General features: G+C 46.2%; 3 protein-coding genes and 1 pseudogene across 8 annotated transcripts; 1 reads left to right on the forward strand and 3 right to left on the reverse strand.

The window, feature by feature from the left end:
- Positions 1-22725: 22725 nt before the first annotated feature.
- Positions 22726-48365, reverse strand: Plekhb2 (pleckstrin homology domain containing B2). 3 transcript variants are annotated; one of them, XM_041655995.1, is made up of 8 exons: positions 48253-48365; positions 40845-40889; positions 38134-38286; positions 37476-37578; positions 34908-34947; positions 33426-33515; positions 31753-31858; positions 22726-25430 (listed from the first exon to the last, which is right to left on the reverse strand). In XM_041655995.1, the coding sequence occupies exons 2-8, from the start codon at positions 40879-40881 to the stop codon at positions 25291-25293; spliced, it is 669 nt and encodes a 222-aa protein (XP_041511929.1). In that variant the 5' UTR covers positions 40882-40889; positions 48253-48365; the 3' UTR covers positions 22726-25290. The 3 variants fall into 3 exon arrangements, with proteins under 3 accessions (XP_041511929.1, XP_041511931.1, XP_041511930.1); XM_041655997.1 differs by lacking the exon at positions 48253-48365 and adding an exon at positions 48153-48240; XM_041655996.1 differs by lacking the exon at positions 48253-48365 and adding an exon at positions 46679-46770.
- Positions 48366-61380: 13015 nt separating this feature from the next.
- Fam168b (family with sequence similarity 168 member B) lies at positions 61381-93303 on the forward strand. Of its 4 annotated transcripts, none has more exons than XM_041655976.1 (8): positions 61381-61578; positions 67418-67498; positions 76211-76291; positions 82380-82415; positions 86270-86412; positions 86489-86687; positions 88308-88437; positions 89151-93303. In XM_041655976.1, exons 2-7 carry the CDS (start codon positions 67429-67431, stop codon positions 88418-88420), a joined length of 642 nt encoding a protein of 213 aa, XP_041511910.1. In that variant the 5' UTR covers positions 61381-61578; positions 67418-67428; the 3' UTR covers positions 88421-88437; positions 89151-93303. The 4 variants fall into 4 exon arrangements, with proteins under 4 accessions (XP_041511910.1, XP_041511911.1, XP_041511912.1 ...); XM_041655977.1 differs by having other exon boundaries at positions 86510-86687; XM_041655978.1 differs by lacking the exon at positions 82380-82415.
- A 533-nt stretch (positions 93304-93836) lies between these two features.
- On the reverse strand, positions 93837-190575 carry Arhgef4 (Rho guanine nucleotide exchange factor 4). The gene is given in 14 exon segments (XM_041655975.1): positions 93837-94788; positions 94791-94882; positions 95384-95461; positions 96068-96311; positions 96869-97000; positions 98715-98844; positions 99206-99438; positions 99966-100145; positions 100329-100508; positions 101479-101658; positions 113299-113435; positions 158730-158859; positions 173362-173667; positions 187591-190575. Coding segments are annotated over 14 exon segments (5208 nt in total). The 5' UTR covers positions 190561-190575; the 3' UTR covers positions 93837-94572.
- LOC121450627 lies at positions 163356-170407 on the reverse strand (annotated as a pseudogene).
- Positions 190576-279485: the final 88910 nt, after the last annotated feature.

Raw genomic sequence — 279485 nt, forward strand, 5'->3', positions numbered from 1 at the left:
GTCTTTACCTCCCCAGTGCTAGGTTCTGGGGACTCAAACTCGGGTCCTTATGCTTGGGAAGAAAGCATTGTACTGGCCAAGTCATCACCCCAGTCCGTCTACTGCTGATCTAATGTTCTATGGCTTGTGTCTGCATTAGTTTCTTTGTCTCTATGATTCACATACTTTCAACCCATTTCCCTGAATTTGCCAAGCATTCTTTATACCAGCCATCTGCATTGCCAGAAGTCAGTGTATCTGTTAGGCTGGCTGGCTGGCCGGCAAGCCCCAAGGATCCACCTGTGTCCATGCTCCCTAGCACTGAGATTACAAGATTGTGACCCCATGCCTGGCTTTATGTCACATGGATTCTGGGGGAAGAACTCATTTTCCTGTTTTTGCAGCAAGCCTTTTACTGAACGATCTGTCTTCCCAAACTAAAAAGAAGTGTTTCCTTGAGGAAGAGTATTTTGAAATTACACGTCTGTGGTTTCAAGTGTTTCTGATATCTACCATATTATTATCAGTCTCTGCCATTAAGCTGGTCTACCAAGATGAACAGAAAATGCATGTGCTCTGAAACTTAAGCTCCTGCTGCTTTCCATGCAGATAAGTCCTTAAAGTTTAGATTTATGTATTGCTTAGGTGGAATTATAAGTGTGCGTTTTAGGATTTATTTACAACTTCAAGTGAGTGTTTCTCAAAACAGATGATTTTGTCGGGAGAGAACAGTCACTCTGTTAGAATTTAAGCTGGGATTAAAAGTGTGTGCCACCACTGCCCAGCTGACTAGCTTTATCTTAACAGACCAAAACTGAGCAAGTATGGGCGGCACCCCAGAGCTCAAGGGTAATACCCATTGCTGAAGGTACCACACAGCAGTCACAGGACATGAGGAAATCAAGTCATCACTGATTGAGGAAGATTTCTTCCCACCGGCTGCCTTTCATAGTACTGGAAAATGCTTGTTAGGCAGGCTGGGGAGTCAGATGGGGAGGTCATCAGCTGTCTTCCTTAGCTGTGACCCCTGTAAGCCAGGGTGGATGGGGCCACCATGGGCACAAGAGTGGCACATTGTTACAGGGATAACCAACACCTTTCTTATTAGCTTTATTGCCCGCTCCCCAGGAGGAAACACATCCCTGGTACCGCAAATCTGGCCAAAAACCTGTCATCAGGGAGCACATAAACCACAACCTACTTCTATCAATCTGTTAAATGGAAATGTTTCAAACTACCCTTTAAATGTATATCGCACAAGTTAGTATTTGTGTGCCCACAAATTCCTGCAGCTCTCAGACCCCATCAGCAAAGTTTCTGGGCAGTGGACAGCAGTTAACACAGAAACTCACAACAGATGTGAGATGACCAGCTGCTTCAAGTGGCTGCTGCCTCCACTTCCCCATCATGGTGGACTGTACCCTTAAATTAGAACTAAAATAAACCCTATATCCTTTAAGTTGCTTTTTAAAAAATGGAGGAAATAAAAGACATCGTCCTCATTCCTTCCACTTAATTCCCTATGTATCCAACAGTGTCTTGTATGATTTTATGGAGGCAGAAAAAAAATGAATGGCATTATCTTATGCTAATGCTGCTGGCTGCACTTCACCTCATGAATACCAAATTCCCAGTGACAGGCATGATTTCAAAACCTACTGGGTTCGTATCACTGATGAAGCTGGTAAAATATTTATAGTCTTGAAAGATAGAGAACCATAATCCCAAAGTCAAAACTGGAAAAAGATTTGAAATTTGAGAATCCAATTAATTTTCAATTCATCAGAATTTAATCAGGAAAGAAAATTGAACACACCCAAGACGGGAACATTCGGTTCCAATGCAGATGTGTTCACACATACATCTGCATGCACACACCTGTCCATCAGACATTCGTGTTATCACAATATTCTCAGAGTGATGGCTCACAGGCTGCTGCTGCCTGTTCAACTATCAACGTGCTGGCGTTCGCATCATTATTATCATATCTAAAACCTTATTTATTTCACTTAAAAACTGCCTGCAGTGGCCAGGCATGGTGGCCTTTTAGCCCAGCAGTGAAGAGTCAGAAACAGCTGTAGCTCTGTGTATTTGAGGCCAGTCTGGTCTACATAGCAAAGTCCAGGACAGCCAGGGCTACACAGTGAGACTCTGTGGGGGGGGGGGGGGGGGGGAAAGAATCGTACCTTTTTTTCAAGTACTTTTTAAGCTAGAAAAGAAGAGAGAGAGAGTCTTCAAGGATATCCTTAGGATTATATCACACTGGAGAAGAAGAATGAGCATCGAATAAGGCTGGATTTATTCTTTGGTGGAGAGAGAGTAGCTAAAATCTCACACTAATGAGAAGCTTCCTCATGCTTTTCTTGGTTCTATGTTATTAAACTTCATTTTCTGAAGAGAGATAAGGCAAATAAAGTTAGAAACCACCACATCACCTGATGTAATTGAACTTGGGGGTCCCTGCACTCAGTAGCTAAGGCGGGTGGGTTTTTGGGAGTTCAAGGCCAGTTTGAGTTCCGATGTTTGGGTTTTAGCTTTGTATTTACAGATACAAGACCTCTCTGCATGCCAGGTACAGTGGCTCACATCTTTAATCCCAACATTCAGGAGGCAGAGCAGAAAGAGTGAATCTCTGTGACTTTGAGGTCAGCCTGATCTTCATAGTGAGACCATGTCTGGGGATGGAGGAGTCTCTTTCCCTCAAAGTTTTAAGAAACCATGATGAATGTCTTAGGAGATAAAGGACGTTACCCTCCCAACTTCACATGTGTTAATACAGAGTATCAAGAAGCCCAGGCTGGTCTCCAACTCACCATGTAACCTAGGATGACTTTGAACTTCTGATCCTCCTGTCTCCGTCTCTCATGTGCTGAAGCCATAGGTGTGCACCACCACTATAGGTGATGCTAGGGGCTAGACCAGTGCTCACTCCACTTCATTCCATGTTGAGAAAGCTCTTTAACAACTGAGATACATCCAGTCACCTTCTCTTTCCTTCTGAGAAGCCCTGTTTTCTCTCATGAAGTTCGGGTTTCCTGTCCCCAGCAGCAGCATGCTGCCTGTGTCCCTTCCCCCACAAGTTTCTCAAGCTCTATGAATTCACATCCCCCACAGATCAGTGCAAGCTCAGAAGGTCATGCTTCTTGATGGGAGTCCCAACCCAGCCTGCACTGATTCGTGTCTGTGAACTTGACACAAATGAGTTATCTAGAAAGAGGAAAACGTTACTGAGGTATTTTTAATTTCACACACAAAATTTAAAGGTTCCAACTGGACTCACAACATTCAATTTAGTAATGCCCTAAATCCCAGATGCTCAATCTCTCACACTAAGTCAGGGCCGAATTCTGGGATAAAGTCCACTATACTCCTTCACATTTCAATTCCTTCTTCATCCTGAGAGGCCGACATCCCTTCACACATCCACTCTAAACCACTATGCCCACACGTGAGCCCCGCAAACCTGACCTTCTTCATCCTGAGAGGCCGACTTCCCTTCACACATCCACTCTAAACCACTATGCCCACACGTGAGCCCCGCAAACCTGACCTTCTTCATCCTGAGAGGCCAACATCTCTTCACACATCCACTCTAAACCACTATGCCCGCACGTGAGCCCCGCAAACCTGACCTTCTTCATCCTGAGAGGCCGACTTCCCTTCACTCATCCACTCTAAACCACTATGCCCACACGTGAGCCCCGCAAACCTGACCTTCTTCATTCTGAGAGGCCGACTTCCCTTCACACATCCACTCTAAACCACTATGCCCACACATGAGCCCCGCAAACCTGACCTTCTTCATCCTGAGAGGCCGACTTCCCTTCACAAATCCACTCTAAACCACTATGCCCACACGTGAGCCCCGCAAACCTGACCTTCTTCATCCTGAGAGGCCGGCATCCCTTCACACATCCACTCTAAACCACTATGCCCACACGTGAGCCCCGCAAACCTGACCCTCTTTTCCTGTAGTCTGCTCACAAGTCATTTTCAAAAACTTCATCTGTGTGTCATGTGTGTGCATGTCCAAGTAAGAGTATTGTGGGTATTTATTAGAAGCCTTTGCAAGTACTTATATACAAGCATATACATTTACTCTCTTAAAATCTATCAGCATAGTATCTTTGGGTCTATTAGACTTTTTAAAAAAAATCTTAAAATTCCTTTTGTTTATATAAAATGAATTCCATTGGGGGTCATCAAATAAAAGTTTTAATAGGGCTTAAAAGGTAACATTGCACACAAAGATTTTAATTAAAAATAGCTTATTTTAAAAGGTGTTCATTTCTTTTGTTTGGTAGTCACAGGTAACAAATGATAAGATGTGATATTGTTCTCTATCAGTTGGGATGCCTCTGGGTAAAGTTGTAGATCTTTATTGGGGAAATAGTTAGGGACTTCTCTTTCAGAATTGTTCCTAATATATAAAAGTGAAATGTACGATTTTATTTCAACTGTTATGTAAAATTACAGACAGATGTTTATCATATATCTATGTGCAGTTTCCTTTGAATAGTGAGAATTATAGCAGGCACAGCACCAGCCAAAAATTACCATTCACAGTCTAGGCAACCTCTTCCTGTACAAAATAGAGATGGCTGTGTTATTGCGATGGCTTGGATACAAATGGCCCCATAGGCTGTGTGTATGACTATTTGGACCCTTCTGATGGAACTGCTTGAGAAGCATTGGGAGGTGTGGCCTTGTTGGAAGAGGTATGTCACTGGGTTGGGCTTTGAGTCTTGAAGAGATTCCAGCCATTTCCAGTTTCCCGTTTGGCCTCCCGCCTGCAGATCGGGGTGTGAGCTCCCAGCTGTTCCTGCCACCATGCCTGTGCTCCACCATCGTGAAATGTAACCCCTGGAAACCACAGGCCCAAAGAAATGCTGTCTTTAAAATTTTGCCCTGGCAATGGTGTTTTAACGCAGCAATGGGAAAGTGACTAAGACAGTTATTAAGCCCTAAGAGAGGAATAACTAATGTCTTGCCTTTCTGAGATAAATTTGGCACATGCTTAGAACATTAAGAATAAGAGCAAGGGCTGGAGTGATGTCTCTGCTGTAGATCAGGCTCACAACAAAGGAAATGAGAAGGGGGAACCATCGTCATCCACCTGCTCTCCTTGCTAGAGACAAGTCTGTCAGCGTTTTTATCCTGTCCAATTTAAACTAAAAGCAAAAACGTCCTCTAAAAATCAAGTTCCTGGTGTGTGCTCAGCCTGCTTAAAGCCTCATCAGAAGCCAGTTTAGCCTCTGTGACTCCAAGATCAGAGGTCTTCTGCTTTATATCAAAGCCGTGCCTTTGAAAACCCAGACGTTGGATTAAAAAAAAAAATCACTAATGTGGTTAAAACATGATCTAACCAACAGTCTAACCCAAAACTGACAGGTGGTACAAGACCCAGTGTGCTTTTAAATTTATTTTTGTGACTATGTTGTTCACGTATGCTTCTGTTTAATATTGTTTGCACTATATAAATTGGCAAAATCAGCAAATGATTTAATTAAGACTGTCAAATTAGCTCAAATTCTCTTTAATTCATAATATAACAAACTTTTTCTTTTTTCTTTCTCTTTCATTTTTTTTTGAGACAGGGTTTCTCTGTATAACAACCCTGAATGTCTTGGAACTCACTTTGTAGACCAGGCTGGCCTACGAACTCACAGAGATCCACCTGCCTCTACTTCCCAATTACTGGGATTAAATGTGTGAGCCACCACCACCTGGCTACTAAGTTTAAAAACAAAACAGTCAAAAAGGAGTGATGATTGAGTCTGTTTAATGTTTTAAGTCAGTTTATTGTCTTGTGTTGAATCCCTTTCTGGGGTACAAGTGGCACATGAGCTTTTGGTTTGGACAAGCCTACATCTTTTTATGTTATCTGCTGGGGAATCATGCAGGTAAATCAACCAGTGTTCTTTGGGGCAATCACGACAGCTATACTCCAGGTGGCTGCAGTCACGTCACTGGGTCTGTGCAGCAGCCAGGTGGGCCCTCTCTTTACCCAAAGCTCTGCCTTTGGGTGTTTCTCACAGAGCACCCGTTGTGGACATGTGTGAGCAGTTCAGGCTCAGCTGCAGCCACCGGAATCCATTCTTCTGCCAGTGCTATCGCTGCAGGCACCTGGGGACCTGTGCAACATCAGGAATCGCTCTGCAGCCCTGTCTCTGGCTCCCCAGCACCCCAAACACAGTCCATGCCAGGGAGGGAGGGACATCAGTGTCTTTAGGGACCATGGGAAATTGGAAAGTGGATGTTCACAATATCTGGAATTATGTAAAACGGCACTCAATTGCAGTCTGTCTGTTCTATTTAAAAAGTAGTCAACAGGGGCTAGAGGGATGGTTCAGCTGTTAAAAGCACCAGTTGTTCTAGCAGAGGACTGGGTTCAGTTCCCAACACCCACGTAGTGGTTCACAGCCATCCAGAACTCCAGTTCCAAGGGATTCATTCGGTGCTGCCTTCTGATCTCGGGGACACCAGCAGAAACACACATGGTGTATGTACACATGTACAGACAAAAGACTCATGTCCATAAAATAAAAGAAACTGAATCAAAAGTTGAAAGTAGAAGTTGCTAGATTTTAAAGAAAAATAAGAAGTAGAAAACATTCAATGTCCGCTAATAAGAATTCCAGAATTGCATCCTTCCAAAGAGCAACAGCATTCCTGTGGACATTTCATCTCTGACAGCACAGAGAACAGGAACCTTATCCTGTGTTGGGGAGATGTCTCTGCTTGTAAAGCGTCAACCACAAGGACCTGATTTCCATCCCCAGAATCCATGAAAAAAATAATAATAATAAAACTGGTCAGGAATGGTGACGCATACCTGCAATCCCAGTGTTTGTGGAGGAAGAAACGAGAGGATTCCAGGATTTGTTAGACAGTTTGCCTAGCCTAGCTGGCAAGTTCTAAGCTGGTGAGAAACTCTGCCCATGGGAGAGGCAGATATGGGGTCAGGGATAGCCGAGTATGGTCTGGAGGCAGAGGCAGGAGGATCTCTGAGTTTGAGGCCAACCTGGTCTACAGAGTGAGTTCCAGGACAGCAGCCAAGGCTACACAGAGAAACCTTGTCTCAAAAGGAAAAAATGGAAGCAGAGGATAGCTCCTGAGGAACAACGGTTGAGGTTGTCCTCCGGCCCTACACAATCCACGCAGGCACCCTCACATGAACGCATCCCTGCACACACGTGTGCAACCATACACATACAAACATGCACAGACACACACACCAGAAGAACCTTAGCCTGGGAAAACACCAGATTCTGAGCAGGAGCCTTGAGCTCATAGATAGGCTAGTATTGCTTTTTTTTAAGCTCTATTTAAGAAGTATGTAGATTTCACATAGTTATAATTCACAGACACCTGTGTGTATAGTTTTAACTGATAGACCGGAGATGTATTTCCCAATGGCCTTGTCTAATGGTCCTAAATTACATTTGTCTCCTTTACTGAGGAGACGATTTAATTGTCTCTTGGCAGTGAGACATTATCTGAAAATTAGTTCAAACAAGTTCAATGAACACAGACTCTTTTTTCAACCTCTTATTAATCATATTCCGAAAAGATGTGAAATCGTCTGCCTGCGGCATTTCCAAATTCCTTTCGGTGTCGATTTTGAGGCTTGTTTGAAATTGCTTGACAGAGGGAAGCCAAAGAAGGAAGCCTGCTATTTACCGTTTTAGTGCCTAGGGAAGCTGCAAGTGTCCCACGATTAAACTACTTGAAAAGTCCTAACGGCTTGGCACAGACACTTAAGAGAAATTGAATTGGGCCCTGGCTGGTAATCAATTTTAAAAAGCACTAATACTGAAAACTAAAATCACATTTTCCCATGTGTCTATCTTCCAAATATCTAGCTAATTTCATGTTTTACTGCCTCTTAAAGAAACTGGGGCGGTGGGAGGAGACGAGAGAGACGGCTCAGCCGAAGAATGTGCTTGCAAGTATGGGGACCTGAGTTCAAATCCCAAACGCCTACATGAAAACAAACTCTGTAACTCTAGTGCTGCAGATGGCAGAGACAGGAAGATTGGGTTCAGTGAGAAACTCTGTTATGCATAGGGGCATGCATATCCTACATACACATACACACATACACACACACACACAGATTAAAAAGGACAACTTGGAAATGGAGTTGAGGTCCTACAGTGAAATCCATCACTGTTGATACAATGGGTTAGTAAGCATTCTTATGGGATATAAATTGGGAACATTTCCATGAGAGAATCTGTCTCCAAAAAGAGAGAGAGCATCACCACTGGCCATTGAGTGGCTTGCCAAGTGCCCTTCCAAGGACAGGCTGGACCTCGCCCCTCAGTTACCAACTTCACCTTTGCCTCTGCCACACCTCCGTGCTCATGCAACATCCAAGCGATTGGGACGCAGCCTTTAGAGTTCAATAGAAAAGTCCTTGTTTGAAAAACTAAAGCATCTGCATAACCTTGGCCCCAGAGGCACATTCTCACTTGCACCTCAGCAAGATCTGCTTTGGAGCCACCTGAGGTGGGGAAGGCAGCAGCATTTGCTTCCCCTGGCTCACAGCAAGAGCGGACCAGGACCTGGCAGACTAGGACCTGCCAGGGCTCTGCCAATTCTGCAAGCTCTGGGACTGGAGGCTGGAAGTCAGCTGCAGTCCCTGCCAACCCCAGCCACCATGGGAGCACAACATCTGTGGGTCACTCTCAGGCTAGCTGAAGCTCTTCTGCCCCCGACTGGGCTCACTAAGATAGAAGTGGAAAGAATAATGGTTGATGGGGGGTGGGAGAGGAGACATTTCTGCAGTGGCATAGCTGCTGGAAAACTGCTCCAGTGAACTCACTGGGCCATTTTTTAAAGCAGAACCGTGAGAGTGGAAGGGGATAGAGGCCAGCAGGAGGACGACGGAAATGAGGGAAACATGGTGGAGATGAGGCATGAATGTGATTAGAATATATTATACACATGTATGAAAATGCCATAATGAAGGCGCTAGAGAGAGAGCTCAGTGCCTAAGACGTTTGCTGCTCTTTCAGAAGACCCAAGTTCAGGTCTCAGCACCCATAGCCAACTATAATTCCAGCTCCAGGGAATCCAACACCCTCTGCTTGCCTCCCTGGACACCAGGCACACATGTGGCACACATGCATACATACATGAAGATAAATCACTCATATACATAAAATAAAATTTAAAAGTCTTTTAAAATTTTTAAAGTTTTATTTATTTATTATTATCAGTAGTATAAATCTGTTTTATTAATATATAAATTAGTATACAAAATAATTGATCTCCTTATAGCATTTTCATGCAAACTTCCTACTTGGTTGATTCTACCCCTGTCCCCAGTCTTCTCCCTTCTATGCCAGGCCATCTTCCCATGGAGATCCCCTTCTACCTTCTAGTTTTCCCCTTCCTCTTCCATATCATTTGTGTTCTATTTCCTTCCCCTAAAGCTTTTCCCCTCTCATGAACCCCTTCCCAGTCACTGGCCTTTTCCCACACTTGTCTCCATATAAATGCATAAAGATGAGAACTAAGGTCTGCATGTGAAGATATTCAGCATTTTGTCTTTCTGGGCCCAGGTTACTCACTTAAGAAAATATTTTGCAGCTCTTTCTTTTTTGCAATCCATTCTTCTTTGCAGGGTTACTTTCTAAATAAGTTGCAAGAAGGATTTTGTGCAAGGCCATGGGTTTAGTGGAATCGCCTGCAGTGACTTCTGAAGCACTTCACACAGGACAGCCCCTCCTTCATGTCCTTTGTCTCCATTCTGTAGGGACATGACATCCGTGACTTCACTGGCTTGTTTTGTTTTTCAGACATGGTCTCACTATGTTGCCCAAATCAATCTTAAATGTCTGGGCTCAAGTGATCCTCCTGTCCCCAGCCTCCCTTCAGGTGCTAGGACAACGGGAACACACTATCACTCCTGGCCTATGATTCTTTTTCCATCTGACAGCTCTCACCAGAGAGAATGGCACCAAGTGGCCCATTGTGGTTTCTCTGCTTTTCCTCGGGGCTGCCTAGGCAACCTGAGCAGGTCCTTTCTTTTTCTCTGCTGAGACCCAGGGCCCTCACAGCAGCTCTGGCCTCCCCTGGGAGCCACTCATGGATACAGAATCCCACCCAGCCCCCACATCAGCCTCAGTGACACCTTAATGAGCTCCCCAGACATTTGGGATGTGGGTACATACAGTTGGATGCCACATGAGACCGCCTGGCCAGAGCTAGCTCTCTGGTCTCTCAGCTCCTTCTGAAAGTTGTACAATACCACTGCAGGTGTTCTCTCCTAGGGCAACCCCAACCATCCTGAATCTCCGAGCACTCCTGGATGGCCTCTCTTTGGTGCCCAGGGACATGGAGTGATAGGATTTTTGGTAACACAGACACAGAAGATGAACTTCAGAAGAGAAGAAAGCTAGCCACTGTCTAAGTGTCTTTAAAATGTACTTCCTGGGTGCAGGGTTACAGCTCAATCAGTAAAGTGCTTCAAATGCAAGCATGAGGACTTTTTATTCCCCAGAACCCACACTTAAAAAGTCAAGTGTAGTGGTACATGCTTATAATCCCAGCCCCAGGGAGGCAGAGACAGGCAGATCCTGGTACTTGACAGCTAGTCGGGGGTTCCAAGCTAGTGAGATTCTGTCTAAGATAAGTCTGTGGCTTCCTGAAGAATGACAGCCAAGACTGACATCTGACTTTCATGTACACACATATACATGTGCACACACAGGTGCAAACATGTATACATGCACACACAAGTACACATATGTACACATCCATACACAGAGGTACACACATATACATGCACAGACAGGTACATGCATGTACACAGATACCCACATGCACACACAGGTACAAAACATACTACATAAAATCAAAAAGCAATATAAATAAAACTGTGTAAGGGGATGGGGGTTTGAGGGAGACTTATCCATGTGTCCACAGAAAGGGCCCTTCTGAAGCCAGGCTCTACTCCAAATGAAGACACCGAAGGCATTCAAGAGTGGTTATGGCCGGGCGGTGGTGGCGCACGCCTTTAATCCCAGCACTCGTGAGGCAGAGGCAGGCGGATCTCTGTGAGTTCGAGACCAGCCTGGTCTACAAGAGCTAGTTCCAGGATAGGCTCCAAAACCACAGAGAAACCCTGTCTCGAAAAACCAAAAAAAAAAAAAAAAAAAAAAAAAGAGTGGTTATGGAGCCGGGCGGTGGTGGCGCACGCCTTTAATCCCAGCACTCGGGAGGCAGAGGTAGGTGGATCTCTGTGAGTTCGAGACCAGCCTGGTCTACAGAGCTAGTTCCAGGAGAGGCTCCAAAGCCACAGAGAAACCCTGTCTCGAAAAAACAAAAACAAAAACAAAAAAAAAAAAAAAGAGTGGTTATGGTTGAGGGCATCGTCCTGAGCAGAAGATGTTGGGAGTCCAGGGAAGAACTGGAGAGAGGCAGTGGAGGGCGCATATACACTGCGTACTTTTTGAAATGTGGAAAGAATAAACATTATTTAAAAGAGTGTGGTGTGGTGTTGAATTGGTAACTTGACAGACTTTAGAACCATCTGATAGAAGATCTTCTAGGCACGTCTGTGGAAGGCTTATCTTGAAATCATTGATTAATGTGGGAAGACCTGCCCACTGCAGGCGTCCCCATTCCCAGGCTGAGATGCTGGACTGTATAAATAAAAATGAGCAATAGCGTGCATTCGTCTCTCTCTGATTCCTAATTGTGGGCATAACAGGATCAGTGGCTTCGAGCTCCTGCCTCAACCTCCCTGTGGTGCTGGATTAAACCCTCTAACTGGGAGCAAAAATTAACCCTTTATTCCTCCAGAAAAGGTATTTTATCATACAACAGAAAAAAAAACTTAAGACAAATGTAATTTTATCTAAAGTTATGTATTGTGGGGACTGGTGCGTACTGAGCAGGCACTCCACTGCAGAGTTGCAGCTCTCGAACCCTGGTGCGTACTGAGCAGGCACTCCACTGCAGAGCTGCAGCTCTCGAACCCTGGTGCGTACTGAGCAGGCACTCCACTGCAGAGCTGCAGCTCTCGAACCCTGGTGCGTCCTGAGCAGGCACTCCGCTGCAGAGTTGCAGCTCTCAAACCCTGGTGCGTCCTGAGCAGGCACTCCGCTGCAGAGTTGCAGCTCTTGAACCCCCATGAGCCATTTCATCTCAGAAGTCTCAATCCCACCAATTCCCAACCTCAGGACTGTCCGAAATTGCAGAAAGTTCAGTGGTACAAAGTAGGTTAAATCAACGAAGGCAAAAGACATTCCAGAGGGGCCAGAGAGATGGCTCAGTGGTTAAGAGCATTGCTTGCTCGTTCCAAAAGTCCTGAGTTTAATTCCCAGCAACCATATGGTGGATAACAGCCATCTGTAATGAGATTTGGTGTCCTCTTCTGGCCTGCAGGCAGACATGCAAATAGAACACTGTATACTTAATAAATAAATAAACCTTTAAATAAAAAAAGGCATTCCAGAACTACAGCCCTCTTTTCACAGCCACACTTTCTGATGTGCTGAGGTACCGCAGCCCTTCCTCTAGAGGCCGCCTGCTGCTGCTGAGACAATCCCTACAACAGCTATAAGTGGAAAAGGACACCTTGCAGACCTTAAAAAATAGCATCTGTCACTCATGGAGAGATCCAGAATAATACAATGCGCCTGTCATGTGCCTGAGTTTGTCTTCTATTTCATAGACAAAGCCTGGACAATCACTGGTACATTATCTTTGACATACATGGGCTGTGTGTCCTCAGATTATATCATGAGAGACAATACAGAACATTCTACTACAGTACAATAAACAAAACAGAGCTGGGGACATAGCTTAGTCAGCAAAGTGCCTGGAGTTCACTAGCCAGTCAGTTGTCTAATTGGTGAGCTTTGGGCCAATGAGAGACCTTCTCTCATGCACACACACACACACACACACACACACATACACACAATAAGTAATATATAGAACAGTGTAACACAGTATCGTATTGGATATACATTGCCTGTCTTAGTTCCTTTCCTTGTTGCTGCGATAAAAATACCAACAAAACACCTCGGATGCCTATCTCTCAGATAATACTGTATCCTGTTAAGTTGTCAACCCCACAAAGATTCAATGCACAATATTTTCATTTTATGATAGTGCAAATGTGATATGCATTCAGGAAAAGGCAGAATACTCCAAATTTTGAATTTGAGTGGATTGTGATATGTAGTTTCAAGACTTTGTGAGCCACTGAGTGGCTGCAGTGAGTCACAGTTCCCCCTCAGCCCAGCTCCACCAAAGGAGACAACCCGCATGGCCCTGTGCTGTGTGGCTGAGATGCAGTGCCCACTAGGAATTCTGATTCTTGCTGGGTTCACCAATAGGGTTGGGGTGGGTACATAGGATGGATGGAAGTCTATTGTAAATATGGGTGCACTGTATACAGCTCAGTACAATATAATACAGTAGAGGGTGGACTGAAGGGCTTACCTTGCAAGCAAGAGACCCTGAGTTCAATCGCAAAAAGCTATATTTAAGGACCAGGCATGGATTGGAAAGATAGCCTAGTGCTTAAGAGCACTTACTGCTCTTCCAGACGACCTGAGTTCAGTTTCCAGTGCCCACACTGCGTATCTCACAACTGCCTATAATTCGAGCTCTGGGGAATCCAACACCTCTGATTTCTACAGGCATCCGCAACCATATGTGAAAAAAAAAAAAAAAAAACAACAAACAAACAAAAAAAAACACACCTGTATGCATGCACACCTGCATAATACACAAAAGAAAACCACAATATAATATACAACCATATAAAGCAACACAAAACAGCAAAACACGGTGTGGCATAAGGAGGTTGCAATTCAGTCCCTCACCATGCAACATGACCTAACACCACACAGCATCACATGGCTCAGCACAACACGGTGCAGTACTGGCTAGTATTCAGGTGGTCAGGATATGATTCCGATTCTGACTGTGAGGAAGCCCGTGGAATACTGCACAGCAGGAGGGACCACTTCTAGAGTTGATGGCAAGCAGTGGGGGATGGAAAGCAGCCTGCAGTGCTCCAGCCCCACCTTGTGTCTGTATCAGCTGCTTTAGCACCACTCTGTGCTTCTGGGAATGGAGCCTGTGCACAGGATGATACAGGCTTGGCATCTGAACTCCCAGATGTCTCTCACACTAGGTCACCTGGCCAGCGCTCACTTTTCCTATCCCTGCTTCCTCTCTGTGCTGATGAACCTTGGAGATACCTAGCCATCAGCAGATAACCTTGGCCCCTTCCCTGTATCTGAAGCATGCCTTGGGCCTTTTCCTGCTGTGTTAGTCAAGTTTCTCTAGAGAAGCTGAACCAACAAAAGAAGCATATATTATAAAATGGATTTATTAGATTGGCTTACATAATGTGCACTGGGGCACTCCAGCAATGGCATTCTGTATGCTGCAGAAGATGAGACTTGATATCTTCCCATCCATATACCTGAGATGCTTCAGGGCTGAAGGTTTGAAGGATTCCTGGAGAGCTGCTGGTCCCCAGCTTGGCATCTGGAAGCCAGATAAACTGGGTGCTAGCATCAGAGTGAGAGACGGCAGCTGCAGGGACGGCAGCGGTTTAGATGCACTTGTCAGCAAGGACAGGTGAGCAGGCAAAATGACACTGCTTTTCCCTGGGGCCTCTATATCTGGACTCTGCTGCAGGAAGATCTGCCTGATCAGAGGGGAAGTCTTTCCCCTCAGTTAATCCCCCCATCAAATGGCCTCACAGACTCATCCATAGCGCTGTCCCCTAGTCGATTTCAGAGCCAGTCAAGATGACAACCACTAGCAACCATCACACCTGTCAAGCCGAGAGCTGTACAGCCTGAACCTCTTCTGTGTCAACCCCAGAAGTGTTCCTGTCCTACAGCTATGGTGCACTCGCTCCTCAAACTAAGCACCAAGCCTCCCCAGCCTGTGCGGAGCTCCATGCCTCACTTGGTACGTGTTAGAATGCAACCGCTTACCATAGCTGGCAGGATTTTTCAGAAGGAGGGCTCCATCCTTCGGCAGTATTTATGAGGCTGTCACCAGGTGATGCACACACACTCACAAAGATAAAAGGGCCTGCCTCCTGCAACCTCAGCTTTACAGTGAGCTGTGAATGCAGACTGCTTGAGCTACACAGAGAAATCCTTCTGACAGGGGGATCAAAGCAAAACAACTTTTCCACGTTTATGCACAGTTTCATCTCAAAAGTCATCCAAAAAGAGACTCTTCAAGACATTGCCAACTCCAGAAGAGACTCCCCTAGTCATTGGGTTTCGAGCACTGCACTCCAGGCTCTTGTCCCAGGACAGGGATGCCTAAGTGACTCATTTGGCTCACTGAGCACAGAGCCCCAAGCCCAGAATCACAAACCTGTGGCCACACCTAGCATGGCAGATCCCCGGAGTGTTCAGGACTGCACAGATGTTTCCACCACACCTGGCCTATGAACCAGAGAAGAAGCCGAGGTCTCTGCCCTCTACTTCCACACCTGGATCACCAACCTCCCCACAACTTCCCCTGGAGCAAATGAGCAAGCTCGTGTCAAAAAAATGGGTTGCAACCTCTGGTGGAGTTCACGATGTCCCTGGACCCTAAACACCTCCCACCAGGGGATTCCTACTTCAAGGGAAGTCTTAAAAGAAAGTTTCTATAAACAGGTAAGGGTGGTAGCTCAGAATGGGGATCCCTGGTGCTCTACAGCAAATGCCCTCTTCCCGCTTCTGTGTCCAGGATGCTGCCAATGTATAACCACAGAGCTGAAGTGTGCTGTCTAGAGCACCATGGAAACCACAGCATGATAAGGCCCATCCCAGAACATAGGCAAGACCCTTATAGGATGTGCTTGTGGGGTTGCCCATGGAGGTCACAAATAAATGGCTCAGATTCATTCCTTGGGCTCTAAATGATATCCAGGCTGCCCTTCCACAGATCTACATCTATGACCAGAGTATTGGCACAGCCTTAACCCTCCCTCCTCCAGCCTCTGCCAAGCAGACAGATGTTGGCCCAGCTCACAAGACCGACAAGCCTAGATGGGCCTCTGAAGCTTACTGACTCCACTGGACAGACTAGGAATCGCCAACTTGCTCAAAGAGGTATTCTCCGAGTAAGGATTACAAGAACAGAGTGCAGCCACCAAGCTGGGTTCATCTTCTTTCTCTTTCCTGTTCATTGTGACAACCTCACCTAGGAGAAGCAGGACAAGAAGACAAGATCATGGAGGCGGTACTATCCTAGAGCAGAGACATCTCAGCCCTGCAGCTACTGACAACCCAGGCACATCGTACCACCAAGATCTTCACCCAGCTCATGAATTCCCTCTGCTCCCCATATCTGGCCTGATCTTAGTTATGACAGAAAAGCAGTTACAGAGGTAAAGGAGCAAGGAAACAGCAGGGTGGCGTGGTGGTAGAACATCTGCCTTGCACAAATTCCTGGGTTCCATTCCCAGCACCCCTCCAAGAGAAAGGAAGAAGAGAACGGGAGAGAAGTGGAGAGGGCAGAAGGTAGGTGCTCTAGCAGCAAGATATTCCTGCTAGCATCCTCTCTCCTCCATCTTTGCAAGTGTTTGTCTACCATAACTGAGACTAGGAAGCAGGTGGTAGGGTGGGGTGGGATAACAACATATGTTTTCTTTTGGTTTTTTTTTATTGTTTTTATTTTTTACTCCTTTTCCTTCCTCTTCCCTCCCCTCCTACCCTTTCCCATGGTCCCCATGCTCCCAATACTCAGGAGATATTGTCTTTTCTACTTCCCATGTACATTAGATCCATGTATGTCTCTCTTAGGGTCCTCTATGTTGTCTAGGTTCTCTGGGATTGTGAATTGTAGGCTGGGTTGTTTGTTTGTTTGTTGTTTTGCTTTATGTCTAAAAGCCACCTATGAGTGAGTACCCAGGTCAGGGCTGGGGCTGGTAGGACACTCACCTGGCAGGCACAAAGCCCTGTGTTCAGTCCCTAGTAAACCATTCACAAGTCTCACACCTGTGATCCTGTACGTGGAAGGTAGAAGCAGGAGGATCAGGAACTCAAGGGCTTCCTTAGCTACATAGTGGGCTTGAGGATAGCCGGGGCTCTATAAGACCATCTCAAGAAGACGAAAGGTGCCGGGTGGTGGTGGCACACGCCTTTAATCCCAGCACTCGGGAGGCAGAGGCAGGCGGATCTCTGTGAGTTCGAGGCCAGCCTGGTCTACAAGAGCTAGTTCCAGGACAGGAACCAAAAGCTACGGAGAAACCCTGTCTCAAAAAAAAAAAAAAAAAGACGAAAGGAGAAAAGGGAGAAGGAAAACAGGGGCTAAGAAATATTCACTTTAACGCTCTCGATATTTGAGTTTTTCTTCATGTGCTCCAGGTTCACCTGGGGAGACTGAACCTCAACCAAGGAATTATTTCCATCAGATTGCCCTGTAGACAATCCTATGGGGAGTATCTTTGATTAATGATTGATTCAGGAAGGCTCAATCCATTGTGGGCAGTGCCACCCCTTGGCAGGTGATCCCGGGTGAAAGCAAGCTGAGTAAGTCAGGGAGGGCAAGGTACATACGATGGACGAGCTTGACTGTCCGCTTGACTGCATCTGCAATCAGCTAAAACCCAAGCAGCTTGGCAACGCGTGAGGGAATTTTTTCTTGATTGAATCATTTGACATGGGAAGATTGGCTCTGAATCCGGACCATTATGGTGGATAGCTCCACCCTAGACTTGGGCCACACCTTCTGGTGCCAGCCTATGTGAAAGACATGGAAGAAGCAAGCGTTTGCTTTTGCCTCCTTGTCCCCACTCTCACAGGTGAAGTTCATCGATCTTGCTGCGGAAGCATTCCTTCACCTGTTTTGGAACCTACTTCTTTGGGGTTCCAACACAGACTGAAGACCAGATGAGAAATCAGCCTTGTGAACTGAACAACTATGGGATTCTTGTGTTTTTGAACTTTCCATCTTGACGTAGCCATTGTTGGACTAGCTAGACAACAACTCTAATATATCCCATATATAACACAATGTTAATATATTGTGCCTGTTCTGTTCCTCTTAAGAACTCTGACTAATACAATACCTCTGTGCGTTTCTACAAGCAGTGTGAGAGGATGCTTACCACTCTGCAACCTCAAAATTGGCCCAGTGGAACGCCTGCATCCATGGTCCCTGAGCAGAGCGGGACTAGCCTGCCTGATGAGAAGCCACTGAAGCAGGATCAGGTGTGAACTCTAAGCTGTACTGATTAGAAGGGGGCACTGCCAAGAGCCTGCCTCTGGGAGCTCTGATCCCACAGTGGGCACCAGGAAGTAGAGCCCACTGAACAAAAGAAGCCAAGTACATGCTAGGGCCTGTTGAAGAGCAGGTTTAACAACGGAGAAAGTGAATTAAACATCAAAGCGCATCTCTGTCCGCTGTCTGAGGGCAGAGACATTATTAAGAGCAGTTACTTCAAGCTCCAGCTGTCCTGACTTCCCCTTGAACTGTGAGTCAAGTGTAACTCCTCCCTTCCTTGAGTTGCTCTTACCAGGTGTTTTTAATCAATGATCTTGCACTCTTGGCTGTAACTCCTCTGAGTGGCCACCTGTGTGTCAACTTTCACCTTGTTGTCCCCCCCAGGCCACCTGCTGTGGTCATCCACCAAACAAAGGAGGCTGCTGGGGCTGGGAGAGGATGTGGGTGGGGAACAGAGACAGCCCAGTCCTCCTTTCTCTAAAGCTCCTTACTTCTGTACTCGACTGAACTAGACGCTGCTTTCTCGGGCTAGTGGCCATGGTCTCTTACGAACCCCCTCTTGTCCCACAGGGCACAGGGGCAACACAAACAGTCAGGTCCAGGCCAGTCATGTAGCTGACGGAAGCTAACTTCACACTGACAGCAAAACGATCATCAGATAGAGGTAGCCACTTGCCCGCATATAGGAGGAAGCTCATGGCCCACCACCAGTGCCTACAGTGTGAACATTCCTCCCTCCCTCACCTAGAGTCTGCCACTGTGGCAGAAAGAGCAGGGAAGGGAGGTCCCAACTCTTAGGGCTTGGCAAGCCCTCTTTTTTCTGAGCACCTCATCAGACATCCCTTTGCACCTAGAATGTCAGCAACAGACAGGCTGGCCTCCCAGGACTAGGAGGGGTACACAGCTCAGGACAGAAACAGGAGTGCAGGGAGGTGTCTCCTCAGCCCAACTGACCCAACACTTCTTCTTCTTGTGTGCTAAACCTTAGCTCTAGGCCACTCTGTAGGGATCTGTTTCTGTGTGACAAGAAGGGGCTTTTCCTGGGGGCACTCTGACACCCAGTGGCAGCTCCCAGAAGTGGCATCTGCCTGGAGGAAGAACAGAGAGTTAGTGCTGGAGGGTCTAGGCAGAGAAGAAACCCTTCCTCAGCTACTTCCTCCAACTTAACTTGCATGCTGAGGGCTGGTTTGGATTCTGGTCTAAGGGATTCTCAGAGACTGCAGAGCTATGGGTCTGAGATCCTTGGGAACCATAGGCCCAGGAGAGCAATGGAGAGGCTAGAAGGGAATCTGTATAGCTTCTACATGCCTAGGAGGTGAGACTATAACTCGTAGAGGAGGAAACAAAGGGAAGAGGCAATGCTCATCCAGGTCTAGAAGAGCAATGAAGAACTGAGTTCAATACCCGCTAAAGTACACTTGCCCCATTACGGTCCTTCCTGCAGATTCTGCTGAGCAGGTTTCATCCTCCATTAGGTGAATGGAGGCAGCTTCTGAAAAGGGACTGAACCTGATCATAGTATCTCCCCACGAGTATCCAAGGCTCAGCCTTCTCCTGCCCTAGAAACCCATCAGGTACCTACGTGATGGACTTGGCTGCTTAACAACACCTCTGCCTCATGGCCCCCTGCTGGTGACTATGATTGCCAAGCTGGGCTGGGCCTCCCTGAGCTGCCAGCTTTCCTGGGGGCCAAGGTGAGTGACCTTGGTTTGCATCTCACTGGACACTGGACAGGTGTCTTTATCTCAGTGGGAAGGAGGACAGGGCAGGAGTGTGTGGGGGGGGGGGGATTCTAGAAGCATCAAAATTAACATCTGAAAGAAACCAGTTGCAGGAGATAACCATACCCACCCCACCTCCGCACACACTACCACCACCACTGCCTTTATCCTAGACTGTGTGTAACCAAAAGCTGCATGCACAGAAAGAACGCAGGATGTGTGACAAAGTATTGCCTTGCATGCACAAAGCCCTCAATTTAATCCCCTAGTAATGAAAAAGAAGAAAACATATGTAAATGACCCATGAATGGTCACAGAACACACACACAGCAAGCATACACACACAGTCTCTTTAGAGGCTGCATCTGGCTCCAGCTCCAATCAATTCCAAGCTTGAAAATGTTTCATTCATTTAAGTTATTTCCTCTTCTGTTACTAACCATGTGTCTCTGCTCAAACCCTCGTTCAGAGATATGAGAACCTGAAAACTTTGAATTCGGATCTCCACCTGTAACCCGGAGCCGTGTAAAGCCAGGGCTGGGCACTCATCTCCTTCCCACCGGCTGGGGACCTAGGAGAGGAGGAAAGCCATGGTTGGCAGGCCTGGGTCAACCGTGCCCATCCAATGTTAGTCCTTTGTAGAGCTGAAACAAGGTGAGAAAAGCATCCAAGAGAGGAATTCACCCCATACCTGAGGAGAAGGTATGTGGGGGCTGGGAACTCCTGGGCAGAGGAAGGTGTGTGTCTGAAGCACTAAGCAGGGCCTGGGTTGGGAGCCAGAAGCACAGAATCCCCTAGTGGAGGGTATGAAGACCCGACCCCAAGCCCAGACCCTCAGGACTCCCATTTGAGATCTTTAAGACGTGGCTGTGTGCTGTTGTCAGTACACGTAGCGGACAACTCAGCGTCTTTCCACAGGTACTCTCCATAATTTCTTTTAAGACATGGTCTCTCGCTGGCCTGGACGTCACTGAGTAGGCTAGGGAGGCTGGCCTCAGGGATCTGTTTCTGTCCACTCAACACTGGAGTTACAAGAGTGTGCCACTGTATCCAGCCTTTGGACATGGGTCCTAGGGGTACAACTCGGGCTTGCATGCTTGCAAGTTAAGCACTTTACTAACTAAGCTTTGGCTCAAACTGACAAAGTCCCGACCCCCCTCTTCCATGGGGGGCGGGGACCAGCAGTTCACAGGTGATTTGTGCTACTAGTTTTACTGAATACTGTCAAAATACTGTCAAAATGAAGGAGGTCATACAAAAATGACCTCCATTAAAAGTTGAGAATGGTGAAGATCATTTTAAGAAAAATCTGTGCTTGTGTGTAATCAAATGCCTATGTGTATTGGGTACACACGTACTCATGTATATGTTTGTGTGTGAGCGTATAGGCCAGAGGGTAAGACAATCTCCAAGATTGTTGTCAGGAACACTGTCCATCCCCTGAAACATACCAATTAGGCTAAACTGAATGGACAGTGAGCCCTGCAGATCTGCCTGTCTCCTCCTCTTTGCTCGGGGATTATAGGTGCACACCAAACATGCCCCAGTTTGTGTGTGTTGTGGTTGTTGACTTATATTCTGCCCACGTTGTTTTCCTTCACACAGAAGTCTGAGGGGATGCTCCACCCTGCCTACGACTAGGACTTCCTCAATGGGGTTTTCTTGGTCAGCTCTTGCTGGATGCTTTGCTATCTGTTTCTTTTTGCTTGTTGTTTTGTTTTTCTTATGCTTTGGTTTGCTATACATAATAGGTTCACTCATTCAGAAAATGCGGCTGGCTACTGTGGGTTCCCTGGACCACACAGAACATCCATGTACCCAGAGAGATTGGTTGGAACTCTGCCAATTTGATCTGCTCAAGGAAGTCTTCTCACAGCCACTGTAGACGTGTGACCACACAGGCTACCACATGTTCTTGCACAAATCATATGTGGTGTGACATCAATGCAGACACACGATGAAATGACTGACGTCCCATTCCTCAGAAGAGTTAGCTTCTGAGCCTCAGCCTCAACAACGGTAACCCGAACAAACTTCCCATATATACCGCAAGAATTAGTGAGTTGGTTGGTTTTCTTTCAAGAGCAGTGCAAGCTCTTAACCACTGAACCATCTCTTCAGCTCCAGCTTTTTTTTTCTTTTGAGACAGGGTTTCTCTGCGTAACAGCCATGGCTATCCTGGAACTATATTTGTAGATCAGGCTGGCCTCCAGCTCACAGAGATCCACCTGCCTCTACCTCCTGAGTGCTGGGATTAAAGGTATGTGCCACCACTGCCTGGCTGACCCTATCTCAAAAATAAAATGAAATAAAAGGAAGTCTGAAAAGAAAAAGGATGGGTGGGTTTCTTCTGCTGACAACAGAAAACGCAGAAACCGAACTACTCTTTTTTTTTTCCTCCCTATATAATCCCAAACTGGCTTCAAATTCATAATATTCTTGTTTCCACCTCCTTAGGGCTGGGTTTAAAGGCATGTGCCACCATGGCCAGAAATTTATGCGTATGTGTTTGTGTGAAGACCAGCAGTTGATGTCATGTGTTATCCTCTATCATCCTCTGTGTTATCTTTAGAGACAGGGTCTCTCAATGAATCCAGAGCTCACTGATTGGCTAGAAGGCCAGCCAGCAAGCTCTACGGCTGTCCTTTCTCCAAGGCCCCAGGTCTATGATTACAGATGTCTGTAGCCATGCTCAGCTTTCCCATGGATGTCAGGGATCTGATCTTAGATCCCTATACTTGCATGATGGGAACTTAACTCTCTCTCTCCAGCCACCATGAAATAATTTTAAAAAACAACGAAACATAGCTTAAGTTTAATGATCATTTAATATTTTAACAAGTTCACTTACAAACATACACACACTGTGCACACGGCGGGGGGGGGGGGGAGGAAACGGGCTCTGTAGACACAGCAGAGTAACAGAAATGCAAAAGCAATCACAAGAAGATTGCCTGTGTCCTCTGCCTTTCATCTACACAGACTAGAAGGCAAAATAAAAGGTTACGTAGGAGCAACAACACATGTGAAAATAAGTCTGGATCATCCTGTCTCCACCGCAGGAACTTCCTCCGCTCCACGAGCTACTGTGGGCACTCATGACCTAACATATGTGAAGACGGGCCTTCTTGACAAGTGATGATCTGAGACATGGCCCTCGGGCTTCCATCTTTCACATGGAAAGTTGTTAACTCAAGGAACTAAGAGCGCAATGAAATCAGTCATGTGTATGTCGGCAGTCAACCTCTTCCAGCCTTGGGTCTTTAGGTAAAAGTCCATGGACCTGAAACGCTTCTCAACCCTGAACATATGGCTCCCGCCAACTCATGAACCCCATGACTGACTGAGGAGCCAAATAACATGGCTGATGCAATCAAAGGGACAGCATCTATGAGGATAGGAGCCAAGGAAATGAAATGCCTGAGTCCATTCTTCATATCCAGAATGTATTTCATTCCAGAATCAAGCAACTGGTGGCAAGATACTATCAGGCTCAGCTATGGCTGCCTGTTAAAGCTAGTTCCACTGGGGCCAAGGTCTAGGCAGGGCACACCCAGGGGACAGTAGGAGACAGTTCTGTTTCAATAGCACTTCAGGGGCATGATTCAACACTCTCTGGTTCTAGGAACCCCAGTAACTACGTTCGAAATTAATGTCCCTATGCAACACTGAAAACTGATTTTAATGTTTTGTAAGTAAAGCATGGAGTTTAAGAATGATAACATTGTGAGAAAGCCATTCTTACAACACGGGATGTGAAATCAACATTACATTCATCAAGGTGACACTATAAACCATTAGAACCATGTTGCCACAAAGCCCTCTACCAGAGACGACAGAGAAGCAAATTTCAGCCAGAACTGGGCAGTGCTATGTCAACAAGTCCCCTAGGAGTAGGCAGAAAAACACCACGGGCACCATCGCATCTACCTGGCAACTGTCTCACATGGAGATACGTTCAAGACTGACTGAACTGACCAAGAGAAAGCTGCCAAGCAGTGTAGCAAGGCAGCACACACGTGCTGGGCTGGGCACACTCTGGAGAAAGGGGGCTGTGTGAGTAGAGGACAGGGCCTTCACAGTGTTGCCCCCCTTTGTGAAAGGACACGGTTTACAGCACGCCGGTCACAAAGCTGGACTTAGAAGCTTTACGACATGAACAGAAGATTTAAATGTATGCAACATGTATTTTCTAATATTAGAAATACATTTTCCCCAGAAAACAGGACTGTGGGCTTCCCAGAGCATCACACATTTGGGCACTTTCTAGTTGTAGGCTTTTCTAGTATGAGTGGGTCAGGCACGAAAACGGGAGGGACTGGATCCCCACTAACATGGATTAAAACAAACCCCTGAGACTCGACCCAGTCTCATGTCTCCCTAGGAACCGGAGTCGTCCCCACCCAGCTCTGGTTCATCCCCACACTCTGGACAGCCATAGGGCCTACCACTGCTCAGAACACGCCTCTCAAGGAGTTCAAGAGTGCCCTGGGCAGCTTGGGCCCCGGGTCTGACACAGGTACAATACAACTAAGGCTCTCCTTCCTTCCCCTCATATACTTCCTCTGCAAGTAGAGGCTGGCAACTGAGCTGGCAACCAACAAACCTAAAGCAAAACACTGGCAACACATCACTGGGCAGATGCCAGCCTCTCTCCGCCCACTTGCCACTCACTATTCTTCATTCAGCAGGGTTTAAAGGTAAACGTCCCCAAATTCTGAGGCTCAAATCAAGTCCTAACTTGAGACGATTTCCAATTATTCCCGGGAAAAGCAAACAGGAGAATAACAAGCGAATAAAACTGGACAGATTCCTGGAGCATAAGTTATAAAGGGAGCGAGTGTCCCTTTCCATCCTGAGCAGTCAATCTGGCAGGCGCCTGGGAGCTACCGAGGCTTCTCACACTCCGCCCTGAGGGGCCACCAGCCCACAGCTCTACAGTAATATGCGGCCAGGTCTAGAGTGAAATTTCACAGTTAAAGAAGCTGAATTCTTACCACACTCATTCATATCCTCCTCCATCAGCGTTATTATTGGCATAGCAGGGAAAATCATCCCTTGATTAAGTACCGGACCTAACTGAGCAGAAAATGCCCATTTAAATGGGTGTGTTTACATAAGGCCATCTGAGAGCTCCCTAAGAAAGACTTGGTGCAAGCCAGTACCCCAAAGAACTCAGATTCCCGCTTATAGTACACTTCAAGGTCGTCTCTGTGGTCCCCCTGCAGGTCAGTCACAATCATCAGATTACCACCTCCAAAGGAACTATTTAAATTATTACAAAAGACACTTGTCACAAACAGAAATGCCCTGCAGATCAATTATTGCACACAGGACTAACAGAAGCGATGCACAGAAGACCTTGAAGGCTCTAGAAGACCCAGAACAGAGAGCCCAGGGCCATGCCTGTGGCTGCCCCAGCAAGCATGCCCAGGGCCAGGTCGCTGTCACTGTCTCGGTACCGCTCGCGGATGATGACTTGATTGGCAGGCTGTTGTCCATAAACTCCTCCTATAAAAGAAGAGAAGACGAGATCTTTAGGATGTCACCTGAAAATGCAACATTCATGGAAAAGATGGTGCAGTTGAGGGATAGCTGATCACACTGTGGGAAGACGTGCCTGTCCTTCCTCACCTGCCCAAGGCACCTTCTGATTGGATAACAGAGAGCTGAATGGCCAATAACTAGGCAGGAGAGGATAGGCAGGACTCCTGGGGAGAGAGAGGAACTACTGCAGGGTGGCAGGGGAGGGGGGATTCTGAGAAGCAGGGATTTGTGAGCAAGATGCAGAGGGACTGAACTGAAAAGAGGTAGTAAGCCACATAGCAGAGGGCAGAGTTAATTCTAGTTTTAGGAGCTAGTAAGGAGCGAACCTAAGTTATGACCAAGTTTTCATAATTAATAATAATAATTTCATAATTAATAATAAGTGGTCCAAAGAAAGTCTGGCTATATGGAGCCCTTAACACAAACACTGTTGTTTACTCTCCATGTGACCAGTTTACACAAACACTGTGTCTACTCTCCATGTGACCAGTGTGTTCACTAATGTGTTAACAGGTGGTTCCAGTGAGTTCAACCCAAATCTCCCCAAGACCCATCACATATATGCTGAGGAAGACACTGTTATATATGAAGACTCAAATATATATATATATATATATATATATATATATATATATGAGATAAATTACGGTCTGGAGACATGGCTTAGTGATTAAGAACACTTGCTGCTCTTGCAGAGGACCTGGCATCCCCATGGTACCTCATAAACATCCATAACTACAGCTTCAGGGGATCCAATGCCCTCTTCTGATCTCTGTAAACATCAGGCATGCCCCTGATACACACACACACACACACACACACACACACACACAGCCCAAACACTCATACATGGTAAATAAATAAATCTAAAACTGTATTTTAGGGGCTGGAGAGATGGCTCAGAGGTTAAGAGCATTGCCTGCTTTTCCAAAGGTCCTGAGTTCAATTCCCAGCAACCACATGGTGGCTCACAACCATCTGTAATGGGGGTTGGTGCCCTCTCCTTGGCCTTCAGGCATACACATAGCCAGAATACTGTATACATAATAAATAAATAAATAAATATTTAAAATAAATAAATAAAAACTGTATTTTAAAAGATGGTACATGAGGCCTGGCATGGTGGTGCACATCTTTAATCCTAGCGTGTGGGAGGCAGAGAGAGGAGGCTATCTGTGAGTTCAAAGCCAGCCTGGACTACACAGCGAGTTTCAGCCCAGCCAGGGCTGCCTAGTGAGAACCTATCTAAAAGGCAAAAGGACGGTACATGCTTGTAGAGATGAAGCTGATCATCCTTCATAAGAACTTTATTAGGGAAAGGTGGTGGTTGAGACGAGAATGGCCGCCAGTTGGCTCAACTGTTTGGGAAGAATTAGAAGGTGTGACCTTGTTGGAGCAGATGTGTCGCCAGGACTGGGATTTGAGATTTCAAAAGCCCACACCATTCCCAATTAGCTCTGTCTCTCTGCCTCCTATGTGTGGATAAGGATGTAGGTTCTCAGCTACTGCTCCAGTACCATGCCTGCCTGTCCCCTTCTATGATGGTCATGACTCACCCTCTGAAACTATAAGCCCCAGTAAACTCTTCTATAAGTTTTATATACCTTGATCACGGTATTTCATCAGAGCAATAGAAAAGTAACTAAGACAGAAGTGGTTCCGGGAATGGGCTATTACTGTCACAGGTCTGACCAAAAGTGTCCACGTTTGGAGTATTGTGTAAGACCTTGGGACATTGGACAAGGAAAGCAGTTGAACGCTGGAAGTAGGGCTGAATGAGTCATTTTAGTAGACACTTAGAACACAGCAGTGCTGAGAAAATGTAGGCCATGAAAGCTCAAGAGGTTTTGGAAGGGAACAACATTAGCAACTTAACTAGAGACTAAGCTTGTGGTATTTTGGAAAAGAACGTGGCTGCTTTCTACCTCTGTCTTAAGAATCTTCCTGAGGTTAAATTGAGGAGTTTTAGACTAATCTCATTAGAGAAGGTGATTTTAAGACAGCCTAGTACTGACTAAATCACACAGTTATTAGTGATCACTCTTATGCAGATCTACAATGAAAAAGAACAATAGGAAACAGGCCTGGTTAGCATACTACAGATCTTGGTGCATTGCAGAGGTAGTACTCCCTTGGTTACATTCTACTTTGTGTGACTTTATGTCTATTCATATATTCTTTGTATCTTCAATGCCTTTTTTTTGGGGGGGGGGGGTTCAAGACAGGGTTTCTCTGCATAACAGCCCTAGCTGTATTGGAACTTGCTTTGTAGACCGGGCTGACCTTGAAATCACAGAGATCCGCCTGCCTCTGCCTCCTGAATACTGATTAAAGCCACACACCACCACCATCCAGCCAACATCAATTCTTCAAGTTACTTCTATATCAATATGAATATGATCCCCAGTTGGCTGAGCTGCTCTGGAAAGATTAGGAAGTATGCCCTTGCTGGAGGAGATGTCACTGGGGATGGGACTTGAGAGTTTAAACGCCCATGACACACACTCTCTCTCTCTCTCTTTCTCTCTCTCTCTCTTTCTCAGATAAGGAAGCAAGCTCTCGGCTAATGCTCCAGTACCACATGTGCCTATACTCTTCCATGATAGCCATGGATTCACTTTCTGAAACCGTAAGGCTCAACAAACTCTTCTATAAGCTGCCTGGGTCATGGAGTTTCATCACAGCAACAGAAAAGTAACTAAGACAAATATAGCACCATGACCACTAGGAAGAATGCCTTCAGTTCCTTTCAGTTCTGGGGAAACAAAGGGAGTTTCTGGGGGGGGGGGGGGGATACGATGTGACCTAGCCACAAAGGCGAGGATAAGGGTGCGCCAGAACTCAAAGTAGCCTTGGATTTTGCGTGGAGGCAGGCTCGAAGCTGCCCGGGGAAAGCACTCAACTGTCTGGAAGAACTGCGAGGTTAGAGCACAGGCTGCTTTTCAGTCCTGGGGAGAGAGCTGCAGGGGTGTGGCCTCTGGAACAGAGGCACTAGAGGACCTGAAACCTTATACACACCACTCTCTAAGAACTTACTGACAGAGCAGGGTTCTCTGCTTGCCAGGGCCAAACCCCTTAACGGTGTGAAGATGAGAGCACTGATAAACAGGGCCCAATCGTAGACAATAAAGCTACAGAGGTTTGCCTCTGGTTTCCATGGCAGCCCTCTGCACCATGCCTGCTGGGATGACAGACAAATGAGAAGAATGTGGGAGAGGCAGGGCAAAGCCTGACAGAAGGTGAGTCAGCCGCCAAGCGCGGTGCCAAGCACGGTGGCTCACACCTGCAGTCCTAGCCCCTTGGGGGCTAATGACAACAGCACCAGTTACTCTCCATCTAATGTCAGGACAGGTCTCTCCGGAGGATTTCATTGTTTTTTAAGAGGCCACTGCCCCGACTCTGTTATGGACTTTTAGATTACAGCCATGCCTAAGCTAAAAGATTAAACAGAAGCTTCTCATTCAGTGTGAGCTAGGTACACCAGCCCCAGCAGGCACTCCTTCACAGATACCCACTAAAGGAGAAACCCACCAGGGACATCTGGGAACTTCAAAGGTCGCAACATCAAAGATGTAATCACAGAGGGCAAAGATTGTGGCATGGTGCCTGAACTGCTCAGCCCAGGAGCCAGGGGTACAGGAAGACACCATCTTCACGTCCTTCCTCTACAACCGAGAATTTCATGTTCTTGGAGGACTTTGCAGAATGAATTGTGCAAACTCCAAGAAAACCAGCAGAGTGTCTGGGGAAAATCTTCTTGTCCACATTGCTAAGATGTGCCACACGAAGCTACAAATGTGCTGTAACCTTGAGAATTCTGAGTACGCGGCCTCTCACGGTGCCACGGCCGTCCATCCATTCTGTGTCTCCTCCTCCACTTCCTCTGCCCCGCCACCCCACCCACCTCTGCCCCTCACCCCAATTCCTTCTCTGCTTCCGCCTCTGCCTTCTACTTCCTCCTCCAGCAGTACTAACAGCCTTACCGCTCAAATATACATCAGCATGGCCCACTAACAAAAGACAGACTCACCCACACTAACAGTTAAAGATCTACGGAATGTGACATTAAAGAAGCTCCAGGAGATGAGCGTGGAAAGCCACCTAAGCCACCAGTGAACTCACCAGTTCCTGACTCTGCCTTGCAGTGAGTCACCAGGAAGCCTAATGCCAAAGCGCTGTCAACAAGCTTGAACTGTCTGAATTATGCCTGGTAAAAGCTAGATATGTGTAGAGACAACTCAGAGAGTTCGCTGAGGAGGTGGATTTGGAGAGAAGCCTCGGTCCTTAAGAGCAGAAGACCCGAGTTTGGTTTCTAGTATTCAGGTCCATCAGTTCACAACTGCCTACAACTCCAACGCTGGGGGGCTTGAAACCTCTGGCCTACTTGGCCATGTGCACGTTATCCACACACATACAGACAATTTAAAATAATTTAATTTTTAAAAGGAGGGGGGGAGAGCTGGGGGAGAACTCTTCTCACCAATAAAGAAAACACAGAAACTGCAAGTGAGTTTCTTGCAGGCTCATTCTAGAAGCCCAAATGAAAGTCTGTCACTTTAAAAAAAAAAAATTAGTCTATTTACTTATTTGTGGGAATAGGCATGCACCACAGAGCACACATGGGGGTGAGAGAACAACCTGGGGGAGTTGGTTCTCTCCTTCAGCTGTGTGCATCTTAGGAACTGAACTCAAGTTGCCAGGCTTGGTAGAAAGTGCCTACCCACTGAACCATCCCCCAACCCTATCCCTGCCACTTTCTACAAGCACCTTTGAGAGTAAAACTGAAGTCAGCTCTGCCTGACATCCTGAGGTGACCCATGTACTATACAGACAAAATCACCAAGTCTTTCTTAACGTGGCCGTGTTGTCTTCGTCATGACTATGAAGCCAGCACTGTGAGGACGATGCTACCAGGTTTGACGGTCAACTTGAGATGGAATCTAGCTTCCTAGAATCACGGCTGCGATAGTTTTTGTTTGCTTCTTCCCAGCTAGGTGAAGTCCTGCCTTAAGGCACCCTTCCCTTTATCCCAGTGCTGACCTGGCCTCCTCATCTCTTTCAACACAAACCTTGGTCGCAGCATTAAATTTCCTGGTGCTCTTTTTCTTTTGAAACTACATTTTATATTTCTTTCTGCTCTGCTTGCTCTTTTACATTGCAGACCTGTGTAAGCGTGATCACTAATAACCACATGATGCAGTCAGTATTTCAGAAGGCCATGAAATCTTATCTGGCAAAGAAATTAGTCCATTACTTTTAACTGGGCCTCAGGCAGGTTCATAGGACAAAGGGAGAAAGCAGCGACATTTTTTTTTTTTTTTGCCAAAATATCACAAGAATGGTCTCTAGACCAGTTTCTGATATTGATCCTCTCTAAAACCTCTAGCTGGGCCTCCACAGTTCACATTGTTCTCAGCACTGCTGCCTCCCAAGAGCCTACAAGGATGGCCCATTCTGCTTTGCTTACAACATTCAGCCACTTTTCTAGGCCAAGTCCCAAAGCCTTCCACAATCTTCAAAAAAAAAAAAAAAACCGAAATGTTAAGGTCTATCACAACAATAGCCCATTCCTTGGTACCAGCTTCTGCCTTCACTACCTTTATATTGCTGTCATAAAACACCATGACCAAGACTACTTACAGAAGGAGGGGGATATTTAGGCCTTGCAGTTCCAGAGGGACAAGAGCTCATCACCATAAGAAGGACCTGGGGCAGCAAGCACCAGGCACGGTAGCTGAGAGCGCACATCTCAAACCATAAGCCGGAAACGAAGAGTTGTCTGGAAACGGTTCAAGGCTTTCGAAACCTCAAAGTTTGCCCTCCGTGATGCACCTCCCCTAGCAGAGCCACACCCCTAAGCCTCCCCAAACATTGACACCACCTGAGGATCAAGTATTTGAATGTCCAACAATATCGGGGACATGGCATTCCAACGACCACAACTATGAACACACGGACGCGTTTCTAGTCGTCCTTTATGTGACAGTATGTGCTGTCACCCGAGTTGTCCTCTGACGTCCCCTCATGAACTGTGACACACAGTCATCCACACACACAAATACGGCACATGCGCACAAAATAAATAAAATGGAATTTTTTAAAATTAAAATTACTCTAGCACCTCGAAGACTATTAAAGAAAAAAAAATAAGCAGAAGTCAGAGTGACAGACTCATCTGGGGTCTCCAGGAGAAAGAGCAGCTCATTTAACTTCAAACTGAAACATAGGAATCCCCCCTGCCCCCAACCGTATGCAGAGACCAGGAGCGGCAGGCAGCACGAGCTACCTGCATATGGGTACTGGTATGGCACAGCGTATGCCTGCCCGTTGGCAGCATAGACAACTTGAGTTCCTGCTGGGTATGCGCCACTGTATGGACCATAGCCATAGACCTGAAAAAAAAGAGAAAGCCCTGTGAGAAATACAATTTTGAGGGTTTTGAGGGGCTGGTGATATGGCTCAGTGGGTAAAGGGACTTGTCACCTGGCCCGGTGACATGCATCCCATCCTGTAACTCACATCATGGAAGGAATGAACAAGTCCTAAAACTCACTCTCTGACCAGGAGCAGGGGTGTGTGGGGATGGAGAGGGGTGGCACACTTGGGAAGTATTGGGGGTAGGAATGGAGGGAGAACAATGATGTGATTTTATTTTACTTAACATACATGCATGCATACATACATACATACATACATGGGTGTCTGCTGACCTCTACAGGCATACTATGGCATGTCTAGATTGGATAATGGAGAAGCTATTAACTCAGAAATTCCAATGAGTATAGACAAAAAAGACCTCAGAAGAAGTGCGTTTTCTCTGCCCAAAGAAGCAAAGAAGGGACGGCCTAGCAAGAGGCAATATTTGCAGACAGTAGCTAACTCCTCCACGCTAAGCAAACACATACAAATCACCTGCAGGAGACCCTACTCCTACCACCAAAGGTGCAGAGTTCAGCTCTCAGCATCTACATCAGGAGGCTCACAACCACCTATAACTCTGGCTCTGGAGGACATGATGCCTCTGGCCTCTGGGGGCACCTGCACTTATGTGCACATTGCATCCACAGACACACATGCACATAATTAAATAAAATAAATACTTAGGGGGAGAAAAAGAAGTCAAGTAATTAGTTATATGGCATTGGCAGGTAAAAGCACCTGCCACCAAAGCCTGCGAACATGAGTTCAAGTTCCAGGATCCACATGGTGTGAGGTAAGAACTGACTCCCACAGCCTGACCAATCCAACACACAAATAAACATGTATCAGATACATACATAAATATACATATATATACATACACATCCTTTAATTAATAAATAAATCTATAAACCGTGGGTGAGGTAGCTCAGTGGAAAAGAACTGGCCTAGCATGTGTGAAGCCTTGAGCTTAATCTCCATCACTCACATAAAGAAAAAGAAAAATAAACCTTTACGAACAAAATATCTAAACATGAAAATATATATATAAACACTAGACTTTTTTGTTTCTTTTGAGGCAGAATCTCTAGCTTAAGCTGACCTCCTCTACAGCCAAGAATGACCTAGATCTCCTGAGTGTTCCACCTCCATCACCCAAGCGCTGAGAGTCCAAGAATGACCTAGATCTCCTGAGTGTTCAACCTCCATCACCCAAGCGCCGAGAGTCCAGGTGTTGCCACCCCCAGTTTATGCGGTGCTGGGGACTGAACCGGGGCCTCCAGTTTGTGAGACAAATGCTCTATCAACCAAGCTACACCACTAGCTCAATAGTTGCTGTTTCACTGAAGTAAAGAGGATGAGGGATATTCTGTGATAACCAGGAAAGATTCTGAGTGTATTTCTAACTTCCCGATACTGACTCAAGATTAAGAATAAAACCACAACCAAAAAACAAAAGAAAAGACAAACAGAAATGGCAGAGCAACAGAGCCCCAGCTTCCCTCACTTGCCCGATCTCTGCTCAGATCTGATCCCTACCTCAGGGGTTGGCGCCGCATAGGCAGCATAGGCGGGCGGTGAAGCGGCCACGGCAGTCTCTTCAGACAGGATTGTCGAGCCAACGTACGCCTGTGTAAGACAAGGGGGCTAGGACCAACAGCACATTTACTCAGCAAACGAAAGATCAACAGGCCTCAGCTCTCTGAGAAGGACAGGCCTCTCCTGCTGATCCAGGGGGGGCCTCCAGCCTCACTACAACACCCTCTGAGTGTAGCAGCAAGTTGGAGGGTTCTGGCTCAGCCCTCCAGTCAGAGTGGAGCAAATGCTCCTGGCCTGGGAAGATGCTAGAGGCTCCACCATTGCCCAACGCTTAGACCAAGAGTCACCTCTCTCCATCGGGTCACATCTGAAGGGCTCCAGGAGCATGCTCTTTCTGTAATTCAAGAACTACGCCCCAGGGGAAAAGGAAAAACAGTAGCTCTTTTTAAAAATCCACACAAAGAATTGTGCTGGGTGGGATTTTGCTGACTATATTAATTCTAATACAGTCGTCAATACTAATTTCATGAGCAGGGGCTGTGCATGAAAGATAGACAACTGGAGTCTGGAGTGAGCTTGGAGGAACGGGATCTGGCTGAGAGGAGCAGGACTGGGTTTTTGAGTTCATTTCCACCTGCACAAATTCTTCTGTAAGCCCGATCTACTTTACCCTTTACTCCCTACAAAGATACTGCAAAAAAGTAGAGCCCCATCTAAGAATGAACACGTTGACCACAAAGGTTCTGCCGGGGTTACAACAGGGTTTATGGTTTCTGTATCTCCTAAGGTCAGAAATAAAATTAGGGACAAAAACAAGAAGGTTTTGGTTTCTTAAGAGGCTGCGATCTTATGGATAAAGTGGTCACCGTGGTTCTTTTTGAAGCTTTACTTGAAGATACAGCAGAATTCAAGGTGATGCAAACCCGGTGAAAGGTGACGGACAGCAGGAATCACTGGGACTGACACCCCTGGGGAGGAGGGTGTAGTCTTAGCTACTGTCTCATTACTCCGACAAAATAACCAAATGAGAACAATCCAGGGGAGGGAGAGTTAGTTCTGGATTACAGTTCTAGAGGGAGACACAGCAGCAGGCAGGGCGCAGCTGCTCACAGTGTATCCTGGATCAGTACTGAATAGGAAGTCAAGACAGGTTCAAGGCCCGCCCCAAGGACCCCCACTGGCTCCACATCCTAAGGTTCTGTAACTTTCCCACACTGCTCCACCAGCTGGGAAACAAGTGTTCAAACAAGTGAGTCTATAGGGGATGTCTCATATTCAGATCTCAACAGGGACCTCCTACCGTAATCTGGCGTGAGCACTGTCAGCAAGAGCCACCCTGCTCTGTCCAGCTCCAGGAGCAGTGCATGGTCAGGAGACCGCTCCCCTCTCTCTTCCACTTCCTTCTCCCCACCTCCCATTCTCCAGTTTGCTACACAGAACCAGGATGTGCAAACAGGACAGGAACCACCACGGGCAACTTACTGTGTTCGTTCTGGAATCCTGCAGTGTAAACTTCCAAGCCCTGGAGAAAAGAGAAAACAAAACAAACCCAACATTCCAGTGATTCTTAAAACAGGCTAGCATCAGTAGTCCTGGAAAGGCTTGATTAAAGAGAGACCTGTAGCCTGTAATCCCAGCACTTGGGAGACTTAAACACCATGACTACCATGAGCTGGAGGCAAACCTGTGCTGTAGATGAAGACCTTGCCTTCTACCACCCCAACCACATCAGAATAAACAGAACAAAACTTCAGGCCTTACCCCAAGACCCACCAAATCATCTTTTTCTCAAAACATGAACTAAGAAAAGATGTATATTTAAAGAACCGGTTTATAGTCTATACTGTTTAAACATAATATACTTTAGATTTTACGTTTCATATTTTCTTCCCTGTAAAATGTGCTGTAAACCTTCTCATCAGCAGCCAGCACTGGCTCGAAACCTACTGTGTAACCCAGGCTGACTCCAAATTCCATATCCTCCCATCTCAGCCTGCAGAGTATGGCCATTCGGCTGTATGCCAACACACTTAGCCTCTAATTCATTTTTAATAACTATTCCATGTTCCATGATATGAAGCGATTTCAATTGTCTCGGTTAGAGTTACTATCGCTGTGATGAAAGTCCATGACCAAAAGCAACTTGGGGAGGAAAGGGTTCATTTCCATAAAGAGTTCAGCATCAAAAATAGGCAGGGCAAAACTCAAACAGGGCAGGAACCTGGAGACAGGAACTGAGGCAGAGACCATGGAGACTGTTGCCCTTCTCAAGGGAGCCTCCCTCCCCTCCGGTGTCAGGCATGTGTCAGGCGTGTGTCAGGCGTGCGTCAAGCCATCATAAAACCAGCCAGCATGCCTGCAACACTTTTACCAACCAAAAGAATGCTTGCTCTCTGTTACCTTGGTGCCCCAGTTCTGTTTGTGAACTCCTGATCCTTCCACCCCTACCTCCCAAGTGCTGGGATGGCAGATGTACCCCAGCATGCCCTGCTTCCCTTGTAGCTCCTGTAAATATTTCTAGAGGATGAACCCTAATGAAGGGCTCAGCCAGAGAACGTATCCATCGTATAAACAGATGGTAAATAAATAAAAGCTTTCGCTTCACTCGACAGTTGGAGAAGACAACCCACGTTTATTTCCCCATCTTTCCTCAGAGGTCTCTGTAGGGGATTGAATTACATGCCTTCAAAAGACACGCTCAATTCATGGTCCTAGTACCAATGGGTATGACGCACCAGGACATAGGGTCTTTACACATGAAATCAGATGAAAATGGGGTCAAACTTTAAGGTCCTCAGTCCAACATGACTGACGTGGTGCAGATCCAGCAGGAGAAGGCTATGCAACAACGAAGGGTCGGAACACACACACACACACAAACACACACATTTTAATTTTAGTAAAAATTTAAAAATAGATCCAAAGAAAGTTTATCCAGGCATTGTGGCACATACCTTTAATACCAACAATAGGGAAACAGAGGTAAATGGATCTCTGTTGAGTGTAAGGTCTATATAGATATAGAGTTCTAAGTCAGCCAGGGCTACATTATCAATCAGTCCCCCCCCCCCCCCCCCCCCCCCCGCCCCATCTCTTGTACACACATAAGACCAGTGTGACGGGTTTTGCCATTCACTCTGGAATCCTGCATGTCTTAGCTACCGTTCTATTGTTGCGAAGAGATACCATGACAATGGCAACTATTATTTTTTTTTTTAAAAAAAAAAAAGTACTTAATTGGGGGCTTGCTTATAGTTTCAGAGGTTTAGTCCATTATCATCACGGCAGGGAAGCATGGCAACTTGCAAACAGCACTGGGGAGTACCAGAGAGCCTCATCCTGATCCACAGGCAGGGAGACTCTGGGCTAGGCAGGGTTTTTGAAAGCTTGAAGCTCACCCCCAGTGCTGCACTTTCAACAAGGCCACACCTCCTAATCATTTTCAAACAGTGCCACTCCCAGATGACTGAGCATTCAAATACGGGAGCTTACAGTGGCCATTCTTATGCAAACCACAACACTGCTTGAGCAAGAGAGAAAGAACTCAGAATAAAGGGGACTCGGGAGGTGACTCGGTGGGTGAAAGCATTGCCCTTGAGAGTACAGGGACCTGAGTTTGAATCCCCAGAACTCATAAAAAAAATCCAGATGTTTAACATTAAGATGTAAAACTCAGCACTCCTACAAAGAAATGAGGAGAGACAGGAGACTCTCAGGGAGTTCATGGGAAAATGAAAACCCAACAAGGCCATCTCAAAAACAAGGTGACAAATGAGGATCCATACTGATATTGTCTTCTGACCTCCACCCTGGCCATGGCACACGTGTGTCTTTCCATATACACACAGCCATGCATACGCATGTACACACACACAGACATACACACCCAAGAAAGAAATCAGATCCAAGGAAGGCCCCTGCCGTTTTTTCTCTCCTTCAGTCTCAGCCTGGAGGGAAATTCTACTCCCATTCTTTTCCCTTCCTGACAAGTGGAAATCAGAGCAGAAAATACTGTCAATTAAAGAATCTCATAATAAAATCAAAACTCACAGGCAATCGTCTGTGCTCTCAGCACAGAGACTGATGGTTTTGCCGTCTCGGCAGACGATCTGCAGCAGACAGTCTCTGGGCTTCCCATCTGGAGGCTGGATGTCTAGGAGAAACAAGCAGAATGAAGGACCACGCTGCAGCTTGTCTTTTTGTTTTTGTTTTTCTTTCCCTCCTCACTCATTCTTAGGGATAACAACCCACGGAAGTGAAGAACAAGATGGTGCATCACTACGTAGGGAAAACCAGGGGCCTAACTAAGGAGCAAGAGAGAAACAATCTAGCTAGCTGGCAAGGAAGACGCCATTTGTTCCCCGTAAAGTGAGCATAAAGGAAGGATGACTGAGCCCCGCACCAATGTACTTCAGCATGGTTTCAAGAAACTGAGTAGACTACCACATATACGCAGTGTCTAAATCAGAAAACCAGCATGACTTAAGAGCGTACCACCTTTCCTGGTATTGCTAGCAGTCTGGCCCTTCTCCAAAGATGAAGAGAAGCAGGCAAGGCCTAACTCCAATGGGGGGGTGGGGGGTCCATCTATCATGATGCTGATGTTGTGTGTGCCTAGGCCGCACTATGGTTGCCCGGCCAGCACCCAGTTTGATACTGGCAGCAGGCTGTCAGGAAAGAAGGCATGGCAGGTCTGGGCACTGCTTACCCCGACACTCATGTCCCATGCGGATATTGATGCAGTCCACCGGCATATGCACCTTATCCTCTACACTCTGCCGAGTCTGGTCATCATAGTAGATCAGGTGACCGTCAGACCACAGGTCAAACCAGTTCTTCTTCCAACGCTTCAGAATAGTACCTGAGGGGTGGAGGGATAGGGAAAGTCATCTTTGAGCTAAAATAATAAAGGTGTGGCGGAAACTGGCCACCCACAGAAAACTGACAGACACAGGCATGGCCTTGCCACTCCCACTTTAACAGTGCAAGCACAGGGGGCTGGAGAGATGGCTCCGCGGTTAAGAGCACTGGCTGCTCTTCCAGAGGTCCTGAGTTCAATTCCAAGCACCCACATGGTGGCTTACAACCATCTGTAATGAGATCTGGCGCCCTCTTTTGACCTGCAGGCATACATGCAGACAGAACACTGTATAATAAATAAATAAATCTTTAAAAAAAAAAAAGCAGTGCAAGCACAGGAAGGCTATTAAGCAAAGCCCAAGTAGTGAAATAAACAAGAAATTGAGACTGCAACCCCTCTATGGGAATGTCAAGGAAGAGCTGACAGGGCACATGTAAATGCCAAAGGATGGAGAAGAGATCTGTGGAACACTGCCATCTGGATACTGCCAGACACTGAGAAGATACAGCAGGTGACAACCAGTATTCAACGGGCTAACCCACCAGATGAATAATTCTCTGATGGGGAACCCCACTTGGAAAGGTCATGGGGTCCCTGAATGTAAATGATTGTCTGTCTCTGTCATTTTTCTCATATGCCACTAAAACCAGCTATGGGTATTTTTTCTACTGCTTGCGTGTTTATCTCATGAAAATGTTCCATCTGCGGGCACACATATAGGTATGGATGGTCAAGAAGATGATTTTTGCTTTATAATTCTGATGATAGAAATAATACTAGGATATTATTCATTACTCAGACTGACATAGAAAAGTATAGTACTCTCAGTCACAAAGACAACTAATTTTAGACTTTATAACAAATTGAAAGCAAACTGGTTGCCCCTAGAGATGAAAATACAAGGTCAATTTCCCAGGTATTTATTGCTGATTCATGGTCAGAGCACGAAGCAACTTTAGTAGACATAACTCTCTCAGCAATGAACTTTCTGCACGCACTCCCCAACCACAAGTTCAGTCAATTAACTGTTTAGTGTTTAAGTCCTGAATTTCAATGTCACTTCCTGCCTGGGAACCCTGACCACTTAGAGCTACGTGCTTACTTTGCTCACTGGCCGGGCAGCGCAAGCTTCCTAGACTGAGAGAAACTGTGTGAGCAGTATGGTTCAGTTTCTTGTTGTTTATTCAAGAAGAGCTACGTGACCCTGAAGATGTGATTCATGTTTGTCCAGAAGCTTTGGCTATGAGGGGAGCTGTGTGATGGAGAGAAGTGGTGTCAGAGAAGCTGGAAGAGATGCAGCTGAGTGGGTAGAGGGTTTGCAGGAGAGAGGCATGGAAAGGAAGCACGTGTGAGCTGTGTAAAGAGTTGTAACTGCGTGGAGAGATGTACGGCTGTGCAGGGGAGAGACATGTGTATGCAGAGAGAGATATGTAATTGTATGTAAAGAGATGTAACTGTGTAGAGAGACTGTCTGGAAAGAGAGATTATTCAAGATGAAGTAAGGTGGTTACCATTAGGAAAGCTTGTGTTTGTTCCTCTTTTTCTTAAGCTACCATCAGAAAGCGTGTGTTTCTCTCTTTACCCTCAGAAAGAAAAGTCTAGCCCAAAGACAGAGAAGAAATATTTTTAAGTTACTCAGTGCTCTGAGAGGCATTCTTTTCGCAACCCTGGGTGCAGTCCTGGGAGCTGGCCTCCCAGGCTGTGACAGTAAACAACACAGCCATTGTACTCATGAACACAGCAGCTGTGCATACCTGCACAAGGCCCACCCAAGACTGGGCCTTTCAACATTCCATCATGGATGGGAAAAACATGTAAGAATGATAATAATAACTTTAAAAAAAAAGGCTCACCTTCCAAGAGCATGGTGGTGTTTAAGGAGAAAACCAGAGGCCAGCCAAAGAACTGGCAAAAGACTTGTCCTTGGGTCTGAGCAAAGAGGCCCATGTCCCCCATTCACAGGAGGTTGGGGGACAGCCCTCTGGGAATGAGGCCACCCTCTGAAATATCAGTAAGTCAGCATTATTCTATTCACCTTGTCTAGGCTAAGGCTACCCGCAGACCTGGGGAACACAGCACTGCTCCAGGTCTGGGAAGGGGTAACTGGCTCTCCCTGCCTGACAGCAGGTCAGAGTGGCAGCCTAGGAGAACAGCTGGATGGAAGAAAACATCCACGGCTGCCAGATTTAGGAGACTGGACCTCGAGCTCAAAGAACAGAGTTTCCTCTGGAAACAGAAGGCCAGTGGGCCCACCAAGACACGTCTCCCTACTGATCCTTCTGAGGCCCCACATAGGACAGGCTATCCCACACACACAGAGGCCAGAGGCAGGGAACCCAGGCGTGGTCAGACCCTTAATAACAAAGAGCACGACTGAGGAAGGGAAAGGGAAAGGAGTGGGGACTTCCGCACTTTCCAGTTCCTATCAACTCCGGGTTTCCACAAACAGTTCAAGGAGCTCCAAGAATTCCCAGAGGAGATGCAAGACAACAGCGCTGACCAGATGTGACTGTTTACAAACATGATCTGCTTCAGCAGACTCAAGCGTCTCTACTCACTCTGCCGCAGCAACCATCCGCTCTTCACAAACGCCATCCCGTCAGCTGCAGGAGAAAGAGCAGACAGGTTCAGAAGACATCACCCTAATCCAGGGCTTTCTGCTAAGCCAAAGGGGAGGTTTGCATTTTAAACTGGCTTGAATTAGGTTCCCAGTGACTAACAGCATGAACATTCTCCCAATAAAATTTCCAACAGTTACTGATTGAAATCAGTAAATTATCTCAGAGCATCAAATGTGTTCCCAGTCTCATCCTAGACACCATAAAGACTAACTAAGAATGATGTGTTTGTTTCATTTACTTTCTAGGTAATCATTCATACTATAGAACCACTCATTGAGTGCTGGAAGGGAAAGGCAGAAGCCTAGTACCACCAGAGGGGAGCCAAGTCTCCTGGAAAAAGACGTCACTCAGCTCTGGCAACTTGTGAGACCACCTTACAGGAGAGACAGTCAACCAATAACGAGCCAGTGATGCACTCCTTCCAGAACTACTTAGTTACGTATACTTCCTAACCTTCTATTTTAACCTAAACCTTGGTGCTGGACAGATGGCTCCGCAGGGCCCAGGTTCAACTCTCAACACCCACATGGGGGCTCACAACACATCCAATCACAGGGCACGTGTTACGGGAGGTCCTCCCACTCCTCCAGCCTATCGCTGCTGAGATACCAGCCCATTGGGGCGTGGTCTCTCTCCCTTTAAAAATGTGGCCACTTCCCTCTCCTCTCTCTCTCTTCACTTCCTGCTCCACCCTCGACTAGACTCCCTTCCTGGTTGCGCAGAGGGCTGACGGTGATCTGTAAGTTTTTTTTTTCTCCCGTAACAGGCACCCAACACCTTCTGGCTTCTGAAGGCACTATATACATGTAATACAGACGTACACAAAACAACCCTACATGGGAAACATAGGTAAATAAATAGAAAAATAAATAAATCTTAACCTCGTATCAGACCCTGTAAGGCAGACATGGTGGAAAGGGGTGTGCGGCTTTTTCATTATCACTTGTCTGTCTGATTGGTCTGGTAGGGATCAGTGGTTGTCTGGCTTGTTAGTGCTGCCAAGGCCCAGGCTCTCCCCATAAAAACACAGCAGCATCACTGTCAACGAAATAGCACACACTGTATCCCAAAAGTCAAAAACAGAATGTTCTAAAATCAAGAACATTCAGAGCTCTGGGTTAAAATAACCACAAGCAAAAAGGCAATAGGCCTGGGCTACAGCTCAGTGGCAGAGCACTTGAATGGAACCTGTGTGCCTTGGGTGCCACCCCTCAGCACCAGAAAAAAGGGGGAAGCAGAAAGCAGAGCAAGAAAGGGAGGGAGGAAAGAAATCAGAGAGGGAGGGGAGGGGAAAAAGAGGGAGACAAGGTGGTGGTGGTGGTATCTTTCTCTCAGAAAGAAAAAGGAAGGGCTAGAGAGATGGTTAAGGAACTCTGCAGCCAAGCTTGATGACTTGAGTTCAATCCCCATCTCCAGGACCTAAAGTGGTGGGGAGGAGAGAAGCGACTCCCTCCAGTTGTAATCTGGTTTTTATGTATAACATGTATGTGCCTCCGGAGCGCTGGGGTTAAAGGTGTGTCCCGCCACTGCCCAGCTTAGATAAACATTTTAAGAGGAAAAAAAATCTGCTAGGAACTAAGGTTACAACCCAGCCACAGCATAGCATGGCATAGAGAAGGGTTCTGGGCTCAACCTTCAGAATAATAAATAAATCTCCTGTTTATGTGATTTTGAAAACAAACCATAGAGAAAGAGCAAAGGAAACGCATGAGATATTTTCCAGAACAAAATGATTCTCGTTTCCTCAAAGAATTTTTCAAAGCTCCTTGGGGGCTGGAAGGCGGTACCGCAAGCAGATGAGAGAGAAGCACAGCAGTTGAGAACACACGCTGCTCTTGCAGAGTTCAGTTCCCAGCAGCAACAGCAGCCGGCTCACAACCACTTCAGTTCAGTTCCAGGGGATCCTATGCCCTCCTCTGAATTCATCCACACTGCACACTCAGGCATGCTTGGCTGCTGTTGTTTAAGCTCCTCAAACTAGTTGGGCTTGGTGGTATGTGCCTTTAATCCTAGGGTTCTAGGGTCTAGAGGCAGGTGGATCTCTAGAAGCTTGAGGACTGCGTTATCTACATAGTGAATTCCAGGCCAGCCAGGGCTATGCAGTGAGAAACTGTTACAAAAACAGACAGACAGACAGACAGAAATAGAAGTAGATACTATATCAAAAGGGCAGCTTAAAAGAGTGAAAATGGGCACTTGAGACCCAGGGAAAATGAATCCATATCCTGGGGCCATGGTCGTCACTAACATTTGTCTAAGAACAAACCACCACATTCCCCTTGAGGCCAGAGCTAGGTTTAACACTGACACATCAAAATTACCTTCACGTAGACTGTCTCAGGGTTTCTAGTGTTCTGATAAAGCACCACGACCGCAAAAACTTGGGGAGGAAAGGGTTATTTTGCTCAGTGTTACACACCACATTCTATCATCAAAGGAAGGAAGAAGTTTCTTCAGGGACTCTGACCTTGCCACATGATGCCAAGCCTCAATTTTGTGGTTCCTTCCATCCCGGCACTTTTACTGAGACCGAGATGGTACCTTTACTAATGGCCTTCACTTACTTCTCACGACCAAAACAGGAACTCAGGGCAGAAACCAGGGCAGAGACAATGGAGAAACAAATGATGCTTATCATCTTGCTCCTTTACGGCCTGCTGGTCTGCTGCCTCATACAACCCAGGACTGCCTGCCCAGTACCACCCACATCAATCATTAAGTAAGAAAATTCCCTTCCGGTTACTTAGACTCTAATGGCATTTTCTCAGTTGAGGTTCCTCTTCCCAGGTAACTCTAACTTGTGACAAGCTGACAAAAACCAAACCAAAACAAATGACACCTTGTCAACTTGACACACAAATATAACACTATGAAACAATAACCCTTCCTTTTTTGTTTATCCCCAAAGTCTCGTGTTAATGCCAACCGCACAATATAAAACATTTAAATTTTTTAAAGTCCCATTGTTACTAAAAATTCAACAAATTAAAAGTCCAAAGTTTCTTAAAATATTCAAAGTCTATCTAAAAATCAACTCTCCCTAATATTCGAAAGTCTCTTAACTATGGGCTCCTGGCGAGTCTCAACTTATGTATGGATCCTGTAATAGGACATATCATGGCATCTATAACACATAATAGTGACACGCAGGGGTAAACTACAGAGCATGTGGCACTCAGCATGCCAAGCAAAGAAAGAGAAGCATTTCTGTCCTTTCAGAGACTGGTTGGGTCATGTATCCTGGGGGTACTCTCCCCACCGCCAGGGTGAAGTATATTAGCTATTACTCTCATCGCCGTAACAAGGTAACAGACAAGAGTGATTTAAGGAGGGAAGGGTTTATTTCAGATTACAGGCTGAGGGGATAGAGTCCATCGTGACAGGGAAGTCATAGCAGTGGGGACATGCAGCATCTGGTCACATGGCATCCGTCATCAGGAATCAAGCAGGTGGATGCTGATGCTCAGCTCAGTGTCTTTTTACTCAGTCCAGAACCCCAGCCCATGGTGGGGGGGGAGGGGTGCCATCCACATTTAGAGTGGATTTTCCACCTCCGTTAACCCAATCTAGAAACACCCTCCCAGGCTAACTCAAGAGTTCTGTCTCCTAAATGATGCTAGATCTTGTCAAGTTGACAGTCGGTATTAATCTTTGAAACTGACTCTCCTGGTATTTTTAACTTGCTGCTAAATAGCTACCTTGCATTGAGTTTTTTTCTGTCAGGCACCATGGCAAACACTTGTATGTTATTTCAGCCATGTTTTCCATAGTCTTGTCAAGTAAATGATCTATTTTCATTTTACAGATGAAAAAGCAAACCAAATTAGCTGCCCAATGTGACAAATTAAGATGGGATTTGAACACAGGTCTTCCGGGTCCACAGTCTATGCTTAGAAACATTAGTCTTTATGAATCTTAAAAATATATGATCATAATAGTGTTTCCTGACTTTCATTTGCTATAATACAGTCACTAAAATTCCTCCCTCCAATTTGAAAGCAATGAGAATTATTAGAAAATAAAGTAGGTAGATTCATCAAGTTTGTTTCTGTTGTTGTTGTTTTGGTATATATTATTTTTGTTCTGCCAACTTGACACAAACTAGAGTTACCTGGGAAGAGGGGCCTCAAGTGAGAAAAAGCCACCAACAGATTGCCTAGAGGGTATTGCCAGTAGGCATCTTCTCAATGAATAATTGGTGTGAGAGGGCCTAGACCACAGTGGGTGTGGCTATCCCTGAGCAGATGGTCCTGGGTTGTTCAAGAAATACAACCTAATAACATCTTTCCTCTCTCAGTTTGTACTATGTAGTTTTGGGTAGTTGCTGACACTAATCAAGTAATTCTTTATTTTCTTTGGCATCCACTAATGCAGAAGAAAGGCTGGAAAAAAGAAAGAAGCCACATATGAATCCGAGCTAAAAGCACAGCAAGTTTTCAGGAGTTAAGGAGAACCTGCCTCCCATCCACCCACTCACCCCATCTCCAGCTAGTGCTACAGGAGCACACTTCCATGTGGCCGCTCTGACAGGACAGGGGATGGAACAAATCCATCAAAGGCTGTGCTGTTTTTATAGGATGCACAAAAAAACAAAAACTTCCTATTTCACAAAAGATTAAGAGGGTTCATAACACTGTCTCTCAGATAAAAACAAAACACTTGGGGAGTTTCTTCAGCTCTGCCCTGGTCTTCTTGCCTCCTAGCTCCTGAGCCCTGCAGGCCTCAGGGAAACTTTTTTTTTACCCATCTCCCCAGCCTAACTGCTTATGTTGCAAATGGTATATACAGCTTTATGCTGGAAAGTTCCTTACAGGAATGAAGCCATATTAAGCATTACCTAAGCGCACAGCAGCAGGAGTCCACCATCCATATGATACAGTATTCACAGATATGACTTCTTATTAATAATAGGGAATGACAAGGGGCAGGAAGGGCATATAAGAGCACTTTTAACCTCTATATTTTAAGGACACGTGTGTAACATGTGTTGTTGAAAGGAATCTGTTCATGGTTGGCTGTTCTGAGTTAACCCCTGACCCAGGTGGCACAGGGAGGAACACAGGACTCAGCATCTTTAGGAATGCCCAAACCCAGTTAAAAAGAGACTGTAATAGAGAAGAGCAGACAAGAAGGAGGAATGCACAGACGCCATAAACTTCAGGGACTAGGCTGACCTCCTGACCAGAGAGCCCGAGACTGTGACTGGAATGGCGGACTGCTTGTCCGTCCTGCCCACCCCCCCACCCCCCGCCCCGGGATATATCACCTGCTGGCTGCAGCTGACTCATTGGTGTTCAGGGTATAAACCTCTCAGATCACTGGCTCTCTGCCAAAACCACAGCTTACAGGCTCAGTTTCCAGAGACAGAGAAATAAGAGAATAGAAAGGGGTTGGGACAGACAGACAGACAGAGACAGACATGATGAGAGAGTGAGAGAGATTGACTTCATAAACTCAGTCTTTATTATCAGAGAAATTACTTACAAAGGAGAGCTAACACCCTTAAGTTACCAAACACCTACTGTGTGTCTGACAGGAAAACACCCTAAGAGAATTTTGATTTCTGTCCTGAGGAAGATCCGTGGGAAATCTTTCACACTTAAAATAAACATCACAGACACTAGAGAAACCCAGACAAGCACCTGCCTGGCTAGAGGGTCCCTTCCCAAGCCTCCTGTCTTAACCATAGCCCACTGACCACCCAGAGTCCTGGGCCCAGGAAACACTCCAAACACCCTAAGGAAGAAGCCTGCAGCAGCACTCCCAGTTACCTGCCCTTCTTCACTCGAGAGGCAAGCCCACAGCACAGGCTGGAGGACACACAGCCATGTTTGGTCAATGATTCCTTCAGCAAACACTCATCACCCTAAGAAAGCAGGCAATAAATCCCAGTTGTCCACCTACCATTTCCTGTAAAGTGGGACAAGTCACTTCCTGGACTGGTTGCCTCTGAGATCACAAGAGAAAAGCGTTCCTATTTTAGTAAAATAGAACACACACACACACACACACACACACACACACACACACACAGCTTCTTGGAAGGAATTGATCAGTGTCTTCTGAATCAGCCAGGCAGTCTCTAAACTCTGTGACCTCTCCACCTACTCTAAAACGCTGGGGATTATTCCACTCCTTTATGAACTGAGAGCTACAACAAACAATTTCTGCTTACCCCAAATAAAAATGTCTGACCTCCCAAGGTCTAGATCTAGCTGTACAAACACTTGTACAATCAAACTCCTAAAACTAAAGACGGTCTAAGACCACAGACCATGAAAGCGCAGGGAACGGGAGGGCCCACCAGAGCTGCTCAACGGTGACCCGAGGATATCCCAAGGGTCTTCGTGAGGCAGCGGCGGTCCCTTGCGCGGCCACAGGAATTATTAAGAGGGGCCAGAGAGGTCCCATCCTCAGCAGAGTGCCCCCCCCATCTCACCCGCCATGGTGGAGAAGGGGGGGAGGAATGTTAGGACTAAGCGGCTCTACGGAAGATACCATTAGGATAGGGAACACTGGGGAAGGGATGCGCTCAGTTGGAGAGGATACAATCAGGATGTGGGTCTTTGGGGAACCCTGAAAGGTCCCTTGGGGTAAGGGGAGGGGCACGAGACTGGACCAGACGTGGGACAGGAAAGGATAAGATTATGGTGGGAAACACTGGGGAAGCCCGCAGGGATCCAGGAAAAGAGGGAGGGGTGCTAGGCTAGGCAAAATCATTAAGAGTGGCTATGCAAGAAAGACACAGATCAGGACGTAGACAATGAACGAGGAAGGGGGAAGCAACGGAGACTTGGAAGGGGGGGAATACAACCAGGATGGGGAACACGGAAAGAGACAGGAAGGGGAGGGAGATACAATAAGGATGAGGAAAGGGGAAGGAGGTAGGAGATGGAGGGAAAACAAGCAAGATTCTGGACACTTTGGGATGTAAAGAGGAGGCAGAGGCTGAGGTAGTACAATCAGGGTAAGGACACTGGAGGGGAGGCAGGAGCTGGGGGAGGGAGGTTACAATAAGGAAGGCGACTTTTGGGAAGAGGGAAGGTTAGAATAGAGACGCTCGAGAAAGGGAAGAGAGCAAGAACAAGGGGGGAGCTTCGGAGACGGGAGAAGGAACGGGGGCTGAGAGGGGTCGCCGAAGAAGAAGAGAGGACTTGAGGCTGAGGAAGTGGGCGCGGCCAGCAAGGTTGGCGTCCCCCAGAGACAAGCTTGGAGGGGGGGGGGGGGTGTAGCAAAGCGGGTTACCCCGGGTGGGCGTGGAGCACAGCCGGATGGGGTACGCCGACAGGGGAGGTCCGGGAAAGGGTCGCACGCTAGCGCAGTGGGGCACCGCGGGCACAGTCACCTGCGAAAGATCAGGCCGCTAAGCAGGAATCAGGCTGAAAATGCAAGGTCGTCGCTGGCTTCTTCCACTCTTGGCTGAGCGCGCAAGACCAGGGCCTGCGTCACTGCCTCGCGCGCATGCGCGGGAGGCAGGTGCCCTCCGGGGTGCGGGCTGGAGCCTGAAGGGTTAAGAGCCTGAAGCACTTAACAGGAGCTTAGATACCAGCTCAAAGGCGGTTCTAAGTATCCTAATCTTGGCCTCTAAACACAGAGCTTCGTGGATAAGTGCGTGGCGGCCAAAACCAAGGGCAAGCTGAACCTGGAACATCCGGGAGCCAGAAAAGAGGTCTTGCGAGCTCAACAAAACTGGGAAATGGAGCTGTCCAAACTGAAATAGCAACCAAGGAGCAAAGCTGGAAGTCTCCGCAATAAGTTACATAGGATTGTTATAGCTTAGAATATAAAATATAACGATTAAAGAAATAAATGAAGAAGGATCCGGGTGTGTTAATACAGGACTGTAATCCCAGAACTGGGAAGGCTGAGTCAAGAGGATCACAAGTTTGGGGCCAGCCTGGGGTACAAAGCCACTGTCTCAAAAACAAAAACAAACAAAAAGCTAGCTCATAAAGAGGGAATGGTGGCCGGGCGATGGTGGCACACGCCTTTAATCCCAGCACTCGGAAGGCAGAGGCAGGTGGATCTCTGTGAATTCGAGACCAGACTGGTCTAGAAGAGCTAGTTCCAGGACAGACTCCAAAGCTACAGAGAAACCCTGTCTCGAGAAAACAAAGAAATTAAGAAAAAAAGAGAGAGAGCGTGGTGATACACAACTGGTGTATATAACATGGTGATGGTAACACTAGGGAAATGCGGTAGGATGAAGAGGTCCACAGTCATCCTTGGCTACACAGTGAGCTCCAGGCCAGTCTGGAACTTCACGAGATTCTGTTTTCAAACAACAAAACAAAACTATCATACTTTTTGAATGATAGTTCCTTGTGTATCTCATTATGTTGTTTCTAGGTTCTTTGTGTCTCGAACAATGAATCAGACAAGGCACAGAATAGAAATAGTGAAAGTGTGCATTCATTTAAAAAGAAAATGTGTAGAATACACTCCCCAGAATGGGAACAGGCCTGAGCAAGACCCAAGATCCTAAGGCCTAAGACCCAAGGTCCCCATGTCCTTTTGGAGTGTTCTTTTTATGAACTCGGGTAGAGGGATTCCCCAGATGAAAACTGGGAAGCCCCCCTACCATGACTGAAAGATGGACTTAGTTTTAAATAGCTTTGGATCATCTTTAAGTTGGTAGGTCGGGTTGTATGTTCTATATCTTTACGCATATGTCCCCTCATGCTTATACAGGGGACAGTAAGCAGGACTTTTCCTTTAATAGTCCAGTTTAAGGGAAAACTTTGTCTCACAGCTCTTACAACCAAAACTGGTTGACAATGGGATTGTTTATCTGCCCTTCTGCCATGAAATGCCTGACCCCAAATTATCTAAAGGGAGGAGATGTCCGGTGCTGCCCCCAGGGGAAAGAAACCAAGGGAAGGTGCCTACCGGTCATCAGCCAGGCCCTACGTCCACCTACGTCAACAGAATCTATAGATGCTGTGCTGGTTAGTTTTCAGCACCTTGACACGAACGAGGGTCATTTGGGAAGAGGGAACATCATCAGATCGATCCATGGGTAAGTCTATGAGGCGTTTTCTTGATTGATGATTGACGTTGGGGAGTCTATGCTGCTATGGAGATGCAATCCTTAGGAAGGTGGTCCTGGCTTGTAGGAGGAAGCAGGCCAGTAAGCAGTGCTTCTCCATGGTCTCTGCTTCACTTCCTGCCCTGCTTGAGCCCCTGCCTTGGCTTCCTTCAATGACAGACTGTGAAAAAGATATGTGAGCCAAATAAACCGTTTCCTCCCCAAGCTGCTTTGAATTGGGATTTTTTTTCACAGCAATTAAAAGTGAAGATGTTTTTCTTCTTCCTACTTTTCTGCATTTACTGAATTTTCCCTTCACTTTAGGTTAAATATATGTGTGTGTGCATGTGTGTGGGGGGGGGGGTGGGGTGGAGTATGCAGACGTAGTGCAGCTGAGGACAGAGAAGTGGTTAAGAGCAGCCAGTACTCTTAACTGCCAGCCATCTCTCCAGCCCTACAGATTTTCTTTAATGAAGACAGACAGACAGTCAGACAGATAGATAATTTAACTGATGAAAGGATAACTTAAATAATAGAAAAAAATAGTGTTTGAATACAGGTTGGTATAAATATGTGGTCCAGGAACTGGTGAAGATGCTGAAGTGTCTGTTAGTGTGTTTTCTGGCTTAGTGAAATGGGCTTTGGGTCTCAGTTCCCTATCAAGAAGAGGAGGAAGAGGAAGGCCCACTGTGGGTGAGGGAGAATGCGCACCTGCTCTCAGAAGGCCCACTGTGGGTGAGGGAGCATGCGCACCTGCTCTCAGAAGGCCCACTGTGGGTGAGGGAGCATGCACACCTGCTCTCAGAAGGCCCGCGGTCAATGAGTGAGCGCCCACTCTAGCCCACACGTGTCTGTACTGAAAGTTTAGCTTCCTGGTCTAAGCTCAACAGGTGGCCATGAGGGGCCACACTGGAATGCATACACACCCTGCTGCCTCTGTGGCCTTCAGTTCAGTCAGATTACTTTGTGACTAATCCCACTTCCTTGTTTACCTCAGTTACTAGTATGATAAAAGAAAGTGCAGTGGGCATGGTGGTGAATACCTGTGGGCTCAGTACCTGGAAGGCAGAGGTCTAGATTCTGAGGCCAACTGAACATGCTAAATTTAACTAGAACTTTACTTTCTCAAAAACTTTCAACCTGGGGCCTGTGCAATGGCTCATTGGATAAAATGTTTGGCAAATAAACCTGAAGTCCTGACTCGTGTTTCCTGAGTCACGTCAAGGTCAAAAAAGAAAAAGAACTCCACAAAGTTGTTCTCTGGCCTCCGCGTGCACATCATGGTGTGTGCCCCCTCACATCATAAATGCACACACATAATAATAATAACAATAAATAATAATAATACACAACTTTTGCCTCCAGCTAGTTGGCTGATTTAAAAACATATTTTCCCATTAACTCTTTATCTAATACAACAAATTAATTGGCTAAAAAAACATTAAAACTCTAAAAAGTGAGCAATGAACTCATAAGTCATTCACAGAAGAGAAAGAGTATATGCAGCCAACATTCTACAAAATAAACATAGTTATAATCTAAAAAGTACAGCTGAAATGAATAAAATATAGATTTTTCAGTTATAAAAATTACAAAAATAATGAAAATCCAATGTGTAAGAAGTTGGATAAACTGACGAATAGCAATCTTGTTTGTACATTTATAAGTTGGTACAATTCTTCTGGATAAAAGTTTGATAGTATCAAAAACTAAATGACTTCATCTTGAATAGGCATACCCTCACCTGTATTCCTACTTTAAAAGGTGCAGGAAGATCAGGAATTCAAGACCAGCCTCAGCTAAATAATGAGTTTGAGGCTAGCCCAGGCTACATGAGACCCAAACAAACAAACCCACAAATCCATCTCTTTAAATCACCTATTTGGGCTGGAGAAGATGGACCAGAGAGTAAGAGTGGGTACTGCTCTTCCAGAGGAGCTCAGTTCAGTTACCAGTGTCCAGTTAACAACTTCTCATTACTCCAACCACAAGACATATGACGTCCTCTTCTTGATTTTGAGGGTACCTGCACTAATGTAAGCATGAACCCCCCCATACACATGTACAAATAATTAAAATTAGAAAAACCAGTGATTTGTTTTTGAGATAACTATCCAGGGTACATAAAAACTCTAATCAAAAATTGTTTACAGAGAAGCCATGTAGCCCTGCCGGAGACAGATGCCAAAACTTTACCTGGTAAGCCACAGCCTCGTGGCACTACACAGATTAATGAGGATGGGTTAAATTAATATGTAACAGTTAGCCAATAAGAAGCTAGAGCTAATAGGCCAAGCAGTGTTTTAAATAATATAGTTTCTGTGTAATTATTTCAGGTCTGAGCTGCCAGGAACAAACAAGCAACCTCTTAGTACAAATTGGCGCTCCAACATGTGCTTACTAAATCCACATAAAACCTGAGAGAGCTTTAAAAAGAATTCTAGAAACACACAAAAACACAGGATTTAACACAGCTTCTTGCTGTTTGCTGGCAGCGTGCCACAGCTCTTTTAAGAGAGGACTTCCTGATTCAGCAGCAGCAGGAAAAAAGCTGCACAGTTTCAAAATGGCAGCTTCCTGGGCCACACTGCCAGCACGAACTCTGGCTCTTTCAGGAGACCAAGCATTTAAAAGGGGTCTGTGAGCAGAGTGCTACAACTTGCTTAAAGGAGACAGACCCATTGTGTACCTAAAAATGGGGCCTAAAAATGGGGCAACAAACATGCCTCTGGTATGTTGGACTGGGCTGAGCAAGCAGGCAGGGCTGCATATTCCCTAGCCACACCCACTTAGTATAAAAAACAGTTCTGGTCAGAAAAGGATTACAGATATGCAATAAAATACCTCTAAATGAGACACAACGTGTTTTAAAAATGTATATAGGCTTGGGGGGGAGAGAGAAAAGAGTATAAAGAGTTATAAAAGTAAATGGTTTATAAAAAATAAAATAAAGTGTTTAAAGAGGGCTGGAGAGATGGCTCAGTGGTTAAGAGCATTACCTGCTCTTCCAAAGGTCCTGAGTTCAATTCCTGGCAACCACATGGTGGCTCACAACCATCTGTAGTGAGGTCTGGTGCCCTCTTCTCGCTTGCAGACACACACACAGACAGAATATTGTATGCATAATAAATAAATAAATATTTAAAATAAATAAAGTCTTTAAAGAGACAGAGTATAGACAGTCATAGATTAAAGAAATAAAGAAAATAAGCCACATAAAGATAGAATATACACAGAGTCTAGATTATGTATATCATTGTGTTTTCTTTGAATTTTTTGACTGTTAAAGATCCACATAAAGAGAGACATTTCATTGTATGGACTGCTAAGGTAAACCAACATAAAGGTATCTTGATTCCAAAATTTGAGTCTAAGGATATGATGCTTTGGAAAAGAGATTTTTCTTTTGTTTCCACAGAGGATGAGAACCTGTGGAATCTTTCCAGACTAATGTTGTTGTTTTTTTTTTGTTTTTTTTTGTTTTTTCGAGACAGGGTTTCTCTGTGGCTTTGGAGCCTCTCCTGGAACTAGCTCTGTAGACCAGGCTGGTCTCGAACTCACAGAGATCCGCCTACCTCTGCCTCCCGAGTGCTGGGATTAAAGGCGTGCGCCACCACCGCCCGGCAGACTAATGTTGTTTGATAGACCAAGATCCCCTGAAAAATTACCATGAACACCCCCAAAAATTACTTCACCCAACAGAAAGCAGGAAGCAGTTTGGAGAGAACTATACCCAAACTTCTTAAATAATTTTTATAAACCCAAACTTCTTAAATAAATGTTTATAAACATTTGTTTACATTTAAAGGTGCATATGCTATAGAGATTTGCATTGGTATGGATCTTGCTTTATTGATACAAATTTACGGTCAATTTTGTTATATGTATATTTCTGCTCTTGGTTAAGGCATTGTGGTTGTCCAGCTTATTTAAAATGTAATATATAATTAAGAAATATAGGTTAATAGATAACCATCTATAAGGGTTAAACTCATAGTCACGTTAGTTAAGTTTTCTAGATATATAGAAATATATTTCAATTAGATAGATATTTTTTAAATCTTTCAGAGACCTTCAGAATAAGGCATTTAAAATGTTTTAAGAAGTTAGGACTTTTCATGACATGAAACATATCTGCTCCTGGCAGCACCAGTTACTTAAAGAGGAAGATGGGCATCAAAGAGGCTCCTTATGAAGTTTGATAGCCATTTGGGCAAGAAACTGATCCTGCCTGGGCTGCTTGATGTTATGCTGTGTGAACTAGACATGCAGGACCCACAGAATTCAGGCTGCTGAATTTGCCTAAAGGTGAGTCAATCCTTCAGGATTCCTGCTTCATGAAAGACACTGCCAAATATTCTGTAGGACACAGAAGAAAGTAACTGACAAATTGCCAATATAGGCAAAACTGTCTTTGAGATTTCCTGCTTCACGGAAAAGTCTGCTGGATACTTGGAACTGTGGGCTGAAGATGGGTGCTCCAATGATACAGAGGAACCTTGGGTGACTGTCCAGGCAGTGAGATGTCTCTGTCAATTCTAGAGTTTTGGGAGTTGCTTACAATGTACTTCCTGTTTACTTAGGTAATATATCCTTCTGGAGTCTTTGATGGAGTTGAAGAGTAAATAGTTATAGTTTTCCTTAGTTATGATAAAAGATAAAGTATATGTAAGTATTGTAACTGTAATTCCTGCTTGATAACTGTTTTGTATATGTAATTTTACTATGTTAAAATTAAAACCGTCCCTTTTATTTAAACAGAAAAGGGGAGGTGATATGGGATTCCCCTCTGTATGCTGTGAATACCACTGGTTAATAAAGAAACTGTCTTAGACCTGTGCAAGCCAGAATAGGGTAGGCGGGGAGAACTAAACTGAATGCTGGGAGTAAGAAGGCAGAGTCAGGCAGAAGCCATGTAACCTCGCCAGAGACAGACACCAGAACTTTACCCAGTAAGCCACAGCCTTGTGGTTATATGCAGATTAATGGATATGGGTTAAATTAATATGTAAGAGCTAGCCAATAAGAAGCTAGAGTTAATAGGCCAAGCAGTATTTTAAATAATATTTAAAAATTGTTTACAAAGATGGATATCATGAATGTAATGAATGGAAACCAGAACAACCATAGATACAATTAAAACATTACCTAGTTAGCAAAATTCATAAAGTCCATAGCAAGCATCATATCTTACTGGGGATAGTGTGGCTATCCTGGAAATACAGACACCTTGAAGCATAGTATTGCACTTTACAGTGATTCAGGGGGGGGGGGGAGTAATGAGTGCATGGATACTACCGCACGCATGTGAGGGCAGAGGACAACATTCAGGGATGAATTCTCTTCTTCCACCGTAGTTTCCAAGGACTGAATGAAAAGTCATCAGGCTTGGACAGTGAATGCTTTTACCAGCTGTGCCGTCTTGTCAGTCCTAGACTATAAATTTTTAATAATGGCTGTACTTGGGAAATGACAGAAATTTGTCTTCAAGCTCTTACAACCACAAGCTCAATTACCTGCCTCCTAGCAATGGGTACATTGGTGCCCGGTTCAAAGCTATAATCAGCGAATTGCTGTGAGCATTTCTGTACAAATCTTTGCATGAATGTATGGTTCCACTTCTCTGAAGCACAATTTGTAGGATGGTTGTTTGGATGTATGTTTAGTTCTCTAAAGCACAATTTGTAGGATGGTTGTTTGGATGTATGTTTAGTTCTCTGAAGCACAATTTGTAGGATGGTTGTTTGGATGTATGTTTAGTTCTCTGAAGCACAATTTGTAGGATGGTTGTTTGGATGTATGTTTAGTTTTATAAGAAACAACCAAACTTTTTTCTGAAAGGATTATGACAGTCTTTGTACTTCTAGAAATATATGAGGTTTCTATTTTGCGTCTAATTTTAGATACATTGATATGAGTCAAAGCTGAAAGAAGAACTTCATGAATATTATCTTTCTCCTGATCATGCCCACACATGCTCAGTTCCCACTCTATCGCAGCCTCACCACAGGCAATTTATGCTGTTTGTTTTTTAATGCTTTTTAAATTTCACGATATTTTATTTTTTTATTATTTATTTATTTAGTTTTGTTTTTTTTTTTTTGAAACAGGTTTCTCTGTAGCTTTTGGTGCCTGTCCTGGAAATAGCTCTTGTAGACCAGGATGGCCTCAAACTCACAAAGATCCACCTGCTTATGCCTCCCGAGTGCTGGGATTAAAGGTGTGCGCCACCACCACCTGGCTTAAATATCACAATATTTTAAATTTTTTATATATAATTAAAATTATACATATATATATATATATATATAATACGCACACATATACATCCCATTTTTATTCTGATGTATTTGGAGATATTTCTACCTTGATATGTGGAATGGCTTCTTGTTTTCTCTTCTTTCTTTTTTCCCCCTTCCTTTTTTGTTTTACTTAGAACTTTTACTATATAGATGAGCCAGAGTGGACTTAACCATTCCCCTAGTAATGGGCACTAGGGTTGTTTGTGCTTAGCAGGCTGAGACTGACAGGCTAGTGGAAGAATTCACCAAGACAGAAGGCAAAAATAGGGAATATATAAGATATATAGTAGGTCTGTTACACAGAGGCACCCTGTCTCAAAAAAACAAAAGGAAAAATAAAACAAAAACATAGAAAGATACATGGTAGCTACAGCCACAGCAGGACAGAATAAATTGTCTTGCTAGAGAGTTTTTCTATAGAGCTACTTTTATGAGGCATGGTTCTGGGCAGGTGATCAGGCAGTGTTTTTATGTCACGGTGCTCACCTGTGTGGGGCTCTATTGGAGTGTGGTGGTGTAGATGTCCCTGAGGCTCAGGTATTTGAACAGTTGATTCCTTGGTGACGCTGTCTGAGGAGACTGTGGACCATTTATGAGGTTCAGGTTTGCTGCAGGAACTAGGAGACTGGGGACTGGCTTTGAGTGTTTATAGCCTAACTGTGCTTCCAGTTCACCCTCTCTGTTTTGGGTTTGCAGGTGGAGATGTGACCTGTGAGCTTCCTCCTCCAGCCATCCACCACCCATAATGGGTCACATTATAGACTCTAACCTTCTGGATTGTAAGTCAAAATACACTCTTCCATGGTTGTTTATGGTCATGATATTTTATCACAGGAACAAAAAAATAATGAATGCATTTAGTTTCCATTCCTGTTACTGTCAGAAAATACCCAGACAAAGCCAGGTGTGGTGGTGCCTGCCTTTAAGTGCTTGGGAAGCAACGGCAGATCTCTGTTAATCTGAGACCAGCCTGGTGTACATAGGGAGTTCCAGGTTAGACAGGGCTACAGCGTAAAACCCTCCTCAAAACAACACCAAAACAAACAAATTCTAACAAAAGCAATTTAAGAAAGGGTGTGTGTGTGTGTGTGTGTGTGTGTGTGAGAGAGAGAGAGAGAGAGAGAGAGAGAGAAAGAGAGAGAGAGACAGACAGACAGACAGACCACATGGCCCACAGTTCCAGGTTATATAGCCCACCATGGCGAAAGAGTCAGGGTGTAACTTGAAGGAGTTGGCCACATTGTACCCGCAGTTAAGAATCAAAGATGGAAGAATCTAGGTTGACATTCAGCTCACTTCCTGCATTTTATACAGGCCAGGGTTCCTGACACTAGGAATGGTCCTATCCACACTTAAGATGGGTCTTCCCACATCCATTAACACAGTCCACATAATCAATCTCCTATAGAGCCATACCATCTCCCTGGGGACTCTAGATCCCATCAGGGTGACAATTCACAGTAACCATCCATCAGAGGGTTGTATCTAGAAGACTAGAGGAGCAGCTTGTCTGTTGGTTGAGGAATAATGTTTGCTTGTTTGTTTTGTTTTTGGTTTTTTTTTTTCCAAGACAGCCAGGAATACATTTTACAGCGTGAGACATTTTTTTCTCTTGGAATTGGCTTTGGAAAGACATCATGAGTTACTAGGGGGTCATATGAGTGACGGTCTGAGGCTGTTGGCTAAAGCGTAAATTCTTCTACAGTAGCATCATGATGTCCCAAGACAGCTTAGAACTTGTTAAGGACCATACTTGGAATGAAGAACAGCCTTGCTCAGATCATATCTTGTCCTGGGGCAGAAACAGCCTCATCCCTAGGCTATAAAAGTTCAGCACAGCCATTTGTCCCAGATGCCAGATAGCATCCAGGGCTTCCTGCACTTTCCTGTTGTAAAGGATGCTCTCAGAGTGGGCATGGGCTTGGTGTTTATAAGTGTGTGATGGCTGTTCTTGGTTGTTAGTGTCACTGCAGCTGGAATTAAAATGGTGGGGGGCACACCTGTGATGGATTTTTGCTTAATTTAAAATAGGAAGATCAGCCTTTAATCTGGAGGTGGGAAACACACCTATAATCTGGGACACACCTTCTGCTGGAAGCATATATAAGGACATGGAAGAAGGGAAGCTTTGGCTCTTTGCTGTTTTGCTCTCACCTTGCTAGCAAGTCCATTCCCTCAGTGGCATTAGAACCTACTTCTAGGATTCCAGCGTCTACTGAAGACCAACTGAGACATCCAGCCTCTCAGACTGAACAGCTATTAGATTCTTGGGCTTTTCATTCACAGCCAGCCATTGTTGGATTAGGTGGACTGCAGCCTGTAAGTCATTCTAATAAATACAAAAAATTAATTATATACATACATACATATATATATATATATATACACACGCAAGCACACACACACACACACACACACATATATACACGAATAAAATCATTCTATAAGTTTTGTTACTTTGGAGAACCCTATATAGATAAGCTTTCAGAAATGATTTGTTTGGCTAAAAGCTTTGTGTGCACTGATCTTGAGAAAAAAAAAAAAAACCTCAGGTGGTTTCTTCTCCAATACAGCAATTTGGTGCCCATTTCCTGCAGCCTTGCACCAATAGAAGATATTTCCTTTTTTTTTTTAATTAATATTTTCCAGCCACTGGTGAGAAATACTGCCATTTTGTTTGTTCAAAGTTCTGTTTTGTTGTTGTAGTTTTTGTTGAAACAGGATCTTGTTGGTCTAGAACTTAAAACTCACCGCGTAGACCAGACTGCTTTAACCTTGAGACAGTCCTCATTATCTCTGCATTCCAAAGGCCTGTGTCTCAAAGTTTTAACTTGAGTTTTTCTTTGTAAAGATAAGGTTGACTTTTTTCATATTACCAAGACCTATTTGTATGTCTTTTGCTGTGAACTCTACTAATTTCTTTACTGACTAGTGAAATTGGTTCTTGTCGGCTTCTGGAAGGTTTCGGAATACTGAAGAAATTAACCCTTTGTGTTATATGTTTCACTGTTCATCATAGGCCCTTTGGTTTTGCTTAGGGTGATTTCTCCATGCAACATTAAAAAAATGTTTTATTGAGTGTGTGTGTGTTTGCACGTGCATGTACTTGCTCCATGGGGCCTGTGTGGAGGATAGAAAACAACTTTTGTGGTCTGTTCTCTCTCACCCTTGGGTTCTAGGGATTCCCAGGCTTGAGTGGTAAGCGGTTTTATCTGTTAATCTGCTCACCGCCCTGCCAGTCAGTGTTTTTCATAGGGATTGTTTCTGGCTTTTGAGAAAGATATTCTTTACTCCACATTTAAAATTGCTCTATGTTTTCTTCTTTTTATTTCCACAATTAAAACTTGTATGCCTTTTTTTTTTAAATTTGGAATTTATCCTGGTACATGAGTTAGAGATACAATTTATACTGTTTCTATAGTTACATTTTGATCCTAGTACTATTTATTTAACAATCCTTCTTTACCCCAGCTAGCCATGCCCGAGAAAAGCCCGGCATGGTGGCACGCGTCCTTCATCCAGGACTTAGGAGGCAAAGCAGGCAAATCTCCGAGTCTGTGGAGTCTAAGTAGTGCCAGCTGCCAGGCTAGCAGCCAAGACACTGGTGGAGATTTAGGCAAATAGTTAAGATCCAAAGTATAACACCCAGTGATTTGAAATACTTCATCAAATCTCAACTTCTCCAAATTGTTTGAGTATATGTCTGTTTTTTTTTTTTTAAAACTACATTTCATTGGTTTGTTTATCTATGCACTGGTGAGCTTTATTGACTGCAGCCTTTAAATATGTTTTCATATCTGGTAGGAAGTTAACTAGCTCCCCACATCCCTATTTTTGTTTGTTTTGTGTTGTTTTCTTTCTTTCTTTTTTGAGACAGGGTTTTTGTTTCTCTGTGTAATAATCCTGTGTGTCCTGGAACTTGCTTTGTAGACTAGGCTGGCCTGGAACTCACAGAAATACACTTGCCTCTGCTCGGGAATGCTGGGATTAAAGGCATTCACCCACATGCCCGGCTCTTTATTCTCATACATTTCCCGGCATGTATTCTTTCTGTTGGCTTTTCTGCTATGTAAACATAGTGTGGTTTGGGGCTTGCCCTAAGTGCTTGGTGTTTCCTAGCTCTTGTGACAGACACAAGCTTAATAAGGTAACAATCTTGGGGTGGCAGTGGAATGGAGATAGGAGTTCAAAAAGAAAAGGGGGTGGAGTGTGGAGACACCGCAGTGGTTGCCGGGCGGTGGTGGCGCACGCCTTTAATCCCAGCACTCGGGAGGCAGAGCCAGGCGGATCTCTGTGAGTTCGAGACCAGCCTGGTCTACAAGAGCTAGATCCAGGACAGGCTCCAAAACCACAGAGAAACCCTGTCTCGAAAAACCAAAAAAAAAAAAAAAAAAAAAAAAAAAAAAAAAAAAAAAAAAAAAGAATTAAGAACACTTGCTGTTTGCTCTTGCAGAGAACCTGAGTTCGATTTCCAGCACCCACCCACACGGTGGTTCACAACTATCTGTAACTCCCTCTTTGATCTCTGAGGGCTATTAAATAGGCACACAGCTGTGTACATACATACAGGCATACAACACACACACACAAATAACATGAATAAATCCTTTAAGAAGGGGGGTGGGGAGTCCCAGAGATGGCTCAGCGCAGTTCCCAGCACTCACGCTGGGCGGCTCAAAACTCCTCCTGGAGAAGATCACAAGCCTTTTTTTCTGTCCCAACCCTCCGCCATCACTCAAGCGAGCAAACCCACACACAGCTACACAAGTATACGCATAATTGAAAACAGAAATACAACCTTAGTATTGTAACGTCAGTACTCTAGGGGCAGGCAGGTAGGTAAGTTCAAGGCCATCACGGTTCAAAACAAAACAATAACAAGAGAAAAGCTTAAAAGAAAGAATAACAACAAAAAAAAGAAAAAAAGAATTATTAAGTAAACATAATGAGAACCGGCATACATTTTCTCCCGAAGTTACTACGGGCCATAACTATTTTTCTACAACAACGTTTCCAAATGAGACCGAACCGAGGCCTGGGGCCTGGGCGCGCGTGCCAGCATCCGGGCACCCCGCGCACGCCTACCGGAGCGCGCGCGTGCGCGCAGCGGCGTCACGTGCCCGGCGCGCCCCCGGCCAGCGCGCGGCGGGCGGAAGTGAGGTCGTGGGCTGCGGTGTCTGCGCAGCGTCGGCGGTAGCGCGGGCCGCGGCCAGGCGAGCGGGAGGCAGCGCGGGCCTAGCGTTCGGCCGCGTCTGTGCGTCGTCTGGGCACTGCCCGTCGCCGAGCCACACTCCGTGCCGGCTCGGGCCGGCGCGCGCCGGTGCCGGAGGCACAGGCCAACGTAAGTACGGAAAGCATGGGGGCGGCGGCTCCTGGCGGGCGCGGGCCGGAAGTGCGGTGCTTTGTGCAGCGCCTGGTCGGGTCGCGCGGGGAGCCGGGGCGCCGCTTTGTCCGCCGCGGGCCGGGGGGGCGGGGCGGCCTCTGCAGGGCCGGGGTGGGAAGGTTGCGGGCGGCTCAGGGTACTGGGCGCCGCAGGCCCAGCGTCCTCTCTCGCAGGAAAACGCAGGCTTTGGAGGGTACCTTAGCCAGCAAAGGACGTTCCGGGGCACGGTCCAGGTTAATCTTAAAAAAAAAAAAAAAAAAGGAAAGGAAAGGACACCGTGCTAGCGCGCCCACAGCAGGGTGTTTCTCTTTTTACAGCATCTCTTGTTTTGTGTGAGCTGGTGTTTAATCAGTCATATACATATCTTGGGAGTGTTTTGCATGCACGAAGATTTTCTAATGAAAAGGTCCACACGTGCGCACACACACACATTTTATTTTTTAAAGAAAAGGGTGGTTGTCGTTCTTAGTCCTTAAACTCTCCACTTCGCATTGTGTAAGATGAGATTGCTTTCTGAAGTGTAACGATTTTAAATAAAGGAGGTACTGTTTGGTGCAAGATATTAGACAGCCTTTAAAACTTAGGTAGGTCCAGAGGTAATGGGTGGTTTTTTGCTTTGACAGCCAAGATTTGAGAAACCTAGGCTACTACTTTTCCTAATGCCGTAGCTACCATGGTGGAAATTGGTCAAGATTTTGCTTTAAGTCTTTGTGTAAAGCAGGCTTATTTTGCTACTATCTGTAGTTTACTCGTGCAGCATTTTGGGATATTTTGACATGCAAGAAAATCTTTAAGGATATTAAAATTAGTTGTGACCAGAAACAAATGAAAAGTTAGGGTCTGGTAGACGGGTGCTGCAGGCTTGAGTTGCTGGCCTCTGTGCTCACCTAGGTGGTGATTGAGAAGCAGTTGCCAGGATTGCCCTCCACTCTCCTTCCTTTAAGAATGCAAGTGTAAGGCCACTACATGGAAGCCCAGAGGGAGGAGGAAGCGGCCACAGATTGGTTTGGGCTAGCTCTACACCTGCCTTTTAACCCATTTTAACGTTAGAGAGAATGATAACATAACCCGTTGTATTAAAGTGATTTCAAACCCTGGGGAAGAAGTATCATAACACTGCAGAGATAGGTGATTGAAGTTGAGAAAAAGAAAACAAGTGCTTTTTAAAAATAATTTTTTGTAGGTCCTATGGTTTAAGGAAGTTGTCTTCCCTGACTTGTAGTGAGTTCATTTTTCTAGACTGGTTGCGAACAATTTCAGAACATGTCAATGTAACAATAATAATACCTGCTTCTGCCTGTGTTTTGAGATCTGACTGTTCTCTGCTGCCCTGGGAGGTCACAGGCAGTAGTGAAAGCTGAGTTTGGGGGTGGAGTGCAGAGTTTTCTTGTGAGATTTATACTCTCCTTGCTATCAGACATCACTGGAACTCTCCACTATTGATTTTGTTTCTCTAAAGAGTCTATCTTATTTATTGGTGCCTCTGGATAGAGAGATTAAAAAGCTCTGAAATTAGTGCTGCTGCTATGAAACACTAGACTATCAGGCCTTGAACATTTTGTAATTACTGCTTCAGTAATGTTTAGGTTGTGGTATGTTCTCAGACTGAGACTAGGGGCTGGCGAGATAGCTCAGCAGTTCAAACAAAGTGCGTCCTGATCGTGCAGAGGATCTAAGTTCTTTTCCCTGTACCTGCTTCAAGCAGCTCACAACTGTCTATAACCCCAGCTCCAAAGCATCCGGCACCCTACATGACACCCACGGCACTCTCACACACATGGCATTCACTCACAAGGCACAAACATAAATAAAAATAATAAAAACCTATCCTGATTGCCTTATTTTGTAATTTTGTCTTTTCTCCTGGAGCCTTAGGTGCTCTAACCACTGAGCTAAATCCCTAACCCCATACAAACAAGTTTCTTGAGAAAACTCAAGAAAGTCATTTTAAAGACGTGCTTGTAATGTTTGCTGAATTTACAGTTGAGGAATCCTTGTAGTCTTTTTACAGGTGTGTGGTTGGTGTGTTCTGATACAGGCATCAAACCACCCACAGTGTTCCCACAGTTAAGTAATTGCAAACAGGAGACCTTAGAATTCTACCCGTGTTCAGCTGAGGTCAGGGATCTGGTCTGCACCAGCTCAGAATAGGGATTGGTTGTGGTTGTGTGATCACTGGCACCAGAAGCACAGGCAGATTGGCTCTCTGGGTCTTTCTTTGTTTTTTCATTATAAATGGAGATACTGTGTACAGTCATATTCCCCACGTGATGAAGTAAAGTTACTGTCCTTTTGCAGTATTTGCCCTTTCTAAAGAAATGCTTTAAATTACAGGTGTCATTCATATTGTTATATTCTTTTGTCTTTCTTAAAATTTACGTAGTTGATATAAACACGATCCATCACCATAAATAACTAACTACACTGTTGGGTACTCAGCCTGTGTTCATTTTCGAGCTATATCATTAAAATATGTTTTTTTTTAATTCTTTTTCAGATTTCCATATAAATCAGAATCTAAACAAAATCTGCCTATTGTCTTTAGTGTAAATCTAATTTTATCTCAAACACCCTCCCTCACCTGTATTAATACCATTGAAGATCAGCCATTTGCCCTTGACAGTGCCCTCCTTTTGGGTTTGCATGGTTTGTTTCATAGTCTCATTTCATGTATTCCTCAAACTGCTTGATGTTCCTGTGAACTGGAAATTAGGTATTGGCTCTATTTGACACTTGGAGAGTAACACATGAGGGTATATATGATATAAGTTGTTTGATGTGATAGGTTTACATTTCTCATCTGCTAATCAGATGTGCTTTGATAATTCTGAGTGAGACTTTAAATGCCTTAAATTAAGCTTTGTTATTAGGAGTCTCATGTACTGCCTGTATTAGCTAGGTATTTGTGTGCTCCTTCTGTGCTGAGCACTGGGAGATGCAGGGAGACTGAGACGCAGGATTTCCCGCGGCTTTTGGGCTCACAGTCTTTGAGGGACTCTCACCATTGAATAAATAAGGAGGGCTTTTGCATTTATTTGTTCCCAGAACTGTTACTGCTTTTGCTTGAGCACACTAAGACATTTTGCCCCGATTGGAAGGGGAACTGTACTGTTTTATCAGTCTCGTCCTATTTTATCTGTCTCTTTTTGGGTGGAACATTCTAGGCAGGTAGGTAGGTGCATTGCCTCTTAGTTATCTCCCCAGTCCCAGCCTGCAGTTTTTAATTCCGTGAGACTTCTTAATCCCGTTAGGAAATGTATCATCGGTCTCTGGAGTAATCTGATTTCTCTGAAATGCCTCTTGTCCTTTCATGGCTCTGGCCATGCTACCACGATTCTCCTCACTGCTGCTCCTCTTGGAGGAGTGCCACCAACTTCTGCTCTCTGCACTCAGTCCTCAGAGCACCCTTTTCTCTTGGCCGCTACCATGGTTTGTACCAAACATTGTTAATCACGATTTTTCTTACTCCTTAGAATAGTTATAACCTACATGTTAAGTGAAGTAAAAATCTCAGCTACTGTATCTTTTTTTTTTTTTCATTTTTGAAGAAAGTATTGGATGGTGCTTTTTCTAGACTGTAAACTTAGAAGAGAACTGTGATTTGCTCTTGTTTTCTCAGTAGCCATGGCACTGTGCTTATCTTGAACTTCATTAAGAAAGTAAAATCCAGGGGTTGGAGAGATGGCTCAGAGGTTAAGAGCACTGCCTGCTGTCCTAGACTGAGTTCAATTCCCAGCAACCATGTGGTAACTCACAAAAATCATCAATGAGATCTGATGCCCTCTTCTGGCCTACAGGCATACATGGAGGAAGAATGTTGTGTACATAATAAATAAATAAATCTTTAAGGGAAAAAAAAGAAAGTAAAATCCAGTTACTGCTCAGATTAGGAAATTAGTTTGGAAAGAATTTACTTCTTGAGAAGTGACAGCTGAAACAGAAGCACCATGCAGTTTAGAGGAATGAGGATTGGCGGTTGCTTTTTCCTTTCCTTTCCTTTCCTTCCCTTTTCTTCCCTTTCCCTTTCTTCTTCCCTCTCTCGCTCCCTCCTTCCTTCCTTTTTTGGTTTTTCAAACAGGGTTTCTCTGTGTAGCTTTGGATCCTGTCCTGGAACTCACTCTGTAAATCAGGCTGGCTTTGATCTCACAGAGATCCTGCTTCTGCCTCCCGAGTGCTGGGACTAAAGACATACACTACCACGTAAAGGCGTACGACAAAACACTGCTGACTTTGCTTCTGTTCTGCCTTTGCCTCTTGTTTTCTCCATTCATAGGCCTGTACTAGCCAGTGTCTGGGAACTCAGGATGTGAAGTAGGCTGGCTTTAAAATTGTGATCCTCATGTCTCTTCCTTCCATGTGTTGTTGTAGGCCGTTAGGCCCAGACTAATTATTTTTTATTTTTACTTTTTAAAAAGAGCAATTTTGGGGGCTGAAGAGATGTCTCAGTGGTTACTAGCACTTCCTGCTCTTGAAGAGGATCCAATTTTGTTTCCCAGCACCTATAACAGGGACCTCCCAACTCCCTGTAACTCGGGTTCAGGGGATCCAGCAGCTTCTCTGACCTCCATGGACGCCCACACACATGTGTATTTGTGTTCTCTCATACAAATGAAACTTTAAAAGAGTTGTTTTAGGTTTCACAGCAAGCTAAACAGTGATAGTTTCCCCAACCCCTGTTACACCTCCCATTTTAAATTAACGATTACCTCAATTCTTAACGTCTAGTCAGTGAGTGAGTTACCAGATGAAGAATAGTGCAGACTCACACTCGATCTCATTGGGGGATAGAATTAAGAGGCACTTCTTGGAGATACTAATGAAGTGTTACTTCTTTTGGAGATGGAGTAGAGTGATAGCTGTGCAAATTCTTGAACTTTGCAGGAGAAAAGATTAGTAAATGTCAAAACGTTGAGCAAGTTGACAGTGTGTCTGGACAATAATCTTTTAGGAAAAATACATTTAGAAGGAGCCTTGGGGTGATTACATGTTTTATGCGTTTCCTTCAAGATTGACTGTTCTATGCTGGGGGTGCATCTACCCGTCTGTGAGTGTAGATTTAGCACCCTAGTGCACGATGCAGTAGTTTGCCCTGTTTGTTTCACATACTATTATACGTTTTGTTTGTTTATTGAGACAGACTGTCACACAAGCCTAGAATGTTATTGAACTTGTGGCAGTCAGTCCTCTAGCCTCGGACTCCTTAGTGCTGGGATTACAGAGAAGAGCTATCATGCTAGGCTCCTGGTAGCCTTTTTTTTCTAGTGTGTGATTGAAGTCAGTGCCTTGCACATTCTAGACAAGGGCTGTCACTAAGAAAGGCTCGAACCCTTTAAAAACAATTGCATGATATTTTATATTCTGGATATGTCTTGATTTAACTCTCTGTTACAAGGGCATTGAGGTTAATTATAGAATTTTTGCATTTTTTTTTTTTTTTGCTTTTTTCGATACAGGGTTTCTCTGTGGTTTTGGAGCCTGTCCTGGAACTAGCTCTTGTAGACCAGCACTTGGGAGGCAGAGGCAGGCGGATCTCTGTGAGAATTTTTGCATCTTAAGTAGGGCTGTAGTAGGTATCTTTTCCCTTAGCTCTGATGGATTGAAGAGTTATGGAGAAAAGACTACCTATGGTTATTGGAACATCCAATATTTATTTTCTATTCTCTGTTGTTTGGGAGCAGCAGAAAATACATTGTTTTATAGTGGACTAGAATAACATTTGTTGCCTGCTCTTTGGGGCTAATGAAGAAATTCTGGAAACAAGAACTGGGCTAAATCACCTTTTTTCCCCCCTTTTTAGTTCTTGAAATCATGAATCCTGTTTATAGCCCTGGGTCTTCTGGGGTTCCCTATGCAAATGCCAAAGGAATTGGATATCCAGGTAAGCAAATTGACTTTTGTTTTCATTATTGAATTTTGAACACTTTTTATGGCCATGTAACATTAACATTTACAGTGGATGTGCTGGCTAATTTTGTATCAGCTAGATGGAAGAGGAACCTTCAGTTGCAAAACTGTCCCCACCAGATTGCCTGTGGGGTTTTTTTCTTGATTAATGGTTACTGTGGGCAGTGCCACCCCTAGTCTCAGGCTGTATAAGAAAACAAGCTGAGCAGGCCCTGGGAAGCCAACCAGTAAGCAGTGTCTGCCATGCTTTTGCTTCAGTCCCTGCTCTGATTTCCCTTCATGCTGACTGTAAGTTTAAGATGAATAAACCCTTTCCTCATTCATGTTGCCTTTGGATATGGTGTTTATCATAGCAGTAGGAACCTTAAGACAGTGGACAAACCTAATTCAAGTTGTGGAAGGAAAGAATATTCATGAGACAGAAAAGTCAAGAGATGTCTGGCCTTATCTAGAGCTGGTAGTTCCTGTGGGTGGGGCCAGGACCTTCTTTCTCTACCTCTCAATTTATCTTACTTTCTCAGTCTTTGTGAGGTTCAGCCTCTTTGAGTAGGAACCTCATTTTACAACCCCTGTCCACACTTTTCTTGGGTTGTGTCCTAGTGAACGTGGCTTCCATCTTCCTAGACAGGGAGGAGATCCTGTTGGACAGTATCCTTACTCTCAGTGAGTGGAGTCAGTGAGAGCTGAGCTGAGGGAGGCCTTAAAGCAAAACACTGGGGAACTTTGGTCAAAGATTACAGATGGATGTAAGCATCCATAGCCTGTGGATGCTACACTTCTCCTGCCGACTGTATCTTTACCCCTTTTGTAGTTTTGAGACAGATTTGCTAAATTATTCAGGTTGGCCTGGAATTCACTGTGTAGCCAAAGCAGTTTGACTTTGTGATCTCTGTACCTCAGCTCCTGAAGTAGCTGGTGTTACAGGCTTGTCACCATGTCCAGCTCTCACTCTGGGGTTTGAAATACTTTGACTAGGGAAAACCATGTTGTGACAAAACTCTAAGAAAATGGAATGAAACTGAACTTGGAATATGGCAGAGATTTGAAAGTGATGCAAACCCAGCTCTCTCTGCCAAAGAGCTGTAGATATTGGCTGTCCTGGAGCATTTGCTGCTGGTGGTGGAATTCTTCTAGCAGTCCAAATAGGGACAGAAAAGGATGTTAAGAATCTTCCGTGTGCAGGGAGTTAGAGTCACTCGCCTCTCGCCTCAGTCTTGAGTTTGGGCCTCCCACTAAAGGGTTGGACAGAGTCTATTTGCTGCCTCCACAAGGAAGTTTGTGTGTCTGTACGGGTTCTGAGAAGAGCAGTCTTTCCTGAGTGCTTAGAGACATTCACGGGCATTGAGGCTCTAGTTTCTTACTTAGTCTTTCCTAGTGGGGGCATCCAGAAGTTGAAAACATTAAGCATAGTCACCCTGATGCATAATCTCTGGAGTACCTGGCAGCAGCAAATGCAGAATTACTGCATCTGTCTTTGATATAGGTTGATTGGCCTTCCTGCAGCAAGTACTACCTGCTCATACACAAAATTATTACAAGACACGGGTGCTGTTAGAAAACAGTCATCAGTCAGAATAACTGATGCGTCAGAACTAGCAGGGAAAAGCCATGTCACAAGAAAGTGTAGAATGCTTGCATAACAGAGAAATTTCTAAGTGGAGAACAAAGCGAAGAGGGATTAAGGGGAAAGAAATAACTGAAACTAAAAGAAATGGGGTCCGGGGTGGTTAGTCCAGTGAGATCTAGAGAGGAATGTGAACAGAGAGCACTGCTGAGAGTGAAGCCGAGTGCAGTATAAGTGAAGGCTAGAAGAAATAGAGCGGAGATGGCTCAGTGGGGAGAGTGTGGCCCTTAGTTACGGTCCCATATCAGGCAGCTCACACAGTTGCCGTTACTCCAGCTGCAGGAGGTCTGATACCCTCTGCTAGCCCTCCACCCCGTAGGTACCTACATATATGTACGTATTCTAATGTACACACAAACGCTTTTTTTTAAGAGAGGAAATAGACTGCTTAAAAACTTTGAGAATAACATAGCAGAAGGACTTAAAAAAATTAGAAGAAGGGGGGACAGTTTTCCAGTGTTAATGAAAAGCAATTTGGTGATAAGAAAGACCTACTGTTTTGTTTTTGTTTTTGTTTTTTGGTTTTTCGAGACAGGGTTTCTCTGTAGCTTTGGAGCCTGTCCTGGAACTACCTCTGTAGACCAGGCTGGTCTCGAACTCACAGAGATCCGCCTGCCTCTGCCTCCCGAGTGCTGGGATTAAAGGCGTGCGCCACCATCGCCCGGCAGACCTACTGTTTTTAAAGTATTAACACTAGTTTAAATGGGATAGCAGAAGAGGATGCTGAATGAATCTGGAGCCAGGGCAATAACCAAACACCCATGAAGTTAATTTACCTGCTGGTCTTCGCCTAAGACTTGAGTTCTCTGCTCTTTAGGTGGGCCAGGCTGTGGGTGCTGACAGGCTAACTTTGTTGCTCTTCAGGCAGGCAGGGGTTGGCACATCCTGTGTGGAGATCCAAGCTGAGGCTCTGGGGTGTGCTCAGCACGGGGCAGCTCTGACAAACCCCTGGTGTATGTTCTGGCCCTTTGGCTGTCACTTACTGAGCAGTCCACTGTCAGAAGATTTTTAGAGCAAACCATTATTTTAGGTGGGTTATATTGTAAAAATCACTTGAGAGAGAAAGCTTCTGTAATGCTGAAGCAATCGTAAGTATCATTTATGTAGTGTTTTATACTTTACTTCTTTAGCTTTTTTTTTTTTTTTGGTTTAGGTATTTCAGTTTCCCTGATGGATACTAGGTCCTAGTAGCCAGGGTGTTGGATATGTGGATTATGTGCTCATAGGGTCTTAGGCAAGCATAAATTAAACATAAAGACTGATGGGACATGGAGGGAATTCTTCCTCCAAGTGCTGTCTGGGTAATAATTATTGGTATTATTGTTTGTTATTATCGTTTCCTCATATATTTGTTTGGTTTTTATTTTATGTGTTTAAGTGTTTTGCCTGCATGTATGTACATCATGTGTATGGATGGTGCCTGCCTGTAGTAGTCAGATGTGGAACACTGTGATGTTAGGGCCCTTGAAATTAGAGTTAGGGACAGCTGTGAGCCACTGTGTGGGTGCTGAGAATCCAACTTGGGTCTTCAGCAAGATCAATATCTTCAGCTGTTTCCTCACTTATAAGATCTGGTCTTCATTTTCATTTATTCCTTGTCATCTTCTTAAAGGAATTTATTTTACTTATTTGTTGTGTGTTATGTACACGTGTCGTGGTGTACCTGGGGAGGTCAGAGAACAACTTAAGGGAATCAGTTCTCTCCTTTACCATGTGGATCCCATGGTGTTAGGCTTGACCACGGGTGCTTTAACCTGCTGAACTGCAACTTACTGTAGTCTTGCTGGCCTTGCCATGGCTTTTTTTGTTTTTTGTTTGTAGTTTATTTATGTATGTATTTTGTGTGTGTGTGTGTGTGTGTTTGGGGGGAACTCAAGTGTTCCTGCCATCTTTTGAACTAATGAAATTTTTATTAATTTTCTATTAGCCTTTGAACTTTTTTTTTTTGGAACAGGGTTTGATTGTATAACTTAGGCTGATCTCTAACACTCAGCCCTCTTTTGGACAGTGATTACAGGTGTGGGCCATTGTGTCCAGCTTAAAAAAAATATCACATTTTTGTACTATGTCTTTATATGCTGTTGTCCACCTAAAGATCCACTGGTTTTGTTGTTTGTTTTGAGACAGGATTTTTCTGCGTAGCTCTGGCCGTCCTAGAACTTGCTTTGTAGACCAGGCTGGCCTCCAACTCAGAACAGCTACCTTTGCCTCCTGAGTGTTGGGATTAAAGGCATGTGCCACTATTTCTGAAATATGTCATTTGAAATTAAAAAAAAAACCATATTTCCTGTAGCTGTCACTGGATTTGTGTGTGTTATGTGTGGGTGTGTGTAGTTGGGAAATGTGTACATATGTATAGTTGGGGGTTGTGGTGTTGGGTGTGTTAACTTTTTGTTTTGCTTTTGTTTGGTGATGTAATTTTGTTTGTTTCCTATAATGTCTGTTAATTATCACATACTTTGTATATTGAAACAGAAGTTTATGTCTCACCTTCCCAGAATTTAGAAATATGAGATTAAGGTGTTAGCAGAACTATTGTCCCTCTGGGAACTGTGAGGAGAGTCCACTTGAGCTTTTCCCCTCCCTTCTGAGTATCAGTCTGTTTCTGCCTCTGCTCACATTCTGTCTGTCTTTTCTAAGTGTTTTAGTAAGAATGTGTATCATTGAGTTTATGGCACAGTCATATGTATAGTCTTTTTCCATATAAGGTCAAAGTCATAAGATTCCAGGGAATTTATGTATCTTTTAGGAGGAAAGGAATTTCTCCCACCCCCTTTTTTACCTCCAACATTGGATACAGATTTTTATATTGGCAGTTACTTTTCCTCATACTTTTAAAGATGCAGCTGCATTGTCCTTGGTTTCTAGGAGAGTAGTTTTTGCTTTGAATGCACCTCTATAGCTGTTCTCCCCGATGTGCTCTGTTGTCTTTAAGATACTGTTGTTGTTGTTGTTTTGTTTTTACTGTGCTGTGATTGGATGTAGTTTTTTTATTTTGCTCAGCATTAGAGAGCTTCTTGGGTTTGGATTGTTTTCTTTTCCAGTGGTAGCAGTAGCTTTCTGGCCTCCTCTGTGATTCCGTCCATAGTGTGTGAAAGCACTGTGTTTTGTGTTTCTTTCTTAGCTCTTTATGAATAGTTTCCTACCTGTTTCTGTTTCACTAATCTTGCTAATGGTGTGTGAATCTACTACAGAGTGTTGAGTCAGACCAGCTTGCCCTCCCTGTTCCTCCAGTGTATTGTTTAGCTGGCTTGTTGGTGGCTGCAATCTCTGGATTGCTGTGGTTCTGCTTTTCTTTTCAATACCTATTTCTTGTTTCCTGTCATGTGATCCTGTCCCTTGATTAGGGTGTGACACACATTGTATTAGAAGTTGAGTTGTCTAGTTGCTGTCTTCCTTTCCCAGCTAACTGTGATTCTTCCTGTACTCAGAAATAGAACGTGTATATATTTCAGCATAGGCAAGGCTCAGGCTTCCTCTGGTCCTCATCCTGAAGTGTGGAGCTTCTATCAAGCTGGCGTGCTCTGAGAAGCCCAACCGTCTTCAGGAAGCATGCATGCACTTCAGTGGGTTTTAGTTTTCTTAGCCCTTTGGGTGAGATAGCTTTGGAGTATGGCATGACTTAAAGAGGACTTCAGCTGCTTTCAGAGTTCTTCAAGGGTCTGGTTTTTGTTTGTTTTATCACAGCAGTGTTAAAAGACCACCAGAATTCACACTAGTTTTTCTTCCCCATGTTGTTGACACATTGTGCTTGTAACTCACCTTTATGTGGACAGTGGGAAGGATTAAGGAACACATGCAGTATTTAGGACAATGATGTTCATGGAAGATAAAGGGAGAAAAGTTGTAGTGAGGAGCGGCGGGCTGCATCCCACCACCCAGCTACTGCACAGCTAGCTTTACCCAAAATAATTACACGGAAACTGTATTCTTTTAAACACTGCTTAGCCCATTAGTTTTAACCTCTTATTGGCTAGCTCTTACATATTGATCTAACCCATTTCTAATATTCTGTGTAGCACCATGGCTTACCAGGAAAGATCTTAACCTGAGTCCATCTTGGAGAGAATCATGGCGACTGCCTGACTCGGCTTCTTTCTCCCAGCATTCTGTTCTGTTTACTCCGCCTACCTAATTTTCTGTCCTATTAAAGGGCCAAGGCAGTTTCTTTATTTAACCAATGAAATCAACACAAAACAAAAGACTCTCCCATATCAAAAAGTGGTTGGGTAGGAAGAGCCTTGATCATGGGCGTCTTAGCCATCATCAGGTACCTAGTTGGAAGAGGCTGCTTTCCTCCATCCAGACTGCAGCTGTGTCTAGAGAAGAGATGCTGGGTGCATTTGTCAAACAATGCATTGTAGGAACCACTTCTATATCAATTTGCAGAGACTTGCTTGTCCTGTTGTTTTTATGTAAACATAATAATCTATGTGGAATTTGCTTATTCAGCCCACTTCCTTGTGATAAGTGTCAGTTATTTGAAGGTTTGCTATTCCCCAAATGTTGTAAGTAAATTAGCCTTGGGCTTTCGTTAATAACTGTGTTGGCGGCAGTGACCAGCAAGGTAGATTCCAAGAGAATAAACACTTGAACAGCTCTTAGGATACTGTCCAGCTGGCTTGTGTAGAGAGATTTGCATTGTTTTGTACTCTTGGGAGTGTTTTCATCTCGTGGCCTTGATAACAGCAACATGCTGCCCAGAGTTGAGTTTTAAGAAATGCTATCAGTGTAGTTGGGATTCATGTAAGTTGAATTTTTGTTTTCTTTATTGGGGTTTTGCTGTATTTATATACGTCTATGGAGGACCCTGTGGGTTGCACTGCCAGTGCTGTCTTTGGACATAGTTCATGTTCTTTGAAGGCATTATCATAAAGTGACCAGTCTCATAAAAATGGCTAGTGTTTAGGATTACTTGCTTCCTACCTGTCCAGCCTCTCTGTGCCAAGGAGGTAGAGCTGATGATGTTGAATAGGACAAGCCTTGGTAATAACTGAAGGACCCTTTCAGGAAGAGCTTTAGGAGTACAAGGAAACAGAATTGCCGTACCTTGCTGCTTGGAAGCCTGCAGACTAGATGTTGGAAAGAGTAAGAGTCTGGTCTACTGTAGTTCTGCAGTCAGCTGAGGGCCGTTCACAGCTCCTGGGGTTTGTGCTGCCTAGGACATGGTCTGTGTTCAGTTTAGGTCAGAGTGATAAGTGGAATGGGTTCCATGTGGCTGTAGGAATGGAGCAAGGTGGGTATAGAAGAAGTAGGGCTCCTCAGGAGATGGAGAGGGGCACTGGTGCCCACAGCAGACCAGGTGTGGCATGGCTCAGTTCATTAGACTAAGCATGTGTTGGTGTGTTTACTGTTGAATTTCAGAGCTGTAACTCAGTAAGAAGGTTGGTTGGACGGACTCTAGTAAGAAGCTCTGGAGCAGAGGGTTTCCTGAGTATGTATGAGGGACAAGAGGAAATTTCTATTTTTGTGGCAGTTATTGAAGAAAACTATGGAATATGATCTAATTAGTGTCATTTCTGACTTTCCAATAATTAATCATTAAAAAGTTTGGCACGCCTTTAATCCCAGCACTCGGGAGGCAGAGGCAGGCGGATTTCTGTGAGTACGAGACCTGGTCTACAAGAGCTAGTTCCAGGACAGGAACCAAAAAGCTATGGAGAAACCCTGTCTCGAAGATCAAAAAAAAAAAAAAAAGTTTTTTTACCTAAGCACTGTCCTGTGGGTGAATGAATCCTGCTTGACCCGGTTTGCTTTGGGCCTCTAGTGGTTCTTTCAAGGTTTGTCCTCAGGACATTTGTAAAAATCATTGCCCTTGATGCCCAAAATGAGTAAAGTTGATGAAACATTTGTGTACTGCACACTGCATTACAGACTGGAGAAGGAAGTGGGAAAGAAAGAATCCAGAGGAGAACCTGGCCAGTTCTGCTGAGGTAGAGGAGAGTCGGGTCGAGGATTAAGGGAAGCAGCCTGGATTTGTGGAGAAGAGAACTGAGCCCTTGCAGGGATTCTGGGCACCACTCTAGCAGAAACTTCCAGGGTTAAGGAAGACTGTGGAGGTCAGATTGTGAAGCAGGACTGTCAGCTGAACTTCATGTGAGGACAGCCTGGCTTTAACAGCTTGTCAGCCTGTTAAAATGTGGATTTTGATTGCATTTTCCCATTCTGGGCATCGCTGAGGTTAACTGGCCACCTTGATCTGAGGGAGCTGGGGATTAGAGCTTCAGAAATGTGAAGATGCCTGAACTGAATTTAGGAGTGTGAACCAGTGCTTAAGAACAAGAACAGACATTACTAACTTTTAAACATAATACTGTGTCTCTATCTTTGCAGCCACTGAGAATGTATGGCTGTAAGACACTGGTTATCAGCAGAAAGTAGGCTCTAGGGTGGGTCCAAGCTCACTTTGAATCCTGGTTCTTTCAGATGTAGTGCAGTGAAGCCAGGTGAGGGTAATAACTGAGCACTGTTGCCGGCTTACAAATGTTGTGATTGTGAGGTGAAACTGACAGGGATGTTGGGATTTTGAGACTCTGGATTCTTTCTCCCTTCTCCCCTCTTCCTTTCTTCCTCTCCTTTCTTTTACTTATGCTTAAAATTATGATTTAGCTATTTACTTTTTATCTCGACAGGGTCATGCTATATGTAGCCCTCATTGGCCTGGAACTCAGCTGTCTACCTGCATTTGCCTCCCAAGTCATTAGATTAAAGTTGTTTTGGCTCTGGTATTGAATTTAGGACCTCCCACATGCCACTCCACACTAAGTTGCATGCCTGCCCCTTGATTCAGCTATTCGGAACAGTGGACTGCTGACTCAATTTCTGCCTGGTCTTTTTTTTTTTTTTCCTCCTAGTTGTAGAATGTGAGGATTCAATTATAGATCTAAAAGACTGGGCTGTTTGTGACTCATCAAAATTCTGAGACAAGAAGATAACTAAAGATAGTTTTGTTTGAGCACAGTCTGTGGAGTTCTAGAAGCAGCAATAAGGAGGCCTAGTGTTTATTTTAGGTGGTTGCACTTCTTCATTGGTGATACTATTGTGCTGTGTGTTTCCCTGCAGCTGGTTTTCCTGTGGGCTATGCAGCAGCTCCTGCCTATTCTCCTAACATGTACCCTGGAGCAAATCCTACCTTCCAAACAGGTATGTACTGCATGACAGATACCTTGTGTGTAGCTGGGGGAGGAGGTGGTATGGAACTAGGATTTGTGGTTGGGTGGTGGCTTTCTACATTCATAAATGAACCTGTGGATGATTTAATTAAAGCTTAGTTCTCAGTTCACACAAGTTTTGCTTTATTGAGTTTCTCCCCCCTCAGTCTCTGGGCTATACAGGTAATTCCTCGTGCCAGATATCTGTTCTTAGGATAGGACTTAATGCTAGGAACTGAAGACCGTTTGGTCATTGAGTACTGTCCATGGTGCTGTGGTTATATTTTAAAAAGCAAACTTTGTTTTCTGTATATAGTGTATGAGAATATTTTCAGATTTGAGAAATTGCTGGTTTAAATTGAAAATGAGTTTGTTTGATTCTGAATTACATAAAGATTATTTAGCGAGATTTTCTTTTCCACACACTGTGTGTTGTCAGCGTCTATTGGGATAAGGGGATTCCTTTGAGGGTGTTGGCTCATGCTTTGACCTAGCTGAGATGTCTGGTGAGGCTGCTGGGACAGTTTTTTGCTCCACACAGCTTTGGGTAGAAAAGAAATTATCAGTGTCCTTCCTATGAGTTCCTTACTTGGGACTCATAACGTCTGCCTTTTTACCCATCTCTTCTGTGCCCAGCCTGACTTGCCTTTCTCAGCTCATACCCAGAGGAAAACTTGGACTTGCTCTTTCTGCTTCAGTGCGTTTTGTCCTAGGTTCATGTTCCTGCTCACTTAAGTGTACATGACAATCTGTCCAGAAGAAGGTTAATGACCTCCATCTCTGGAAGACAAGAGTCTCTGCTCAAGCCTCCTAGTTCTGTCCCAGAGTGGCCTCTTTCTCTCCAGAAAGTTCCTTCTTTCCTCTTGTGATTTTCGTCTGGCTCTCTTGCACACTTGGTCCCCGCGCCTGTCGTTGAGACTGCTGTGGAACATCTTGAGCAGTTGGGCCATAGTGTTATCAGCAGGGAGCCAACCGTGCTGCCACCCTGTCTTTTTGTAAGGCCTTCGCACACTCTAGCTTCCTTTCAGACAGTGCTTGAGTCTGTAACATAGCAAACTGCAGATATTTGTGGTGTGCACTTCATCATCTCTGCTGTGACATGTATCTCTGTCATGTTTGGGAGCAAACATACCTGTTTGGACAAAATTTGTTTTGTCCATTTCAACTTTACTAGGCGCTAAATAAAGAATCACAGATGTGTTTTCTTTTGCTAAAGATAGATGAGTTGTGTTTTCTAAACTTTTTGTGTAAATGGAATCACATAAAGAATGGACTTGGTCATTTTGGGACTGGCATCTTTTACTTGGACTTTCCTGTTGTGGTACCTGTTACGAACTTCCTCCCTTCCACTGTTAGGTTGTGCCCATTGTGTGGGAAACATCTTGCTTATCTGTTGGCTAGCTAATGGCATTTGTGCTGTTTGAGTTGAGTGTTTGCATTTAAAATTCATTTTGCAAGCGAATTTTTTTGTATGTTTTTAGCATAAGTTTTTGCTGAGTAAATACAAAGGAATGGAGTAGCTGATTCTTAGGGCAGGTAAGAAACTGCCAAAACAGTCTTCCATAGTGACCGCTATCTACCTTCCCCTCGGTTTTGTATTTCTTAGTTCTAGTCCTCTGTACTGTTTGCAGCTCTGGTATATCAGTCTTCCATCCTAGCTGTACTAGTGGGTATCTAATTATTTACAGTCGCAGTTTTATTTTGAACTGCTGGGACAAACATTGATCATCTTTTCATATGTTAATTTACCATTTGACTCTTGGTAAAGAGTTATGCTTCTGGGCCTGGTCTACCAGATTCTCTGGAGACTGAGCAGGAGGATCATAAGTTCAAAGTCTGCCTGGGCTAGAGTAAGTTCAAAGCTAGCCTGCAGAACTTAGAGAGACTCAGTTTCAGATAAAAAGTGAATGAGGGACTGGAGGTGGAGAGATGGTTCAGTGGTGGAGAGAAGTTGTTACCATGCAAATCTTAGGCCCTAGCACCCATGTGAGGCAGCTCACAGCTACCTGTAACTGCAGCTCCAGGGGATATGACACTAACCTGCACATATGGGTACAGACACAGCATACATAATTAAAAACAAATAAGTGTTTAGTTTACAAAAGTAGAATGAGCTTTAGATAAAATCAGTGATGCACAGTTGCCAGCTTTTGCAAGAACCTGGGTTCAGTCCCTGCTAGCACCCTCCAAAGGGAAGGCAGTTATGTGCTTCTTTAACACTGTGTCAGTTACTGAGTTTGTTTTTTTAAGGCAGTAATTTTATTTTTACAGACTTTGTTTGAATATTTGTTCTTCTTTTCTTTTTTTCTTAAGAGATTTTATTTATTTCTTGCGTATACAGTGTTTTGCATACATGTATGCCTGCAGGCCAGAAGAGGGCACCAGATCCTACTATAGATGGTTGTGAACCACCACCATGTGGTTACTGGGAGTCCAACTCAGGATCTCTGGAAGAGCAATCAGTGCTCTTAATCTCTGAGCCATCTCTCCAGCCCCTGTTTTTCTTTTTTCTGTATGAGCATTGAGTATGTGCACCACGTGCGTGTTAAGTACCTACAGAGGCCAGAAGAGAGTGTTGGTTCCCTTGAAACTGGAGTTATAGGTGGTGTGAGCCACTATGTACATGCTGAAAACTGAACCTGGGTCCACTGCAAGAGTAGCAAGTGCTCGTGCTCCTAACTGCTTAGGCATCTTTCCACCCCACTCTTTGTTTTCTTTGTAAAATGATTTTCATTTATTTTTACTTTGTGTGTGTTCCTGTGTGAGGGTTTTTTCCCCCCTCCGTAGCACGTACAGAAGCCAGAGAGAACGTCAGATCCCCTAGGTCAAGAGTTAAGGCGCAGTTGTGAGCTACCCAATATGGGTGCTGGGAACTGAACCCAGGTCTTGTGTAAAAGCAGTATGCATTTTTAATCACTGAGCCATCCCTCCAGTGTGTGTCTCTTTCCACTCAGGGTGTCTTGAACTCCTGGGCCCCAGCCTCCTGAGTAGCTAGAAGTGAGATCTACTCCTCACCTGCTTAGAGACTGAGTTTGTTCTATTGCTGGGTTTTTAAGAATTATTTTATTTATCAAATTCATGATTTTAGAGGTTTTTTTCTCCTAGTTTTTCTCCCTTCTGGGTATCTTTCACAGAGCAGTTTTAAAAATTTGTTGAGGTTATTATTCTGTTCTTTGGGTTACATTTCTAGTATCCCGAAAACCTGCCCAAAATGATGATTTCTTGCTTTTTCTTCTAGCTGTTTTAGCTGGTACATTTAGGGCTTTAGTTCATTTGGAGTTCCCTGTGTGTAGCACTAGGTTAGTGCACTTTTGTGGGTTAGTGCTTCTTGCACTCGTGCTGTAGCACACCGTTTGTACTTACTGTACTAACGCCAGTTTCTTCCGAGAGAGCTAGCCTATGTGAGAAGGACTAAAATCTTTCCTCTGAGTTTTGTAATTTTCCTAAGTCTCGGATTTGTTGAGGCCAGTGCAGATGTTCTTGTCAAAAGCAGGGGGTATCTGTAGGACAGTGCAAACCGCCTTCTCTCACTTCTCCTTTTTAAGACTGTTCTCATGTGGAGTAACAGTGACCCAGGGTGCTGTCTTGGAAGCCTCTGTTGAAGAGTGCCAGGCCCTTTGGCTGTCAGTCTCATGACATAGTTGTGCCAGATTTTGTGTGCTTTTGTTTTCAAAAGACTTGGGATAAAGGTTTTTATGTGAAATTGGTGAAGGTAGGGGAAACTTTGAAGGCCTTGGTATCCCACTGTGCTGTTGGCTCCTGATGTAAATCAGAACTGTGTGCTCCTCTTTTATGGGTCCTTGAAATGCCATCTCCCTCTTTTGAGGATCCAGGCTAGGTCATCACTGTAGACACAATAAGAAGGGAAGTTTCTGTGAGTTCTGCTGCTCTCTTGATCTGTTCTAGCATAGAGGCAGTGGGTCTGCAGGACTTGCTGAGCACCTTTGCATTGCTCTGATCCTTTTTACTTTTTTAAAGATTTATTTTTATTTTTTTTTGTATGTGTATGAATGTGTGTCTATGTACCATGTGCATGTTTGGTGCCCACAGAGGCCAGAAAAGGGCAAGCCCCTGAAACTGGAGTTACAGGTGGTTGTGAGCTGCCTAGTGGGTGCTGGGGGCAAATCTGGATCCTGTGCAAGAGCAGTGAGTGCTCTTAACCCCTGAGCCATCCTCTCAACTCCTTTTTCTTAGTCCATGTGTATGTCACAGGAGTCTGAGAAGCTTTGGATTTGTGGTAGCTTTTGGTGATATATTCCGTCTGGAAGTAGAGGAGGTCCATTTGTTTTGAATAAACTTAGGCTGCAGACAGATAAATCTGGTGTGGGTTTTCCATGCTTGTAATCTCCTTAGGAACTGAGCTAGTAAAGGCTTAACTCCTGGTGGTGACCCTGGAAACTGTGACTTCATCCCTGGTGGAACTTAGGCTGTATTGTGGGAAGAACATGATTAGTCTTTGGGCAGACCAGGCACTTAGTAGTTTCAGTCTTCTTGGTCCTGGTCCCACTGAATGGCTCCGGTGCATCAATGATCTGAAAGCCTCAGGAAAAAGGTACTGATAGAGCTTACTATGTAGCCCTGAATAGTCTAGAACTTACTCTGTAAAACAGGCTAGTCTCAGATTCACAGGATCCTGCCTCTGCCTCTGCCTCTGCCTCTGCCTCTGCCTCTGCCTCTTCCTCATGGTACACTAAGGCAGTAATTAATCAGGCAAACACAAGTACAAACCAATGCATCTTACAGCAAGTAACCGTTTCATTAAGCTGGTTATTACAGTGCTTATCTGGTTTTGATACTTGTTTATGAAAGATACTTAAGAGTAAGTGAAAATACAATATAGGCTCTGCTTCCTGAGTGCTGGGATTAAAGGCATACACCACCAACATCTGGCTTTTTTTTAAATTCATAATTAAGTCTTTGAAGTGAGATCCAAGTTTGTTTAAATAATAAGCAAAAGGAAATAGCATTAGAGTGTTAATAGACTTTGGAGTTACGAAGTCCTTCTCTCTTAAAGGTATGTATGCACAGAATCTTAGGATGCTTAGACTTTCAGAAAGCTTTTTGAAATTAACGCAAGGGGCTAGGGGTGCAGCTTAGTTGATAGAGTGCTACCTAGTGTGCACAGTCCCCAATACTTAAATTCACAGTGGTGGCTCAGTGGACCTTAGGTAGGAGGACAGGAAATTTAAGATAATGTTCTGCTATATAGTAAATTCAAGGTCTTCCTGGGCTATGTGACACTCTGTCTCAGGAAGGAAAAAGTGAGTGAGTTTGCTACCACTGTGTTTGAATGCCTGTCTATCCTGACGCCATTGGACTCTACTACTGTCCTTTGTTGTGACTCTTCCTGTATTCCCAGGGTGTTGGCTTGGCTGTCAGTGTTACTGTCTCTTTGGATGACAAGGATCTAGCTGCTCTTTTACTTACTTGCCTGCCCTGTTCTTATTGTGGTCTTGCCATAGATTTGCGGTTCTTCTTCCTCTGTGTCAACTTTGTCCTTCGTGGAACCTCTCAAGGCTCAATAGAACTCTTGAGATCTCTGTCAGGACCTCTTGGTGGTGTTTCTGGCCCATGAGGAATCCCACTACTCTGCTTTCTTGGAGCTCCTTTGGAAGGCCTCACTCCTGGCCTAGCCTGGGTCCTAATCTGGAGCACTCTTCTGCAGAAGCCCTTCTGCCTCACATTTGCTCGGTCCTTACTTCTTCTTAGTTCCTACTTTTGTGGAATATTTCCTTTAGTAGCTTCCCAAGAGATTATGAGGAGGTCATGTTTTAGAGAGCTCCCCTCCATCCCCGGTAAAACATTTTCTGCACCTATATCCCACCTCCTAATAGTTCTCTGGATAGTGACTTATGGGTTAAGAACCATTGCCCCTAGAATTGTGAAGGCATCTCACTGAGAAATGGCCAATATTCTTGGATATCTGGAATGAGATTCTTCTTAATGCTACATATTAAATCTGTTTCCAAAGTTGAATTTATATCTTTTGCCTCATTTAAATCTATAACAGCTTGCCTAACCTTAAACAATACTTTGTCTTTTTTTTTTAAAATGATTTTTTTGTTTGTTTTTGTTTGCAGTGCTGGAGATTGAACCCAGGGTCTTGCACATGTTAGGCAAGTGCTCTATCTGAGCTATGTTCTTGGCCCTTTGTGTTTTGTTTGTTTGTTTGTTTGCCTTTAAGATTTAAAACACTCATGTGTATGAGTGTTTGCCTGCATGTCTGTGTGTGCACCATATGTGTGCCCAGTGCTAGAGGAGGCCAGAACAATGTGCCAAATCCCCTCGATCTGGAGTTAGAGGTATTTGTGAGCTGCTGTGTGAGTGCTGGAAACTGAACCCAGGTCCTCTGTAATTAGCCATAGCTCTTAATCTGAGCATTCTCTCCAGCCTATACTGTGTTTAATTGGGGTCAAACTGTATATAGCTTAGGACGATCTTGAATTTTCCATCCTCCTGCCTCAGCTTCCTGAATGCTAAGAGTCTACACGTACTATTACTCCTTTCTAGGAACAATTTCAGGTGTATACCCAAGCTTGTGAGAATGTAGTTCCCACTTCCTTGTCACTTGGCTTTGATTGCCACAGCTCCAAGTTGGTATTTCATCTATCACTTTTCCTGGTTATTTTGAAGCAACTCTCGTACATCATGTTGATGATTTTTAGAAATATCTCTAACAGCATATGTAATGCTATTATCATACCTAAATTAGTCATCATTATTGTGATTGTTTATTTTTGGTTTTTTATTGTGTGATATAGAAAGTGGGCCCTGTTTTGTTTTTTTTAAAAGCCTTGTGAAAATTACAAGTTCTGAATGTGGTTCCAGATTAACATTCAGCATCTGTTCTTAAAGTGTGACACATTTGAGCCTTTTGAGTGTTGCTATTTCCCTCACATGGCTGGTGATTGCTTGGCAGATCTCCCTCCCCTTTCGTAGTTTGGTTTTGAGTAGACACCCACGCTGGCCTCAGCTCCGTTGTCTCCCGCCTCCGCTTTCAGAGTGCAGAGCTTGCACACATGAAGTCCTGGCAAGATAGCGCAGTTGAAGTTCATGGAGATGATGGGGCAGAAGCTGGATTGTAACAGCGGAGTGGGGTCACCTATGAGGTGTTTGTTCCGTCTGGCACGATCGTGCTTGTGATAGGTGAAGGACTGGTTTGATAGGGAGGGGCCCAAACCCTGTCCAGATCCCCGCTGTTTCTTTTGTGTCAGCCTTGCTCTGCACTCTGTTGGTGTCCCTCTCCTCCTGCATACACCTTACTGTGAGTGTTCATTCTACTTCCCATGTTTCCTCCTAAAAGTCAAGTTCCTCTTGGAGAGGGTTGCATTCTTCTTGGTCGTCTACCATAGGACCTGGCTCACTGTCTGTGACAGACAGATAGATGCTGTCCTGCTCCCATGACTTGGCCTAGTGGCAAGTGTTTACTCTTTTCATGATGAGCAATTTTCTTGGGAGAATTTGGGGCTCTTCCTGCAGTGTCACTGAACCCAGAACTGGAGGGATCTTAAATTGGTTTTCCCTAACTTAAAAACGGTTTACAAATTTGTTGTGGTATAATTGGCATATAATAAAGTTGAACATACTTAAAACTGCGTATACCATCATGAAGCAACAGCACTTACCTACAGATGTGTCCCACAGCCCACTTGGAGAACATACCCCTAGTGACCTAAAGACTCCTCACAATTAGGCTGTCTTAAAGGAGCAGCTACCTCTTGTACTACCACACCGTCACACCAGCCTTTACTACATGGGCCTTTTGGGAATTCTTAAGATCTAAGCTATGATAGTCTCTTTATATGCTCTTTCCTATTCACTTGTTTTATAAATCCTAATGAAAAAGTTGTATATTTGACTCTCTTGGAAAATTACCAATTTTGAAAGCTGATATATTTAAAATTTGTAGATATTGTGAAAATCATTAATTCTCTCTACTAATAATATAATTAAAACATTAAAATTTCAAATTAAAATTGTTATACTCAGTTCATTCTTTTAAAATTGAGACACAATTTGTGCACAAATATTCACATATTTAGTGTGTATTGACATGAATTTTCACAGTTGAACTTTGGTCCTGTGGAGCCATCACCCAAAGAAAATTTGGGACACTTCCATTATACTGGAAGGGCTTCCCTTTCCTCTTCCCTTCCTGATTTCTTCCAGATATTTAAAACTTTGAAATTTTAAAATACATATGCCAGTCTGTTGCTTTCAAGGTGGATTAGGTGGTTGTTAGATATGTACATGATTATTTGTTATGTGTTCTGTGTCTGGCTTTGAAAATCCAGTGAGGTTTGTGCTTCGTTTGTAAGTTTTTTTTAGTGATTGATAAGTAGTGTTATATGGTAGATCACAGTTTCCTGTTGATGAGGATTTATGTGTAGGCTGGTGAACATGTTTTCCAAGTTCTGTTGTGGCCCCTAGGAGGTTTTGTTTGCGTCTCAGAGACGTGTCTGTACCTTGAGAGTTTGCAGTTCTGATGCTCCATGGACAGCTGAGTGCCCTGTGCCACAAGTTTGCACCAACAAGAACATGAAGGCCATCATGGCCTCTTCAGAACACACTCATTGCCGGATAGAATTGATGAGAATAGGAAGCTGTCTTCAGAGTGCAGTGTGATGTTTGCTGTGTTTGGATGGTTGCACTCTGCCACCACAGTCTGTGCTTGATTCTTTTGAAAGGACCTTAATTGCAGGATGAAGAAGTGTATATGCTGTTAATGCCAAGTTGAGCCAAGGGAGGCCATAGCAGTTTCTGTTCCAGCAAGTCAGGAAATTCTTGTTTTCCTGCCCTGGCCACTGCCTTGAAGTTTTCAGTCACTGGATTCTTCCTAGGGTTTCCTGTTAGCTAGCTGCAGCATGTATTCATCTGGCTTTCAGTAAATACAGTTATCTTGGAGTTTGTCCTGTGTATCAGCAATTGTTTCCCATTGGATGTTCCAGAGAATGACTGTTGGCCAATGGCAGGTGTCTGAACTCTCTGCTTTCCCCCAGTCGCTGGTTAGTCTGCCCTTCCTCAGCTTCTGAATGCATCTTGTAGCCTGCAGCTCCTGGCTCTGATGAGATACTTTAGTGGGTGGAGTCAGGCTACATATTCACCTTTCTGCCACCTGAGAGTACAGATTCTGGAAGTAGCCTCACAGGCCTGAAAGATCCCATCTTCTCTTCCCCTTTTGTCACATAGCTTTATATGTTGTATTTCTTTTCCTTTTAAAAACTATTTGGTTATGTGTGTGTTTGTGTGTGGGTTTTTCTGTGTAAGTCAGTACCCCTGGAGGGCAAAAGAGGGGGTTGGAGCCTGTGGAGCTAGAGTTAAAAGGTGGTTTTAAGTGGCCCAATGTGGGTGCTGGGAACTGAACTTGGGTCCTCAAGAATAGCAGTTTGTGCTCTTAGCAGCTGAACCATTTCCTCAACATCTTCTCATGTCTTCTGTTTCATACTCTGCTTTATTGTTATTTTCTTTTTATCTTTGGTGAGGATGATGCAACTCAGCCTACTCCCCTTGACTCAGATCTTTATACTACAGTGCTTTGTCAGGTTTTAGTGTTTGGTTGGTTTTTTAGTTTTGCTGTAACGAACAACTTAGAGATAAGCTTGCTTGTAGTAAAGTTTTTGTGTATACTTGCTTAATTCCCTAAGATAGACTTCTGTGCCTTAATTGCAGGATGAATAGATGTGTGTGCCATTATCCCAAGTTAAACTGAGGGAGGCCATAGCAGTTTCTATTCCAGCAAGGCAGGACAGGTTCTTCTGTGCATATATGCTCTACAGAACTCACCACTATACGTACATACTTAAACAGAGAGCCAAGATGCCCAGGTCTTACTAAAGGAGAGAGGCAAGGCTTCAGTGGCAACAGATTTTCATTGTGTTCATGATTGGTGGTAGCCCTGGCTCCTCTCTGCATAGTTGTCCTTGTTTGGCATTGGCTGGGTTAACTCAGGCTTTTTACTTCTTTCTTTCAGGCTACACTCCTGGTACACCTTATAAAGTGTCCTGTTCCCCAACCAGCGGAGCTGTGCCACCATACTCCTCCTCCCCCAACCCCTACCAGACGGCCGTGTACCCAGTGAGAAGTGCCTACCCCCAGCAGAGCCCGTATGCCCAGGTATGCTTGGGCATGCCCTACACTTTAGGGAGGGTTGGTTCCATCATATCCCTACAGCCCTGGGACCCTCTGGCAGTTGTCTCTGTTTTCCCCACAGCAAGGCACGTACTATACACAGCCTCTGTATGCAGCACCCCCTCACGTCATTCACCATACCACGGTGGTGCAGCCCAATGGCATGCCAGCAACTGTCTACCCTGCTCCCATCCCTCCTCCTAGAGGCAGCGGGGTCACCATGGGCATGGTTGCTGGGACCACAATGGCCATGTCAGCAGGTGAGTCCTAGTTCTTAGTATGTGTTCTCTGTAGCAGCCTGAGAGTTGACTGAAGTGGGGAGAATCCATGAAGTTCTGACCCTTGGCGTTAAGAGTCTCATGGCTTCAGTTGTGTGGGAGGACTGCCCCCTCCCTTCTTCTCTTTTCTCTCTTCTTTGAGGAACAGGCCATGAATCAGGTAGCCTCTACTGTGGAGCATAACTCAACAGCATGCTTTGTTAGTGAGCGAGGTGGCCATTTGGCAGTATGAACGAGGAGTGTCAGATAGCCCTCATTTACTCATGAGCAGCTAAAGTGTGAACAGTGGGGTAGATACTTTGTGTTCGAGGCTGGCCAGCTATTTCTGTTGTCAGGCTGCAATAATGAGGAAGTGTTCAAAAAAGCTGGTTTTATGTTGCTAGAGGGAATAGCTGCTTGCAGAAACCCTGTGCCATTGAATCAGGAAAATGGAAGCATGGGATTGGAAGGAAGGCCTAAGGATGACTTCACTCTTGACCTTTCGGTATATGTTGCTGCCTTTAAGCTTTTCCATGCACGGTCATTTGTTCCCTATGACTGGGATTTAAGAAGAAGAAAAAAGTCAAGCTGTTCTTGTTTTGTTTTGTTTCTCGAGACAGGGTTTCTGTGTATAATTTTGGAGCCTGTCCTGGCATTCGCTCTGTAGACCACTCTGGGCTCAAGCTCAGAGATTCACCTGCCTGTGTCTCCCAAGTGCTGGGGTTAGAGGTGCACGCCACCTGGCTTCAATCCATTCTTTAGAAAATTTTCCTGGACTTCAACATAAGGAAATCATTGTCATACTTAGATCCGTGAGATTCTGTTTATTTCTGCTTAGAATCTCCACTTGATGTGTCCAAGTTTGTTGCTAAAATGAAGACTAGCATAGACTGCTGCTGCCTGAGGGTTTAACCTCAGTCATGCAGGCCATTGCTGAGTGTACATGCTTATGGGATATAGGACTACCTCGTGCGTGTGTGTTCACGCTCTTTGTCGCTTTCTCCTCCTCCCTATCTCCTCTCGTGTGTGCTGTTTTTGTCTCTTCCCCTTCTCTCCCTCCCTCCAATATACAGCTCTGTGTTAAGTATACCCACGCTGCCATGAATCGGGTCTCCAGAATGTTCACCCTGCAAATCTAAAATCCTCTATCCATTAAACAAATACTCTTCTTTTTCCTTCCACTGGTCTGTGTTCTGTCTCTGAATCTGACAGCTTCAGAACCTCATGTAAGTGGAAACATGTGCTGTCCTTTCCTCACCGGCTTTTTCACTGAGCACAGTAATCTCAGTTCACTTCGGGTTCTCACATGTCGGAATTTCTTTCCTTTTTAAGGGCAGTAATACTCCCTTTCTCATTTTATAGCCATGTCATCTGGCAGAGTTAGTGTGTATGACCTGAAGGGGAGTAACAAGCATATTATGACCACAGACTGCTGTGGTTATAATACCTTTCAGCACTTCGGGATAGTCTGTTACAGAGTTTTGACCACTGGATCAAGACCGTTCCTCTTCCCTTGTATATCCCTTCACAAGTCATGTGCTTTTTCAGAGGCCACGTGGTGAAGATCTGCTCTCTGGAGAGGTCACATGTCCCTTTTGTATGAAGTGTTTCCGTTTCTTCCAGGTACCCTGTTGACTGCTCATTCTCCAACTCCTGTCGCCCCTCACCCAGTCACTGTCCCCACATACCGAGCCCCAGGAACACCCACCTACAGCTATGTGCCCCCTCAGTGGTGATTACCCTGCAAATTAATGTAAGTACTTGTCAGGTATGCTGGCTGAGCCGGTCCTGGTGAAGTGCATTTCCCTGAGGAAGTGGGAAGCTGACCTCAGACTTAGCACTATTCCAGTTTGCTTTGCTGATAAAACTAAGCAAAACCAGCTTGGGGAAGGGAAGGGTTAGTCCACCATAAGGGGAGTCTGAGGCAGGAACTGAAGCACAGACCATGGAAGTTGACTGCTGATTGGCTCGCTCCCTCCAGAGCTCAGCTACCTTCCTTATATTTCCTAGTCCTTCTGCCCAGGGATCACACCTCTAGACCGTACCTCATTAATTAGCAGTTAAGAAAATGCCACACAAACATGCCTACAGGCCAGCCTGGTGGAAGCAGCTCCTGTTCTATTGAGATTTCCTCTTGCTAAGCACTAAGAGAAAGGTGCACCTGCTCTTTACATGGGAGCAGTGCAGAACTTTGTTTTTATTCTTATGGAGATGTCCCAAAGCAGAGGAAGAAAGGAGGCCATTGAGTGTTAAATATTTCACACTGCATCTTGCTGCTTCTGTAATGGGCATGTTTCACCCTTCTGCTTGCTGCAGTTTGTAGGGTTCCAGTTAGAATAGGGGCATGGGGCACAGGGTATCTCTGGTATGGGGAACAAGTGCAGCAGTTGTGGCTACTGCTGTCCTCTGGAGTTTTTGAGGCAGAGGTGCCAAGAGCCTGTATGACTGTTTGTCATTCTTTCCCAGATTTGAGGATGGAGCTGTGCAGTCACTTCATTGGGTTCCACAGCTGGTGCTGCAGGCCTTGTGCCTCCAACCAGGACTTTCTTCTTAATGCTCTCGACACTTAGCTAAACACGACTGCATCCCAGCCCAGCAGGTCCCAGCTCGCTAGTCTCCAACTAACTCTGGGTTGGTTTTAAAGCAAATCCTGTTTTGTGGACTGCCTGGCAATTTTTTTAGCTAACTGTAATGATAAAAAGGGAGTATTGCTCTATTCTGAATCATATCTAGTTGAATGCATGTTTATAAAAACAAACAAAAAGCTTGCTCAATCTACCTGCAGTGGCTGATGCAAAACCATCACATGCAGAATCCAAAGGACTGGACTGTGTTCTTCAGCCTGTGCCACTCATGCACTGTTGTCATGTATGCTGAGTCTCCAAGTTACACGTGTGCAAGTGAATGTCCTCAAGAAGCACCTAGAGTACTGCAGGGGATTCTTGGGGTGGTGAGGGTTGCCAGGTAGGGACACAGACTTGTAGTTTTCAGCAACCTGTGTTTTTGGCACTGACGAACCTGGAGGGAGCTGCAGGGACTGGGAGAGAGTGAGTCTGTGGTGGCTCCAGAGCAGCAGCAGGTATAGTAGGGTCCTCTCCTTCATTTCAGCTCAAGTGTGGTCTGAGAAGCAGGGATATACTGAAGCCCACCAGGAAATACGAGAGCTGGAGCCAGTAGAGCTGGGATGAAGAGTGGTCTGTGTGTCAGGAGAGCAGTGTCTCTGCCATCTGAATTTCCATTGTGCATCTTACAGGATATGTTCTGTGTATGTGTTGGGACTGTTGGGAAAGTCCAGTGTAGAACTAAACTGTCTTCCTAGGAAGGAGGATGTCAAAGAGGAGCGGCCACACTGAGGTGGTATTGTCTTTTGCTTTATTTCGCTTAGGGAATCGTCCCTTTCTTTCCCCCTGAGAAATAATTGAGTCCGCTAAAAACACACAAGCACAGCTGTATTCACCCACAAAGAAGGGCAGAGATGTCAGTTGTGTGCTGTGGGGAGTGGTGTATATTTAAGACTGGTTCAAAGGGAATAAGTGTATTTTAAGTTAGTTCCCATGTTTCTTGTAGAGAAGCAGGGCTGAGATTATGTCTAAAAATGTAGAAGTAATGTAGCTTGTCCCGGGGTCATTTACCTGATGATGACCTGTCCTTTGTGTCTAGCTGGGGTGAGGCCTTGAAAGTCTGTATAAATGTCCTGTGAGCCCATTTTGCCACCTTTTTCTGACAGCACTCAGAACCAAGCAGATGTGGAGAGTGGAAAGGGCCAGACAGTTTTGGACTATACTTGCCTGTCCAGATGTGTTGTGGGAAAGATTTTGAGTGTGTAATCTGAGTATGTACATAAGATATCAAGAAGGTTCTTTTTGCCTGTATATGCCCAGCTTGAATCTGTGAGAGTGTTTCTGTTTAGTGTGGGTCAGAAGGGCAGGACTTTTCTGGGGGCCGTCAAGTGGGGATGTGTTTTGTTTTGTTCCCCCGTTGAAGTGCTTGGGCTTTGGTTGGAAGGGGTGCTTGTCTCTGGCAGCAAGGTCAGGGCTTCCAAGTTGGTGTGGAGGTCGCCTCATTAGCAATCAGCTTGACTGGAGGGTGGGTCATCCGAACATTGAGCCTTTGGAAACCTTATTTTTATAGTCATGCTCTTCATAATTTGTTTCTAGCATTTTATTTTATAAGAAGCTGTGGAAAATTTCTGCATGGATCAGTGTAAACACAAGAGTTCTCATTCCTAATATCCATGAACATAGAATGTTTATGGATGAATATGTTTAATTGCCTCATGAGCACTTAACCGTGTGTGTGTGGGGTGAGTGTGAGTGTGTGTGCGCGCGCATGTGTGTGTAGAGTAAGAATGCACACAGTGCACAGAGATAGAAACATTTGCTGTAGGCACATAGCTTGTATCTGTACTTCATGTTGGGATTCCCATCTGTGCAGTGGATGGTTTGCAGTGTTGCTGGTTCCAAGGTTTCCCCTGGACCCAACAGAGAGAGGGTGGTTTTCCCAAGTGAATGATCATAAATAGTGGAACAAATGTACCCGTGATTTTCGCATGTGTTTTAAAAGGCTCCCTCACCCATCCCAACTAAACATACCTGTCTCTCTGCCTGTGAAGGATAGGGTTGTTTGCCTACAGCAGGAAGTTAGCAAGTCCTTGGGTCTGCTCGCAGCTGCACACAGTGTGTGTTCCATAGGCCCCGTGTTCTCAGGAGAAAGAATAGTGGGATGCCATCCCCTCCTGCTGATCCCTCAGCTTCACACACTTGCCCTGTAACTGGTAACAGACCATTCTTTTTCTTTCAAATTGAATTGAATGGCTATCAGACACTTGTGTATTATCCAGCTCATCTGTGTGGAAGCCTTTTCTGTTGTGAAACCATCAGGCCATCACCTGTGGAATCTGCTGGGGACAGATCTCACTGTCAGGTGAAAATCTGGGCATATGGATAGTAACAGACTGTCACAGGTGGTGTTCAACAGCAGTCAGTCTAAAATTTAGGACTAGAACTCGGGCCAGTATTCTATTACACAGCTGCATAGGTATCCCCAAAACATTGAGGAACATTCCAAGAAAGTGTGCTTTTTATGTGTGTGACATTCCCAACTAGAGTCCTTCAGCTGAATTCTTTTAGAAAGTAAGGCAGGCAGGCAAAGGGCCTGATTCTATGAACATGGACATCATTGCTCGGGTTTTGTGTTTTTTTTTTTTATTTTTTTTAAATTTTTAAAGTTTATTTTCTGCTGCCTTCCTCTGCTGCTGCTATTTGTAGTTTAAAGCTCAGTAGTGCTGTTGGGTTTTTAAAGAACCTGCGAGCTCCCTGAGAAGTAAGGCCACCATCAGGATTAGGCTAGTGAGGTTACAGGCATGGAAGGCGTGCTCTTCCAGAACTTTTGTCTCCTGTCTTGTGGTCTTCCTTGGAAGAACCATTGCGCAGCCGTTGAGTGTTTTGCAGAGGTGGTGTTTCTAACAGGAGGGGTAATGGATGTTTCTTTGGGGATATGCTAGAGTGAGGGGAATCTCATTGGGGACCTTTGAGCTCACCAGCTTCCGACTTGGGCCTTTGTGAGTAAGTGTGCCTGTGGTTGAGAGAGGCTGGCAGGCATAAACCTTAAACACTGGCGCCGCTTCAGATTTCCTCAGCTCTCCTTTCTGAATATTGGAGTACAGTATTACTGTGGGACCACCTCTCATTCGGCAGCTGACATCTGTAGTTGTGTACCTGGCACTGCTGGATGGCACAGGACCTCCTAGGGTGCAGTGGCAGTTACAGCTGCTGGTCCTTTTCTCTGGTGCTTTCTGAAGGTTGCTGGAGGGCAGGAGGGCAGCTGGCTGAACAGTGGAGTGTGGAGCTTACTCATGTCTAGCGCACCTCCCGGGTTTGCATAGTTCTTGAATTACTTCTCCTGCCCAGTCTTCAACATTTGATGGACTGATTCCCAGAAAGGATAATATGGTTTCGTAGGAATAGTTAAAATTATTCCCCATATCTTATAGGATTCCTTTCCCCTTAACCCCTCTTCATTTAAGAACAGAAAACCTGTGGAATAAATCTTACTAGAATTATGGGATGGGAGGCAGCAGCTTTTTGGTCTAGGAACTGCCGTAGTTGTACATGAGATGCGAGGACCTGATTGGCATAGCAGGCAGCTCCCAGGGAAGGGCTGTGGGTGGGTCTGGTGCAGACTGTGGGCAGTATAATAGACCAGTTAGGTCACACTGGGGACTGGCTCCCAGAAGGGTTATTGTGGCAGCTGGAGGCCCCAAGGAGCCTGATAGGCTGTGACTGAAAGAAAAGGTTCTTCTTTTTTTAAACTTTTATTTTTAAATAATCTTTTTTACACTGTTTTCTTGGTACTTTTTTTATGCTTAAGTCAGCATTGTCTTCCAGTGTTAAAGGCATCCCTTGCCTCTTCATTGAACTTATGTGTCAATACAATAGGAATGGACAGACTGTCCATCCCGAGCCAGTTCAACTAAATGTAAATTCATACTGTTTTAATTTTTTATGCAATCTGTTGAGTAGATGAGCTCAGATTTAAAATCCTTAAAAGCACGTTTATTGTAACAGGAATTGTTATGTATTAATACTGCAGTTTTCAATAAAGATTGACTTGTGTTGCATATTCTCTTTTCTTTTTTCTTGTGAGTTTTGTCAGAGGTGATGTCCTGACTGGCATATGCTGCTACTTCTCCCAGGCAGGAGATTGCCAGCGGGTTGGGGTAAGGCTGTGTGTTCAGTGGAGGGGTTCATCCTGGGTAATGTAGGAGGTGGAGGCTTGTGTAGCTCTCTACGTAAACTCCTGTGTCCTTCAGTTCAGTGAGGAGGATGCTGGGACTCAGAAATACCACCACACCCATCCCCTTAGCTCACATATGCCAATGACCTGGATCCTCCAGGGGCTAGGAGGGAGTCTGGGTACCCACTGCCGTAGGTGGCTCTTTCACTTGCTTTCCTCCTTCTCCCTTTGGGTGTCTACAGTAGCTTAGCCCACTTCTGCCAGGAGCCCTCTGGCTGTGGCCTCATGAGCAACACTTCCCTAGGCTGAGAACAGAGTAGCTGAGGGCAGAGAAGGGTACCAGCCCCAGGAAGAATGGGCCAGCACACGGAAGAGGAAATTCACACGTACATCAACAATTGATCAGCAGCCAGGTTACTTTTCTTAAGTTTCTTTATGAAATTAAATGTGGTTTCTGGATTAGAGAAGGTACAGTGCAAGAGTAACTGACCATGCTTCTGAATCCTATGGGCTCTGCACGATATTCAGGCCTGGCTGTGTGCCCCAAGAGTCAGTCCATGCTAGGCCACAGAATTCAGTCCTTATGGCTTCTCACACTCACTAGGTAAGGCAATCTTTCTGTGTTATTAACAGTTCTCCATTGTTAGAGAAACAACACGACAGAATCATAATGAAAAGGGACTGGGTTTGTGTACAGCCACCCCAGCTACAGGGAACTGCCACTAACCTGGAACCAAGTACTCGGCTGACTATGGTTTTCTTCTCATTGCACATGTCACAAAGAGGGTGTCTGGCAGCCAGCAGTGTCTAGAGGAGCCAGGAAGCATAAGGACAGCTATGGATAGAGTTAGGAGTGCAGAATTCCAGGTTCCTGACCTCCGAAGTTGCAAGTGGGCTGGGGGCCTGAAGAACAAATGGAGAGCAGAGGGGCACACACCTGCTTTTGCAGTGACTCATGGCCACAGACTTTGGTCTCCTGCCCAAAGGAAACAGGAGTGGAGATAAGCTTTCCACAGAACGTCCAGAGCAGATGAGCCCGATTTGCACAGCCTGGCCAGTGGTGGTTCTGAGCTGTGGCTTGCAGGCTCACCATGGTGGAGGCCCTGCGCAGGTCCAGAGTATAGGCAGAGGCTGGTACCCGTGCAACACTGCACTAGCAGTGGGGAAGAGGCCAGAGGCGGGACCCAGACTTAATACAGCTCTGGTGCTTTACCCGTTCACTTCCACTACCAGGCAGAGGGCGTGATGGAGTAGGCCTCGAGGGAAGGCTGGCTCCACCAAGTGCTGTCAGATTGTCCGATAGGTGCTGGCTCACTTCCGGAAAGGTGCCAGTCTGCTGAGGCTGTGCCAGAAGTGAGATGGCTTCCGCCTGGGCTCTGCTAGCACCAACACCTGCTGCTGGGGCCGGCTGGCAGGCAAGGATGGATGCTTGTGGCGGGTCAGGTAGCCTGGCCTACCGATAGCTGGGCAGGGAGAGACAGCAGGGGTCACAAGGTGGAAGGCAGAGGGTTTCATCTGTGGGTTCTGTTGCAGACACTTCGTGGGGATAGTTTGCCACACAGGATCTGCTTTCCAGGGGCTTAACCACAATACACAGGACCCCAGGGTATCAAGAGCTTTTGGCCTGAGGCTGGCCAGGGCCATTGTCCAAGGCATGGGATGCCTGCCTTCATCTACAGAGAGGGAGAGGTGGCTCCCTCCCAGGCAGCTGTGATGTGGCTTTTAGCAGCCTGGGAAAGTGAGCACTGTAGCCCCTGGTACCACTAGGAGATCAGAGGTGTCAAGCGAAAACTGTACTGACCTCTCTTGTCATCTGCGGCCCTTATCACCTTTGGAAACATACACCCGTAAAGACAGTGGACATCTCCAAAGACCCAGATGGCTAGCTGGCTTTGCTTTTGAGGTCAGATAGAAACGTGATCAATGCTGGAACTGCCCGAGGAGTAGGATGGTTCCCCATTTACCTTTAGGCTTCCCTGTGGCCTGCTGCTTGCTGGCGTTCAGCATGGCCTGCTTCCTCTGCATCTCAGTGATGGAGAAACCTGGAGGAAGGGCACACATGAGATCCCGCCTTGCCTTCTTCAACTGCCCATGAGCCTCCTTGGAGGGCTTTCTGGTCCAGGTAATATCTGTCCTCCTGGTGCCCCATGCCTATCATACTTTACAGGCTGGCACGGCAGGGGACTGCTCCCTCACCTGCTCAACCACCCTTTCTTGCCAACCAAGGGAGAGAGCAAAGATCCCTTGAGCCACCACTTCATTCCCTCCCTTGACCCTATGACCCCTTCCCATTTCTCTCCTCCAGCTTTCTCTATGCTGCTGTGGAGGCTCTTTCCCAAACCACAGCATGAAGCTGGGGATCTAGGCATAGGAAAGGATGGGAAAGGACTCTAGTACCCACCCCATGCTCTCCCAGGGCTTGAGTTGGTTGGAAGGGGACTCCCCCTGGTCTCAAAAGATGGGCACATTCAGTGAGGCCGACCACAGAGGAAGGGCCCTTTCTGCCAGAGGGGTGAGCACAGCAGAGCCTGTGCCGAGAGGTTTCTGCAGCCTCACCTAGCCCTAGGCACGATCTCATTCTCAAGATGGCGCTGAGCACCTGGTAGGTGGGCCCCAGAAACTAGGCAAGGCCCAGCAGGGTCTCCCACCTGTCTCCTGGTCCAGCTGCACCTGCTCCCTCTCCCTGGCAAAGGCCTTCAACCAGCGCTGCTTCTGTTCTGGCTTCCTGGCACACAGTAAGTGGCTGTCGCCCGTGGCACCACAGTACAGACGGAAGGCATTCTTGACGCTCACATGGAGGTCACGGTCCTTCCCGTCTTCCACATCCACCACTTCCAGGTCATCCATGTCCAGCCGGCCCTTGTAGTACAACACGTCCCGGCGGAGCAGGTCCTGCCAGATGCTACCCTGAGCCCTGGCTGCCCAGCAGCCTGTCTGACCACCTGGTCATGCCCACTCCCACCCCCAGCCGCTGATGGACAGACAGGACAGTCTTTGTCTTTGAGGTGCACATTGACAGGTGGGCAGAAAGCCCCAGAAACTAAAGCAGCAGCCCACATGGTATGGGAGAGCAGAGAGAACAAGGAAGGCTTCGTGCATGGGGCCATTGTGCCGTGGTTGAAAGAAGCAGAAGCTAGCAGTAAAGAGGCCAGAGGCTGCGGGAATCAGAGAACTCAGGAGACGGAAGCAAAGGCTTGCAGGGAGAGGTCTGAGGAGCAGGCAGGGACCAGGTCAGGAAGGAGGGTGTTCTGAACAGCAAGCACACTGTTCCAACAGCTACCCCAGTCCAGTGTCCCTGGGCACGCTCTATAGAGAGTCAGTCCTAAAGGCCTGGAGACAGGAAATGGCCAGGGTAGAGTCGGCCAGGCCCTTTACTTCTAGACAGGAGCCCCAGCCCTTACTGCTCTCCTATATGAAACTGGTCCAGCAAGGCAGGGGGGTTCGGATACCTTTTTACAGTAGATGAGCTGACGGTCAAAGAGAAAAAACATTCTCTGCTGACTCTTGGCTTGAGGCTGTGTTACACGGGTCAGCTCCCCCGAGTAGATGAGTTCTGAGCTCCTGACCAGGAGATCTTCCCCCTGAGTGAACCCCAAGGAGAGCCATGACGTAAGTGTACCCAACCTTAGACTCTACTCCCTGCCTCTCTTGTTGGTGAGCCTTCCCACTGTAGCCTGAATTGTGCCAGGCCAACAAAAGGGGATAACAGACACCCTTAAAGCCCAAAGCAGTTCTTGGGGCCTTGAGGATGTGGCTGTGGGAGGTGAATGAAGGCAGACCTGACCATCCTGTGGAGTAGGACTTCAGTGTAGCCTGTGGGCCTTCTGAGAACTTGATGTGCCACTGTAAGGTGCACAGTGATTTCAAAGGGTAGGAAACTGGAAAATACATTTGGATGTACTGAGTTAAATAAAATGTCAAAGCCCAGTTCAGTCATTTTCATTTTGTATGTATGTGTTCCACATGTGCATTTATGTATGAGTGTGGGGGCCAGAGGTCAACACCAGGTGTCTTCATCACTTTCCATCCTTTTGTTAAACTTTTATTAAGTATATTTATTGTGGGAGAGGAGGGGTGGATGCCCATGTGCCACAGTGTGTGGCGGTCAGAGGACACCTTGCAGGAGCCTCTCTTTCCACCACAGGGGTCTTGGAGACTTAAGTCAGCTTTGGCAGCAGGCACCTTTACCTGCTCAGTCATCTCACTGACTCCGGCTGGCTGGCCAGAAAGCTTCAGGGATCCTGTCTCTAACCATCTGGGACTGGGATACACCCGTCACCATGCCTGGCTTTTTATGCGGGTGCTGGGAATCGGAATTCCCATGTGCATGTGCCCTGCGCAGCAGGGGCCTCACCGTCTGAGCCATCGCCCCCACCCCACTGTGTTCTTACTTTTGGCAAATGGCTACTAGAAAGTACAGAATCCTAGACATGGCTCATGTTTTCTTTTGAATGGACAGTGCTGCTTTAGAGAAAAAATAGGTTTGGCAGGAACTTGCCCCTGCAGGTGAATGTATTTAGGACCCGAAACTGGCAGTCTGGTGCTGTTGGCAGCTGTCCATTTGGGGATGACTGTGCTCTCCAGTCCTTGTCCAAGCATGGGCTCAAAACCAGTCTACTGCATTGTCCTGCTCCCCTACCCAAGGCTTAGGAGTCAGTGTAAGGGCAGGGCCTATGCCTCTACTTCTCTGTAGCTCATTCGGGCATGCTTCCACTTACTTTCCTATCCTTACAGCTGGCATGGCATACCATGGCTCCAGATGGGTACAGACTAGAGGTGGCTAGTTGCCGGGTGCAGAGGAGCAGAGTCCTCCTGCCCCCACACCTCTAGGGAGCAGGCATGATAGTCGTCAGTTTACAGAAGGCAAGACTAGCAGATCCATGGGAATGCTCAGCTCAGAAAAGCTGACAAAGCCTTGACATGGGAGGATCCATTTCTGGTCCCACTATTGGCTCTAATCTCAACTCTTGACAATTCCAGAAGGTATCTAAAACTTAGCAGTCCAGCCTGTCTCTTAGGGCAGAGAAACAGACCAAGATGTCTTAAGAAACACAGTTCCTTGGGATAGGGCTGCCCTTGGGCTGGTGGTGGCTGGAAGGTGTGTGGTGGTGTACACAGGAAGGAGACCATTACGTGCCAAGGTAAGGCACCACCAAGGAAAGGCCCAGTGCAAGAGAGAACCTGTCTTCCAGTAGGTCCTGGGAGCTCAGTGGATCCCTGCTTCTGCTCCCCTCTGGACAAGAACAGTTTTCAAGCAAGGACCCCACAGTATTTTCTGGGCACTAGGGCCCTCACCTCCCAGTCCTCTATGGAGCTCTGCCACTGAGCAATCTTGTCGATGTTTTCAAGTCTCCGTTTCCGTTCATTGATGAGCTGGGCCACGTTCTTCATAGCATGCAAGGCAGCCTCAACGTTCTTAAAGTCCCTGGGGCAGAAGAGACAGAAATGTGCAGCGAACTGGGGAGCAGAAAGAGCTGTAGAGTCCCCAGAGGCCCTTCCATGTAATGTTGTCACCTCTGGGCTGTATATCATGGCCACAGCCATCAGGTACATAGCCTCTCCCCTCCATAACTGGTAGGTAGAACAGCTTAATAGTCTATTGACGAATATCCTCCCCTACTCCAGTAGATCTCAGGGTGGTGGGCTTGCTTTACCTAAGCTATTTCCCAGTGCCCAAAGCGGTACCCACCATTCTGCAACTGGTACCCACACTATAAATATTCGATTGGCTGGCTGATGGCATGCAGAGTCTCAGGCAGCTCCCCTCACCACCTCGTGCCCTCTACCTGTGCTGGGGGTGTGTGTACTTGAGCAGCTCTGCCAACTGGAGGGGATACTTGCAGATCTTCTGCACAGGGGTCAGTAGAAAGCCATCCAGGGAGATGTCAATCATTCTTTGCAGCAGCCGGCAGGCCTCGAAGAAGTACACGTACTTGCTGAGCTTGGTGAGCCGGGAGAGCTCCACACAGGCGTTGGGGTGGTTGTTGCAGTACTCAGAATAGATCTGGAAGTCTGCTTGCTGGGGGCACAGCTGAAGGTCAGGGTGGCTGTCTCCTGTTTGCCCAGGCAACAGGCCACAGCCATGAGGTGAGAGGGACAGGAATCTCTGCATTTGTTTTAGGAACTGGTTCTACCGACTTGGCTGGGTACAAGCTATGTGCTGTCATCCCAGGGATGGGAAAAACCTGTGCTACCATGCCCATCCTCGGAGCCACTCAGCTTTCCCAGCAGGGCTTCCAGGAGGAATTCTGATTATGCATTTGTTATTTATCTTTTAATGAAATCAAATCAGGAAGGGTTATCAAGGCTAAGCAGGTAAGACCTTGAAAGGTAGAGAGAATCCCTTAGCTGCTTCAGCAAAGGACAAGACAGCTTCTGCCCAGTAAGGCTAGCAGCTTCTATCTGTGAACCTGGTTGTGGGAAATTCTGGGAAGACATAAAGCAAGGGAGCCATGCAGAAAGACAACAGGATTGGGGGGTAGGAGGGGCAGGTACTGCTGCTCTAGGGCGCAGGGATCATAGCAGAATGTGTCCAGACGCACTCACGTGTTCCAGAAAGCAGGCACCCAGCTCGCTCAGGTGTGGCCGCTCTGTGTTGAACTTCTGCTCCAGAGCCTTCACGAAGGCCTTCTGGCAGCGGTAGATGTCCTCAATGTTCCCAAAGATGGTGCGCAGTTGCTCTTCACTGAACATGTCCTCCCGTTTTCGGCACTGGCGGACATAGCCCTGGGGAATGGGGTGGGCCCACGCTCGCTCTCTAGGGACCCACCTGCCTACCCTTCCACGTGCCACGTCCCCGCACCAGTCCACTTCACCACCTGGCCCCACCCATCCTGTTCTACTCATAGCTTAGGGTCACACATTTCATAATCCTCACCTCGCCAAGCAAGCCCTGCCTGCCTTCCTCACCTCGCAGATGTCTCGAAGGTGCTTGATATAGTCCCGCTCAGTGCTGAGGATCTCATTGATGACGTTGGTGCGCATCTGGTCCTTGCAGCTCTGGGCCTCTGGGACGTTGTCGTCGCCCTCTCCAGCCCCGGCCCGCGGGGCCTCATAGTCATCCGCGGGCTCATCCTGATTCACCCGCAGCTAGACAATACAAAACAGACGAGTGCCTGCCATCCTCCTCATCACTCCCTGAACTCTGCTCCAGGGCATCGGGAGCAGAGGTCAGCAGCTCCCACGGACGGGATACACAGGTCATACCTGCCATTTCCTTGCAACTACCTCCTATGCACAAGGAAGGCCAGGGCGGGGGATGGTGGGGTTTGATGACCACAGCTGATGTCAAATTCACCCCTCTAGGAGGGCTGTGTTCTCAGCAGTGATTAGAGCAAGCACTAGGAATTTCTGAACCAGACCTCTCACCAGGTGCCAGGTGGTTAGCTATTAAGTTTAGGAAAGGGTGGGGGGGGGGGGGCGTCTGCAAAGGAGAGGTTCTTGAGTACCTGGGAATCCCCTCCCTTTGGGAGTCTACTTCAAAATGTCCTTCTTTGGTGACCAGATGCAGCCTAAGGTTGGAACTGGGTCACCTGCTCTCCTGGGTATGACTTCACTGTCTATGCCTCCTGAGATTTCTACCTCTCAGGGCTGTCTGTATGTTACATGTTCCCCACACACCTCAATGAAAACATAGTTGTGGGTAGAAGGCATGGTTTGCTTGAAGCAGTGGTATGCTAAAGCATCATAGTGTTACATTTCTGACCTGTGCTTCTCTCTAGCCCGGGAGGCCGTGAGCAAGAGCCTGGGAGAGCGCGCGCGCTTGTGCGTGCGTGCTTGTGCGTGCGTGCGTGCGTGCGTGCGTGTGTGTGTGTGTGTGTGTGTGTGTGTGATTGAGCAGAATGTCTGTCACAGTTCTGACCCCCACCCATCCAGTCTGAGGTACCAAGTAACAGCAAAACAGAGTCCATGCTCCATGCCTCCTGGAACTGAGGTACTAAAACTGAGAGGGGGTGGCCCATGCTACATGTCTGGAACTGCAGAGCTGTTTGGGGCTTGGACTTCTGAGCAGAACCAGGAGTCTTCAGAAGTTTGGGGAAAGCACAGACTGGAGCCATACCCGTACAAAGCTGGCAGGGAACCACCCCTCGCCATCTGCGACGCGGCCCCACCACCATTCTCTGTTGGTGGCATCCATCACTTCGATGACATCGCCGGCTTTGAAGCCCAGTTCCTGGTCGTCCATGGTAACATGGTCCCACAGGGCTTCGGCACATACCACACTGCCATCACTAATGAGCTGGGGAGAGAGCCAAGGCAGCGGCGTGAGGCAAGGCTACCCTAACCTGCTCTTACCCAGCAGCCCTGGAAGCAGGGATCCTGGCCTGCTGTTCCGAGAAACTAATGAAGTCCGTCCATTGTCTCCGCCCCCGCAGGGGGGGGGGGTGCAGGGCTGTGTCTTGGGCACGTCAGTGAGGGAGCCAGAAGTGAATTCATTCACACCTTCAGCTACTGAGTCTGTGACTTCCGCTTCAGTGCCCTACACTGAGATGCTGGACTGGATGTGCACTGCGACGTGGCAACTGGCAGCTGCTACCCCTGCTCCTAGGTAGCCATTTAAGAGGGAACTTGCTCCCTCTGCAGGTTTTTGCCTGTGAGGTCACCCAATTAATAGTACTGTTTTTCCAATGACAGTGCCCATGACAGCAGCTGGGGCATTTTCGTTGTGTTTCATTAAAAAAAAAAAAAAAAAAAAAAAACCACACACACACACACACAAAAAAAAAACTTGCAGAAGTAGTCACATGACACCACTGCTCCTTATAGCCCTGGCACTCACACACGCACTGGGATCTTTCTGCCCAATGACTGTCTGATAAGGCTCCTCTCTACTGTGTGGCCTGCCCCCGGCCCCTCCCAGGTGGTCCTGATGGTTGGACCTCGGTCCCTCATTCTGATTCGAAGGCTGTCTTCTGCTTTATGAATAGATGGCTGAGGGCAGGATACAGTGGGGTAGGGGATGCATATGGCCTCCTCCTTGGCTAGCCAACAGAGACATAGACGGTCACCTCCAAGCAGGTCCCCTCACAACCCAGTCCTGCTTCTTCTAAGCTGCTTTATACCCTGTGCGCTCTCCCTTGGCCTCCCTGGGGACTTCCTGTTTGAATCCTCGCATCAGCCCAGGAAAGTGGATCTCTTCCCAGGAAGATAAGTGGCACCTCTGCCCCAAGTGTCAGGCATTGCCCTAGAGCTCTCTGTGCCCAAAGCCACACGGATCCTAGCAGGGCTCTGGGTTCCTGGGGACAGCAGCCCTCCAACCTCTGGGCTCGCTGTCTCTGTAACAGTGACTTTTGGTAGATAAGTCTGGCTGACACACAGCTGGTATAAGACAGGAGGACTCAGCAGGGCCACAGTAGGATCCAGTCTGCTGCGGGCCAGGAGCCAGCAGTCTTCCTGCATCGGGCTGTCATGTGAAGCCTTGAAGATACAGCAGAAAGAGGTGGAAGCCAGTGAGAGAGAACGGGGAATGTGCCTGACCTGGGGTCTGTAATTCTGGCCACAGATTTGGGGAAATAACCCAGGTACTCAACGTCCAACTTCCTGCTTTGTATGAACTGGGTGAGGGATCTCCCTCTGTCCCTGGATTCCCTCAAATAAGCAGAGGGAGGGAGGGAGGGAGGCGGGCAGGCAGGCAGCCCTCTCCTTATTTTGTGGTCTGGGTAGACCTTGTGGATCCTACCCTGCTGCTGGGACAGCTACTGAGGGTGTGGAACAAAGGCAGGGCTTTTCAGAGACGAGGGTCCTGGGTTATGTTACTGACAAGTCCCACAAAGCCCAGTCACGTGGAAGCCTGTAGAGTGGGAAGGAGGCACTGGTCATCAATGTCACTTCCAGACACAGAAAGCATCCAGTAGACACACTGCCGTGTCTCTGAGCATATCCTCCGAACTCGCTGCGTCCCCCATCAGCACAGCAGTAAACAGTCTTTCTGCATGATGGGTATCACAAAGGGAAGGCTAACATGCTCCAGCTCTGAAACCAGCCATGTCCATGTCACTGCCAATGCAAAATGTGGCTCCAAGAGGCGAGAAACACATTTTACAGAGTTATCAGAGCGAACCCCAGCTTCAGCTCGGTTCATTTCTCTGCAAAGCCCCTCTTGGCCCCATCAAGTGCACCTGCTCCTAAATCCGGCTCTCCAGCTGCCTCCGAGAATAGGAATCCAGCTGGCTTCTGCCTGGCAGGAGGAGACAGAGGCTGGCTGGCTGCCTCTGAGGTGGAGGGGCATCTGGGGGCAGGTGGGGCTTGTGCCAATACCCAGGTAAGATAAAGATTAAGATAAGCCAGGGGGCAGGGGCAGACTTCCTTCCTGTGCCTCTGGTTCTGCCTGGCTCTAAGGGAGGCCGTGATTTAAACGGGCCCCAGTGGACCATCATCTCCTTTATCATATCGCCCTCCTCCTACCTCCTGTGTTCCTCTCACAGGCGGGGTGGTGGCGCCTTCTCACCAAGCTGTCCCTGAACACCGGATGTGGTGGGAGGGTGTGTTCAGAGTGGCTGCTGCAAGTCATACAGCAGCGGCTCTACCCTAGGAGACTGACTGGCACTTTTTAAGGCCTAAAATAACAAAACGCAGGTATCATCTGCAGAGGAGCCCCGACATCCTCTACAGGCCTCCTGCAGCCCCGACACAATACATGCCCTGCAGTCCAACGCACACCCTTTCCAAACAGCCCCCACTAGCAGGTCACGGCTCCTCCAACATCTTCAGTCAGAGACCCGCCATGTTGCCCCACCCCCTCCTCTCCAGCCTCGAAAACTGATGAAAGGCCTATTGGGCACGTGTGCCACCACGCCCCTCAGTCACCCTCACGGTGGCATCCTCGAGGGCACCCCCAGATCGGCCTTGACAGTGAGCACACGGGGTTGGGGGTGGGGCTGGGGGAAATCTTTCCCTCTGCATGGTGACGGCGGCTAGAAGGTGCCACTCACCCTGCGCGGTTCCCTGCGGTGCCGGGCGCGTGCAGCTCAGCGAAAGGCCAGCAGGAATATCAGCACGGCGTTGATGAGGACCAGCAGCGCCAGCACAGCCGAGACCACCACGCGTTGGGCGCCCGGGGGCAGGTTGCAGCGCAGCAGGGCGCGGAGGGCGCCGCCAGGCGTCGCAGGGCCACGCCGGGGCTGCGGGGGCTTGGCCATCACGCCCGGCCTACCTCCGGGCTCCTAGCGCCGGGAGATCCCAGCTCAGGGATGGAGCCGGAGGCGTCGGAAAGGAGGCGGAGCTGCCTGCGCTCACCCGCCAGGCTCCTCCCTCACAGCTAGCTCTCTGAGTGAGCATCCAGGGCTTCAGTGGGTGCAGGGCGAAAAGAGTTGCGGGGGGGGGGGGGGGGGGTGGTAGGGAGGGGACCTGTTAAAATCGCATGACGGGGTTGCTGTGGCTCTGAAGAGCAAGTGCGTTGTGATCTGCCCTGGGCACTTACTTCCCTGGGAGAGTTAGAAGACTCTAATATCCACACAATGTTAGGTGCACAGATAGCCATGCAAGTCCTGGGGGTTCCTGGGGACCTAGCTGACCCAGGCATTCCCTAGTGAGCTGAAATCTTTGGTTGTTGTGTGTGTGTGGGGGGGGGGGGTAGGGTTAGGAGTTTTGTCATATAGTCCAGACTAGCTTTTAATTCATATATTTTACATAGATGACCTTGAAATTTTGATTTGCCTACTCCACCCTCCTCAGAGGTAGGATTCCAGGTATGAACCATCATGCTTGGTTTATGTGGTTCCGGGATCAAAAGCAGGGCTTCCTGCTTGCTAAGCAAGTACTCCACACTCTGAGGCAAATCCCCAGAGGACCAAGGGATCTTAATTGTAATAAGACTCCTTGGGAAATCGCTTCACAAATAAGTAAAGTGTGCCTCTGTAACATTAGATAATTGTCACACAAACGCCCAGCAAAACAGGGTAGCCGGGGGAGAATCTGAACCTGGGCCTGACTGATCAGCCTCAACCACCAGAACAGGGTTCTGAGCCTTCGGACACACAACTGTCTTCTTCACTGGCAGCACCAAACAGAACCCGCAACCTCAACAGGGCAGAGGTCTCGGTCTTACCAGTGTGGTCCTCTGAAACCGACTGTCGTTTAGGTGGGGGAGGCACAGCAGAGGAAGCACGGTGTTCATGTGTAGGTGACTGTCCCCTGATCCCTGTCATCACCCTGCTGAAGAGCTCAGGTGTGTACATGTATGGTCCCGTGTACAATGTGCATACATGTGTATCTGTGAGGAGGGACACTTCTGTGGGTGTGTGTGGGGGGTCATCTGTGCATGTACTGGTGTGTATGTGTGGGTGCCTCTGTGGATCTGAAGGGGCAGCTTACCTTCTGCACTACAGGCTCAGCCTAGACCATCGATCTGGGGTACTGCGTCTACTCAGTTCTGCAGAAAATCTTGGGTACCAGGTCCCCCCCCCCCCCCCCATTCCTCAAAGGGTTTTGGGAACATGGTGGTTTGAAAAAGATGTCTCCCATTGTCTTGGGGCATGTGAATACTCGATCTCCATTTGACAGCACTGTTCTGGGAAGCTGAGGAGGTGTGGCCTTGTTGGAGGAATTATGTCACTAGAGGTGGCTTTCTCTATGCTTCCCGCTTACAGTCCTAGACTGTGAGCTCTCAGCAGTCCTTACTGCATGTCTGCCACCTGCTGCCGCAATTCTCTCTTAGCCCCTGGAACTGTACGTTCAAGCAAACTCTTTCTTCTAGAAGTTGCCTTGGTCTTGGTGTTTCATTGCAGCAGCAGAAGACCAATGCAGGTAGACATTAGAAGACATCCGAGGGCCACTGCCATTCCATTTCTAACTTTCCTCTAAGGCTGGGGACCTGCCATCTACTGGAGTGACGCTGGGACTTGTAGTTCCATAGAGAGAAGGTAGTCTCTGCATCCCAGGTACCTTAGCATAGCAGGGTCTACGGCACTGAAATCAAACATTCCGTCTTTGAACTAAGTCCTTTAAGACTCAGAAGGTAAACAAAATTTAGAAAACTCAGTAGGTACACAACTCATAGTTCCCCCAAAAAAGTTCCTAAAACATACAAGATTCACAAGACCCCTCCCGAGGGTTACATAAAGAATGAATTGCCAAGAAGAGGAGACTCTGACCGGCTGAGCTGCCCACAAGTCCTGCAGAGAGCTCCAGGGATGTAGCTGTCTTGAGAATCATCAGGCATGCTGGGCCTTCCAGTGATACACCTGTTTTTAATTCAGTTATGCTCGTATGCATAACCCAGTAAACTCATTCATTTACTAAGCTAGACTTGGGTTTCTTTGTTTTGTTCTCAGTACCCCATCTGAGGTGAGTATATGTTTGCTTCCCTCAGATCCTGGGGTAAAGTCACACAACAGCACTCTGTTCATTGCTATGCCAGATCCAGAGAGGACCAGCCCCAGCTACGAATATGACCTTCACCTCATGATGGCAGCAGAATCACAGGGGAGCATGAAATGGGACAAAAGGCCCTTGGGTTTGGGCTGGGTTAAGAAGTATGTGGAGATATGACCCTACCCAGGTACTCTTAGCTTTTTAAACTGCAAGAGCTCAGGGTATAACTCGGATAACAGTGGCAACAGCTTGACCATAAAAACTCAGGCCCCTAAGCTGGTATGCCAAGGTGGCAAGACTAACAGGAAAGGGGAAGGGAGACACAGGTGTCTAAGGTGAGGGAGGCTGGGTCCTGAAGGGAGACACAGGTGTCTAAGGTGAGGGAGGCTGGGTCCTGAAGGGAGACACAGGTGTCTAAGGTGAGGGAAGCTGAGTCTAAGTTCTAGAATTCTGGGTAATAATGGAGGGGACAGGAGCTGCTCTGGAAGAGTAACCACCGTCTGGCTTTGCAGCTCTGGACTCACAGGGCAGCAGTGATCTGAAGGGACTTACAGCTGCTCCTTCCCTGTCTCAAGGAGCTCCTGAGGCGGCTGGTTTTCCAACACCAACAGTGATCACAAGGCAATGAAGCACCAACAGGTGTTAGGGTCCTCCTTCAGGCTGGCAAGTGTGAGAACCAGGCCAGGCCCACTATGTCTGTCATCACAGGAGCCAGAGGTCAGCTAATGCCATAGTGAGGTGGCCTTGGGTCCTACAGTACCTTCACGTGAGTCACAAGTGCCGGGGGAGACAGCAAGCACCCTTGGGAGACCAAAATGACCTGAGACAACTCTGCTTCCCTCTGTGTTGATCCCATGATTGACAGCATCCTTGCTTACACTTGGAGATGGCACACATTCTATGGCTCTCCTGTGTCTGTCTGCCTCCTAGCTTGGGCTTTTGGCAGGATGACATAGAAACCATCTGTACTCTGCTTCTACCCTAGAATTGAAGGACCCAAGCAGCTATGGGCACAGGTAACAAAGGGAACCCTGGGACCCGTGTGGAGAGCAGCTGGAGCGAAGGGGACGTTTCAGCCATGGCCCGACCCAAAGGGTACGAGCTGCCATGCACAGGTGATAAGGGGTTTACAGGAGACTGTAGGTTCCTCACCTACCTCTCCCCAGATCACTGCACACACAGTAGAACTGAAACGTAGTGGAGGTGAGGCCATGCTGGGTGGTTGTAGGAAGGAAGGGCTGTATAAAGAGCCACAGACAGACACTTCCTACTTTTGCCAGTTTGGAAAAAATCCTTGTGCTGAGGATGGACTCAGGCCAGGTAGCAGGCATGGCAGCGAAGCCTAGTATGGCTGAGCAAGGTAGGAAGCACAGGCATGCCCAGGCCCAAGCCATGGCATCTGGAGAAGGCTCTATACTGGACAATGCTGTAGGAGAGAGACACTTGCAGAAGCTAAGGACAGTTAACTGCTTCATTTGCTGACTCATCCTGCAGGCATTTGGGCAGTCCCAAGGGACCTGGGACAAGTATGTGAGAGGAATACAGAAAGCCTAAGACCCTGCACCACCTTCTCATGCTCCTCACATGAAAAGACAGGCATCATATACATAGCCCATTCCTGCATGCTCAGCCCTTTGTAAGGACTGGGCCCTTCTACACATCTGCACGCTATACCTACAGTGTGCACACCTGTGTAAGTAAGCACGGCAGTCACGCCCCAGGTACCCAGAATGCAAACTGCCTTTCAGATCCCCACTAGCTATCACACTCTCGGCTGGAGGAGTTGGGATCCCCTCTGTAAAAACTTGGGAAGTCTGGGGGCTTTAGAGATGGTTCAGTAGTTAAGAACACATAATGTTCTTGCAGAGGACCCAAGTCAGGTTCCTAGTATCCAACGCTGGTACCTTATAGCCACCATAACTCTAGCTCCAGGGAATCCCATGTCCTCTTCTGGCCATATGTGTGTACCCACACACAGAGACATCATTGAAATGCTTTTTTAAACCTCTTAAAGAATTTGACAAGTCCCTTTTTTTTCTCCTAATGGTGGCATGAACAGGAAAGGTTCACAATCTACAATATGACACCTACTTCTGAGAAAATACAAGTCAGAATGTGATTTATGGCAGGCCCAACATCACTGAGGACACTTCCTTTGACACCTCCTGCTACAACAATGTCCAAGGATAAAGTTCGCGCTAACCCCCAACAGAGCTTCCTGCTGAGTCCCTACAGGCAACAGACAATGGCCAAGGGGAGGGAAGGGGGTACCCAAGGAAGGCAAAGGAGCCAGCCATCCCCAGAAATCACCCCCTACATCTTTCCAGAGCTCTAGTTAGAATCTACTCAATGCCTTCTGCAGGTCAGAAAGTACAGTCTTTCTTGACTCTATCCCCAGAGCCACAGTTAGATGGGCTGACATCCTTTATGCCTGCCCTGCCCCCTTTAGAGACCCACTCCCCTGCTTTTTCTGTTTGGATCTAGGAGTACTGGCGCTCCACTGGGGTAACTGTGAAGAGTGTACCCCGATAAGGAGGCAGCCTTTTCCCGGCACAGCCCTGCATCACTGCAAGGAGCTCCCATCCCTGACTGGATGGCCCCTGAAAGATCTTGAGCCAACAAAGAAGTAAACTATTTTAAGTAGTGCAGTTGGCACTGAGGGAACTAACTCCTCAGGACACAGCTCGTCCTCTCCTCAAAGGCCCTCCCCACACGCACACCATCTATGCTGTCTCGTGGGCCCCTGCATGTGTGTGCCACCTGCCTCAGAACTTCCCGGTTCTTATATGGTAGCCCTGGCTCTGGGGACTCCTTAGCCACAGTTCTGTGCCTGCAGCCCCGTCTACAACCAAAGAGCTCATAAACTCAAGATGTACCTTTCCAAAATTTCACCCTGGGAAGGAAATACATAGCTGTAAGACCCAAGAACCCAGCAGTGTGGCATGGCAGGACAGTCAAGGAGCCTGCCCACAGGCGTCTCCGTGTCTTTCACTATGGTTGCCATTATTGAGACCTACTCAGAACCGGCCACAGCAAGTTATGGTCTTCTTTCCAGTCTGTCCCCATGCCGTGTCCTGGTCATCTCATATTGGAGTGAAGGAATCAACATTCAGTTGCCTCCTCCACGCTCCATACCACCCACAGGGTGTCTGGGATCCTTTCCTCGCTCTGAGGAAGGTGAGGAAGACAGCCTGGTTCTCTAAAGCTAAGTCTGACCATCATCTCTGGATTTTGTCTATAAAGAAGATGAGAACGCTCCATCAAAAAAGTTCATGAAGGTCAGTTCCGGAGAACGACTGGGGCTGGGAGTAGAGCTTTGTGGTATAACATGCACTTAGTATTTCCAAGGCCCTAGGTTCAAGACCCCCTCCCCACACAGATTTACTTCTTTAATTAGAAACTTTAACTTATTTGCATGCTTTTTTTTCTCTGTGTTTCACAGATTTTTACACTGGGTGTTATTACCAATAATATGTGTGTGAAGCAGATGCACCTGTATGTGGGCCAGTGAAAAAGTGTTGTGTGTGTAGGTCAGTGGACAACCTCCATTGTGTTTCTTAAGAGCTGGCTTTTTTTTATATATATATATATATATATATATATATAAAGTCTCTCACTGGCCTAGAGTTTGCCAATCAGGCTAGGCTGGCTGACTAGCTAGCCTCAGGGATCTACCATCTGCCAAGCACCAAGATTACAAGTGCATACCACTGTACCCAGCTTTTTCACATGGGTTCCGTGTGAAACCATCAGACTCAGGTTCTCATGTCTGTAAGGGTCATCTCCCAAGCTCTGCAGCAAGCATCGGGGAACAACTCTTTTCAATCATTATTAGAGTATTGGGGCATAGCTTAGTGGAACAAGGCTAACTCACATGAGCAAGGCCTGAGCTTTAGCCATCAGCATCACCAAACAAAAACAAAAAATATAAAATAGTAAAAAAGAAAAAAAAAGGATGTGGTTCACATGTGAAATTCCCCTTATAGGCTCACCTCCCTGGCTTCTGACACTGTTCAGGGAAGTTTTAGAAACCTGGGGTGAGAAGACGTGGTTTTCGGAGCTGGGTCATTGAGGCTGGACTTTCAGAAGCGGAGCCAGGCCCTGCTGCCAGCCCAGGTCCTCTGCTTCCTGGCTGGTGTCATGAGAGAAGCTGCTGCTCTCCCACGGATGAGCTCCCTCCAGACAACGTGTTGTTCACACCACTGTGAAGCACATCTTCTCACCCAGAGCTCAAACAGCCCTTTCCACCATCCAGATGCACTGGCAGCTCACAGCCATGCAGAAGTGCTACAAAGAAAACAGTCACTGTCTAGACCTGGGCCTCTGAGAAGAGGTCACCTGCCGAGAACTTCCCTACTCAGTTTTACGTGTAAGGAAGGTACCACACCCAACAGTGCTTTTGGAGCTGTCTAAGGCAGGATGGGAAGAAGTCAGGGACGTGAGAAAGGAGAGGAAGCCCCTTCACTCACGAATCTGCTTGAAGCCTCTTGTCTCGGGGGTGGGAGTAGGGCACTCTTGGGTGGGAGAGCAACATTTCCATCGCAATTAGCAACTGCTTACAACCTTTCTTCTTTCTCAGCTACAAACCTGCCATTTTCGAGGAACCTCAACAGACACTGCATTTACAGAGCAAGGACATGGTCTCCACCCTGTGAGCAACCCTAGAAGTCACACAGGATGTCATGTTATCAGGTTGTAATTACACACACACACACACACACACACACACACACACACACACATATATAAAGGTTATGATTCTATTGGGATGTATATATCTATATGTAAACTTATATATAGTTAAAATATAATCCAGCATATCTCCCCCTCCAGAGCCGCTAAATCCCATTTTATCAAAAAATGAGAGAAAAGGAAGAGGAAAAGGGTTTGTTAGCAACCTTTTAAGACGCCATCCGAGGCCCACCAAAATAGTGCACATGGCTAAGGCAAGGCATTAGTGCTGTTTTCCTTGAAGCGGCCACACCCACACTTGGTTACATGTATCCTTACTCAACATCTCTCTTTCTCCCTCAGCACTTGCATTTAAGATTATACTAAAATATCCGTGGACTCTGCTTCAAACTGCCTAGGCCTGAAATTCCTTTCTGGGTTGGAGCCATGAATCCAGCTTTGGTCCTGACCTGAGGTTCCTAAAAGAACACCTGAGGCTGCTGAGGGTGACAGTGGAGCTGCGTCTTTGTCCCCTCACCCAAATAGACAGGTGCACTTGCCGTCCACTCACAGATAACACAGCTGCCTGAGAATCGTCTGCTAATGAAAACTCTTCAGTACTGCAAGACCTGAATTCATTTGGGTGAAGCAGGAACACATACAGGGGCTCGTGTTTATGCAGGACAACAAGCTCACACCCTCTCCCCAGTGAGAAACAGGAGTGTGTGTGACTATTTAATGGAGAACCTAAGCTTCAAATTTTCTGAGGAAATGCTAATTAAAGGCTGGTGTGTGTGTGTTTGTGTGTGTGTGTGTGTGTGTGTGTGTGAAGAGGGGCCGACAGCTGGAAAGGAGGTATATCCTCTAGTACTTTGTAGCACAGTGGGGTAGCGCTGGTGCATTCAATTAAGAACTGCTCAAGAGGCCTGGGGGAATTGCTCAGTGGTAAAAGTACTTGCTCTGCAAGCATAGGGACCTGAGTTCAATCCCCAGCACTATCAAAATGCCAGGCTACATACACACGTATTCGCAGTATTGCAGGGCTGAAACAGGCAGATCCTGAGCTGGTAGCCTCTGCATGTGTGTGTATAAATCTATATGCGCATGTGAATAGCTTAAAGGAGGGGCTGGGATGATAGTGTGGTCTTAGCACAGTCTTGACTTACATGCATGACTTATAAACATGAGGACAAAAGTTGGACCCACAGAACCCATGTAAAAAAATAAAGCCAGTCTTTAATTGATGGCAGAGACAGAGACACCCCTGGGGCTACCACCTGCCAGCCAGCCAAGCCTACTTGAGTACCTCCAGGCCAGTGAGAAACCCTGTCTCAAAAATCAAAGTGAACAGCGACCGAAGAACAAGAGCTGAGGTTACCATGAGGTCATATGTGTGCATACATATGAACACACGTGTTTATCCGTGCAATATGAACACATAACACACATAGTTCAAAGGAGCTAGTGAATGAGGTTCTGAATTTTCCCAACATAAAAAAATAGTAAATTTTTGAGGCAATGGGTACGTTCATTACCCGTCATACGACAAATAAATACAGCATACACAATAAGTGTCAGTTAAAAATTGAAAGGAGTTCTTGTGATGGGAGGTAGTTCTGCCCAGATGAAATCTCTCACTAATTTCATCTGCTTAGCTAGGAAACAGAGAAACCTTTAAGTGGCACATGGTTGTCATAGCAACAGCAATACTCTGAGCTTGTGTCCACAGGGAAACTGGCTTATCAGTTTTCCCTTGCTTCATGCACAGTCTATGTGGAATTTGTCACTTGAACTGGAATAACAGGAAGACCTGCTTTGCTCACTCTACCAGAACTCCTGCCTGGCATTGCTCCTGCTCCCGGACCCTCTTCCACTGGCCGAGCCTCCTTGACACTACCTCGTTGATGGCCAGTTGCTCTCCACCTCCTCTTGGGTGGCTGTAGTGGTGCCCCGAGTTGTGAAGCTCTTCGTACAGGTCCTCTTCACTGCCTGTTTCCTCTGCGCACACTGTATCCAGAGTTCCATCCGGCATCCCTGGAAGGAGAGACAGCAGCAGGCAAAGAGCGTCAGCTTGGGAAGTGGAAGAAAGCAGGTGGCAAAGGACCTGGGTGATTGTAGAACCAGTATTACTTCTTTGGGAGGAAGGAGGGGGCCAGGAGCTACTTTGTCAAGCTGTCCTTGCCTGCTGGATGCAGAGCACTGACATCAATGTTACAAAGTCACCTAGCCCTGGGTCATAGCAACCTGGTAGCCAAGAAGACACCAGGGTTGGCTGGAGCACATCATCAAGAACTCTTGAGTTCAACTAAAAGTCATTTACCAATATCTATAAAGGGCCATAAAAGACCTAAGAGAAAAGGAGAACTTTTGAGTTCTTATCCAGTTAAGGTCCTTGCTACCCATCCTAACCACACATGTTCAACACCTGGGATCTATATGGTGGAAGGGGAGAACAAACTCCTACAAGTTGTCCTCTGACCTCTACATGTATGCCAAGGGTCATACATATGCAAACATAATGTGATTTTTGAGACAAAATAAAACTAATTTTAATTTTTGAAATTATAATTACATTTCTCCCTTCCCTTTCCTCTCTCCAAACTCTCCTATATACCCTTCCCAGCTTTCCTTCAAATTCATTGACTCTTTATTTTTCCACTAATTGTTATTGCATGCATACATGTATTTATATATCCATGTATATTACTAAATATAACCCATTGGGTTCATATAATGTTACTTGCTTATATGTTTTTAGGGCTGCCTGTTGGCACCACACAACCAATTAGTGTGTTTCCACCTTTCCTCCTGCTCCCAGCTCAATTGCCTGTAGCTCTCTGTGTAGGACTGAGACCTCTTGGGCTTTTACCTGTCCAGTATGGCATGTCTATTGGTATCATCCTTATTCATCTCATGCTTAGGCAGTTATGTTGGTGAGATTTTATGGGTGTAGACTTAATGTAGCTTCTGACATTACTAGGAGACGATCTCAAAGCTAACTCCCCGATCCTCTGGCTCTTACAATCTTTCTGCCCCTCTTTTCTAACGTTCCCTCAGCCTTAGGGGCTGGAGTGTTTTGTAGATGCATCCGTTAGAGCTGGGCTACACAACCCTGCACTTTCATTAGCTGTGATGCTACATGTTGATCTGTGCGGTAGTCTGAATATAATTGGTCCCCATAAATTCAGGGAGTGGCACTACTAGGAGGTGTGGCTTTGTTGGAGTAGGTATGGCCTTGTTGAAGTGTGCCACTGTGGGGGTGGGCTTTGAGGTCCCATATATGCTCAAGCCTTGCCCCCAGTGCCTCAATTCACTTTCTGTTGCCTTCTGATCAAGATGTAAGAACTCTCAGCTTCAATAGTATCATGTCTTCCTACATCCTTCCTTCTTTCCTGCCATGAGGATAATGGACTAGATCTCGGAACTATAAGTGAGCCGCCCCAATTAAATGTTTTCCTTTATAAGAGATGCTGTGGTCATGGTGTCTCTTCACGGCAACAGAAACCTAAGACAATTTGTATTCTGTCCTTTTGTTCATTTTGGTTAAGAGCTCTTGCTTGGTTCCTAGCATCCAGGCTGAGTTGCTCACAATGAATGACCTATAACTTCAGCATGCAGAGGATCCAGTACCCTCTTCTGACCTCCATGGGCACTGCACTCAAGTGCACATCCCACTCCCCATAGGTAGAAATAAATAGACCTTAGAAGAAAGGATACTCAATGTCACTAATCATTAGAGAAATGCAAGCCAAATCTCCCACATTACATCCTTAGTGGGTTATTGTAAAAGGAGGAAGAATAAGAAAAGATGGAAAAAATTTGAGGAGGCTGTGGAGAGGCTGGGCCCTTTCAGTGTCTTTTTAAAAGTAATACATAGCTGCTGGAGAGAAGGTTCAGTTGGTAGAGTGCTTCCTGTACAGGCCTGAGTTTGGTCCTCAGCAACCATGTAAAATAAAGAAAGCCAGGTATGGAGGTACATTCTCATAATCCCACTGCTTGAGAGGCAGAGGCCGGGAGATGCCTGACTGATTGGTAAAATTCCAGGATCAGAGAGAGAGAGAGAGAGAGAGAGAGAGAGAGAGAGAGAGAGAGAGACTCTGTCTCAAAGATAAAATGAGAGTAATTGAGGAAGGCATTTGGCTCTGGCCTCAGCACATGCGCACACCCACACCAACACTTCTCCACATATACACACAGCACAACACAAGAAGGTCACATGTAAGGTAATGTGTACCCTCTGTCATGGTTGGTTTCAAATGCCAGCCTGAAACAATTTAGACGCACCTGAGCGGGGAGCCTCAGTTGCAGAATTATCTTAACTGGAGTGGGAAAACGACTGTCAAGAGAGGGAGGATTGGCGACAGCCCTGGCGAAAAGCGGCTGGCGGAAGATTATTCACGTTTGTTCCGCTGACCTTGCCCCACTGCTGCTGAGGAGTCCTTCACAGACCTCAGAAGCCAGCTTTTCCCGTGCTTCTTCCAGGACCCCTCCAGGTTTTCTGTGCCAGATGGAACTGTTGAGGCACACAGCCTTCTCCTGAACTGAGAAAGTACTGGTTCCTCGACCTCTCAGAAGTGAGACAGCTGTGTTGCTAACTTGACTCATATCGCATAAGCTAATTTAATAAATCTCTTATATTCATTCTATCGGGTCTGTTTCTCTAGAAAACACTAACCCTGCTCCTAGGTATATGACCTCGAAACGTGGAATCAGAGACACTGATGAACACTTGGATACCAATGTCGGTGACAGCATTATTCCTGGTAAACCCAAGGAGGAATCAGCTCAGCTCCACATTGCAGAGGACTGGTGTGGGAAATGAGTGCAGAGTGCAGTATTTATGCAGCCTGAAGAAGAAACGAACCTTGAGAACACCATGCTAAGTGAGACCAGTGACACAGAAGAACCCGTATTGCATGATGCCACTTAATGTGCTGTCTAGACAGGCAAACGCATTTATTTTTGTTTTACATCCTGACCTGTTTCCCTTCCCTACTCTCCTCCCAGTCCCTCCCTCCCCTCCCCTCTGCTCACCGCCCCCCCCCCCCCATCTCCTCTTTTATTTCTCTCCAGAAAAGGGCAGGTCTCCCATGGATATCAACCAAACATGGCATATCAAGTTGCAGTAAGACTAGGCCCCTCTTCGCATTTTATTAATATACAATGTATTATTATATATTAAGGCTGGACAAGGCAATGAAGAATAAGGAAAAGGATCTAAAAGCAGGCAAAAGAGTCAGAGACAGCCCCTGTTCCCACTGTTGGGAGTCCCACACAAAAACCAAGCTACACACTATAACGTATGTGAAGAGGGCCTAGAGGTCAGTCTCATGCAGGCGCCCTGGTTATTAGTGCCGTCTCTGTGAGCTCCTACAAGCCCAGTTAGTTGATCTGTGGGTTTTCTTGTGTCCTTTACCCCTCTGGCTTCTACAATCCTTCCTCCCCATCTTCTTCAGGATTCCTAGATAGGCAAACTCTTAAACAGCAGGAAATAAACAAGAGCCTGCCCGCCAAGGGAGCATGGGATGGGAGAATAGAGAACAATTGCTCAGTAGCCACCAAGGCTTACGTGTGTGTGTTTTCTGTGTGGGCTCACGTGCATGTTTGGGTGCCGGTATCCTCAGAGGCCAGAAGCATCAGAGCCTCCAGAGGTGGAGTTACAGGTGGCTGCCTGACGGGAACTGAACTCAGGTTCTCTGCAAATGGAGCAAGCACTCAACTTCTGAAGCATCTCTGGGGCTCAAAGTTTATGTCTGAAGACATGGAAAAGTGTTTTAAATCTATAATGGTGACGGTGCTGCAATCCTGCGAAAATAATTTATCATGCTGAACTGAACTTAGAATGGTTAAATGTCCCCACTTGCCTTAACCACCCTGCCCATGACCTCCCTCTCCCTGATGCAACTGTCTGCTTGGGGCCACGAAGCCATACATGAAGAACCTGGGGAACTGCGTTTCAATCTTGTAACATGAGGCTGTGATGTCCCAACTACTTCATAAAGTAATTTCAAAGACTGGGGTGATGACCTAGTTGGTAAAGTACTTCTTGCACAAGCATGAGGCCCCACGTTTGATTCCCAGCACCCACATAAAAGGCCAGGCACAAGGGAACACATCTGTAATCCCAGAGTTGGGGAGGTGGAGGCAGGTGGACCCCTAGGGTTTGCTGGCTAGCCAGCATAGATCAACTGCTTAGTCAAGGTCAGTGAGAGAGCACATTTCAAAACACCACGGTAAAGAGACTGACCAGCGGTTAAGGGCGCAGATTGCTCCTGCAGAAGATCTGAGTTTGGTTCCCAGCACCCATGTCAAGCAGCAACGATTGCCTGTAATTCCAGAAGGTTCTAACACCTCTGGCTCTGTAGGAACCCACACATATACATATAACACCCCCCCAGACTAAAAATAAAATCTTTTTAAAAAAATGCATGTGGGATGCTCCTAAGAAACAGTGCCTGGAGTTGTTCTCTGGCCTCCACCATGCATGTACACACTTGTGTGTGAGCATATGTGTGCACATGTATATGGTTGCGCTCACACACACGAGAGAGAGAGAGAGAGAGAGAGAGAGAGAGAGAGAGAGAGAACATGCAATGGGAAACACCATACTCCAGCAGTAAACGGAACAAGATTTTTGGCACCTGAGAGTTTTAGGCCTGGCAAATTCAGAGTGCCAAGTATGAGAACAGTTATCCTGGGTCACAGCTATGATTTCTTGCTGAGCAGAAAGTGCTGACCCGCAGCACAGTATTCTAGAGCCCATGCTTGTGCAGGCCGGTGAAGTCTATACCTTACCAAACCACAAGCTTCAGCAAACAGTACAGAGCACTGTGACGATGTGCCAGGACACAAGATGATTGGATGACTATTTCCATTGTTTATGTCCCATGCTCCACAGTGCCACAAAGCATGTCATGGTTATTGTAATGATGGATTTTTATGCATGTGTATGTGTAGGCCTGAGGATAACCTTGGCTGTCATCTTCAGGAATGCTATCTCCTTTGAGACAGTCTGTCATTGGTCTGAAGCTCACTAAGTATGCTAGCCAGCAACCCTGGGAATCTGGCTGGCTTTCCCTCCCCAGTCCTGGGATTACAGATGTGTGCTGCTACACTCAGCTTTGTTAATGTGGGTGCTGGAGATTGAACTTGGGTGTGCGTGCTTGCTCTCCTCCCTGCTTCTGTTTGATTTTTCCTAATGTGCACAGGACACTTTGATCATATTACCCCTCCCGTGAGTACCAACAGTCACACACACACATGCACACAGCCTGCTTCTGTTTTATTTTTCCTAATGTGCACAGGACACTTTGATCATATTACCCCTCCCGTGAGTACCAACAGTCACACACACATGCACACAGCCTGCTTCTGCTGTCCTCTTTGTTAACTGTCTGCCTTTTAAACCACGGTTATCCTAGTCAGCAGCTGCAGCTCCGCCACGACCAGCAGTGGCGAGGCCGCAAGAGCCACAGCCTGAAGAAATTCTGTTCCCTCGGGTACCGCCTCTTTCAAAACCACTAAGAAAACTTATCTAAATCTCTGTTCCTCTAAAGAATTCAAAATTCAAAAGTTGAGGTAGACTCCTGCTTCCCGAGAGGTTGAATAGCAAATAGCTCGCCTCATTGCATCTCCCAAGAAATCCTCGCGCTCTTTCTCGCCCCTCCAGAGAAACCCTTCTCCACCAGGCTCCTCCCTACAACTTCCGGTCAGCTAGTTGCTGACTCAGTCTCCCGACCGCAGGTGAATTTTATTTAATCAAACACCTGTTTGCATCATTAAACAAATGTTCCATAGAATAAACAAAAGTAACACACCTTAAAATAATATTCTACAACATGCTTCTCCCTCTTTTGTCATTCTGTCTTTTTTTTTTTTTTTTTTTTTTTTGAGATAGAGTTTCTCTGCTTAGCTCTGACTGTTCTGGAGCTAGCTAGCCTCTAACCCAGAGATCCTCCTGCCTCTGCCTCCTGAGTGCTGAGATTAAAGGTATGTGCCACCACTGCCTGACATGCCCTAAGATTCCAATGTAAAACCTGCCTTTGAGTCTGGCTTGCATCATTTAAGATAAATGCTTCTACACTTCTACTTATTTCTCTGTAAATGACATGATTTCATTCTTCTTAACGGCTGGGTCTAAGTAGGTCAGGCTGTCCTTGAGCTCTCAACTGCTCCCTTAGTCTCCTGAGTGGCAGGACCACAAGGGCTAGGATTTTGGCCACCTCTTGCCCCCCCTCAGGCAGTCATAAAAGCAGGAAACTTCCTAACAGTCCCCTAATATTCTCTTTTCTTTCCCTCCCTAATACCTTTATTTTCCTCCCTCCCTTCCTCCTTCCCTCCCTTTCTCCCTCCCTCCTTTCCTCACTTCCCCCTTGCTGCTTTAATGCTGTCCCTTCCCCGACGCACCCCTTCTTCTCTCCTACTTAAGAGACACAGATGCGATGCTCGTCTTTGTCCTTCAGAGTCCGGCTTATTTCACTCGTCACAGTGACCTCAAGTTCTAGGAGTTAGCCTTGACTCCTGTCCTCTTCTCACAGTTCACACTCACACCAATGAGCCAATCTGTCAGCCTTCCCTTTTTAATTATCCAGAACCTAACGCTGTCTTATCCTTCCTTCCTCTGCCAACCCCTGGAGTAGGTCATGTCATTTGTCTGCAGTGTAATCAAGAGCCTTCCAGCTGGTGTCCCCCTTGAGCCCGTCCCACTCTGCAAACAGCCAGAAGGTCTGTAAAACACACAAGTGGACCGTGCAAGCTGAAGGCTCTGTTCATCTGAGAGTATATGTCTTTCTCACGGCACCCCACGAGGGTTGCCAGTTGCGGCCTCTGCACCTATTCATCCTACTTCGCTGTTCATCCACAAGCTCCTGATCAAACTGAGTTAATCAGCGTTGATAGAAGCCAAAGCAGCCACTCTTGTGGATATTGCATGCATTAGGGCTGGAGATAGCACACAGTTGGTACAGTGTTTGCTTAGCGTGCAGGAAGCCCTGGGTTCAACTTCCAGCATAGCATAAACTGGGCAAAGGTGTACGTGCCCGCAACTCCAGCACTCAGGAAGTGGAGATAGGAAGATCAGGTGTTCAGGGTCATCCTTGGTTCTATAGTGAGTTCAAGGACAGCTTATGCTATAGGAAACCCTGTTTCAAAACAGTAACAAGAAAACCAATGTCATCCATTGGCACGGAGGGATGTGTTCATGGTCCCGATTCAGGGAATGCAAGCCCCGAAACATGTAGAATTTACATAAGTTGCATCTTGTTCTGCTGCTTCCTTTCTTTATAGGCTCTGACACTGTCTTTTCAATGGGTACATCTGTCAAGACGGATGAAGCAATTTGCTCATGGCCATTTTTGTTTCCTTGTCAAAACAGTTCTCATCACTTTCCAGGGCATGGTGTTGAACAGTGATGAGACAGACTAATTCTCCTGGCCAAACTGAGTTTGGTTGGGGTGGACGGCTAGTGAACTCCAGTGTGTGAAAATACCGGGCACGAAGGAAGGGAGGGAGGGAAGGACTAAAGAAGGGAGGAAGGAAGGAAAAGGAATGAACATGCATGCATGCATGCAGCATGCATACATACATACATACACATATACATACAAACTCTAAAGCTGTAAAGACGTCACTGGGCCACAGAGGGAAAGGCAGGGGACTGATACACACCGGGGTCCTTGCTTCAGGGCTATTTGCTTCCAACACACACAAACATCTATTTCACAAGCTTTTCCATCTCTCGTGTGACTGTGCGCATGTGTGGCGTGTGCACATCTTCATGTGTGTGTGCACACGTGCTTGCGGAGGCCAGAGCACAGTGTTGGGTGTCTTCCTCATTCACGCTCCACCTCATTCTTGAAACCAACTACACAGGATTCTCCTGTCTCCGACTCCCCAAGTATTGGAATCATGGGCACACACTGCTGTGCCTGGCTTTTATGTGAGCTCTGGGAATTGAATTAAGGTTGTCTATCATTTCAATAATAAATACACAAGTAAATAAAAATTTTAAAAGAAATATAACAAAATTCAGATACTTTATAGTCTATCACTCAGTGACTAAGACATAGTCCCGATATATTGGCCATATGAGAAACAGGAAAGGATGATGGGTAACAGGGATGCCCATGAACAGAGACCAGCACTTCGGTAGTACAGACACAGCATTGCTGAGCATGGTGACACACACATGTAATACCAGCACCGAGGAAGCTGAGACTAGCCTAGGCTACATAGTGAAATAGTGTTGTGTCTCAACAAAACAAAAACAAGTGGCTGGAGAGATGGCTCAGCAGCAAAATGATTGCTGTTCAAGAATAAAGATCGAGTTTGGATCCCCAGAACCCATGCGAGAAGCTAGGAATGGCAGTGCATGTCTGTAACCCCAGTACTGGGGAGGTAGAAACAGTAGGATCCCTGGAGCCTCTGGCCCGCAAGACTAGCCACACCCACCCGTCAGCTCTGGGTTTGACTGATCTATCCTGCCTCAGGGAATAATAGGGAAGTAATAATCATGATTCCTGATATCAACTTTGGGCCCCCACACACATGTGCATAGGCACACATATACCCATGTGTACCTACATAGATGCAAACATGCATATACACACATACACAACACACACATGAAAATGGAAAAAGAAAAACAAGGTGGTAAGGGAACCAACGCTGTAATCAAATAGCAAATGAAAATTCCAGAGCTGGAAAATACAGCTTGTGTAATGAAAATACTCATTGCATAGCCTGACAGCAGAGTATTAATAAGAGAAGGAAGCCAGAGGTGGACCTGGCCCTGAGGGGGTTTGGTAACTCTGTGGGATAAAGATCCCTTCCTCCCACAACTCTCTGATGAAGAGACCCTGCAATCATGGGAATTTGAGGGTTTGAAAGGTCAGCACAGTCAAAACTGCCTGTGAGGGGCTTCTGGTCAAACTCACTAATCACCACTGCCCGGACCCAGTTCTGTTCTTCCTCATTAAGCCCATTAACTGTACGGATGCCTGCTTCTGAGAGACTGGTGTGGAGGTCATCCACTGATGGACATACAGCTGAGCTGGGTATTCACATTAGGCTGGGCTGTCACAGAGGGCTTCCCTGTCAATGCTTCCACACCTAGGTGCTGGTCTAGCTGCGGTCACACAGTAGCTCAGTCAAGGGGTCATTCTAGTCTTGACACCAGCATCTCTGGGTAGCCAGTGTCAGCATGACCTCAGAGGCTGGCAGGTCGTGTTCTTTCTACCCAGCCAGTGAGTCTGGCAGGATAACTGCTAGACTGCGTTAGCCTCTTGCCCTGCAGCGATTCAGCCTGATGGTGTGCACTGAGTGTCCTGGCCAGGACTCTGCTTAGAGCTGCAGAAATGATGAGAGGTGGCTGGGGAGATGCAGCCACTTTGCACAGTCAGCAGAGTGGCTATTGTGCAAGCAAGAGGAGCAGAATTTGGATCCTCAGCACCCACCTAAAAGTTAGGGTGCATGTCTATAACCCCATGCTGGAGAACTAGAGATGGGAGAACCTTGAATCTTGAACATCTGAACAGTGCCAGCCAGCTAATTCTGCTAAATGGTGGGCTCTCGGGTCAGTGAAAGACATCATCTCAAAAATAAGTACAAGATAAATCACAAATGATGGCTCCCAGATTTGAAAGCAAAGAGAAAACAGCATCTAAGCAGAGATCACGACGCAGCACGCATTTCCCTGTGAACCATCTTCTGTAATGCCGAGGCTCAGAACACTCATATATTACAGTTTGACCTTGACCTTAGGGCACACAGTGCTGTGGCTGACAGTCCCTTGCTGCCTGGCCTCCCCATCATCTGCAGCTGATGCTAGAGGCAGAACGAAGTGTTCATCATTAAGGCTGTGCTCACTAGCCCCACTCCTTAGGACAGCTATCCCATCGTGATGCTGCAGGCTGGCTGAAAAACGGGATACTGGCTTGCCGCACCTGCGTCTCCAGGCCCCTATACCTGTGTACAGCCTGACACAGAAGCACACATCTCTAATCCCAGCATTCCTAAGGCAAGGTGAGAGGTGGAGAAGGGAATGTGTGGACCAGTTAGCCTGGTGAATGCTGTGGCCAATTACAAGAGACCTTATTTTAAACAAGGTAAAAGGTGAGCACTGACAGCTAAGGTTGTGCTCTGACCTCCATACATACACCCTGGCACATGCGTGTGCATACAAACAGAGAGGGAGGGGAGGGGAGGAGGGAGGGGAGGGAGAGGAAGAGGGAGAGGGAGAGGGAGAGAGAGAGAGAGAGTGCGCTTGAATAAAAAAGAAAAAGAAAGAAAAAGGAACTCCTGCACTTCTGGCTTAGATGACTTTGCGTAGGAGGCTAGCAATCTTTTAAAGGCTAGTTCTAAACAGACAGTATGTGAAACTTCAAAACCATCTAAATAACAATAGAATTCTTCTAAATTAACCAGAACCAACTGGCAGCAATCTAAGCGTTTAATGCTAGACAAAAGGGCAAACCACACCAGGTGCCCACGCGAGCAGGGCTGGATTGTGCGTGGCAGCACAAGCAGAAATGAGAAGTGCGACAGATCTCTGCCTGCGATAATGGCAGCCTGTAATTTAAAACTCCACCCCTGGAGGCTTGGCACAGTGGAGCATGCACACCCTTAATCTCAGCCCCTGTGGAGGCATGCGGCTCTGCAGCTCACAGCCAGCCTGATGAGCTATAGAGCAGGTTCCAGGCCAGGCGGGGTTATACAGGGAGACCCTGTCAAAAAAAAAAAAAAAAAGAACAAAATCTGCTCACGAAGAACAGTAAGAAAAAGCTGACATCAAATATGTGCTGGAAAGGCTGTGAGCATAGCTCAGTCGGTGGGATGCCTGAAGCCCTGGGTGCCATCCCTAGCACTTCATAAACTGGGCTCAGTGGCTCACTCCTGCGATCATAGGACTCGGAGGCGAGGGCAGGAGTACCTGAAGTGCAAGAGCATCCTTCGCTAAACAGCCAGTTTGAGACCAGCCTGAGGTCAGCCTGGAACACAGGAGACTTTTTGTGTCAAAATATGCATCCATGTACTTGACGTCATGAGGAAGCCATAGAGATTCAAAGAACACCAGAAGACATACTCAGGCGTGGAAGCCAAGTTCATGGTTATAGTGATATAATTTTATGAAACTATCTCTTGACACCAATAGACTGAACTTCTGCTGGACCTCACAGTCAAGTTAGTAATCCACCTTGGGATCCTTTAAGACTGTGTATTCAACCTGCTGTCCTATTTAAGCTTAATCTACCTTTAAGAGAACAATGTAATGCCTTGGATTTCCAATGCAATCAGCTTGTACATCCCAAGTCAAGGCACAGCTTTCATCTGAGGTTATTATGTACTTTCCTGTGCTCCTGGCCCAGAGCGCATGTGTGTATGTGTACTATGGTGCTCAATTGCTGAAAGCAGCCGACAGATTGGAACCAGTCTTATACAACAAATATCCACCATAAATGTTGGAAACAACATATGGGTAGCGCTTGATATCATCTGTCTGCAGTACTGTTTGCTTTTCTGAGTGCTTCAGGGTCCGGTGACGTCAGTGAAATGACTTCTTCTCTTGTAAAGCTCTGTTAAAGACTTGGGCAATGCATCCTTCATCCTCTCCCCATGCCATGCTTTCTGTGTTAGTCGATAAATACAGAGCAGAGCCCTTCGTTAGGGGGCAGACATGAGGACATCCAGTCATCCGCATTCAGGATGGGCACAGATACATACAATTGACATACAAAGATAGGCCAGTAACCACAATCTACAGATAGGAGCTACTGGGAGAGAACTGGAGAAATCAGAATTAGGTTCCAAGAAGAAATGCTTTGTTTTCATTCCTTAATGTCTCATCAATGCATTTTAGTGTTCTCGGAGTTTCTCTCTGAATGTGCCAATCGATGCACACAGCTGCCTGTGCCCAGGGACAGAGAATTCACATGGCTGGCCCTCCCCAGAGAAAGAGAATGCTGATTCCTATTATAAACAAGAGATGAGGCTGAGGGGCTAACTAGACTTGTAACAACTTAGGAAGGCTGTTGGAGAGAAAGGAACTTGACACAGGAGTGACCTCCCCACCCAGGGACCAGCAGGGAGCATCTTGCTTTGTGTTTGGACTGAATGGCAGTCAGAGGACACTTTGGTTAATGAAGGACCTGCTTCGCTCCGAGTCCTCAGACACAGAGCTAAAGGAACTCTAGCCATCAGCTACTTAGCAAAAAGCAAATATGAATCCTCTCCAGAGAAGGACAGTAAGATCCAAAGCCATAAATTACGTGCATAAAGTATTCTACAGACTCTTTGTTCACCCTTTAGTACAGAATGAGCAGGTGCATGAGGAGGAAAGGGAGCATGAGGAAACGGGAAACTCCAGTATTTACAGGTCCCTCTGAGTCCAGGCCGCAGAGGGTTAGGTCCTGGCCATAACAAGTAGATAATGTCGTCTTCTTCCTTCTTCTATGATCTCGCTCTTCCTCTATCTTCCAGTTACCATCTCTGTTCCCATAGACAGTTTTTCTTCTATATTCATGTCTTGTATACATACATGATTTATATATATATCTATATGAAATCTAGGATCCATAAGTGAGAGAAGAGCCTCTTCTGGCTTCCTCAGGTACCAGGCACACAAGAGGTATATAGACATACATAAATGCATGATATTTATTTTTCTAAGTCTGTTTTAATTTGCTTAACATGGTGGCCTCTGGGTGTACCCATCTCCTTGTAAACAACATAACTTCATTCTTCTTTACAGCTCAATTCATTATATGAGACGCATCTTCTTTACCCGTCCCCCTCTGCTGATGGATGACTGTGTTGATAATATAATCACTGCAATAGAAATGACATGCAAGTATCTTCCTGGTGGGCTGACTTTGAATCCATTCAAAATATGCCCAGGGGTGGTATAGCTAGGTTGTATGTGGGAACAAGAATTCCTGGAAAGAGCTGAATCTACAAAGGCTCATAAGAACCTCAGTGATGTGGAGAGGTTGGAATGCCGCAGGTCCAGAGCCTAATTGCAATTTATCTCGGGTCATCATTAGCCCCCCAGCCATTCTTTGCTCGCCTCTGCATCTAACCCAACACTTCATGACAAATAAAAGCCTTTAGAACGTATTAACTCAGCGAAATCCTAGTTTCCACCAATCACAGGGCTAAGCGTGCTGTCAGATAGTAGCAATGGCCTATAGCGCAGCTTTCTCCATCCTGCCCTAACCCACCTACCTGGCGTGCCCACCAATGTTCTTCAGCAGGGTCATGATTTATGGCTTTCTTTGTTCTGTTACTACTTTGCTACTTCATTGGAAAGTGGTATCTGGGGAGACTTAGCAATCTGTTCCCAGGCTGTGTTCACTATGTTTGTTTCCAGAGTAAACCATATCTTTTTTCCTTTGAAGCAAGTGCTGTTTCTTTCATCCACATATGGTGTGTAGTTTTCTGAAGAACCCCCATATTGATTTCCATAGTGAACTCGTTGGCATTCCCCACCCCATCTCAAGCATTTGTTATTACATGTTTTCGTAATGATTGCCATTCTTATTGAGATTAGTGGGGATCTCGATGTAGTGGAGTCTTGTTTTTGTTTTTGCCTTCAAATAGTATTGTTTTCTTTATGCTACATGTAGTTTTAGCATGCATTTCCCTGATGGCTAATGATTCTAGCTTCAAGAGATGGAAGGCAAGACAGATGTTTTCAGTAGAGAAGGGAAACCAAATGGAACAAATGGAAGCTTTGGAGCAAAAGGAATGTCAGCTACCAGAGCTGGCAAGACTGCTCAGTGGCTAAGGCACTTGCCAGCAGGAATCCATAGAGTGGAAAAAGGAATCACATGCCAAGAAGTTGTCCTCTGACCTCTGCGTGTGTGCGGTTACATGGATGTGTCCCCACACAAGAACTCAAGATAAATAAATGTAATTTTTAAAAATTTAGTAATCAGAATCAATAGTTCAATGAATGTGTCCTTCAGTCGTTTACCATGGTTAATTTGTTACAGTAACAGAAAGATGACCAACACAGATTTTATGAAAGTCAACAGGTTGGCTGGGAAAATAAAGGAATTTAGGTTAAAAAAATAAAACCAAAAACCACTTTCAGGAAGTCTTGGAGAACTTAGATACACCACAGAGAAAACACCAGGCATGACCATTCTGACAGTCCGACAAGGACCACAGATGGGAAAGGCAAGACGGAGGAAGGAATAAAGATAAGAGGAACACAAATATCTGGGGGGAATATAAAGATGCGCCAACTCTACAAAGCAATAATGTTTTTTGTTGAATTAAAATAGACAGAGAGGGTCTGGAGAGATGGCTACAGGCTGAGGAGCACGGGCTGCTCTTCCAGAGGGCTCAGGTTTGTTCCCAGCACATACATAGTGGCTCACGCTGTTTGTGACTCCAGTTCTAAGGGACCCAGTGCCCTTGTCTGGCTTCCTCAGGTATCAGGCACACAAGTGGTGCCTAGGTGTACATGCAGGCAAAACATTTATACATATAAAAACTACACAGAAAAAAATATGAACAACTGGAATATATATATATATATATATATATATATATATATATATATATATATATATAACATCTATGGTTTGTAAGTCGGAAGAGAGAGTGGATGCATTATTCAGGAAAATATTAAAAGCACTTACTTTTATAATAGACTTATGTAGTAATAAGGTGCGGCGGGGCTGTGTCCCCGGCACCCTGGCTGCCTGCTCGGCTAGCTTATGCCCCAAAATAATTACACGGACACTGTATTCTTTTAAACACTGCTTGGCCCTTTAGCTCTAGCACTTACAGGCTAATTCTCACATCCCTAACAACCCATCTCTAATAATCTGTGAAAACCGGTCTTACTGGGAAGATTCTAGCCTAGTCCATCCTGGGTCGAGCTTCATGGCGTGTGTCTGCCTGGGAGCTGGGAGTATGGTGTCTCTCTCAGGCGTCTGCTCCAGAGAGCAGAGCTGTCGAGCCTCAGCTCACTTCCTCTTCCTCCCAGCGTTCTGTTCTGTCTCCTCCTCCCACCTACCTTCTAACCAATAAAATGGGCCAAGGCAGTTCCTTTATTAGCCAATGACCTTCCTCCATCAGACTTATACAAAATATTGCAGACTCTATGATGTAATCTGAGTCAAAAAGTAAATTTCAAAATGAAGTAGAACTTTGGGTGGTAGGGATGGTTCCCAAAGTCTTGTATACGCTAAGTATATGTTCTACCACTGAGCTACACCACTGCCTGAGTAAGAAAATATTCTGAATGGTACTTTCAAAACCTTAAGAATGAAAGTGTGTAGGCTTTAGGTTTTGTTGGAAACGAGAACAACAGTATTTTAATTTTAGCTGTGCTCTTAAATGGCAGTTTATTTGAATAAAGAATTCTTAATACTCTATTATTCCATTATCTTCTAGATTCCACTCATCTGGCTAATAAGCGGGTTTCAGTATAATTACGCCATTGTGTCTCCCTCTCTGCTTTTCCCTCTGTCTGCCTTTACAGTCTCATGAGTAGGCACCGAGGCTGGTGAAGGAAAGATCTGCATCATATAGCAATTTGGGAAAAGACACAACATTCATTTTTCAGCATTGCCTCTTTGTGCCCTCTCATCTCCAGCATCAACTAGACTGTAAATGTTTCTTACTTTCTCTTGGTTATCACTAAACAGGGTATGATTCTTGGATTAATTTATAGTCTGAGTAGATATAGTCTGAGTAGATATAAGTTGGACCCCAAATCAAGGTAAGGCATGGGCCCTGACTTCTAACCCTCAGCAGGACAGCAGAACCCCCGAGGGTTAAGAGAATCAGATATACCATCTGAACCCCTAGCACAACTTTTAAAGCACTCTAGTCTTGAATAAAGCCTTCAGTTCTGTGTTCAACCTTGAGGTCCCCAAGAGAGCACAAAACTCCAGCTGCTGCTTCCCAAGCCAAATACTGCTCTCCTCCCCATCTATGAGTTCTGTATCTCTGGAACCAACCAACTATGAATGGACTATAATTGGGGTAAAAAAAGAAGAGAAAAGCTTCCATCTATACTGAACAAAGCATACAGTCCATTGCTTTGCTCTTGGTGGCCCCCATCCCCACCAGAGGTGGAAGGTAAATCCCTATTATTGAACATACCATATACTTCAGAAATAGGGCCCAGAGACTCCTGAGCTTGAACAGACCTGAATGTGTCCCTTTAAGGACTATCTTTCATGGTACCTGAAAGCAACATATGAGTTTCCAAAGGAGGAAGGCAATCACCAGTTCTATCCAACTATGATGCCTGTAGACCACATCAATGACCAGCATGTCAGATAACCAACCCTAAGGGTGCAGTAGTGGCATGCATACCTTGGTGGTAACCAACTGCTCTCTAGTTGGACTTGAGACCTACTCAACAAGAGGGACCATACCTGGTACTGAAAACCTAACTACTCAGTGCTAAATCATGGTTATTGAAGAAGAATCTACAACCACTAATTTAGTAAACCAGCATCATCCCTAACAACAATCCATAAACACTTGTCATTATTTTTACAGCAAAGTGTAGTCTACACCCCTTATTAAGGAAACTTCTCTTTGCACCAGACAGAGACCACAAAAGAAAACCAAAACCAATCAAAATGCAGAGTTGGGGAGTTCAGTCCCAGTGGATACATAAAACAAACATTCCCTTATCTATGACTCAAGGATCCTTCTGGAAGAGGAGCTGGAAAGATGTTAAGGGCCAGAAGTTTACTGTGAGATTATGTGTTCTAGTAAAGGCAGATACCTGACTGTCCAAACATGAGTTGAGGAAGGACAAAAACAACAGACATGCCAAAGTGGAAGGGGAAGACCCAAGAGGCCTCAACCCTATACAGAGAACTATAGGCAACTAGGGAATACAGAGAGTGGGATAGTCTTCCTCAGGAAGAGCACACCAATTAGTTATCCAATACCAAATGTGGTCAGTCTGAACACATAACAAGTGAGAGACATTATATAAACTAAGCAGGTTGTATTTAGGAACACACACGCATGTGAACACACAGACAGATAGACATCCATGAAATAACAATGGAAAAAAGAGTTTAGGAACACACACACATGTGAACACACAGACAGTCAGACATCCACGCAATAACAATGGGGAAAGAGTCCATAAATTTGAAAGGGAGCAAGGAGAGGCTCATGAAAGTACTGTGGAGCAATCTTTTTGTACATTATGAATATACATTACTCTCATTGGTTAATAAAGACCTGATTGGCCTATAGCTGAGCAAGAGGAGGTTAGACAGAAAAACCAGACTAAGAAGATGCTGGTAGGAAGTAGGGCAGAGTCTGGAATTGCCAGCCAGATGCAGAGGGAGCAAGAGATGAATGTACTATGCTAATAAGGTACCACCATGTGGCAGAGTATAAACAAGGAGTATGGGTTAACTTAAAATGTAAGAGGTAGTTAGTAATAAGCCTGAGCTATTGGCTCAATGTCGTGAGCCACACTACGTTGGGTGCCAAATGTCATGGATCACCTTTCTGGGATGACTTTTGCTGCAGTACTAGTCACAGCAGGTTTGTATGTTCCAGGGTAGGAGCACGAGGATTAGAAATGTTAGGTGGGAGGAACAAAAATAAGAAGAGTCACAGAGACACAGGATAGTATCAGAAGGGCAACTCAGTGAACACTAATGCTAAGTTCTGAGTACTCAATCTGCCCATGTTTAATTTCCCATACACTTTTATACCTTAATACAAAAAGTGGGGGAGAAGGCAAAGGACTGCTTTAACATGACACAAAGGACAACCAGAACAATTACTTGCTTCAATACTGTGAGACATCAAGCCATTAATTCATGAGAAAAGTATTCTGTTTTTTAGGCAGTAACCCCCCTCCCCCCCAGACCAAGTATCCTAAAGGCAGCCACTCCCTAAGTCAAACCTCCTATTTCAAAAGAAGGAGCAGAAGTATGCTTGAATTCTCTGACCTTTGGTCAGGGTGGAGAGGATCTACCTCTATGGAGCATCTTAATGTCCAAAATACCAAGTAACTGCACCCTAGGTCAGGGTAGGTAACCACAGTTGTTGTCAACAACTTTGAATAAGTGAAAACTCTCTGATCTTCAGACAAGGTGGAATAGGCTCACATTTCTGGGCCTTCACAGCTGAGCATTTGTAATTAATATTAAGCCTCTGAGTGATTATTTGACAGTGGCTGTGGGACAGGAAAACTCCACCTACGTGAAAGGCTTTCGAAAGAGGAAAGAGAATGGAAAGATGTTATAATCTCAAACCCTACACTGAATAGCTAACAAAAAGAACTATTTATGTACCATGAAATCATATGAGAAATTATAAGCAATTTAGAGATGCAAGCACACTATTTGGTCTAAAGGACTTGAGCACTAATAGTCTTTGTCATCAATGCGGATTCAGTGTCAGCTGCCATCTTCAGAGCTGATGCTGACACCTAAGACTTCTCCTTCTATCCCACCTAGTGTGTCATGAATGTATCTTTTGTTGTGCATTTAACAGCCTAGGAGCAGGTCACAGTGGGAGGGTTTTTTAAGTCCTCTCAGGTCACTGTCCTATAAGAACTGAAGGTTGTAATTTCAACATTACCAGTAGACAAAGCATAGTTGAACTGCAGATCCCGGGTAGTATGCACCCTAAGAAGCTAACAAAAATGATTTAAATCTCCATTTTAGCAAGTTACAGGATCTTGCTCTGCTAAGCATCAGACCAGACAGTAACTCCTCTGCACTACCCACTCCGATGGGAAGCTTCTCCGTGCAAGGGTGACAGTATCACGTCTTTGAATATAAACATCTAGAAGGCACAGCCATTTAGGAAAATCATATCAATAGGTCTCCCTCTGGGCCTCTGCTGCTCCACCTTGGGTTTTGACCATGTTTCAGCACTGTGCAGATTTCTTAGAAAACAAAACTTGCCAGCTGCTGGTGGTGGTGCATGTCTTTAAACCTTGCATTCAGGGGGCGGATCTCTGAGTTCGAGGTCAGCCTGGTCTACAGAGCTCTAGGACAGCTAAGACTACATAGAGAAACCCTGTCTCCAAACAAACAAGCAGGCAAACAAAGCAAAACCCAAAAACCTTTAGAAACATCTCATTTGTTTATCATTTATTTATTTGTGAGAAGGTAGTAAGCACAGGTGGGCATATGTCACAGCGCAAGAGTGGAGGTCAGCGGACAACATGCGGGGTTCAGCTATCTTTTTCCACCACGTGGGCCTCAGGGATCAAACTCAGGTCATCAGACTTCACAGCAAGCTGTGGCCCCTCCTTACCTCTTCTTCTCTCCCCCTTGTCTCTGCCTCCAGAGTGCTGGGATTATAGGTTTGTGCAACACACACACACCTGTTCTTTTCACCCACACCCAAAGTAACTCTTTTAACAAACATGCTACAGGTATCTTTAGACGGTTTAGAAGAAATGCTTTCTCCTCAGCCACAGATTTAAGGAGAGAGAAACAGTGATAAGTGTAAGGTGTTACACATTTTGGATGTAGTCAACTTTCATTAGAGAAAAAAATAGGTAATAAACTGCTACAAAGCTATGTTCAAAGTCTTCAGTTACTGGCATGGGGGATGTGGATTCAAAGCGTTTAAGGTAAAAATATTGATAGGCCATCATAACTAGATGACAAGATGGTCACGCAGAAGACACTACAGCCTTTGGCTACAAGACCTAGGGAAACTGCTCCTGAACTAGCCAGGAGACCTCATCCCGGCTGGCTAGCTTTCCCAGCACTGGAAGGTGCTCTGTAGGCTGCTGGGGGAGAAAAGACATCAGTGGTCTTACCCAGTGCTGGGTCCTGGATCTCGCAAATACGATGTGTTCACTGGTCTAATAGTGGCAAGACTGTTTTCAGTGGTAACCAGCTGCTCTCTTGACTGGATCTGAGGCTTCCTCCACAGGAAGGAATTCATGCCTACTACTGAAAATACGGTCAAAACCTAAAGTTGGAGAAGTCATGGGCCCAACTGATACTATTTTTCTAAATGCTCATGTAGTCAAACTGCTTTCTGGACATTTATGTTTCTATTCATAGATCTGTGCTGCTCTCAACCTTGGTCAGAGAAACCTCTTCTTACAGTGTGTAGTAGCTAATAGAGAGGTGCTACCATTCAAAGTGCGGAGGAAAAGCAACCAAATTAACCTTAGAGCAGGAGGATATGGAGAAGTGCTCCTAGATGCTGTTCTACTGACATGACAGGCCTCATGTCACTCAAACTCACAGCAGCCATGGTTGCCTGCCTAAGACCTGTACAAAGTCAAGCCAACAGAAAATTCCAGCATTGCGCGGGGGAGGGGGGGGCGTGTCTCCTGAAGTTCCTGCCTAAGTGAAGAGCTACTAGCTACTTAAGGTTGTTGGGAAGAAAAGTCATTACTGGTAGGCAGCCTACTGGTAGGCTGTACATCCTTTGGATGATCCCACATCCACACACCCATTCGGACAGCACGAATGGGATACAATGAGTTACAGCAACACAGGAAGAAGCAGACATGGAGTTGGAGGAGATTCCCACTCCAACATGGAGTGGATAGGCTCGTGATACATTGTTTACATGTATGCAATTTTCAAAGAACAGTTTTTAAATCAAAGATAGAATCCTTACAATCAAAACACTTCCCAAAGAATCTGAAATGCTCCTATCTTGGTTCACCTGAGCTGGATCCATAGGGTACCAAATACATAAAAATCTTTCCAACTCCACCAGACCCTTAAAGCTCACAAGAAACCCCCACACTCTACAGCCTGGCCTCTGCAAGTCAGGGCAGCAGGTGAGCACACTGATGGGGCCTGCAGCACTGTCAAAGACCCCACGAGGACTGCAGAGAGCTTCCAGAGAAAGTGGGGCTACTGCGGACCAGTTAACTGCAGGTGACAGTTCCCTATACCCAGCTAACCCCAAAGAATGTGGTTTCCTTTGCTTCCCTGACACACCAGTGTTCTCAGAGAGTTTCTAAGGAACGTGTAGGTGGAACACTGTATGGTATGGGAACAGGAGGAGGGACAAAGTGTGTCTGTCACTGCTAAGCCCCAGAGACAAGCTCCAGTACACAGCAGGACACAGGTTTCATGCAAGTACAACTCCTGAATGAAGGCGTCTTTAAGAGAACAGGGAGCAATTTCTAGAAGGCAATAGCAGTAGGTGCATCATTGCACATACATGCATACCATAGATACACACACTCATCCTGCATTCATCCAAGGGCAGCTTTTACTCAGTGCACCATCTGCAGAGCCATTGATCACCGGTGACCAACAAAGGGGGTCCTTGGTGCTTACTGGCACTCAGAGTCCCTTGTCCACAGCAAACAAATAGATCCGCTTCATCTTTCTCCCAGAAATTCTTCCACTCGTTCCCTGAAATTATTATCTGCTGCCTATTTGTCAGGCATGAAATTGGATGCATTACACATGCAGCTGTGAGCTCCCCAGTATCATGCTCTAACGTCGATTTCACAGACGAGATGCCCGAGTGCAGAAAATCAGGCCACTTGTCAAACTGTCACAGTAAGAGATATGGCTGGAATCCAAGGCCAGTGTTTGTGTAGCTCCCGAGTTCAGCATCTTTCTCACACTGCTCCCTAAGCAATCATGTTGGCTACAGCAAGGTTAGTGTCTATAATAAGCCACTACTGAGTCTTCACTCAACAACTATGCTACTAGTCACCTAACAGGGGCTACAGTGGTACCACGGTGAATACAGCCAATGAAAGAGAAATGGGAGGGAAAGGAGTGGGAGAGATGGCTCTGTGGTTGAGGGAGCTAGCTGCAAGAGCAAGAGACTCGGGTTTGCATCCCCGAACCCATATGAAATTTTGGACACTGTTGTACTTGTGCCTGTAATATCAGTGCTGTGGGGAGGTAGAGACTGGGGGATTGCTGGGATGGGCTGGATGCCAGTGCAGGTTCAAGCGGAGACTGACTCAAGGGAATCTGGTAAAGAGTATTAGAACATGACACCAGACATTCTTCTGTGACCTCTGCCCACATGGGTACACCCATGAGTACACACACATGTGCACACACCACAGACACACACACATACTCCACTACTGCCACTGCCAGTGCCACTAGCATCATCATCGTCGTCATCATCATCATCAGCAGCAGCAGCAGCAGCAATTAAAATATCAAGTAGAAAATTCAGAGAGCTCACTGGCTTGGGAGAGAAGTGACAGCACACTTAAGGATTATGAGCTCCCAGCTGCTATTCAGGGAAGACCACGCTATTCCCAGCTTCACTCTCATTCCCCAGTGCAGGTCCAACGTTCCCCTGCTGATAGACAGAGACAGGGAGAGATGTCTAGAGTCCTAGAGCCAGACAGACTATGTAAGTGGCAGCAAGAGAGGTCCTGGTTTGGGGGGGGGGGCAAGCAAGGATTTGGAGGTGATTAAGCTGTTTATTTCCTCTGACCCTCACATCTCATCTCCATGAAATCCATTTTCAGGGAGATAGCTGCAGTATGGAATGAAGTGGAGGGGCACTGATGTAATGATGACCTTGGAAGGTGAGCGTCACTCTCTGGGTGTTGCTAGACAGTCCCAAGCTCTGTCTTGAGGTCACCATAACAACCCTGTGCTGCCTCCTGTGCACATAATAGCTGCACTCCCACACCCATGTAGCTCGCCTTCCCCGCAGCCAACTGCCAGCCTGTGCTGCTCAGTACGACGTCTCTCCTATTTCCAGGCGTTAGCACCGTGTCTGGGCTTCAGTTTCCAGCAGTCTGTCTTCTCCACTTCCCCTGTGTGAGCTGCATTTAAAATGGAACAGGCTGTGCAGCAGATGCCTTTGGGGGTGGAGTCTGGCTGGCTCCCACAGGGTTTCAGGAGACTACACACGGTGAGGCACCCAGGTCCTGCCCTGGGCTGGAGTTGGGAGGAGACGTGGCCTGGCTAGGCAGATAGACTTCCACAGCTGGCCCTGTGAACTGTGAGCTTCCTCGGATGATCTGGGCGGCTGTTTTCCAAAGAAGGTGGAGATGGTGGCGAGAGAGAGAAATGCGGTAAAACATACACAGACACACACGCGCGCACACAGACACACACACATACACAGACACACACACGCACAGATCTAACATATTCAAGTGACATAAACATCACACACACTGCACATACATGCATACCATAGATACATACCACCCACTCACACCACATACGCATTCACATTACATACACATGTACACATTGCATGTGCATGCTGTACACCTATATACATTGCACATGTACACAGCACATAATCACATATACCACCTACCCACAGCACATGCATCATACATATATGCACACACACATACCACAAATGCATGCACACATATCAAATATACCACAGTCACATCACAACCCATGCACACCACACACGTTACTTATGCACACACGCTACACATACCTTTATGGACCACATATACACACACAACTACTACATGGTTTCTGTGGCACACAGTCTGTTTGCTAAGTCGTTGCTCTTTGCTGGCACAAGCCAGCTCCCTAGCTATGGACTCCTCGCCTCCTGACTACTGTACCTCCCATTTTACCTTCAGTGTGTTTCGCCTTCAATGGGCCGGGCTCTTGGACCCAGAGGGAGCCTTCTGGAGGGGGTTCCGTGCCCTCTCTCTTCTCACAGGGACTCAGTGGCTGGCAGACTTTCATGTACCATTGGGAAGCCTGCCAGGGCCTGTCTGTCACCTGCCTGCATAACTGCTCCTTCCCCTGAGCCGAGAGCCAGGCAGCCAGCGCAGCGTGTCCCCAGGTGTGCCCAGAGTTCTGAGACACATGGATCTCTGTGAGCCGTGAGTCCTCAGAGCCCTCTAATGTAAATGAGAATATTACAGGAGCTGAGCTACTCAATTATATTCTCAAACTTACTGACTCAGGGATCCCCTTCCCTACTCAACACCCCTATTCAAACTTGGATCTCTATTAGTTTTAGGCTCCCTGGACCCTTCTGTTGAAGGCATGGTCTGCAGGGAGCAGGGCTGTCAAGTGGTGACTCCTTTAGGAGAAAGGACCCGGTGGAAGGTCCTTGAAGGAGACTGTGTGATTCCCTCCTCCGACATTCTGCTCGGCAACCTCAGCTCTTCTACTTGAGCATTCCTGTCACCATGTGCCACACTGTTTGCTGCTCTCGCCAGTAACCGAATGGCACTAACCAGTTCTGAACCCCAAACCACCAACACCGAGCTAAACAAGCCCTTTCTCTCTAGAAAGCTTGCTGCCCCTGCCATTTCGTTGCAACGGTACAAGGCTTACCACTACCTGCATTCCTGGAAGATTTATGTTTTGAGTTACATACATAGCCTAGTTCCACCTCCAAACTCTGCCTTGGGCTAAGTCTCTAAGCCCCCATTTCCTTGCGTTTCCTCAGACAGTGGTATACAAGGCAGACAGGCAAAACAGAGAGATCAGGTGGAGGCTAAGACCAATCTCAGCTACTAGGCCAAAAAGCTGTGAGAGGCGACCCCACAGGCTAGCCCCTTTACCCCCGCAAGACGGTCCCACAAATGGAATCAGCTGCAACGAGGACAGAGAGAGCTGTGTTCAGCTTTGTGGCACTGTCCCCTTCCACCCCTCATGGCTCAGCGGTGCAAGTATACCCTCAGAGTGGCTTGCCAGGGTCACTGCTCTAGGCAGAGAGGCCCAGGGCCAGGTTAGGAAGCCACGGTCCCTAGAGCAATTACTTGCAGGGTAATTAATGCTTTTAAATGACCCTAAGATCTATCTTCCTCCTTTCTTTCTTTCTTTCTTTCTCTCTCGCTCTCTTTCTCTCGTTCTCTCTCCCTCCCTCCACCTCCATTTCTTTCTTTTTTTTTAAATATTTATTTATTATGTATACAATAGTCTATCTGTGTGTATGCCGAAGGCCAGAAGAGGGCACCAGATCTCATTACAGATGGTTGTGAGCCACCATGCGGTTGATGGGAATTGAACTCAGGACCTTTGGAAGAGCAGGCAATGCTCTTAACCACTGAGCCGTCTCTCCAGCCCCTCCACCTCCATTTCTAAGACAGGCTTTTACTTTGTAAACCATGCTGGTCTGGAACTTGCCATTTTCAGATTACAGTTCTGTACCACCGCATCCAGATCTCATTCAGGGTTGCTCATAGCACCGATTGTAAGAACATAGGTTAGTCATGAAGGAGGACATACTCTGCACTCCTCAGACAGGAGACAAGGGATGCTGCTGAGGACCACATGAGAAAGCACCTGGCAAGCCAGATGACCAGTGTGGGATGATGCAAGGAAGAACCATTCTTGGAAAGGTAAGGTGGGGTGGGGTAGGCCGGTTAATATGGTTTAATCTGAACATGTCAGTGGGCTCTGAGCCATAAGGACTCTTTCTCTGGAAAGTCTGAGATTTCGCTACGGAGTCATTATGGGAGAAGCACACGCTCAGCACAAGCAAGCTCTACCGATGGCATGGGCTGGGGCACAGGTTGTAAACTGGCGAATTTGCAGGAAGCATCTGCTGTGATAGGTACTTGCTGTCTCTGAGAATTAGCCTGCTCTAGCAAGGCTTGGAGTTGATGGAGCGCCATGAAACACAAACCACTTAAAGCAGGTGAACACAGTCAGCTCCTCCTGACTGACCTGGGAGGATGAGGGCTTGAGGGATGTGGCTCAGTGGGTTGGCTTGATTGTTTTAGCGTACACAAAGCCTTGGATTTGATCCCCAGTGCTCCATAAAACTAGATGTGGCAGTACCCACCTGTAAAACCAGCACTCAGGAGGTGTAGGTAGGAGAATCAAAAGTTCAAGTTCATCCTTGGCTATCTAGTAAGTTTGAAGCCAGCCTACAAGCGACAGAAAAGGAGGGTGGAGAAGAGGAAAAGGAAGAAGGGGAAAGGGAAAATTGAAAAGGAAGAAGAAAGAAGAGAGGAAAAGGGAAAGAGGAAGAAGAGGCAAAGGAAGAGGAGGAAGGAGAAAAAGGAGGAAGATGGGGGATTAAGGTCAGCCCTCAGTGACAAAAACATATCACATACTGTCAACACAATCAAGCAAAGCTTGGCACTGTCCTCCCCCAGCTTGTTGGTCCTGACTACATGACGCAGTGAGCACCTCCATCCCATGGTGTCTCTTTACAGCAATAGAACAGTAACTCAGATGGGTCCCATAGACTTCCAAGCACCATAGGCTATTTCCATTGCTCTCAGTTATCTCCCAGAACTTGACAATGTGACCCTAAAGCTGAAGATATCATATATGACTAGAGTCATAAACATGGAAAAATCAAGTGGGTACCGATACTGACCTGGAAGCTTCAATCCTACTGACTAGCTTTCATAGTGCTAGAAGGGGCAATGGTGCCATGGGAGGAGAGAAGCTGTCGTCAGTCTCACCCAGATGTGAGCATGAGCCGTAACAATGACCAGTCTGGCTAGAGAGATACCCACCGCTGTAATAATGACATGAATGCTATAGGAGTAACAGCGCTTTCTGGTTGGATTTAAGGCTCACTCCATGAGAGGAAACCCACACCTGGCACCACTAATAGAGTCGAGAGCTCAAGGCTAGCCAGGTCATAGACCCCGGGGGAGAATCTACTACTATTAATGTGACAAACGGACATAGTATTAAAATGACTCCTGATGATTTACTGCTATACCCATAGATCGGCACATCTCTTAGCCCTCCTCAGAGAAACTTCTTGCAGCTGGAAAAGAACACAGAGACCCACATCTGGTCCATGTGTGTAGAATGTGTATACACTATGGAGTGTTCAGCCCCAAATGGGACATCTGTATCGCATCTCTCCTCCCAAGAGGAAGGATTCTTTGAAGAAGAGGGCGGAGAAAGAGTTGAAGAGACAGAGCTGGTAGATGAGCTCAAGGAAGCAATGCTTTCTGGACACAATACAGCAGTTGCACATAAAACTTCATAGATTGTGGGAGCATGCACAAGACCTGCTTAAGATCGAGAGGAAAAAAATTCCCAATATGGAGAGGATATGGCAACAAAACCCCTTAGCTGACTGACATTTGACAGGAGATGGGAGAGGGAAAATAAGTTTTCTTTAATGGTATGACCCCTTGCCGACTGACCACATTCCTGTAATAAAAGCACTTGAGAGGTAGAGGCAGAAGGATCATAGGTACAAGTTCAGCATTTCCACATGAGACCCTGCCACAAACACCTTCAGACCCCTGTCCGCAGCCCTCAGGTGAGGGCCTCCTTGCTCCTGGCTGGGCCCATCCTGTCCTGTGTTCTGGACTTGGGTCCTGAGGCCTACTGAGCAGACACTTGTTGGGTTTCTTTTGGTTTTGGGTCCTGAATGGCTGGTGATCTATATGAACAGAAGAGTTGTGCCCAGACATGTTCTTGTCAAGCTGAAAGATGCAGAGGAGTCTGAGAATCCAGTTTGAGTTGTTTCTGTTTGTCTGTCTACAACACCCCTCCATTGTTTCTGCCTTCAGATTCCTGCCCTGTTTGAGTTCCTGTCCTGACTTCATGATGAATAGTGAATAGTGATATGGAGGTGTAAGCCAAATAAACCTTTCCCTCCCCAAGCTGCTTTGGTCATGGTGTTTCATAGTAGCGTCAGAAACCCTAAGACAGGGATCCACCCGACTCTCTCTGCTCCCAGTGTTAGACTTACAGGTATACATAAAGACTATACCTGTCTTTTATGGGGTGGTAGGGACTTGAACTCAAGTCCTCAAGCTTATGCAGTTACCTCTCCAGCTTCTCTTCTTTGGTTTATTAGCGATGAACATATAGATTTTTACTCTACATGCACATGTCCTTCTTAAAGTTATAAGGGCTTTCTGATAGAATAAGCTATAATTCATGCTTAAGATTATAAAATGAACATTTATGTTTAATCAGACTGAACCATCATTCTGGAAAACTTTCCACAGTAAGGTAGAAAGGAAAATAATTTCTGCAATTTCCAGGTAAATTAAAACTCTGTGCTAACTAATGAAGACTTGAACCATTGCCAAGGTCATTTCTAAGAAAATCCTGAGCTGCTAATTGCTAACCATATTTTTTCCCACACTCTTCCCACTGTCTGAGTGTTGCAGGCAGGCTGTATGTTAAGTCGGTTAATGAAGTCTTGACTTTGTTTTACTTTGGTTTGTACTGTGACGGCTGTAGACAGATGCACGTTATAGGTCTCTCTACATGGAATTTGTTATGCCCATAGCTGCCCACAGCTTGGTGAATATTTATTTAGACATGATGTCACTAGTGCCCAGACTGGCCTTGAACTTGCCATTGTCTTCTTGGCTCAGCCTTCTTAAGAGCTGAAATTGCAGTGTGTGCCATCACACTGCCAGCTTCATGAGTTTTCAAGTAGCATTTTCAAAAAATTAATAAATATTATACTTGGTATTTAGTATTAAAGTTATTATTAAATACTGTATTAGTTTAAAATGAAAGAATTTGACTTTTGCTCTGTTAAAAGCAGAATTTTTCCTGTTCCTAATAAGCAGCGGTAAACCGCTGTTACTTTCTGTTTAATAATCCCAAACACTAGAAATTCAGAATCATTTCTTGGCTTTATATTGATCTTGTTATGCGCTTTATAATTAAAGCAATTAGACAAAAATAACCCTAGAAGTTCCCGACTTAGGAAAGAGTCAAGATCCTTAACAATCATGTTTATTTAAAATATTTTATTGTCAAGCTGGTTAAATAGGTAGGCAAGATGGTGACATGGTGAGTGAGGTTGCCAACGAGCATGAAGATCTGATTTGGAATCCTTGGCACTCACATACAAAACTTTGCACGAGCCCATCATCTGGGTTAGCGGAGATGAGGAGCAATGGTTTTGTTGGCTGTCAGCCTAGTTCTTGGTTCTGTGAGGGAACCCTTTTCTCAAGGGAATAAATCAGGACACATGACATCTTTCCTCTGGCTTCTGCATGTGCAGGGGTTTCCCTATTGTCATACACAATCACACAACACACAGGGAAGCCAAGTATTCTTGGTCACTCCTGACCCTATGTCAATGTTCAAACTTGACATCTTTTGATAAAGACAAAGTCCTAAAGGACAACTTCTGCACGGCTATCTTTGAGATCTCCCAGAAGACCTACGGAAAGTTGGAAGGTATTTTATTCTCCCACGCTGTACAGGAAACTCATACTGAGATTTGTGGGATGTGCTACTCTTGATGGATGGCTTGGGAAGAGATGTTTGGCTTTTGCTAGACTGAAGCTGGATGGGCAAAGCGACCGATATTTTGGAAACTATACACTCTAGTGTGTTTCCTGGAGACATAGAGGTGTCCTGGCTGTCCATGAGATATGATGTCACTTGCCAGAGTCCTGGTGCTGCTGCTGTGTGGCGTCAAATAAAGGAATGATGTCATCAGCCATCACGTAACTCATCTGCAAAATACGGACTGGGTCGCAGCTTGGCTTCTTTAAACTTGAATTAGCTTTTCACCAGTCAGTAGTTGACCAGAGTTCCCATCATTCCCTAGAGAGTGTGGTCACACACACAGTCTTCAGCCTCACCTCATCCTTGTGAAGTCTACAGCTGCCCATCACACTGTGCTGGTGTGTTCTGACCACGTATGCGCTTGCATATTCAAGACATGACATGGTTTAGCTTTCCTCAGAACCTTCCATTTGAAATCCATCATTGTATTAGTTGTGTTTCTGTTGCTCTGAGAAAATACTCTGAGCAAAGCACACGAAGGAAGAAAGGGTTCGCTTTGGCTCACGGTTCCAGACAGCGTTCATCACGACCGCATCCAGGGAAAGCATGGCAGCAGGGCTGGGAAGCTGGCTGATCACACACAGGCACCAGAGAGAGGGGGCAGGGAGTGGGCAAGGCTCTCAGACCTCAGAGCTCATCCACCAGTGTGAGAGTGACAGACTTGCTCGAGCGAGGTCCCACATCCCACAGGTTCCAGAACCTTCCCAAGAAGGTTTGGAGATCAAGAGTTCAAACCCATGAACTAACGAGGGACTTTCCTCTCTCAAGCTGTGACAATGACTAACAGGTTCATTACAGTCACCTGACGTCTTTCACGCATAGTTCATAAAACGGCTTTCTTGTCATTGTCTCATTCTGGCGCTTCAGTTGCCAGCTTGAGTGTTTTTATTCTTCCACAAGAAGACAGGCTCAGAGCTACGTGAAAAGGATCCTACCAGGTGCTTTCATGTGCCGTTTTCTAACTAAACCAGGACCTGGAGAGTCTCTAGTGGGAAATTGATGGCTGCAAGCAGGGTGGAGCTGAGTAAGAAGTGAAGAAAAGCAAATGACAGGGTGGAGCCAGCTCAGAGCGCTAGGAGCATTTGCTGTGTAAGCACATGGACCTGAGTTCAGTTCCCCAGCACTCACATTTAAAAAAAAAAAAAAAAAAAAAAACAGGCATGGTGCCATGTGGGGCCAGCATCAAGGGGATTGTAGAGCTTGCTCGGTTCTCCTAGCTCGAGATTCAGTGAAAGACCCTGTCTCAAAGGAGTAAGAAAGACAGCAATAGTCCTCTGGCCTGGGGGTTGTGTGCCTACACACACATGCTCACAATGCACCCCACCCCTGTATATCCACACAAAGAAAACCAATGAGCTGGGAATGGATGACCCTGGTTTTTATTTAGAACACTATTGACATTTTAGTGCACTATGTCTGAATACATAAAGAGCTCATTTTAAAAATAAATTATCTTTCACTCACAACCATTTAGACCTTGCTTTTCAACTGAAACCAACATCTGTATATGTGACATATTTCCTCTCTACCACACCCACCCCAGAATTTGAGAACTCTTCTTGACTATTCTTATTTTTATAAAAATATAATTATAGGTTCAGCAAAAAAATTCTGTCCTCCCTCATGAGTTCTCCAACTCCCCAAGGACCTGTATATAGTTAATGGTAGCTAGGGGAAGAATAGACATCTTCGTCAGTGCTGTAGCCACTGGTAAAATGCCCATATTCTGTGAATAGCTCACTATCCCTCTTGTAAGCAACCTTAAAACTTACCAGCTCTCTCTTTCTCTCCCACACCACACACACAGTCACACACACACACACATAGACACACAGTCACGAAAGCAGAAGGAAGGCTAATTAGGAAGAAGGGGACAATGGAAGCACGGATTGAACAAAGAGGGGTGATATGATGGACATGACTGAAGACGCTGTCCGTGTGTACAAAATGTCATCATGAAACCCATGACAACGTACGAGTGACACATGCTAATAAAATGTCTAAAAGCAGCCATGTTCTCCTTGTTAAGAAGACATCTATTGAAGACACTGAAAACACAATCCAAGCTGAAACAGCAGATTTGAGACAGACGCTCTGTTTAGTAAAAGCACCCAGGCAGGTGTACGCCACAGCTGCAGCCTTTATGAAAGGGTACCCTCGCCTCTGGTTCCCAGGTTCCCAGCTTTACACACTAGAAAGGAAAGGCACTCTTTCTAGCAGGCTGGGAAAGCTTAGTGTCTTGTGGAAACATCAAGAAATGAAGAATTCTGGCCTTGAGATGGCTCAGCTGATGAAGGTGTCTCCCACCTAACCTGATCACCTGAGTTTGACCTTTGGGATCCACACGTTGGAAGGAGAGAAAGACTCCAATGCAGGCACATGCACACAAAGTAAAGAAATAAACGTATTTTAAAATAAAGTTTAACTGCTCAGAACTTAGATATCAAAATCCAAAACAAATGGAATCCACAGAGGTGTATACAGGTACTGCAGTTGGTGTGTGGGGCAAAGTTCTCAGCTTAGCTTCCTACCTATAAATGGGAAGATTCCATATTGCCACGATTTCAGTTTTTCCTAAACTACTTTGTAAGCTAACTGAAAATATACATGAAAAGACTAAAAAAGATACAGAATAACTGAAATAATATTAAATAAGAGCAAACTGGAGGACCTCATAGGGCTTTTGAAAACGGTAGGAGAGATGACTCAGTGGTTAAGAGCATTGCCTGCTCTTCCAAAGGTCACGAGTTCAATTCCCAGCAACCACATGGTGGCTCACAACCATCTGTAATGGGATCTGGTGCCCTTTTGAGGAAGAGACCTGGTCACAGTTGCCCTCATCAACTTAGACCAATATGGACGAGTTCAACAGAACCGCCATGTAAGGGCTGCCCATGAATGCTTCAGCACTGTCAGAGCATAAATTTCATTCATTCATTAATTAATTAATTCAATGTATCAGTCACTTTTCTGTTTCTGTGACAGAATACTGTGAACAAAGGCACCTTAAGGAAGAGTTTACTTTGACTTATGGTTCCAGAAGGATATATGCTCACAATGGCTGGGAAGGCACAGCAGCAGAAAGCTGAGAGATTGCATCTCAATCACACACTGGAATCAGAGAAAGTAAGCGGGAAGGGAGACAAGGCTATACATTCTCAAAGCCCACCCCAGGGACATACTTCCTTCTGCAAGGCTCCACATCCTGCAAGTTCCTCAACCAATCCAAACAGCACCACTGCCTGGGGACCAAGTGTTTACATTCAGAAGCCCATGGAGGACACATTTCATTTGAAACACAACAGGTGCAAAAGGAATCCATGCTAAAATGATGCTCTCTTTCTTTCTGACATGGACTCTATGTAGGTCAGGTTGCCCTCCGATTCTCAATCTTAAAGACTCAACCTCTAGTGTCCTAGGATACAGATGTGCGCTGCCATAGCCAGCTGAGGACAAGAAATGGTTCTTCCATTTCTAGTGTCCATGGTGTGCTATGAGTAGGCACTAACACCACCATAGGTGTGTCAGCAAGCAAGGGCCAGTCTAACACCCACCTGGGCCAGGCATGCAGCTGAAGTTTTCAGAAGAATATGGAAGAAGCATGAGTTCCCTCTGCAGAAAAAAAAAAAAATCACACCATCTAGATCGGGCAAAAGCCCTGGAAGTGAGCCGGTCAATCTGTCCAGCCCCGAATGAGAACTATGCTTATCAGATGATACATACAGCACAGGAATGAAAAAGCCAAGGCCCAGGAACAGTGAAGAGACAGCTGAGAGCTCTGGAAGCTCCCACTGGGCTAGGGGTGGCATAGGAGGGATGAGAGGAGGAAGGCAGAAAGGGTGGTGGAAAATCCACCCTCTAATCTACACTCCTTTCTCAGATGTTTCTCAGGGACTCTCCACAGGAAGATCGGGGATGTTTCGGTGAAAAATGTCTACACCCAACACTTAAAGTTTTAAAAACAAGAAGACCCTAAAGTTCCTGTTTTCATCACTAACCCTATCTGCACTCACTAGTACAGACCCTAGTACTATTCGTACAGGTCTTTCTGGGAATGATTATATTATTGCTAAACCACTTAGCGATAATATAATTGTGTGTGGTAGGTATTCTTTCTCGTTGAGACAGAACCTTACATAACCCAGGTTGACCTCAAACTCACCACACTCATGGTACTGGGGATCAACCCCAGACCTTCATGAATGTCAGGTAAACACTCTACCACCGAGCAACACCCAAGTCCTCATAATTAATCTAAGGATCTGCTAAGAATTCCTTGCTGGTGATTGTCTTTCTTAAAAGATAATATGTTCAATTAGTAGGCAGGCACTGGTCATACAACCAAATAGAAAACAACATACAACAAACACCAGCTCCGTGGAAGTGCCTACCTCAAATGGACACTTCTGATCTCAGTCATGGGGCTTCACAGAGTGGGAAAGGTTTGTGGCAGTTTGAAAGTGAAATGTCCCGTGAAGGCTCATGGTCATGGTTTGGACACTCAGTGACTTATAGAGCTATTCTGGATTATACAAAGCCACTGTATATCCAGCCACTGTATGCAGCCTGCTGGCTTGCTTCCTGGTCAGTTGTGATGAGAGGAGGCTTTGGACACACTTCACTGCCATGAACTGTGATAACTTTCCTACCAGGACATCTGTCTGTCACCACGAGTCCAAATACATTTTAGGTTGCTTCTAACCAGTATGTTGTCACAGCGACAGACAGTTATTAACACAGCCTCAGGCATTTGATTTTAATCTTAAAATAATTTATAATCCATTTATTATTTTTCTCTATGCTTGATTCTACAGAACCCCGGTGACCAAATGAGAGTCATACTGAAGGAACCAGGCTAGGTCAATGTTAACTATAGTAGGGGGCAAAGTGAATTCCTCTGCTTAGTTTGAAACCACCAACAACCAGGTCTTGCTCAAGGTAAACTGTGATGTTGCCCTGCACCCAATGGAAAAAAAAAAACCCAAAGGGGAGGAGTCATGAGCAGCTAGTGATTGACGGTGGAAGTCAGACTTTTTTTTTTTTTTTTTTTTAGAGCTGTAGTCACTGGTAAGGGGCCCATAACCCTGTACCCATGATCCTATAAATAACCCTAATCCAAGTCATCTCACACACACACACACACACACACACACACACACGCTAATGGCTCTATCTTTTTTGCCTGTCTCCTCCATCCCGATACTGTATTTCTTCTTCTCACTTGAGACGTAAACACAGACTGTGATTTTAAGTTCTGTTTTGTTGTAATTGCTGAATTCACAACCATGGAGAATGCGTGAGCGGCCAAAACCACTATTCCAATGTGCCTACTGAGCCTGCGCCACACCCAGTGGAGACCCATCCCATCCCATCAATCCAGACCCGAAACAGTTCAGACGGCAAGTCCCTGCCATTCTCTGACCCTGTGCAGGGCTTGCATCAGGCTAATTCCTCTCTCCTCCTCCCATCAAGGGCTCCTCCCAAGCAGATCTCTTCATCTGAAATGAAAGCCTACAGAGAATGACTGAAGGGCATGTTTTCTCAGTTCTTCCCAAGGGTGGCACATAGGTAGCGGCACACCGTAGGCGGGAAGAGAATTCACTGAGTTCTGTGACTGTCTCCGGGACCCGGGGGAAGTTCTGCCTAGGAATCTAGATGAGAAACCGTGCTGGTGTCGATGTTTCACACAAATCCACAGCGTACATAGAAGGACCTTCTAATTTTAGCACCCATTCCAGGTCAGGCGAGGTTTTACCACCACAGCAAGGAATAGGGAGTGGAAGAAGGAAGAGAGGCAGGAAGGATGTGAAAGTGACTCGAACCTCCTTCCCCAGTGCCTCTGGATGCTGCCTTCTCTATACATCTAGCAACACCTTTCCAGGCACCTCACTGATCCTGTGCCATGGAGGGCATCTGGCACTTGCTTGGGAGTCTCAAACAACCCTAAAGCACAGGGGGGCTTTTTACGCTGCTGTCACATATTACAGGACAGCTCGGAACCCCTCAAGAAGCAGCCCTGAGTCATGGTTTACCTCATGCCCCTCTCCTGACCTTCAGGGAGATGGCATCCCTGTGTCTGAGACTCGTCATCTTGTATCAGTGCTCTTGACTGGACTTGGGGCTCCTCGGATATGAGGATGCCTAACACACCCTACCGTCTCTGTCACCCCATTCTGCCTTACTGGTATACATATGCCTGAGACAGAAAAGGGAAGGAAGGGGTCTCAGGGAGCCCGAGTCATTGGGTCATCAAAAAAGAGACTCTGGTTTGGATTTGCTGTTCTCGAAGCCGGAGGAGGTTATACCTTCCAACTCCAAAAGACACGGTATGCTTTGGGATAAAGACAGGGAAAGGGCTGTTTGCCAAACTGTTTAAAATCTCTCTTAGGGTATTATCTACCTTGGTACTCTCAAAATGGGTTCTATTTAAGCTCAAGAGGACAGAGAGCTTCTGAGGAAGGAAAGTGTGAAACTTGTAGCGGAACACGCCAACAGTTGGGCTCTCAGACTTTGCTGAACGTCATGTGTCTGTTTCGGGAGCGCACAGATGGGAGTCGTGGAGTACTAAAAAACAAAGGTCTGCACATCCTTCCTTCCCTCGACTAGCTACAGAACCTACAGAACGAGGTTCGCGTCCCTCCCTCAGTCTAACCACTCTGCGAGAGCAACTTTGATTCTACTCAACACAGCCCTTGCTGTCCTGGAGGTGGGGTGGGGGTGGGAGAAGGGGGCCCTGCTGCCTGCACAGACCCTTTGCTTTTCTCTGGCTTCGATGCACACTTCAGTCTCATGCCTACACCTGGGTGGGGCCAGCAGCGTTCTCAGGCAGAGTGCCACCGCTGCCGCACAAGGAATAACGGGCATGCTACCTCCCTGATTTCTCAACAGCAACTGTCTTCCTCCACAACGCTCACTGTTGAGTGCTCAGACGCTGAAAGGTAAGGAAACTGACAATTAACCTGAGACAGATGATGATCATCATCCATGAAGTTGCTCTGGACTTTCTCACTCCTCACTGAGGTCCAAACTCTTCTTTCCTGTTGGTTCCCAGAATTCTGCCCTTCGGGTACACCGGGAGCACTAGGGGGCACACAGGACAGGGGGACGCCAGAGAATCCCATCTGGAGAAACTTCACTCTTGTTCCAGAGCGCCCAGGGTGCACCTGACTGGGCGGCTCCATCTGAGACTGGGACCCACACACTCCCCGGCGGGTGGCTGGCCACAAGGAAAAGGGGCAAGAGGCTGCAGAGAGTCAGATACTTGCTGTACAAAAAGGGGTCTAGACGAACCAACTTCCAGCCTCACCTTAAGCATCCCTCTTGGCAGCGGCAGCAGGGACGTGCCAAACAAGGAGCACCCTGCTAGAAGCTTGTCAGAGAAGGGACAGGTGGTCGGGCAGCCATAAGCAAAAGGCGGCAAAGGGGCAAAACCGTGGGAAGGTGGGGGTCAGGAGATGAAAGGGGAAAGCTGAGAAGGGCGAGGGGAGGCTGCGGCGAGGCCAGAGGGTGCGGGAGAGCAGGCGGCGCCCTTACCCGCGGAGGCCGAGCGCAGGCTCTCCAGGCTCCGGGAGCGCGACGGGGCGCCGCGCATGCCCCCAGCGCGGCCGCCGCACACCACACCGCTGCTGTCCGAGTCCGAACCAGGGGAGAGCCCGGTGCTGCTGCTGCCGCTGCTGGTGCCCAGGTCCCCACTGGTAGGACCGCTCGATTCGCTAGGACAACGCGGCGCCCCAGGGCAGGCGGGCCCGAGCTCCAGCCACAGGCCGGCGGGGTCCCGGGCAGCATCCCCGCCGCACGGCCGTGGCTCCGGGCCACCCGACATCGTGGGGTTCCGGCGAGAAGGCTCCCGGCCCGACCCCGGCGCGGGCGCAGGACCCCGTAACGCAGGCTGCTGGGCAGCCACCCGGCAGGGCGCAGAGCGCGCGGGCCCCGCTGCGGGTCGCCGGCCGGCCGGGCGGCGCGCTCTCGCCCGCGCGCACGCAGACCTGGGACGCGGACGCGGGCCCCGGGCCGCCCTGGGTCCTCAACACGGCCACCAGCATCGGCGCGCTGGCGTCGGGGAGGAGGCGGCGCCCTACTGCGGTGTGGGCGAGCGCAAGGGCGGCTCGTTTCGCCAAGGCTAGAACGGTTCCTGCGAGGTGTCGGCAAGGGGCCCCGCAGCCCTAGGTGGCACCTGGGGCCCCACAGTAGCGCACACTGGCTAGGGGACGCACCCGCTAGGTGCGCCCTCGTACACAGGTGAGCGGTGACCGCGACCCTCCTGACAGCAGTGGGGACACTAACCCACCCTTTCAAACAGTGTCACAATTCATGTCAGTTTGATATCGCTGTGACAGACAAAACTGGAGATGACGATGGCAGGTGACAAGGAGCCAGGGGTTACTTGTCCTTTCCAAGAAGAAGTCAGATGCATTTTCTCAGACGTTCTAGGGGCCTTGTGCGGGTTCTTGGAGTATGTCTGGAGGATGAGCAGCCTTCAGCGAGACAACTAATTATGAAATCAGAGGCAAGATGGCGGGAACCACCTTAGTGTCCCCTGGAAGTTGAGAAGTGTGAGGGCAAGTCCTGATAGAGGTTGATCATAGCTACTGACCCCCTCCTTCCTTTCTCTCCTCTCACCCTCTCTCAGCAATAGCATTCTTTGTTTTAGGGAACTAGATCCACTCTAAAGTTCTACAGACATTTCAGGCAAGGACGACACCGGGCAAGGCAGAAGAGCAGGTTCTTGTCCTTCTTTCTTGCGGCCACCCCCATCCCTGACACGTGTTCTTTGCGCCACACCACCAGGAACCTTGTATGTTCGTAGATCCCAGTCCCTATGCCCTGGACGCTTGGTGATGGCCTCCAGGGTTCTAAGTCAGTTACCAGCTCTGAGGGATACTGGTGTTGGATTTCACTTGGACATTTGAGGGTGTCTTAGCCACCGTCCCTGGTCTATTTTTGCTAGTTTGGGGGATGTAGGGAGAGCGTGTGCACTTTCTGGTCCCTTTATACCCAGCTCCCCTACTTCAGGACACTGCCTCCTTTCTTTCTTTGACCTTGGGAAGAGCAGTTGCTCCCTTATCCTGCTTCCCCAGTTAGTCTGTCTGCATGGAGGGTCACCATCTGTGTTCTCCTAGGTTGTCCTCTGGAGAAATATACAAGGACCCTCTGTCAGCATGAGTCACACTCCCTCCATATTGCCGTCTGTGCACAAGGCTTTCAGCTCTTCCTCCAAGATGAAGGTTGGTTGTTTGTCTATTACTCTGCTGTGTCTGGAAGGCAGTTTCAAGCTGACCACAGAGCTTCCAGGGGAGCTTGAGTATCTAAACCACATCAGGTCATTCTCCCGGCGCCGGTTTCTTCCAATGCTTCTTTATACACCCCAGATGAGCCCTAAGGCTTACAGCTATGGCTGTACTGACTTCTTGTACCACCCTGCCTCATCCCCACCACCCTTGTCCCTTACTTTCTCTGCTCCAGCCACAGTAGCTACCTTGCTCGTTCTTTTTGCACAAACTGGACCCGAGTCGCGCTTCTCTCTGCAGTCTATGGTACTGGTTCCCCTTTGGCTTTCACATGTTGGTACACATCCTTCCTCAGCTAGATGAAAATTATCCCTTTTCAGAACTTGCTCCCACTGGATCGCCATCTCCTGTTTATCCCTTTTCTGATGTGAGGCTATGCCACTTTGCCTAGTAGTGTTCCCAGAGTGTGTATAACACTAGCCACAGGCTCCATGTCCCGTGGGGCAGCTATGGAGGGATGAATGGGGCCTGGAGTTGAGCAAAAGGCCAGGTAGGCAGGAGACTTTTTTTTTTTCTGTTTTGAGCTAAGGCTTGGAGGAGACTGAAGTGTACTCTGTATGGTGCAGGGTTGCATGCTGGGTGGCAGCAGCTTGTATAAGCTAGCGAACTCCACATGCCTACAGCTTGAGCAGTCTAGCTTGTATAAGCTAGTGAACACCACATGCCTACAGCGAGTCCAGTGCCATTTCAGGTCTCCCCGAGACTTTAGTGGGTTTCAGTCAGGTAACTGGTCTCTGCTGTGCTATGGAGAAGGATGGATGGCCCTGGAGGTGAAAGCTCCTGCATGGACAAGAAGCTGTTCATTTCCAAGACCCTAGCCATGATGGCCGTTTATATCAGGGCTTCCTATTCCAGCGTCTAAGGGAGCATAGGTTGCTGCTGCCCCACTGTGGGGAGATTCCACAAGCCCGCTGTTATGGTCTGAAGAATGCCCCATCTGGTGGTACAGTCTGGGAGGTTATGGGGCCTTTAGGAGGCACAGCCTCGTCAGAGGGATGTAGGTCACTGGGAGGTGCCTTTGAATGCCTAGGAAGCCTCCGGTCCTTTCCTGCTTCATGTCCACTGGTGTCATCCTCCACATGCTTGTGCCACCGTGATGTCCTGTCTCCCACCCAGAATTTGAGCAGCCAAGGATTGAAGTCTCTGAAACTAAGTAAAAATAAACCCTGCCCCGCTTCGGTTGCCATGTTAGGTAATTACTTAAAGTCTAATGAACCCTTTGACATCAGTCAAGCTTTTAGGCTTCATTTCTGACAGTATTAAGGTGAATGGGAAAGTTCCTTGCTATCACATAGTAGGGTCTACAAATTTTTCAATGAAGCATGTGCATAGTGTGTGTTTATTCCTGCATGTGAATACATTCATGTGTATATGTGTCTGAATTAACAGTGACGTCATGTATCAGAAAGCGCAGCACAGAAGGGTGAATGCGGCTTGATGAGGGGAGGGGTGACTAGTCGGAGGCTCCATGTGGAAACAGAAGAGGCTAGAACCAGTCCGAGCCTAAAGATCATTTCTGTCTGATCTCTCTCAAATTAACCCCATGTGTCGGTGGTTTCCATAACAGCGCTGGTCAGAAAGAAGCAATCTTGACTTCAGTCTAGATCTGCCCCAACCTTAACCTTAACCTTGGGTAGATCGTTGAACTTTCTGGACAACAGAGATGTTTTCTTTCTTTTATCTTCTCTATTTTTAGATTTATTTATTAGGTATACAGTGTTCTGCCTGCATGTATGCCTGCAGGCCAGAACAGGGAGCTAAATCTCATAACCAATGGTTGTGAGTCACCATGTGGTTGGTGGAAATTGAACTCAGGACCTCCGGAAGAGCAGCCCGTGCTGTTAACCGCTAAGCGACCTCACAGGATAGCTGTGGAACTAACTGGGATGATGTGTGATCCCAGACTCTGGACATGTCTGAGAGGGTTCTGTAGATTAGGTTAATAGAGGTGGGCAACACTCTAAATGTTGATGACACCATTCCATGATAGAGTCCTGGACCGAATAAAGAGGAGAATACAGCCTGAGCGCCAGCCATCATTGCTCTCCATTTCCTGACTGAATGCACTATGCCCAGCTGCCTCACACTCCGGCCGCCATGCCTTCCCCACTGTGATGGACTGCACCCTTGAACCATGATCTAAACAAGCCTTCCTTGAGCTGTTCCTCACCAGGCATTTTGTTACAGAATAAAAAAGTAACCGATCTTATGTGCAACACCTGAAATGTTGTCTGGCACTTAATAAACATACATTAGGCACGTTCCATGGAATGTCCACACAATATTACCTAATGTGTACTATTATTATCCATGTGTTACAATTAAATTTAAATGAAATGGGGAATAAGCAAAGGTCATGTTCCCAGGGAGGAGTGGGGAATAAGCAAAGGTCATGTTCCCAGGGAGCGACGGAATTGGCCTAAGGCTTCCCACCCTTACTTGGACCATTGTGTAGCTATTATTCCTCTTCTTTTTCCCTTGGAGGATTCCCAGACACTGGAATACCATTGCCACCACGGGCAAGTGTTACTGTGAACCTACTGTGTGCAGCACAAAACACAACTGCTGGGCTATGACAAGAAGTTGAAGGCATGGACTTAGACAAGATGTGACAAGCGTTGCCGTCCAGTTTATCTCCTCTGAGCCCCTCACTGACAGGCTGTAAGAACAGGAGACTTGAGCCAATTTCAGGGTAGCAAGCGAGAGTAACTTATAAACACCTTTACAGCCTCTGGAGCCGTAATAGAAATAAAGAAAACAAATTCAAGAATATCCGTTGACAATTCAGTAAGGGAGGTGGAGTCTGTGGCATTTCTGGCTCCAAGATTTTTCTGCCTAAGGAGGAAAAGCTGGCTACATAACAGCTCCATGCTTCTTCCCATAGGGACTGATCACATTTGTAACAGAGCATGGCGAAGTATAAGCTTAAAGGTGCCTTCAAGAACAGTAGAGGTTTTGTGAAGGGAACGGGTCGGGGGGAGGGGATTCAAGGATGCAATGAGTCGGCCTAAACTAACCCTACTAGAGGGAATTAGATAAAAGACAGCTAAAATGTTCCACCTAGAGTCAAACGCCAAATCCTAATCTGAGAACACATTCTTACAAACAAACCAGAGTTTGATTGGATTACTTAAATGATATTTGTCTTTCAGGAACAATACTGAAAATAATAGAGCAGCCAGCTGCCACTTAGCACAGTTTAACAATTTGGTCAAGTCTGAGAAGAGGGAGGAGAAAGCCCCAGCAAAGCCACTGTCATCTGGTAACTGGGCACATGAGAATGGCACCTGCTGAGCCTGAGCGGCTTCGTGCTGTGGAAAGTGAAAGAAAGGTCCCTAAAACAATTGCCTAGTTATTAAGCAAGGAAATGAGAGCAGTGCTCAGCATTGATACAATACACTTCTTAAAATACTCCGTTTCCAACAACAACAAAAATGGAACACGTGAAGGAACAGGAACATATGACCCTACTGAGGATGAAGCACCCGGACCCCTGATACTTCATGTCAGAGTGCTCACATAGCATTTGTCAGGAAAAACAAAAGCCAAAACCACCAACACCAACAAAAACCATGCAGCCAATGGAAGTCTGTCCACAGAGCCAAAGGAAACCATAGTTAACAGAAGACAGCATTGTGCCACACCGATGGTCAAACAGAAACAGGGTTAGCAGAACCACATCAGGTTAAGCACAATGAATTTATAAGGATACTCAATAAGGAGTCTAACCCGCAAGAAAACTCCACTGGCTGCTGAGAAGAACATGCACACTGCAGATGGTGGGAGGGAACATGCTGTGGGTGTCTTCTAAGTCATGTGACCTGTGGGCGCAGAGTCATTCTGAAGGTTCTTAGCTGACCCTTTTGTCTGGATGGTTCATTGATTGGTGAGAGGTGGATATTGATTACCTATGGGGATTGTATCTGGATATATTTTAGACATTTGTGTGTAATGGCATTTGATTTATAATATTGACTGCACCAATGTGCTGTGTGTATGCATACTTAACTATTGTTATATCATCGTGATGGATCGATCCTCTCATCATATGTGATGATGACCTGTGTCCCTTTCTGACTACTTTCAGTTTGATGCCCACTGTGTCAGATATGAGTATAGATACTCCTACTCATTTTTTGTTATTGTATTGCTACTGGCCAAGAATCCAGTGGTGGAGAAGGATAAGCAAATGGCAGAATTTCACCTACTAAGGCCATTGAGGTAGCAGTCAAGAAAGTGCTCATTGTGCAAACTAGAGGACCTGAGTTCAACCCCCAGCCCATAGTGAAAGCTGGGCATCCGGCATGTGTTTGAAAGTCTCAGAACAAGGGAGGCAGTGACAGGCAGACCCCTGGGGCTTACTGACCAGCCAGCCTTACTTCAGCAGTGAGTTCCAGTTCCCAGTGAGTGTGCCAGTCTTTAAATACAAGGTGGACGGCAGACAGGAAACAATACTCAAGGTTGATGTCCACCTGGATGCGCTTTCATACCCACAGCCACGTGCATTAGATGTGCACAGCACATGCACACATGTGCGTGAAGATTTGGGAGAGACAGCTGTGAGAAAGAGCACCCTTTCTCATCAAATGATCTATCGTCAAAGCTGGCCCTGACCCTTGAGCTCATCCCCTTCTTATAACCTGAAACCTTCACAATTGACAGGTATTTCAGAGCACTGTTTGAAATCATTGGCTGATAAATTTGTGCAGAATTAAAATAAAGCCGCTCTGATGTGGGTGGGGTCCCTACCTTGAGCATGTACTAAAGTAATAAGTGTCGAGGTTGGAGAGATGGCTCAGCGGTTAAGAGCAGTAGATGCTCTTCCAAAGAACCCAGGGTTTGGTTCCCAGCACGCACAGGACAGCTCACAACTATCTTTAGACTCAGGATCCAACACTCTTCTTCTGGCCTCCAGTACACTGGGCACACACATGGTGTACAGACATACACGAAGACAACACAGCCATACACATAAATCAATTAATTAAAAAATAATCATCATAATGAAGATGATAGCAATGGCAATTGCTTTGTAACCAGAGCTAGAGCTGGTTACACTTTCTAGAGATACACCCCCCCCCCCATTCTATCTCGGTTGTCACAAAGGGGTGATAGTTCCAGCCACCTTGTCTTGCAGTTGATGTGGGAGAGCCTTGGATCTCAGGATTTAGCTTAGCTAAGCTTCCTTTTCTTCCCTCAATTATTGCTGCTCCAGTTCTTGCTTTTCTGCCTTCCAAACCACTCACATTTAACTTCTTTTGATCTTTTCCCTACTCGGTTCTGGTGGGAGAATTTGCTTCATCTCCTTTCCCTTTTCCCTGGTCTTATCTGTCCTCTGCCCTCACAGGACCTGTAAGTCTCGTCTCTCACTTTCTTAGATGTGTTCTGGTGCCCTCCTGGAGCTTAAGGATTTTCTCCTGTTTGTGGCTTTTCAGTTGATTTACAAATGCGTCTGGACAGGTTTACTTTTTTCATTGGCTTAGGGCTCACCAGGCAGGCTAGGCTGGCTGGCCAGTGAGCCCCACTGTTTCTGCCTCCCCAGTGTAGGGATTACATGTGTGTGCAACCACATCAAGCTTTTCATCTGGGTTCTGGGGATCAAGCTCAGGTCTACACTTGAGTACTTTACTAACTGCCCGTCTCCATACCCCCCCTCCCAGTTTTCTAAGTGATTCCATCACTTCACAGAGGGACCATAGGAGAAAATAGCTTTTCCTTGAAAGCCATTATTTCAGCAGATAGCAGATGCTTTCTTGTAACTTCGTTTGTTAATAGTTTGTGTCCGCAGTCTCAGCAGGCCCCTTTGCTGACAGAAAGCCCAAACCTTGCCAGGGCTCAGGGCCCAGCATGCACACATTGGATTGTGAGCTCAAGACCCAGGCCTGCTGAGACAGCTGTGCGTTCCTGTAGGCAAATGCTACTTTTAGGTTGGACCACCCTTCACCCTTAATGGTCTTGACTAACAGCCTGGGTGCCCCCCGCCCCTGCCACACCTGGCAAAAGGGAATGTGTGTTTTTGGTTTTGAGGTTTTTTTGGTTTTGTTTTGTTTTTTGTTTTTTTAAATTCTGTTTAGGGCTTTGCCCTGGTTGACCCATCTTACAAACCTGCCTCCCTGGCAGCCAGCTGAGTGTCCCTGATTGCGCATACATAACACACACCTGCTTAGGAATACAGTCTCTAAATCTGTCTGTTTGTCAGGGACCTGGGAGCATCTCTCAGCACCCAGCCCCTGCCTCCAGATATGGCTAAGGAAAATGGCACCTGTGCTGGAAGAGGTCACGCCTGGCTCATTTGGGGCACTCTGCCCCTCTGCATGATTCAGCCCTTTTGTGAATGAATATATAATATGATGCTGTTTAGTTTGGGGAAAGGAATCAAGAGGCCCCCAAGGTAAAACTCAAGGAAGGGAGGCACCGTTGGCTAGATTTGAGACAGCAAACCATGTGGGTGTTTTCTCTACAACCATGTACTGCAGATGCTCATCAACCACATGGCATGGAATACCCGCTTCCTCTGAGGCCTGTGAGAAGAGACCCTCGCTCTGCTGCATAGGCTTCAGCTCTCCTCACGGCCCCCACCATGCTGTTCCCTGATGTTAATTATTCTTCGAATACATATCTTACCCCAAAGAGCAAATCAGTGCCCTCTTGAGATCAAACCTGAGACCTTTCAGAGCCAGGCCTGGGGACTCAAGCATAGCACCTGCCCAATGCTGACCATGCCCCTTCTCTGGGTACTAGGAAGTCCTTGATAGTTGAAGGGGTGGGACAACTGTCAATCCCTCTCACCTTTGGGCTGCTTCTCCCTGACAAGTAGACATAGCACTCACCCTGTCCTTGACGTCACACCCAGGGATATAACAAAAGAAAGACATAAAGCTCACCGGTATCAGGCATCGGCTCCAGCCAGCCTCTGCAGTCCAGTCCCACTGGGGCACTCTGGGAGAGCAGGTGGCTTCTTCTTCTAGGGAGGTGCAGAGACTCTGGCGAGGTGGTGAGTGTCTTCTTCCAGCACTGGGGTAGGAGGCAAGAGGCAGAAGGCAAATGAAGAAACAGAGCATAGGCTATTATTAGTGCCCACTCTTAACTTCTCTAGTTGCCCAGACTCTTTCCGGGGCAGCATCCACAGCCGGAGTGCACACTGCTCCAGGAGGTATGGTTTATACCAAAATCTATGAGGGAGGTGACTCCCGGAGTCTGAGTGTGAGGTCTGCAGGCCATGGTGGGACAGATTGCCACTAACTGTGTGGGGTAAGGTCTGCAGAGGAGGCTTCAGGCACCACCCCAGACAGCCTTATAGTTCCCCCCTCTCCTCCCAAAAAGTTAATTTACTGAAAACTTATTGTTTGGAGGGAAGTTTAATAAAATGCAATTCATAAGGCCGGTGAGACGGCTCAGTGGGTGTCTCAGTGGCATTGCAGGTGCCTGCAGACCTGGTCTAACATAAGAAACAGCCAGTCAAGGCCAGCAAAAGCATGTGGTCTGAACTTAACTGGGTTACCAGAATGAGGCCAGAGTCCCCTAGCATAGGACTTGTGATATTGACTGCCAACTTGACAGGATCTAGAACCTCCTTGGAGACAAATCTCTGAGCACATCTGTGCAGGCCTGTCTAAGGTAGGATTTGTTGAGGTGGGAAGAACCACCCTAAATGCAGCCATCCTATGGCTTGGGGCCCCAATTCTGAGTTAAAAGGAGGAAGCAAGCTGAACATTTATTTCTCTCTGCTTCTTCACTGTGGGCACACTATGACCTAAAATACTTGCTGCCATGTGTCCCCCCACTCCATAGTGAATTTCTTTTCCAATTCTTAAGTTGAAACAAATTCTTCTCCCTCAAATTGCTTTTATCAGGCATTGGGTCAGAGTGGTCCTAGAGGAGAATGAAAAGCCTGATGCCGAAAACTAATAGCTAATAGCTAATGCCATAAAAACCACTGTGGCGGTTCCTCAGGAGGCTGGGAATAGATCTACCTCAAGACCCAGATATACGACTCTTGGGCATCTACCCAAAGAACTCTCCTTCCTACTACAGAGAGACACTTGCACATCCAATGTTCAGTGTTGCTCTATTCAGAACAGCCAGAAATTAGAAATAGCCTCGATATCTGTCAATGGGTGAACAGATAGGAAAATGTAGTACATTTACATAATGAAATATCACTCTGCTTTTTTTTTAAAAAAATGAAGTTCTCAGGTAAATTAATAGAACTAGAAAAAAGAATCATCCTAAGCGAGGTAACCCTTACCCCCAAATATAAATATGTTTGGGCTTTTTATTTATTTAACCTTGCTGGCTCTTTGTATATTATGGTTTTCATTTTGAAGATTTCTTTTGGGTTGTGTGTTTGGCTGCATTTCTTACACTTTCTTAGTTTCTGTTTTTTGTTGTTAGTTCCTTTTGTTTTATCCTTGGTTGTTCATCTTTCACATCTACATGTTCTCTTAGGAAGAGAGAGAAAGAAGGCATGGAATTGGAGAGACTCTGGAGGAGACAAGGCAGGAGAAACCATGATCAGAATACATTGTAAAATAACTACTTTCAATAAAAATAGAGTAAGAAGAACATATGGTAAACCACACACACAGAAAGAAATAATAGCTAAAATCTTCCCAGATGGGATAAAAGATATTGACATACAAATACAGGGCTCAGAAAAGTTCAAATAAAGAAATACCAGCCTGTCTGTTCCAAGGAGCACTGTAAACAAATAGTTTTGGAGATTTATTGATTTATGATTTTGTGTGTGTATGTATGTATTTATGTGTGTGTGTGTGTGTGTGTGTGTGCGCGCCTGTATGAACTTATATGCACACAGATGTCTGAGTAATTCAGAAGAGTGCACTGGATAACCTAGAACTGAAGTTACAGACAGTTGTGAGCTGCCTTATTTGGGTGCTGGGAACCAAACCTGGGTCCTCTGGAAGAGCAGCCAGTGCTCATAACCACTGAGCCATTTCTCCAGCCCTTAAATAAGCAGGTTGGTAAACTAAAGACAAAAGACTTTTGAAACCAGCTAGAGAACAACCAAACACAAAGCAATAACCACTCTACTGGTGATGAAATCTTCTGGGGGCAGGCTAACAACTGCCTTTATAATTGAGTCTCGGAGGCATTTCTCTGGGTTCCACTTCCTTTCTTGCTTGAAAATGGACTCCCAGAGGGTATTTCATCTCCAGCATCAGTGATGCTCATTCCCTTCATTTTGAGTCTCACAGATCCTGAGCTTTCTAGACTCATCTATGTGGATGAACCAGAATAACCACTGAGTCAATGAATGCAAAACTGAACTTCAATTCTAATCCTAGTTCACATCCCAGGTACAAGATGATGTTGTCTCTTCAAAATTGATCTGCTAAATCCCCACTATCCCCAAAATTGATCCGATGCCCCACTATGCTGGTTCAAGGAGCAGAGCTGTTGGAAGGTGACTAGATCAGCAGAGTGGAATCATCTTGGATGAATCAGGATCTCTATAAGAAGAGGCTCAGAGAGCTAGCTATACGATGAGAGTTCAGCTACCTGCACCCAGAAGAGGATACTCACAGGAGTCCAACTATGCTGGTGGGTAGAAGCTTGCTCTCTGCAGGAAGGGTGGGGACAAGCCTCTGGTGCAACGACAGGCTGCTCACCAATGTTGCAGTGAGAACAGGCTGGGGTTCAAAGGAAGAGCTAACATGACCAAGTCTAGAACACCGAGAAGATTCATCTGGGCTTGTAGCTGGGTATGAGGTAAGCAGGATAGACCGAGAAAAGGAGGTGAAGTTCTGAGCCAGTAACATCAGCCACTGAAGCCCTTAAAGAGCACATGTCAGGTACTACTGTCCTTTCTTCCTGCCTACCAATAAAATGTTTATTGTCTTTTTTATATACCCATGGAAAACAAGAAAAAAAATATTTTTGAGGCAGAATCTCTCCTTGTAGCCCTGGCTATCCTGGAACTCACAGAGATCCACCTGCTGGGAGTGAAGGTATGTGCCACTATGCCCAGATTGAAAAATATAACAAAGCAATTCTTTACTCATCATATAACTGGGGATTTCAGGGGAGGGGATGAGATGCTTCTCTGAGGCCATGCACTTGCAGGAGCGAGTCCAAGCCAGGACAGCAGTGTGGTAGTGACTGGGTAGAAACCAGGGTCAGACCACACCCTGCTTTAGAGGGGTCTTAATAATCCAGATTTAATGAAATGCATTTGGGTTTTGAAATGACCCATGTTTGCTAAGAAGCAGGTGGCAAACACAATGGAGTTTGGTTCTTCATTTTCTTAGTGTTGACAAGTGAGAGTCACAGCTGGATTTTCTTACTCCTCGTGTGTGTTTGCATACATGTATTTGTGTGTGTTGTTAACTGGATTGAACCTAGAACCTACTGCATGTTAGGCAAATTCTCCACCACTTAGCTATAACCCCAGCCATCTTTTTACTTTTTATTTTGAGAAAGAATTTCACTAAGTTGCCAAGGCTAGCCTTGAACTCACTCTGAAGCCCAGGCTGACCCTGATCTATACCAATCCTTCTGCCTTAGCTTTCTGATTCACTGGGATTACAAGCCAACTTGGTTTCCCTCTTCCTCCTGTTCCTTTCCTAAAATGCAGACTCATCATGACATTAATCTTGAAGACACAGACTGACCAATAGAGAAGATAGCCCAGACAAAGGGAACAAAAGTACAGAATCCAAGATCAAAGGTAAAGGCAGTGTACAGAATTATATATACATTCAAATATACAACAAACATGACTTATCTGTGTAAAACATGGCTGGGACATTGAAGAAATCATACAACAGTGTTTGGCATTAGCCCCTTCCCACATACACTTCAGGTTAAGGATGACAATATGAGGAAATGGGAAGAAGAAATTATAAAATTTTAAACAAATGAAACGCAAAGGTTTTGGGGGCCAGGGACACAGCACTCTCTCTTCCTTCCTTGCCGGTCTTCTCCTACACAATCTGCATGGCAGCCTAGAACTCAGGGGTCCAGTGCTCTCTCTCCCTTCCTCACTAATCTTTCTTTCCCAGTCGTCTGAACGACAGTCTAGAGTTGAGTAGATGGTCAGGGAATAAGAACATTTACACAGTCCTCCCCTCTGACACAAACATCAAGTAAACCTGCCAATCATGCTAACTGCATTGAGATCTGTGCTTTGAAAGGGGAGAGAGACCACAGCATCTTGCTTTCTTGAGTAGTTCTCATCCTGGCTCTCCCTGCCATTAACTAGAAGAAGGTGACATTCCGTAAGATCCATGATGACCTGCTGACAACGAGGTTAAGGATTCGGGCCACCCAAACCACCTTGTCTTGTGTTTGTTCTTCAGTCAGCACTGGACTAGAGCTGGGTGAGCAATCCCCCGAAAGATAGACTTCTCCATCGTCCTTCCCTAGCCCCCACCCCAGCCTCCACTGCAGCAAATCCACTGCCATGAGCCTTCTGCTGCAGCTACACAGTGACACTCTGCCCTCGGGACCTTTCTTCCTCACTCCCTAACAATATGCCTAGCATCTGATTACATCTGAAGCAGCCTCCACGTGGGCATGACCGAACCTGTTTCCTCAGTCCCATCCACTCTGATGTCAGAGCAACTTTGCAGCAGCCAGAACCTCACTGAAGGCCCAGAAAAGAGGGTGCAGTCCAGAAACTTCCATGTCTATCTTCTTCAGCTCCACCCCCATCCCGTGAAGACTACCGTGTATAGTATATATGCGATTCTGTTGCCTGAATGTATGAGCATCAAGCCCCAAACTCTCTCTCTTTATACTCCATATATTCCTGGTTTTACAGAGTGGAGGCTTGGCCATGGGCCTTCCTCACTTTTGGTTTCATGTGAACAGCATAGTTATAGCAGGGATAGAATTTTTGAGTTGGAATTAGCACATGTACGTTTAATTCTCTTTTAGAATCCAGAGAAGCTAGTGACCCCTACCAAGGTTATACATCATTACTGCTAAGACTGAGTGGAACCAGAGCCCAAACACTTTGACTCTGAAACCAGTGCTCTTCCCCTATAGTACTTTCAAAAGCAACACATGGGGAGAGAGAAGGCATCCATTTTTCATAAACAATGTCCATCAAACTTACAGCCCTTGATAACCCAGACAAACTTTTAGAGGTAGTTAGCAAAGGTTATCGAGAGCCCTGTAGGCAAGCAAATCCTTTTCCTTTATGAACAATCCTTTCTTACTGCCCCCCCCCCCCCATGATAAAAGCACAGCGGCCTAAGGGACAATACACTTAGATGCACAGAGAGTGTGTCTCTCATTCTGTCTTTCCCAACATGTCATCCTCAGCCTTGAAACAGCCACTCTGCTCCAAGACTCAAGATTGTCCAAGGAATTTCTCCTCCTGAAGGAGATCTCACATCTTACGTTTCTCACCACAGAAAAAGTTGCAGCATTACTGGGTCCTGATCATCTCTATTTCTGGGTCCCTCCCTGAGGGTGTGCAAGTTTTAGTGTCACCCAAGAAATAACCTCAGAGAGCCTCCCAAGCTGGCAAGGTGACTAGGTGCCTGGTCTCTCCCTAAAATATATAAAAATCCAGACGGGGAGGAAGAAGGGTCTCACGGTACCCTGCAAGCTTACTGGTGGTAAGGTGGCAGGGCTTTCTATGGGGCAAAGCCTATGGGGTGGGGTGTGCCAACAGTTGCCAGGTTCTTGTCTGGTCTTGCCCTTGGCAGCTGCTGCCCCTCCACGGCTATGGTCATGTTGTAGTCTCGAGTCTAAGCACATTCATCTGTTCTGGAGTTTCTTCAGGAGGGAGTTGGAGCCTTTGGGCTTTTGTCCTAGGCTTGGATATTTGGCCTTTTAGCTCTGCTTCCTCAGCACTCTCAGGGAGAATACCTTCTTTCTCCTGTGAGGCCTGTGTCTCCTTGCCAATCTCCTCTGCAGGGTTATCTTGTTATTTCTACGGCATGAAAGGATTGGGACTATGGAGTTTAGGGCCCAGCAATTCAGCTGAGAAGGTGAGAGGGTGAGAGAGAGAGAGAGAGAGAGAGAGAGAGAGAGAGAGGATGTGGGAACAGTTTTAGCGGCTGCTTCCTCTATCACTATGGTGGCTCAGTCCCCAAATGTCTTTCCTCGTATCCTTGCTTCTAATGCCGCTAACATCAACTGACCAGGATATTATGAAACAAGATTCCTCTGCCTAGGAGACCATTCCAGACCACCCCAGAGACAAGGCATTAAAATATGATGTAACCAAGAACAGCTTCTTTTCGGTAGCCACCAAGAACAAAGAACACTTAGTACAATTAACAGCACTCAGACACCTGCAAGGCCAGAAGGGCACAACTCTGGCCAAGCGACTAACAGCTAGCAGGCAGTCGAGGCCAATAGCTAATAAAGTCAGTCAGAGATTGACAGGGAAGATGATCACGATTGTCTGCCTGTCTGGTGGAAGATGCACAGAGTGTGTGGGCCCTGTTTTGGTTTGGCCCACAAGAATTAGCCAATCTCAAGGTCTCTGCCACAGCCCTATAAAAGCCCTCAGGCATGGAAGCTCAGTGGTTGTTTCTATCTCCCTTCCTTAGGAGTTCCTCTCCCTTTCCTTTTATCTCTCACTTTTACTCAAGTCTCCCTTCCTGTGATTGTCTTTAATAAAGCCCACTTCTGCTTAGCATACACCAGGAGAATCCATACCTTCAATCTCTGTTGGTGTGAGACAGTGAACTTGAAGCCACTGTCTTAGGTCAACCTTTGATAACCTTGAGTTTTTAGCATCCTAGATTCTCAAGTTGTGCATAACCGTGTCATAAATGGACCCATCTTACAAAAAGACCAGGTATCCCTGGCACTCAATTTAGATTTCCAGCCTCCAGAGATAACTGCCTATGGTGGTTTGAATGAGAATGCCCTCTATGCTTAGTCCCCAGTTGAGCTATTTGGATGTATGGGCTTGTTGGAATGGATGTGCCCTTGGAGGAGGTGTGTCACTGTGTGTGTGTGTGTGTGTGTGTGTGTGTGTGTGTGTGCGCTGCCTGTGGAATAGGAGGAAAACTCCTTTGCTATTGTTTTTCCATTGTCATGCCTATCTGCCATCTGCCACGATGATCATGGACTATCCCTCTTAAACTGTAAGCAAGCCCCCAACAGATGCTTTTTAAAGTGAGAGTTGCTTTGGTTCTGTTGTCTCTTCACAACAATAGAATAGTAACGAAGACATTGGCTATTGTTGGGAAGCCACACATTCTACAGGGCCATTGTGAAGCAGCCCACAGATTACACACCACGACCTGATATTATTATTCATCTGCTCGACTGAGTCACGCTGGTATTCAAGGACCTGTTAGAGCCTTTTGACCACTCCAATGGCCAAATCATGGTCAAGCCCTAAAGGATAATTAGCAAATACCAGATGGAGATCTTTTAAATACATCTGTGCTCTTCTCAGAGAGAGGTTGTATCACGTGGCAATTAAAATGTGGACTGAGGCCAGATTTTCTTGGTGCACATCCTACCAGCAGTGTCTCTTATTACTAGTGTTGAACAGCCATTTCCTTCACGGAAACTCTGCTGCCTGGAGCAACTTTGAGGTTCAAGAATATGAACGCAAAGTTCTCATTAGTTACAGGGGCATTGCTGGGGCATGAGTCTGCTCTTCTCGCTTTCTCTTCTGTGTTTATCTGCTTGTGTGTGTGTGTGTGTGTGTGTACACGTGCATGCACATGTTTGCACAGGTGCGCACACACGTGTGTGTGGAAGCCAGAGGTTGGTGTTAGGTATGTCCCTCTGTCACTCGTCACTTCATTTGCTGAGGTGACATTGCTTTGCTGATCCTGGAACTCACCGATTGGCTCAATGGTGAGTTCAGATCTGTCCCGTCTCCACCTTCCCAGTTCTACAGTTACAGACATGTGTGGCCACACCTGGCTTTCTATGTGGGTGCTGGGGTCTGAATGGGGGAGCTTTATGCTTGTTTGGCAAGATGTGACTGACTTGGGAGGGGCAGCCCCCAGTCAGCACCAGGGCATGTAAGAAGTCCACAAAGGCGGCGAGGGCTACACTTCCCTATGTGAGGGGGAAAATAAGGAGGTCCACACTTTCTGCTGGCGGCTAAGAGGAAAGGAACAAGCACACGCTTTTCTGATGGTAGCCTTCTCTCTCCCTTCATCTTAAATCATCTCTTTCCTGACAGTCTCTCTTCACATACCTCTCTCTCCTGCTCGGTTACGAATTTCTGTATTCAACTACATCCCTTTTCACGTGCCTACGCATCTTTCTTTTACGTACATTCTCTTCTGCATCTCTGTTCTTTCTACACAGCTTCATCTTCCTTGCCTCTACAGTTACAAATCTCCACACGGCCACAGCTAAACATCTCATTTCTGTAGCACCATAAGCACGTAAGCACATTAGCATGTTCACAGTTCCTAGGCACAGCTCCTCCACGTAGCAGCAGCTCTTCCACACAACACTCTCTCTCTCTCTCTCTCTCTCTCTCTCTCTCACACACACACACACACACACACACTTCCACATATTCACACACTCCTTACTCACCCACTCTCACTCATTCACCTTCACACACTTCTCTCTCTCCATAGCACCTCTCAACACCACCACTCACGAAGTGTTGAGCAGGCTCTTTTCTCCCAGCCAAACTCTGGACAGTCATAGGTTACATTTTCCAGGTCCGACCCATTCTCATAACACAAGGTAAGTCATGTGGTTTCTCTTAGGCTACCGATGTCACATTGACCCATGTAGCTCTAAGTTGGTGAGGGTTCCCACACAGCAAACAATTGGCCAAGCCTTGAGCCTGAGGCTGGGACTATGTGCAAAAAGTCAATTCCTGAGAAAGCTATGTCTAGTAAGGTTGCTTCTATCCTGACCTCTAATTGGCAAAGCACCAGGGAAAATGACCTCGTGTATTTGTCTCGAGGAGCAATCAGATATTTGTCTCCAGGGGCAACTAGCCTGCTTTGAATTTGTTCTGCAGTCTAAAGTTAGCTGTCTGTGTAAAAAAGCTGTCTTTGTGACTGAGAATCATATGTCAGTCTTAGTAATGAAAGATATCCTAGTATTATTTATATTCATCAAAATGAGACACTTAAGCAGAAATCATCTTCCTGACCATCCACAGCTATGTGTGTCCAATAGACGGAATATTTACATGAGAAACACACAAAACAGTGGGAATATAATATACTCAAAGCTGTTCTTAGGGAAGGAAGGCAGTTCTTCGGGAAGAAATGAAATGACTCATGAGAGAAATTACAGACAGGAGAAACTGGTTTCTACAGCCAGTGACCCCACAGCCTTTCCAGGTAGAGCTCCCAACTAGGGAATCATACATCTGGTGGGTCGACCTGCTGAACACTAGTTGTCACCTGCTGTATACCCCCCCAAGGCTCTCTCTGACTTTCCACACTGAACTATCTCCCTAGTCCTGTGGAAAAAGTTATTTAAAAGCAAAGTTAATAAGTGAACTACAGCTGAATGTGATAGGTTTCTCTACACCTGTAGGTGGACCCTGACTGAGGAAGTTCCACTTATAATAGTGTGATGGGGATGTGTGAAAACAGCCTTTGAATTGAATTTGGGTCTTTCTGTGGGCTGGTGGTCGGCAGCACAGTGCTCCCTGGTGGTCACAGGAGAACAGAAGTGCCAGCATTCCCTGTTGCTGTATGGAGTAAGAGCACAATAGACCTTGGGGCGGGGGGTGCTTAGTTGCCATTTGAGAGGTATGAAGGGACTATATCCTGATGACCTCATCTAAGCCAAGAACCATGTGCATTCCCAAGTCCCTGACATCTTCCGGGAGGCTCTGATCGCCATCTGAGTTATTATGTTTCTAGTTGGGGGTTATGAGGCCAAACACTGAGTTGGTGAGTGCTGAGCTGTTGCTTTGAGGGGGAGAAAGCAAGGGCCCAGTGAGTTTCTGGTTATTCTTTGGGAGGGACATGTTGGGTCTTGTGAATACCAAGCACTCACTCTCCTGTGAGCTACAGCATCTCCACACATGGCAGTAGTTTTGTGGTTAAGATGCTATTTGTTTTCTCTGGGTTCATTTTGTCAGCATCCTTCTAAAACAAACTGACATCAACACTGAAGATTTAATTTCCCACATAATTGTTGTCACAATATAATTCTTACTGGGTTTTTAATTAATTTTTCATCTCTGCCCTAACTTTTATTTATTCTTTCAGTCACACAATGAGATGAAAGCCTTAAAATAAAAACATACACACATCACCCTGGGAAGCATGTGTTTGGTTTCTTTTCTCACACACATTTTGGTTCATGTTTTCTTCTAAACCAAATTCTAAAGTGATGCTGAAGAGACAGCCCAGCGGTTAAGAACATATAGTGTTCTTGCAGAGGACCCGAGTTAAGTTCCTAGCACCCACATCAGGTAGTTCACAAACACTTATAACTCCAACTCTATGAACTTGAACACACACCCCTCACACACATATACCACATAGTAACAATTTTCAAAGAATAAAAATATTTTGAAATATTTTAAAGTATATATCTGAAAGTTATCCTTGCATATATTTGTGTGATATAAACTAAAATCAGTTTTTTTCCCAGTGCTGAAGGTAAAACCCTTGCATACACTACGTGGGCACTCCACCACTAAGTTACTTCCCCAGTCCCCTAGGGTCTCACCATCAGCCCCACCTGGCCTGAAATGTCTGAACCTCCTGGCTCAGCCTCCTGAGTTCTGGAGTACAGGCTTGAGGCACCATGCCCAGGGGCTAATGTTATGATTTTCAAAAAAACATAAGATGATTAAATTGAGATAATTAACCCATCTATCACATCAAACATTTGACATTTTATGGGAAGAATATTGGGGCTTATTTTCTTAGCACCACTAGAATGTATGGCACTGGAGGCTGGCAAGATGGCTCAGCAGGTGAAGGATTCCTGCAAGTTGTCATTGGCCCTCCGCACACACACCTAGGCACATGCCTGCATACACTAAATAAATACATGTAAACATGTTAAAGCAATGTATGGCACTCAACTATTATTCACTGGGCAGAGCAGGAGATATAAAAATCAAATTTATTCTTCCTGTGTAACAGGATTTTGTCCCTTGGATTATTCCCTCTCCAATCCCCCCCCAGCCCCTACCCCTGTCCCGCCTCACTCTCCACCATCATTCTACTCTTGGCCTGTATGATTTCAGCTGCTTTGGAGTATATGTATGTGGAGAACATGTGACATTTGTCTTCAGTGTCTGGCTTACATTGCAACCCTTGATGCAAATGACACAAATCGCTTCCTTTTCAGAGGAACAATATTCCAGCGTGTGAATGGACCACATTTTCTTTATCTGCTCATGTGTTGATGGACATTCAATGTCTATATCTTTTCTACTATGAGTATTGCTGTAATGAAGAATGGTCTGCAAATGTCTCAACATGCCGATTTTGAGTCTGTAGGTAAATACTAAGAAGTGGGAGGTTTGACTCAGATAATAGTTCTATTTTTAGCTTTTTGAAGGAACTTCCATTCAGTGTTTCATGGTGGCTATCCCAATACAATTTTTTTTACTAACAGTGTGGAAACCTTCCATTTTCTCCACATTCTCACCAGCACCTGCCATCTTTCAAATAACATAACAAAACAAGTTTCAGTGGGGAGAACCTGAGGCCATGCAGCCCCCAGTGCTCGTGGGAAGATAACAGGGTGGCCAAAGTGTCAATCAGGCAGCTTTCCTACAAGTTAATCACAGAATTACTATCCGATCCAGGAACTCTACTGCTAAGTGTATACCTCAAAGAACAGAAAACGTGTATTCAAACAAAAACTTGTATAACTGTTTCTGTAGATAACCTTAACAATAGCCAAAAATTGGAACCAGTCCAAATGTCTGTTGCTGAATGAATAAACAGATGTCTACACATAATAAACCATTCATCCATAGAAAGGAATGGAGTCCTGATAGGTGCTAAGACTTGGAAGGACCTTGAAATCATTGCATTAACGAAAGAAGCCAGACACGGTTACTTATCATACAATTCCATGAAATAGCCAGATCTGTAAGAACATAAAAAGCAGATTCATGCTTTCCAGTGCGCAGGGACAGTGGGCACTGATTGCTCAATAAGTATGGGGTTTACTTTTATGATAATAAAAATATCTTGGAAAAAGATACTATATTTTTAGGAAAATGGTTGGATCCAGAAAACATAGCGTGGTAACTCAGACTCAGACAATACTGCCTGCTTTCTCTCATATGTGGATCTTAGCTGTTAATTTATGAGTGTGTTTATGTGGAAGTGAGTGTGGGCAGAGGCCAGGAAACTAGAAAGGAGCCATGGGAGGGGGAGATGGATATTAAGGGACGGGGTATGGAAGATGGTGGAGCAAGCATGATATCAAGATGCAAGGGGAATTCTGAGGCGAAAAGGTACAAAAGCAGTGGGGAGGGGGTTTCGGGAGAGTGGAGAAGGAGGTCAACCAAAACCAAGTATGCTTGAGAATGGCATTGTGGCGCCTATTGCTTTGCATGTTAATTCAAAAATAATGCTTTCAAAAAGCAAAAGATAAAGCCTTGGGTTTAGATTGAGATACGCTTGCAGAAACACTGTGAGCGGGCTAAGACTGTGAAGATTCTTTTTAAAAGTTTTTGTTGCATTTTATGTATTTATCGTGTGTGGGGAAGTCAGAGAACTTGCAGGAAGCAGTTCTTTCTTCTACAGTAGAGGGCCTAGAAGTGAACTCAAGACATCATCAAGCTGAGTGGGAAGTCCTGCTATCAGCTGAGCCATCTTGCTGGCCCCATGTGAAGTCATTTTTAATAGGCTGTCAGTTGCATGTAAGTATGCAGGGGATCAAATGCTGACCACTGGACAGAGGAGGACCGGGGAGCAGTGTTTTAGAAACCCTGGGGCAGTTCCTGTGATGAGCTATCTTTTTATACTGTTCTTGCTTGGTCCAGGTGTCCCTCAAATGCTTGTTTGTTAAAAGGCTTGGTGGTCCTTGGCGTGGAGAGAACGGAAACCTTCAAGAGTGAGAAGCCGAAGATTTTACGCAATGAGTATCTGCAAAATGGAATATGGGGCCCCAATCTTTTTTTCTACCTCTTCTTTTCTGTTTTATTTTTCAGAATCTGTATGTACTTTTCCTTTTTTTTTAATTGATTTTATTGAGTTATACATTTTTCCCTGCTCCCTTCCCTGCCTCTCCCTTCCCCTTCAACCGTCCCCCAAGGTCTCCATGATCCCAATTTACTCAGGAGATCATGTCTTTTTCTACTTCCCATGTAGATTAGATCCATCTTTGTCTCTCTTAGGATCCTCTTTGTTGTCTAGGTTCTCTGGGATTGTAGTTTGTAGGCTGGTTTTCTTTGCTTTATGCTTAAAAAGCACTTATGAGTGAGTACATATGATAGTTGTCTTTCTGGGTCTGGGTTACCTCACTCAATATGATGTTTTCTAGATCCATCTATTTTCCTGCAAATTTCAAGATATCATTTTTTTCTCTGCTGTGTAGTACTCCATTATGTAAATGTACCACATTTTCCTTATCCATTCTTTGGTTGAGGGGCATTTAGGTTGTTTCCAGGTTCTGGCTATGACAAACAATGCTGCTATGAAATTAGTTGAGCACCATGCATAGAACTCAAATCCAAATGGACCAAAGACCTCAACAGAAAACCAACCACACTGAACCTCATAGAAGAAATAAGTGGGAAGTACACTTGGACACATTGACACAGGAGACCACTTCCTAAATATAACCCCAGTAGCACAGACACTGAGAGAAACAATTGATAAATAGGACATCCTAAAACTGTAAAGCAAAGCACATGGTCAATAAGACAAAACGGCAGCCTATAGAATGGGGAAAAATCTTTACCTCCTTTCAGCTGCCATGGGTCCACAGTGTTTCCTCTGTCATGCACACCCACTGTGATATCCTGAGCCACCACAAACCCAAAGCAATAGGGACTGAGACCTCTGAGGAAATAAACCTTTTTTTATATCAGTGTGCATATTTGTATTTAGGTGGGTGTGCATGCATACATGTTAATGTGAGTGCATATAGTGTGTGTGTGTGTGTGTGTGTGTGTGTGTGTGTGTGCAGATGCACATGTGTGTCCATGTGTTTAGGGAGCCAGAGGACAACAGAGTGTCATTGCTCAAACATTGCCCATCTTGTTTTTTGTGACTGGGTCTCTCACTGGCCAGTGTGTCCATGCTGTCTGGAGGGTCAGTGAGCTCCAGGGATCTACCCGTTTCTGCTTCCATGCAGTTGGATCACAAACATGCCACCAAGCCTGTTTTGTTTTTCGAAATGCGAGTTTAGGGATTTGAACTCGGGTCCTCAAGTGCTTTACTGACTGAGATATCTCCCCGGCTCCATCTCTTTTATCTTCATCTATTAATTTATTTCAGGCATTTATGACAGCAATGAGAAGCTAACACATAGGTTCATACTGGTCAGCTCCTGTAGCTCAGGGGGTCAAGGATGACAGTGTCAGTTCAGGATAGAATCAGAAAATGGCAGGCACCCGGGCCATGTCAGAAGATGCCTGGCGTGGGGCCAGCTTACCTGAGCTTGGTCCACGTGCATGATCCCTGTGCCCATCTTTTTTCTAAGCTGCATCTGCTTCTCCAGCTTCCTCCTCTGAGTCTTTTCTATCCACATGTCATCCAAGCTGAAATGGGAGTGTTGAGGGGCCCTCCCGAGCTGTGAAGGGCCCTCTCTGGGGACTTGCTCTGTGGAGACGGAGGGTGGGGCCCACATCACTACGTCAGTGGCAGATGCCAGCCGCTGAGTAGGCTCTGCGTAAGAAGTTCTCTGATCACAGGAAGAACTGGCCTTCTTGTCTGGAGGTTTTTCCAGGGCGCTGTAGCTCTAGAGTGCAGAGGAGATGCCATCAGAGATGGGAGCAAGGGTAAAGCAACTGGGGGTGCAGTTCTACCCCCAGAGTCTCTTAGATATAATACGTTGTTCTGACTTATTTTCAAAGTAAAAATTACAGTGAGGTGCTTCATTCACCGTCATTTTGAAAAGTAGTAAGATGAGACATAAGAATAAATCTTGTTCCTGTTATAATGCATTTCAAACAACAAAGGCTTTTGATTTGACCAATGACATCTGTTAAAGTACCCAATGGACTTGGCATGCTCATTAGAAATTTGTGTGTGTGCGTGCATGTGTGTGTGTGTGTGTATGCTGATCCACACATGCATAGGCATGTGGATGACAGAGGTCAACTTCAGGGGTCATTTCTTAGAAGTGGTCATCTCATTTTCTGATACAAGGCCTATTGCTGGAACGTGGGGCTCACTGATAAATCTGAGCTGTTTGGCCCACAAGTCCACTTCTCCAATGTTGAGATTCATGTGTACGCCATCATGCCTAGCTTTTTGATGGGAGTTCTGGGGACTGAACTCAAGTCCTCACGCTTGTGACAAGAGCACTTTCCCTACTGAGTCGTCTGTGTGTCCCAGAGCTCTTGCTCCAGTAGGACACATTGCAGGCACAGTTCTCACCACCCCACTGCTCTCACTGGCCCAGTTCACAGCTAGCACTGAGGCACCACAGCCACCTCAAGGTAGAACCCGTCCTCAACAGAAGACTAGTAGGACTTTGTGTTCACGTTCCCACTGTCTGTTGGAATCAACCCATGATCACTGGGAGAAGAAACTCTTTTATTCCCATGTTCATAAAAATGAATGCATTAAAATAGTTCAATCAAAAAGTCCAACTATAACTGGAGCTTCCCTACATAGGGGTTTATGCCTTTTCCAGAAGTCATAGATTACCAAATACAAAACCAAGTATCAGATGAAGGCTGCCTCCCCTCAAGTTGTTAGAGGTGTCCAGAGACCTCCAAACAAAACAGACTACAATCAACATAGCTCATTGCTGCCCACGTGATGTTGAGAGTCTATTGCTGAAGATATCACACATGGTGGTCACAGTAGACATGGAAAAGTTAAGTTGGTAGTGACCAGATGGTCTTCCCTACTGACTAGAAGGTGCTACACAGGTTGCCGGGGAGAAGAGACATCAGTGGTCTTATCTGTGAGCTATATGACCGGCAGGCAAAATATGCCCATGGGTCAAACCGAAACACATATGTTACAGGGGTAACCAACTGGTTTCTGATTAGATTTGAGATCCACAGCACAGGAGGAAACATGCTTGGTACCGCACATCTGGCCAGAACCTATGACTGGTGAGTTCTCTGGCTGTTTACTATTGTTATCTTGCTAAATGGACATAGAATCAAACTGTTCTCTAAATGCATATCTCTCTACTGTAGATTAGCGCGGCCCCCGGACCTTATCATATATTTCTCGGTGTCATGGATGGCAGTTAATGCAGAAATATAGCCAGTGAGTGCAGAGAGTGTCAGCGGAGAGTTTAGTTACAAGCAGAACCACACCCCATGGGTCATGGACCATCACAGAAGAGGGTGTAGAGGTTGGGGAGGGCTAGAGACAACCCATGTCTTCTGTACAAGACAGGGCCGTTGTTTTCATGAACTCGTAGCAACTGTGGTTGCCTGCACAGTTCCACCACAGGATCAAGCAGGTCAACACCCTGCTATAGAGCAGGAAGAGGCATCTGAGCCCCGCTCCTGGCTGAGGACCTGTTGACAGTAGATGGCTTACAAGGGAGAGAGAGTTAGTATTCTTTAAGGGCCCCAGACAGGTTGATAACACTCTAGTGGATGGACCTATACCTAGGAGTTTATGAGCAGCACAAACTGGATTCTTTGAATTAAAGAAAAGAAGAAGACTCGAAGTTGGGAGCTATGTGGAGGTTAGGGGAGGATCTGGGAGGAGTTAGAGGAAGGAGGGGGAGGATATGATGAAAATGCATTGTACCAAATTCTCAATGAATTAGTAAAAATGTATCTTAAGTTACATAGAGATTACAGAAAATCTTCAACTATTGCCCTGGAGAGATTCTTAAGAACACTTGCTGCTCTTGCAGAGGTCAAATTTGGTTGTCAGCACCCACATTGGGGGGCTCTCACAACTGTCTTTACTTTCATCTCTGGGGGGGGGGACAATCTTTTATGGGCGCGCACACACACACACACATATACATAATTTAGAACTTTTTAACACCCTCCAATTAACTGCCTCAACTCCAGTTTCTGCAGGATGTTGGGAGAACTTGATTTGATGATGTCATTTCTATCTTTGCTATTAAATTTCTTTACTTGGGAGCCTTACCAAAGGGAATGAGGGGATGCTCTGCCCTGCCCAGGACTTTTGAAGGGGAGCTGGCTGCCTTAAGGAGTGTCCTCAGCTGGTTTCAGCAAGATGTTTTTTTAAGTTCCTGATTTGACCATGTTACTTTTCTGTTGATATTTATAAAAAACTTGGCAAATACAGCAGACAGTCCTTCTGCAGAGACATTTAATTATGTTTGATTGTAAAGCAAAACTTTATATTATATTGATGGAACTCTCACTGTATATGAAGAAATTATTTCAGACAATTAGAATGTAAACAAGGATGAATGAAGGGATTTAAATGAAGTAAAATTTCTACATTTCATGTCACTTGGTGAAATGCCTCTACTAGGAGACTGGAAAGATGTATGTATACAACATAATGCCTGGAGCTGTTATTTAAAAACCAAATATACTACATATACATTAAATAACTCTGAAAAGTATTCAGGTGACCCATAGACCTTAGAAGAAATCAGAGAAGTGATACATACACACACATACATACATACACACATACACACACACACACACACACACACTCTAAAATGGAGATATAAGATACAAGTCATGAATAATTATTTTAATTTGTGGTTTATGCATATGTGGTATATACACACATGTGGTGTGTGTGTATCTCCTCCAACAAGGCTGCCACAACCCTTAATCCTTCTCAAACAAGTCCACTCCCTGGTGACAAAGCATTCAAATATATGGGCCTATGGAGGCCATTCTCATTTAAACCATTGTAGGTAAACATGTAAAATTCTTTAAATACTAGCTAATATAATTTAACAGTGTATTAAGAATTATGTCACTGAGGCAGCAACCTCCATGGGAGCAGGTAAAAAGGAATAACTGCTGAGGGAGCAGGCCCAAGCCAGACACAACTGTGGGAACTGGCCTGATCCAGTGACCTCTGCTGGAGCAGGCCCAAGGCAGTAACTTCAGGGGGAGCAGCACCAAGCAAGCAACCTCCATAGGAGCAAACCCTAATGACCTCCAGGATTTCAAAACAACACCCGAGAGTGCTAAGCAACCTCCAGGAGCACAGATTTACCTTCGAGGTGACTGTAACCATGGCCCGGAATGGACCACAAGGAGCAACAATTTGAGCCTTGGATCCACTGGCACCTGGAAGATTGATCACCAGAGACACAGACAGCCCCAACTACACTAATCAGATGAAAAGATGGGTGGACAAGGTAAGAACACAACACCACAAAGAGCAACATACTACTATCAAAAACTAGTGGCTCTGCAATAGCGAAACTTGAACACCCAAATATGAATGAAGCAGGGAAAAATGACCTAAAAAAAATAAACTTTAGAAGAATGTTTGAGGCCCTTAAAGAGGGAATGAAAAATTCCCCCCCCCCAAAATGGAGGAAAAGAAAAAAAAAACTAGAGGAAATCAATAAACCCCTTAAAGAAAACTAGAAAAAGCAATCAAACAGATGAAAGAAAAAATTCAAGACTTGAAAACCAAAATAGAGACAATAAAGAAAACAAAAACTGAGGAATTCTGGAAATGGAAAATATGAGAAAAGGAATAGAAACCACAAATACAAGCATAAACAGTAGAATACAAGAGATGGAAGAGAGAATCTCAAGTGCTGGAGATACAATAGAGAAAATAGACTTATTGGCCAAAGAAAACATTAAATCTAACAAAACCTTAACACAAATTATCCAGGAAATACGTGACAACATGAAAAGACCAAACTTAATAACAAGGATAGAAGTAGTCCAACTCAAAAGCACAGAAAATATATTCAACAAAATCATAGAAGAAAACTTTCCTAACCTAAAGAAAGATATGCATATTAAGATACAAGAAGCTTACAGAACACCAAACAGAATGGATAAAAAAAATTCCCTCGACACCTAATAATTTAAACACTAAACACACAGAAGAAAGAATATTAACTACAAAGGAAAAAGCCAAGTAACATAAAGGCAAACCTATCAGAATTACACCTGACTTCTCAATAGAAACAATGAAAGCCAGAAGGTCCTGGTCAAGTATTATGCAGACATTAAGAGACCACAGATGCCAGCCCATACTACTATACCCAGCAAAACTTTCAATCACCATAGATGGACAAAACAAGATATTCCATGATAGATCAGATTTAACCAATATCTAGCCACAAACAGCCATAAACAAAGTACTAGAAGGAAAACTCTAACCCAAGGAAGTTAGCTACATCCACAAAAACACAGACAATATGATCTTACAGCAGCAAGTCCCAAAGAAGGGAAAACCATACACAATAATATCACCAACAATGAAAACTAAAATAACAGGAACTAGCAATCACTGGTCATTAATATCCCTTAATATAAATGGACTCAACTCACCTATAAAAAGATACAGGCAGGCTAACAGACTAGATACAAAACCAGAATCCATCCTTCTGATGCATGCAAGAAACACATCTCAACCTCAAGACGGACATCGCCTCTCTCAGAGTAAAGGATTGGGAAAAAAATTTCCAATCAAATGGACCTAAGAAACAAGCTGGTGTAGTTATTCTATTATCTAACAAATTAAACTTCAAACTAAAATCAAAAGATACAAAGAAAGACATTTCATATTAGTCACAGGAAAAATCCATCAAGAGGAAATCTCAATACTGAATGTCTATGCCCCAAATACAAAAGCACCCTCATGCAAAAGAAGCATTACTAAGCTTAAGTCACACATTAAACCCCACACACTAATAGTTGGAGGTTTAAACACCACTCAGCACTGAACGGGTCTGTCAGACAAAAAAAAAAAACTAACAGAGAAATAAGGGAACTAACATGTCATGACTCAGATGGACTTAACAGACATCTATAGAACATTCCATCCAAACATAAAAGACTATATCTTCTTCTCGTGCCTCATGGAACCTTCTCAAAAACTGACCACATAGTAGGTAACAAAGCAAACCTCAACAGATACAAAAGATTGGAATAACACCGTGTATATTATAGGATCGCCATGGCTTAAAATTAGAATTCAACAGCAACACTAATTCCAGAAAGCTCACAAACACATAGAAATTAAACAATGCTCACCTGAATCAATGTGTCAAGGAAGAAATAAAAGAAGAATTAAAGACTTCCTAAACTTCAAAGAAAATGACCACACAACATACCCAAATTTGTGGGATACAATGAAAGCAGTGTTAAGAGAAAAGTTCATAGCACTAAATGCCTACATAAAGAAACTGGAAAACTATCAAAACTAGTGAGTTAACAGAACATTTGAAAACTCAAGAACAAAAAGAAGCAAAGTCACCCAGGAGTACTAGACGGTATAAAATAATCAAATAGAAAGCTGCAATAAACAAATAGAAACAAAGAAAACAATACAAAGAATCAATGAGACAGAGTTGGTTCTTCAAGAAAAAATAAAATAGACAGACCTTTATCCAAATTAACCAAAAGGCAGATAGAGAATATCCAAATTAACAAAATCAGAAATGAAAAGGGGGACATAACAACAGACATGGAGGAAATACAGAGAATCATCAGGTCATATTTTGAAAACCTGTACTCCACAAAATTGGAAAACTCAAAAGGAAATGGACAATTTTCTCGATAAATATCACTTACCAAAATTAAATCAAGACCAGATAAGCAAATTAAATAGACCTATAACAGCTAAAGAAATAGAAACAGTCATCAAAAGTCTTCAAACCAAAAAAAAAAAAAAGCCCAGAGCCAGATTGTTTCAGAGCAGAATTTTACAAGATTGTCAAAGAACTAATACCAATACTCCTCAAATTGTTCCACACCATAGAAACAGAAGGAACATTGCCAAACTCTTTTTATGAAGCTACAATGACCCTGATACCCAAACCACACAAAGGCATTACTAAGAAAGAATGACAGAACAATCTCCCTCATGAACATTAATGCAAAAATACTCAATATAATACTGGCAAACCTAATCCAAGAACACATCAGAAAAGTCATTTACCATGATCAAGTCAGCTTCATCCCAAAAAAGCAGGGATGGTTCAACATACAAAAATCTGTCATTGTAATCCACCATATAAACAAACTGAAAAAAACCACACATGGTCATCTTATTAGATGACGAAAAAGCCTTTGACAAAACAAAACAATCCTTCATGATAAAGGTTTTGGAAAGAGCAGGGATACATGGAACACACCTAAACATAATGAAGGCAATATACAGAAAGCCAACAGCCAATATCAAACTAAATAGAGAGAAACTCCAAGTGATCCCATTGAAATCAGGGACAAGACATAGTTGTCCACTCTCTCCATATCTATTCAATATAGTTCTTGAGGTTCTAGTGAGGGCAATAAAGACAACAAAAGGAGATGGCAGTGATACAAATAGGTAAAGAAGAAGTCAAACTCTCATTATTTGTTGATGATATATATATAGTTTACATAAGGGACCCCAAAAATTCTACCAAGGAACTTCTACAACTCAAACACCTTCAGTAATTTAGCAAGATACAAGATTAACGCAAAAAATCAGTAGCCCTCCTTTACACAGATGATAAATGGGCCGAGAAAGAAAATAAAGAAACATCACCCTTCACAATAGCCACAAATAACAAAATATCTCGGAGTAACTCTAACCAAACAAGTAAAAGACCTATATGTCAAGAATGCTAAATCTTTGAAGAAAGAAAGTGAAGAAGACACAAGAAAAATGGAAAGATCTCTTATGATCTTGGGTAGGTAGAATTAACATAGTAAAAATGTCAATATTATCAAAAGTAATCTACAGACTTAATGCAATGCCCAGAAAAATTATTCACAGACCTTGAAAGAATAATACTCAACTTCATATAGGAAAGCAAAAAATCCAGGATAGCCAAAACAATCCTGTACAGTAAAGGTACTTCTGGAGGCATCACAATCCTTGACTTCAAATTCTACTACAGAGCTATAGTACTGAAAACAGCCTGGTATTGGCATAAAAACAGACAGGAGGACCAATGGAACCAAATAGAAGACCCAGATATCAATCCACACACCTACGAACACCTGATTTTTTACAAAGAAGCAAAAAATGCACGCACTGGCTTTGTGGGAGCCTAGGCAGTTTGGATGCTCAACTTACTAGACCTGGATGGAGGTGGGGGTTCCTTGGACTTCCCACAGGACAGGGAACCCTGATTGCTTTTCAGGCTGAGGGGGGGGGACTTAATTGGGGGAGGGGGAGGGAAATGGGAGGCGGTGGCGGGGAAGAGACAGAAATCTTTAATAAATAAATAAATTTAAAAAATGGAAAAAAGAAAGCATATTCAACAAATGGTGTTGGCATAACTGAATAGTAACATGTTGAAGAATAAGAATACACCATATCTATCACCATGCACAAAACTCAAGTACATATGGATCAAAGACCTTAACATAAAGCCAACCACACTGAACCTCACAAAAAAGAAAGTGGGAAATACACTTGAGTGCCTTGGCACAGGAGATCACTTCCTAAATATAACCCCAGTAGCACAGATGCTGAGAGTAATAATAAATGGGACCTTCTGAAACTGAAAAGCTTCGGTAAAACAAAGGACACAGTCAACAAGACAAAACTGCAGTCTACAGAATGGGAAAAGATCTTCACCAACCCCACATTGAACAGAATGCTGATCTCCAAAATATACAAAGAACTCAAGAAATTGGTCATCAAAAGAACAAACAATCCAATAAAAAATGTGGTAGAGATCTAAACAGAGAACTCTCAACAGAGGAATCAAAAATGACTGAAAGACACTTCAGGAAATGCTCAACATCCTTAGAGAAATGCAAATCAAAACAACCCTGAGATTCCATCTTATACCTGTAAGAATGGCCAAGATCAAAAACACTGATGACAATTTATGCCGGAGAGGTTGTGGGGTAAAGGGAACACTCCTGCATTGCTGGTGGGAATGCAAGCTGGTACAGCCCCTTTGGAAATCAGTATGATTATTTCTCAGAAAAGTAGGAAACAACCTTCCTCAAGACCCAGTAATACCACTTTTGGGTATATATCCAAAGGATGCTTAATCGTGCCACAAAGACATGTGCTCAACTATGTTCAGAGCAGCATTGTTTGCCATAGCCAGAATCTGGAAATAACCTAAATGCCTCTCGAATGAAGAATGGATAAGGAAAATGTGGTACATTTACACAATGAAGTACTACACAACACCAAAAAAAAATGACATCTTGGAACTTACAGGCAAATGGATGGATCTAGAAAATATCATATTGAGTGAGGTAACCCAGACCCAGAAAGACAAATATAATAATGAACTTACTCATAAGTGATTTTTAGAGATAAAGCAAAGAAAAACCAGCTTACACTTCACAATCCCAGAGAACCTAGACAACAAAGAGGACCCTAAGAGACACATACATGGATCTAATCTACATGGAAAGTAGAAAAAGACAAGATCTCTTGTGTAAATTGGGAGCATGTGGATCATGGGAGAGGGTTGATGGGGAGGGGAGAGGAAGGGAAAGGAATGGAGAAAATATATAGCTCAATAAAAACGAATTTTTTTTTAAAAAAAGAAAGCAATTAGTCCCTAAAGGAGCTGTGGTTTTGTTGGAGTAGTTATGACTTTATTGGAGGAGGCGTGTGACTATAGGAGTGGCCTTTAAGGTCTCCTATGCTCAAAGTATGCTCAGGGTGACACACAGTTACTTCTGCTACTTGATCAAATTGTAGACTTCTCAGCTCCTTCTCCAGCACCATGTTTGCCCACATGCCATCATGCCACCCTGCCATGACAATACTGGACTAAATCTCTAAATTATAAGTCATCCCCAATTAAATACTTTGTTTTTGTAAGAAAAAAAAACTTGTATGTCACAACTAGATGGAATGTACTCAGAACTCAAATGGAGGGTCAGTATTTAAAAACTCAGGATGGTATACATTTTAATAGGTCAAAGAGAAATCTCAAGAACATATCGAAGGAGGAAAACTAACAAAACACAACACATTCAGGTTTGAAAATAAAATTCTCAATGAACTAGGAAAAGAAGGGTGGTCCTTAACTACGATGAAGGTTATCTACAAAATCCTACAGCAAGCATGGCTGTTATTGTCTCTTTGTGACTAGGGGCAAACCTTCTTGCTCCCACCATTGTGCTTAACACAGTATTGACCCTTCTAGCCACTGAAGTAAAGCAGGAAAAAGAAATAATGAATCTGTCTCTATTTTTTTTTGTAGATGACATGGGATACAAATTGAATGCCCAGGTCTGTTACATTTCTATACATCAACAATTAATATGCATAGCCCAAAATTTAAGATATAATGCCATTTATAACCACTTCAAAATTTTGAAATGTGTATGAGTAAATCAAACTAAACTTTACCAAAACTGAAAACTATAAAACACTGAAATAGCAAAGAAGATCTGAATAAACGGAGACACCGTTTTGTCAATTAGAAAATTCAATATGGTAAAGACTCCAGTTATGTCCCAGTTCACACACTGCTTAATTCCATTCCTATCACAGCCTGAGCAAAGCCATTTGTAAGTAATAGTTTCTAAACTTTATATGGAAATGCAAAGAAACTAGAATAAAACTATTTTGAGAAAGAGAAAGTATGATCAGTTAATTTACTAGTTTTTTAAACATTATTCAATAACATTCATTAGGACACGGTGGAACTGGGGACATAATGAACACAGATCAATGCAACCAAATATGACTGGCGCCCCATACACACTATTCAAGACCTGTTGCTAATGTTGCAAGCATTTCAGTGCTGGAGCAACTAACTGCCTACAGGCAGAGAAATAAACTTCTTCCTAAATCTCACACCTTAACAAAATTTTTTCAAAATACAGAAATTAGTATGGAGGTTCATTCAGAAACTCAAAATAGCTCTATCTACTGTGGGGCAATGGTCTTGTACCCTGTAAAGACTTGTCACTTGTACTGGTTTAATAAAACACTGATTGGCCAGTAGCCAGGCAGAAAGTATAGGTGGGGTAACCAGAATAGAAGAATTCTGGGAAGAGGAAAGGCTCAGTCTGTAATCACCACCCAGATGTAGAGGAGGCAAGATGAAAAAGCCTCACTGATGAAAGATACCAAGCCACGTGGACAACACAGACAAGAATTATGGGTTAATTTAAGATGTAAGAGTTAGTTAAAAATATGCGTAAGCTATTGGTCAGTGTTGTAATTAATATAGTTTTGTGCATTATTCTGGTCTGGGCAGCCAGGAAATGAACAAACCATCTCCATTTACATTTATTCTACCAGACTCAACAGATTCCAAGTAAACATACCACAGAGATACCTCTACATCAATGTTTATTGACACACTCTTCACAAAAGTTGAATTAGGGACCAAACTGTGTCCTTCAACCGAGGACTGGATAAAGAAAATGTGGTCTGCATGCACAATGGAATTAAATCAGTACAGACAAAAGTTACATATGTTCTTTCCTGTGGGATCTAGATTTTATATAAGTTTATAAAATCACATATAAGGAGATGACATGAAGTTAGACATGGAGCTGTTTAGAGGATGGTGGGGACTAATGGGAGGGAGACAAGGGAAAGGGGGAAAGCAGGAAAAGGATGGTGCAACATCCTCAATGTACATTATGTACTTGTATGATGGTTGTGCTATGTAATCCAGGACAATAAAATACAAAAATAAAAATCAATGATAAATGCCAATGTGAGAATGGAAGGAAGCACAGGAAACCAACCCTTGGAGGTCTCAGGGATGGTTAAGCATCCTTAGATATTACACTAAGAACATGACCTATTTTACATGACTGCCTTAAAACCTAAAGTTGGACTGCCTCAAAATGAAAAGGTTTTGTCTGCACCCCCCCCCCCAGCTTGCTTTTTTTAAAAAAATACATGTTTAATTGACATAGAATTACATCACTTTCCCCTTTCCTTGAAAAGGTCTGCATGTATGAGATCCGGTTAGGAAGACAACATGACCAACTGCAGACAGAGAGAACAGTTGAAAAATCACATATAAGGCTTGAATAAATAATAGCATTTTAGAAACTCAACTGTATGAACAACAACAATGCAACTAGAAAATGGTCAAAACACATGCAGAGATATTTTACTAAAGAAGCTGTAGCTGGATGATTAAAGGTGCATGCCTTTAATCTCAGCACTTGAGAAGCAGAGGCAGGCAGATCTCTGTGAGTTCAAGGCCAGCCTGATCTACAGAGTGAGTTCCAGAATAACCACAACTACACAGAGAAGCCCTATCTCCAAAAGCAAAACAAAAACAGCAACAAAAAGAAGGTAGATGTATGGTAAATAAGAGAGGTTCTAATGACAGATACATTAAGATCAAAACAAAACACTATGGCACATTGACTACCATGGCATGTTTATTACAATGGCGGTTTCACACACTGACAAGGGCAGGGATCACAGCATTTTTCATTGATTGATGGTGATACTGCGAAATGACACAGCCCCTCTGTCAGGTCGCACAGGCAGGGAATATGCCTCTCTGAAAACATGGCTTCCAGACCTTAACTCCAGAATATGACAAGCCGTGCAAAGCAACACACACTTCACCCCAGGCCCAGAGCAGGCTGACCACAGTCATGTGGAGTAAGTCACACACTGTCTAATTCCATCATTCCTCCTCCAGATGTCCCTTATCTAGAAATGTCACTGGAACCCTCCAAACACCTGACTCAGTCAGGAACCACAAAACATACTGTCTTTCATTCTAGTCTGATGGTTGCCTGACTCTGGACCCACTTCCTATAGCACAACAACCCCTGCCCCTTCCCTCATAAGGGACCTTCAAAAGCTTTTCCTCAGTTCCTCTCGCCTATCTGCACGGCCATAGCAAACCTCTTGTCTGCAGGATGATCAGATCCCAGGTCTGTCAAGGCCTGTTGCTATCCTCAAAAACCCGCCACCCAACAGTTTGGCAACTCTTCTTTTCAACTGTGTGTGGGGTACATGCATCTATGTATATATGAATGCATATTCATGTGTACACATATATGTGCGAATACATGAGAAGGGTTGAGTACAAGAAGTCAATCTCAAAAAAGTAACATTTTTGAAATTTAACCATAGACTAGTGCTTGAAAGGAGTTCATATCCAGGCTACGAGGATATGAGCATAAAGGAGGTTAGCTCAAGGGCAAGGAGTTTGTGTCTTGGTTATGATAGTCATTACATGGCTCTGTCCATGGTATGCAACAGAAGCTGTTGAGATATACACTGATCGTCCCTCATGTGAAACCAAACATCCAAAAAGATACAAAGCCTGAAAGATTTTGAGTCCTGATACTGCGTCTCAAATGGAAAATTCTGTATCTGGCCTCAGGCAGTCCCAGCACAAAGGGGCACCAAAGACACTGAATGAATGACCTCCAGGCGGTGTGAGCCGGCCAGGACACCAGTGAGTTCTGTGCTTACAATTCATTTTATTTGTACTTATGTGTATTTACACACATCCATGCAGGTACCCGTGGAGGGCAGCAGAGGGCTTTGGATCCCCTAGAGCTGGAGTTATAGAGGGTTGTGAACCTCTTGAGGGCGCTGGGAACTGACACCATGGGTCTCATTGCAAGATCAGCAAGTGCTCTTAACCTCTGCAACATCTCACTGACCCAGCTTTGAATTTAAACTTGGGTGCCATCCTCAAGTTGTCTCACTTGTGTGTATGGCCATATTCTAGAACTACAAAACAATTGAAACTTGACATACTTATTGTATTCTCACTGTTGAGTTTTGAGCCTTATTTGTGTCATTGGGTATTGTTCTGCTGTTGGACACACACGTTGCAAATGAGGGGTTTAAACCACCTCCCAGATCGGGTTCTCTGTGTTTTTCTCCTGAAGCTTTATAATGTTGTATTATATTTTGTATTTGAGATTAGTGAAGTTTCCTGACACCGTCTTATATTTTTTTTGGTTGTGAGCCTCGCCTTTAACAGCTGAGCCAGCCCTCCAGGCCTACTAACCCTGTCTTTTCATACTTGAATATTTTTCAGTTTTACTTTAAATCTAATACAAGGGGTGTTTAAGGATGTAGCTTAGTTGGTAGAGTGCTTGTCTACCATTCATGAAGCCTTGGGATCATGCTCAGCACCCTGTAAAACCGGGCATGGTGGTTGAGGCCTGTAAGTTTAACACTTGGAAAGTGAGGGTAGGAGAGTCAGGAGCTCAAAACTATTGTTGGCAACACAGCAAGACCATGGCCAGCCTGAGCTACATGAGACCCTGTGTCAATACAATAAGTCTAAAGGGCAGAGGAGATGGCTCAGTGTCTTGAGGCACATGCAGCCACAACTGACCCCCTGAATTCCATCCCTGAACATTGTGGAAGGAGAGAGCTGGTGGTCCTTTGATATGAAGCATGCCCTGCTCCACACAGACACACACATAACTAGAGACATACACAGACCCACACATAAACATACACACAGAGAGAGACATACACACAGACAGACACACAGAGATACATATGCACTAAATAAATACATACATTTTAAAACCATGACAACACTAATCCATAGGAACATTCCTCCACTTGCCTTAAGAGGTAAAGAAAGAGTTGTTGCCATCAACAGTTCACTTACCTCGCTCCCAGGAAGGTCCCTGAGGAAGGGTGCTGTGCCCAGGCCGTGGTGACACTGGCACACACTTATGCTGTCTTCCTTCTGGCCGTTCTGGTGGAGTGTTTGCAGGGAAAGTAAGAGGCTTGCCCTGGCCTTGCCCTTGGGCCGGTCCGAGTCCTCTGAACATGTGTTAGCGTTCCTGTAGCTTCTAAGAGAGACCATGGAGGCTGCACTAGTCCGGCCTCCAAGGCAGAGATCCACTCTCTGAGCCCCAGGCATGGGACTCGTGGGCTTGGGGCTTGTGGGTCTGCAGGGCATGCCTTGGTTTTCATAGGCCAAATGGCAGGCAGAGCTGCAGGGGAGTGTACCACCAATGCCAGTGTGCTGGGCTCGAGGACTGGTGGGGGAAGTCAGCCAGGGCGGCTCTGGGAAGATCCCAGAAGAGAGGTACCTCCTGCTTTCCTGGGTAGCAGTGCGTTTTATGGTTGGTTCACTTTTCCTCCGGTATTCCGGAGAAGCCAGACAGCTGGAAGGCGGAGTTGCAGGAGACTGTAAGGGTGTCCAGGACTCCACACACACGCGGCTGTCCGTGCTAACTGTCCACTCTTCACGGTTGCCTCTGGTTGCTGGTGGGGAAGAGCGGAGGAGTTCCGGAAAGTCTGGTCCTGGAACACCACTCCCTAAAGAGGGCCGTTTGGATCCTTCCACATCCTTGCTTCTCAGAAATGTGCGCCAGGAACTCTGGCCTCGTCTGCGCTTCTCTTTCTCGCCTTTGACAGAGCCAGCATTTGTTTTCTCTGTGGCTTTGGCCTCAAAAAAATTGGTAAACGTCTTATGGGCTAAGGCCAGCCTTGCCCTGATCTTGCTTTCTGTTTTTAGTCTCTTGATGTTGCCGTTTTCTGAGGAAGGTCCTTCGCCACCGAGGTCCCCTAGTGGCCCCTCTTGAATCTCTTGCTGTGCACCAACAGAATGGGTCTCCAGAGACCTGCTCTGGTGCACGTGGTGATGCATAGGCGGCTCCACCTGGCAGGCTGCAAACCATGGACTCTGGGGCACACCTTCCTCGGGGCTGGGGCAAGCCAGGTTCAGGCCCTCTGAGGTCAAGACCTGGCTGCAGAGTATGTCCCCTTTGGGGCTCTCCCCAGACCAGGACCCTTCAGTCCTTAAAGGGGTCATCTGGAGAAAGGCAGGGTGCTGCTCTGACTCATGTGCATCCCGCTGAAGCTGGCTGCAAAGTCCCTGGAACTGCTGCGTTGTGACTTGGGCGGGAGCCAGGACTCCTGAATGGGGGACCTTTATTTCACCAGCCCATGCACTGGAGACTTCTGCATGCTCCGCAACGTCTGTAGTAAGCTCTCCTTGTCTGAGTTCTGGGCTGGGTGACTCCTGGCTCCCCTCGGGATGGATGCCCAAGCCAGAGTGTACACCACACTCAGACTCCAGGCACGAGGTTTCCCCAAGCTGCTTCTCCTCCAGAGCATCTTCTGAGCTCAGGGTGTCATCATCTGAAGCAGCCCTGGGGACCAGAGCTCTCACAAACTCTATGCCTTGGGCCAGCAGCTGAGGAGCGCCATCATCCGGCCCTGCTGCCGGGCATCCTTGCAGTTCATGCTCACTGCTGTATGTAGGCTCATAAGCTGTGGTGCCTGTACCTTGTGGAGACTGAGGTCTTTCCTCCGGGAAATCACGGAACTGTGATTCTAGACGACAGTGGGCCTTCCTTGTGGAAGTCTGTTTGTGTCCTTGCTTGACTGCTATCATGATGAGTTTGCAGCTGTGCTTCCAGGCCCCATGTACTTTGGGCACCTGGTGCTGGCCAGAAGTGAAAGGCTCCCTGCCATCCCTGGTTCCCTGCGCACACTCATCCCCAAGGTGGCAGTAAGTTCTTTCGACTGTTGGGAAATCCAAAAGACTCTGCAACGCATTTCCCCTGCATTGGGGGTCTAGAACCGCTGCCTCTTCTGCCGCATCTGAAGCATCAACTACACTTGATCGCAGGGTGCTCTTTGGGGTGTAGGTGCTATCATTCACTTCTGGGGAAACCACGAGCCTTTTGTTCCACACAGCTATCTCACCGTGGCTGCAGCAATGTGGGAAGGGGAAGGCCCTATCAGGCGGCTTTCTCTCCTCATTGAGAACACACTTTGACGAGTAGGTCTTGGTCTGGTTTCCTGTCTTGGCAAGGATGTTTTGCAGGCACCTTTGTTTACCGATAGCATCACCAGGGTGCACACCTTCAGGCTCCACAAGGCTGCTTTCTGGGCTGTGTCCTGGCTTGCATTCAGCTGGTCCAGGCACTTCCTCTTGGCTGCCAAGCTTCAGCAGTTCTGAAGTAAGGTGGGAAGGGTCTGGGCATGACCTAGAAGCCTGTTCTACCTGGTTTTCCAGTGGGAGACCTACACAGGGTGTGTCTTGAGATGCCCTTTTAAAGCTACAGTCACTCAGCTCGTGCTCACCCTGCGAAGGAGGAGCCCTGCTTGGAGCAGTGGAAGGTGAATAAGACAACTGGGTGGGCCCAGGGGAGAGGGTGTTAGGAATGATAGGGTGACTGGGTTCTAGTTCTGTTCCTTCCCTTAGGTAGGGCTCAAATGTTACACATTTCCACTTCAAAGGCTCCTTAAGGCAAGCCAAAGGAAATGCTGCTATAGAATGAGCCCTAGCCAGAGTCTTCTCGCGCTGGCAGAGGTATCTTTGGGGTGTCTTGCCATCGGCACCAAGATTTTCTGGGACACTATTATGACACTTGGTGTCTACGAGACAAAGTGTGCCCAGTTGTGGCTGGCAGGCAACATTCAAGCAGGAATGAGCCCAGAGTACATCTGTGCCCACTGTGGGCCTGGGGGCAGGCCCCTTCTTTGTCCTGATCCACAGAGGGAATTCATTGTCCTGCAGGCCTATATGAGGGTGCTGCTCTGCTGCCCCAGCCCGGCTGTGGATGTGTGGCCAGCTCTGACCGAGTTTACAGTGTTCCAGAAAGCAGGGCCAGACCATGGGGACATCCAGACAGCCCCTAGACCTGGCCTTTTGCAGCCGGGGACCGCTGCTGTTGGTGGTGGCACTCTGTAAGAAGGACTCTGCCACTGGCACTGACTTCCCCACCAAGCTGGTCACACAGTCACAGAGACTTTCTTCATTCCGCTTTCCAGCTGCCACAGCCGCTGGCGAGTGCAGTCTACTTTGGTGAGAAGCTTCCTTTAAGCCTGAGAGCAAATCCAGGTCTTCCTCTGTCTGGAGCCCTTCAACACAAGCCAAATGCTGTCCTTGAGGAAATCTACCCACTGAGCCATCGGGGCACCCCCAGCCTGTTTCTCTATCTGCAGAGAGGCCACGTGGAGAGCTGCAGAATCCACCTGTGAGGTCACCAGGCAGGGACTCCGCATCAGAAGCGCTCTCAAAGGGGTCTGTTTTTGTGTCTGATCGACTTTCACTCTTGTGGGACAGTGTCTCAAAATCCTCAGGGTCTACTTCCTGGCGCCATTCCTGTTCCTCTGAGTCTGCAGGGGGTGGGTGGAATTGATTATCTTCACTCTCACTTTCCCCTGGAGGGGGTGCATCCGACTCTGGAGTCTAAAAGGACAAAGGAGAAGAATCAGAGAAAAGTCTCCAGGACCTCAGCACACATACTTACACCATCATGCATGCCTTTATCTGAAGGAAGTAGCCTTCATCATTTCCCGAATAGCCCCGGGAAGGAAGGGAAGCATAAAACGCTACTTTGCATTAACACAGAAAACAAGCATGCAGGGCTGAGGAGATGGCTCAGTGAGCAGAGCCTGCCATGCAAGTCTGACAACCCCCTAGTTCAGATCTCTGGGACCAATATAAAAGCCAGGCAAAATAGCTCAAACCTGTAAACCCAGCACGCCTATGACAAGGTGGGTGGCAGAGGCAGGAGAATATCTAGAAGCTCAAAGACTAGCTAGCTTGGTGTAGGCAGCAGTGAATAAGAGGTAGAAATTGAGGACTGAAACCCAAGGTTGTCCCCTGACTTCCTAATGCTTACTGTGATACATACATACCCTACCCCCAAACATGAGCACACAAATCCATAAACATGAACAATCACTGTGCACACACACACAAAATACTACCATATAAATACAAACATGAACATATACAAACAACACACATACACACATGTATCTCTCACATACATATACTCGTGCATACACACATTCATATACACATAAACATGAATATAGAAATACATACACATAATATATCACACGTATACACATACTAATGCACACCCACTCCTATACGCACACATACACACAAAGATGAAAAAAGAAAAGGTAAACAAGGAACAAAGCCAAACCTGAACAATGAGGAGAAAATGTCATACAAGTTAAAACAAAACCACCAAAAGGCCCAACAGGCCATCAGAACATTCTCAGTTTAAGTAAGCGTGAGCATGCCATCTGAGTCAGAGTGAGAAGCAGCCTTCTGTGTGGGGTAGCCAGCAAGAAGAAACAGATGAATACATGTCTACTGGAGGTTCTGTTTGTTCTTGTGTAGCCCAGTGGCTTACAGCAGATGCTCTTACATTTAGCATTGTTTCTTAAGTTCGCATAGCTAGAGGGGAAAAAGAAGAAAACAAAAGAAGCCTTGAGAACTATTGAGACTACAGACATGGGAGGGTATGTGTGAGCAAGGCAGCTTAGAACAAGAAGAAAGAGAAGTTGGCAGAAAGTTTGCAGCATTTTCTTCTCTCTCTCCTCTTTCTGACTCTCTTGTCTCTCTCGCTCACGTGTGTGTGTGTGTGTGTGTGTGTGTGTGTGTGTGTTACATCTGGGACCCACATGTATCATTGCTTGGCTTTTTGTTTGAGACAGGGTCTCTCATTGGTCTAGAGCTTCACCAAGTAACCTGGCCCATGAGCTTCATGGATTTGCTTGTCTCTTTGCCAACTGCACTTGGCTTTTTTTTTTTTTTTTTTTTTTTTTTTTTTTTGGTGGTACTGGAGAATCAAACTTAGGCCCTAATCTTTACAAGGTTGGCACTTTGCCAACTAAACCATCTTCCCATCTTCCCTGCTCTCTAGCTACACCCTACTCCCCTTTAAAGACAGGGTCTCAGCCGGGTGGTGGTGGCGCACGCCTTTAATCCCAGCACTGGGGAGGCAGAGGCAGGTGGATCTCTGTGAGTTCGAGACCAGCCTGGTCTACAAGAGCTAGTTCCAGGACAGGCTCCAAAACCACAGAGAAACCCTGTCTCGAAAAATAAAATAAAATAAAATAAAATAAAATAAAGACAGGGTCTTATTATATAGCCTGGCTGACTTGGAACTCCCTGTGTAGATCAGGCTGGCCTCAGATACAGAGATCTACCTGCCTCTGCCTCCAGTGAGTACTGAGACTAAATCCATTGCCACCATGCCCAGCTTATACATTTCTTAGTCCGCGCTCTAAGCCGTGAATTCCCGCGCATCCTTTTAAAGGGTACAGACCTGAGCTCTGAAAAAGGTATCCACCTACAAAGATCTACTTCCCCCTAAAAACCTCTGCCCCTTCGCAGTCAATATTCTCCCCCTCCCGGTCCTCTCAGGGTCAGGGATCTGATTTCTGTTAGTCTTGATTAATCTGTCCTGGAGTTTGACATTGACAGATTCTGCAATAGTCTTTTGGGGTCTGGCTTCTTTCCCTCAGGGGTGAAGCCGGTATCAAGCATATTCAACTTGCAGCCTGCAGGCTTCATGTGGCCCACGTGCAGTGAATGCAACCTAACCCAAAACTGTAGAGTTACTTAAAACATGAGGTGTGTGTGTGTGTGTGTGTGTGTGTTTGTGTGTGATTTTTTTTTAAAAAATGTCACTGGAAAAAAAAATGTCACTGGACTACATGGTTAAATTTCTTTTCTAGATGGCATCGTATGGTGATGTTTAACGTTAGACATGTCTGCTAGCATGCCCTAGTACATGCAGTAGCCTCAGGTGTGAGGTTACACTGTACTTGGCATTCAGCCATCAGGTTCCATCATTCCCTCAGGCTGGGAGTGACACAGGCACTTGGTTCCTGAGTCTAGTCAGAGCTGCTCAGATTCTGTACCTTTCCCAAGCATGCTTTCCCCAGGATGTGTGCGTGCACGTGTGTGTGTGTGTGTGTGTGTATACATGTGTATATGTGTATATGTATTGCATGCCTGTGCACCTGTATGTGGAGTCAGGGGTTATCCTCAGATGCCTTCCCTCTAACACCTTCTACCCTTTTTGGCCTTGGGCTCACAGACTCAGCGAGTCTGGCCATCCAGTAAACGCCAGTTTCTTCCACGCTGCTGTTGGGATTATAAATGCATGCACCATGCCCAATTCTTTACAGGCATTAGACTTGAACTCAGGCCATCAAGCCTAAACAGCAGCACTTCAGCAATGAAGCTATCTCCCTAGCCCCTGAAAACATGTTTAAGATAATTCCACCTGGAGCTAAGGTGGTGGCCATGGAAACCCAAGTTTGGGCCCCTGACACAGACATAAAAGAGACCCAGGATCAGGGAGAGTCCTTGTCTCAAGGCAGTAAGTAGGACAGAGAATAGGACACTGGACATTCTCATTTGGCTGTGTACATGCATGCACGTGCGTGGACACACACACAATACGCTCATCTGTTGCAATCTAAACTCCTTACTATTAGATATGTTCAAACAACTTTGTAATTCTTAGCATAAGTTAATTAATAGTACATAAATGGAAATAAGATCACAAAATAAAAGGTATTAACTCTCATATTAAATCTAGGTGATGATCTAGGAACGAATGGAAGTCAAATTTAGAGGCAAGAAATATTTTTTTGACACTGAGGCTCAGAATGTTCTAGGTGGGAGAGAGGATCAGATTCGGATGGTTTTTAAAGGGCAGGCTCTCCACCACCTTCTTGGGCAGCACACTGCCTCAGACACGAGGGCCAGAGTTTGGCTGTCCTCCTTTGACGAACACTGAGCTCTCGTGAGAACATGACTTCATGGAGGCAAGAGAGGCTGCCAGGGGCAGGCTCCAGCCCTTCCGCTCTCCCACCTCAGCAGCCCAGCGCCTCTCTCTCCAGATGGCACTGGAGACACGCCTCCCCTCAGCCAACATGAATCTCACCATGTCTCTCCTCTTCTCAACTCCAAACGTGGTGACATTTAATCTCCACACTTCCTTGTCTACTACCACTTCCTCTTTTCAGAGATGTCAGTATTGGCGGACCCAGGATGCCCTCCAAACAGCAATTTCAGCTGTACACACAGGTGATTTATACGGATGCTTGGGATTCAAACTTACAACTTCATGCCTGAGCATCAAGCATCCTTACCCACAGAGTCATCTCCCCACCCCGACAATCCAGTATCTGTAACATGAGATATTTCGATGAACTTGGCAATTCTATTTTTTCCTAATTCCCATTATGATTTCCTATTTGACCCAAGGTTTATTAGAAGACTATTTTAGTCATCATTTTTTTGGTTTCTGATTTTATTTAATTATGCCACAGCCTGAGATGTTGCCTGTCTGGTACAGATATTCTGAAACTAGTTGAAACTGGTTCTACTGGGTGGTGCGAAGCCTAATTTCATAAAAGCCCAGAGGTGTCTGAGGAGAATGTCTTGTATGGTAGCTCACCGCAGCGCTGGCTAACCGCTCATTAGAGGAAGCCTGTCAGCTCTATGTAAATCTCCAGGGACCTTGCTAGTTTCCCCTCTGCTATGAGGAATGCTGAGTGAGGATTTGTCCGTTTCCTCTTTCAACCCTGTCATTATCAATGCACATGCTTCAGCCTTCCCTCAGCCATGAGAGACCAGCTCAGTGCTGTCACATCTTCCTGGGGCTTTATTCTTTAGTAGGACTCTTTTGTCCTAAGAGTGGCTGTTCTTTTAAAGGCCACCTTCCCATACAGTAGTTTTCTACTTCCCTTAAAGTGTGCTTTTCATAATCACAGCGAGGCATCCAAAATTCAAATTTTTCACTTTTCAAAAATACTATTTAGCCGGGCGGTGGTGGCGCACGCCTTTAATCCCAGCACTCGGGAGGCAGAGGCAGGCGGATCTCTGTGAGTTCGAGATCAGGCTGGTCTACAAGAGCTAGTTCCAGGACAGGCTCCAAAACCACAGAGAAACCCTGTCTCGAAAAACCAAAAAAAAAAAAAAATACTATTTATTTGTATGTACGAGTGCTCTGTCTGCGTGTGTGTCTGCATTATGGAAGAGAGCATCAGATCTCATTATAGATGGTTGTGAGCCATCATCTAAGTAGCTGGGATGTCTGGAAGAGCAGCCAGTGCTCTTAACTGTTGAGCTGTCTCTCCAGCCCCTTTCAGGCACTTCTACCCAGAAGCTAGCTATGAGGCTTTATTGTGATGCCTGACATATCTGGATTACAGTCCCCACCCCTGTTCTTGCTCTCTGAACTCCATCTTTGTATGCCCTAAGAACATAGAGTAGACACTCGACAATGATGGGATAAAAGGTTACATCTTAAAGGATGCTATCCTTAATCTCAGGTCTGGGTCCTTTGGAGTCATCTTGTTCTTGATGGTTCCTAAATCGCAGGCATTGAGTTGCTTCCTGCCCCCTTAGCACAAGGTCAGCTTGCTGGAACTAATGACCTTTAGATTACCAAGTCAAAGGTTCTCAGTTCTTTTCGTCATCTCTTCCTCTTACTGTGTGTGTATGTGTGGTGTGTTTGTGCGTGCACGTGCATGTGCATATATGTGTGCTCTATTTTGTGTATGTATTTGTGGATACGTTTGCACGTCAGATGTGCATGTGTGAGAGTGTACATGCATCTCTAAGTGTGAAAGGCAGGTATTAATGTAGGTGACTTTTTCATGTTTCTTCTGGGTTGTTTGTTACTTTGGGTTTTTTTGTTTTTGTTTTTAGTTTTGGTTTGGTTTTTGAGACACGGTCTTACTATGTAGCCTTGGCTGTCCTGGAACTTACTATGTTGCCCAGACTGTCCTCAAACTCAGAGAGAGTCTCTTGCCTCTGTCTCCCTAGTGCCGGGATTAAAGGTGAGGGCCCAGCTATCCACCCTTCTTTTTGAGATAAGAGCTCTCACTGAACCGGGAACTCATAGATTTGGTAGCTGGTCAGTGAGCTACAGAGATCCCCTTGTTCTGCTCCCCTGCCCTAGGATCCTCACCCAGTTTTTGACGTGGGTGCCAGGGATTCAAACTCAGGCCCTCCTGCTTACATCACGGCACTGGACAGACGGAGCTGTCTTCTCAGCCCTCCTGGCTCTTAACTATTGATACATAATTGGTACAAGAAACCACACAGACTGCAAGTTTTGACATTCACTTGAGAAACTCCAGTTAGTTAATTGCTGTTTGTTAATTGTTCCCTTTAGTCCCTTCTTTGTCCCTCCCTGAATGTTCCCTTCTACCAACCCAGATGATCTTTATATGCTTTCTGCCACCACGGGTTACTTTGTTTTATAGAAGTGTTGTCTTGAAGTCTACATTTGGGAATGGTGGGTGGCCGGGGAAGGGGGTTGCTGGTCTTTTCCACTCAGCACAGTTATCCTGAGATGCATCTGCTCAGTACTCTGTTTTATCACCAGGGAGTTGCACTGTGTGTGAATGGCCTTATCACAGTTTGCTTCTGTGTTCATCTGCGGATGGTATCTTAATCATGCAAATTTTAGCTTTTCAAATAAAGCTGTAGTAAGTTTGTATTCAAGTCTTTTTATGGTAATATGTTTGTGTTTCTCTTGTATAAATACCAAGGCATGGTGTTATGTACAGTGTTCTGTGTCAAACATATACATTTAACTTCTTTACAGTTTTTAAATATTTTGTGTGTGTGTGTGTGTGTGTGTGTGTGTGTGGTCTGGGAAGGGGAGCACATGCTTGTCACAGTGCACACATAGGGGTCAGAGGGCAACCAGTGGGAATCTGTGGTTCTCTTCTTCCCCCATATGTGTGTGTGTGCATGGTGTCACATGTATGTGTATGCGTATGCATGTGTGTGTACGCACAGGAGGCCTAAGGTTGATGTCTGGTGTCTTCACCCAACACCCTCACCCTTATAGTGAGGCAGGGTCTCTCAGACGACCCCAGAGCTCATTGCTTCTGCTAGCTAGCTTGCTCTAGCTGGGTTGGGTTCTGGGGATCCAAACTCTAATGTTCCTGCTTGTGGGTGTGCCTTCCTCACTGATCCATCTCACTGAAGATCATTTCTATGATTGTCAAATTAATAAAACATCAACCTGAGATCACTAAGATTTTTCCCATTATTTTTCGAGACTATATTAGGCAAAATAATGCTCTCTCTGTCAGAAGGTCATCTCATCCTAATTTCTGAAACCTGAGATCTTACCTTTCATGGCAAAGAGGGCTTTGCAGGGATGACTAAGGGACCTGGGGGAGGAAGCCAACTTGTAAAGCTTCCGTGGGTCTTTATGAGGGAAAACAGGCAGGAGTCCTGGGAGGTGCGGCAATGGGAACAGAAGCCTGGGTGTCCAGGAAAGGGCCTTGAGCCAAGGAATATGGGTGGGAGCATTCGTAGCAGCAGATGCTTCCCCGCAGAGCACCCAGACGGGAACAGCCCTGCCCACACAGCACTCAGAAGCTTGTTGGACGGTCTGCCCTCCAGAATGGAGTGATAATGAACACACGTTGTCTGAATCAACTGTGCTTGTGGAAATTTGCTACTATCACAGTATGACATTGACAGGTAGACCAGCCATAGTCTTGACTTTATCTGCTCTCTCCCCCAGTAGTGTGTGTGTGTGTGTGTGTGTGTGTGTGTGTGTGTGCGCGCGCGCGCGCGTATGTTAGGATCTTGCTATGTAGCCCAGGCCATCCTTGAACTCTTGACCCTCCTATTTTGGCGTTCCCAATGTTCTACCTCAGCCTGCTCCAGTGAACTGTCCCCTGCCTCACACCGTGTGGAGTACAGGTGTGTGGAGTTACAGGCTGGCTTTCTAGATGGGCACCGATATTTGAACTGATATCCCCAATGCCTGCACAGGAAGTACTCTTTTCCCACGGAGCCTCTCACAGTCCTAAGAGCGTGATCTTTTAAAAGAGATTAGATACAACTGAATGGAAGTGATTCCTATAAAAAGAAAGATGGACCGGGTGGAACTGACAGCATTTGCTCTGTGGAGGATAGCATTGGGAAGATGAGAGGACAAACCGGAAGACCGGGAAAAATGTTTCCACATGTCTGTGTGACAAAGCTCTAGAGTTAACAATATGTTAAGGAGCACCCAGAACTCAATAACAAAAATAAATGATTCAGCTAGAAGAGTGCAAAAGCTGTCAGTCGCCATTTTACGGGACGTGGCGCACAAATGGGAACGAACACCTGAAAAGATGGTAAACTTTGTTCGCCAGAGGTAAATCAAATTAAAACCTCACCACACTCATGTACCGGGATAGCTGAAAATGGAAAAGCTGGACGAGGAGGAGAGGGACTCGGCTGCTCACACATCTCTGGTGGAAGGTGTGGCCGTGAGTCTGCCTCTCTTCCCACACCACCAGTGACAGCAGCAGACCTTGGGGCTCATGTGCAAATTCATCAAGCTGGCATGGGGGAGTGCAGTCAGGCTCTGAGAGTCGGGAGCCCATCAAACATGTCGACCTGTGTTCTTTGACTTAAAAGAAGGCAGTGACGGGGAGCTAGCTCGCTGTACGCACTGTGCACGCATGAGAACCCGTGTAGGAAAGCCGGGTATGACGGCAACCACTTGGAAACCCAGTACTAGGGAAGCAGAGCCAGTGGCTATCTACATATCTACATATATATGGTTCTGGAATTGAACTCGGGGCTTGCGCCTGCTAAGCTCTCATGCTAAGCAAGCTCTCATGACACTTTAAGACCTCTGGTCTAGGGTCTAGCATTCATCTTGGTGGGGGTGTGTACTCCAGCGCATTTGGGGTACTATCTGATTAGACAGTGGATCTTATAATCTGTTTTTTTAGCAGTTGAGGTATACTGCCAGGGCCTGAGGTTGAACATAGACACAGCCTAAGAAAAGCAGAGCCCTGGTTCATTCTGCCATCTTGCCTGGAGTGAAGTTGCTGTAGGGAGAGGTGGAGGTGCAACCCCCACCTGAGGCCTTAGTGGGACAGACAAGAGGCAAGAAGAGTGCCAGCCAGTCCCTTCTCCCTTCCTTCTCCTACTCCCTGACTGTGAATGAAGGAAGCAGGGGGGTGCAGGGCACAGCAGTGAATCACAGTGGGTGTCAACACCTCTCACACTGTCTCTTCTCATCAAGACTTATTGCTATGAGCTGAGGGCAAGGCTTCCGCTCCTCTGTCCCTGCTGAACTTCCTTCTGCAAAGATATCAGAGCCCTCTAACTTCCACCCGACAGAGCAGGAGACTCCTACAGGGGAATGCCCTTAGAGAAGCACACTGGGCACTGCCTGCTTCCTGGGAGAGGGTGGAATGTCAGCTTGGCTCTTGGTCCTGCTGAAATCATGGGAGAGGGAGCATGGTTGTAGGTGTTATTTGACTGGGAGTTAGGGGGCAATGGGCTTTCCTGAGCCTTGCTTTTGTGAACTGAGGTTAGAACTTCTCTAACGTGGGATCCCAAGAGGAAACTAGAGGACTAATGACTCGGGTCCTCAGTCTGAGCAGCTGCCACCTTCTCCCGCCCCCCCCCCCCTGGATGTTTCCTGCCTGTGTGCGCTGTGTTATGCCTAGTGTGTTGTTGTGAAGGAGGTGTTGGAACAAGACTCGCTCCATCGTTAGTGGAATCAGAAGTCTTTTAAAAATGTCTCAAAGAAACGTTTTCAAAGAAATGTGTGCTGGCTAGTTTGATATTAACTTGACACAAGCTAGAGTCATCTGGGTGGAGGAATCTCAGTTGAGAAAGTGCCTCTGGGCAAGCCTGTAGTGCATTTTCTTGATTAGTTACTGATGCGGGAGGGTCCAGCTCATTACGGGTGATGCCATCCTGGTTCTATAAGGAAGCTGGCTGAGTGAGCCAAAAGGAGCAAGCCAGTAAGCAGCACCCCTCCATGGCTTCTGTGTCAGCTCCTGCCTCCAGGTTCCTGCTCTGACTTCCCTCCATGAAGGATTATGACCCTTTTCTCCTCCCCAAGTTGCATTTGGTCATTTTATTACAGGAACAAAAACCTAAAATGAAACTTAAGATGAAAATTTATAAAGGTTACATTTTTCTTATGAAGATCTTGGATGTACTTTTAAAACTATGTTCTTCATATCTGGCACATAGAAAACACAAAAAAAATTGTATATATCCAAGAAACAAATGTTACACTTTTTCATATTCAAACTTACATACATATATTACATGTTATTGTTTAGAATTATCTATATTCGGAAATGCTTGTTTGATCAACACATACACCCATGGACACCCAGTGCCCTAAGGACAGCAACTACAATTATACATGTTATTGCAGTCCTCAACGCCTGCAGTGCGTGAAGGATTTAAAACTACTTCCAGTGCCAGATGAAGTGATTTCATCTCCTCCTCATCAAGATTTGTTGATCTGTCCCATAAGGCATGGTCCTCTTCCTGCCTCAGTTCCAAACTTCAACAATTCACTGAGCATGAAATACATTGCTTATATGGATTACGTCAATACTTCTTAAAAACCCTACTTTCTACCAACACCGAGGAAAATAAATTCTCCATTTCTCTCTAGGTCACCCATGAGGAGTATAAAGAAGGGGCTGAGGAAATGGGTCAGCTGTAAAAGCTCTTGTCATGCAAGCATGCTGATGCCCAGCACCCACTGTAAAACTTCTGGGGTTGCTGGCATGCACCTGGAATCCCAGTGTTGGGTGCGAGGATTCAGGTGGGGTCTGGGGCTTGCTGGCCAGCTACCTTAGTAATCACATTGCGCCTGCAGCCAGGACGCTGCGTGAGATGTCGGTGCTCGGCTCTCTTTCTCCTTTTCATTCAGCCTGATATCCAGCATGTGGGATGGGCTGTCCACAGTTAGGGTGGGTCTTCCCAGTTTAGTGCGTCTAGAAACTGCCTCACAAACACGCCATGGCATGGTCTCTTTAATAATTCTGGGCCCTGACAAGTTGACAGTCAATATTAACCATCACACCCCATGAACATGATTTGCTACTTGGCAGAGAGAGAGAGAGAGAGAGAGAGAGAGAGAGAGAGAGAGAGAGGAGATGTAATTAAGGAAATGATGCTGCTGGTCTTATGGATTACAGAAGTGATCTGTTGCCGCCACTGTGAGCCAAGCAGTTGGCTCTCTCGAAACAGCATATCATGGTGCTCAAGGGAAAAGCCCTACTCTACTCTCAAACAAATAGCTGAAGGACTGAATTCAACACAGCATTTTTGCACACAGCTACTTCCACCTGAGCCATCAAGGTGGTCAGTTTTGTCACAGTTGGCATCTACAACTTCTGTCACGTCTGCCTGCCTTTGAGCACGCATTAGCTTGGCCCCACCCAGCAAATCCAGAGGGAGCTTTATCTTAAGGCCAGGTGATTAGTAACTCCAATTACATCCGCAAGATCCTCTTATCTAGCATATCATACACCTGGGGCGTGCTCTTGGGAGGTACAGAACTGCTGATAACAAAGAGACAGCGCAGTAAGAGTAAACACGCATGCTGGCAGCTCCAATACCGTTGCAGGGCGCTGCAGTCCTTCCCTGCACCCCCTACTGTCCTGAAAATGATGCAGCTTCAGCTTACACTGTCTTTTTTGCCTGTCACACTCTTGTCCTGCCCACTACACCTTATTCTCATGGAGATCAATGGGCCTCGACTCATGTCATACAATGTGATGTCCAACCAGAACACTTAACACTATCACCCCACTCGTCTCCTTGACTACCAGCTCAGCAGCTGAATCAGTGCTGTCCCCCATACAGCCCTCCTAGCTTAAAGCCATACTCATGTGCCCCTTCCTTTAGAATATGTCTGAAGACATGTTCGCTGTTTTATGTTGGGTCTGGGCTCCATGTCAGTCCCGGAGCCAGCACTGGAGTGTGAGGCAGATACAGGTTCAAGTCACATCTCAACTGTCAGCTTTCTGACCTTTGAAGGGTCCTTCATCTCAGTCCCAAACCTGCAAGGTCCCCATGGCCCAACGTAAGGGTTCGGAATGATGAATGTAAACACAGAGAGAGCCCAGCACGCTGCCGGCATGTCCCGCAATGCTGCCTCCACCATATCTTATCCCAAATCAGAGCCCAGCACGCTGCCGGCACGTCCCACAATGCTGCCTCCGCCATATCTTATCACCACTTCTGTACCAGACTGCAGAAGACCTACTGTGCCCCTGGCCTAGCAAGAACGTCCAACTAAAGATTGTCATAACGGCAGCTTTGGTGAATCAGGAGAGAAAGTGCAAACAAACAAACAATTGCTCTACAAACGAAAGAAAATCTGCTTTCCTGGTTCGTAGCATTTTTAACTATTAATTTCAGCATCCACAGATGTAAGTCTATTTTCTTCCCGTGCTTGCGTGCATCTTCGAGCACGTGTGCCAGACAGCACAGGGGACCTAAACACAGACACAGCTGGAGCAGGCCTGCTGCATTTGGCGGCACAAAGCCTCATGGCCACTGTCTCGTTTGGACGGCCCACTTTCTTTAAGTACTCCCTTCATCTTTAAATAGCAGCAATACAGTGTTTTAGAAAAAATAAAAGATTTCTTGTTTGAATGAGAATGGCCCCCCTAGGCGCATGGATTGAATGCTTGGTCACCAGGAATTAGCATTATTTGAAAGGATTAGGAGGTGTGGCCTTGTTGGAGGACTTACATCCCTGGAGGTGGGCTTTGGGGTTTCAGAAAGCTCTGTTCCTGCTGCCTGTGGATCAAGAACGCTCAGCTACTTCTCTAGCCCCATGTCTGCCTGCATGTAGCCATTCTTCCTGCCATGCTAATGAGCTAATCCTCTGGAACTATAAGCAAGCCCCAATTAAATGCTTTCTTCTATAAGAGGCTTTTGTTTTTTATAAGGTCACCATGTCTCTTCACAGCAACAGAACACTAAGATAACTCTAATGGTAGAAAGTCAGCAGCCAGCTATGCACCCGATTTAGAGAGTAGACCTGAGCCTTACCTGTAAAGCTGAGAGGAGAAGGCAATTCTATGTACAGTCTTAAGTTAAACGAGCTAGTACGTGAAGCCAGGTAAGGGGGCCACACACCTTTTATCCCAGCAGTGAGAGGCAGAGGAAGGTGGATCTCTGTGTTCGAGGGCAGCCTGATCTACAGAGCGAGTGCCAGTGCAGCCAGGGCTACACAGAGAACCCCTGTCTCAAACAAAAACAAACCAACAAACAGATGAACTAGTAGTTGTAAGAAGGCCTGCACGTGGTCTACATTCCACAGCTGTTAAAGTCTTCTTCCTTTTCTTTATCTTTAGACATTTTCAAACTTTTTTTGGTTATGAATGAATGATGTGAGCGAATGGGTGGGGGTGTGGGGTAAATGCGTGCGACAGCAAACAAAAGGAAGTCTGAGGAAGATGTGCGGAGTCAGCCCTCTCCTTGCAGCCATGTGGGTGCCTTCCCCTGCCGAGCCCTCTCGTCATCCCACCCGCCTCTTTTCTTTTTATGGGACAAGCTAGACAATAGAACACAAGGCCATGTCTCTGCCTTCAGCTTGGGGACCATCGTGCTATTGCAGGGACACTACAGTACCACACCTGAGAAGCCAGTGTCCCCTTCCTCCCGTTAGTCAGAAAGTGATGAAAGCAATTTTATTCCAAACAATCCTGGTCGCACACCTCAAACATCTTGAGATATAGAGACAAGCAATGGACAGTTCGTGAGTTAAATCCAGCCTGACACCTTTTGTGTGAATCGAGTTTTATCAGACACGCTGGTCCACACACTTCTGTATGTCACAGATGCTCGGGCCGCTTTTTGAGCTGTGCCTTCCCTACGATTTCTGTGCTGAAGCCCTAACTCCAAACTTCCTTGCATTTGGAGGTGGGACCTTTAGTGAAGTAATAAAGGTTATATGAATGCATCAGGTGGCTCCTATATCTGATAGGCTTGGTGTCCCTAAAGAAAAGAGAGCCCAAGGATGTTTGCACACAGGCTAAAGGTCACACAAGGATACGACGGGGAAGGTCCTATCTACAGATCAGAAAGGAAAGTCTAACTGGAAACCTTCCCTGAACGGCATTCCAACCTCAGTCCTCCTCTTCTGGATGGCCCTGGCAGTTCTTTGCTGTTACTTCAGCTAGCCCTGACTGAGACTGACTACAGTAGCAGGCCTAAGAGGCTTATTATCTAGCCCATTGCAGAGAAAACTTCCCAATTTTTCCTTGATTTAAAAGGTTGTAGTTAGGGGCTGGGGAGATGGCTTAGAAGGTAGCGTTACTGTGCAGGAATGACGACCTGAGTCTACATCCCCCACACCGTACGGTGTGACGGCACACCCTTGTCATCCAGCACTGAGAAATGAAGACAGAAGGACCCAGGGAGTTCCCTGGCCAGTCAGTCTAGCCCGTTTTTAGGTTCCAGGTTCAGCGAGAGACCCTGTCTCAGAAAACAAGGTGAAGAGCCAATGGGGAAGATACAAACATCCACACCAGCCTACATACATGAAGTTCATAGTTAAATATACCCTCAGAGGACAGGACTCAAATGGGCATCTTTCTATTATATTACAGGTTTAGCCACTTATCAGTCCATTCCTTTGAGTGTGTTTATACGTCATCTTTGTAACCTGAACGCCCCAGCCATAGTCATCAAATATGTGTCAAGTCTTGTCCTTGGCATGTATTACAGGGACATGTTAGAAGCAGTCCCTTTGTCCAAAGAGCTCAGAGGAAGTCCCCTTAATCTGTGTACTGGGGACCCTGAACAGCACAGTTCATCTCTCTGCAGATTAGGTTCCTGTCTATGTGCTGGGGACCAGGGGACCCTGAACAGCACAGTTCACCTCTCTGCAGAAGCCCAGTGTCTTAGATTCCTATCCAGTTGCTTTAATAAAATAACTCAGCAAAAGCAACTTAGGGAAGAAAGTTTATTTGGCTCCCCAGTCCAGGTTACAGTCCACTATTGCAGGGAAATCAGAGCAGCTGGGATTTGAAACATTTGGTCCCACTCACAATCAGGAGCAGAAAGAACAAGGATTTATGTGTGCTTATGCTGGCGTCACTCAGGTCACTTTTTCCTTTTCACACAGTGCAGGACTCAAACCCAGGGGACAGCACTGCCCACTTTCTACTGGGTCTTCCCTCCCGAGTGAATGCAATCAAGACAGTTGCCCATGCTGTGGAATATTGTTACATTGTGTGAATATGTGTCACTGTGACTGATTTAATAAAGAAGCTGGCTGGCCAATAGCTGAGCAGAATAAGGTTAGACAGGATAGCCAGACTAGGAGAATGCTGGGAGGAAGAAAGGTAGAGTCTGGAGTTGCCAGTCAGATATAGAGGGATCAAGAGATGAAACTGCCATGTTAATAAAGGTACCACCATGTGGCAGAGCATAAATAAGGAATATAGGTTAACTTGAAATGTAAGAACTAGTTAGTAATAAGCCTGAGCTATTGGCCAAGAGTTTGTCATTAATATTAAGACTCTGTGTCAGTTATTTGGGAACAGGTGAGTATGAAGGAAACTTTTGCCAACACCCCCACAGACATGTCCACAAGCCCAAACCTCATCCTCACTGAGACTCCTGTCCCAGATGATTTTGTAGTGTCTTAAGTTAAAACCAATCATCACACCCAGCAAGGACTGAGTCCAAAGCTGGAGCTCCAAATGCACCAACCAATGGCAGAAAAGGGACAGCAGTCTAAAGTCACTTTTGTGTTCCTATCCCAGGAATACAATCCTACCACATTTGGTCCTGGGGATCAAACACATGAAAAAATGCCTGAAATAAAAATAAGTATGCTTACTACACTTGAAGAAATAAAGAGCAGGCTCACACAATCATGGCGAATGGAGAGGTAGAAACTGACTCCCAGAAATCAAAACTGTTAGAAATTATGGGTACAATTTTAAAAAGTTTAGAAACAAATTTAGCGAATCAGGATAGGCTAAAGGAAACTTGCAAGTTCTAGGAGACAGAGGGAAGTGATACAAATGATGGGAGAAGTCGAAAAGTCAGCTCGGGCTGGAGAGAAGAGGGCAGGGCTGGTAGCTGAGAATTTTAGACAGCTGGCAAAAGACACCCATTCATACGCTCACAAAGCCTGGCGAGTCTCAAAGCTGAATTAGTAGGAAAGGAAATCTATTTCGAGATACACGGAGGCAGGAGAGAAAGGCAGAGTAAATGTGGGCGACGTGAGGAAGGGAAAGGAGGCCCCTCACTCTGGAATCGGGTCGGAACCGCTTGCCTGCAGCAAGCCAAGAATGCCAGCGCAATCAACAACCGCTTCAAGCTGTCCTCACTTCCCCCGCTGCAAGTCTATGGTTTTCTAGGAATCTCATCAGAAACCCCATGAAAGGATATGTGCCGAGTGGCTTCTATATCAGAATCTAAGACCATGTAAGGCAACGCCAGCACCACCTCATGAATCTTTATTATCAAAAGGAGGGGGGTGGAGAGAGAGGGAGAAGCATTCTTATAACCTTTGAGGCATAACTTGAGAGCCACAAAAATGGTAGAGATGGCTCCCCTGAGGAGCCCACACCCACGTTTAGATGTGTCTTGCTTTTTAAGACTCTTGTTTGAGAGGCCCATGCTCATAGTTTGAGGTGTTTCTTACTTTCTGATGCGCTCTTACCCTCCTCTTAACCCCAACTGCTTAAGCATATACTAATGTGCTAAAAAAAAAAAATAGGGCTGGAGAGACAGCTCAGTAGAGTTAAGAATGCATACTGCTCTTCCAGAGGACCTGTTTGGTGCCCAGAACCCCCACATTGGATGGCTCACACATGCCTAAAACTCTAGCTCTTTGCGATCTACCGGCATCTGCGCATTCATGACACACACACACAATTTAAAACAAATATATAAATATATACATATTAAAACGTATTTAATAGAAATCTCCAACTCATAAACCTGTTAATCCTAATTTATTTTTTGAGAGAAGTAGTTAAAGCTACAAATCCTGGGTTTGTCTGAGTCCAGGTCTTTATTTTTTTTTTCATTTCCCACAGTTCCTGTGTTTTTTTTTTAATTTATTTAATTATTAAGGATTTCTGCCTCCTCCCCGCCACCGCCTCCCATTTCCCTCCCCCTCCCCCATCAAGTCCCCCTCCCTCATCAGCTGGAAGAGCAATCAGGGTTCCCTGACCTGTGGGAAGCCCAAGGACCACCCACCTCCATCCAGGTCTAGTAAGGTGAGCATTCAAACTGCCTAGGCTCCCCCAAAGCCAGTACGTGCAGTAGGATCAAAATCCCACTGCCATTGTTCTTGTGTTCTCAGTAGTCCTCATTGTCCACTATGTTCTTTAAAATGCTAGGACAGTAATTCTCAACCTGTGGGTTATGACCCCCTTGGGGATGGAATGACCCTTTCATAGGGTAAACATATCAGATATTTACATTATGATTCATAACAATAGTAAAATTAGTTATCAAGTAACAATGAAAATTTCGTGGTCAGGGGTCACCACAACATGAGAAACTGTATTAAAAGTGAAACTGTATTAAACATTAAGAAGGTTGAGCACTATGGCTCTAGGGGAATCCTCGGGCTACTGAGAGCGGCAAACTGGAGCTGTATCTCTGTCTCCTTGTTGCTGACAAAACCAGAGCAAATATGAAAAACTCTCAGAAGAGTAGGTGATCAGGTTTAGAAAGATGGTTCCGGAGTGAAGAGCGCTTGTTGCTCTTCTAGAAACCTGAGTTCAGTGCCCAGCACCCACCTTTGGTGGCTCACAATAGTCTTTAACTCCAGGAATGTGGCGGGCACCTGAACTCACATGCACATACTCACATGCAAGCGCGCGCACACACACACAGAGACACACACACACACAATTTTAAATAATGAATACATCTTAAAAATGTTTTAAGGGGTGACCTTAAAATCATCCCGGGGCAGAGTGGGAGGAAAAGTACTTGAGAAGAATTAGGCTCAAAGCAACATCAGCATAGCAAGAAGAGCAAACTGTCGGTAATACTGAAAGAAAATGGCTTCCAAACAAGATGATGTTTGTTGTAGCTTGACAGACAAAAATAAAGTGCCCTATAGCTCTTGAGTTTGAACAACTGTTTCCTACTTAGTGGAGCCTTTCTGTTTAGGGAGGCTATGCAACCTTTAGGAGGTGGAGCTTTGTTGAAGAAGTATGCCACTTCCTGAACTCACACTCTCTCCCCCTCCTCTCCACCTCTACCTTCCTGTGTGTGGATAAAATATAATCCCTCTGCTTCCTGTTCCTGCTGCCACACCTTCCCTGCCATCATGGACTCTGTTGCTTTGGAACCTTAAACAAAAATAACTTTTCCTTAAGTTGCTTAGTCATGATGTTTTACGATAGCAACAGAAAAGTAACTAACACAGGAGTTGGTCCAGGGAATAGGGTTTTTTGTTGTTGTTGTTAAGAACCCGACTATGCTTTTTGTTTGTTTGTTGTTTTTATTTTTCAGTTTGTTTCTTGAAATGCAGAAGACAGTAGAACTTTGGACTTAAAAAAAAAAACAAACAAACCTGTGGAATGGTGGCAACAGAGCTTAGTGGGTCATTGCACCAGATGCCTGGAAGACAGCAGTACTGAAGTCATGGGGTGGTGAAAGTCTGGCTTGTGAGGTTTCAGATGGGACCAAGGGCTCTATTAAGCAACTGGGGTAGAATCCATTTGTGTGATATGTTGGCGAATACTCTGGGTGCATTCTGCCCATGCCCTGATAATTTATGTAGGACAAGAATATATTTGCAGAAGGAAAATAACTTCCAAACAAGTATGATGTGCCTTTCATGAAAATACCTCAATAATTATTAAGAACTGAACAAAACAAAAACACTAATGAAATTCACCCACAGTAGCTTTTTACCAAGGAACAATTAAGGATACATGTCATACAGAAAGAGAGTAACCACAGATGAGAGAAAATGAAGGAAGAGCCAGCAGACCAGAGGCTGAGTCAGTAAGAGTGAGCAAGGACATAGTATGTCGTCCTAACCCATAGAAGTATTAAAGAAACCTAGGGGCTGGGAAGATGGGCTCATGTAGAGGAGTGATTGCCGGGCAAGCACACGGACCTGAGTCAAATGTCAATCACCAGTGGCAAAGGCTGCCTGTGGTCATGCTCATACTTAAAACTGCAGTGCTTTGGGGAGTGGAGGCAGAGAAGCAGTGGACTTGCTGATTGTCTGCCTACCTCCACCTTCAGTGGAAGATTCTTTCTCAAGGAAATAAAGTAGAGAATGGTAGATCAGATAACAATGTTGTTCTCAGGCCCTTGTGCAATCACATAAGTATATGTATGCACACACACACATACACTGCACACATATACCACATATCACACAATATATATAATATAACACATACATAATACATACACACCAGAAAAAAATGCATAACACAAAATCACAGACATCAACAGAGGTGTGGAATGAAAGTTCTGGGGTCATTATCCATGAAGAACATGATAAGAAAAATATGCACATTGCGAGTTGATAAGGAGTAATGTCCTTTAGTTGAACCCTTCCAGTATGGAGAGAGACTCCTTAAAGCTGAGGAAGTTCTGAATTAAAACATCTTCTCCAGGGAAAGGGGGACAGGTTCATGCGATACAGGAAGTAAATTGCTTAAAAGTCTCAAAAAGATCCCCCAAACTAACAAGAGACACTGGGTCCCCTTACCCCTGTTATAGAAGCAGCAAACAACTGCCAGGAAACTCCCAGAGAGCTGAGCTGCCTAGAAGAGCTTCCTTGACCTGCCTAGATGCTTGCTGGAAGCCCTAAGGTTGCAGCTTTTGTGGTTCACCTCCTGTGTTGGGGCAGGCTTTTCATTGATGCGTCTGAACTTGAGTCTTCCCAGCTTCTGTAAGTAACCCTATTCCAATGAACTAATTGGTCCATCACGTTGGAACTTAGTGTAAAAGCATAAGTTTGGACTATGGTTGGTTCCTTTTATGAGGGGAGCAGACATGGATGTGTGCCACGTCTGTCCAGGAAAAGTCTCACTCAACACAAACTGTGCGTGAACACTAAAGGAATTGTGGAAGTAATACCTGACTTCCAAACAAGAGAAAAATACACAATGATTGCAAAATTCAGAAGATTGACATTATGTGTCTCTGATCCAATATAACCAATCAATAAAAGGGGCCACCCCTGTTTGTGTGGGGTGGGGTGGTGTCAGTGTGCATGTGTGTGGACATTTCTAGAGGTTAGAGGTTGACATTTAGGTATTTCTGGAGGTTAGAAGTTGACATAAGGAGTCTTTCCTCCGAGTTGATCTGTAGATCAGCAGAATACCAGTAGATCAGAATTTCAGCAGACTTTGAAGAGAGTTTAAGGAGGGCTCAAAAATGTCTATGGAAATTCAAATGTCTTAGGCTAGCTAAAATATTGAAAGGATGTATAAATTTAGGGTACTACACTGCTTGGATTAGGGATTTCAAGGAGAACTATAGTTATCAAAGAAGCATGGCATGGTGTAAGGACATTAAGTGGATCAGTGGAACCAAATAACGACCCCAAATTAAGCTCTGTAGATTTATAAATTGTTGGTGTCAAAGGAACTCATTAGAGAAAAGCACATTCTTTCAATTGATGGTGGCAGAAACATGACACATCTTTATACTTTAAAACAGTTTATCCAACTGACTTAACCACTAACAGAATTAAGCCAATATCAAGATCTTTGGATCATTTGGGAGGCAGAGGCAGGAGGAATTCGAGGCTAATCTATGCTCCATATCAAAACTCTATTTCAAGACTCCAAAAGCTCAGCGTAAGCATGCTTGCCTGGCATGTGCCAAGCCCTGGGTTCAATTCCTAGAACCTCAAAGCAAGTAATAAAAATGCCAGTTTCTGTCAAGGAAACTTCTGGCAGTTTTTACCACGCTATTCAAGGGATAAATAATCCAGCCTTAGTAAATCACTGAGCTTGAAGCTCCTGGATTCAGCTAGCATGGATGGTCAATGAGTTTCATGGAGCCACCTGTCTCTGTACCCAACCCTCCTCTTCCCCCCTAGTGCCTGGGTCATAGGCATGTGCTACCACACCTAGCCTTCAAAGGATGCTGGGGACCTAACTCAAGTTGTCATGCTTGCATGGCAGGCACTTTAACAACTGAGCCATCTCCCCAGTCCCTGTCTGTGCCAATACTCCTCAAGAGTTTCACTTAAAAATAAAAATGATTACATTCCCACACACTAGCTGATCAGAAACCACCCAAATATCATCCTTTAAGGAAGTTCTCATTGGCCATGTGAGAAAGAAAAGGCAGAAAGAGATTAAGAGGATTATCTGACCCCTTGAACAAAGCAAGCTATGGCAAGGCCACTGACTGGCCAGGACTACGGAGAGGGTTGTCGCAGATCTTTAGACATCTACCTATCTCAGCTGTGCCCCCCCTCCATGCACGCATGCACACACACACACACACACACACACACGGAGAAAACCAGAGGACAGACTGCTCACACTGCCACCTCAAGGCTGGTCTGCAGAAAACAAGAGAGAGAATGAGAGCAAGACAGAAAAATCAGTGATGTGAATGAGGGTCCGGCTTGAGATCTCAGAGAGGCAGGCAGTTTGCTGACCCCGAACAGTAAAGCGCTTGCGGATTTGTGAAAGGGCAGCAGTCAGAATAGATCTGTGATTCTGGAGGAGCGGAACCAGGAAGGCCAGGACAGAGGCCGACAGCAGCAGCAGCAGCATCCTCCCTGAAGTTGAAGCGTGTCTTCCAGGGCAGCTTCCTCCAGGCTTTCAACCCTGGCTGGAAAGCGCCAGGAGCAGCTTATCACCACCAGAGGGCACCGGGGATCTCCCCACAGCTGCCGTTTATTGCCAAAAAAAGCCTTACTGAGGGCTACCCTGGGGGACTCTAGCTGCAAGAAAGCCCAAGGCAGTGCCACCTGTGGCCATCACGCCACCAAATGCCCTACCCTTGTCCTAGCTTCGATACAGCTGGCCTCTATTGTCCCGTCATGTGGGATTCACTTTTTCTGACCACAAGAGGTGGACTGGAGTATTGAAGAATAAATGAAATTATTCATGTCCCAGTTAGTTCTACCCTTTGAAGCTAAAGAGAAAGTGGCCAGTGCCAACCCATTCCTTCATGTCATGGGAGTCATGACAATGGCAGTATTTGCTGCAGCCATAGCAACAACTGAGAGACCTACCATAGCTGCATCTTACCGATGTGAAGAGGCTCAGAGATCTTTCACCTTATTCTCTGGTGTGTAGGTGTGTCCATGCTTGGGAGTGTGGAGGCCAAAGGAGGGCATCAGATACCCTGGTCCCTCAGTCTCCATCTCACGGCTTTCAGACAGGGTCTCTCTCTCACAGGGCCTGGATGTAGCCAGTTTTCTAGTAAGCCTGGCTGGCTCCCAACCCCCAGTCAGCCTTTCATTCCTTACACCAACATGGGAATTACAGACACACATGGCCACACCCAGCTTTTACATAAGTCTGGGAATCTGAAGTCAGGACGTCATACTTGCTCATGAGAGCTCTTATCCACCGAACCATCTCCCCAGCTCTGTTTTATCTTTTGAAAAACAGTTTCTTACTGAGCTTGAAGCTTGCTGATTTGTCTAGACTGGTTGGCCAGCAAGCCCCACTTATCCTCCAGTCTCCTGTTCCCCCAGCCCTGGGATTACAGGCATGCACCACCATGCCTGGCTTCTAAGTCTGACTTTTTTTTTTTTTTTAATGTGGGTTCTAGGAATCAAACTTGTTTCCTCATCTTGGGTTGGCAAATACTTCACCAACTCAGACATGGAGATGCTTTAATAACCAGCAGAGAAAGGACTAATTCCCTTTACTAACAAGGTGAAATGACTGAACTGGGCACCTGCGGGTTCTTCCAAAGCAGAGTCTGCTGCCTGCTGTGTCTAACCTTCCCTGAAGATACAAAAGCCCTGACACATTGTTGCAGTTGATTGCTTGCATCAAAGTTGAGGCTAACCACAGGCTCCCTCCTACTGGGCTCTCTTGGGGAGCTAGCACGGCTGGTGGGGCTAACAAAGTCTGATCTGAAATCACAGCTGAGCGGCTCCCATTGCCGGGTTGTTCTTTGAGGCACTACTGAGCAAGGGAAGAAGAATGAGCCTCATAGCCAGAAACAAGGTTGCTCTGTTTCCTTTGCTCCAGTAGCAGGTGCGAGTTAAGTGACTTTTCCTTCACTGGTGCTCTGAGGGTCTTTCCCCAGGATCTGGGCGAGCAGGGCTCAGTTTGCTAGAATGTTGGCGTGAGTCAGTTTCTCGAGTCAGGATTTAGAGAATGTAACACATGAACAGACAGATGTCAGGAAACTTTGGAAAACACCACAAAGTAGATTTTTGTTTTCACTCTATAGACTTATTGAAGCTTTTATTCATGAATGGGGTTTTGGTATTTGTTTTGTGTTCCAGACATAAGACACTGAGGTTTAGAAAAGTCTCCTGTAGGCTGGGAGATAACTTAGTGGGAGGGTGAAGTATCTGGTGTGTGTGCATGAGGATTTGAGCTTAGTCCCCAAATCCACACGAAAAAAGGAAAGTGGTCCAGTTATATGCACCTTAATCCCAGCACTGAGGAGGCAGAAAAAGGGAATGCCTGAGACTCACCGGCCAGCCAGTCTGAAAAATTAAGTGGAAGGTGTCTGAGGAACAACAGCTGAGGCTGACCTTTGACCTCCACGTCCATATGCACGCACATACACATCTATACAATACACCGTCTTTATCTAAGGCAACAAACAAGGCCACAGAGTCTCTTCCTGGTCCCCATTTCTGAACAGCATCCTGGAGCTGGGGACTGGGACACGATCCACTTCAGCTGAGTGGTCTCCACCCCTGCCATGATCGTTTCTGCTTATCTACTTTGACACGCCCATCCTTCCTTCTGAAGTGCCTGCCCCTTTTCGTCCACTCAGCTCTTCCAGAGACCCTGCTCCACTCTCCAGGGCTGCATCTCACTCAGCTCGTCGAAGAGCTAGACTAGTCTTTACCTGCTATGAGCTGGGGAGGAAAGGCCACACCAAGAGGGGGAGAAAGCATCAATGATTATGGAAGGCACAGTGTGGTAAGCCTCCTTTCACTGAATAACAGTGGAGGAGGAGGAGTTTTTGCAGAGGTACAGAACCTTTCACATGCCCCGGAATTCCTCTTCAACGGAACGTTCCCAGAAGGGTAACTAATAGCTCCCAGCTGCTGCCAGGCAACGCGAAGGCCGAATGGCTCCCGCTCTGGGCTGCCAGATTAGCTTGCTGAGAGCGAACCTTCTTCAGGCTTTCGGTGCACACCGAGGCTGCCGAGAAGCTGCGCCGCCCACAACTGGAGCCTCTGATCCGGAGCGAAAGCAAGCATACACAAAGCATTCTGTCCCCTTCCCCTCTAAGCGTCGCAACAGTAAGAACAGTAAGACATGGACCTTACCAGCCTAGGAAGGACTATAAATACAGCTTCTTCGCACCTTACTCCACCAGGAACAAACATTCCCCGGAGCTCGCCTATGCACCTACCCGCCTACCCACCTACGTTCCTTCCCTACTCTCACTGGCTGGGATGTAAAAGCTGTTGTTGGGGCTGGGGACATAGTTTGGTTGGTGCTTTCCTCATATGGGGAGTCTGAGGACTCAAGTTTGATGCCCGGAAGACACAGGCACACACAAAGTCAGGTGTGGTGGCACACATTTTGTAATTCCCTGCACTGAGGACTCTGAAACTGGCAGACAGATCCCTGAGGCTTGCTGGCCTGTCGGCCTAGCCTACTTGGTTAAGCATTAGGAGAGCAAAAAGGTCTGCTTCAAAAGACAGGTTCAACAGTGCCCAAGGAGAGCCACTTTCTATACTGACCCCTGGCCTATATACGTATGGGAACACATTTGTACATGTGTGCATGCATTTCCTCCCTGAGAACGCGCGCGCGCGCGCGCACGCGCACACACACACACACACACACACACACACAGCCATTGTTCTCTGCTAACTTCCAGGCACTATGAAATTGTAGACTCAGCTCTAAATTGCCATTCCCTCTCTGTTGTTAGAGTAAACGTGATACAGCCTAGAGTCACCCGGGAAGAGCGCTGACACATGGAATTGCCTCCATCAGACTGGCCCATGGCTAGATCTGTGAAGTGCTGTCAGGATTGCTAATTGATTTAAGAGGACCCAGCCCACTATGAACATTATCGCTAGGTAGGTGGGTCTGGGCTTCGTAACAATTAGCTGAGCACAGGCCAGAAGGAACAAGCCTGTAAGCAGCTTTCCTCGTGGTTCCTGCCCTGACTTCTCTCCATGATGGACTATGATGTGGGACCGTAAGCCAAGTAAACTATTTCCTCACCGAATTACTTTTCATAATATCGTCAATAGCAATAAAAATAAGAAAAATAAAACCTTCCATATGTCAGGCAGGACCAATCACCCAACACCATCACCTCCCCAGAGTTGGGACCAACTGCCTACGAGGATTCCTTGCTTATCTTGTGATGTTCCCTCATCTGATCAAAAAGTTCGCTATCCCCACCCAGCCAGGGGAGGCAGAACCCAAGGCTTTCTTGTCCATCCACACGCTAAGCATCACCCAGCCCATGGTGCTTTTCTGGCAGAACCTTTCTTGATGCCAGAAAGACCTTCCTAAGTCTCAAACCTGGCAGTTTTCCTATCTAGCCTCATTCAGTTGATACCTGTAAAACCGCTTCCTTGAGATAACCCGATTCATGACTCTCCTAGTTATGGTTTTTATTGCTATGATGAAACACCATGACCAAAAGCAAGTTGGGGAGGGAAGGTGTGGTGACATTTTGTTTGTGCTGGAATAAAGCTTGCCTGAAGATCAGAGTGCAGAGCTAGCCACACGAGTTAGCCATACAGGCCAGGCAGTGATAGCACACACCTTTAATCCCAGCACTCGGGACACAGAGGCAGACGGATCTCTGAGTTCAAGGCCATCCTGGACTACATGAAATTGATCCGGCTTAAAAGAGAAACAGAGACAGATGGTGGTGGCTCAGACCTTTAATCCAAGGACTTGGGAGCTGAAGACAGGAAGGAATATGGCTGGGTGGAGAGAGAAATATAAAGCAGGAGGAGACAGGAGCCCAAGGAATTCAGTCTGAGGCTTCGTAGAGATGGCATTCAGTCAGAGGACTTGTGGAGACAGGATCTTACCCCCTCGGGTCTGAGGAGTTTTTAGAGGTAAGAACTAGTTAGTGGCTGGTTGTTCTGCCTCTCTGATCTTTCAGCTTTTACCCCCTAATATCTGACTCTAGGTTTTATTTATTAAGACTAATTAGAGTTTATGTTATAGAAATGGTTTATTTGGCTTACATTTCCACGTCATAGTTCCTCATTGAAGGAAATTAGGACAGGACAGGAACTCAAACAGGGCCAGAACCTGGAAACAGGAGCTGATGCAGAAGCCACAGAGGGATGCTGCTTTTTGGATTTCCCCTCATGGCTTGGAGGATGGCACCATCCACAATGGGCTGGACCCTAACCCTATCAATCACTAATTAAGAAAATGCCCTGCAGTCAGATCTTATGGGGACATTCTCTTAACCGAGATCCCCTTTCTTCAGATGACTTTAGCTTGTGTCAAAAGTTGACATAAAACTAGCCAGTACAACAATGCTCCAGGATGACCATATGTCTGAGACCCAGAGACAGAGTTACCTCTCATGAGAATGGGGACTTTATGACTGAGGTTCCTGAAATGGAAGATGAGCCTGGATACCTGCAAAAATCCCTAGAGGGCAGATGAAGAAATGGAAGTGGGAAGACATGAGAGGATTCAGCCATGCACGGAAGCCCATCCGTGGTCAGTAGAAAATGAACGTGGCAGGAAGTGGATTCTCCCTCAGAGCCCCACAGACGCCTGGACTTTACACTTAAAACTTCAGAGTTTTACCCTTCAGAGCGGCTAGAGAATACATTTGTGTTGTGTGGCATTGCTCCATCTGTAGTGGTGTGTTCTAGCAATGACAGGAGAGTGATATAGTCTTAGACAAAATCTGTAAAAAAAAAAAAAAGTACACAACAGAATGCATGTATCTGACTCCTACCTGCCAACATCACCTCTATACTGCTGTGTACAATGCCCCAAATGTATAAAATCCTTTGCTTCTATTCCCTAGAAATGCAAGATTTGTCATATCTAGAATACCCTTCCTTCTTTAATACCCAGCCAAGTGACAGTAAAGTTCTAGTTCTCTGGGAAACCTGCCACCACAGCCAATATCCAATGCCCAGGGTACATGACTGTTGTATACAGATTTTCTCTGAGTGTAAACATTCCATCCAGGAGAGAAAATCTTGAAGACTCCAGAAGTTTGGGAGTGGAGATATGGGCTTAATGGTTGAGCGCACTTGCAAGTTTTCCAAAGGACCAGAGTTTGGTTCCTACCTCCAACATTGGGTGACTCACAGTTATCTGTAATTTTAGTTTCAAGGGATTGGTACCTTTGTCTGACTTCCATACACAGGGCGCACACACAAGTGTGCACACACACACACAGATTTTAAAAAAAGACAAATTTCTAAAGGGGGGGTTAAGATTTAAGAAGTAAACAATGCTTAAGTCTCAGGAAGTCCCCGAAACTGACCAGATGCACAAGGCCTCTTCCTCCCTAATGTTACGTAAGTAACAAAGAGAAGAGACTCTGCAAACTGGTGAGCTGCCTGCAAGTCACGCAGAAAGTTCCAAGGTTGCAGCCTTCATGACTCACTTCCCATTCTGGATTGGGTTTTCAGTGACACGGCTGCCCTTGAGTCACCCCTGCTTCTGTAACTAACACCCATGCTCCTGAAAATAACCCCAATAAGTTCACTGGGTCATCAAGTTGGACTCTAGTGGTATCATTAATTTGGCCTGTCATTAGTGTCCCATCTAGAATGAATAGACTTGTTTACATCTCCCCAGAAAAAGTCACACAACAGTGACCACCTGCTGTCTCGAGTTACTCGGATTTTATTTTTATCAAAGCCTTTTAATATTGGGACATACCTGGTAGAGTAATGATGTGTGTGTATGTGCGTTTATGTGTGGGCATGTACATAAGTACATGTGCTAACTTTTTAGATGAAATCATGAGAACTCTGTCTTAATGGTTTGAAGAACTGATGAATTAAATATCTTAACGATTGATAGATAGTAGAAACTATACAAAGCGGAGCCTGGTTGGAGGAAGTAGGTCACAGGGGTGTGTCTGTAAAGGGCACACCTGGCCTGGGTCCTCCCTGTCTTCATTTTGCTTCCTCAGAGCTACGACCCAAACAGCTTGCTTCACACCAACCTTGTCATGAGGGACTGAAATCAGGAGCTAAAGTGAACCCCTCTCCCCTTTACTCTCCCAGGCACTTGGCTACAGCTATGGAAAAAGCAATAAATAATGTAAACAATTACTAGTGTGATGGCTAGTCTTGGTTGTCAACTCAACCACAGATGGAAGCAAGTCTAAGAAGCTGGCTACACCTATGAGGGATTATTCTTGATTGGATCATTTGAGGTGGGACGATCTACTGTAAGTTCAGATCATCTGAGGTTAGAAGACCTATCTGATGTGGGATTCCTCTCTGTATGCTGTGAAATACCATTGGTTAATAAACTGTCTTGGGCCTGTGCAGGGAATAGAGGTAAGCAGGGAAAACTAAACTGAATGTTGGGAGAAAGAAGGGTGGAATCAGGGAGAAGTTTGTCTTCTGGTGCAGGAGACAGACGCCAGAACTTTACCTGGTAAGCCACAGCTTCATGGCAATACACAGATTAATAGAGATGGGCTAATTTAAGATATGAGTTAGCCAGAAATATGCTTAAGCTATGGGCCAAGCAGTGATTTAATTAATATAGTTTCTAGTGTGTGGTTATTTCGGGACTGAGCAGCTGGGAACTAACTAGCGGCCTCCTTACAATACCCAGCTTAAATTTGGGCTACCTTTTTGATGACAGCCTAATGAAAGGACACAGAAGAAGGAAGCTTTTGTTTTTTGCCTGCTTGCCCTTGCTATCACAGACAAATTCATCTATCCTGCTCCTGAGGCATTAATTTGCTGCCATTAGAACCTACGACTTTGAGATGTGAATGAATCCCTGAAGACCAGCTGAAACATCCAGCCTTGTGGATTAAACAGCTGTTGGGTTCCTGGCAGACAACTATTGTTGAACTAGCTGGACCACAGACTATAAGCTGTTCAGTAAATCCCTTTATCTATAGGTGTGTGTGCATAGATAGACAGACAAACAGACGGGTGGATCTGTAGATTCATTGTATCACTTCTGTTTCTCTAGAGATACCCAACTAATATACCTGGCATCTGTAAGAGTCTAGGTTCAATCTCCAACACACACAAAAAATTCCTCATGGAAGTTCCATCTCCAGGCAGAGAGGGAGTAACCACACCCACCCTGTCTCTCTGCTGAGCAAAGTTATGAAGCTGAGGAGGCAGAGGAATGTATAAACCCACAGAAAGAATAGGTGGATCTGATTTTCATCCCTGTGATCTCTTACGTCTCAACAGAGGTCATAGCTGAAATTAGAAAATATTTTGAAGCAAACGGATATAAGAATAAAACATATGAAAAAGAGCCAGAGCCAGTGAGAGGGTTCAGTTGGTAAAGGGACTTGTTGCCAAGGCTGAAAAACTAAATTTGTTGCCAACCAAGGTAGGAGAAAAATCAACTCCCAAAAGTTATCTTATGACCTCCGTACTCACTCTGTGGCATGTGTATATGCCTACATACATATGCACACACATACAGTAAATACTTTTAAAAACAAGGAGCCATAACCATTGGATATCATAGATCTAAAAAAAATAATAAAGCTACATTATGAATGTATCTCTACCCATGACTTTAATTACTTAGATGAAGTCCTACTTTGTAGTCACAAAGATAACATAGCTGTACCAACCCACACAGAGGTACATGTCATATATAAATGGGCATTACAAAACAGCACCATGCCCAGTTTCACCAATGAAGTAGAGTGAACATTTAAGGAACAAATGATACCAATTCTTTAGAAATCGGAAGTAGAGAAAATAGTACCTAACATCCTTTGAGGTCAGCATACAAAATCAGAAAAGATATGATCATAGCCAGAGACCATTGCCTTCCACATATACAGATGCAGAAGTCCTCACTAAAAACTAGCAAATTAAATCCAATAATGTATAACAGGAATTATATACCACATCTGAGTGGGATATCTACCTCAGATATATAAAGCTGGTTCGATATCTAAAACTCAAGTAGTATAACCATCATATCAATAGTCTGGAGAAGGGAGACCAGATGACCATATCAGTGAATCCAGAGAGAGGGAGTATTTGACAAAATTTAACATCACTTCAAAGTGGAAACTCTCAACAATCAGAACACAGGCATTTCCCTTAAACCTGATGAAAAACAGACAAAACAGCTACAGACAACCCACAGATAACATCACATCTTTTGGTGAGAAATTAGCAGCTTTACTCCTGAGTAGAATGCTCTGTCATGTCAACGGTGCCCACACTTCCATTCCTATCCACTATCATATTGAAGAGTCCAGCTAATGCGACAAGGCAAAGAGAGGAAATCAATCTTATAGAAATGGAGAAGCATGGACTAAACCCCTTTCCACAGCTGTCATGATGGTTTGCACGGGAATTCCCAAAAATACTAGGCAAAGTTTCCGAATAAGTGAGTAATGAGATAGCCAACAAATAAAACTAAGAACAAAATAAAACAAAAAACCCCTATGTATTGGTATCAATATACAATTGAATATGGACACATAAAGAAGAGCAATATTTGGGACGGCTACCAGAAGCTAAGTACTTAGGCATAAGCAGACAAAATGGTGCCACCATCATGGTCTCCTTTCCAGTCTCTCCATATGTTCCCAGAACTTCCCCATCCCTACTGCTTCCATCATGGATCCCTTTCCCAGCAAGCACTTTTACCTAGGGGGTAAGGGAGGTCAAAACAAGATCTAGATGGCAATAAGAACTCCAGCATTTAACAGGGCTCCTTAGCTGAGTTTGGGATGTTATAAACATCAGTTTGTTTTTCTATGTGTTTGCTGCTTCTGTCTATTATTTGGAACCAAATCCCAGGTTATGGTAAATAACTCTGTGCACTGCATAAGTTAGAACGACTTTCTGTGCTTTAAATAAGGTTTACCTATAAACTTACAAAGTCGCATAGTTTAACGGTATATGCACAGGCAATACTAATTCATCGTATTATCCTAGGTATGTATTTTGGATTCATCTTTCCCTTATTATGGTGGCACTGAACAGCATTGTTTTTTCTAATCCAAACAACTGCCATCTTCATAAGACGGGCTGTGTCTGCATATAAAAGATTATCACGACTGGCTTTATTAGTTGTTGGTGTTCCTTTATAGAAGGAGGGGGTAAGGAGGGTCATGGAAGCCTCACCTGAATACCCAGTCATCCTTCCAGTCAGTTGCATGCAACGCTGTCCTGATTGCATGGAGCCTCACAGTGTGGGAGAGGAGCCAGAGCATATAGAGTCTAGCCTAGGGAGCAGGGGCTCCACCCACACAAGTATGAGGAAGCCATGAGCCATGCCGGGTGCAGACTGCCCAGTAAAGCTGCTTTTGTGGTACCCATACCTCTTGTCAGTAACTCCACACCTATGCTCTGTGAGTAAGCCCAGTAACTCACTGGTCCTCAGGCTGAACTTTGGTGAAATCAGATTTTGTTTTATCATTGGGACCTTATCATTACTCACCCCCCCCCCCCCCCCAGGATAAAGCTCTCAGAAAAGATGGCAAATTTGTTAACGTCCCCATAGCTCATAGAAAAAAAAAAACAACCAGCAAGCAGAAGAAAATGTAAGTAGGATGTAATAATGGGAATTCATTTAATATTTTTGAGATGGGGTCTCATTATGTAACCCTAGCAGTCCTGGAATACACTATGTAGACAAGGCTGTTTTTGAACTCACAGAGGTCCACAGGTTTCTGCCATCCAAGTACTGAGATTAAAGACACATGTCACCATACCTGACTAAGAATGAGAAAAATTTTTAGTAAAAAGGGAAAATATTTAGATGGATGGATATTTTTTCCAGAATGAAAAAAAAACTGAATCATTTAAGCAAGTTACAGAGGTCTGAGAAAGTCAGACAAAGAATGAGACTTTATGTATATGAAATTAAAATTTCTAAGGTTAAAATATGAAATGTTGGCTTAAATCAGTGGAATTAATGTTCTGCTCTTCCTAATAACAAGGAGTGGCTTAAGGAACCAAAATGTATATTTAATCAAAATTTCTTTATCCTAATAACAAGGAGTGGCTTAAGGAACCAAAATGTATATTTAATCAAAATTTCTTTAAACGCGTTTAGGATTTTTGCCTAAACTTATCTAACTATTTCACATCAATTAAAAGAACTGGAAGCTGATCTTCTGCATATTATATAACTGTATGTGGAGGTCTATACTGACATGGTCAAAGGGGTCAAAAAAAAAAATAGGACAATGCTTTGCCTATTGCCCACTGTGGTGATTTGAATGAAAATGACCCCGTATGTCCACAGCGAATGGCACTATTAGGAGGTATAACCTTGTTGGAGTAGGTGTGGACTTATTGGAGGAAGTGTGTCATTGGGGGAGGGCTTTGAGGTCTCAAATGCTCAAGCCAGGCCCAGTGTCATGCTCTCTTCCTGCTCTCTGCAGATCCAGATGTAGAATACTCAGCTCCTGCTCTACCACCACATCTGCCTGCATGCTGCCATGCTTCCCACTGTGATAATGGACTCAACCTCTGAACTGGGAACCAGACCCAATAAATATTTTCCTTTATAAGAGTTGCTGTGTCACAGTGTCTCCTCAGAGCAATAGAAACCCTAGCTATGACACCCACCCAAGGTCAACTAAGTCCCAGGAGACTGTGGGGGAACCTCTTTAAATGTCCTGTAACTGTAGTAAGCCATTTACTCTCTTGTGGAGGAGATATGAAGACCCCACTTAGAGAACTCTACCTGGGGCCCAGTCTATGAAGAATAGTGTCAACATAGAGGAAAAACTTTGTTCGATGTTTCCAAGTGAAGCCATGTTTTGAGACAGGATTTCTCTGTAGCTTTGGAGCCTGTTCTGGAACTAGCTCTTGTAGACCAGGCTGGCCTCAAACTCAGAGATCCAGCTGCCTCTGCTTCTGCCTCCCGAATGCTGGGATTAAAGGTGCATGCCACCACCACCCGGCTTAGATACGTTTCTTTAACATTCTGAGAGACACTTGCCAGACATTAGACTTCAATTAGACAACTGTTTCTCAGTGATAATCTTCTTTCTTATAAGAAAAAGATAGCCTAGTGATAGAACTTCAGACATTGACTCACTGAAGCATCCACCTATAACTGAGAGGTCATGCCTACTAACTGTTCCGACCTAAAGACTAAGTGACGGCTGTTGAGTTTCTTTCCCTGTCTAGAAGCCAGCAGGGAAGGACTTCACAGTGACTCTAGTCACTCCAACATCAATCAAAGGGCCTGAAAACAGACCTTAGCTTCAGCCAGGACTGGAACGAAAGGGAAACAGGAGAGGAGCCAAAGACTCGATTGTTCTGTGAGCCCATCAAAAGACCCTACTGGACTCTGATTTGGACATTTAAAACCCACCCTCTGTCCTGGCTTCTAGGCCTGGCCCAGGACTCATCATGCTAATGACTCTTCTTTTCCTTCTCCCTAACATCTCTTTCCAGGCGTCAGTCAAGGACTTCATTTCCCCCCTACAGCAGGCTGTTGTGCAAACAGAACTACTGATGAACTTATGGGGTCATGGTGGTTGGAGTGAGAACGGCCCCCATAGGCTCATAGGGTTGAATGCTTGGTCACCAGAGAGTGGCACTATTTGAGAAGGAGAAGGAAGAGTAATGGTTTGACTGGAGTCAGCGTGGCCTTGCTGGAAGACATGTGTCACTGGGGATGAGCTTTGAGTTAAAATGGCCAAGTCAGGCCTGATCTCTGTCCCTGCCTACAGATCGGGATGTAGCTCTTAGTTCCTTGAGCATCACATCTGCCTGCCACCACGCTTCCTATGATGGGAATGGACTAAGCCGCTGAAACTGCAAGCAAGTCCCCAAGCAAATGCCTTCTTTTATAAGAGTTGCCTTGGTCATGGTGTCTCTTTACACAACACAGGGTCTTTTAGATAAACCTAGTGCAGGGTTACCCTGACCTCCACACCTGACCACCCCATTCAGCTGAAAGACGACAGATTGGTCGTCACCCCCAATTCCACAATGGCAGTTAGGGTTGCCTCTTAGAGGTGGGGATGATGGAACAGGAGTTTAAAATGGAACTAGCGTGTCTAGAGTAAAAAGACCCCCAAGAAGAGTAGTCATTTTGTCTCTTGACTGAGAGCCAGGAATGTGGGTAGGGTCTCCTTGGCAGGCTCATCCTCACCAGAGGCCAGAGATGACAAAGATGTTTTGTGGGCTCTGAATTCTGATCCGACTTCTAAGTGATTCTAAGTTTACCCTTAAAGAGGGGTCATATCATGGTGAGAAGAGTAGCAATGAAGGCCTGTTAAGAGAAATCTCCTGGCCAATAGAATAGAATCTCTGGCCTGGTAGAGACCTAACATTCCGGTTGGGGTAGGTCAATCGTCTAGCAAAGGGACACCCCTTCAGCTCCCTCAGGAAAGTAGGATCACCCTAAGCCATGCTAAGTAGAGAGCTAGATTAATTCATTCTTGAGGTTAGGGGCTTGCCCAGGGACTCACTGAAACCACTGTCACCGAAGAATCTTGTCACTTACTGTTACCAGAAACTCCAGGAAGTCTGCTTAGGCTAGCCGGGTTCAAAGGAGTGTTTGGACGTAAGTGAAACCACTTTGTGTAACTTGGAAACCATGCATACACTTGGAAGGATGTAGGGCTTGCACGATAAGGAACCAGCAACAAGGCAGCTCCAATATAAGCCAAGCCTAAGGCGGGCTCTGGTATGTTAATGAAACAACTACAAGATAACCGAGTATGTTAAAGAATCAACCCTAAGCCCAGATAGCACAAAGCTAATGCCCACTGGGACAATGGCAGCGACAATGGACCTTTGGAGGCGGGCCCAGGGTGGCACTGCCGTGCTCCCGAGACATGGTGTCTCAGTCCTCACAAGCAACGGGACTAGCCCCCAACTGACCCTAGTTCCTGAGACTGTCAAGTTTCCAGCACCCTTGCGGAATTCCCACACACCTGTCTGTCATGGAATTCTAAGAGTGCCATCCTCCTGGCGTGCCTCAGCTGAGGGACCACCCTGCAGACACAGAGCAGTTCAAACCCAACCCCAAAGTGCTCTCACAGGAGAGAGAGAGAGGATTCCCTAGAAGACTGCAGCATTCCTCACCTGGTTACGTGAGACTACCGTAATGTTTCTAATAGCCCAGTATTGAGAGGAACGGTTACATGTCGAAACCAAGCATAGTCAAAAGGCAAATCTCTTGCAGACATCCTAATTGCCAACTGCCTTACAGGCCACTGGCCCCACTAGTGTCAAGGGGGAAAAAAACATAAGAGGGAAATTGCTTGAGGGGTTATTTTCTCTTTTGTGGTCCTTTATGGGATACACTGAGGTTTTTTTTTTTTTTTTATTAAGGTCTCGGGAAAGTTCTCTTGGGAGATAAAAATTAGACACTCAGAGGCGGATTCTCTAGATAGGGTACTTGCCATTTTCTTTTTCAACTGGGAGAAAGGGGGAGAAGAAAGGAGGAAGGGATGGTGAAAGAGGGAGAGCCGCACAGGTGAGTGTTGCCTGAATAATGGCTAAATTCAGCATCAGGAATACACACTGAGCCACCTATCCAGCTCCATTCACCGATTTTGAAACAGGGTCTCAGCCCTTCATCTGGAGCATGAGGATTCGGCTAGGTGGGCTAGTCAATGAGCCTCAGGGATCTGCCTGTCTCCGCCTCCCTTGTAACTGTGGTTATGAGCACTCTCCATCATACCTGGTAGGGTGGTTTTCGTGTGTGTGTGTGTGTGTGTGTGTGTGTGTGTGTGTTTGTGGGGGGGGCGGTTCTGAGCATTTAATCCAGCATCTAATTCATGTGGTAAGCTCTTTACCATCTGAGCCATCTCTCCAGCCCTTGGCACTTACTTTTAAAGAGTTACGATTTATTGAACTATAATTCACATATTGAACAAATTGCCCATTTCCAGAATTAACTGTTTTAAGTTGACAAGCTCGTGCAGACATTTCCTTAGCCTGCTTTGGAACACTTCCATTCTCCCTCAGAGAAATCTCCACTGACTAGCCGGGGTGCCTACCGCCGCTCTCTCCTAACACCTAGACCTAGTCTGCCTTTGTGTCTGGTCTCTTCTGGAAAGTTTTTTTAAAAGGAACTACACGTGCTGTTACTGGCTCCTGTCTGCAGGCAGTTATTTTGAGTCTCATCAGTGTTGATTCATGTGTCAACTCATTCTGTTGCTAAACGGGATTCCATTGTATGGAGGTGCCACAATCTGCTTATCTTCTCACTGCTCAGAGATACCTGCAGACCTGGGAGATGGCTCAGTGGTTAAGACCACTTGCTGTGTACACACGAGGACCCGAGTTCAAATTTCCACCTCCCATTTAAAAGCCTGGCATGGCTACAGAGGGTCCTGCACTCCCAGTGCTAAGGTGGCAGAAACAGGAGGATCCGAGGACCTTTCTGCGGGTAGCCTAGCTTCAGGCTCAGTGAGAGAGCCTGTGTGAAGGGATCAAGACAAAGAACTAGACACCTGACCTGAACACACATGTACACATACCACACACACATCAAAATGCACACAAAACACACCTGAGCTCTTCACAGTTTGGGGCTCCCCTTGCTGAAATAGCTTTAAGTAATTAGGACTGAGTCCCTGTGGCCATATGATTTCAATTCTCTTGGTTAAATGTACCCGGAGGAGATCATTTGGTCAAGCGGCAACTTTGTATTTAGCTGGTGAGCTGTTTTGCAAAGTGCAGGAGCCCTCTTACAAAACCCAACAGGAAAGTGCAAGGCTCCTATAACTGCTGGTGTCTTCATTACAGCAGTGACAAGAGGACACGGAGGGTGTCACCATAATTCTTGTATACATGTCCCAGTAACTTACAACAGCGAAGGCATCTCTCTGTGCATTTATTAGTCATGTGTGATGTCACTGCGGAAGTATCTTCTTTTAAATTGACCTATGTGGCTTATACTCTGGGTGCAAGTCCCTGTCAGACATATCATTTGAAAAGATTTTTCTCCCTCTTAGTGGATTGTCTCTTAAGCCTTTTCAGAGTATTTTGTGTACTGCGTACTTTTAAAATTCAAGCCAGTTCCACATCAACTTCATTTATATTTTTGCCACCTCTGCTTTTGTGTCCTACTATCCAAAAGCCATGTGTAACCCAAGTAGCAAACGTTTTTCATGTTTTGTTCTCAGACATTGGCTTTATTAAGTTTATTTTAGCTATTTGGAGTCACTGAAACTACAAGAAAATTAAAATTTTTTTTCTAACAGAGACAAAATTTATTGGCATTAAGGAAATTGTATTGAGCAGGGCTGTGGTGGTGCACACCTTTAATCCCAGCACTCAGGAGGCAGAGGCAGGTGGATCTCTGTGAGTTCGAGGCCAGCCTGGTCTACAGAGCAAGTTCCAGGACAGGCTCCAAAGCTGCACAAAGAAATCCTGTCTCGAAAAACAAAAACAAAAAGAAATTGTATTGAATCCCTGGAGCAGTCTAGGAAGTGCTGACATCAGTCCTGGAGCATTGCAGGCAGTGCTGAAACTGGCCAGTGGAGCACTCTAGGCAGTGCTGACTTCAGTCTGAAGTGCACCCTCGGCAGTGGTGATATCAGTCTAGAGAGCACTCTCAGCAACACTGACATATTAACATTAAAAGTCCAAATTTAAGCTGAGCGGTGGTGGCACACACCTTTAATCCCAGCATTCGGAAGGCAGAGGCAGGCAGATCTCTGAATTCGAGGCCAGCCTGGTCTACAGAGCTAGTTCCACCAGGACAGCCTCATAAGCTACAGAGCAACCCTGTCTTGAAAAACCAAAAAAAGAAAAAAAAGAAAAAGTTCAAATTTACAAACAAAATGCCTTTCCCATTTGTGTCTTGGTAAATTTCTTTCAGCAAAGTTTAATTATTTCTTTCTTTCTAATGTATAAGTCTTTGAAACTATCCCAGTTTATGTGGTATGGGACTTCCTTAACAGTGGAGCCAAAGGAAGGGAGCACTCATGCGCCCTGACCTGTTGCCATGTCCCCGGCATGGAGAAGGTAGATCTCCTAGGGCAGCCAAGGACAAGAGCAGACGTGCCTGCTCCTGGAAGCTTATTACCTGAACATTCATCCCACGTGCAGCTCACCCAGGGGACAAACTAAAAGACAGACCTGGTTAGCAGACACCAGGAGAGATCCTAGTCCCTATGAAACTCAGGTTCAAGACCAGCCTCGGTATGTGGCACATGATTGACAGGTGGGATAAAAGCTCACGAAGCCAGCACGACACTGCGAAGCAGGCAGGGTGTTCCAGAGAAAAGGCTGAGGCCAGGCTGGGCGGTGCAGTGCATTCAGGGTGGAGCATCTACCTCATGGCAGCAGGAGAGCTGGTACTCCTTTCTTCAGCCCTGCCCAGTGTTCTGCCTGAGACACTGAATTTTCCATCCCAGTGGGTACTGTCCCATTGCAACTGCTGCTCAAGGTGGGCCTTGGGATAGGTGCAGGACCCTCCAGGAACTCCTGTGGTTCTGTGCCAACCTGTATCCGTTGGAAAGGCTAGGCAGGGGGGTAAGGGCCTCCGAAACTAAAGAATGGAATACACGTGGCATCTGAGGCCTCAACGTGGCCATGGCAACCATGCTGGCAGCCCTGACCTCGAAGCATCAGGCTGGTGACACAAGACAACTCTTTCCTGGAACCTAAGCAGCTTCTCCAGTTGTCCTGGACAGGCCCAGAACCCCCAGGGTCAGCCTCCTGCTTTAAGCCTAAGAGGCCTTTTTGACAGTGCCCCTGCTTCAGAGAATTTCCCCTCTCCAGCTACACGTGTTTGCCTCCAGCTCCCAAATCCTCAGCTCAGAGAAGCCATGGCCTTAAAAGTTGGTGCCCGTTAACAGTGCATCAAGTGGTAACGTAATCCATACCTGACCTGTGCAACCCAGCATATCCCTGAAACACAGGAAGTGTCAGGGCTCAGCCAGGCTTCCAGATATCCCTTCCACTGCCTAATTCCTGCCCAGCCCCTCTAGGGGTCAAGCCCTGTCCTTCTCTGTGCAGAGGATGCCCTTGAGAAACTCAAAAGGATACACATTGTAAAAGTGGAAGGATTTGTTTCTCTCAGTATAAAAATGTCATGGGAGATTAGTTCAGCATGGATGGAGTGCTTGGCACATGCCCTGTGCCTGTCAGACGCTCCTGGAGTGGCACAGGTATGGTGGCCTATCCAGGCATGTCCAAGCTGCAGCCTGCAGGCTACATGTGACCCAGCACACGTGAGGATAGCAATGTCATATCCCAGTGTCCAAGGCTAGACAGCCCTGCATATAGACATAAACGCTTAAAGCAGTTAAGTGTCTTGTCTAAGTTACTCAATCATGGTGTCGGGATTGGGACAGGGGCTCTCAGCCTTGCCTTCTAAACAGACACATGAACTCCTGAGTCTCAAAAGATACAGAAGACTCTTACAGAACCATATAGAGACCCCAAGCAAATCTCTTGGCTGTTGTTCCCAATGGTGGGGACAGAACCCAGTGGCTAGGGCAAGCTAGGTAAGTTCTCTACCTGAGCCACAAGCCCTGCATTCCCTGCTGGTGCTAACTTGGAATGTCTGAGACAGTCATCTGCTCAGGCTTCCAGAAGAGTAGATGATGGTCACAGTCCCCAGGTGACATTACCCAGCTCAGTTGTATGACACCCACAAGGTGCCAAGCTCTGCTCTGCTGCTTTTTATCCAGTCAGGAGGACCCCATTTCACTCTTTCAGCTCAGAACCAGTCACAGCCTACTCCAGGACTGACAGCATCCCCACATTATCCTCCCAGCGTGGATGTGATCTGTCTGGAAAAACCAGCCGGAGACGCCCTAGCCCCTGCTCTGTGGGAAATGCTAGCTGAGAACACAATCACACCCGCAGCACTTCCTGGGTGCTCATCCCCCTCAGCCTGGAAAGATCCAGCTGCTTGGGAACAATGCTATGCAATTTACTGACCAGATCAGAGCTGGCAGGGGTTCCCCAGCCTAACAGCTCGTAGGCACACAATGCCAATTACCAGCTATGGAGACAGGCAGGCACTGCTTCTTGGGTCATGTCACAACCCTCCCAGTCCCCAGGCCACCAGAACAGGAAGAAGTCATCCCATTCCCGACCAAGAGCATCCCTCCTTCTCCAGGTACAACTCAAAAGCACAGGTCAGTAGCCTACATCTCCCAAACCCCAGGTAGTTCATATCCATCTTCCCCACCCACCACCCTGTGGTGCCCAGCAGGGGTATTTCCTCCAGCTGAGTGCCACAGGGAAGTTGTATGTTCTGGCAGACTGCAGGCAAGGCCTGCGGTGCATCTACCTGCATTGGGAGAGAAGCCACCTCCCCCCCCCCCCCCCCCCCATACAGCGCACAGACCAGGGACATCCAGGGTTCTCACTGAAAGACTGCACTGCGGGAAAGGAATGGACACTTTGACACTGACACCCAGTCAGCCACTTCTGTGAGATTGTCTCTCTCCTCGTCTCCGCCCATCTACAGAGAGAGGCCCCAGTTATAAGTTTTAAAGACAGGGCACATCCTTGTGATGTGATGAGGTGTGGATGTGTCCCCTGTGAGGGCTGCCTATCATGTTCCATAATCTATCACCATCCCACATACACGCAGCGGGGCTCCGTGGCTTCACACAGCAAGAGTCTTGTATCCTTGCCTCAAAGAGAGGTACTGGGTCAAGTTGACGGCTTTGTGAAACAAGAGGTTCCTCAGACTTCAGGATGAAAAGAAAGTGGGAAGCTCAGAAAGGGACAGTATCCAGCAGGCGCCACCAGAGCAACTGCCGGGGTGGCGACACTGCCCAGCTGGTCAAGCTGTCCCTAGCTGTGCAGGGAGCTACAGGGACACCGTTTTCGTGAGTTGTCACCCACACCGGGGTGGGCTTATCAGGGATGGCTTTTAGTCATTCACACGTCTGTAAGCAACATCCTACAGACAACCCCAGTAAGATCCCTGGTTCACAGGGCTGGACGAGGGTGGGATCGTTTCTTGTGGTCTGTCAGCTCATCAGGGTCCTATCTGGGGTGAAGAGATGTTGTTTTGAACTCCTGGAGTGTGAGGATCCAGTCGCTGCAGTTCTTCCCCTCTCACAGATGCCCACAGGCTCCCCCTTGAGTCCTCACCTCACCAATTTATAGTCTCCCACCTGAGGAAGTGAGTTTACATTAAAGTGGGTACGGGTGGCCTCATGACCTGCTCTCCACCCCTTCCCTGTCTCCTGCCTGGGAGAGTCAGAGAGATGGCTTCAGGCTTGTGCTATGGAATCTCCCCCATGCCCAAAAAGGTCTAAAGAAGAGACCCCACCTGTCACGTGGGCTCTGATGTTCTCTGCAAGCTGTCTTCTTACCGCCATGTGTACACACACACACACACACACACACACACACAACACGTGCACCCAGGCACATTCATGCACACATACGTACACCAATAAAAGGTAACTTAAAATTAAAAACAAAAACCAAAAACTGTATCTGGATCTGGGAACATAAGGACCTAAATTTGGAGCCCCAGAACCTACATAAAAATTCAAGCACAGTGTAGTCTGTTTGTAACCCTAGCACTGCTAAGGGGACAGTGGATACAGGGGGACCACACCCAATACAGACAATCAGTGAGCTCCAGGTTCAAGGAGAAACCAGGTCTCAAAAACTAAAATGGAAAGGAACTAAAGAAGTCACTAAACGTTTATTTCTGGCTTACACACATGCATGCACAAGTGTGAGCTTGTGCACATACACACAACACACATACACACAAGAAAATGTAAAGCAAAATCTAAACTAGGTCTTGTATACAGTCTCAGCAACAAAAATGTGCGATACATAGGAGGTGATCAGCAAATATTTGTTGAGAACTAAATAGTGGTGATGCACACCGTTAGTCCCAGGACTCAGGAGGCAGGGGCAGGCAGATCTGTGAGTTCAAGGTCAGTCTGGTCTACAAAACGGGTTCCAGACAGCCTGGGCTATACAGAGAAACTGTCTCAAAATACATTTTTTTAAAAAATTTAAAAAGTCTATTTGTTGAGTAGACTCCACTGCCCTTATGCAAGTCCCTGACCTGACTCTGAAGACCCATAGCTTGTTCATGGTGTGTGAGGGGGTGGGGTAGGGCAGAGACTGTGCAATAGTTTGGAACAAGACTGTCCAGTGAAGTCCATTTTCAGAAAGATTGTCCTTAGATTGGTGCTAGAGGGAGGTGACAGATCAGTTAAGAGATGTGGTTAAGAGAAAGATTTTAGGTCAGAGCCACCTCCTCCCTCTGCCTTTGATGCACTCTCTCTGCCCATGTGTTGTCTCATCATAGCCCCAAAGCACGGGATCAACCCATCATTCATGGAAACCCCTGCACCCTCTGTCTTTAGAACTGACTCTCTCGAGTGTCTTGTTACCATGGCAGGAAGCTGACTTGTACTTCCCTGAATCAGTCCCATAGGCACAGTGTAAATCCTCCAAATGCCTATCTATAGAGCACTGCATAGACCTTTTAGGAAATATTAAACATTGGTTCTGAGCTAACTCCTGATGGCTCTGGTGTCACCAAATTCCACCATCAGGAGTAAGGGCTCAACAGATACAGAGGTATGGCAGATTGCAAAATAGAACCACATCCCGAGTCCACCTCATAGAGACTATCGAAGTCCTGAGCCTGCCCCCACATGGTGACTTCCTCGTTATGAGTGCTCGGCTGTCAAAGGCATAATCAGCGGCTGACAGAAACTCCACCCTGTTCCCTGACCCATCACTTAAGTAGCAAGAAAGGCTACCAGTCCAAAACAGTGACTCACTGCAGATCCTTCATCCGTGGTGACTAAAGGCACACCACCAACCAGGAACTGTCTTTTCTGCCTGTTGGGTTTGTGCAGCAGCCATGAATACTGTAGGTGACTGACGAGATGGATGATGACCTGGGTTCAATCCCTGAATCCCATGTAAAGGTGGACAAGGAGACCCGATTCCACAGCACATGCACCATGGCATGTACAAGACCATCATATGTGTATGTGTGTGTGTGTAATTAAAATGGTAATAATAAAAGGAGTCAGTGGGCTGACCTAGGCTGACCTATGGGGATTCCCTCATCACCATGTGGCCTCCATACTGCAACACGTTATATAATCTCTAGCAATGATACAAAGCTATTTCTTTGATGGAGTCCTCTTGCATGTATCTATGTATATGCATGGACACAGACATGCCTGGGAGACCACAATCATGTGTGTGTCCTGTTGTATCTGTGTGCATAGGAACATACCAAGGTGCATGGATGTGAATAAGCCGCCAGTATACATGTACCGTGTGTACATGTCCCTTGGAGCACGCCGGTGTGCATGTGTGTGCCTGAGCAACAGTCAACAGATGTCTAGTTATGGCCTACATATTGGGTACATGTGTATGTGTGTGACTAAGTATGCCAGTGTGCGTGCATACATGTATATACAAGAATGCTAGTGTGCATGTGTAGTGTGTAACTGAGCACATTGGTGTGTGTGTGCTGTGTGTTTAGTTATACACAGGAGCATGCCTGTATGTATGTACGTGTGTGCATAAGCTTGCTGGTATGCAGGCACAGGTGTGTGTACATGAGCATGCCAGTGTTTGTACCCTATGTGCAAACATATACACAAGCATGTTGATAGGTGTGTGCCTGTGTGTGTTCCCGTGTATGCACATAGGTGCACAACACATCGATGTCCACACATGTATTCAGGAATCAATAGAAACAGATCACACTCCCGGGACAGGGGTCACACAAACCTTTGCCACCTTGCCCACTAACTCTGTGCCATCCCTCAGCTGAGACCTGTCCTTTCTGTTCCCGAAAGCCTTTTGATGGCCTATGACATCATGTTGTTGGGCCTTGAATAAAAGCAAGTGGCAAGATATCCCAAGTGTTTGACTGTTGTACTAGACAACAGGTCAAGTTTACTGACAGAGATCTACCACTTTGGTGGATAGCTGGGATGTCCAGTTGTAACATTCTAGAGTGCTCCCTTGAAAGAGACATGCATGACTGTGGCCTTGTGAGACAGCGCACATCCCTCCTGGTGCCACTAAAGGCTGTGTGCCATGGGAGCCTGTTGAAATACGGAGCGGCGGGCTGTGTCCCGCCACCCGGCTAGCTTTACCCGAAATAATTACACGGAAACTGTATTCTTTTAAACACTGCCTGACCCATTAGTTTGTTTCTTATTGGCTAGCTTTTACATATTGATCTAACCCATTTCTAATAATCTGTGTAGCCCACTAGCTGGCTTACCAGGAATGATCTTAACCTGCGTCTGTCTGGAGTGGGAGAATCATGACGACTCCCTGACTCAGCTTCTTTCTCCCAGCATTCTGTTCTGTTTACTCCGCCTACCTAAGGGTTGGCCTATCAAATGGGTCTAGGCAGTTTCTTTATTAATAAGAAATCACTCCCCCACAGCAAAGGTGAGCTCTCTGTCTGGTCCACCTGATCTAGACATGCTTACATACTCATAGCAGACATAAGGGCCACCTGGAGTCTGAAGACGGGCCTAGCAGAAGCCTCATCTACCTGGGCTTTGGGCATCTGAGGCACTGTTTCTCCTGGGACTCAGATTAGCAGTGGCTCTGTTAACAATCCAACTGGTCAACAGTCAAGTTCCTGTCCAGATTAATTCCTACAGAAGCCCATTGGAGCCAGTGGTACCCATCACTTCCCACACGACCAGTGTCATGGAAGTAAAACTGTGATATCTGCATTCGCATGTGGCTCTGTAGACTGGACCTGCACAGCCAGAAGTGGCTGTGGTGGCCTCCAGCTTCTCCCAGGGGAGCGTCTCCAAGGCATGGTGACCCTGCCCTCAGTATCCATGGAGTGGGGTAAGAGGGTCTAGGACAGGACAGTGAGTAAGAGGGGAAGGTGGGTACCTTCTGTCCCCAGTTCCCAGGCCTGGCTAACAGAGTTGCCAGCAGCCTCTGGTAAGCTACACTCTGCCTGTTCCATGAGCTGGGGCAAGCACGACCTGGAGTCTCTGCCTAGGTGACCTGTCACCTAAACCAACTCTCACTATCGCCTACATTGGTCGTAGGTGGGGAAGAACCAAAGTCTCTGGGGCTCACAAAAACAATACCCAAAAGGTTGCGTAAGATCCTCACCTGAAAGGAGCAAAATGAATTACCCACACTATTCCAAACAGTAAACCAAAACCCTAAGTGGTTAACTAATTAGTCCAGGACCAAATAGCTTGGGATTCTGTGACAGGATCATTATTCCAAGAACCTGGATAGCAAAAGCCAAAGCCCGGACAGCAGCCAAACATGGTCTCCCTTCCTGGCCTCAGTGTGCAACCCTAGAAAGCACCCCCCTCCTCTTATTAGTGTTGAAACCACCTTGGTGGTTACAGGTAAGCTGGTTGCCCTTCCAGATGGCAAAGGCAAAAACTGAGATCAGGGTTGCTTCCAGCAGATCTCAGCCTGGGTCACTTGCTTTCTCCCTCAGAACTCTCGGGGCTAAGGGACTCTGCCTCACTCTTGGTCATTCCACAGGGCAGCCACAGAGCTGTGACAGTTCCTCCCCAACATCACCTGCTGGCCTGACCCTAGGCTTCCTCCTGCGGGCCTCCAGCTGATGCTTCCGGATTCTTAAAGCCCTGGTCCTGAAGTCAGGACACATTCCCACCTCCCACACTGCTCACCTGGAGGGGTGGAGCTTAGCAACCTGCAGCCAACTACCCCTCTCCAGCGCTCTGCAGCCAGCTGCCCACCCCGCGATCTCTGTGTAGCCAAGAAAAGTGGTAACATCCCAGTACAGTGGGGTCTCCAGCCCAGGACTCGGCTCCTCTAAGTTCCCATTCTCCTATAGTGTCTTTGGCACTTGCTCACGATGTTGCCCCAGCCCAGATTCTGATACATATCTCCCTCTGATACATTCAACCCAGGTAATAAAATTAGCAACCACTTCCTGGGTAGCTCCAGGCCAACACCAACCAAGGCTGCGAGAAACCCAGAAGCGCCCGGACTCTTGCCAGTCTCTCCAACCAGGTCAAGACGGTCTTCCCGCAGCCCCTCCTCCCCTGTGCGTTCCCACCTCCACTCCCTAGCGGTAATCACACCACGGCCACACTCGTGCAGTCCACTGCCTCGGATCCAGAACTTCTAGAAGTTGTGACCGCAGCACAGATCTTTCTTGGGTACCTCGGTACCTCGTAGCCGACCCATAGACAGCCTAGAGCGCGGCTGTTCCCCGCTCCCCGGACCCCGCCAGGACCTCTGCTAGACGCTGCGAGCAAGTCCGGCTTTAGGTCCCTGGGAAGATTTCTCTCACCTTGAAGAAGCTGCGAAGGAAGTGCACCACACCGAGCATGGTGCCGCCAGGGCGCAAGGGCCACCCTCTGCTCTGTCCGCACCACCGAGCCAAGCTCTAGACCCCACCCCGCGCCCCGCCCCATGGTCCTCCCTGGATCGCCGAGGCGGCGCCTCGGCAACCCGGCCACTCTGGGCACGTGCAGGTCCGCAGGGACTTGTCCAAACACTAGTCCTGCCCGCTCCTGGGTCTCGGCAGAAACGGGACATGCACACATGCGCGCACACACCCCAGCACCCCGGAGCGGGACAAACACAAACACAAACACACACACACACACACACACACACGGAGAAGTCCTTGGAAGTGGCGAAGGTTCCTGAGCCCACCAGGACTATGAACTTCATCTAAGTAAGAAACGGACAAGTGAATCGCCAGAGGTGCATCTGCCACACATGGGCTTGCATCCCCGCCCTTTGGTCCCCTAGGCCTGTCTGGCGCGCAGTGCTGTGACTAGTGCCTGGCCCAGGTCCTATTGTAAAAGACTGCCTCCCTTTCTGAACTGTGAGAGACTGTTAGCACAGTATTTTAGGCAGCGCTTTAGTCTCTGCTCACACAGATTGTAGGGGCAACTGTGAACTCAAATCTGTGATTTAAGTCTTGACTCAGAACCCACTTTTTGCTCCCACTTCCCTACTTTTTCAGGTATGCTTTGACAGACGTGTGAAGGACAGGTGACAGGTGTCCTGGATGATGGCATGGCTAGACTGTACAGGTGAGGGCTTCCAAGGCCGCGGAGAGTCTCTAGGGTCACACTTCTAATGAGCCATAAAAGCTTTAGCTTTTTTTCGTGTGTTCATGAGCAAGCACACACACCACAAGAGGATGAGCAGGGTCTTTGCTATTGCTCCCTGCCTTTCCCTCTTCAGACAAGGTCTCTCACTGACTCTGAAGCTGGATTTTCTACTAGACTGGCTGGCTATCAAGTCCTGGTAACTGGTCCTATCTCTGCCAGCTTCCCCGACCCAGGAAAGGAGTTACAGCCAGATGTGGCCACAGCCAGCTTTTTATGTGAGAACTGAGATTCAAATTCAAAACCTCATGCTTATACAAGTGCTCTTAAGGGCCAGACAGTCTCCCTGGCCTCTAGTTCTAATTCCTTGGCATTAAAAGAAAAGATTAAATACACCAACAGTGAGGCAACCCCGATTATATTTATCTTTATATAAATGCAGCTGGAACACACTAAAACCTTCACACACACAGCTGTAAAACAGAATAGGATAATTAGTTTTCTGCAGGAAAATACAAAGCCAAGAGCTTGCGTACATCCCACTGCACTGGATGGGATCACATATTGTTACTAAGCTGCTAATGACACCTTCTGAAACCACACATGAAAACCTGGTCCTGGGAGCAGACCTGGACCGGCAGGTAGACCTTATGCCGGAAGTATCCCACGAAAGGCGAGCATCTGTCCACACCGGCTTTGGGCACCCTGCCAACCCTGCCTCAAGTCCTAGCCCCACTGATCATTAGCATGTCACCACGGTGCTGGGTAGAATGTTGTGTGTTTTTCCCATGTTCACACAATCTCTGCTTCTCCGCTTCTCAGCTCCCAGGGCAGCCCAGACCAGGCTGAGCGGTAAATGCCTAGAACTCAGCTGGCCTCAGGAAGGTACCTGGGGATTATAAGGGCCTGCTGCATCCATCACCTCTGTGCTGCCCAGCTTGCTGGAAACATATCCCCGAGTCCCAAACAGTGGGAGGAAAAAAGCCAATATTGGACTCTCAGCTAGCTGGGCTCTATGTATTCAGTCTTGGACACTGGCCTTGAACCTGTGTTTGTCACCTGGGAAATAAACACTTCCCAGAGAAGTGATTCATTGTTACAACTTTTTATGGGGAGTCTGTTTCTATTCACCCCAGATAGAGGCAACCAGGGACCAAAGAAAGGATGTCCTGCAAGTCCATCTTGGTGGGCCGCTTTGCTTATGGGGGTACTTAGAGGACTGTGGGTGAGGGGCTACTTTCAGAGGATTGGGAGATTCAGGTAGCCACATCACTGAAAAACTTACCCCTGCATGGGTAAGTACTCATGTATGCTGTGTTGCGTGGATGGAGTCCTCTCTTCTCCAGCAGTTGCTTGCAATTGAGTCCAACCTCTGGGGAAGAGCCTTGGGTGAGTTTCCTGAGAGTCATCAGCCTCCATGTTCTCTGGGGTTCTCCAGGTTCTCTGTAGGCCTGCATGCTTCAGTCCAGAGGAGGTGACTGTACAGCACCCACTAACCCTCCCAGGTGCTGACCCATGAGTTCTGGCTCCTTGGAAGACTGAGCGCTAAGCTTTCCCAGAAGACGGTGGGATCCGCTGCAAGTATACACACTTGGCCACTTGTTCTGCTGCTGTCCGACGAGTGGACTGGGCCAGCATGAAGTTCTACGCCTGTCTTGCGGCACCTGCACTACAGGACGGTTAGCGCTACAGTTATGGTTTGCGAGTCTCTGGGCAAGGGGCTGAAGATTGAAACACGCAGAGACACAGAAACAGACGGAGACACGGCTCATCCTCGAGACAAGAATGCCCACTTTAGTGTGCTCGGGGGCAGCTTATGTAGGGCTCTTGCCACACCCCAGCTCTCGGGCTCTTTCAGCTGCAGACCCATCAGAACCCACTCCCCTGCCATCAGGGTCTCGTGCTCAGAGCAGCTGCAGCCTGCTCAGAGTAGAGGAAAACAAGTCATTTTGCTCAGAGCAGCTGCAAACACAGGAAAAACAAGCTGCTCACAGGGAGTTCAGGGTCTGGGGGTCCACAGCCCCCAATATCACCCAACAGGCCTGGACCACATAACGGCCTGGAGGACATCAGGACTCAGCCTCCGATGCCTTCCGAAATTCCTAAACAGTTGGTCTGGGGTGAAGCCTGACAATTTGCATATTAATAAGCTGCTAGTGACACATGGCAGCATATTAACAAGTTGTGAGTGACACGCTCCGCCCTCACACCACTGAAACCACACAGAGAAGCCTGGTCCGGGGAGCAGGATCAGGGCCTGCTGCCATGGCTGAGGAACAGGCAGACCCTATACAGGAAAATAGACATCCTAACAGTTCCAGTCACCAGAGTCCTTTCTGTGTCTCAAGGACCCTTGATAAGAGCTCACTTCTCAGCAGTCTTGAAGGAGTTGGCATCTAATGCTTAAGAGAAAGTTTATCAGATACAGCCTTATGCTTAACTGACTTCTTGTGGGGAATAAGATTTCAGGAGGACTTGATTGCATGGCGATCCCTTCTTTCATTTTTGTCTTTAAAAAAAGGTAGTCTTGTTTTCAATGAAAGGTTTGTGCAATAGGGTTTTGGGTTATCTGAGTCCCCCACCTTTAAATATGACCCCAACGTCATATCTGTTGTGTGCAATAACTAAACACAGCGTCCATAGGGAAGTGGGGGTTGCCTGGACAAGAACCGTCCCAGCAAATGCCAAGAAACAGAAAAGATGGAAACAGGCAGGCAGGTTTGTGCCCTCTCCCTGTGTGCAGATTTCCTGGACACACAAGTAGATGAGCTTATGCCATCAGCGAGGGCCTGGGATACAATTCCCAGAAATTTCCCTTGGTTGGTATGGCAAGAAAGATGTGTTTGGAAGAATATGGGCTTGACCACAAATCCACAGGAGGGATACTGACTCAGAGCAGGCAGGAAGTTGGAAGGGCAGGTGCGTTAGTTGCCACAGAATTCTGGCTGAGGAGCTGCTGAGGAGGCTGAGGCCGGGGCTGAGCCTAAAGTCGTGCTGCTGGACTCTGGTCTCCCACAGCCTCGGCCAGCAAACCCAGACTCCCTGACCCTTGATGATTTCTTAGGATATAAAGTATGGGATTGGCGTCATCCCTCAGAGGTTCTCCAGGCAGTCTAGAAGGTAGGGGATGGCTTCCCATTTCCCTGGTCAGAGGTCAGCCTGCCTGAGCTCCTGTTCCAAGCAGGAGATACATCGTGGGCATGTAGGAACTGAATTTTGAAAGTGGGATGCCACATGGCCGGGTGAGAGCCCCAAGAACAAAGACCATAGTGGAATGAGATGGTGAGCAGGGTCTGGAGCAGTGGAAGTGTCAGCTAGTGGAACGCAGCAGGGTTAAGCCTTGGAGTGGCCAACCTTCAGGAAGCTGCATGGAGTCTTGAAAGGAGGCAGACTGCAGGCTGGGAGTGTCCCAGGAGCCCTGCTGTGGACACCAGACCTGGAGAGCAACAGGGTCAGGAGGAATAACCAATGGGGACTTCTCCAAAGGTAACAACTGGAGAGCCTGTCGCCTCTGGGCACCCGCTAACCCCTGCTGAGCATGGAGATGCTGAAGATAACACTGGTACTGGGAAGAATTTGGAGGCAGAGAGTGGTGGACAGAAGAACTTAGGCTAGGAGAGACACCCCAGAGGTCAGCACAGTGGATACTGGAAACCATCAGCCTGCCAGAATTTAGCATCCTTGCTTCTTCTTCAAGTCACGGACCTGCACCATTTGTGATAAGTTTGGGCCAGCTGGACAGCATGCATCCGTTAAAGAGACACTTACTGTACACCCATTACAAGCTTGTAGACTTGGGGTGGGTGGGGACGATCTGGTTTGCTTGATGTGATGGTTAATAATGGTTGTCAACTTGATGGGATTGATAATCCCCTAGAGGACAAGCTTCGGGGCATGTTGGTGAAGTCATTTCTTTTCTTTCTTTTTTAAAGACTTGTTTTTAGGTGTATTGGTGTTTTGCCTGTATGTATGTTGGGGGGGGGGTGGTCAGGTTCCCTGGAACTGCAGTTATAGACAGTGAGCTATCATGTGGGAGCTGAGAATTGAACCTGGGTCCTCTGGAAGAGCAGCTAGTGCTCTTAACCCCTAAGTCATCTCTCCAGCCCCTATGAGGACATTTCTAAACTAGGCTGATTGAAGTGGGAAAACCTCATCCTGAAAGCAGGCAGCATCCACTCATGAGCTCGGGTTTTGGACTAACTAAAAAGGCCAAAGTAAGTTGAGCATGAACGCTCATCTCTTTCTGCTCTCTGACAGTGGATGTGATGGGACCAGGAGCCTTGTGTTCCTTCGGCCATGCCTTCCTCACCATGATGAACTGCATCCCCTAGTAAACTTGTCTCCCTTTCAATTGCCTCTGTCAAATATTTCGTTACAGCAATGGGGAAAGCGACTAATAGATCTGTCCTCAGAGGACTCTTGCAAATGAATCATCAGACAGGGAGAAACTAGATTAAGAGCTTCAAAGTAAAAAGCGCAGCAGTTGCAAAAGGGGGAGAAGTGGTTGATACTGTCAGAGAAGATCTTTCTGAGTTCTGGACCCTTAGAAGCCACAGGGAGGTCCAGAGGTAAGAGTGTCCTGGCAGAGGCAGAGGGGGGCAAGTGCAAAGGTCTCAGTGGTCACAGCAAACTGGGGGGGGGGGCAGGCAGAAAGAAAGCCTGCCAGATGCACCTCAAGGAGCCCAGATGGAAGCTGAAGACGGGACGATGGGGGTGGAATATGAGGAAAGCAGAGACAGAGAACCCCGGAGATGGACAGGAAGGACTTGGACTATCATAGTGACCTGAGCACACAAGAAGCAAACTTTTGAGACACATTAGTGGGTCTCAGAAGAGAGGGGCAGGGAGGGGTGGAGGTGAGGTGCAGGTTGGAGGTAACTCCAACAGGAAGTGGTGGCAAATAGGATGTTAGGCTTTGGGAAGAAAAAGGGCTGATTTGGAGCCTGATCAAGGAGAATGATGTTAAGACAGGAACATGAGAAGAGCCCCAGGGAGGGCAGTCATTGCATGAAGATGAGGGGTTAGCTTAAGGTCCTGAGTCTGCATCAAACACTGGGGACCTGAGTGTCTATGAGTAGGGTCAGCACAGGAATGCTAGGGGTGAAGAGTAGGATGTAGGCTCAGCCTTAGGCTCCTTCTGTCTTGGCCTGGCTGACACAAGGCTTGCAAATGGTCTTGTTCTCCTGCCTGATGCACTGCTGCAGACGATTCTCTGACCTCCCCTGAAATGTCCTTGCATTTACACACTAGTCAAACATGTGCCTTGTGATAGGCTTGGATCATGTACTGAAATGTTCAGGTTCTCATGTTCTGAAACAAAGAATCAGACCGGGGATGTTGAGATCATTTGGAGTCCTGGCCTCCAGCTGCTCTTCCCTGCTAGAGATCTTTACTTTCCTTCTGATTTGAGTTACTGAAAGCTGTCTCAAAGTTGTTTACCGGATCTGCTTCACGAGCGCGTGTTGCCTTGCCTTGAGGATCAGGGGATGAGGTTTTCACCTGTTGACCCACCTGACTGTGTTGGGTATCTAAGCCTCTATGGTGCTGTTCAATAAAGGTCTTCTTTACCAATGACTAGAGGTCCATGTCTCTGTGTCTTTGTTTCAATCTCCAACCCCTTGCCCGAGGCTCACAAACTGTATGGTAGTGCATAGAGCACAGTTGGGCACTGGGCGCAACACAGAGACGTGTGGATAATGGCAAAGGAAGAGGAAGTCATTGGCAAGAATGGAAATGGACCAGAAAGCTGTGGGCTGATGCTCAAAAGCCCTATGCCCTCAGCATGACATAGCCTCTGCCTTTTCCTGTGTTTGGAGATCCTGGGCTTTCTTCACATGTGATCTGTTTTGCCACATGTAGTCTTTAGAGAGAGAGCGCGTGCTTTCCTGCCATTTGATGGCTGGCTCCTGCTCAGCATCTAGCCTTGCCCCTAACCACCCACCCTCTCCTACACAGACAGACCTGCTCTTAGGTGGGAACCCTCTTCTTTGCTCTGCCTAGTATTGACTTCACTCTTCTTGCAGGCCTTAGGGTGCCTGGGTACAGGGTGCGCCCAGCCAAATTAGGGATGAACGCAGTCCAGAGCGACCCTGAGTCTATCAGTTGAATTGGGGTACAAGTGGAAGGTGGACACCACTCAAGCCTCAGAGCCACGCTAATGCTCAATGTTATTCTTACTCCTGGAATTGTCACCCTGTCTTTGGGCGTGGCGACACACACCACAAATTCTAGCCTTGGGAGGCAGAGGCAGGTGGATCTCTGTGAGTCTGAGGACAGCGGGGTCTACATATGACCATCCAGGGCTATATACTGAGACACACACCTCCTCTGCAAACCAACCAACCCATCTTTGTGTTTGCACATGTATCTGTACACACACACATTTGGAGATCTGAGGTTGACATCAGGTTTCTTCCTCGATCACTCTCTACCTTGCCTGAGACAGTCTCTTACTGAGCCTGGAACTGACTGACAAAGCTGGTCTAGCTTACCCACAAGTCCCTGAGAGCCTCCTGTCTCTGTCTCTCCAGTCCTGGGATTTCAGGCACATGCTGCCAAGTCCAGCTTTTCACATGGGTGCTGGGGATTTGAACTCAGGTCTTCACAGTGTACAGCAAACACTTTATTGACTGAGTCATAGCCTCAGCTATGCCAACCCTGTCTTTAATAGGGCCTAAGCCTTGCTGCCTATAAAGGCATCAGAAATTCAGAGGTCCTCAGAAAATCTAATAAGGTGGATCAGAGGGTGATGAAGGCTGTCTTAAGATGAGGAGAAGAGACACGGTATTCTGCGATGACTCCAAAAACTACAGCTTTGCAAGACTGTTGTGGAATATTAAGTGGGCAAAGATGTGTTACATTTGTTTATGCTGCAGAATACTAATTTAACTGTGTAAAGGTGTGTTTCTTTTGTTTATGCCGCATCTGTTTAACCGTGCGTGTAAGGATTTGTTTAATTATGTAAAGATGTGTGGCATTTGCTTCACTTTGCCTGCCTAAGCACCTGGTTGGTCTAATAAAGAGCTGGATTGCCAGTAGCTAGGCAGAAGAGGGATTAGCAAGGTTGGCAGGCAGAATAAAAAGGAGAAATCTAGGCTGGAGAGAGAAAAGAGAAGAGAAAGTGAGAGGCATGCCTGGGGCGAGAAGCCAGGCCAGACCAGAGAAGCAGTGAAAGGGAAACAAAAGTAAAAAGCCCCAAGGCAAGGGAGATAAAGAGAAACAGGTTAAGTTAAAGGAGCTAGAAAGAGTCCAGCAGTGGTGGTGGCGCATCTTTAATCCCAGTATTCGGGAGGCAGAGACCGGCAGATTTCTGTGAGTTCAAGGTCAGCCAGGTTGGTCTACAGAGCAAGTTTCAGGACAGATTCCAAAGCTGCAGAGAAAAGAAAGGGGAATGGAAAAGTGGAAAAGGGGAGGGAGGGAGGGAGAGAGGACGGGCTAGCACACTTTATTTGGAAATAATACAGACCTTATTTCCAACTTCACTATCAAAGACCCCACCCCCGCCTGGGAGCAAGGGTATATCCCAGAGAACCTTATACCTCTGCAGCCACCATAATGGCTCTGCCTGCAACAGTTCCCTGAAAGTTCCTGGAGAGTTAAAGTCACGGAAGGGGGAGCTATCAGAGAGCCTGTAGGTTGTGGGTGAGCCAGAGCAGATGAAAGATTTTCCTGATGCGGGGTAGGCTCAGGATGTCAACCCCCTGCAGTTTCTGTTTATGGGGGGGGGGGCTCAAATGGAGAGATGGGGCCTCCTGGACCCTGTATGTGTAAGACCCTCTTCCCTCCTCTTTCCTCTTTTAGCTACAAGGCAGCCTGGAATGACTCCCTCTGGCCTGGCAATGGCACACTCTGCCTCCACACTTCCACTCCGGTCTCCTGGGACGAGAGCTATCATTTGGCATTTTATAGTGTTATGTTGTAGTTTTAATCATTTACACGTGTGCATGTCTCCTTGTGGATATGCACACACAAACGCAGATATCCACAGGGGCCAAAAGTATCAGATTCTGTGCAGCTGAAGATACAGGTTGTTTTCAGTCACCTGATATGGTACTAGAGGTTGAATTCAGGTCCTCTGAGAGAGCCGTATACATTCTTAACTGCTGAGCCATCTTTCCAACCACCTGCTTGATATTCGTGTCATAGTTAAGCCCCCTGTTTATATTATTTATATGTACTGAAAATATTGCTGCCCTTTGGCATGGATAAAAACGTACCCAAGAGTGGGCTGCATTTAAGATGGGGGAGCTAGGACCTGAAGCACTCTAAGTCAAGTCCTGGCTAGATTGCCTTAACGGTGGGTAATGAGCTGACCACACTAAATACTGCCTAGGGGGCACGGCATCTGAGGTTCCCTTGCCAGTGATGTGGTTGGAAGCAAGATTCTGACTTTTCTGTGGCTCCATTGCCCCTGTGTCCTGGCCTGCTATGACCCAACCTGGAGAAGATATGAGAGTGGTGGAGGAAGCGGGGTAAACAATTCTGCTGAGTAAATCCCCCTCCAGGGTCTGGCCTGAGAGTGGGCATGGATGGAAGAAATGACAGCTAATTTGACACCTTCTTGAGATGAGTTTTCTGTGCCATGGTCTTGTATGTTTAACATTCATTGTACGAGCAAAAGAAGGGGGGATCCAGCAGTAAAGCAGATGAACCCCTAGCTGTGCTGGGACTCTCTCTACAGCCCTGCTCTGCTGACTCCTTTCCACCCAGAAGTGCCCAGCTGAGCCCAGTAACTCCCAGACAAGAGACGCAATCATAGACTAATTCTGTTAAGACCCACACCAAAGGACTGGAATGAAATACTGATTATCACCTTAAGGGGGAATCTAACATCACAGATAAGACATGCTTCTGGGTATATCTGAGGGATTACCTAGATTAAGTTTGTTGTTACGGGAAAATTCATCGTAAACATGGGTCGCACCGTTCTGTGGTCCTGAATTGCATGAAAGAGAGAAAATGGGCTGTGCACCTGCTCTTATCATTCCCTGCCTCCCGGCTGTGGATGTGATATGACCAGCTGCTTCCGGCTCCTGTTGCTATGACTTCTGCACCATGATAGACTGTATCCACAGACAGTGAGCCGAAGCAAACTCTTCCCTCTCTAAGCTGTTTTTTTTTTTTAAAAAAAAAAATAGGTTTTATGTCACTGGGAGCTTCCTTGGTTCTAATGTTGAAGTGAGGCTTAATATGTCAACATGTGAGAGAGCTGGAAGCCATGACACACACTCTCTAGTACATCATGCCTCCTGTGCTTCCATGCTCCCTCTTTGGCTACCACACACAGTGACATGATATTCCCGGAGGAGCCATGTGTTTATCTGCAACAAGCACCCAGAATGCTGTGACCCAAGGCTGAGCTTGAAGCAGGTGCTGGAGACTCGTGGGGCCTGACTCTGGGAACCCCGAAGGACTGGAGAGAGGGATGCTGGTACAGATGGCGGGCAGGGACAACGTATGGGCTGCTAAGGATTTGCCAGGGTAGCAGAGGCCGTAGAGCCACTGGGCTCGTGCTGGCAGGGACACTGCAAGAAAACAGAGGACTTCAGACTTCAGCCACAGAAGGGAAGCCAGAGCGGGGGCTGGGGTCACTGGGCAGGACTCCAGGCAGCCTGGGAGCCAGGGGGGCTGGGCTGCTGCAAAGAAGACTGCCCAAGCTGGAAGGCGCCAGTCTCCAGGGTGACACTGGTCTCAAAGAGAGAGGACAGAATGGGCTTTTTGTGTGAAGTAGATGGAGTAGTGGGGGAGGTTGTCCCAGGAGAGAGACGGTAGAGGAAGGAATGAAAGGGACCATAAAACATGGCGGAGATGCCTACTTTGTAAGCTCGCTAGGCAACAAACGGCTTTGATTTTAGGCAGCCCAGACAAGGAGACGGCATATTCTGAATAGGGGCCTGACTGGGGGAGGGAGGCGAGGAAGGGGCTTCTGGAACCTGAGAAGGTGTACCCGGTTCAGGTGGGGAAGTCTTTGCCACGTCTGTCTAATGGGGCATGCATGACTGGAGTTGGCAAGCCAAATGGCATGGTTCCAACAGCAGGGTCTTGTCCCTTCTCCCCACGGGCCAAGAGGACAGCAGACATCAGATAGAAGAATGAGTGAGGCCTATAGTGTTGTCTCCTGAGCGTCAGTTATACCACTACAGTGGGCATCCCAGGCTGAGTACTCTGCTCCCGTGTGGGTGTAGACTTGGCCAGGAAGCAAGCGTCAGCTGCTCAGCCCTGTGCCTGTACCTGGTCAAATGCATGTGCACATGCTTCAAGGTTGGGCCCAGAGGAGAACAAGGGTTGAAAGCATGAGTGTGGTCCTCTTGTGAGGAAAAGATGCTGAAGCCAGGGATGTTTGTTTATGCTAGCACCAACATAAGACCTGCTATCTGAAAGGGAGGACAGAGGAGGCTATGGGAAGCCTGGGAACCTGGGAACATCTCCTTGATGGCTCACAGTCAAGCTCAGATTAGGCCAACAATGTGCCAAGTCAGCCTTTGTGGAATGGGGATTCCCTAGCCCCATCTCCCTTCTCAGATTATGGATTTCCAGGGAGAACGGGCTGAGCGCTTCCCTGCAAGCAGCAGCCCCTGTCCCGGAAAAGGATCTTGGCAGGAGATGGATGGAAGTCCTTGCAAGATCCTCTTCACCATGTCTGCTTCAGTGCTTTCCACACCCCCAACGTGAGATGACCCCACTCACCCAATTTGAACCATCCAATCCGAAGCCCATACAGCCAGCAAGATGCGAGTCGGGCCCCTGTGCCTGGGAGCCAGGCCAAGGCTGCTCTTAGCAACAGGGTGTTCAGGGGAAATTATGCTTGCATTCAGGGGCATGTGTGGCCGTTTGCCATGGAGACTGTGTGCCTGTGTGAGGAGTCTTTACAAAAAGACAGTGTGTGTGTGTATGCACGTGCACTTGCCTGTGCATGAATCACTTCTGCTCACACACAAGACAGCAGCGCTTATACAGAACCTAAAGCTGAATGGAGACCAATCACAGATCAGCTGCACTGGCAGCGGGAAACTGAGAAGAGACCTAGAGGATTCCTGCACGGTGTGCAGTTGAATTCCTAAGAATTAATGTCTTTACACACACACACACACAAAAATAAAAATAAAAACTATCAGTTTTCAAAGTAGGAGATGATGGGGCAGATGTTTACACATCATGAAGAATTTGTTCTGCAATGAAAAAATGATCCAAGTGTTTGTGGCTGTTGCTGCCGAGGCTGCCTTGGCCGTGTGTGTGTGTGTGTGTGTGTGTGTGTTCAGGTCCATCTATGGGCTATCCCAAGGTGCTGACTGCAGGGTCTAGCCCAGTGGACCACCTGCCAGCCATCTTCCAAGGGCCCAGATGAGCATTGCCTACAGTAAGCTAGGCACAGACTGGGTGCGGTGCACCATGCCCGTCTGCACTCTGTGCGTCACCATACAGTTCGTGAACCGTGCAAGGGGCTAGAGATTGAAACACACAAAGACACAGACAGAGACACGGGTCATCCTTGAAACAGGAATTCCCCAAGAATGCCCCCTTTATTGTGTCCAGGGGCAGCTTATATAGGGATAGCTATGCCCCAGGCAAACACACCAGAAATCATTCCCCTGCCATTAGGAACTCCTGAGGGTCTCATGCTCAGAGCAGCTGTAGGCCCTCAGATCAGTGAAAAACAAGTTGTTTATGAAAAAATTCAGGATCTGTGGGTTCACAGCTCCAACACTGGAAGCATAAGTCAATCAGTGGTTCATCTTATAGATGAGGAAAAGAGGTTCAGAGGTCACGCCCTTCAGCCCATGAATGACAGGTCAAGACTTGAGCTGTACAGAAAGAGGATCCAACTGTGTCCTGAATCTACTGAACATCTGGGTATGTCCTTCGGGGAGAAGCCTCATCAGAGGGGCCTTGTCAGGCCTGGGAGGGCTCAACTAAGACTGAACAGCTGGAGAAATTATTCAGGGTTCCTCAGTTCCTTTGGCCCTCTGCCTTTAAAAGTCAATCTATAGAGCTCAAGAGAACAGAAGGACCCAGTCAGTGTTTGTATCCAACACTAAGTCCTTGGAGAAAGACCAGCCTGGAGTGGGCTTCTCTTCTGTGGTCAAGGCCTCAGAACATGCCCCCTCCCCTCACCCTGGGGCTGGCCCATGGAATAAATATGAGTCCATGAAAAATAGAGTCTCTGGGCTTGAATGTCCTGGGGACCCAACTTGGCCACTCTCCCCAAAAACTGGATCCTAATGCTTGGTGCCAAGGAAATTGCTTGATCTGAGTCCAGGGAGCAGAATAAGGCAGAGCCAAGACTTAAAGCACAGCCAACCTGACCCCCAATGGCTATGCTTGGTGCCAGAGATGGAGATCTAGCCCCACACTGGAGTCACGAGGCAGAGACATCAACCCCAGCTCAGTGAAGGAGGCCAGAACTAAGGACAACCCTGCCTGGCTCTGTTCACAGATATTCAGAAGAGAGGGGACAGCAGCAGCCCCTGCCCCAGCAGGAGCACTTTTGAGTCTCTGCCCAGGCAGACTGCACAACCAGCTCAGACCAAGGTAGCTTAAGTGGGAGTACTCTCTTGTTCTTAGACACCAGACCCTAGTTCCTAACAGGGTAGGACAGCCTGTACTATCAACCTACCAGAGGCCTGCTCCAAGCTGGCTGCCAACTGATTCCTATTAGAATGTCAGCAGCTGGTCTAGTATAACAGTTCTTGCCCTGTGGGCAGCTGATGTGTTTCTGGGCAAAGGACCTTACTCCAACAGCCTCCCTTCCCTTTTGCTCCCTCTCATCCTATCCTATGCTCTTCCCACTTCTCCTCTTTCCTTCCCAACACCTTCCTGTTCCTACTCGAGACACTGAACTCCTACCTCAACCCCTCCCCAAACTCAGTGACCACTGCAGATCTTCTGTTGAGATTGTATCTGTAAGGGACCTAGTGACTTCATCAATTGCCTTAACTAGCAATTTGCAGTGTCTTTGATTGCGTGTGTGTGTGTGTGTGTGTGCAGGTCAGAAGTTGATATAAAATGTCTTTCTTAGTTATTCTTTGCCTTATTTTTTTTTCTTGCTTTATTTTTTGAGACAAGCATCTCACTGAACCTGGAGCTCACCAATTCGGTTCCACTGGCCAGTCAGCAAACAAAAAAGCCCCTTCCTCTTACCTCTGCCACCTCAGCACCGGAGTTACAAGTGTGTATTGCCATGTCCAGCGTTTTGTACAGATGGTGGGAATCTGAACTCAAAACCTCATGCTTGTGTGGTAAGCACTTCATTCACTGAGCCATCTTCCCTGCCTCTGTGGTGTGGGACGTCTTTCTGTCTATGTGTTGCTTTTATTGGTTAATGAATAAAGAACTCCTTTGAGCCTATGGCAAGGGCAGAACAGAACTAGGTGGGAAAAGCTTGGCTGTATGCTGGGAGAAAGAAGGCAGAGTCAGAGAGAAGCCATGGAGTGGCTGGAGATAGATGCTGGGAACTTTACCCAGTAAGCCACAGCCACGTGGTGATACACAGATTAATAGAAATGGGTTGAATTAATATGTAAAAGTTAGCCAATAAGAAGCTAGAGCTAATGGGCCAAGCAGTGGTTTAATTAATACAGTTTCTGTGTGATTATTTCAGGTCTAAGCTAGCCGGGGGCTGGGAACCAACAAGTGGTGCCCTCCTCCAACACCTCTACATTCTTGAAACATGCAAAGAAGAAAGATTACCACCATGCTTACCAGGATACCAGGTATTAATCATCTTGACTGTGCTTACCATGTCATGATGTATCAGTGTATGGACATCAGGTCACCACATTGTGTAACTTCCACAAGGCTAGACAAAGAGATATCTCTAACTCTGTTGACTATACTGATTCATTTCATCTGATCTAATCATCTACCCATGCCCACAGACAGCATGGCATAGTGACACTGCCTACCCAGGGGAGGGGAGATCCCTCAAGTATGTAGTAGCCCTCACTGGATCTGATGATGGAGGGTTCACCCTAGCAGAAGTTTTGTGCAAAGAGCATCCCTTCCAGGCCAGCAGCATCTCTAGGCTGGTAGGTCTCACTCTTAGAAAGAGGGCTTTTTGCTTCTGGCAAGTCCTGGTACGTCCTTGTGGGGGTGCTCTATGTGCAGAGGCTGTAGAACACTGTCTTCCAGGCATGGCATGGCCATTGCCCTCTTAGATACTCAAAGGTGTGGTTACCCATAGGAAACCTACACAAGTCTGGGCCAATCATGGAGGAGAGAGGGGCTCTTGAGAGCTGCACCTCCCTAAAGACTAAGAGTTGATGGTTGCTAGGGGAGGCGCTCATAAGGCTACATCCTTTCCCAAAGATGTAGACTGTTATAAATTGCCAGGGAAGAGAACTTTTTCTTCCGTGGTGAAGCCGCCCTTCAGTTGCCCATGCTCCTGTGTGTAACCCCAGTTAAACTCACTGGTTTATCAAGCTACACCCCAAAGGCGTTGTTTCTGTCATGAGTACCTGAGCTGTTTAGTTTCTTGTTAACTTTACACAAGCTGAGAAGCGGGACTCCTAATCTCAAAAAATGCTCCCCGCCCCCATCAGATTGGCAAACCCGGAGAGAAAGTCAGTCAGCAGCACTCCTCTGTGCTCTCTTGCTTCAGTTCCTGCCTGAGTTCCTGACCTGACTTCCCTTCATGGTGGACTGTGAGCTGCACACTGAAACAAACCCTTTCGTCCCCAAGTTGCTTTTGGTTGTGGTGTTCATCACAGCAATGGAGACCTAAATAGAGCTGTGTCCCATCTGGGCACAGATATTTGTTCATGACAGATATTTAATTCACATAGCTTCTAGCTTGGGCCCAGATTCAGCTCTAGTGGGCATCTGTGTGGTCCCTGGCTGTAACGTGGGCCAGGGACATCAACACAGATCCTGGCCACAGCAGGACCATGGTCCCAGACACGGTCTTTGGCAGCAGCTCAGGTCAGGTTGTCACTATGGCCCCAGGTGGTTGTGTAGGCCTCCCAGATTCATATGCCAAACTTAATGTAGCTTTTGAAAGTCTGTACTCTTCTGCCACAAGAGAAGGGGTTCAGGTTGTGTGTCCTGGGATGGCTGAGTAGTGAACTAGGTCAGATCATGTAAATACCTGTATGAACTGCCATACCATTAAGTATTTACACACATATAGTCTTATTGAATTTTCTTGATACACAATTCATACCCATGCAACTAGCCCCTTTAGGTTTAGTTTAGCTTTGATGGTTGTGGTGGTTTGAAAAAGATGGCCCCACAGGCTCATATATTCGAATTCTTGGTCACCAGGCAGTGGACCTATTTGAAAAGATTAGGAGGATTAAGACGCATGGACTTGTTGGAGGATTGCATACCTGGGGATAGGCGTTGAGGTAACAAAAGCCTGTGCTAGGCCCAGTCTCTCTCTCTCTCTCTCTCTCTCTCTCTCTCTCTCTCTCTCTGCCTACAGATCAGAATGTAGCTCCAGTGCTTGCCTCCATGTTCCCCGCCATGATGATAATGGGTTAAACCTCTAAAACCATAAGAAAGCCCCAGATTAAATGCTTTCTCTTATAATAATTGCTTTAGTCATGGTGTCTCTTCAAAGAAATAGAACAGTGACTAAGACAATGATGTAGCCCCATTGGTAGGGATCAGTTTACTCCATATGATATAAAGCAACACTTTTCAGGCTATGCCTGGCTGTGGGCAACTCCATTTGACTACAGTAATTGGCTGCATTCTGGGTGTAAACATAGAGACAGAGTGACTATGCCTTGGTGGACGTGTGAGAACAATCACCTCTCCACCCACGGAGCATAGGCAGATCAATGGCCTGTTCCTAAAAGTAAAAAGAGTGTCTCCCTATAATCTTATCACAGTAGACTGGAACCTGTACTACCGATGTGGGATGTCCTTCTGAATATGTGTTGCTTTTATTAGATAATGAATAAAGCTGTTTCTGCCAATGGCTTAGCAGAGTAAAGTCAGGCAGGAAATCCAAACAGAGATATATATAGAGAATAAGTCAAAGAGACACCATGTAGCTGCCGAAGGGGAAAGACATCAGCCAGAACCTCAGGTGAGCCACAGCCTCGTGGCGATACACAGATTAATAGAAATAGGTTAATTCAAGATGTAAGAGCTAGCTAGAAATACAGCCGAGTCTTTGGCTAAACAGTGTTGTAATTAATATATTTTCTGTGTGATTACTTGGGTCTGGGTGGCCAGGAATGAAAGAGCAGTCTCCGCTTACATACTACTGAGTTTTTTTGCCAACTTGACACAAACTAGAGTTACCTGGGCAGAGAGTACCTCAACTGAGAAAATGCCTCCATCAGACTGGTCCATGGGCAAGTCTGTGGGGTGTTGTAGGGATTAGTGACTGATATGTAAGTATTCAGCCCACTGTGGGCAGTGCCACTCCTGGGCAGGTGGTCCTGGGTGCTCTAAGAAAGCAAGCTGAGCAGGCCGTAGGGAGCAAGCCAGCAAGCATGGCTCCTTCGTAGTCTCTGCTTCAGTTCTCGCTTGCTGGCTCCTGCCGTGAGTTCCTGCCCTGTCTTCCCTTGATGATGGACTGTAGTCTGTATGGTGAAATAAACTTCTTTTCTCCCTAATCGTTTTTGGTCCTGATGTTTATTTATCACAGCTACAGAAAGCTAACTGGGATGGAACCGTATAAATAAGCACAAGGATGTATTTAAACCCTCTCAGTGAAACCATTGAGAATTTATTCGAGTTGACCAGGCTGAGGAAGGATGCAACACTCTCACTTGGACCCCTGACACTGGAAAGATGATGTCCAACACTGCTGTGGAGATGGCTCCTTCCAATCTGTCACCTGACATTCTGCGTGTGCATCAAGGGACTGGCAGGCAGGGAACTCCTGACTGTCCCAGCTTGAACTCTGCTGTAGATATAGCCTACTTGAACTGGTGTCTGCCTGTCCACTGTTCATCTGTCTGGACTGGGTCCTATACCCCGCCTTTGCTGTTGGACTAAACCCTGAGGCTTGACTTTGACTCTGTGGCTCTTTAACTTGGCTCTGCATGCGTGCATGTGTCTGTGTGTGTGTGTCTTCTGCTTCCAAAAAGCCTTTTTAAAACTCAACTGAGACCTCTTTAATGTGTTTTTAGCCATTCTGTAACCTTTGTAGAAGTGTAATTATGACACGATGTATAATGTGTGATCTAAGAGCTAATATTAGCAATTAAGATTAGAGCAAAGAACCTGTGTTGGCTTTGGCCACCTATCAAGGGAAATTGCTACTACTTGGCAATTTGCAGATAATGAAATTGACGTAGTCTGTAAATGTTTTGTCATTAAGTAAATTCATTGTACAAAGACCCAAATGTGCTTATGTCTCTGACACTCACTGAGTGCTGAGACAAGAGGTGCACCATGTGAATTTTGGGTGTTAGTCGGAGCATCAGAGAACTCTCTGGCACAGCCTTGGGCAGACCCACCCTCCTCCACGGGGTCTCTGCTACTGCATTGGTTAATTTCCTGTTGCTGTGTTGAAATGCCCTGATAAGGCTGACTCCTGCTCCGAGATCAACAGGTTCAGTCTAGTATGGCAGACAATACGGCAGCAGGTGAGGACGGTAGGAGCTGGAGCCAGAAGCCAACTGGTTACATCGCATCCACAATCAGGAAGCAGAGTGAACAGAGGAAGTGGGCGGAAGGAAGATCTGCTCCCAATAACCCAGTTCCTCCAGGGAGGTGTCTCATCTGCACCACAACACCCCCCCCCAGACTCTACAACCTTTTCATACAACATCACCCCTGGGGACCAAATGTTGAAACACATGAGCCTGTGAGGGACATTTTCCATTCAAACCAAATCGACCAGCATCTCACCTTTCTCTGGCTCTTCTTCCCCTTCCCAGGCCCCAGCCTAGCCCATTCCATCCCCACAGAAGTGGGGGTTTGTATTGGAATTCTTCAGGGGAACAAAAGTGAAAGAGTGAATATAGATTAAAAGAAGACTAATTAGATTGGCTTACATGATATGGTTTGGGTAGTTCAACAATGTCTGTCTCCCATGGGAGAGGCCAAGGATCCCATAGTTACTCAATCTAGAAGGCAGAATACCTCTAGTCCCAATATAGCACTGAAGGCCTAGAAGATTCTTGGAGAGTCACTGGTCTTCAGTCCAAATCGGAAGCCCAGAGAAGCTAGTGCTAATTTCTGACAACAAGCGAGAGTCTTCTGCAAAGAGGGACCCTCAGTTGAGAAGTTGCCTCCATCAGATTGGCCTGTGGGTATGGCTGTGGGGAGTTTTCTTGACTGCTAACTGATGGAGGAGAGCTTAACCCACTGTAGTTGTACAAAGTTAGCTAAGCATATGCAAAGAGCAAACCAGGCTTCATCTCTACCAATGATGGACTATATAACCTTAAAGCCAAACAAGCCCTTTTCTCCCTGTGTTGGTTTCGGTCAGTGCTCTATGACAGCTGTAAAAAGCAAACCAGAACAGCTGGGTTCTAATATCAGCAAAGGAATCCTACTGTAGCAGGAGCAACAACAACAGAGTAGATGAACTTGCCTGCAAGAGGCAAGGCAAGCGGGCAAAAGCAAGAGCTTCCTTCTTCCACTTCTTCTCCTCTGGGCTGCCACAGGAAGATACCCCATTCTTTAGGGTGGGTCTTCCAAGTCAAGAAACCCTTCCACGTGTGCTCAGCAGCTTGCCTTGTTTCCAGATCCAGTCAAGTTTAACCATCTCAGGATGCACAGACTGAGAGTTGTTGGTTCGAACACTATCCACATTCAGATAGGTCCCACTGTGATCTAATTTTACTCATGAGAATATCTATGGATTTGCACGCATAGTCATGGATCCAAGCCTGAGATAGCTCCACATGTGAATACACAGACAGATAAACTCCAGTTTGTTAGATGTATGAATACGAGGGTCACAGTATGTGCTCTTAATGGAGATGTGTGGGATGGGATGTGTGTGTGTATGTGCGTGCAATTGTTGGGTGTGTGAGGTATGGAGTGGTGTGTGTGTAAGTGTGTGTGGCATGTATGGTTGTGTGTGGTTTGTATATGTGTGTATGTGGTGTATGCATTTATGCATGTGTTTTGTAAAATGTGCATATGTGTGCATTCTTGGTGTGGGTATGGCATGTGTGTGCAGGTGTTGGGTGTGTGAGGTGTGGTGTGTAAGTGTGCGTGGTATATATGGTTATGTGTAGTTTGTATATGTGTGTATGCATATGTGTTGTATGGTGTGCGTGCATATGTGTGCATATTTGGTGTGGGTATGATGTGTGTGTGTGTGGTATGTCATGTTTCCATGTGCTGGGTAAACCTGAGGGCTGGAGGGGAGACGGAAGGGATCTATGTAAATACTAACCAAGGAAGCCCCACTGTGTGGCCTCAGGCTTGGGTGTGGCAGCTCACAGGCACCCTCTCACCACTCTTGCTTGGTTTGGCAGAGCCTCCCTGGGTTGGGAGCCAGGGCAGGTGGAGGTGGGTGTGTCTGGATGTGGCCAAGCCCTGGCTGACTCTCATGCTGGGACTCCCTCCCTTAGATCCTGCCTGGACCTGTTCTTCGCAGAGAAGAGAGCCTGGGAGTCTACCTACCTTCTAGATTCCAACGTGGCTCCAAGAAACTCTGTTTGTTCTACCACGAAACGCCCACAAGAAGAAGTTTGGGCAGGAGGACTATCATCCCAAATAACTCTATGCCTTCCCGACAACTAATGCCCCACTGTTAGAGACCTTTATCCATGGATTCTTGAAAGACATGAGGTCCTCTAGACACTAAAGAAGCAGGGACCACTCTGTTCCTTCTATATCCCTTCACTGTGTATCCTCAGGCAAGTCACTTACCCTCTCTTAATCTCTAAAGCCAGGTGAAAGAGCTTCCCATAGTTAATTGTTGAAAGAATTAAATGAGGGAAAGAGGCATCTGGCAATGTGTCTCCTGCAAGTAGCTTCCTTTCTGTAACAGTTGATACTGTTTGTCAGCTTGACGGAATACAGAACTGCCTAGGAGATAAACCTCTAAGTACGTCTGTGAGGGAGTTCCTGGACTGTGGGCTGCATATTGCATGGACTGGGGTCCTCAGCAGGATGAAAAGAGGAAGAGTGAGTACCGGCATCTCCCTTGCTGGACCCTGTCTTTGGGTACAATGTAACCAGCTACGACACACTCCTGCCATCACGGCCTCCCTGTCACGGTGAACTCCACACCCAAAGTGTGAACCACAGTAAACGCTTCCTCCTTTGAGATGGCCAAGTCAGGTGTTTGGTCACAGTCAGAGAGTATATGCTACTCCTCCTCAGGGGAATGTGGGACTCTGGGGAAGGGTGAAGCCGGTCCTGTGGCTGGAAAGCAAACAGGTGATTTCTGCACAGGAGTTTCCGTTTCTGCCCGATCTCACAAATGCTAGTTGTTTCCTGTTGTTGTTGTTGTTTGTTGTGTGTGTGCATGCATACACACGTGTGTGTTAATTGGAACTATTCTCCTGGGTGTGCAGTAGCCTGTTTCTGACCGTTCGGTTTCTAGGTGATGAATGCCACTGGACACCTTTTTGTGTGCTTCAGATACGTGTAGACCTCCTTAGGAGACATGTCTCTTTTCCTTTCTTGCTGTTTCGTTTGGTATTGCTTTTCTGGTTTTTGGATGGGTCTGTTGGGTTTTCTTGTAGAGTTGTGAGAATTTATGGAATCTGTGTGCTGGAGGCGGCACATAGCAGACACCTGCTTTGCAAATGCTCTCTCCCATTCCGTGGATTGCCGTTCACTATATTGGGTGGTTACTTTGAGACTGGTAACATTTTAGTTTTGAAGTTCAGCTCATCCATTGTTTCTTTTGTTGTCTATTCTTTTTAGGTCATAGCTGAGAAAAGACCATTAAACCAAACAGCATGTAATTTCCACTGTATTTCTTTCTAGGCATAACTAATGCTTTACACTTAGGTAATTAGTTCATTGTATGTCCTTTCTTCCATTTCCCTCTCTGCTTAGTGTGCTTTCCCACATATGTCCCCTGGATTTGTGCTCATGTGGAAGGGACATCTCTAGGAGTTCTTTGGGAATGCGGTACACCTCCTTATGAGTCATACTTTGCACCCCACCTTTACAGACCTGCTGGGCTTGAGCCCTACAGTTCTAGAAACTAAGAGGATGGTGGGTGTGTTCATTACTTTCTTCAGCACTGTGATAAAATACCCCAACAAAAGAGAATCAAGAGAAAGCGTTTCTCTTGGCTCACTGAGAGTGTAGACCGTCACAGCGGGGCAATCATGGTGGTGGGAATGCAAGGCAGCTGCTCACACTGCATCCACGCCAAAGTGGTGAGAGCCATGAACTCTCTGACTCCGCTAGCTGTCTCCTCTCAATCGCTCCCCTTACCTATAGAGTTGCTCTGCTTACAGCTCAATTGGATTTTTCTACTTCTACAACCATCATCCAGGGACTCCCTCACAGGTGTGCCTAGAGCCTGGCATTCTCTCACTAACCCCTCAAGATGTACCCAGAGGTTAGCCTCATCTCAACAACCCCTCACAGGTATACCCCTTGGTTTCTCTCCTAGGTGATCCTAAGTCCTACCAAGTTGGCATTATTAACCATCACATTGGATGTGGGTGTTGAGGAAAATCGGTGTTTCTTGTGTGACAATTGCCTTGGGGTAGGATGTACCTATTTCTTGAGGCAGCTGACTCCCCTCAGATGGCATGAAATAGTCACTGCCTCTGGAAAGGTCTCTGTCAGTGACCACTCCTGTTCAAACCTCCTCTCTGTGTGAGCCTCATGGAAGGACAAGCAGAGCTTCGAGGAGCCATGTTTGAATTTTAAGGTTGGTAGAATCCTAAGCTCTCTCTCTCTGCAGACTGATCTAAGCAGGGTCTAAGAGGAGGAGTCACGAGCATGGCAGTCAGCCAGAGTGTGCCCACATCCAGAGACACCCACGTCGACTTGCCCTGGCTCCCAGCCAGTGGGGCTTTTGTCACCTGCACTGGTGGAGAAAGCCCACACCAACCAACATCAAGCAAACATAAGCAGCGAGAGGGTGTATGTGAGCTCCCACATCTAAGCCTGAGGCCATGTGGTGGGCTTTCCTGGAAGCTCAGCAAGTTGTCTAAGCTAGTTGGCCAGCCGATGAGTTCTTGGTGTGCACCTGTCTCTGCCCCAACTCCCCCAGTGTTGGGATTATAGACATCTGCTATCCCAGATGATGCTGAGGACCCAAATTCCAGTTCTCCTAATTGCCTGTTGGGTACCAAGTAAGCCACCTCCAGTCCCCATCCATCTGTTTTCTGTATGTTGAGAAAGAACTGATCCTCCTTGTCTTCATTACTAAGTAATGTTTTACTTCTAAGGGTTTTGTGACTTTTAGCTTTTAATCTAGAGGGGTTTTTTTTGTACATGGTATGAGGCAGATGATTCAGATTTATCTTGTCTCCATGTGAATTGTTGGAGAAACTGTTCTTTCCCATTGAACGTGCATGTTCCTTTACTGAGAACCAGATGGCCATTGTCGTAAGGGTTTCATCTGGACTCCCGGTTTATTTCATTGGTCTGTATGTCTGGATTCTGTTCAGTTTGAGGACTGATTTTTTTTTTAATTCTACTAAGGATTGTGCTGAATATAAAGATCACATAGGGATCACATAGGCTCCTAGATACAGACTCTTCCAACCTGTATGAGAGTGAATTATTTCCATTTGTTAGATAGTCTCAAGCTTCCGTAACAGGGTTTTGTAGTTTGTCACGTCTATGTCCTTTACCTCACTACAAGAGAGGGCGCGATCCTGGTGCTCATCGTATGACCTTGGCTTTCTTGCACGTTATAAACGGTGATGGAAGCTGGAAATGAACCACACAAGAGACAGCGCAAGAGAGATCCGCTTAGCTTCAACTGTCAACCTGGCATAGCTGAAACTATCTGAGGGAGTCTTGACTGAGGGTTTGACTCAAGCTGACTGCCTGGCGGGTGTGCTTAGGAGGCGTTTTCGTGATGGCTGATCAATGTCAAAATGCCCGGCTCACTGCGCACAGTGCATCTCTAGACAGAGTCCTAGGCTGGACCAGAAAGGGTTCTGAGCAGAGCGAGGAGGCAAGCCGGTAAGCAGCGTTCCTCCACTTCTGCTTCAGTTCCCACTGGAGCTCCTGCCCTGACTTGGAAGTATAAACCAAATCAAGTATTTCCTTCCCTGAGTTGCTTTTGACCAGAATATTTACCACAGAAGCAGAGAGCAAACTAGTACAGAAATTGCCACCAGCAGTAGGGTTGTTGCGGTGACAGGCATGACCATGTTAGATTTTTTTTTTTTTTTTTTGATTTTTGAGACAGGGTTTCTCTGTAGCTTTGGAGCCTGTCCTGGAACTAGCTCTTGTAGACCAGGCTGGCCTCGAACTCACAGAGATCCGCCTGCCTCTGCCTCCCGAGTGCTGAGATTAAAGGCGTGCGCCACCACTGCCCAGCCATGTTAGATTTTTTTAAGATTGTGAATGCATTTGGAACGTTGAGCTGGAAAAGATGTTGAGTGCTCAGAACCTACTTGGATGTTCTCAGGGGAGTTTGGGAGATAAGAATGACGCAAGCAAGGAAGAGGGTGAGGCTTCTCTTTATGATGTTTCAGAGGAAAGCACATACTCTGTCAGAGTCACCATGTGAGATACTTAAATCAAAAATCTGTGGGTGAGTCAGACATGATGGTGCACACCTTTCATTCCAGTACTTGGGAGACCCAGGTAGGTGGATGTCTGTGAGTTTGAAGCCAGCCTGTTCTACATAGCAAGTTCCAAGCCATCCAGGGCTACACAGTGAGATCCCGCCACAAAATAATAAATAAATAAATAAATAAGAAAGAAATTAAAAAAAATCTGTGGTGTCTGATCAGCTGGGGCTTAAAAACAAGCTGTGATTAGCAAGACACAAGTACCACCGAAGTTAAACCTTGGCTTTGCTGGGACAGTAGATGTTGGTTAGCTGGGACAAAACCAAACAAAACAAAAACTTCCATGGTTACTAAGAGATCAGCATCATTGAGGCAAAATATCTGAGAAGCAGAACCTCAGGTCAGCACACAGAAGCTGTGGTCCAGAAGGCGCCAAGGCTACGCTTTAAGCTGAAAGCCTAGCCTGGCAATGCTTATGTCTCTTGTGTGGTTTTCTGAAGGCAAGAAGGGGTCATGAGAGCAGCTGAGGGTTGGCACCGCGTGGCAGGGTGGGAGTCTAAGAAGGGATGCCAGGATAGACCACTGATAAAGGTCAAACCTTAGTTGCACTGGAGATCCTAGATACCGGGGATACTAGAACCCTAAGGAAGCCTGCCAAGGGCAGCATCAGAGGTGGCAGGAAACCTGTCTGAGACTACAGGGCGAGCTGTGTGTGCCGTGGACAGCAGAGAGGGGTTTTGATTTTATGAGAACCCATAGTTAATAGACTTTGGATACTGGGGCTCGAGTAATGACTCGGTTGCCCTGGTTTCTTTTCCAGAGTTCAGTCCCCAGCACCCACATAATGGCTTACAGCCACCTATAATTCCAATTTGAGGGAATCTTATGCTTTATTCTGGTTTCTGTGGCTACCAGGTGTGCACACAGTGCACAGATATATACAGGCAAAACACCCATATGCACTCACAAAAATAAGAATAAAATAATTTATAATAAATTATTTAATTAAAAAGCTTTGGATATTTTAAAGAGACTTTGAAATTTAAAAGTGTTTGAATTTAAAAAATAATGGGACTTTTTAAAAGCATAACTATTGATTCTTTAGAAATTTCACACCATGCACCCCAATGCAATTCACCTTCCAGTCCCTCCATATCTACCCCTCAGTCCCACAGTATGCACCCCAAAATTAATTAAAAACAAACTAACAAAAACCCCACCTTGCTCCTCCATCTTTCCAACACCTCCTCATTTACCCTAGTGGCATCAGGAGCTGCCGCGAGTCATGCAGTGTCCCCCTTTGATCCAATCAATCCCACCCGGGAAATGATAGTTACATTGAGTTTTGGATTGGTTCAAGGCTCTAGGACACCAACGTGGCCCCAGGGGGCAGCCCAGACCCGTGGCATCAGCATAGCCTTCAGTGGTGTCATGAGCCCATAGACTTTAACACAGACCCTGGCTACATTAGGGCCACCGACCGAGACATGGTTCTCAGTTGCATCCGAGGCCTGGACATCACCATGGTACCTTGTGGCTGTGCAGACCACTCAGATCAGTACAACCCTGCCTGCAGCATGACCCTCAGATCCCTGGCTGGCCTCAGGTGATGGCTCAGACCCTGGGTATTTGCATGGCCTTCGGTGATAGCAGAAGTCACAGATCTCAGACCATAATTGAGGTGGGGTCATCAACACAGACATGGCCCGTTTTTGAATGTCACCAAGGCCCCAGGTGTCAGCACAGGCCACCCAGATTAGCACGCCCCCAGTGGAAGCATGGCCCTCGAAGGCCAACATGGACTCTGGCATTTGACCAGACCCCAGTCATCCACACAGCCCTCACCTCAGTGGTTTCTAAAGCCATGGACATCAACACAGACTCTGGCTGCTGCAGAACCAAGGACCCAGACGTAGCCCCAGCAGCAGCCCTGGCTGGCAAGCAGGCTGCTAACATCAGCCCATTCCTCCCAGCCCTCACTTCTTCATGCCTGTTAACACAGCACACGAACCCTTCTGCCTCTTTCTCTCCCGTTTCACCACCATGTTCTTGCTCAATATACTGGTACCCATCTTCCTGGCACCACAAGGTGCAGATCAGGCATGCGGATGCTTCAGGCAGGCTGGACCATGAAGGCGTAAGTCACAAACAATCCCACACCAGTTTGGAATTATGATTAATAGAATGGTTAATTATTTAAGGGGAAAAAACTTACAGATCACCGTCCTAGGCAACAGCCCTCTGAACAATCAGGAAGGGAGCCTAGTCGCCGGAAGCGGGGCCGGAAGCCAGAGAGCAAGAGGAGGGCAGTGGCTGCTTTTTTAAAGAGAGAGAGACCACGTCCCAATGGGCTGGTATCTCAGCAGCTATTGGCTGAAGGAGTGGAAGGAGCTCCTGCAACAGGACCAAGAGAACCCAAGCTGCCCTGTGGATGTCTTTTGACTGTCTGAGCTGCGTGGCCTCAGGCAACCTGTGGGTGCTTCAGGCAGCCCCACTTTATGGGACTTTTAAGGTTAACAATGTTTTATATTTTATATTTATATTAACATGGAATCTTGGAGGTGCACAGCAAAGGAAAGGTTATACTTTAATAGTGATGGGTTTATGTGTCACATTGAGGAGGGGTCAATTGTTTTGGCTAGTTCTGTAATCTCAGCACTTGGGGGATAGGGACAAGAAGATGGGGAGCTCAAGGTCATCCTGAAGTACGTGGGAGCCTGAGGCCAGCCCAGTCTACTTGAGGCCTCTGTGTGACACTGTCCCTAGGGAGTGATGAACAAGTGTCTACTCACCCAAGAGAGATAATTGAGAACAGAACAAAATGATACCACTGAAGTCCAAACTGGTGAATCAACCAATTTATTGGGGTCACCCAAAGGATCATGGGTGAAAAGTTACAAGAACAGAAGTGACTCGAAGACAGCTGCACCAGCAAAGGCCACCCCAGTGTGGCTGACATCTCAGGAGAGCTGGAAGTGGAGAGCTCAGTGCACACAGTTGGTTCTGCACGCCAGAAGGGCCCCTCTTCTCCGCTGCCTTTATTGCTTTTATAACCGTGGGGAAGAAAAGGACCTCCTGAACATTTAGAACTGTTCACAGTCTTGTTTTAGAACTTCCTGGGTCTAATGAGCTTCCCCTTAGGGAGAAATGCTTCCACTCAAAGGAAATGACTATGGGGAAAATTCTGTATCAGTAATTAATTAATAAATAAAAAGATATTATTTAGTATGCTAATTGTGGTCATTTGGATATAAATGGTCCCCATAGACTCACATGTCTGAACGCTTGGTCTCCCATTAGTGGAACTATTTGGGAAGGATCAGGAGGTGTGGCCTTATTGGAGGAGGTGTGTCACTGGGAGTGGGCTTTGGGGTTTCAAAAGTCTTGCTCTCTTTCTCTCTGCCTGCCAGTCTGCAGATCAGGATTTAAGGTCTCAGTCGTGGCCTCTCTGCCACCACACTTCCTGCCATGGTGGTCATGAACTAAGCATCTGAAATTGCAAGCAGTCCGACCATTAAACAATTTCTCTTACTGTTAGCAGTTGCTGAGGTCATGGTGTCTCTTCACAACAATAGAGCAGTAACTAGGACACCACCTAAACAAATGAATTTTTTAAAAAATAATAAATTATTTTTATATTTTAAAATATTTTAAAATTATTTAAATTTATTTATATTTTAAAGCATTTAAAATAATACATTATTTTATATTAAATATAAATCTACCAGCATGTCTCACTGTCAGGTCAAAGCAGTCGGCAGGCTGAGAAGGAGCCAGGAGTCCTGGGACTTTGTGCTGTTTCCAGGCCAGTGTAGGTGAGGTCAGTTGCAGGTCCTGGATAGAGTGACAGAGAAAACTCATGTTGTCTCTCATGGTGGCCCCCACAGAAACTGGGGTGAGGGCTGGGGAGGAGACATCATGTGAGGGTGAGTGCTTTGTGCCTTGCCTTGAAGGGAATGGGACCCACTGAAAACTCAAGCCATTTCCCATTCGGTCTTGCCACACCCTTGTGGGGGTGTGCTGGACTCCACGTGTCCCTATTCAAAGCGGGAGACAGAGGAGACAGGGGCCAGCACAGGCTCACCGCTCCCACCATCTCAATGAATGAGGCAGGGAAGGTGGGGGGTGGGGGCATGCTTGTTCTTGTCTCTGTCTTAAATATGGCTAAAGAGGAAGGCGCTGAACACTTTCAGGGTGAGGAAGTGGTGCCAATGGTGGCCCCAGTGGTTTGGGCTCTGACAAGCCCTTTGTGGGGACACTGGGAATATAGAATTGTCTGCTGCTTCACAATGGAGGTAGCCTCGTCAACATCAAAGTGTTCCTTCCATAATTTCTATCATTCTATGGTGAGGTCATTGTGTCTATCTGTCTGTTGAACAATTAAGCCCAGGCTAGCCTCAAACTCGCTAGGTTGCCGAGGATGACTTTGCACTTCTAATTACGTTGCCTTCACCTCCTGAGTTCTTGGCTTACAGGCCTGCACCACCACACCCTGCTCTACGAGGTGCTGGATGGAGATCCAACCTAGGGCTTCGCTCTTACGGGGCAAGCATTCTGCCAACTAATCTATGTGAGATGTTTTGGAGGGGTTGGTTGGTTGTTTGTTTAGCTTGAAAATCTGACAGGCAATTAACAATGTGGTTATCTGGTCTGTGTGGATGATCTTGTCCTGGAGTGTTGCCCTGACGGAAGGCCTCCTTGGCTGCCCGAACTCCCCAAGTCTTAGCGTGGGAATCAGTTTCTGTGTTCTTGTCCTAGAATTGGAGAGTCTGGGTTGTGGCTATCCCACGATAGTCACTCTCCTAAAAGATGTTGCAAGTTTTCCTTCTCCACTCCGGGAGAACTTGTAAGTTCATGTTCTGTGCGGTAAACTCATCGTCCCAGTTAAGGCCAAAGGGAAGTGGGCCTGGGAATGAATCAGCGGGTCTGGCCTCTGCCCCGTGGCGCTTGCAGTCACCTTCATTTCCGCTCGGGCTACAGCTCCCTCGTGCGGTCCTCCGTGGAATAGCATCGCTTGATGGCTTTTCCTGGGCTGTCTGTAGAGGGTCAGACTGCGCTGAGCATAGGTGTCTTGGGAGCTCATATACACCTAGTCACAGTCAGCGCTTAGTGTTTACTAAGCCCGAGGGTGTGGACCACTTTGGCCAGCAAATACAGGTGTGTCGCTTTAGCATCTGCAGCACTTCCTGTGGGCCTGCCAGGGAAACAGACAGCCCTGCTGGTGAGTATAGCGGCCTGGCCCAGGTACTCCCAGCCCCTGGAAGGATATGTTCCAGTCCTTGGTGGCATAAAACAGAAGGCCCTTTCTTTGGTAATTCAGGTACCACCTGAATCCTGATAGTGCTGTAACCCATGTGCTCACGGAATCTTGGGAGACTGCGGTATTGAAAATAGAGAACTGCGCGGTGTACCCGGTCACATGAAGTGCGCAGTGTCCCCGAACAGGTGAAGTGCGCAGTGTCCCCGGTCAGGTGAAGTGCAGATGGTAAGAACAAAGGCTGGGAAGTGACCATCACTGGGTCCGCGGAATTCTGCACTCGCTTCCAGGGCTGACTGAGATTGCTAGAAAAGGCCCAGAGTCTGCAGTTCTGACGTTTAGCCATGAGAACTGTCACGACCCCCTTGAGCACTTCATGTTGTCTGATCACAGAGGGTTTCTGCAAAAGAAATGGCCTGCCCCACTCTGACCAGAAGGCAGAGTGGTAGTTCGCAGGCATGACCTCCCAGGGCTGTGAGCGCAGGGCTCACCTGCAGAACATGATAAATGTCTGTCTCTGACATCCGAGGCTCTGCAGGCCCACTCCTCAGCCTTCCCCCAAATCAGGATGGACATGCAGCTCCCTAGCCACCAACTGTGACTGACAAGCCTGGTGCCAGATTTAGGGTGTTCTAGTCCTGGAACTGTGGCCTCAACAGTCCTCACTTGACAGGAGAAAGCAACTTTTTGGAGCTGGCTGCCTGTCACTTAGAGTCTTAGATGGAGTTTCCTAAGAAGCCAGACTTGAGGAGCTGGAAAGATGGCTCACTGTGAAGTGCTTGCCACATAAGCATGAGGACCCGGTGTGACCCCAGTGCCTTACAGTCTCGGTGCTGGGGAGGTAGAGGTAGGGGGATCATGGGAGCTAGCCTGCCCTAATTGGAAAAGTGCAGGTTCAGTGAGAGACCCTGCTTCAAAGAGTGAGGTGGAGAGCGAAGGAGGGAGACGCCTGGTGTTGACATCTGACCTATACACACACACACACACACAGAGAGAGAGAGAGAGAGAGAGAGAGAGAGATCCCTTTTTCATAGAAACATTGTGACTTAGAGAAAAGAAACACACATAGGGACAGAACAATCCTTCTTCTGGTGCCCGAGCATGGAATTTCCTGGAGGAATCCTACTTAAAGACATGATAAGAAGAGGCCCTAGAGGGGTTCAGCTTGGTTCCTGGGGCCCCACGAGGGCTCATCAGAACATGCACTTTTCTGTGGGCAACGGTACACACCTGAAGTGAAGCCTGTGATTTGGGGGTAGGCAGTCAAGTGACCCTGCAGCAGGAAATTAGGAACCTGAGCTGAAACATCCAGATGAATACATAAAAGAATTCAGTCTGCAAAAGACTAGAAGCCCTTCCTCACCAGGGCTGCTTCTTAGGACAGAGGGTGCGTGGACAAGCCTTCGAAATACAAGCAGAGAAGAGGGGACTGTGGACGACCTTCTCGAACACCACAGGTCGAGTTTCTGCTTTGTCCTCCGCTCACTTGTCCACTCTCATTCTGGGGAGCATGCTTCCTTTCTTACCAAGCTATCTCTGTTTCTATTTCTAATTGTGTTCTCCAAGAAACTTTTATTAATGAGAACCAAGAAGGAGAATCTCAGTGTCCCTGGTAACAACTCTAGGTCCCCAGCCAACAGACGAACAAATGAAACCCACATATCCTTTAGAAACCCAGAGCTGTACTTTTCCTTGGCATATTTAAGTAAAAATCATGCTGTTTTTGGTGACTTCAATGGCGTTTTGCTTTCCTGTTAGCCTTGTTCTTGTTATGACTGCTTTCATACCAAAGCCACGTGTCTTGCTTAAACCAAGTCTTCATGCTTCAGTTGATCTCAGTAATGGCTCAGTTAAACACTCATAGAACCGTGTCTATGTGCCAAGCACAGCTCTAACCCACCGGGAAAGGACAGTTTGTGGAGTCAGCTACGGTGAGGCACACCTTTAATCTTAGCATTGGGAAGGCAGAAGCTGGCAGATCTCTGAGTTTCAGGCCAGAGCAAGTTGATGCTGGATTGCCTTGGAGAGCCCAGCTAGAGATGCCAGAGCTGTGGGATAGCTGCCAAGGAGAGCTGCTAACAGGGAGTGGAAGCAGCCCAAGAGAAGGAAGTGTGTCACAATCAACAAAGCTGAATGGAGCTGGGGATCTGAAGAGCGTTTTAACATCAGACATGAAGATGCACTTTGGAGTTTGTTCAGCTGGGTTTTGGTCTTGCTTTGGTCCAGTATTTCCTCACTATGTTCCCTTCCCTGTGTTTTGCAATGGTAATGTATACCATGTGCCATTACATGTTGGAAGTATGTGATCTGCTTTTTGATTTTGATTTTTACAGGTGATTACAGTTAAGAGATTGCAGAATCTCAGAAGAAACTTTGAATTTTGGACTTTAAAAAATTGTTGAGACTATGATAGACTATGGGGACTTTTGAAGTTAGAAAAAGTGCATTTTGCATTATGATACTGTTAGCAGCTTTTGGAGGCCAGGGAGTGGAATGTGGTAGTTTGAATGTAATTGGCCACCCATAATCTCGTAGGGAGTAGGAGTATGTCACCGTAGGGGCAGGCTTTGAGGTTTCCTATGCTCAAGATAAGACCCAGTGTCTCAGTCGACTTCCTGTTACCTCTAAGATGTAGGACTCTCAGCTCCAGCACCATGTCTGCCTGTGTACTGCCATGCTCCCCATGACAGTGATAATGGACTGGACCTCTGAACTATAAGGGAGCCACCCCAATTAAATGCTTTCCTTATAAGAGTTGCTGTGGTCAAGGTGTCTCTTCATAGTAATAAAAACCCAAGACAGGATGATTTTGTTAAAAAAGAATTTAAAATGATTTTATATTGCTACCGTACTTCTTCTGAAATACCACCTTCTGTTCACCTGCCCAAACTGGAATCTGGTTCAACAAAATAATAATAATAATAAGTTGCTCTCTCAAATAGAAGTCACGATGATTTAGCTACAGAAGGCCAGTTTTCTCAGAGTTGGAACTAGCCACTCAATGTGAGTTTACTGTCATGGAATCAAAGTGGCCAGAGGAAAATGTTGTGGAGTATTATTTTACGGTGTGTTACATTTCTTCCTACTGCTTTTGTTTATAATACAAAACATGTTCCATTTGTTTGATTAAGGGAGTATTATTTTAAGGTGTGTTACATTTCTTCCTACTGCTTTTGTTTATAATACAAAAACAACATGTTCCATTTGTTTAATTAAGTAAAATTAATCTATGCTCAGGAGGCTGAATCAGCAACTAGCTGACAGGAAGTGGTAGGTAGCCATGTGTAGCAAGTGTTCTTAAATCAGAGCTGAACAGATCTGGGGACCGGGTTTGGGAGACACAAGGAGAGAAGGTGAACTACTTGCAATTCAGCCTCTCTGAGTGAGCAGAATTTCACCTCAGCCTTGAATCCTGAGTTTTGTAGAGAGAACCTATTTGAACAAGTTCTCCCCTGACACTGCACAAACACAGTGGCACACACGCGCGTGCGCGCGCACACACACACACACAATAAACACATAAAATGTTAACAACATTAAAGGTAATGGTACAATCTTTTTTCCTTATATTTGTTTTCTATGTATTTATTTATTGCATACATGTTTTAATTCTGAGATCTGAGATAAAAGGGAATTGAAAATAAAAATGATGTGAAAATTTTAAAATTTGTGTATGTATAGTCTGTGTGTGTGACGGAGTGTGTTAGGGTCATTCATTCTGCAGATGGCACATGTCAGCGGTCACATGTCAGGCCATGGGTGGTGAATGTGCCTCACCAGCAAGGCTTGCCTGCCGCATTTAGTGACTGATAAGGAGTTCAAGTGGTAGTAATTACGCAGTCACTGCCAACTCCCTGCCTAGATTTCATCTGTCCTTTCTTCATTTCTTCGCTGTCCCTATCAGAGTTCCAGGACCCAAGCAAGCCACACAGACTTCTTGTCATCCTCTGTTCTAAAGTTTCATCTTCTCTGCTCCCAGGCCAAACTCAGTATGTGGGAAATATCAGACAATATGGCTTCAGGAATAGCTAGATTCAGCAAACCATGTGCTTTTATTTCTTGATGTGATGTACCTGTCCAGAATTCATAGGTGTTCTTTTTGCTCCGCTGGGTACCGGCCCTTTCCATTTTATGATGGTTTCTATGGCAACGAATGTTGCTGGCCATCCTTCATTAATCAGATGTGCCAGGCTCAGATAGGTCAAGGTACCTGTAGAGTAGGGCAGGTAACTGCGATATGAATTATTTCCTACATCTTCCCTGCCACCCTGATGCCAAGTCATCCTTATTCAGCTCTCATTATCTATCAGGCTGATGTTAGAAGAGTCCACAGAGAGACTCTTGGAGCATCCATAAAACAAAGAAGTCACTCCCCACATTAGGAAAGGGAGAAAAAGATGTCTGAGCAAAATGCCATAAATTATCTCAGGATTTGATTGGGCTCCTCTAGTTATGCTTCTCATGAGAATATTCAGAGCGTTCAGTTTTTATTCATCTATTACTATTTATATATTATCTGCCCATCCATCAATCTACCTGCACATCTATCCACTTATGCATCCACTTATACATCTAGTCATGTCTTCATCCATCAATTCATCCACCCACCCACTTATCCATCATTCACCCATTCATTTACATCCATCCATCCATCCGTCTGTCCGTCCGTCCATCCACCTACCTATTAAGACATCCAACATCCATGTCCCATGCACCGTTTCAGCTTGGTCCTGTTTGTCAGTAGCTGAGGGACATTTTACCGTGTAGAGATGTGCATATGACAATACATGACAATCATGTGTAGCAGGGTGTGATGAGCTATGAACAGCTATAAACAAATTGCTATGGACACTGAATCTGAGCTGGATTTGGAGTAGGGAAGTAAAAAGGTTTCGGTCGGAACATAAATTGGAAATGGAAAGGAACAGGTTCACATGATGGGCAGGTTGAGGAAAGATTGTGTTTAAGAAAGAGCAAGTTGAGCTATGAGCCACAAGAAGAATGGACTTCACCCAGAGCTCATTACTGGACACTTCTTTGAGCCAGGCAAAGTATTAGTTTCTGCAGGTCACATAGCCTCTTTCTGCAAGTGCTTGACTCTACTGTTATAACACGAAAGCATTCATGCATATTGTCAATGAACGGCTGCATCTGTGTTCTGATCAAAATTTATTGTAAGGCACCAAATTCAAAGTTTTATAACTTCACATATGTCATGAAGTAATCTGTTTTAATTTGTCAACCAGTTTAAAAAAAAACATGCAAAGCTTATGAATCATACCAAAAAGTGTCTCAAGGAGTCTGTTAAATCTAGTGCTCTTTAGTTCATCTGGGTTCCTCTACTAACGCACTGCCCAGAAGGTCTAAATGAAGTTGACTCCTGACTATCTCCTCAGGTATCCTCGGGCAGCTGGCTCAGATAAGCATCCCAATCAACTGAGGCTGGCTGAAACGTGACTCAGCAGCTCCAAATCAGGAATGACAGGCTTGAAATGTTTTGTTGGAGATTTCACCCGGGTCTAAGGCACAGCATGAGAAAGTCTTGAAGCAGAGAGAGAGAGAGAGAGAGAGAGAGAGAGAGAGAGAGAGAGTTTCTAGGGTCAGAACCTGTAATTTGGTTGCCATAACAAGCCAATTAAACAAACAAGTAACAGTGGAAAGCAGGAAACAGGGTGCATTGAATATGATCATCCTGGTAAGAGAAAAAAGATATACAGGGACCCTCCATCTTCAGGGGTTCCGACATGAGGTCTAGGTTTTAGGAGAGAGCAAGAGGTAGCTAGGAAGCCCTGGTCAGGGTGTGGTCCTGCCCATTACTGATCCATAGTTCTCTGGGTTTCAGTCTTTCCTGAAGAGTCACCTGTGTATCAAGGTGTCAGAACTGGTTTAAATCTCTTGTCCTCCTCTGGGCTGTCACTAGGCTCCAGCCTTCTCCTTCTCCTAGCATGAAATTCCTGGTAGAGGGATTTCAGTGTCTTGGAATTCGTGGTTTAAATAGTCCAATAGCCAAAGGGAGAGCACAAATGTCCCTTTAGAATATCCTCGTTCCTGCCAGGATGGTTATAAAACAGGCCATGGGAGCAGACGGTAAACGAAGGCATTGGGTTTAGGTTGAGATCCTTGGAACAGGAAAGAGCCTGTGGGATAGCCTTGTGTCAGTGGCCTTGAACGCCATTATGAAAGGTTGGGCCTGACCTTAAGTTTCTAATCTAAGGAAGTGATGTGGTGAAGTAGAAGTCTGAACAAGGTTGCTATTGGCAGGGTTCAGATATTCAGGTGATAGGCTTGCCTGGCAGCTGTAGATATGATTCAGATCACATGGTGCAGCTCAGCGCTCTCTGAGGAAGCCTGGAAGATGATCTATGACCTCCTTTAGTGGGTGTGTGGACTGGACAGGGGTCACTGTCAGATGTCTGATTTGACTGAGCTTCAGGGATCCTCCCATTTCTTCCTCTCCAGTGTTGGGATTATGAGAATATTTCAATTCCTGACTTTTCCCCATGAGATCAGGGGCACTGAACTCAGGTCCTGATATTTGCACAGCAATCACTTTGCTGACTGCTCCATAACCCCAGCCCTGAATTCCTTCTACAAGGGAAAAGCATTCAGTAGCTCAGATGAATTATACTCACATCACTCGTGTGTGGTGTCCTTAAGATGGGACCACCATGATCTTGCTAGAAGATGACAGCTATGTGGAACACGGCCACTGGCTCCACCTTGCATTCTTTGAAAACTAGGAGAGAGAATGAGCACGTTCCTGGAAGATCCCATATTTCTGTGCCTTTCCCACAATTCCATGATGAGCCTGGTTTCCTTGTATTCCTCTAGAACTGACAGTCATGTGCCTGAATCTAAGGGTGCCTGTAGCTGGACTTGTCTGCTGTGTGTTGGTCTTTCATAACTTACTGGCCACATCCTCCCTTTCCTGGATGCTGGGTGTAGGCTCCAGGACCCAGGATGATGGAACTTCTCCCAGCCTGCTTTGAGCTATCTTAGCCTACAGTCGGTATGGTGGGTTGGCTGGGATGAACCATCCAGCTGGTTGGGAGATGTTCTACAGTGAACAAAGGAGTTGGTGGTCATGGCAACTGTTATTGAATTTACATCGATGTCCCTCGGCCTGGAGCTCACATTCTTCAGACCTGACAGAGGGAAATGCATCCCTAAGGACACAGCACCAACTCTCTCCAAATTAGCACCCATGCCTGTCTTTGGGAGTTGAATTTGCTCACCCTCAGCCTATGATTAGCATCCCGACTGTCACCTCAGCGTTCTTGTTATAATCCCTTTCTTCTGAATAAAAATGGTGTAAAGGCTCATGGGTCTTAGGAAAAATGCTTCACTTTTTTCTCCTTGCCTCCTTCTTGAACAAATAATCTTGTGTTTTTTAGATCCTCATTCTAAAAATGAGATGTTCTGTCTCACTCTTTACTCTTCTCATGTAAGCAGCATAGCTACCTCTGTTTCCTTCCTTCTGCAAAGATGGGGCTGGGTAAGGAGGTCTGCTGGGGAACGCACACATGAGGAAGGGTCTGTGAGGAACGCAACAAGAGGGCCATCTGCGAGCCACGGGAAGAGGCCTCAGGGCAAGCTGTCCTACTGACACTTGACCTTGGACCTCCAGCTCTCACAGCAGAGGACAAGGAAATTCCTGCTCTATAAGCTGCCCAGCCTGTGGTGCTTTGTTGCTGCAGCCTGTTATAACACAACTACCCTGAATTTGTCCAAGAAGCACATGGAAACCATGAGAAATGAATATTTCTTCAGGAAAGCATGGGTGATTTGGCAAATAAATTAATTAATAAATAATAAATAAATAAAAAGGAGCTGCCAGTACTGGGAAGATGGCTCAGTTAGTAAAGTGCTTGTTGGGCAAACATGAGAATGTGAGTTTGGATCTTTAATAACCAAATAAAAAACAAAAAACAGGGGGCTGGAGAGATGGCTCAGAGGTTAAGAGCACTGACTGCTCTTCCAAAGGTCCTGAGTTCTATTCCCAGCAACCACATGGTAGCTCACAACCATCCGTAAGGAGATCTGGTGCCCTCTTCTGGCCTGCAGGCACACATGCAAACAGAATACTGACAATACTGTATACATAATAAATAAATAAATATTTAAAAAAAAAACAGAAAGCTGAGTCTGGAAGCTTGAGTCTGTAAATCTGTAATCCCTGCACTGGGAACCAGAGACGGATCATGCTCGACACCCAGTCTTGCTGAATTGGTGAACTCCAGGCTCAGTGAGAAACCCTACACCAAAAAATTCGATATAGTGATTGGCAAAGGTACCTGACAACTTCTGTCCTCTGTGTGTGTCGGGGGGGGGGGGGGGCATTTGGAGAACAACCACAGGTGTCATTCTTGGGATGACTCTATTTCCTTTGAGACAGTGTCTTTCATGGGCCCAGAGATGACCAATCAGACCAGGGTGTTGGGCTAGTAAGCTCCAGAGATCTGTCTGTCTCTGCCTGTGGAGGGATTGTAATCACATATCATGCCTAGAATTTTTACATGGGTTCTGAAAACCGAACCCAAGACTTTGTGCTTCAAAGTCAAGAGCCCTACAGACTGAGCCATCCTCTCACCCCCTTGTTTCATTTATGCTCTCATCTTCCGTTGTCCTTGGACTCTCCAAGATTTTGTCAGATGTCTCCAACGGACACTTGAGGGCAGAAGAACCTTCTTCCACCATCCCTCTGCAGAGACTGGCTGTCCCCTATGTCTTGAGGTCTTTGAACTCAGGAGGGGACTTTACTTGTCTGTGTCCCTTCTCCTGGGCTCTAAAGCTCAGGCAACTACTGGGCTCACACCCTCTGGGAACTATTCACGGAACAGTTTCTAGGACATCCCAAAAGGATATGTGATGTACAGTCCTTGATATGAAAAGAACTCTTGTGGTTTTAACTTCAGCACAGTGGCTGTACCTTAATCTATTGCTATTTCAGCCAGCAACTGCGACTCCACAGTTACCAGCCTGCCTCTCTGGCAGGGACCCAGCCACTGAGGCCACAGCCTGGTGGGAATTCTGTTCCCTCACTAACTCTGTCACTGCTGCTAAAGGCAGCTTTAACTAAATCTCTCTTGTTCTGTTTAAAAATAAAACTCGAGATTCAAAGGCTGGGGTGAAAACCTGCTAGCTCAGAGAGGTTGGGTAGCACCTAGACAAGATCCTGTCCTTGCTGATGTCTCCCCACTCTGACAAATACAAAAACACCTCACCACTCCAAATCCCTAATACTTCCAGTATGTCTCTCTATCTCTTCCAGAAGCCAGCTAATGCTCTATGATTATCTTCTGTTAACTAGTTGTTAACTCAACCTCCCCAATAACACAAATGCACACTTGGAGTTCACAGTGTGATTAAATATCCCTCAGCAATCCCCTAGTCCAGAAAGTCAAGAACATGGCAGATACCTAAGGTAAGTCACAGCCTCTCTCTCTCTCTCTCTCTCTCTCTCTCTCTCTCTCTCTCTCTCTCTCTCCTGCCTGTGGATCAGGATATAGAACTCTCAGCTATTTCTCCAACACCATGTCTGCCTGTGTGGCACCATGCTTCCCCACAATAATGATAATGGACTAAACTTTAAAACTGTAAGCAAGCCCCCCAGCTACATGTTTTATTTTATAAGAATTGCTTTGGTCACAGTGTCTTTTCACAGCGATACAGAGTGACATAAGACACTATTATAAAAAAGAAATGTATTAGGTTGACTTAATCAATGAAAGCTGGGCAGTTCAGTGATGGCTGTCTGAATGTTCAGAAGACTGAGAACCTCATCTACAAAGCTGGTGGCTTCACCATCTTCAGACTGTCACTGAAGGCCCAGAAGGCTCCTAGAGAGCTTTTGGTCTTTGGTCCACATTGAAAAGCTGAAGGATCTCATGTCAGTGGAAGATGGTAGCCACAGTGACAGCAGGAATAAGCCAAGGCAAGGGAACAGATGACACTACCATTGGCTGGCCTTCTCTGTATCTGTACGGTCATCTGGAAGGTGCCACCCACTGTGATGGAAGAGTGTCTCCCTTCTATAATCCTAGAGTGAGTCTCTTAGGTCATTCCAAGTCTTGTCAAGTCGACAAGTTATCCATTGCAGTGGGCACAGTGGCCTTCCACATCACTAAGTTATCCACTGCAGTGGGCACAGTGGCCTTCCATGTCATGAAGTTATCATTGCAGTGGGCACAGTGGCCTTCCACATCACTAAGTTATCCATTGCAGTGGGCACAGTGGCCTTCCACGTCACGAAGTTATCATTGCAGTGGGCACAGTGGCCTTCCACATCACTAAGTTATCCATTGCAGTGGACACAGTGGCCTTCCACGTCACTAAGTTAGCCATTGCAGTGGACACGGTGGCCTTCCACTTTACTAAGTTAGCATTGCAGCAGACACGGTGGCCTTCCATGTCACTGATCTGGTATTTGTAAGGTGTGTCTTTCTCTGTCTTTACTCTTTTTTTTAAAAAAAATATTTATTTATTTATTATGTATAGAATATTCTGTGTATATGCCTACAGGCCAGAAGAGGGCACCAGACCTCATTACAGATGGTTGTGAGCCACCATGTGGTTGCTGGGAATTGAACTCAGGACCTCTGGAATAGCAGGCAATTAACTGCTCTTAACTGCTAAGCCATCTCTCCAGCCCTTTACTCTTAACCTAACAGTGTCAGTACATTTAAGTGAGTTTATTCCAGACAGCAGGTAGTGGGTCTTCAAATATTCAAATGTAAGTACTTTACATTTTTTATTCTCATTTCTATTTCATCATATCACTACAACCCCTTTATAAATGTTGGTGGTTGCCCTAAAACTTAAAATGCTCCTCCTCCTCCCTTTTTCCCCCCAAGACAGGATCTTTCTATTGTAGCCCTGGCTGTCCTGGAACTCAATCTGTAGACCAGGTTAGCCTGATTTCAAATTCAAAAATCTGCCTCTACCTCTGCCTTTGCCCCTCCACCCCTCTGTCACTTCCTCCCTTCTCCCCCTCTGCCCCTCCATCCCTCTGCCCTCTGCCCCTCCTCCTCTGCCTCTGCCTGCCTCTTGAGTGCTGAAATTAAATGCATGGGTCACCATGCCCTGATTCTCAATTTGTCAATATCCTGCCCCTAGCAACCAATCTAGGACTTATAAAAAGCAGCCTTCGATGTAACCTGGGGCTCTTGAACCATCTCACTAGAGTCCACTGTTCCCTTAGACTGTAACTACCTTGTACTTTGCTTTTAAATAAAATTCTTTCCTACTTTGCCATCTGCCTGCACTTTTTCAATTCTCTAAAGCGGGCACCAAGAACCTGAGCTACAACTGGTTCAGACAATGACCTCTGGTAACACAGATGTCAACAGCAGGAACTCAAGACAACCAGGCAGGGTTCGGGAGGTTTGTGTTTTGCTTATTTTCAAACAATTAAAATATGTTATAATTTAAAGACACATTTTGGAACTAACAAGATGGTTTAGAGAGTAAGAGAGCTTGGTACACAAGCCTGGCAGCCTGAGTTTGATTCCTAAAACCCATATGTATGGTGGGAGGAGAGGACCAATTCCATAAAGTCTTCCTCTGAACTCCATACTCCAGAGGTGTGTTCTTGTCACTGTTGTTGCTGTGAGGGGACACCAAGACCAAAGCAACTCTTACAAAAGAGAGCATTAAACTGGAGGCTGTCTTACAGTTTCAGGGATTTAGTCTTATCATCATGGCAGGGACCGCGGCAGCATGCATAGAACTGGAGAAGTAGCTGAGACCTACCTCCTGATGTGCTGAGAGAGAGAGAGAGAGAGAGAGAGACTCTGGGCTTGGCATGGGTTTTTGAACATCAAAGCCCACCCTGAGATCCTTCACCCCTTTCTTCTTTCAGGCCACACACTTCCTCCAACAAGGCCACACCTCTTAATCCTTCTAATCCTTCCAGATCAGGCCTCTTCCTGGTGACTAAGCTTTCAAATATACGAACCTACGGGGTCCATTCTTATTCAAACCCCCACAAGGAGGAAGGATTTGCTTATTACTGTTTTCCCATCTGTGACTTCCAACTTTTTACTCTGTGTATTTATTTCTTCCTTTTTAAGACCTTATTTTTAGTTTTCATTGTGTGTATGCATGTGTCTCTGTGTGGGTATGTGCACCCTGAGAAGGCAGACTTCGGAGCCTCTGGCATTGGAGTTACAGGTGACTGTGAGGCACCCAACATGTGCCCCCTGGGGAACCGAAGCCAGGTCCTCTGCAAGAGCAATATATGCTGTTAATAGTTGAGCCACCTCTCTAGCCCCTCATGCATTTATCTCTATTACATGAAATAAAATAATAAAATAGGAACGCAGGAAGGTGAGAAGAACTCCCTGCAGGCGCCCTCTGCTGGTCCTGCCTTCAGGCCTTCTCTTAGGACCATCTCTCAGACCCCTTCCAGGCCCTGCACCAACTCACTCCTCCCTCTCATCTGCCCTAGGCCCGACTCACCCCACCCCATCTCATGCCTCTGTCCTCACTTGCCCTCACAAAGCTGTATAAAATCCACAGCCATGCTTGAACAATGAGATGGACAGAAATGGCCAGAGAGAGGCTGCACAAACTTGGAGACCTGAGTTTGAATCCCCAGCACCCACAGAAAAATCTGAGTGTGAACGGCCTGGGTGAGTCATAGCAAGCAGAAACAGGAGGACCCTTGTCAACCTAGCTCTATGTTCCGTGAGAGACCCTGTCTAGTAGGAATAAGCAGAGAATGATAGAACAGGACAACCAATGTCTGTCCCTGACTTCCACATGGGCACACATACCTGTACACACACCTGCACACACACCTGCACACACACATGCACACACAC

Source organism: Microtus oregoni, unplaced genomic scaffold (assembly GCF_018167655.1).
Source record: "Microtus oregoni isolate MIOR12 unplaced genomic scaffold, Mior012 000007F_ref0000211, whole genome shotgun sequence".
NCBI lineage: Eukaryota > Metazoa > Chordata > Mammalia > Rodentia > Cricetidae > Microtus > Microtus oregoni.

Bases quoted from the DNA above. Each gene is read 5' to 3' on its own strand.
- Plekhb2 (XM_041655995.1), bottom strand. From the start codon at position 40,881: ATGGCGTTTGTGAAGAGCGGATGGTTGCTGCGGCAGA. The intron at 38,287-40,844 runs GTGAGTAGAGAC...TCCACCCCTCAG, and splicing joins CGGATGGTTGCTGCGGCAGA to GTACTATTCTGAAGCGTTGG. The intron at 33,516-34,907 runs GTAAGTTGCCCG...TGTCTTACACAG, and splicing joins AGGATTCCAGAACGAACACA to GCGTACGTTGGCTCGACAAT.
- Fam168b (XM_041655976.1), top strand. From the start codon at position 67,429: ATGAATCCTGTTTATAGCCCTGGGTCTTCTGGGGTTCCCTATGCAAAT. The intron at 76,292-82,379 runs GTATGTACTGCA...TTTTGTTTGCAG, and splicing joins AAATCCTACCTTCCAAACAG to TGCTGGAGATTGAACCCAGG. The intron at 86,413-86,488 runs GTATGCTTGGGC...ACCCTCTGGCAG, and splicing joins AGCAGAGCCCGTATGCCCAG to TTGTCTCTGTTTTCCCCACA.